Genomic DNA, 275,427 nt, shown 5'->3' with positions numbered 1-275,427 from the left:
GCGGATATGTGTGTCCCGGCCTTAAAGATAATGAAGTCGGCTTTTCAAAGTAACAAGACATTTTCTCAACTAAACATTCTCTACACTAAACATTACTCCGTGAGCTAGTGATAGTAATTAAAACCTAAAGGTTCCAAACCAAGGCGGAAAAACAAAAAAAAGGATGCAATCATTCTTGACATATACCTATGTACTTGATCATTGACTAATTCATAATAATCAAAGAAACATGAAACGTAAATTACGTTTCATGGAAATAAACCACTGCTAAACAAATATATGTCCGGCCATTTATGAAACTCTCCGAAAATAAAAATGTGTCATGAGCATGAATCACACTCGTTTCATTGGTAGGCGGACTTTGAGATTTGTTTAGCAGTGTTTTCTTTTCATGAAACATGTTTTTCGTTTCATGTTTCTTTGGTGTGCGGCTTGACTAAGAGATCCAAAAGCAAAATCAGGGAAATCTGGCTTTATTTTATTGCAAAGAAAAAATAAAGACAAAAGGAATGAAGTACCTATTAGAAGAGTATCAGACAATCTGTCTGTATCACATAAATACAACAAAAAATGAATGCAGCTTGAAAGTTAGAAAAGGTGCATTATGAAAGTTGACACAACAGGAAAAAAGGGACAGAAAGGTCAAGAGAAAAACGAGATCACGACACAATAGGGACGACTTATTAAAATCTTATGTTTACTCTAAACCCTTTCAGACTAAAACTCTAGTGTCCGGTAACTGTGTTCAATTGCAGCAAAGCATTGTTGAGCCACTAAAATCAGCCAGACACTCAAAGTGGCTCGTCTGTAGTCATTCATTTAAAACGATGCTTTGCTGCTGGTGGCGGACATCAGTGTCTTAGTCTAAAAGGGTAGGGTAGGTACTAATGATGTCAAATGGTTTATAATTAAGAAACACAATATGAAGGTTCATGACATGATGTTCTAGTAAAGTAACTTGACTTCCATTGATTATTACAATTCTTTCGTGAGAGCAGCTTTGATACTATACTGAATCCACTATCTTGGCCAAGCTTGGATATACAGTTACGGAGTTTATTAACAATCCTCCACGTAGATTTAACCCGGGAACAGTCGCGCTCTTTTCTGTGACGTAATCGGTCGCGCTTTAGATTTAATCTAACAATACGAATTTACCTAAAACCCATTTTTATTTTATAGTATTTTTATTTACTATTGTTATGTTAAAAATAGGTATCTATTTCTAACAATTATTAAAGCTAATTGGTTCTCACCAAAGCTACACAAATATTCCACAAAAAAAAACCTACCATTACTACACCCTTCCTCGAGGCACTTACGAGTGGAAAGTTATGTTGCAAAATTGTTCATTAAGTTATCACGGAAAAGGATAAAATGTTGACTTTTTCTAACGGCGCGACAGATCCCGGGTTAAAAGCAGTAAGAAATCTATGGAATGGAAAATAACAAACAATTTTTTGTTATGAAATCTATTTTAGTTCGGAATTAGTTGATTTTGTGACTTATTCCCAACTAAAATAGTAAATTGACATGACAAAGTATTAATTTGTAAAATTATAAGACAAGATTATCCTGTTGCATTAATTTGTAAAATTATAAGACAAGATTATCCTGTTGCTTAGCGGCACAGCTAAGTAGGTATATTATAGTTACGGTGACCATATGTACTTATTTAAGTAGGACAGTACTTATTTTTAAATATTGTCCTAATGTACTTTAAAACCTTTCTAAGGACACGCGAATGTACTTATTTTTTCTAAAAAATGAATATTTTTATCTTTTACTACTTTTAAACAAATTTCTTTGTATACTGTTCCAGGTATTGCAGCTTTTATGTCTTGATGGTTTCCAATATTTCCATTCTTTTGTTGACTCTTCTCATGACTTCGTTGTTTGTTACAGGCTCGGTCCATGCTATGTTCAGGTACCTTCACCCACAGTTCAAATGCTTTCAACTTTTTAGTAGTCCACGCGTTAATTGACCATGCTTCTATCCCGTAAAGCAGAGTCGAGAAAATATAACACCTTGCCAGCCTAACTCTCAAGTCTTAATTATTTCAGTTCTCTTGCATAAACTACCTTTCTCATTTTATTGAAGTTGGTTCTTGCCTTCTCTATTCGAACTTTGATTTCTTTGGAGTAATCGTTTGTGTGATTAATTATTGTGCCAAGCTAGTTGTAGTTTTCAACTTGTTCTAAAGTTTTACCTTTAATTGTCAGGCTTTTATCATTATTTTGGGTATTTGATATCCTCATAAATTTAGTTTTCTTGATGTTTACTGATAATCCATATTCTTCTCCATACTCAACTATCTTGTTAATTAGCTTTTGGAGGTCTTGGAGGTTGTCCGCTATTATGATAGTGTCGTCCGCATATCTAATGTTGTTAATTGGCGTTCCATTTAGGTACTTTATTCCTGCTGTTTCTCCCTCAAGAACTTTTTTCATAATTCCTTCAGAGTATGCATTTAATAGTAGTAGTGACAATACACACCCCTGTCGCACTCCTCTTTTAATTTCGAACTCTTCTGATGTGTGTTCGCTAATGCGTATGTGTGCCTGCTGTTTATAATATAGATTTGTTATAATTCAAAGGTCATTGTATTGTAATTGTTTTGCTTTGAGGACGTCCATTAGCTCTTTGTGGCGGACTTTATCGAAAGCCTTGTTGTAATCTACGAAACAGACGTACATATCCTGGTTCACATCCAAGCATCTCTGGATTAGTAGTGTAAATCCAAAGTGAGTTTCTTCAATATCCATATCAAGTGTTTGGTAAATGCGTTTATGAATGATCTTTAAAAACATTTTAAGTGTGTGAGACATCAGGCTTATGGTGCGGTGGTGGTACACAAAACTTCACTGCGCAAGTGAAACATTTTTACACAAAATGTGTAAATACCTAGAAAACTGGAGTACAAATTTTCATGAATTTAAACTATTCAAAAGCATAGATCCAAAGCGGGCTCCACACTCTCGGCGAAGTTACTTCGCCAAAGTTGACCGAAGTCCAAAGTACCCTCTCTACACACTCGTTCTACTTCGCGAGGAAGTGCGACACCGACAAAGAGCGGTGCGATACCGACAAAGATCCCTTTGACCAGACCGACAGAGAATGGAAGTAGAACTAAGTGAGGCAAAGTTACACAAGGTGGCCGTCTACACTCTTGTACTTGTTGAACCTCGATCGACTTCGGCTCGCATAAGAAGTGAAATAACATGGAACGATGTTCAAGTCAACCATGTTAAACGAAGATCAACCCTTTGACTAACTGGGAATTTTGAAACTACAAGTGAAAAAATTGCTGAGTGGAACAGAGAAGAAAAAAATAGTCAGAATCGATGGCTTAAAGTTTTAAGTGTGTAGATCAATGCAAACTGAAAAACTTACAAATATTATGCGAATTTATTTTTTGTCTTCCGGGCACTAGTGCGGCTATCGAGCGTTTATTTTCTGTAATAAATAATTATTATTGGACGTCGGAAAAGTCACAAATGTCCATATCCACTCTCAAGGCAGCGATGCTGGTGTACGCAAATTTTGATGAGACTTGTATGAAATGTTTCATTTACTTCAGTCGAAGCCGGACCTTCTTAAATTAATTTTAAGTTCAGAAAAATATGAATGATTAAAAAAACCGGAAGAAGATGAGGCTATTCCAGGTCCTTCATCTAAAAACTCTTAATTACAGGCTTGTAACTTTTTCAAAGTTAATGTAATGTGTTATGTTTAGTTTAATTGATATAATTTTTTATGTTTAGCTACATAGTTTATTTATTTTTAATGCCAAAAAGTTATATTTGTCCAATAACAAGATACATTTTGCGTTTTTAATACATTTTTGTTTTTTGTACTTTTTTTTCTTTAAAAAGATATGGTCACCGTAATTATAGTACCAGTAAGAAAAATCTTTACAAAGTAAATAAAACGCAAAGCAAAAGAATTACTAGGTATTTTAATTTTACAAATTAATAGGTACTTTGTCATATCAATTTACTGTTTTAATTGCACAGGTATATACTATAGTAGCACGAAAATATTATTACAACATAATATATTATGACAGCTAAATAAATCAGGTAATATAATAATATTCAACCCTCAGAAACAGTTTTAACACTCCACACAATATGTTTATATATAGTCCACATTGTTTGGACTTAAAAATCAACAAGATAAAGCGACTCAATGAGGCCCTATTCGTCTGTGTCGGCAAAAGTTTCACAAACGGATCCGGTTTTTTTTTGCTTCGCTCGCATTTGCGTAATCTTTTTTACTTAAAAGGAAAAGGCAGTCCGCAGTGTTTTAATCCACTAAAGAATTTTGAAACCATAACTTAAGCACGCGACTTAGCGCAGTTGCCACATTTACAAATAAAATTTTGATATGGGTAAAAACGCGTATAGATTTCAGTTCAGATTATTAAAAACTTTTTTTTAATTAAAAATGGCGATTAGGAAATGTTAGTCATATTAAAATCAAAGAGAATAATGAATATCAAACCATTAAGGAAAGTAGTGAAGAAAATATGACTATAGTGTGCACTTTGAATCTTTCACTTGTATATTTAACACCTGAGGAAATACAACGCATAATATGAAATATGACTTTTTTCATGTCATTATTAAATTTATTTAGTCTACTATCATTGTCTCTTGCATTTGCATATAAAGGCAATCTGTTCTGCCCAATTCCTGTTTAGCGAGGAGATTTTTTCAGTGGCGTATGTTGTTTTTATTCTACGACGTATTTTTTCGTTTGTGATTCGGTCTCTCAGAGAGATACCTAACACCTGGAGCTCCTTAGCCCTATGAGGGGTCTTGTTAGGGGTAACTCCTTCAAGTCCATATGAGTACGAACCTAGGACCTACCTCTGATAGGCCAATCTCGCACACTTTCAGGAGACATGTTGGGAGGTTTTCTCTTCAAGACGGATGGTGGATGAATGGACCAAGATATAGAGAAGGTGAAGTTGGGATGCAAGATGCAAGACTTTTGGATTGTCCCGCTGAAGTCCTGGAATATATCCTCCTTGAGACTACCTTTAGTCAAGAGTCATAATTCTCTGATCTAAGTTTCAGTTTCATGAACTTGATCCAGTGGCGGCTCGTGACCTCAGTATGCGGGTAGGCTACACATATACTTCGGGTAGGCGACAAGAAATATCCTACAGTTTGTAATACATTTTGAGCCGTCTTGCAATACTAAATGTAATCTATGAGCGCAACAATGTGTAAAAATTGCTTTTGGAGCATCTACTTTAATTTTTGATTGTAATCCGTTTAAAGAGCCAGCCATTACACTTGCACGATCGTAAAATTGAGCAATTAATTTATTTTTGTAATCATATGGCTCAAGCACGTTTGAAATTAAACTATATAGAGCGTCTACAGATCTATTATCGCTAACATCAAAAAACCCTAAAAATCTTTCTGTTACCTGACCAACTTTGTTAACAAAACGGATTGTTAAAGTACACTGTGATTTTTCGGTTATATCAGTAGTATCGTCAGCTAGTATAGAAAAAAATTGACTTTCATTAATTTCTGTTGAAAGTTCATTTTTTACGTAATCGGCAAGACAATCTATTAAATCATTTTGTATTGTTTTTGACAAACCCGTGAACACCCCTTCTATTTTTTAACATGATCCTGGATTTCCTGATCGCGTTTAACTACTAAATTAAAAATTTCTTTAAAATTACCCATGTTTGAAGAATTATGGCTCTCATCACGACCGCGAAATGTAAGTTCTTGTTTTGCTAAAAGAATTGTAACATCAATTTCTTCAACTTCTTCAATCTTTTTCAACTTCTTCATTATATATCTTATTAGATAGAGAAATATGTCCAGCGAAAGCACTGTCAGTAGTTTGTTTATTTTTTCTAACTGTTTTAAATCTAAGCAATTGTTTAAATGTTCTTTCGAAGATTCATGTTTTTTTACACTAGCTGATAAATTTTTCAAATCTGAATATCCCCTGACTCACCCAAACATTTTGCTTCAAATTTGAGAGCAACAGACAAGGCCAACAGAAAAGTGAATTTTTAAAATAACTTCCGCTTAGCCATTTATGATTTTCATACCATATTGTTTTAAACGATCTCGAAAATGGTTGATTGTCTTTTGTCTTATCTGTGGATAAAATTGTTAAATTTTGTACAGGCCGGCCCATTGAAATAATTACTAATCTTTCTTGATTTTGGCGCCTTGAAAAAGGCGTCTCGATCAAACTGCATATTACATCGTTTAAAATATTCATATTCGATGACTAAAGTTTTTCCACCAATAAAACTAACACACCTACGTTTCAACAACGTCAAATATTACTTATTTTATTTATGTATCAAATAATAATTTACTATTCGAATAAATTGATAAGTTAACAATTAACCTCGCTTTAAATTTTTAATTATCTATATAATCTAATAACACATTATTCAGTTTTCATAAACAAATTTAAGTTGTCCTACCTAGATTTATTCAATACTTAACCTACTAATAACAGCCAAAATCAAAAAACAATTATTTTAAAACAGTTTCACAAGACACAAGAGAAGCAACTGATAAAATTTTGTAGGTCCGGCTATAAGACTCTGTGCCTATCCGCCCGTTCAAAATCGTAGAATACGGGTCGCTACGAGCAGACCTGCAGCAGGCCTGCTCGCGTAAACAGAGAGAGATCGCACGTCAATTCGATGTTGGCGTCGTTCTATTTCAGGCTACGTTCCCGAGTGCCTGACCAAGGAGAATATAGAATCTGATAGAGAATCAGTACTACTGATACTACAAGGAGCGTACAATAATTATAACTACGGAGAAAATTTTTTGGATATTTTTAAAAATAATTTGGATAATTTTTGCTATTTTATTGTAGATATTGTGTCAAAATTTATAAATTACAATTTTGAAATAAGTGATTTATATTAATAATTTATATTATTGTACTACATTTGAAGAGGGTAGGCGGCGCCTACCTTGCCTACCCCGACGGGCCGCCCCTGACTTGATCATTTGCAAAATGAGGAGGAGAGTTTATATGGAATGATCGTCTAAGAAATCCCTTTTCTATTCCATTTTATTCGACACTGCAAGAGTGTTTTATCCAGATGTAGATAAAAGAAGTGAGTGATATTGTAAAATGCTGACGTAGTTCTTTTCTACGATTCTTAGAAAAATAAGTACCTAATATTAATTGATTAATGTTTAGGTATACTAAAAAAATAGTATTTTTATCTGTTTTATATCTAAATCTCTAAAAGGAAATGAACAATGAAAATAAAAGTTAACATAATATTTCAAATGTTAATTCATAGACAATAACGTAACGTATCATGAAATCAGTTTAATAATCTCGTATATTTATTTATTTAGGGCAATTTTGCAACGTTAATTACTTAACTATAAATTCTTTCAAAGCGGTGAACGTGGCAACAATGCAAAAATAATCAACATTTGAATCATACTGAGTCTAGAGAAAGGTAGTCATAAAATTAGATTACAGACTTACTGAAAGCAAGGTTGCCAATTTTAACTCACAATTTTATGATTGTATTATCTAATATTAATATTATTACAACGATATTACATATTATCATTTTTTTCCTTTCCATATTAGTAATCTTCTTCTTTTACGGCACTAAAGGTCGCGTCATATTATAATGCACGTCGCGTTTTCGGCACGTAGCGTTTCGTTTGCGAAAAATATAATTTAATGGTTTTTAAATTGAACAATTCATATTGTGCGTATAAGACACGTTACGTTTGCGTTCGGTTCATTCGAAAACAATATTTTTCGGATGTTGACAGCTACGGGTCGTTTTCCCCTCGTTGTTTATTTAGGTATTTCTTTGAATTTGATACAGTGTATTTAGACCGGTCAGTATCGTCGCCCTCGCTAGCAAAATTATTCCGATTCGATTTTTTGCACAAATTTACAAAGAGAGATTCTTATAACATATCCACAGGGTGCCAGGCGGTGCCGTGGTCGAAAAATTGTTTAAACAATCTTTTTTTAAACAAATTCACAAAAATATTTTTTCATTCGAGCAATATTTTTTTTAGATAATTTGGGTAATTCTGAACAAAAAAGGTTTCTTGTCATTTTTCTCTAAAATTGCGAAAATGGCTATTTTCAAGGCTTAATAACTCGATTAAAAATTATTATTATGAATTTCAATAAGTGACCAAATCAAGTTTCAAACAACTTCTTCAAGGTCCTGAAGAGATTTTTGTCATTATTTTATTACAAAGCTGTTATTTTTAACTATTAAGAATTACCGCTATAGTCCAACTGTATCGTCGCCCCCGTTAGCGAAATTAGATTTTTTTGCACAAACTTACTCAAAAAGAGGTCCTTATAACACATCAACAGGGTTCCGGGCGGTGATGTGGTCTAAAAATTGTTTAAACAATTTTTGTTAAACAAATTCACAAAAATAATTTTTTATTAATAATTTAATTAAACCCAAATTAATAATAATTTGAGTTATTCTGGACAAAAAAGGTCTCTTGTGATTTTTCTCTAAAATTGATTGTTGTCGAGTTATACGGCCATTTCCGCATTTTTGCAAGATACGTTTTTTGCTAAGAATAACCCAAATTATCTAAAAAAAAAAAAATCGTTCGTAATGAAAAAATTATTTTTGTGAATTTGTTTAATAAGAATTGTTAAAACAATTTTTTGACAACGGCACCGCCCGGCACCCTGTGGATGTGTTTGTTATAAGGACTCTTTTTGAGTAAGTTTGTGCAAAAAAATCTAATCGAAATAGTTTCGCTAACGGGGGCGACGGTACAGTTGGACTATAGCGCTAACTAAAAATAACAGCTTTGTAGTAAAATAATGACAAAAATCTCTTTGGGACCTTGAAGAAGGGGTTTGAAACTTGATTTGGTCACTTATTGAAATTCATAATAATACTTTTAATCGAGTTATTAAGCCTTGAAAATGGCCTTTCGCATTTTTCAAATTTTTAATCGCATGTAACTCGACAACAATCAATTTTAGAGAAAAATGACAAGAGACCTTTTTTGCCCAGAATGACCCAGTTTATCTAAAAAAATATTGCTCGAAATGAAAAAAATATTTTTGTGAATTTGTTAAAAAAAATGTTTAAACAATTTTTCGACCACGGTACCGCCCGGCACCCTGTGGATATGTTATAAGGACTTCTTTTTGAGTAAGTTTGTTTAAAAATATCGAATCGGAATAATTTCGCTAGCCGGGGCGACGATACTGCCCGGTCTAATTTAAAAAGTAGTTTTCGAGGCAATTTGTCGTGTAAGCATGTGTTGTGACAATAATCACATCTGCACCGCACCAAACTGAAACCAACGGAAACGTTCTATGTATGAAAATGTGAATGGGCAGTCCGACTGCCGGTCTGCAAACGCTACGTGCCGAAAACGCGACGTGCATTATAATATGACGCGATCTTAAAGCCCAAATTGAACCTTGGCCTGCTCTATTTTTTGCCTCCACCCTTGTTTGTCTGTGACTGCTCTTCTCGCGTACAAGGGTAGTACCTATTATATATCATATCATACTTCATCGAAAGTACTGTTTTAAAGTGACCGAAATGTACAAGAGATATATTATTCGACGCGCCTTAACAAGACGAAAACAAATATATACTTCCGGATTCATGCATGTCTGTCTGTAAGCGAATATAACTCCTTTATGAAAACAGATAGAATAATAAGTGAGGTGTCGAATGAAAGCTTATGACCCAAGGAAGGTAATAAAGGTGAGACATTTGACCTCAGACTTAGAGTTTTAGAGTTACAACCGGAAGTACTGATTTAAAGTCGCCGAAATAGTAAAAGCTACATATTATTCGACGTGCCTTAGAAAAACTAGAACAAATATATACGTCCGGTTTCACGCCTGTCTGTCCGTCCGTCTGTCTGTCTATCCATGAACACAACTCCTCCCTCCTCTGTTATTAGAACAGATAGAATGACAAATTAGATGTCGAATGACATCTAATTTTTCATTCTATCAATACAGGTAAGAAATTTGACGTAAGACTTCCGGTTCCAGGGTTGTAACCGAAAGTACTGTTTTAAAATCTTCGAAATAGTAAAATCTATATATTTATTATTCCACGCGCTTTAGCAATACAAGAACAAAATACTTCCGGTTTTTATAGAAATATTCTTTATTGTCACTCAAAATTATACAAATTTTATGGACAAAGCTTAACATAAAGTCAGAAAAAAAAATAATAAATAATAGCAATGGCAATAACAAATACAATTTTCTGAAATTTGATAAATCGTCAATATATAAAAAATACAAGTTAATAAAGTATAGAAAAAAAACCGATATATTGCAAAAATTAATAGAAATTGCAAAGTGAACATACAACAAAGTACAATGCAGACATAGGAACTAATAGGTTTAAGCTGCTGCATGTGACACCCAAATATAGATAAGTTTGGTTACTTGTACATTACTGTAATTTCTTAGTTAGTCATTAAGAAACTCTTCTACTGAATAATATGGTCTTTTAGATAGATGAGCTTTTGTCATTTTACGGAACTTGGGGAAAGATGTTGCAGATTTGAGTTGAAAAGGTAGATGGTTGTATAGTTTTTTTGCGGAATATAATATAGATTTCTTTACTAGCTCAGAGGCCGGGATCGGTAAATAGACATCAAAAGTTGAATTTCTGGTGGAGTAGTCATGATGAGGCCTTGCTGGAAAGACATGCATGTGTTTACGAATTAAGCAAACAGTTTCTAAAATATATAAAGATGAAAGGGTTAAAATTCCGTGATCTTTGACGTAACTTCTGCAATGTGTTGTTCTTATGAGGCCAAACAGATAACTTATTGCTCTTTTTTTTTATTTAAAAATAACATCTAATTGGGCATCTGTACTAGAACCCCAAAAAGGAAGACCATATCGAAGATGAGACTCGAACAAGGAAAAATATGTTAGTTTAGAAGATGCTAAATTGAGTTCTTTCGACACAGATCTTATAGCATAGCAGGCTGAGGCGAGTTTCTTACTTAACAAATCGATATGAAGGGACCATTTGAGGTTGCTGTCTAAAAAAATATCAAGAAATTTTACAGAATCAACGGTAGAGATCTGGCTGTTATTAACAAGCAGGGGTTGAAGAGCACTTTTATGGGATAATGCTACTGTCTTATCCACGTTAAAAGAGAGTAAATTAGAGTCAGACCAGGTTTTTATCGTAAGCAAATCAGAAGTTATAGTTGCATGAAGAGATGCAATAGTTGAGTTGCTCCAAGTGATATTGGTATCATCAGCAAAAAGAAAAACTTTTCCATCGATTTTTAAATTAGTGATGTCATTATAAAGATAAGGAACAGAAGAGGACCCAATACTGAGCCTTGTGGTACTCCACATAGAATGTTTTTGAGACTAGAGTCAGTATCATTTGCTCTAACTAGTTGTTTCCTATTATTCAAGTAAGATTGGAACCAATTCAAAGAAATACCTCGAATTCCATAGAAATTTAGTTTTTTAATCAAAATGTCGTGATTAACACAATCAAAAGCTTTGGCATAGTCACAGAAAACAGTGGCATATAGAGATTATTGTTTAGTGCTTGATAAATCGCATGAAGCACAGAAAACATGACATCAGTGGTACATTTATTAGTTAAAAAGCCGAACTGATTTTGGGATAAGATGTTATCAATGAGAAAAGACATAAGTCGGGTTTTTATGAGTCTCTCAATAATTTTGGAGAGTACCGGTAGTAAGGCAATAGGTCTATAGTTGCAAGCATTAGATTTTTCACCACCCTTATGAAGAAGAATAATAATGGCTATCTTTAGGCACTCTGGGAATTTACCTCTTTCAAAGGAATCATTAATTAGTGAGACGAGGAGTTCCAACATATTTTCTGTGAGATTTGAGAAGATTTTTATGGATAGTCCATCAGTACTACAGGATCATTTGCTTTTATTACTATTGATCGTTTGGATCAGTTCAGATTTATCGATTGGTCTTATAAAGAATGAATCCGAGAACACTCCTGAATTAGGGAGATTGGAAATGGGATCTTTTTGCGGCAAAATAGTAGAAGTTATATTTTTACTCAAATTAACGAAGTATTCGTTTAGATTTTCAGGGTTTGGAAGGGCAAATGTTTGAGCTGCGTGAGTTATATTTCGAAGATCGTTTATTATGGACCAAGTTTCTTTTGCAACACTTTTAGAGCTTCCCAGACGATTTTGATAGTAGGCTTTTTTAGCTGATTTGATGAGTTTTAGATAGGTTACCCTGTACTTGGTGATATATTGAGTGGCAGAGACGTTGGTAGTAAATTTCTTGATATACAATAGTGAGCGCATATTCTTGGCTGATATGCGGATACCTTTGGTAGCCCAGGGTTTGTGATGTTTTGGCTTAATTGAAATTAAAGGAAATGCCTTATTGAAGATAAGCTTTTCTACAAAATCGTTGAAATTTTATATCTGGACCGTTAAAGTATTACGTAACGCAGGTTGGGGGGGGGGGGGGTTAAAAAATCTACAAAAATTGCGTTACGTAATACGTGAACGCCCCATTAAGGTGCGTTACGTAGGGGGGAGGGGGGTCAAAAATCTTCAAAAACCGCGTTACGTAATACTTGAGCGCTCCCTCATTATATATCACTACCGGTTAAAATGTTGTAACCTGAAGTGCCGCATAATAGTCGCAGAAAAGTGCAAATTTATATAAATTTACGCATATTGAAAAGTCGAGCTCGAATATATTTATTTCCAGTTAAGATGTCACTTTCGGTTAAAAATTTATGACTGGAAATTGGGCAAAAAATGCTCAAAATTAGTCAAATCGTATATCAATCGACATAAAGTTACACGGAGAAGTCAAATATCGACTTCCGGTTCTACTTCCGGTCACGTTGGGTGAAAACTTAAGACTGTCCAATGAAGTCCAATTATTGCTTGTTTCATTTCTTCTCGACTACATATCTTGATATTATCAAATTTTACAGTCACATCGGCAACATGGCACGTTTACGACCTTCTCAATGGGACTTGGGACTAAAGTCAACTGTTTCCAATCACTTAAGTGCTTTGAAAACAGAATTTGCCAGATACGATTTGGCTTTAATTAAAACGAGTTTGAAAATCTCTTTAACAGTGATAAAATTATTGTAGTTTAGTGAATAATTAAGACAATGTTCGACGACGTAAAAAGAAAGGTATTGTTTAAGTCACTTTACTTAATTGATGTCTTAAAATTCGTTATTTGTTTATATTTGAAATTGGTTTGTTTTTTGAGAATATAAATGACAGAAATTGTATTTTTAGTGCTTGTTCATATCGGCAAACATTTCCGGTGATTTTCTCAGTTTATGTAATGTTGAAAATTTAAAATATCGATTAGTAAACCTTTGGTCGTCATAGATCAACGTGGGAGAGGTAAATAAAATTCAAATTTTGTTGGCTATATCCAACCAGGATGATTAACAATGGAACTATGCACATCATATACGGAAAATTTTGCGTTTTCTAATAGATTTATATGTGAATCAGTAATATTTTCTTGACAAATTAATATTCTAAAGAGCGCTATTATTCCATCATTTTCCTTTAGTTTTTCTTGTTTTGCTGTTCTGAAGTTTTGCGTATTCTTTGCTGAACTTTACTTAACATTTCATGTTTTAACCCTTAACCACTGGCATGCGGTATGCCATACCGCGTGACATGCGGCATGCCATACCGCGTGACATGCGGTGTGCTATACCGCGAAAATATATTTTGTAGAACCTGTTTTATAAAAGATTCCTAGAATACCATTTGCGTGTACCTTCAAATGGTGTGTAATGTTAATTGTACCTGCTCGATCTCAACTGCTCCAGTTTTAGTATATGGTCGTATGGTTATACAGTGAGCACGTAAAGGTTGGAATAAATTCATTTTCTCGAGAATGAACAATTTTGGAAAAAAATCCTGAAACAGGTCAATTTTTGTTTTTAAATTACGACTTTTTGGCATACATATCATACTAGTGACGTCATCCATCTGGGCGTGATGACGTCATCGATGATTTTTTTAAATGGGAAGAGGGGTTGTGTGATAGCTCATTTGAAAGGTAATTTAATTCTCTATTCAGTAATATAAACATTTACATAATTATTTATACAGGGTGTCCAAGAAAACATTTTTTTAATTTAATTTATTGACATAAAAAGAAGAATGCATGTAATTTATTTAATCCAAAATACATTTTACTGCTCTCAGAAAACAGAAAAAAATGTTTACTTGAAAAATATGCATTGCTTTTCGCTTAAACTAAATGTTTAAACTGTCCAGAGGAAGGTGGGTGGCGGCTTTGATATAGAATTTAAGCAAAAAACAATATTTATTTGTCAAATAAACATTATTTCCTGTTTTCTGATAGCAGTAAAATGTATTGTAAGTTAAATAAATTACACACATTCTTCTTTTTATGTCAATAAATTTAATTCAAAAAAAAATTTTTTTGGACACTCTGTATAAATAAATATGTTAATGTTTATATTACTGAATAGAGAATTAAATTACCTTTCAAATGAGCTATCACACGACCCCTATTCTCATTTAAAAAATTTTAAGACGACGTCATCACGCCCAGATGGGTGACGTCACTAGTATGATACATATGCCAAAAAGTCGCAATTTAAAAATAAAAATTGACCTGTTTTGGGATTTTTTTCCAAAATCATCCATTCTCGATAAAATGAATTTATTCCAACCTTTACGTGCTCACTGTATAGTCTATCCACGTTGATAAAGTTTTTCTTGCGGTATTACGTACCGCATGTCAGTGTTTACGTTTCTATAGTTAAAAGCAGTCCACTTTTTTCCCTATTAGTATGGCAGAAATTTCATCCAATTTTTATACTTTCAACTGGTCTCAACATTATTTTACTATTTTTTAGTTACCAATAATCAATTTTTTGTAATTCAGTTTATAAAGGATTTTGTAAGAACATCCAACATTTTTGAAGTTATACTTCTTTAGTCACGAGGGTGAATTTTTACATTCCCTGGCGCATGCGCACACCGACAGTATGGTATTAGTCGCTACATCTTTATGTAGCGCAAATAAGGTGTGCGTGAAAAGAATATATTACATATTAGTGTTTTTAGTAAATATATTTATTATAATTTTTGTGTGTTTGGATTTGTCTTCCTCGGGAATAAGATATTTTATAATAATAGTAAGTATATTTAAAGTATTTTTGTATACTTCACTTGGTCTATTAAATTTGTCGGTATGTATGAGAAATCTTGTAACCTGTTAAAGCAAAGGGAATATAGCTCAGTGGTAGAGCGTGTGACCGGAGATCGAGAGGTCCCCGGTTCGAATCCTTGTGTTTTTTATTTTTTTTTTATTTTTGGTATTGTTTTAATAAATATTTTTGGAAAGTAGTAAGTAAAAATTAGTTTAATCTTTAAATAAAATACAAATAACCTGTTGAAAGTATATTTATTTCGTTGAAATCATATAACAGAAGTATAACTTCTTACGTGCGTACAAAGTACCCACACATTATTTTTTTTTTAAATGCATGCGTTCATAGTTTCCTTGAAAAAATAAAGTGTTTATTTTATTTGGAGCAATATTTTATTCTACAGCAGTATGAAGAATCATTCTGTAGTTGATGTAAAAAAACATAAAGGTACAGTGATATAAGACAAATTCATATTGAAAACGTAGGAAAATAGGCAACGGTATGACGTACCGCATGTCGGAGTTTACGTCCTGAAAGCAGGGCCTATATTACCACTAGGCCCATGAGGCCCCTGCCTCGGGCCCGAATTTTAAGGGGGCCCGAAAAGATCACTGGAAGAAAATTTTTATTGAAAAAATAAAATAAATTTTCAAAATTATTTTAATTTTACGAACAGGAAATGATAAATGATAACAAATTGGGGTAGAGTAATATTCATAAACCAACATAAACCATTCTTATCCATAAAACTGTAATAAGAATAGGTAGATTGAGATTGCCTTGTCGGTATAACAATAAGCAAAATTTAGACACCACTCCGAAGGATCACCAAGAGGATCACGTATTGTCATAATATTTATTCAAAATGCACTTTTAAATTTAATATTTAGTTTGATGATTGATGCCGTTTTCTTGTTCTTGCAAAGATAAGGTATTGCTTGCTTGTACATATTAGTTTTCAGTCCTGTGCTTTTTAAGTTAATTCAAAGTTCAATTAATCTATTCATTAATCATTAGTCGCTTTATTAAATTCCTTTAAACACTCATTATTCTTAACTGAGCAATCGTTTCATTATTATCATGAGTTACAAACATTTAAGTGGCAGCGAAAAACGAAAAAACCAATAATTAAAAGAACAGGAACGGCAGGCACCAAAATATGACATATTATCATATTTTACATCTCAAAACAGTGCACAAACAGGAAGTTCGTCCTCACATCCTGTTCTGCTTCTTCTAATTTACTACAGCCCAAATTGAGCCTTGGCCTCCTTTATTTTTTGCCTTCACCCTTGTTTATCTGTGGCTGCTCTTCTCCATACACGGACTATTAGAAATGCTTGTGCATCGCTGCCTACTGTGTCTTCCCAGCACTTTCTTGGCTTTCCAACCGGTCTCTTTCCTTGCATCCTAGCGTTCATTACTCTTTTTGGTGGCCTATCCTTTCCCATTCATATCACATGGCCGGCCCATTGCAATCTTTGTATTCTAATGAAGTCTGACAGGGGTGTTTCCTTATAAAGTTGATAAAGCTCGTTGTTGCATCGAAGATTCTGAAGATTCCGTTTTCCCTCGCAGGTCCTAGTATTCTCCTAGCTACTTTCCTTTCGAATAATGTCGAGTTTGTTTTTGGATGTTTCTTTCAGGATACTTGCTTCACTGCCATAGCATGCTATTGATCGAATTAATGTTGTAAACCTACTGTTGGTCAGTAGGTTTGCTCGTCCAGTTTGCATTTGCCTAACCGCATACTCCAGTGCCAGGTTAAACAATGTTGTGGCCAGCCCATCTCCCTACTTCAGTCACTGCGAGATTTTGAAAAAGTCTGTCCGGTGGTTTTGTACCCGTAGACTTGACTGAGTTTCATCCATTGTGGCTTTAATGAGTCTAATTAGCTTGTATGGTATTACCAATTCAGCCAATATATACTATAGTCTCTTCCTTTTGACTCAATCATATGCCTGAGGTCTACAGACACGTTGTGAACATCAATGTCGTGTTCCCATGATTTGCTCAAGACCTGATTGACTGTAAATATTATATCGATCTTCCCAGTCTGAAGCCGGTCTGATACTCTCCAATAGTCTCCAATAATATTTTCTGCTAGTGGTTGGAGCCGCTGGTTTATAAAATACTTACGTGAGGACTTTATACATACATATTATATGCTGTACATAGTAGAGAAATTTCACGGTAGTTTTTGCACTTTAAACAATTAAGGGTTATTTATGATATAACTGTTAAAAATACAATTTTAAGGCACGCATGTGAAGGTTTGCAGAATGAGCGAAGCGAATTCTGCAATTCACATGAATGCCTTAAAAATGTAATTTTAACACATATATCATACAATATTTTTTCTACAAACGTCTTATATATCAACAATAATTATAATTTATTCATTCTCAATTACAGGACAATATCTACAAAAACTTTTACTTGAACTTGACTGACATTCCATTTTTATATTTTTCTTGACATTACATCAAAACGGCCTATACTGTCAATACGTAAATTATAACAACTATAGAATAACATCTACTTTTATTGTTGTATATTCTAACAAATTTTAATAGTTTTTTCCTACAAACGTGTTAAAAATGCAATAATACAGTTTAAATTAAATTTTAAAAAACCTTCTAAAAAACCTTTTTCAAATTGCGCAAGTTGAACTGTTAATATTAATGTTAATAAATCAAATGTAAAAAATATTTTGACATGTAAAAAATATGTTTGTTTTCAAAATTTGACATTTCAATTTTAACTGCAGTGCCATAAAATTTTTAAAGCACTAGTGCTTTAAAGTAACATTTTTAACGCTCCTATGGAGTGCTAAAATTTGCATTTTTAACACGTTTGTAGAAAAACATTGTTTAATTATTTAGATATAGGTAAATTTTATTTATTGTTAATAAAATTTTAATTTCCGGTGCAACTATATTTCTATTAAATAATTAATACATTTAAAAAAGTTATTATTATTATAATTTTTGTTAGGGGTCCGAAAATTATGTAGTGCCTCGGGCCTGATTTGAAGTAAAATAGGCTGTGCCTGAAAGATCCACGTCAGTAGTTAATAATCAATGAATTTACCAACGACATTATAAATCATTGGATTTAATGATAATAATATGTATGGGCCATTCCACGAACATACGCTTGTTTTGGATTACTTCGACAACGAATATTTTACTGTGCAACATAAGAAATACGAAAGTAAATAGCGCTAATAATTATTCCAATAAACAACAATGTAATTTGCAATTTACTTTCGTTCTTCCTATTTTGCACAGTAAAATATTCGGCCAAAACAGGCGTATGTTCGTGGAATAGGGTATATAATGAATATTGAATACTCTGTCAGCTAGTATATCCTTGCACTACCCGAATAGTTTTATTTTTATTTATATTTTTCTTTTCTTTCAATCGATTTCCATGACCTTTAGATATCTTGTTTGCCTTCTAGCGTAACTATCTTTTGTTGTGCAGAGTAAATATTACCGTTGATTGAAATATTAATATAAAATATTAATATTAATATTAATATTGAAATATTAATATACCACCAATACATCAATCAACGATATTACATATTGAAGAATTTATCCATGAATAATAATTGTCCTATGTCCAGGTTGATTACATATTGATATCAATATCTTGGTTTCATTATCTTTCTTTATTATAATGTAAAATTGTTTGTTAACACTCGTGTTGAAGGTCAACCCGATAGGTACTATTTAAATTATTTATCTCCAGTCGTCAGAGAAAAAAATGTCACTGAACCTCTAAAAATCATACGAACAAGCTGACTTTTTCCGAAGATGTCAATTGTGGGACCCCAAAGAGATACAAAAAAAGTTTGCTACCCCTACCCCTGGACTTCCCCCTAAAACTCCACTTGTAAGGGAGGGGAACACGAAAAAACGTTGATTTGCAAAGAATAGGTAACCCGTAGAAAAAATAATTTCCAAACAAGAAATGTAGTTGATATAATTCTGAACAAAACCGTTTATTAGCACTTTTGCGTAGAATTAACCGTTCTTGAAGCGACCGGCGATTTTGAATGTCAGTTACGCTCGCGTTATAAATTTTTTGGCAATAAATATAAGGCGTTTGAAGGGTGCATAAAAAAGACTGAATTTAAACTTTCACATTAAAAATAATCTCACGTCTCGGGAAATGCTTCCACGAAGAAGGCATTGAGTGGATGTTGCAGTGGAAGGTAGAAGTTGTATAATTTCGAAAAACGTACGTGCAGTCGAAAAGAAGCAGGTGTGGGGTCAGTAGGGTCAGAATGTTTTAGATAATTTGTAATGTGAGAATTTAAATTCAGCCTTTTAGGCATATTTTAAATGCCTCATATTTGTTGCCAAAACTCAAAATCGAAATTCCATGTTATTTGAAGATTAGGTTCCAACAATACAAATTCCATAATGACCGGTCAATAGAACTAGATAATAAATTTGATTGATATTATGAGAATTGTAAAAAATTGTAAAAATCCCGGAACGTTTATTTATTTAACAACTTTATAGAAACTGACTTCATTTGCGACAAAATGCAAAAATTGCATACGAAAGTTGCACTATTCAACTTCAAAACGCATTTTTGTTTTTGTCGAAAGAACACTCTGATCAAAAGATATTAAGTTTTTATCGTCGAGTTGATACAAATTTTATTTAGATTGATTTTGCGGACTGACATACTGGCATTCAAAAATCGCCCTGGTTCTTGGTAAATCGATGTTCTTCCCCCCTCCCCCTCCCCGGAACCATTATCGTTGGAACTTAACCGCGCTGAGCAGATGGACGTGAATTATAAATTGTAAAATTCCCTCATCTTCATCCCTCAGAGAAGGTTGCCATTGTTTTCAGTCTGGTAGGATGTAAATAACATTTTTGGATGTTGTTTTATGTGTTATTAGATTGAAAATTTAGTTTTTAGTTTTTTTATAAGTTTCAATTTAGAAAAAGTTTGTTCAGCAGTTACATCAGATATGGTCAGTACCAATAAACTTGCAGTAAACTCGTTTAAAAATATAAATTTTAAAATTTTACAAACATCATTATTTAATTCTTTTAACAAAGGCCCAAGCTGTATAATTTCTTCAAACAAATCGTCTCCCGCTATAATATCTACCTATGACGCGACGACGATCTATCTATACCATATAGACGATCATTAAATTTCATTTTTTTGCAAATTTCTGCAAAAAAGTATTAATTGTGAGTTTTCTTTAATGTTGTTCAAATTATATTAAACTTTGAAAGAATCAACATGATTTTCCAATATATAAAATCTTTCATTTACTGAAATTAATGCTTGGTCGAGAACACTATAAAAGAAATGAACTTTGTATGACATTTTAGGATCCAAAATCAGTTCGTTATAAATCATCCGCTAATAACCTTCCATGGTTGATGCGGCTTTATGTATATAAAAAAAAATTCAGTTCGTCTTGATATTCGTAATCGAACGTCGAACTGTAGCTGTGGCTGGTTGAAAACTGAGCTCCACATCCAGTTTCTCTGCAGTTTCATTTGCTGTGGTAATAACAAAATTAAATTTGCTATCTGTTCGAAACCCGAGCAAGAATTGTTTTAACTCTTGTAAAGCATTTAACGCAGGCTGCATATTCAATGTTTTGATTGCAAAATTTTGCTAACGAAGTTAACTTTCATCAGAACTTCATACCATATCATATGTGGACTGACCATATGAATGTAAATGTTGATATTTTATCTCCTAAACATCTAGCTTGATATTTTGAATCAAGATCAAAATCCGAACGTGTTACATCACATATATAAAAACATCATAAATTTCTGCCAAATTTTTGTACAATGGTTTTAAAGCATAAATTCTGCTAGACCGGTGGCTGGGTGGCTGCAGGTCTGTACATGATTTTTGAAGTTATACTTCTTTAGGCGCGATTGAGGGTGAAATTTTATTAATCTGCGCGCATGCGCACACAGACAGTATGGAGTTCGTTACTAATTTTTTTAATTTATGTATGTATCAGTCCAGAAAAGGTGTGGAAAGGATATATTAGTGTTTTTAAATATATTTTTCTATAAACGTGTTAAAAATGCAATTTATAGCACTCCATAGGAGCGTTAAAAATGCTACTTTAAAGCACCAGTGCTTTAAAAATTTTAAGGCACTGCAGTTAAAAGTGAATTGTCAAATTGTGAAACGTCAAAATATTTATATTTCATTTATTAACATTAATATTAATAATACAACTTGCGCAATTTGAAAAAGGTGGTTTAAAAGGTTTTTTTAAATTTAATTTAAACTGTATTATTGCATTTTTAACACGTTTGTAGAAAAAAACTATTAAAATTTGTTAGAATACACAAAAATAAAAGTAGATGTTATTCTATAGTTGTTATGATTTACGTATTGACAGTATAGGCAGTTTTCATGGAATGTCAAGAAAAATGGAATCTCAGTCAAGTTCAAGTAAAAGTTTTTGTAGGTATTGTCCTGTAATTGAAAATGAATAAATTATAATTGTTGATATATAAGACGTTTGTAGAAAAAATGTTGTATGATATAGGTGTTAAAAAGTACATTTTTAAGGTACTCATGTGAATTGCAGAATGAGCGAAGCGAATCTTTCACACGAATCTTTCACATACGTGCCTTAAAATTGTGCTTTTTTAACATTTATATCATAAATAACTATTATTATAATTTTTGTGTATTTGGACTTGTCTACCTCGGGAATAAGATAATAAGTAATATTTAAAATATTTTATAATTCACTTCGTATGTTTGTCACTATATCTGAGAAATCTTGTAGCCCGTATAAACAAAAGGGTGTAGCTCAGTGGTAGAGAGTTGGGCTGGAGATCAAGAGGTCCCCGGTTCAAATCCTGGTGTTTTCTAATCTTTTTTTAATTTTTGATATTGTTTTAATAAACATTTTTGGAAAGTAGTAAGTAAAAATTAATTTAATCTTTAAATAAAATACAAATAAACTGTCCGAAAGTATATTTATTTCATTGAAATCATATTTAGAAGTATAACTTCTTACGTGCGTACAAAGTACACACACATTCTTTTTTTTGTTTAGGCAGATTGTATAAATCAATACGTAATTTGCCTACCTTTGAAGTTGGGTTATACAGGGTGGAAAGGTCGGTAAATGGGTAAGTGTTGTTTTGACCGGCGTAAAATTTTTGTAACAAATCTAGTGGCGCCCCTTAATTTCTGGCGCCTGTGTGCGCCGTACACATTACACACGTGGACGGCGCGACCCTGTAGAATCATTTAGAGCGGCGGTCAATAGAATCCACATAACCGTGGTGATTTTCAACCTTCGATGGAAGATGGAACTTAAGAAGAAATTTCTACTCGCCTAAATATTTATAGAAAAGAGGATTTTTATTATAACGCTTTATTCTCAGCCACTGAATCATTTGAACTTTTGGCCAAAGTCCTGAAAAGAGAAAACAAACTCCTGAGAATGCTTTTAACTTCATTTTATCAGGACCTATAGTATTTTTATTTATTAATAGTGAAATTCCATTTTAAAATATATACCATAACAATATTAATCTGTTGGAGATATTTATAAAAGACTAATCTGAACAAATGATAATGTTGAACGAGTTGTGTGATTTAAATAACTTATCAGTATGTACGTACTTTGTCAGCCAACTTCTGATAAACTCAATTAACATTTAAGTATTACATAAAAATAAAGTTCTTTTATTTATAGCTGAGCTGATCTAGATCCTTTTCGCTTCGATCGCGGTATAATATGTCATACCCATTGTTTTGATCGGTTTAATAGTCCGTTCTTTAACGCAGTGGCGGCTCGTATAACTTTAGGAAGGTAGTGCAGAATCCGGGCAGCTGCCTAAATTTTTTGTGGCGGTTTTACGATATGGTCAAAAAGGATATAAAATATAAATAGAGTATCACGATAAGCTGAATTTAATTGGGTTTTTATATTTAACTTACCAAGCATTGAAAAGCTAAAAACGTTATTCATGTGCACTTTAGATTTTTCATGGGATTTCAATTTCTCCCATATATGTACAAGATCATCGGTGCCTTTGTTTGACCAAGTCTCGTCACCTCCAAACAAAACGCATACAAAACAGAAGAGTTTATTAGTTTGTTCGCAACCACACAACCAGCTATTTTTATCATAAATAATTTTATTAAACTTACGACAGCGAAGTTTTTGTCCATTTCCACTTTGTTTTTCAATTTTTAAATCGGGTAAAGGCCGACCGAGTTCTTTAATTTGTAGTTTTTTTTTTCTAACGAAAAACCACCAAAAGAGTTTTTTAATATACTAATTTGATTCATTGTCAATAAATAAATTAAACGTAGAAAATAATCAAAATATTATTTTTATACCTACGACACCCACGATCACAACGCACTAACTAATAATTACAAATTAAAAAATATAGTAGAGTATAAACACAAATATACAATACAGTAGTAGACAATAAACACAATAGCGTCAAGCGAACGCGTAAAGAAACTAGAAATATGTAGATCTAAAACATTGTATCTTAAGATCCACTAACTTCCTTTTCGAGATTTCGAGCCTGGCACGGAGACTCCAATTTAAACGTATGTTAAAAGTGCAATACCGCTCTCTCTCTGTCACTTACACAGGATGCTCATACAATCTTTCTCTTTTCTCACGAGCCACTATGCCGTTCGGCACTGGGATTTTTATGATTTTCATCCTTTATCCGGTCAGCTGTGGGTGGCCAGAGTCGGTAGATTTGCATTGCGCTACACAGTTGCCAGATTTGATATAATTTATAAAAATAAAGAGAAATATTCACAAAAAAAATAAACAGGCATTAAAATGTTTTTAAGATAAAAAATATGTTTCTGCATAGTTAGCAAGGTAGTGCCATGGCTCTATGGCACTACCTCACGGGCCGCCACTGCTTTAACGGTAAAATATTGCAAAACCTCTAAATTTTAAAGAACCGCTTGGATTGACATGAAATTTGGCATACACATAGCTAACAAATCAACGAAAAAAAGTGATATTGTGCCGATATGTGCTTTTGCCCCGGGGGTGGTTTTCACCCCCTCTTGGGGGTGAAAAAATATTCGTCCAAAGAAAGTCAGGAAATGGATAAACTGGCTAATTTTAAGTAACTTTTGTTCTATAGAGTTTTTTCACTAAGTCAATACTTTTCGAGTTATTTGGCAATGAATATGTTCATTTTTTCAACAAAATAACCACGCTTTTAGACGGTTTTTTGCAAATAACTCAAATATTAAGTATTTTGTCGAAAAACATTCTTAGGAAAAATATAGCCTATAAAATATTTAAAAAATGGTGTATATATCACGTCTCTACACTTAGTAGAAGCATAGTTATAGCTAATAAAATGTAGGTTCATATTCGTCAAATTCCAAATGGGATACTTTAACGTGAAATAACCAAAAATGAAGCACATTTTGGGAAAAACTCATTTCAACTTATTTAAAGTGTTTAAAAAAAGCTTCATTTTTGTTTTATAAAAAAAAATTCTAGCATCAAAATTAAACAAGCTACGCTCAAAATAAAGTTAGTCCCTTTTGGTTTTGGTAAAAAAATCGAGAAAATCACCCCCTAATTAGTATCTTAAATGAACTTAATCGTTACGACTTCACAAGTTTCTTGACTCGTGTATACAGGGTGAGGCAGATAACTGGCCTATTAGAAATATCTCGAGAACTAAAAGCAACAGAATTAGGGGAGTGCATTTAGATTTTCACTTCGGAAAAAATCAAACAAGATAAAATTTTTTGTAATTTCATTAAGAAATGTTTAATAAACAACATATCAAAAAGTTCTACTCGAGAAGTGGGTGCTTCATTTTTTATTAAACAAATGAACAGCGAAGTTAGACGTTTTTTTAAATAACTCCGAAAATATAATTTTTAGAAAAAAACTGACTTCACCATTGAAAAATTCAGAAAATTTTACAAAAAAAACCTCATATAAAGATTTTTCTAAAATTAAATCTCTAGCTTCTGTAATTTTTTATTGATAACGCTAAAGTCACCCTTCTCACACACATTGGCGCACTGTAAACTAGCGTTGGAAGAAGTGCACGGTTGAGTTTTTTAATGTAATTCTTTAACTAATGGATCAAAAGAAATTTTACAAATTGGACATGAAAGAAGATGAAATAAGCTATCTTATGGTTTTAATAGAAAGAAATAAAATGTATGGACATAAGTACGGTGTGGGCGGAAATTGAGCCTTACATGAATGTTGTTTAAAAATGATTTAAAAATGTGTAACTAATACAATTTTACTTATAAAACTCTCAAATTTGCACAACTTACCTCTCAATCATCTTACTAAACGATGTTTCATTAAAAAAAAATCTCAAAAATTTAATTCAAATAATACGATGTCTCAAAAAATGTAATTTTTAAAAACTTCGTAGTTTTACAGAATTCTTACCACTTTAAGACGGTATTACTCAAGTTTGAATATATCTAATACAATTGTTTTGATACTTTTTTAAAGCTTAGGATGTAATCTTTAAAAAACACTGAATTATTTTAATTTAAAAATGAAATAAACAATTTCTTTTTGAGAAAACTAAGAACGATAACAAAAATGTAATACAAAAACCGAAAATTACCAGCTGAAAAAATGTATATACAGAGTGATCCAAACTTTTTTCTGTAAAACTTACCTAAAATACATTTAATAATAAGCTTCAACAATAATAAATGTTCAACAAAAAATTTTTTTTAGCTCTTATACAGTATGTCTGCGTAACTTGGAACCTATTGATAACTTTTTTAATATGAGTTTTACGAAAAAAAGTTATTCTTTATAAAATACTTTGCATCGTATATAACATAAGACACAACCATCAAATATCAAATTTTGTTAATTTTGTACGAGGTATGTCAAAAAATATGAATTTCACTCAAGAGTAAAGTACCTTTATATTTCACAATATCGAAAATTTTTATAAAGAAAAGTTGTTTGGAATTAAAAACTATGTTCCAATATGTAATTATATCCTTCTAATCGAAAATTTGTTTTTTTTTATATTATATTAATATTAATAAATTAAATATTATATAACGTATTATTTATTATAACTGTTTTATTATTAATTTTATGAAGAAAGTTATTCGTCATAAATAGCTGTGCATGGTCTAACACTTAATATGCAAATATAAAATATTATATTTTATCAATATTATACGAGGTATGTAAAAAAATTATATTTCGCGCAATAAATATGTACCTTTATAGTTCACAATATTTCGATTAGAAGAGTGTAATTGCATATTGACACATCGTTTTTAATTCTGAACAAGTTTCCATAATAACAATTTTCAGTATTATGAAAACTATTATAGGTATTTTACTCCTAATTGAAATTTTTTTTTATTGACATATCTTGTACAAAATTGATAAAAATTGATATTTTATGATTGCATTTAAAGTTTTAGAAAATGCAGAGCTTTTGACTAAGAATATATTTTTTATTTATGATCCCGTTGCAACAATTTTTTGAATATTGAAGAGATAGATTTTGAATAATTTGTTCTTTCTTTCTAATACATTTTAATTTTTAATATTATTGTGAAAATTATTTGTTTATCCTTTTTTTAAGAATGAAATTCCATATTTATTTGATTGGATTCTATTTGTTTTTCATTTCAATATCCGCCATTTTGGATCCGCCATTTTGAAATTTAAATTTTGAATCTTTTATTCAGATTCAACAACCTGTTAAAAATAAAGACAATAAATGTTTTAGAAAAATATTCTTTTTTATGTTCGTTTTAGAAAATCCGCATTTTGGATCCGCCATTTTATAGTTTATAATGTTAACATTTAAGTTAGGTTTATCAAAGCTCTCAAAAATAAATATATGTAGAAATAAATACATTTTGTAAATAAATTATGATTTTACAACTATTTTTTAAGTTATACGCCATTTTGGATCTGCCATTTTATAATTTAAATTATCAAAATTTGATTCAGGTTCAGCAACATCTCAAAAATATCCACATATGTGTAAACAAACACGTTTTATAGAAAAATTCGGATTTTACAACTACTTTTTAAGGATTTTTAGGAAAAAATCCGCCATTTTGAATCCGCCATTTTGAATTTGCAAATTGTTATGTCAGATTCGGGTTCACCATAATCAAAACTAAAATAAAAACATTTTTTATCAAAATAAAATGTTGAATTCACCCATATTCTTAACATTATTTATACAAAACAATTGTTATTGTTTAAACAATTAATAAACAATTAGCGGCGAAATTTGTGAGTAGAACTTTTTACTTTAACATATTTATAAACTAACAAAAAAAGTTTTAGAAAAATATAACCTTGTTTGATTTTTTCCGAAACATTGTATCTTTTCGTTCTAATTGCACTCCCCTAAATTATGAAAATTGGAATACAGGGGTTTTGAAGGATGATCTATTAAATCAAAATATTTTCATCTCTTTGCAACTTCCGGTTATACCGGAAGTTGCTTATAACTTAGTTTTTTTTTAAATGGGACACCCTGTATATTTTTACATTTTTGGATTCTGTTCGATGTCTTCTTTCTTAAAATATGAGGATTTGTAATGTTATACAGGGTATTTTAAAAGATAATTACGTTTGTTTATTAATTTCGTAGCAATATTCACACCCTGTAGAATTGTAGTAGTTTGACAACTAGAACTTTACTTACGTTCAAATGATTTTTAATATAGTCTACTATTGTTAAGAATCATTAGTATAGCTAAATTTTTAATTTTAGTATACAGGGTTGGTCGAAACTCGGAATGAGTATTTTCTGAGTTTTCTTAAATGGAACACCCTGTATTTTAGTATTGTAATGAAATGATATTTTATGGTACTTTTTTATTTCTTGAGCATTCCCTATACCTAACTGCTTTAATTTGTGCTGAATTGTTAGTCGCAGCAACAATCTTAACTACGTAGCTATTTTGATAGCTAAACCATTATTGGTAATTTTAAGGATCGGTCTGGATTAATATGTATTTATTTCTGAAAAATTGTTTGTGATTGAATATTTTCATGGCCAACCTAATAAAATTTTACCTATTTTTTGTTGCAATTAATGTTTAGCTTGAATCACCAATAACTCACAAATTAAAGCAGTTAGGTATAGGGAATACTTATAAAATAAAAAGTACTATGAAATATCATTTCATTACAATACTAAAATACAGGGTGTTCTATGTAAAAAAACTCAGAAAATATTCATTCCGAGTTTCGACCAACCCTGTATACTAATATTTCAAAATTAGCTATACTAATGATTCTTAACAATAATAGACTATATTCAAAATCACTTGAACGTAAGCAGAGTTTTTAATGTCAAACTATTACAATTCTACAGGGTGTGAATTTTGCTACGAAATTAATAAAAAAACGTAAATATCTTTTAAAATACTCTGTATAATATTACAAAATCTCATATTTTAAGAAAGAAGATATTGAGTAGAATCCAAAAATGGAAAAATATACAGGGTGTCCCATTTAAAAAAACCAAGTTATAAGCAAATTCCGGTATAAACGGAAGTTGCAAAGAGATGAAAATATTTTCCTTTAATAGATCATCCCTAAAAACCCCTTTATTCCAATTTTCATGATTCTGTTGCCTTTAGTTCTCGAGATATTTCTAATAGGCCAGTTATCTGCCTCACCCTATATATTGTTTATATGATCTGTAAGTTTGATCGGTTCAAAGTCCTGATTATTGAAAGGGCTGTAGTTAAAAGGGGTTGAACGAGTCACTGATCACGAATGTATGCAAATTTAGAAACACCAAATCTCAATCAATTTTTGTCTAACAGAAAAACAATAAAAAATACATGATATTCAGAAAAGCAAATCTGACTTTTTTGTTTTTCGAGATTTTTGGTATCTCTAACAATTTTTAAGTTATTTTGAAAAAAAAAAACATATTTTTCAAAATTTAAATTTTTAAAAATTTTACTTTGAAACCAAATTTTTTCAAAAATAAGCACTTTAAATCGATAAAACTTACAGATCATATAAACACAACATAAATAAAATAATTTGTGGAGCGCTAACGATTAATTTCATTTAAGTTGTTAATTAGGGGGTGGTCTTCCCGATTTTTTTTTGCAAAAACAAAAGGGACCAACTTTATTTTGAGCGTAACTTGCTTAAATTTAATGCTATAAACTTTTTGTAAAAACAGAAATAAAGCTTTTTTAAACGATTTAAAAAAGTTATAATGGGTTTTTCCCAAAAAGTGCTAAATTTTTTGGATATTTCACGTCGAAATATTCTATTTTAAATTTGGTGAATATTAATCTATTTTTCATTGGCTATAACTCTGGTTCTGCGAGATCCACAGACCTAACGTGTACACCATTTTTTTTTACTTTTTTATAGACTATATTTTTGCTGAGAACGTTTTTTTCGACAAAATACTTACTTTTTGAGTTATTTGCGAAAAACCGTCTAAAAATGTGGTTATTTTGTTGAAAAATGAACATATTCACTCGCAAATAACTCGAAAAGTGTTGACTTGGCGAAAAAGCTCTATAGAACAAAAGTTACTTAAAATTAGTCAGTTTATCCATTTCCGGACTTATTTTGGACATTTATTTTTTCACCCCCAAAAGGGGGTGAAAGTCACCCCCAGGGCAAAAGCACACATTGGCACAATATCACTTTTTTTCTTTGACATGTAAGCTATACGTATGCCAAATTTCATGTCAATCCAAGCGGTTCTTTAAAATTTAGAGCAAAAACCGTGAAAGAATGGACTATAATATTATATCCGATGAATTAATCAGATTGTCTCAACTATTCTACGAATAGAAAAGAGAGCGAGTTATTCTATGAAAAGAATTAAAAAATAAGTTAAAAGACACCATTTTCCACAATGTAGATAAAACATTGCAATTTTTTGCTAAAAACATTTAGAATAACTTTTTCGCTACTGCCCGGGAAAGAACTTTTTTTCACATTTAGTCCAATAAATGACCGTTTTGGAGTCTAATTTTCAGGAGCAACTCCGAATTGCATGAAAATTTGGATTTAGGTTATATTTACCCTCCACTTGGCACTTGAATTTGTGCCTTTGTTTGCTTTTACTTGGGGGGTGACAGTCACCCCTTCTCGGGGGTGAAAAAACATACGTTCAAGATAAGCCCGGAAAGGGATAAATTGAGTGGTTAGCAACTTTTGTTCTGTAGAGTTTTTTACGTAAGTCAATACTTTTCGAGATATTTGCGATTGAAAATGTTTATTTTTCCACAAAAAACTACGTTTTCAGACGGTTTTCAGCAAATTACTCAAAAATTATATATTTTATCGAAAAAAATGTTCTTACAAAAAGTGTAGCTTATAAAAAAGCTAAAAAATGGTGTATCAATAAAGTCTACAAATCGAGTAAAAGCAAAGTTGCAGCTCATGAAAAATACGTTCTTATTCGTCTAATTCCAAATCGAATATTTCAACGTGAAATCACCGAAAAATTAAGCAATTTTTGGGAAAAACTGATTATTATTTTTTAAAGTGTTAAAGTGTTTTTTAAAGTGTCGCTAGAATGCGTCTCAAGAGGTGGAACCATTGTTTTCACGATGGTTTCCCTTAAAATAGTCAGATTGTTTGTATTCCTTCAGATTTGTGGCTGCATAGCTTCACTGATGAGGCATGAGGATGCTGAAATGGCTATATGGAGATTGTGGTCCAAATCTGAACCGAATATAAACAAAAATCTGCATTTATCTTGTCCATTTTTACTCAATTGTCAATTCTGAGTATTTAGAAACTGTGTTTCGGTCCTTTTCCTAGACGAAGAGAAGGTAAATGCGTGGCCTAATTGTTCTTTTTGCTTTCTCCTATTTTCGTCGTCTCTGTGATTATACACACACCGGCAAAATTACCCGAACACGTTAAAAATGGGACATGTTTGATGTCTCGTATTTCATAAACCAGTGGTCCGATTTGAGTGATTTTTTTAGTATGTTATAGCCTTATTATTTAAGAATATCGTTGTAATAATATTGTTGCTAGACAGGTAAATACCATTTTATACCGGGTGTACCAATCATACTGTGTTTTTTTCTTAAAGTTTGGAACACCCTGTGAAATATTCTAGCATATGAAAAGTATTAGAATTAATGCTCGATTGTAGACTTAGGCTTGCTTAACATTTTACTTTTCGATTCATTTACTTATGTGAGATAATAAAAAAGTTATGTGCGTTAACATCTATCCATGTTTTTCATCAATAAATCCTCATAGTAGGGGAGGAAAGTATACTAAATTTGCAGTTACTCGAGCGCTATGAAGAGTATGTGCTAATATCCGAAAGAGGTTAAGTTAAGTTTTCCATAAAGTGGGGGACTTTTCATTTTTTAATTTAATTTTCCATTTGAAACAATCATTTTTCTCCGATTATAGCGCTATCTATCCATAATTCGAATAAAAGTCGAATACAAGTTGCTTATTTTTACGTAAAGAATCCAAATCTGCAATCAAAATTGAGGGCTCCTATTTAAGATTTTAAATTAAATCCCCCACCCCACCTCCGTGGGGGCTCATGACACCACACGGAGAGGGGTGGGGGGTAAATTAAAAATTATAAATACGAACCCTGAAATAATTTGCGAAATGAACATCAGATCGTAAAACTGCAAAATACACCTATTCAATATTTTTCAAAAATCTACCGAATGGCACCAAACACGACCCCGCACGGAGGTGGAGTGGGGGGTTACATTAAAATATTAAATAGGAGCCCCCAATTTTTATTGCAGATTTGGATCCTTGACGTAAAAATAAGCAACTTTTATTCGCAATATTTTTTCCTATTATGGATAAATGGCGCTAAAATCGGAAAAAAACGATTGGTGGAAATGGAAAATTAAATTGAAAAATGGAGAGTCCCACACTTTATAAAAAACTTAACTTAACTTTTTTTGGTTGTAGCACCCACTCTTCACAATCCACTGCAGGTCTCAAGAACGCTCGGGTAATTGCAAATTTAGAATACTTTTCTCCCCTACTATGAGGATTTATTGATAAAAAACATGGTTAGTTCTTAAAGCACATAACTTTTTTATTTTCTAACATATGCAAATGAATCAAAAAAGAAAATGTTAAGAAAGCATAATTCTACAATCGAGTTTTAATTTTAATATTTTATATATGCTGGTATATTCCACAGGGTGTTCCGAACTTTAAGAAAAAAACACAGTATGCTTGTTACCCCCGGTATAAAATGACATTTACCTGTCTAGCAACAATATTATTACACCGGTATTCTTAAATAATAAGGCTATAACATACTAAAAGAATCACTCAAATCGGACCACTGGTTTATGAAATACGAGACATCAAACATGTCCCATTTTTAACGTGTTCGGCTAATTTTGCCGGTGTGTGTATATTGTAAAATCCGGAGATACGAGATGCAGCCAGAAAGCAGTTTATTAACGAAAAGTCTTGGATTTAAAATATTGTTTACTGTATTTTATTTCAATTATTCTAATTGTTTAAAAGGTAGTAAACTTTGTATCTAGGGCTTTTCGTTTTCCTCTTAATACGAGAGATGTCGCTAGAATGCGTCTCAAGAGGTGGAACCATTGTTTCCGCGATGGTTTCCCTTAAAATAGTCAGATTGTTTGTATTCCTTCAGATTTGTGACTGCATAGCTTCACTGATGAGGCATGAGGATGCTGAAATGGCTATATGGAGATGGTGGTCCAAATCTGAACCGAATATAAAAAAAATCTGCATTTAGCTTTATTTTTATTTTTTACACAAGTTTCTAGCATCAAAAATTAACGAGTTACGCTGAAAAAAAAGTTGTCCCCTTTTTTTTTTGTTAAAGAAAAATGTGGAAATGTGTCTCTATTTAGCCCCCTAAATTAATCGTTACCGCTTTACCATATTAAATGTATGTATACTGTTTATATGATCTATAAGTTTAACCGGTTTGACGTGCTTATTTTTGAAAAAAAAAATAGGTTGTGTATTAAAAAAAATTTTTCTACAATTTTTGGAAAAATATTCTTTTTTCGAAATAACTTAAAAAGTATTGGTAATACGAAAAATCGCAAAGAGTAAAAAAATGTAGGTTTTGCTGTTATAAATATGATAGTTTCATTTTGCTTTTCCGTAACACTAAAATTGGTTAGGCTATGGCTATTCGAAGTTTGCATACACTCGTGCATAGTGACTCGTCCAAGCCCTTTCAACTGTAACACTTTCAAAAATAAGCACTTTAAACCGGTGAAACTGACAGATCATATAAGAAATATAAAAGTAAAGTAAATTGTTTATAAAGCGTTAACGATTTATTTCATTTGGGGAGCTAAACACGGGGAGATTTTCATGATTTTTTTACCAAAAAAAGAGGGCCAACTTTATTTTGAGCGTAACTCGCTTATTTTTAATGCTAGAAATTTGTATAAACAATTAAAATAATGCTTTTTGTTAACGCTTTAAAAAAGTTTAAATGAATTTTTCCCGAAAGGTGCTTAATTTTTCGGTGAATTCACGTTGAAATATTCGATTTGGAACTAGACGACTAACAATGTATTTTTCATGACCTACAACTTTGCTTTTACTCGGTTTATAGATTTAACTGATACACCTTTTTTTGTTTTTTTATAAGCTACACTTTTGATAAAAAGATTTTTTTTTGATAAAATATTTTTTTTTTGGTTATTTGGGGAAAATCGTTCGAAAACGTAGTTTTTTTGTCGAAAAATAAACATTTTCAATCTCAAATATCTCGAAAAGTGTTGACTTACATAAAACAACTCTATAGAACAAAAGTTGCTTAAAATCAGTCAATTAATACATTTACGGGCTTATCATGAACGTTTGTTTTTTCACCCCCCCCCCCCCCAAGTAAAAGCAACCAACGGCACAAATTCAACTTTGAAGTGGAGGGTAAGTAGAACTGAAATCCAAATTTTCTCGGAGTTGCTCCTGAAAATTACACGGTATCGTTGTATTTCCTGTTCATTTACTGGGCTAATTCGAAAAGCTGGAATTTTTTCAAAATCCTAATTTGTTAATTATAAAAAAACGTCCATTAATAAGTACCGGAGATATTTCATTTTTTGATATCACCAATTTGAAAAAAGTGAGCAACTTCGTAAAGTCTGATCATAGGACAACTTTTTTTTAAACTTACCACCTTTTCGAATATAAAAAATAATTTTTCCCCAGAGAACAATAAAAGTTATTCAATTTATTTATAAGCAAAAAATTGCAATGTTTTTTCAATTAGGTTTTGAATGTTGGAAATGGTTTTTTTAACTTTTATTAATTGTTTTGATACAATAATCCTCCCTCTTGCTTATGCTACTGCATTATGCCCATGCATTAACAGACATGGTCTCATTTTGCTGCGACAGTGAATTTCTCATTTTCTTGAAATCTTATTTCTTTTATTTTTGGGCGAGATCAAGAAACCCTTTTCGCACTCATACTCCTGGCCTGAGATTAGTGCTCCATTTAGTGTTTTGTAATGTTACAATCAGAGTGCTTGTTGCATTTCAACATCCTATAGTCTATCGATGATTGCCTCTATACCAATTTGTTCCACAAAAGATTTAGGTGCTGAGGCTTTCATCGAATATCGACTTCAGATCTTTATGTTTTTGATATCAAACTTTCAAAAATATGTAGGACTATATTTGTATAATTGTCCAATATTAATTCAATATTCATTTTATCATTATTTTCAGTTTGAAACTGAAGGTTTCGCGGTCATTGAAAATTTATTCACACCAGAAGAAGTGGAAGAAATGAAAAATGAAGCACAAAACCTTATAAAATCTATGCCAGGCGAATCAAAGAGAACAGTATTCAGTACAACACATTCTGAGTCACAACAAGTAAGTAAAGTACAGTATTTTTTATTTGAAGGCGAAATATGAATGAACAAAAAACTGAACATTGAGTTTTATTTCTTGATGATTCGTTTTTAACCATCGTTGTTTTGTTTTCTTTCCTTCTCCCCTTCCTTTTACCCTATCAGGGTGTCGTATTTGGGCTAGGTATTTTAATTTTCATTCACCCATCTCTTCCATTCTTTTCTATTTCTTGCCATTATTTTCAATTCCTCGAGTGATTTTTGTTTAACTTTCCCGCCTCTAATACGTTTTTTTTAGTCTGCCTCTTTTTCTTCATGTGGATTTTTTTTGTAATTTGTTGGGTTACATCGTCATTAGATGCCCATACCAATTCGTGTGTCTCTTTGCTATTTTATTTATTATTGGTTCGTGGTTGGTCCTTATCGTAATAGTATCGTTGCTTAATATATCCCATTTTGTCTTTGCAACTATCCTTCTTAGGTATTTAATCTTCATTGTATTTATCCTGCTCTTATGTTTTTCCAGAATTTTCCAATTTTTACTTGTATAGAACACAGTCGGTATTACTATTTTGGTACCTATTTTTATCTTGTTTCTCATGCAATTCCTGTTTTTCCCAGTATTGGGGCTAGATTTCCTTGCTCTATTTGTTATTTCCCAGTCTATTTTTCCGTCTTTAGTAATTATTATACTTCCCAGATATTCGTAAGTTGTAACTATTTCTAATTTTGAGTTTTTAGATTTTATCTTTATTTCATTATCTTCTATGCCGCTGATTATCATTATCTTACTTTTTTGCTCGTTTATTTACATTTTTAGTTGTTTTGTTGTTTTCTTTGATCACTTACTTTTGTTTCTATTGGATACTGCACAGTTTTTCTTCATAAGTAAGATATTTTTCATGTTTTAGAACAAAGACAAGTATTTCTTAGACAGCGGTGATAAAATAGCTTATTTCTACGAGCAAGGAGCTCTAGGACCAAATGGAGAACTACTGGTAGAGCCGGAAAATTCACTGAACAAAATAGGCCACGCTCTTCACGAACTTAATCCTGTTTTCAAGAAGCACACGTTTTCCGAAAAAATAAAAGAGGCTGCTTTTCAATTAGGTTTCGAAGAACCAGTTATCCCACAGAGCATGTACATCTTCAAAAATCCAAAGATTGGAAGTGAAGGTAAATATTGTTCTTTAATTTATTTGATGTATTCATTAAGGGGGGTGGGGGTGTGAAAATTTTGAAATTTTCGTTTTTGTTTATTTGTATTTTAAATTCAAGAATAGGTACTCTCTGAAAATTTCAGATTTATCGGAGTAAAATAATCGGAAATACAGTACGTTGAATATCCCTACCTTCGAATCAGTGTGCAGCAGCTTCGCGCCAGTACCCTTGAGCGTAGTGAGAAACGTGCAACAGTTGTTCCCCTTCTCTTTTGTAAATTACTGCGCGATTCAAAAAAATGTTTCGGTGTGCATCACTTTACGATTAGACAAACAAAAGAGAAATTAAAAATATAAGTTGTCAAAACTTTAAACGAATTTTTCTCAAAACTTATTTTTTCAAAGCCAATGGGCATTGTAACTCAAAATCTTCTTGACCGGTCCACCTCAAATTTTGCATAGATTTTTTTTAGATATTTCGCGTGATGTTAAAAACTAGTTACGTAAATCTCTACGTACTTATTATCTTTAACTTTTTAGTAACTGCTCACCAAGATGCCTCATATCTACACACCGACCCTCTGAAAGTAGCTGGCTTCTGGATAGCTCTGGATGATGCCACTGTAGAAAACGGTTGCTTGTGGTTCTCTAGGAGGTCTCATAACGGTGGAATCCATAGGCGATTCATCAGAAATCCTGATCCAAATGCGGATGAGCTGCTGATATATAACTCAGCTGCTCCTTATTATCAAAAAAGTAGTTTTTCTCCAGTTCCAGTTACCAAAGGTGAGATTTGTATTAAAAATGACAAATTTAGTAGTTCGTAGCTTCTGTTTTTATTCTTAATTACCCTGAATATATATAGAAAATTACTAGACTATTCTTCTTCTTCTTTAAGTACCGTGTCCAAACTTTAGGCGTGGGTAGCTTCCATGACAATTTGTCTGTATCGTTTTCGATCTTATAATATAAGATTAAATTGTGATTGCCTAATAATTGATCTACTGATAATCCAGTCCATTGACGAAGGTTTCGGAGCCATGAATATTTCTTCCTACCAATTCCTCTTTTTCCGTCGATCTTTCCATTGAGTATTAACTGCAGCATCCTGTATCTTCTATCTCTCATTATGAGCCCCAGATATTTAAGTTTTCTCTTTTTTTATCAACTTCATTAAGTCACCTTCGCATTGACCTACTCCGTTTAAGACTTCTCTGTTTGAAATGCGTTGAACCCATGATATTCTGAGCATTCTACGATATGATCACATCTCGAAGGCTTCTAATTTGTTCATCATGTTAACCTTCACGATCCAGGTTTCACATCCGTATATAGTAATACAGGATACACATAACATTTTAGGAACTTGACTCTTAGTTGTAAGTTCAGCTGAGAATTGCTCAGACTAGATCTAAGCTAGACTATTAGAAAACAAGAATTTTCCGTTATGATTTAATATCAGTAAAATTTCCGGCTAAATACTTTGAGATATTGATTAGGTATATTAATTATTCTTTGTAGAAGAAAAATTTAATCTTACAATAAAACACTGAAAAACGTTTGTTTTTCTACATTTCTACATAGAAAAATTTAATGTAAATTAAAAGCCTATTGTAACGATTTTTCTAGAACTTGCTTCCAGAAAAATTCATTTGTATTGATAAATAAGTCGTTTTTATATAAATTAAACGTTATTAACATCTTTCTACTAGAAATTATCACTATTTACTATTATAATATTAGTTTTGTGCATATATTTGTTGTAAAATATAACCCTTTCATTAAAAACTAAAGTGGAAAGACAAAACAGAACGAACTGACCTGACGAATCTCTCTCTTGATTCTTGCCACTTCACAACTTCCTAGTCTAGCGCGAAGCCATCTGTACTCCAGAAGCCGTACTATTAGAAATTTCTAAGACACCAACTTTTTTTTCCTTTGGAGTTGTATGACTACGGGCCCTTAAGGCTCATTCGCCGATTCACCAGTTTTGCTCATTTATTTTACAATATATTTTCCTATACCTATCTACTTAACATTTTCTATCCTACTTATCCTACATAATTTCTAAAGATTGACCACTGGTCAGTGGAAATACCACATCAGGCAAAAACATAGGTTTACTTATATATTATATTATAATAGATTTTAATTTCTATCTTTACATTAGTTAGTTTATAATTATAAGACACCAACTTGTTATATACAGCATCAGCATACAAATATCTGGGATACGAAATTCGTTTAAATAGAGACAACCAGACCAATGAATTAATACGTAGAATAGGGTTGACTTGGGTGACTTATGGAAAGCTAAGAGACGTTTTTAAATCAGCTCATCCCATCTGATTAAAGAAAAAGGTCTTTGATCAATGTGTGCTGCCAGTTCTAACCTATGGTGCGATATGCTAACGCTCACTAAGACGTCCGCAAACAAAATTCGAACAATACAGAGGGCAATGGAACGGTCCATGTTGAGATTAACTCTGAGACCGAATACCTTCTTCTTTTAGTGGCTATTCGTTTCGAATATTGGCGATCAGTCTGGCTATAATTATTTTATTAACTGATGTTTTAAATATATTAGTTGTTGTTGTTTAGAACCATTTCCTCAGGTTCTTTAACCATGATATTCTTCTTCTCCCAATTCCTCGCTTTCCGAATACTTTACCTTGAAGGATTACCTTCAGTAATCTGTATTTAGTGCCGTTTCTCATTCTGTGTCCGAGATATTCTAACTTTCTCCTTTTAATGGTATAACATCACCTCTCTTTCTTTGCCCACTCTTCGTAATACGATCTCGTTGGTTCTCTTGCCACATCTCGAAGGCTTTAAGTTTTTTCTCCATTGCTTCAGTGAGTGTCCAGGATTCAACTCCGTAATACAATATTGAGAAGATATAACATCGTAGGAGCGTTATTTTTATCTCCAGATTAAGGTTGTGGCTTTTAAAGAGTTTGGCCATGTTATTTAATGCACTCCTAGCCTTCTTTATTCTACATTTTATTTCTTTTGAGTGATCCAATTGTTCGTTTACTATTGTTCCAAGATAGTTATACTGTTTTACTCGATCCACTAATGTATTATTGATAAGTAGTTGGGCGTCTCTAATTTTATTTTTGCTGATGATCATAAATTTAGTTTTTGATATATTTACTTGAAGTCCAAATCTTTCACAGTTGCTGTAAACTGTTCAAACTGTCTGCAAAAATAACGGTGTCATCTACATAGCGGATGTTGTTTAGGCGTTCTTCATTTAGAAGTATTCAATGTTCGCAATTTTTCAAGGCCTCACTAAATATTTCCTCTGAATATAGGTTAAATAATATAGGTGAAAGTGTACAACCTTGTCTAACGCCTCTTAGAATCTGGATCGCTTCCGTTGGTTCACTTCATGATTCGTTCTTATTGTGGCTGATTGGTTCCAGTATAAATTTTGTATTATACTCTGTCTTTATCATCCATTTGGGCTTTTGTTAGAACATCCATCATTTTTCGGTGTTGAACTGTATCAAATGCTTTTTGGTAGTCCACAAAACAGGTGTAAATATCGCACGTCATATCTCCGCATCTTTGAAATAAAACCTGTAGACTAAACAGTGCATCTCTTGTACCTACGCCTTTCATGAATCCAAACTGTGTGTCTTGTATTCTCTCTTCGCATAGCTTGTATATTCTACGATGTATAATTTTAAGAAAAAGTTTTAATGTATGGCTCATTAGACTTATTAGCCTATATTCTCCGCACTTTTTTGCTCCGCTGTTTCTTTGGTAAGGTAATAAATTCTGAGATCGGGAGTAACCAACGCAATCAAAAGAATATCGACCTTGAAATGGAACTGGGCAGGGCATAGGGAACTGGATAGTCCGAAATTGGATGCAAGCGGCTCAGAAAAGAAATTTGTGGGGTGAACTACGTGAGGCCTACGTTCAGCAGTGCACAAGTATAGGCTGAATGATGAATATATCGTTACCGTTGATCCATTTATACTTTTCCAATGAAATTTATGTCACTTTTACATTTATCATCTACTTTAAAGATGCACTCTAAATAAAATATCTTGATTCACTGTACTATTTACGTATTTTTTATTTGTAGGTAGTTGTATCTTAATACACGGCCAAGTAGTACACTACAGCGAAGCAAATAAGTCAGATAAGTCAAGACACGCCTATACCTTCCACATTGTAGAAAGCAAGAACACTACATACTCCAAAGACAATTGGTTGCAGCCCACAAACAGGCAGTTTTTAAATCTGTACAGAAACTAATTTGCCATTATCTACCGTTAATTATTTAGGTGTACAAATTGTTAAATAAAGGATATTTTTCAAAGAGTTTTTTAAGAAATATGGACCCTTTGATAATCCGTACTTCCTATTAACATAAATAACGAAGCTGAGGGTGGCAGTTGGTAGAGTGTTGCAGAGGTATGTACCAACCAATATAGACGTATAAACTGTGGTGTGTGCGCTAAGCACCGGCAAAGTAACGCAAAAGATGGAAAACAATACTGAAATAAATAGAGCTGAAACTTGTAAAGGTGGGAAATTATCAATAGAAACCTATAAATTTCTGACTGATATTATTGCATGTAACTTTTTTGTATTGTAAAATGATTCAAATCCTTCTAACCACTTAAAGTCCTATGTTTTGGCTATCTGTGGGCAAATTTTCAGCCAAATCGATTTTGATGTATTTTGGGAATGGAGGAAAATGTATTTTAACGTTTTATACAGTATAAAATTTTATCAAAAACTTGTTTTGAATCAAAATAACTTATTATAATGCCATATAATGACATTTTTGAGTCCCTTCTAGTAAAATATTATTTTTTCCATTGATACTTTACGATAGAAAATGCAAATTTGTTTAAATAAACACCAAATCACTGTAAAATCGCATAAAATGACATTTTGAGAAAAAAAAAAAGAAGACGAAGACTTTTTGACCTTAAATATCTTATTTTTACGTCCCGCAGAAGCTAAGTTCAGAAAAATCGGGATCAAAAGTTTTTGCCTGAGTACTTTGACATGAAATGTACAATACAGTGATTTCATTTTATACAGGGTGTTAGTAAATAAGTATGAAACTGAAAAAATTTAAGGGCTAATTCTACATGAAGAAATATTGCCGGTTTGCTCTATAAACATATGTCCGCAAATGCTTCGTTTCCGCGTTACGGGGTGTTGAAATTTTTATTTCAAACTGCCAATTTATTTATTGCTCTAAGACCAGTTGAGCTATGAAAATGAAATTTGGTGAGTTTTAGGAGGTAGTTATTGCGCATTTTTTGACATACAATTAAGAATTTTGTATTCATCATTGGCGCGCATACGGGTAATAGTCAGAATTTTTTAAAGAAAAAAATAGTATGCCACTGAGATATTTCTAATTAAAAATCATTTTTAAATTACAAGTTTAATTTTTGATAAAAAAACCTTGCTTGCCTTTTTTTAACTGTTGCATCCTTTTTATGTAGAAAAATAAAACATCCTGACGCGTATTTTTCATTTCTTAATATGTACATTATTAAAAAATATCCAATATAATAATACTAAACTGGAACAATAACAGAAAATATTATTAATAAGTTTTTAACTAGGTGCAAAGCTGCAAGAAATGTTTAAAATGATTTCCTTTACAGGTAACAGAAGAATTATATATTCATCATTGGCGCGCGTACCAGTAATGGTCTGAATTTTTTTAAGAAAAGAAAAATAGGACGCCACTGAGATATGTCAAACTAAAAATCATTTTTGAATTCCTTGTTCAATTTACGACAAGAAATCTTTCCTGCCTTTTTTTTCATACGAGGCGCCGTTTTTGTACAAAAAAATAAAACATCTTAACGCTTACAAAGTATTTGAGGTAGTTTCCATATGCATAGAAACTTAGTTCAAATACTTTGTAAACGTTAAGATGTTTTATTTTCTTGCATAAAATCGGCGCCGCATATGAAAAAAGGCAGCAAATATTTTTTTGTCGTAAATTGAACCAACCTTCAAAAATGATTTTTAATTTGACATATTTCAGTGGCATACTATTTTTTTTTAAATTCAGACCATAACCCGTACGCGCCCGAATGATGAATATAAAATTCTTCTGTAACCTCTAAAGGAGGTCATTTTTAACATGTGTTGTAGCTCTGCACCTAGTTAAAAACTTATTAGTAATATTTTCTGTTATTGTTCCAGTTTAGTATTACTTATATTGGATATTTCTTAATAATGTATTAAGAAATGAAAAATACGCGTCAAGATGTTTTATTTTTCTGCATAAAAACGGGGCACCATGTGAAAAAAAGGCAAGAAAGGTTTTTTATCAAAAATTAAACGTGGAATTTAAAAATAGTTAAAACACAAAATAGTTAAAACACAAAATTTATTTGATAAAAAAATGAAAGTTTCTTCTCAACAACAAATAATGCAAGTCATGGATGTGGTGATTTAATCAGAAAAACATGAGGCCTCAGGTTCAGAATCTATTTCTATCATTAGCTCACGAGTGGTCAGCTCAGTCATGGATTGGTCTACGTTTAAAGGGGGATTTTAGTCGGGCTAGTTTTTGAAGCAATATGCTGCCGAAAATATATATTTGGTATGTTGCTGGCAACATTACAGCCATCTAATGAAAATATCGCCGTTTGGCTGAACCATGTGACCGAAATCTTACTGGTACTATTGCAGTGCCTGATGCGTTGCCGATAAAGTCGAACTGCTGTGGAAAATTTTGCATGTTGCTCTGTATTTCCTGTTTATTTCCTGTACTCTGTTGAAATTTAATTTGGTTTTGTCGAAACATACACAGAAAAGATGAATATGTGATCAAATGAAACTACAATAAGGTTTATTAATGCAGTACATCTACGTCCAGAGTTGTGAAACTTGGCATACTTCTGGAACTATGAGACAAATGGAAGAGTAGTGCACCGTGAATAAATACATTAAACTAAAACTGTTAGTATATACTGGGTTGGGATAAAGTATGGAACCAAGCAAATATCTTTGAAACGAAAAGAACAATATTTATGAAACTTTGCATGCAAGTACAGTGACGCAAAAGGCATCTGTTGCCATATTTTTTTGTTACTATTCCACTTTCGGTTTCACCGGAAATACCACTAACTTATTTAACTTAAATGGGACGCCCTATATATTTTTGCGGATTTTAAAAGAACTTGTTATTTTTAACTCATGCATACCAAATTTGGTAGAGAAAATTTGTTTAAAAGTGTCTGTAGATAATTTTTTGTATTAAAACAACGTAATAGGAAATAAACGAGTACCATCTGTAGACTAAGATTGTTGTTTACATGCACTGCATGACTTATTTGAATTTAGTATAGTAGGTAAAACTGTTACTGAACTAATTGAGAGAAATAAGTTGTATTAAAAATGGTTCATTTAAGTGGAAAAGGTCGTATTGAAATATTAATGATAGTAGGTTATGGTGAATTTAGATTTTTAGATAGATTATATTTTTTTAGCGGTTAGATTTTTTTCTTTGGGTTATCTAAAATTACGTGTTTACGTTAGGCGACCAACATGCTTGCAGAATTTGAGACAAAGAATAATAATTGATGAATGTGAACTAATACGTGGAGAAATCTTGCAAAAAGTTTTTATTTAGCATTTATTTATAGGCTTGCACGTTGTCAGGTTGGCTACCATCACAGCTATCTTAAATTTGTTGGCTGCAGCTCTGAACAACTGTATTGAACTGCACCCATACCATTCCCTTAAATTTCGCAACCAGGAAATCCTCCTACGTCCCACATTTCTCTTTCCCGAGATTTTTCCTTGGATTATGAGTCTTAGTTAAGAGTACTTTTCTCCTCTCATTATGTGGCCTAGATATTAAAGTTTTTTCGTTTGTATGGTTGTTATGACTTCGCATTCCTTCCCCATCTTCAGCAAAACGTCTTGATTTGTTACCCTTTCTGTCCATGGTATTTTCCACATTCTCCTGTAGCACCACATCTCGAATGCCTCAATGTTTTTGATGTTTATCTTTTTCAGTGTCCAAGCTTCCATGCCGTACAGCAGAACGGAGAAAACATAGCACCTTAACATTCTCGTTCTTAAGTTTATATTTATGTCCCGGCTGCATAAGAACTTTTTCATTTTGACAAACGATTGTCTCGCTATCTCTATTCGCCTCTTCAGAGGCGGCTTTACCTATTGTGCAGGGTGTGCGGTGCACACGGGCGCCGGGATGAAGGGGGCGCCGAGCGCCAAAAAGCGGGTATTTTACTTTATTTCAACATAAAATATGCTTTAAAACAAATAATGAAAAATTACATTGGCACTTAAGCGCGATTTATAGATTGCCGCCCGCCTAAAACGCACAGCTAAATTAGTAGAAATTGTCAATTTCTTTTCAATTGTACAAGAAATGTATGTTTTTTTCTGCGTTAACAGCACGCTGTCAAATACTTGCTAAAGAAGTGCCAACTTCTCGCAAAAGCTCTCCGTTTTAATCTGGGAAAAGTGTATGATGCCTTGTTTATCATATATTCTGATAATACCAAAGATGCAGAGTCAAGAAATATGGCAAATTCAATATTGGAAAAGACTGTAAGACTTGTAAACACTTCTAAGTAGGTCATAACGGCAAACAGGTGTATGTTCTAAAAAAATTGATAGTGTGTAAAAAATGTTTTATTATCAGCTAAGTACTTTCAACTCAACACATAACGTGCCATCATCAGAGCTTCGTCCTCTTATAAAACCTTCATAGAAGAGCAATTGCTAAACGACACAATAAAAAACATAGCTTCTGGGCAAAAGCCACAGATAACGGGTATAACAACCCCTTAAAATGAATAAATTCACATCTAATTTCTTTTTTATTTTAATAACTAGTCCTCCTCAGCTGTTCACGTGGGCTCAAAATGGTTTGACTCAGCCATGTTGTCTTTTTAAAATAAAAAAGAAATTAGATGTGAATTTATTCATTCTGTGGCTTTTGCCCAGAATCTATGTTTTTTATTGTGTCGTTTAGCAATTGCTCTTCGATGAAGGTTTTATAAGAGGATGAGCTCTGATGATGGCACGTTATGTGTTGAAAGTACTTAGCTGATAATAAAACATTTTTTACACACTATCAATTTTTTTGAGAACATACACTTGTTTGCCGTTTTGACCCAAATTCAATATTGGCAAAAATTAAGTCATTTAAATTCATCTGCTCTTTGCTTATTTGGTTTAAAATTTTAAGCAAGATAAATATAGTTAGCAAGGCTCTTCAAAAGTCAGATGTTATATTGTCAGAAGCCATAAAAATGATTGATAATGCAAAAATAAGTTTGTCTGAATTACGCAATGAGTATGCTTTTGTGGAATTCATTAATACTGCGAAAACTGTAGCAGAAGAAGTCGAGGCAATAGCAGAATTTTTCACACCTGACCTCCTTCATGCTCTTTTGTCAAATTTTGTCTATTCGAAACCTGTCAAATTTCCTCAACCAATTTTCAACCTTACCTGCCTACCTCATGGATAAGAAAGTTCATTTTTAATTAAATATTTTGTAACAGATTTGGGTAGGTTGTTCTGACGCTGTGAATACCTATTGGCTCCTAAATAATCATTTAATATTACACTATTTGCATCTGGATTTTTGTTTACATTATAAGCGTACCTAATACCCTCTAATACCCTATGTACCGTACTAGGTAGGTACCTATTCGACTATTCCATTTTGACTGCACGTCTACCAATGAGCGCCATGGCATCGACTGCACACGGGCGCTACATGGGCTAGAGCCGCCTCTGCGCCTCTTGATTTCTCTTGTCTGGTCATTAGTATCAGTGAAATAAACCCCTAAATATTTGTAAGACGTAACTCTTTCAACTGGCTGATTATTTATGGTTAAATTCACATTGGTGTATAGCTTCTTTGTTACAATCATGAATTTAGTCTTTTTGATGTTCAGTTTTAGACCATACTTATTGGTATCAGTGTTTATGTTTTCCATCAAATACTATAAATTTGCTAGGTTATCTGTTACTATTAGCGTGTCGTCAGCGTATCGTATATTGTTAATTAACTCTCCGTTAATGTTCATACCAATGTTTTGCTCTAGGAGCGCTTCCTGACATATTATTTCGCTATATATATTGAATAGTAGTGGAGAAAACACACAACCCTGACGCACACCTCGACGAATCTCAATTTCTTCCGTTAACTCAAAGAAATTAGGGTAAGCCTATGTTCAACTTTGGATGCAGGAGGCTAGATTATGATGATGGATTGTGAACAAATTATGGGCTTCTTTCCATCGATTAGAAAATCTTCCAAATCTCATCAGTGTGTTTATTATGCTGGTCATATAAACGACTGCAGATAGGTACTTTCTTTGGTTAGGTTTTCAGGATCAGATTTCCCACTCATTTGGGGAGAGTGTGTTTCGGTGGCTAACTTGACTGGCACAATCCATGCAATGTTCGGACTTGCTCGCCAGTAACTGTTTATACAGGTCACTTTCCATGCATGTATGTATAAACTCGCCATTATTCTGAATAAGTTTAACATCTGCAGAAGGTCATTTGCAATCACAGAAGATTTTAGGTCTCGATAGAAAATATGGAAGATAAACAATCTAAATCATGAAGATCAAAATCATTTTACAAGTATATTGTAAAATGTTTATGAATGATCCATTCATTATGAATGAACCATCATAAAGATATTAAATATCTTGTTAAATATCAAATCTTGTCACTTTATCTATACAATATTTAACGAAGCAATTACTTTGTAGCGTATTATGGATTACAAAATAATAATATTAAATCTAAAATAATAAAAGATAACGCTTATGTGTTAATTTCTTTGAACCGATAACGTAATTAGGTAGGTTTATCAGAATATTTTGCATTGCACGTCTCGTCTATTTAAGAATACCACTGTTATCAGCTCTTAAAATTGTTGTAATAGTAAGTACTAGTAATTAAAGAGTAGTTCACGTAAAATGAGTATTGTAAATCACCTCTGAAATATGGTAAGTCTACTTAGTTAGTTTACCACCTAGTGACGTTATTTAGGTTTTTTCTTATAGGTAGTCTTTTGCCATTCCGACTAACAAATAGATATCGATAATTTTTCTCTGGTATGTAATATTTTATTATTATTTTGCGTTAATCAATACGTTTAACATTAAGTTTTGTGTGGCTACAATATTTTCTAAACATTGTGAATTAACTATACTGTTAAATATTTATTGCACTGTTCATTTATTGCAAAATATTATTGTAAAATTAATTGCGTTGCTGTTGAAAGGGGCTTTTTAGAAGATTAAATTGTCTGTCTAGCTAGACCATCAATGAAATAATATTTAAGTGGAATTCGATTGATTAGTGGTTTAATTGAGTGATTTAGCGATTTTTTTTTTCGAAAAGAAATATTTCATTTGTCTACAACTCAAGATTTTTTCACAACATACTTTTCACCGTTTTTGTTGGGCATATTTAAATATATTTTTCGTTTGTAGTGATAACATTTGTACCTTAATATCAATCAAAACTGCTTCCTTTACTTTTCATCGTAAAATTTGTAAAATTAATTGTGTTGCTGTTGAAAGGGGTTTTTTAGAAGATTAAATTGTCTGTCTAGCTAGACCATCAATGAAATAATCTTTAAGTGGAATTCGATTGATTAGTGGTTTAATTGAGTGATTTAGCGATTTTTTTTTTCGAAAAGAAATATTTTATTTGTCTAAAACTCGTGATTTTTTCACACCATACTTTTGACCGTTTTTGTTGGGCATATTTAAATATGCCCAATATGAAATTAAAATAGTTTTTGCGTTTGTAGTGATAACATTTGTACCTTAATATCAATCAAAAATGTTTTTACTTTTAAAATTTTACTTTTCATCTGAAAATTTGTAAAATTAATTGTGTTGCTGTTGAAAGGGGCTTTTTAGAAGATTAAATTGTCTGTCTAGCTAGACCACCAATGAAATAATCTTTAAGCGGAATTCGATTGATTATTGGTTTAATTGAGTGATTTAATGATTTTTTTTTTCGAAAAGAAATATTTTATTTGTCTAAAACTCGTGATTTTTTCACACCATACTTTTCACCGTTTTTGTTGGGCATATTTAAATATGCCCAATATGAAATTAAAATAGTTTTTGCGTTTGTAGTGATAACATTTGTACCTTAATATCAATCAAAAATGCTTCCTTTATTTCATCATAAAATTTATAAAATTAATTGTGCTGCGGTTGAAAGGGTTTTTTTAGAAGATTAAATTGTCTGTCTAGCTAGACCATCAATGAAATAATCTTTAAGTGGAATTCGATTGATTATTGGTTTAATTGAGTGATTTAATGATTTTTTTTCGAAAGGAAATATTTTATTTGTCTAAAACTCGTGATTTTTTCACACCATACTTTTGACCGTTTTTGTTGGGCATATTTAAATATGCCCAATATGAAATTAAAATAGTTTTTGCGTTTGTAGTGATAACATTTGTACCTTAATATCAATAAAAAAATGCTTCCTTTATTTTTCATCAGAAAATTTATAAAATTAATTGTGTTGCTGTTGAAGGGGGCTTTTTAGAAGATTAAATTATCTGTCTAGCTAGACCAGTGGTCGGCATACTTTTTAGCCAAAGAGCCAAATATGAACATTACAACAATTTAAAAAAAAATTGGGAGCCAAATCTGCTTGTTCAGCAAACTATTATTACACGAAATAAAACTATAGCCCTACTACCTAGTCCCATCCATAACCCCCAAAAAATTAAAACGGTTTTTTTCGTTTTTTGGCGATATTTTCGTTTCTAATCATCATAGAAACTTCTATTTTCTTTCGTTTTGTAAGGTTTTATTTCCTACAACACTGTCTTTTTTACAAAAATTTTGGCGCAAAATCCATTTTTTTTAATGTTGATATGCAGAACCAAAAAGAGAAAGAACAGCAAACGTGAGCTTTTTCAGCTGATCATAAGAATCAGGAATACTATTCCAAGCGTTGAAAATGAGCATGTCTTCCTTCTCCAGGTCATTCAAAGCAGACCACTTGTGTTGTAAACATTTTTTTCTTCTAAAATATTTCCAATTCAACACGAAGACGTTCGAATTTAGAGCGCCATACCTTTGTGTCCTTAAATGCATATTTCAAAGCTATTAATGCAAATGTTAAAAAAAGAAAATTTCAACTCTTATCGTAGTGTGACGCCTCACAACCCGGCCTAATTATTCTCGATGCTTCCCGGGGTTACGAGTAAAGGCCAGACCTTCCACGGCGATTCGAGGCGACCGCTTTCAGAGTATTTAAGAACAGGAATTCGAGCACAAGTGAGTCAGTCAACGAACGAGCCGCGACGCGTGATATAATTGTATTCGAATCGGATTTAATGAAATGTATATATTAGTTATCGAAGTTATTATGTTTAGTTAATTAAATCATAAATTTGAGTTGTAAATAAATTAGATGTGTTAGTTGGTGTTATTTGTAATTATTAAAATAAATAAGTGATGTAAATAAAATAATATAGATAAGTCTTCCTTTATTTAAATTAAACTTAGTGCCTAAAGATATAAATAAATAAAATAGTAGAGTCAATCGCGTAACAGTAGCATTAAGAGGAATTTTGACAAATGCTAAAGTTTGTAAGTTTGATAAAAGCTAGTTTATCAGAATAAGAACAAGGTAATGTTTTTCCTACCAAGTATTTTTTAAATGAAAATATTGCGCTTTCCGTGGATATTTGTGCCAGAGCCGCACCTAAGGAGCCATATTGCCACATGCGGCTTCGGAGCCGCACTTTGCCGATCACTGAGCTAGACCACCAATGAAATAATCTTTAAGTGGAATTCAATTGATTAATGGTTTAATTCAGTGATTTAGCAATTTTTTTTTCGAAAAGAAATTTTTATTTGTCTAAAACTCGTGATTTTTTCACATCATACTTTTGACCGTTTTTGTTGGGCATATTTAAATATGCCAAATATGAAATTAAAATAGTGTAACGTGACTAGTGTAATTACTTCTAATTACAATAAAACTAGCGGTTCGTAATTTATATACGACTTTATTTATATAAGTTACAGACGAATTTATCTTATACACTTTAGCTTAAGACTAACTCTATTTACAAATATGTCCTATTTATATATGCGATACAGATATTCCAGAAATATCTATATATCTCCAGCTATGTCCATGTGACTCGACCGCTTGCACGTCATCGGCGCTGCATCGGCGTATCTCGAAACATCGATAGTGTTCTGTCTGTGCGGAGACGGGAGCTGGTATACGAGGGTAGGTCAATAATTATTTTGTTACACTGCTCCCCTCTTAAGATCTGAGCGTCCCGATCAGCAACTCTAGATGGCCCAGGATGGCGGAATCTACAGGATTCTCCAGCTCTGCATACACCCCTAGAAAAGAAGTAACAGTCTACTGTCTTTGAAGGGTATGACATCTTCGGGTTCATGCAACACACAGTAATCCGTACGCCAGTTTCTCTGAAGATCACTTCCAGCATGCTTCTCACAATCTTCCAATCCAGATTTTCTACTGCATGGCCAATTTTTGGTAAAGCCAAATCTTTGATGTCATAATTACAGACCATTTTCTTCAAATTAGTTAGAGCACGCCATATGTTCTCGTAGCTTGGCGTGTCCGTATAAGACTTCCTGGTCACTATATACAGCAAAGATCGAGGACCATCTTCCAATCGCAATACTCTTCCAATTTTAGGTTGTTGATTCCTTAACTCGTCCAGGCGGCCGAACTTTCTATTGAATACGGACTAGATTCCTTTAGTCATCTCGAGGTCTTGGGCAACACAGTGGGCTAGAGAGACGTTTTCTGGAACACCAAACAGATCTTGCTGAACTTCTGTGGTCACGCCGAATCTAGCACTCTTTCTTTCTGCGTAATTTGACATAAATTCCTTAAAACTTGGCTGTGGTGCATCTTTCATCTCCTGTTGGAGGACTCGGGCTTCCTCTGTTTCATTTATCTGTATATTACGTCATTTATTTTCTTCTTAACTTCATACGGACCTTCCCATTGTCTTTGCAGTTTAGGACACAGGCCTCGACGACGTTGTGGATTATAAAGCCAGACAAGATCACCTACTTCGAAGCTTTCATTCTTGCAGCGAGAATCATATTGATCTTTCATTCTGTCACTGGCTATCTGGATGTGTTGTCGGGCAAGTTCATGAATGTTGTTCATTCGTAACTTCAGGCGGTCTACGTATTCTTCGCCTGCAACATATTCCTCGGAAGGTCTGCAGCCAAACTCTAGGTCGCAGGGCAAACGAACTTCACGACCCAACATCAGGCAGGTTGGTGTTTGACCTGTAGTTTCATTCACGGCCGAGCGGTAGGCCATCAGGAATAAATGAATGTGTTGGTCCCAATCTCGCTGATGTTCAGATACAACTTTGGACAAGTGTTTACCCATCGTTCGGTTCATCCTCTCGACCATTCCATCTGATTGAGGATGCAGGGGTGTTGTTCTGGTCTTATTGGCACCAATCAATTTACAAACGTTTTGGAAAAGAGCTGACTCAAAGTTTCGCCCTTGGTCGGAGTGGATCTCCAAGGGAACACCAAATCGGCTGAAGAATTCTTTAACAAGTACCTCTGCAACGGTAGCAGCTTCTTGATTCGGTAATGCATAGGCCTCGGTCCATTTCGTAAAATAGTCCATGGCTACCAGAATGTATTTATTTCCAGCATCGGTTTCTGGAAATGGACCTGCAATGTCGATTGCTACTCTTTCCATAGGACTTCCAACATTGTACTGTCTCATGGGTGCTCTCTTTTTACCAACTGGACCATTACCGGATGCACACAGTTCACATTTCCGGCACCATCTTCTTACATCATCTTTACAGTTCACCCAATAGAACCGTTCTCGAACCTTTTGCAGAGTCTTCGTAATACCAAAGTGTCCACCTGATGTACCGTCATGCAACTGACGCAATACTTCTGACACTTTACTTTTAGGTACAATCAACTCAAGCTTAGATTCTGTACCATCATCGTTCTCAAAGGTTCTGTACAGAAGATTATCTTTTAGTATCAGGCAATTCCATTGGCTCCAGTAGGCCTTGACTTCCGGACTACATGCACTAATGTTTTGCCAACTAGGTCTCTCACCTCGACGCATCCAATCCAATACTCTTTTTATACATGGATCGTCTTCTTGGGCTTCTTGTAACTGTTGTGGCTGCCATTGCTCATTAACGACGGTAGTTCGTCTCACAGGGCAAAGCTGTTCATCTAGTTTAAGCCGGTGATTACAACTTTCACTGCATGGCCGTATCGAGGAAGCATCTGTATTTGAACCAACTCTTCCAGCCCTCTTCATGCGTCTCTTCGGCATCGTGTCACGAATCACCCTCCGTACCATTTCCACCAAACGTTCATCTTTTCTCTTATCGCCTTTTTCCACGGTTATTACTCGATTGTTTCGTGAAGCTTGGCTAGCTGCTTCGTGTTCCAAGGCAATAGCAAGTGCTTCATCTAAAACTTTCGGTCTTGCTAGTCGTAAAGCTTTCTTTAGTTCATTATCTTTCAGCCCATTGACGAAGGTATCTACTGCAATTTCTTCTAAAACGCTGTCTGGCACCTCTGGATAAGCCAACCGCACCACACGAGCCACATCTGCTTCAAATTCTTGCAGATTCTCACTTGCTCGTTGACTTCTACTTCGCAGTTGTGCTTTGTATACTTGTTGTAGATGAGCATCTCCATAGCGTTTTTCTAGACGAGTGAACAAGGTCTGGTAACAATTTTCTTGACCCTTAGGAATTGATCTTAATATATCTGCAGCATCACCTCGCAAAGCAGCAGTCAAGGAAACCGCCTTTTCCTGTTCGGTCCAATGATTGGCGGTCGCAATAGCTTCAAATTGTCTAAGATATATGGACCAAGAGGACTTTCCATCGAATGGTGGTAATTTGAATCTCATATTATGCGACGTTTCGTCTCTCGGTAGTTCATCTTTCACTACCGGATCTAACGCTGCTGCATTAACTGATGGTTGTACTTTTGTATCGGTTATCATGCTCTCTAGTTGTTTGATCTTTTCTTCTACGGTCTCTACACTTTTCTGCATCTTATCGAATGTTCTAGAAACTTCTTCAAATTTCTCGTCATTCTGTCTACAAACGTCTTTAATTACTTGAGAAACACTTTCAAATTTCTCGTCGCTTTTTCTAGAAGTTTCATCGATCTTTTGAGAAACACTTTCAAATTTCTCGTTGTTCTGTCTACTAACTTCTTCAAGTTTCTCGTCGCTTCTTCTAGAAGTTTCATCGATCTTTTGAGAAACACTTTCAAATTTCTCGTTGTTCTGTCTACTAACTTCTTCAAGTTTCTCGTCGCTTCTTCTAGAAGTTTCATCGATCGTTTCAGAAACAGTTTTTAATTTCGATAAGATTACTTGTTCTGCTGACTGGAAGTGGAACGTCTTTGGGTCTTCTCCGTTCTTCGTGAGGACATCCTCGAGTCGTGCTTGTAGGACTATCTTGAGCCCACTGCTGTCCAGATCCCGTTCCTCTAGCTGTTCACGGAGCTGTTTTACTGTAAGTTCTTGTAGCAACATCTTTGGTCGGCACACACGTACTTTCCAAAATGTCTTTTAACAGTCTTTCCGAATACCGAACAATCAACGCACTTTAACTATTCCCGACGAATAAAGTCCAAAAGTCTTTTAAAGTCTTTCCGAATACCGAACAATTAACGCACTCCGGTTATTCCCGACGAATAAAGTTCAAAAGTCTTTTAAAGTCTCTCTGTAATTCACTTATTTATATCGCACTAAGTTAACCGAACACCAACACCAACTGTAGCGTGATTATTGTGTAATTACTTCTAATTACAATAAAACTAGCGGTTCGTAATTTATATACGACTTTATTTATATAAGTTACAGACGAATTTATCTTATACACTTTAGCTTAAGACTAACTCTATTTACAAATATGTCCTATTTATATATGCGATACAGATATTCCAGAAATATCTATATATCTCCAGCTATGTCCATGTGACTCGACCGCTTGCACGTCATCGGCGCTGCATCGGCGTATCTCGAAACATCGATAGTGTTCTGTCTGTGCGGAGACGGGAGCTGGTATACGAGGGTAGGTCAATAATTATTTTGTTACAATAGTTTTTGCGTTTCTAGTGATAACATTTGTACCTTAATATCAATCAAAAATGCTTCCTTTACTTTTCATTAGAAAATTTGTAAAATTAATTATGTTGCCGTTGAAAGGGGCTTTTTAGAAGATTAAATTGTCTGTCTAGCTAGACCATCAATGAAATAATCTTTAAGTGGAATTCGATTGATTATTGGTTTAATTGAGTGATTTAACGATTTTTTTTCGAAAAGAAATATTTTATTTGTCTAAAACTCGTGATTTTTTCACACCATACTTTTGACCGTTTTTGTTGGGCATATTTAAATATGCCCAATATGAAATTAAAATAGTTTTTACGTTTGTAGTGATAAAATTTGTACCTTAATATCAATCAAAAATGCTTCCTTTACTTTTCATCGGAAAATTTGTAAAATTAATTATGTTGCTGTTGAAAGGGGCTTTTTAGAAGATTAAATTGTCTGTCTAGATAGACCATCAATGTAATAATCTTTAAGTGGAATTCGATTGATTAGTGGTTTAATTGAAATATTTTCATATATTTAATAATACATTGAAATATATTGATGAAGAAATATTTTATTTGTCTAAAACTCGTGATTTTTTCACACCATACTTTTGACCGTTTTTGTTGGGCATATTTAAATATGCCCAATATGAAATTAAAATAGTTTTTGCGTTTGTAGTGATAAAATTTTTACCTTAATATCAATCAAAAATGATTCTTTTACTTTTCATCAGAATCCGTCTTTTTTGCCTTTATCCCTATGCGAGGTCGACTTCCCTAATTAATTTCTACATGTTTCTATCTTGGGTTATACCACGTATCATTAGTGTCAACCCCATTACCTACCGACATTAACTTCTCGACGTAACATGCCCAAAGCGTCTCAACATTATGCTCTCTTATTTTGACAATTTTTGTTACCCTAATGTACTCATTTTTAATTTTATTTTGTTACTCCACTCATCCATTTAAGCATTCTCATTCCCGCCACATGCTTTCGTTTGCACTTCATTCATCCAACCCTAATTCTACTGTATGCACCTCCAACGATTTCCTCATTATACCATCTTTAAACGAAGATTCTAAATAGCCTGTTTTTGTCCATGTTTTAAACATTTCTCCTCAAGAGCTTGTCCCAATGTTCCACTTTTTGTTCTAAAACGGCTAGTCAACATCATTCATCAAAATCATCTAGTTCAACAACTTTCCCTTTCTTTTTGAAGTGCTTAAACCTTAAACCACTTTCTCGTTTGTTAATTTGGTGTCAAAATTTTATAAACTGACAAAATACTTTTCCATCTCTTTTTGACATTTTTTTCTTTAATTAGCATCATTATTCCAGTTTAATCAGAGAGTAGAGAGTGCAGCAAGTACCTCTATCGGTTTCGAAACTTATTAGTCTCTCATCAGGAGGCGCATATGCTGCTCTCTCTGACTCAACCAGGACAAACCCCGGCGGGCAGTCACGGATTGCAACGAACGAAATTAGCGGCAACTGCTAGCAAAAAACTAAGTTTTCAATCTAATAGCACATAAAACAACATCCAAAAATGCTATTCTACATCCTACCAGACTGAAAACAATGGGAACCTTCTCTGGTAACACCTCCGTGGCTTCTACAATTTGCAAGCCATAATGGATGCTGAGACTAAGGAAGATGAGGGATTTTACAATTTATAATTCATCTGCTCAGCGCGGTAAAGTTTCAACGAGAATGGTTCCCTTCGTATTCCAATGGGACGTGAATTATAAATTGTAAAATTCCCTCATCTTCCTTAGTCTCAGCATCCGTTATGGCTTGCAAATTGTAGAAGCCTCGGAGGTGTTACCAGAGAAGGTTCTTATTGTTTTCAGTCTTCTAGGATGTAGAATAGCATTTTTGGATGTTGTTTTATGTGCTACTAGATTGAAAACTTAGTTTTTTTAATCGTTTGCTTTCTTTGCTCTATGTTTGACTATTTTATTTATATCTTTGTTTCTCCTTCCCTGTTGATCGAATAGATTTGAATACGCTTCTGCTTTAGCTTTTGATACTGCTACTTTTGCTTCCTTTTTGTCGACCTCATGGTTTTAAAGAGTCCCACCCATTTTATTCACGTTATTTATATAATTTTCTCTTCTCTTTCATTAACTTTGTTTGACCACCACCAGGTCTCTTTATTCTCAAACATGTGCTCAACTGGTTTGGGTTGCATAACTCATAGTTGGGTAAAACGGGAATTATAAAAATAATAAATCGATGAAAATTTTCGTGTCATATTTTAATAACCATATGAAACAAAAACAGTTATTTCATAAATATAAAATTCCCTAGTATCACAAATTACAAAAATGTTTCTAAACGAAATTACAATAAATTAACAACTTACAAAATAAACCCTGAAGTTAAAATTTCACAAAAAATTGTTTTTAGGGCAATTTAAATAGTAAAATTGCAATATACACCACAGTTATGTGTTAAACAAGATAGTTTGTCACAAAAAAAAATGATAAGGCGGCGGAAGGTGCAATTTGTGCGAAAAAATATTAAGAAATTTTAACAATTAGTCCCTGATAGGAGAGGGCCTAAATTTTCCCCAACAAGATGGTCGCACGTAATGGAATTATTTACGGGAGGACTACGTTCAGCATATCAAAAGGTTCTTACATTCCAAAAATTTTCCGGATAGTTTACCGGAATTCTATTTCAGGAATGGAATCCATAAGTTACAAGATTACCGGGACAATTTTAGTAAAGTTCAGCAAGACTACATTGAACAATGTATGTCAAACTATAAAAATGTTTTTCTTATCAAACGAAAACATTGGAAAACAAACAAATATGGCCAACAAAACTATAACTGATCAGGTTTTTGTCGAATACAGTGGTATATGGTGTATTTTTGCAATTCATCTTTATAAAATCATCATTTTCGTTATTAATATACTTAAAACTATTTGGAAAACAAATTTTTGTATTGTATATAAAAAAATCACTAAAATAAGTAAAATTTCGACCAATAAATAATAATTTAACACAAAAAAATCACCATAAAACAATCTAATAAATAGGAACACTACCGAGAAACTACCTTTTCGTTTTTCCTTTCATAGGAACACAGAGCTTTTTTCTTAGGTATTCTTGGAGAGGTTCTACAAAAATGATTTTTGAAAATTCAAAAAAATTGTAAAACCAGTAAATAAATGAATTCAAATGTTAAAATTAAGATGTTAAAATAATAAATTTAAAAACGTCTTTGCATCCACTGCCGATAAGTTTTAAACCAAAATTGTTTATAACTATAAATGTTTTAACACGTTAAGTGGTGTTGTTCCGGTAATTTTAATAACTCTTATTAGTATTATAGTTAGTTCATTTTATTTCCTGAGCATGTGTTTCTCCCATTTGATGGCATTTGTTAGCTTACTTGAAAGCAAAATATTATAGACGGAGAGGCAGCGCTGAAAAATCTCTTTGAATTTACTAAAGCTAGATTTTACACAGTTGATTACTGTGAGTGTGTAGAGAAACATACTGCGGTCGGTCAAGCGAAACGTAGAACAGGGGTTACTGAGAGGGTATCAAAGTTGCTTTCCTACGAAGGTAATTAAATCCATTTACTAAGGCGGAAAATCAGTACACACATTCTAAATTAAATATAAATAAAAGTTATTATAGTCGGTCAGCTGTATGACGGGACAGAGCCGGTCGGTCGGCCCCAATGAATGAACAGGTTTATTCACTATATTTTGACCCCCTTGTAAACTGCTTTATTTACAGAATTAGAAAAAAATGTATTTTTTGACATATATATCGTACTAGTGACGTCATACATCTGGACGTTATGGCTATCGAAAAATCGACTATTTTTTTAAATGAGAATTAATAGGGGTCGTGTGCTAGCTCCTTTGAAAGGTTATTCAATTCTCTATACAGTACTATAAACATTAAAATCATTATTTATACAGGGTGTCCAAAAAAATTTTGAATTATTAATTAAACAATCAATTTAAATAAAAAAAATTTTTTGGACAGCCTGCATAATTAATCATGTTAATGTTTATATTACTGAATAGGGAATTGAATAACCTTTCAAATGAGCTAGCACTCGACCCCTATTCCCATTTAAAAAAATAGTCTATTACGTCATCACGCCCAGATGGATGACGTCACTAGTAGGATATGTTAAAAAATCATAATTTTAAAAATCGAATAACTTTTGTATTTTACATTTTTTTCTAATTCTGTAAATAAAGCAGTTTACAAGGGCGTCAAAATATAGTGAATAACTGTACATTCACTGGGGCCGACCGACCGGCTCTGTCCCGTCATACAGCTGACCGACTATAATAACTTTTATTTATATTTAATTTAGAATGTGTGTACTGATTTTCAGCCTTAGTAAATGGATTTAATTACCTTCGTAGGAAATCAACTTTGATACCCTCTCAGTAACCCCTGTTCTACGTTTCGCTTGACCGACCGCAGCATGTTTCTCTACACAATCACAGTAATCAACTGTGAAAAATCTAGCTTTAGTAAATTCAAAGAGATTTTTCAGCGCTACCTCTTGGACTATAGACTTTCTGTCTATTTTGTTTCCACAAGTCAGAAGCTAAGGTTTTTCAGGCAGTAATTAACCTTTTTTGAGGTGTAAAGATTTTCTTTCTGCCTATATGTTTCAGAGAATTGTCGTCTATCTTTCCAATTTTATTGTAAACCTTTGAGGAGCAAAGTGTTCAACAGTGTTTTGGTAAATTGTATTGTTATTGTTTTGTTTTCATGACTTTTTATAAGCTTTGTAGATAAAATTGTACAATTTTCCATGACAATAAAGCATATTTCTATTCTATTCTAACCAGTGCATCCTTCATATAATGACATATGGATGTCAAACTTGAACCCTAACCAAGGCAAATATGAATAAACTAAACATAACAGAAATGGCAACAGTGTAACCTGCGAAGTAAGTTGCTCAGGATAGGGATTGATGGAAGGAGTTGGGAGAGGAATATGTCCAACAATGGACGACAGGAGGCTAAGAAGAAAACGTTCTTACCTCCGGTACCTTCTTCTAGAGAATTTCATAGGCTTGTCATACTGTATCATTTCATAATGGATGTATAGCCTTTTGCCGTGCTTTATTGATTCAGATTAAGTGAAGGAAAGTGAACATAACCTTACAAACTGTCTCACAACTTACCTACACCTAGCTCAACCATGTATGCTACGATTTCGGCGATCAAATAATCAGTAAAAGAAACTTACAAAAACGACAGCAGATGCAAAAGACAATGTTAAAATTGTCAGATTATCATTTTATTTACAGTTTTAAGCGAAAAATAAAAAAATTACAAAATACGGCTATTAATTATGATGTATGATATCCAATTGCAAATAAGTTCTATCAAGTGTAAAATCAGTCTGTATAAAAATATTCGAGCCATATGTTATGTTAGCATAAATAAAATATGCAACTAAGTACTCCAAAAAACACGAATTCATGTTTTATGGTAACGTCACTGTTTTTTTTTTAATTTCCCATAATAAAATCGTTTATTCAATCATACATCACTAAAATATTTCAATGTTTTATTAATACTGAGAGTAAGGAATGAAATATACCGTCTGAGACAAGTATACGTGGTCAAACATGTCTCTTAATATATTTGTCAACAGTAACAGTATTGTTACGATACCTTTTTATGCGACGCCACTGGTGCTTTAGTGCCACCTTCTTTTCCACAATTATTTTTACTAAACAATGGATTCCTTCTTCTTTACGTGCCGACTTCCAATCGGAGGTTAGATATTATCATCACTATCTTTACTCAATCTACCGCTGCTCTAAAGAGTTCTATTGAAATGTATTTAAACCAGTCCCTTCAATTTTTTACCCATGACACTCTCCTTCTTCCTATACTCCTTCCTCCTCTTATCTTTCCCTGTGTTATCAATCTTAGCATTCCATATCACTGTCCCCTCAACTTAAGATCTGTGGACATTTTTTTTCTTAGTTTTAACATCTTTAAACGCGAAATATGCAATAGCTTATCGAATTGATGTCATGTTATTTTTCTTTATTAAGGTCTTTGTTTTATTATTATTGTGTATGTGTATTAACAACAGAAACATTTTTGGTTATTCTTTATTTTATTTTATATTTTGCCATCAAGTGTTCAGTTAATGTAGTTTTCTTATGTACACCTTTATGGGTTTATACCTGGTGGATGTATATTTCAGTAAATAAATAAATAAATAAATTACGTGTCCCAGATATTGTAACTTTCTTATTTTTATTGTGCTTATTATTTCATATTCTTTGCCCATTTCACGCAATACTTCCATGTTCGTTTTCTTCTGTGTTCATGCTATTCTAAGCATCATTCTCAACACCACAATTCAAATGACTGTATAGACCAGGGCGCATCTGTAAAAACATTAGTACATTTGGACGTTGAGAGGTGACTCATATTTTTTTGCAGAAATTGCTTGGAAATAACTCATGTAATAATAATTGAGATATCCTCCCAGTCCAAAAGCTCCGGAACATTGTTTAAATAATCAAAATGTCAAAAAATAAAGGAAAAATTCGATTTTTTTCTTCGTTTATTGATTATAACTTTAAAAGTATTCATTTCCGAGAAAAATTGCACTGACGTAAAAGTTGAGTAATTAAATTTCCTAGAATATAGCATTGATTCAAAAATTTTAAAATTGTCACCCTTGTTGCAAAACAGAAATAATTACGAAAAAACCACAAAAAACAAGTATTCGCATTTTACGTTTTTCAACCAGTTATGCTACAGCAACTACTAGCAAAAATTACGTGTCCGAGTTATCCGCATTAGGGATAATCGCAGAGGTCAGCCTCTCCGTAGTGCAATGGAAAGGCCTCACTCTGGGGGAACCGCCTTATTGATCACGGTAACCCCTACACCAGGTAAGTATGCTACAGTTATGCTACAATTAGTACCTTCATATTTCACTAAGAAAAATTTTATGATATAATAAAACAACACTGTAAATTTAGTTAACATTGGTTTAACAGATTTTGCAAAATAAATTTAGAAATCCAGCTTTCGCAAAAAAATGCATTTTTTCAAAATGTTGCAGGACTGAAAATAAAGCAGACAGCAAGTTAATTTTTTTTTACATGTAGAAGAATACTGTACCTTTCATGTGCAATTTGCAAAATTAAAATCGGTTAACTACCACGGCGTCAGAAATTTTTTGAAGTTATACTTCTTTACCGGCGATAGAGGGTGATTTTTTTATATGTTAAAACCTATCAGCCCGGCGCATGCGCATTATAACTTTGTTCTGATTGGATGTTCAAATGACATGTCAAAAATTATCCGATATGGTAGCTGTGGTTTGGAGGTAAAGGTAAAGGTAAACAAATGTATAATATATTAGTTTTATTGTTGTGAGGACAGAAACAAAAAAGTTTATAATATTGTAGTGACTTTTAAATAGTTTTTAAAAGCAACAGGTACGTAATAATTGTTAATGTATCATGGATATAAACCTACCTATTTGATCTGCCAAAATACATAGTATGTAATACTTTTATTTATATAATTTGATTTATTGATTTTTACTTTTGATATTGATACTTTAATATATTGATTTTTAACTGTATGTTTTGTTGTATTTTTTCAATTCTAAATCATTTCAATTCAAAATTAAAATAATTTGATCAATTTTCAAAATATCAAAATATCACAAGTTTAATCCGTTTAGTTAGTCGATCTTCGTAAATAATGACACATAGTGTCCATGGCTAAGCGGAGAAGGCGAATGAATTCCAATACCAACCGCTCTTATCAGCGCTGGTTCGAGTCCCAATAGAAACTTTCTTTTTTGTTTTTTTTAATACATTTTATGATTGTAAGTATATTTATTATATAATTGTTTTTCAGAAAATACGTATTTAGTTAAAAAATTTTTCGACAATTTATGTTCAGACATCATTTGTGGCTTGTTTAATGTGTTTGTGTGTGTTTTATTCTTTTATTATTTTAATTTTTGGCACTGTTCTAATAAAAATGTTTGAGAAGTAGTAAGTATAAATTAGTTTAATATTTAAACAAAATATAAATAAAAAGTATATTAATTTCGTTTAAATCATATAATAGAAGTATAACTTCTTACGTGCGTACAAAGTACACACACATTCTTTTTTTAAATAAACATTAATTTTTGGTGCTACGCGCAGGACAGCGGATACGTTTGCTCTGATTGGGCATTCCAATGACCTTTGATAATGATTGATAAATTTTAATTTTTAGTACATTTTGATATAAATAAATAAATTTGTTTATTGCAAAATAAAAACACATACTCTGTCCTTTGAAATACTTTTTTTAGCAAAAACTTTCTTTGTGCATACATTTTAACTTAGAGAATAAAAGTTTATTATTTTAACATAAATTTAACATAAATTTAACTCAAATTAGTTTGATTTTTGTGGAATTAAAATATTAAAGTACAACAAAATATTATAGAGTAAGAAAATAATATATTAGATAAACGTTGGTAGCCGCAATATTCGATAATTTTTGACAGGTCATTGGAATGCCCAATCAGAGCAAACGTATCCGCTGTCCTGTGCGTAGCACCCAATATTAGTGTTTATTTAAAAAAAATTTCTGATGCCGTGGTAGTTAACCGATTTTAATTTTACAAATTGCAAATGAAAGGTACGATACTCTTCTATATTATGCAAAAAAAATTCAACTTGCTACTTGCTTTATTTTCAGTCCTGCAACATTTTGAAAGAAAGCATTTTTTTTGCGAAATCTGGATTGCAAAATTTATTTTGCAAAATCTATTGAACCGATGTTAACGAGATTTACAGTATTGTTTTAATATATCATAAAGTTTTTCTGGGTGAAATATGAAGGTCCTAAGGGTAGTAGAAATGGTTGAAAAACGTAAAATGCTAATACTTGTTTTTTTATGTTTTTTTCGCAATTATTGCTATTTTGAAACAAGGGTGACAATTTTTAAAATTTATAACCAATCCTATACTGTAACAAATTTAATTGAGCAACTTTTATGTCCGTGCAACTTTTCTCGGAAATGAATACTTTTAAAGTTATAATCAAATAACGAAGAAAAAAATCGAATTTCTCCTTCATTTTTTGACATTTTGATTATTTAAACAATGTTCCGGACCTTTTTGAGCAGGAGGATAACTCAATTATCATTATATGAGTTAATTCCAACATTCCAAGCAATTTCTGCAAAAAAATACGAGTCACCTCTCAAAGTCCATCTCAAAACAGATGCGTCCTGGACTAGTAGCTTATTTATAAGTCCATACTGTAGAATCGAAAGCATGTACCATATTAGAGCTCTTGCTAAGTTCTAATCTATCGTCTTTATTGCAGAGAATTGTCTTCATTTTTACAAATGCTTTTCTTGCTATTTCTATCCTGACCATTATTTCTGTTGTTAAATCATTGCAACAAGCTGTACATATTAAATAAATGACTCTCGAGCTGTCATAGATTAGGAGTAAATGTGTTTATTCTGAATTTCTTGATTTTTCTGTATCTGATGCAGTTTTTACTGCATCAATCCTGGAACGAGGGACAACCAGACTGTACAAAATAAGAGGCTGGATATTTTTTCATTTATATTTCGATCTAATGTATTAGTTGAGCAACGTGTTCAATCACAAATTAATCCCTTAATTTGTAATCTCACATTTATCTTAACTTCCTACTTTTTTATAGTTTCACTGTGTATAATTGTGAAACATATCGATTAATAGTTTAATTTCCAGTTTATCCAACTTCCGGCAAATCGAATGAATTGCCAAATAGTGTTGCAATAGTTCCTCGTTTAAATTATATTTGTCAGCTTTCAAAGTACAAAGTTTTTGTTACTATGCTAGATACATTAATCTTTGTGCTGAGGTGTACGTTATTGGTGAACTTATAAGTTGGGGGATTTGCACTCTTTTGCATGCAGTCTATATTGTAAATTTTATCTAACCAACAACTGTAGTGTAATAATTCAGTAGCTGTCAATAAAACCATTTTTTACTTCACGACTTCAACACTTATTTATATTTATCATCGTCGATCGAGAAGAAACGGGCACGGGGCATTAGAAACAGTTCGAAACCTACATTAGATTGGAATTGTTCACAACGTGTGCATAAGAACCATCGTAACAATTCCATATTCGTCTTTATAACCTGTAAAAATCGAGAGAGAACATGTATATTTAAAATATTGATCATATTTTCGAATATTACCCTTAACGTCTAGCGTTTTCAGACCTCTCCATAGCTCTGGTTCCTTCGAAGGCCAAAGAAATACATTTTAACTAGAATCACTAATATTTCTTTGGTTGTCATGAATATAAGTACGTCAATTCTTTTTCGTCGTCACGTTGGACCTTTTCTAAAGTTTCTTCTGGTGTCGAATACTGATTCTGAGATCCTAAAACAAAGGTATAAATATTTTTTTTATTAAACTTCAATCGATTTATATACGATAATTGTTTAATAAAGCTGTTAAGCCGTTTATAATTTTTGAAGTTATACTTCTTTAGGCACGAGGGTGAATTTTTATTTTACCGGGCGCATGCGCATACCCGTAGGTCATAAGGAAGTTTGCCCATGACACCGTAACTCTCACAATAATGACGTGAAAAATACGAAATTAAGCAGGTATACTCCCAGCTGAATTCTGGACAGAACTGTACTAGAACTTTTTCTCTAGCACAATCGGTTTCCGAAATAACGAACCGTAAGCCGTAGAAAAATTCGGAGCACACGAGAAGAACGAGCGGCAAATTTCATAGAAGAGAAGTGCACCAGTTTAATTCTGGGACTCAAATAATTGGGCAAAATATGAATTTTTTAATTTTTCGAAATTTCCAAAAAATTGGTATCTACAAACAGAATTTTTTCTCACGAATCATAAACCTTATAAAAATTATGAGCACACCTGTAGAACTAGCGGTAAATTTCATGGAAGAAAAGTGCAACATTTTAACTTTTATACTCAAATTGGACAAGATATGATTTTTTTTTCGAAATTTTCAAAAAATATCTCTAAATGGAACTTTTCCGACGAACCGCAAGCAGGAGAAAAATTCTGAGCACACGAGAAGAACAAGCAGCAAATTATAAAATTTTATTTAATTTTAATTAATTTTATTTAATTAAATTAAACAAAAAATATATATTTAATATTTTCAAATATATTAAAAACAAATTTAAGATTGTAACTGTTACACTACAAACTTTATTTTGTTACTTCTAACTAAACTTTATTACTTCAAACATCATGTGTGGTTAATTGAAAATAATAATAAAACCTCATTCATATCGAGCATTTTTTTACTAATTATGCATTCCTTTTGTTTATTTTAAGTTTATTGTATACAAAATTTAGCTTTTTTTATCTATTGAGGCAGTACGAGTACGAAGTCTGCCGGGTCAGCTAGTATGGTACATAAATATTAATTTCTTGTTGTAATGGTTAAATTCTTGTTTTTAGATTTGAAGAAAATACCATGGCACTAAAAATGGGACTGTAAGGGAAGATTAATTAAAGATGTTAATGAACTGAAAGAAGAATAACTCCATTTATATCGTTTGTAACGTTGTGATTAAATAATTTTGTATCTCTGTCTTTTACTCCAATTTCCCAATTCAGCACCTTTGACGAATCTCAAAAGGAATAGTCTAGTAAAATAAAATTCCACTACATGTAAATCAAAATGTAAATTCGTACAGGTTGAAACAAATTTTATATCAAAGTTTAGGTGGGTACAAAAGATATTTTCAAAAAAGTATCCAAATCATACAGGGGGATCATTGTTTAAATAATTAAAAAGGGGTAATTTTTGCAAAAAAAATACTTTTTTAACTGCTGAGGTCATTCAATTACTAACGAAGGGGTATAGGACTATTTTCTACAAATTTGAAGGGCAAATCTTTCATATAAGACTTACCAAATTAAATTTGACCCCGTATTTATTTAAATAATTATACATAAAACTTTAAAAACAAATTTGCAAAATATTATTTTTAGCGTTTTAAATAAGCACTATAAAATATCTTATTTTACAGACTAAGTTGCACTATGTTACCAGTATTAAGCAAAAAAAAATTGGTCAAAAAATATTTAATATTTTTTGAGATATTGAATTTGTTTATTAAATGTTACTATTTACTACTATTTACCTGTATTAAATCTTATTATTTTTATTTTAATGTATATTTTCGATAAATGTATTGATACATTCAAATTTCAATTAAACTTCCCCCTAAAATGGCATTTGAAAATTATTCAAATTTGTTTTTTTAATAACGTCGCGGGGATTAAATATTTTGAAATGCCGTTTCGATAATTGAGTTCCTGGGAATTTTTCACTAATTAACAAATTTTTTTGTCTTTTTTTCCTCTTCTTTTTTTTTCTTGGAGTTATATCACTACGGGCCCTTTTAGGGTTAAGTTTCATTAAGCATGTCGACTCTCTAAGTTGTAGATTCTAGACCTAAAAATATTAAGATTTAACTAAAATCTCTTTAATAAAATGTGGCTATTTATTGAGTTACAGGGTGTTTCATTTAAAAATTTAAAAATTATTGTTACTAAGTACTTTAAAACTATTTGACGTATCCTTATCATACTTGGCAGAAAGTGTGGGTATTATACAGTCTACTAAATTTTGATAAATAAAAGTTTCTAGCTACTACCAGAGGCGTACGACAGGGGATAGTGAATTATTGACCCTTCCCAAATTCTACGCCACTGAGGGAATTACTATTTTAGCAAAATTTTTTGATTCTCCAATACTTTCTTTTTTAACTATTTAGAATGGGAAATAAGCCACAATATTATTAAAAAATGATTTTTATTAACGTTTCGACGCCCAAATCGGGTGCCGTTGTCAAAATACAAAATACTATTGTATATAATAATAGTATTTTGTATTTTGACAACGGCACCCGATTTGGGCGTCGAAACGTTAATAAAAATCATTTTTTAATAATATTGTGGCTTATTTCCCATTCTAAATAGTTAAAATTGTAAAAATGCCACAAGAAAATAGCTTCAGAACAACATCCAATACTTTCTATGTAAATAATATACTCTTTACTGGTAACGATTAAGTCATTAGTTTTCGAGATATTGGACGTTAAAAATGAAATGGCATACTTATTTTGATTTATTCATTCATTCATTTTAAACTTACAATATCTCTCAAACTGATGACTTTATCGATACCAATAAAGTTATTTACATACAAAGTATTGGAGAATCGAAAAATTTCGCTAAAATAGTAATTCACTCAGTGGCGTAGAATTTGGGAAGGGTCAATCATTCACTATCCCCTGTTGTACGCCTCTGGCACTAGCTAGAAACGTTTATTAATCACAATTTAGTAGGGTTTATAATAGCCACACTTTCTGCCAAGTATGATAAGGATACGTCAAATAGTTTCAAAGTACTTGGTAACAATAATTTTTAAATTTTTAAATAAAACACACTGTAACTCAGTAAGTAGCCACATTTTATTTAAGAGATTTTAGTTAAATCTTAATATTTTTAGGTCCAGAATCTACAACTCAGAGATTCGACATTCTTAATAAAATTTAACCCTAAAAGGGCCCGTAGTAATATAACTCCAAGAAAAAAGAAGAAGAAAAAAACGACAAAAAAATTTTGTTAATTAGTAAAAAATTCCCAGGAAGGCAATTATCGAAACGGCATTTCAAAATACTTAATCCCCGCGATGTTATTAAAAAAACAATTTATAAACAAATTTGAATAATTTTCAAATGCCATTTTAGGTGGGAGTTTAATTTAAATTTGAATTTATCAATACAATTATCGAAAACATACATAAAAATAAAAATAATGAGATCTTAAGCGGGTGAATATTTCTTTGGCAACAACCGCATTTTTGCAATTGAAAATATAATAACATTTAATAAACAAATTCAATATTTTAAAAAATGTTAAATATTTTTTGACCAATTTTTTTTTTATTTAATACTGGTAACATAGCGCAACTTCGTCTGTAAAATAAGATATTTTATAGTACTTATTTAAAACGCTAAAAATAATTTTTTGCAAATTAATTTTTAAAGTTTTATATACAATTATTTAAATAAATAGGGGGTCAAATTTAATTCAGTAAATCTTATGTGAAAGATTAACCCTTTAATTTTTCAGGAAAAAATCCCATAGACCTTCATTAATAAGTGAATTACCTCAGCAGTTTAAAAAGTATTTTTTTTGTAAAAATGACCCCTTTTTATTTATTTAAACAATGATCCCCTTGTACGATTTGGATACTTTCTTGAAAATATTTTTTGTAGCCACCTAAACTTTGATATAAAATTTGTTTTAACCTGTACGAATTTACATTTTGACTTTTTTTTATTTTATTAGGCTAGAAACGATAGAGCATTTACTACAGAACCAATTTAAAGGCTCAACAATAATTATTATTAAAAAACTCTAACATGAAGTAAAAACCACTTCTATGTAATAGGTATATTTACTAAAAATTTTAAAAATCCCAATGGATTGAATAAAATATGTCCAATTCAGAACGTTTTCGGACCTATCAGTCCATCATCAGTGAATTCAAATACTTGCTAAATAGCCCCAGAACCAAACAATGGTTGTAATTATAATTCAATCTACATTATTTTGAAGTAAAATTAAAAAGGCTAAACGCCGATGTTGAAAGATAAAACCTCCGGGAACATGGTGAAACCCTATCACGAGACTTAATTAATAATCTTAGGCCAACGTTGACTACCAAGTCTTGGTAGTCAACTAGAACTACCAAGACTTGGTAGTCAACGTTGGCCTAAGATTATTAATTAAGTTTCGTGATAGGGTTTCACCATGTTCCCGGAGGTTTTATCTTTCAACATCGGCGTTTAGCCTTTTCAATTTAACTTAAAAATAATGCAGATTGAATTATAATTACAACCATTGCTTGGTTCTGGGGCTATTTAGCAAGTATGTATTTGAATTCACTGATGATGGACTGATAGGTCCGAAAACGTTCTGAATTGGACATATTTTATTCAATCCATTGGGATTTTTAAAATTTTTAGTAAATATACCTATTACATAGAAGTGGTTTTTACTTCATGTTAGAGTTTTTTAACTATATGGTATACAGCCAACCTAGGGAACTACCCCTTTTTAATTATTATTAAGCTTAAGCGGATAATCTAGAACGACCTAAACGTCCTAGAAAAGAAGACTGGGAATTCTCTACAATAAACATCAAACCGATGAATGTATGTAAAGTGGGGCATAACCAACTTTGCTTCATTTAAATCTTCAGAGGCGGATGAAATATTTCCTACACTACTACAAAAAGTAGTACTGATATCTTATTGCCATCTGGATACCCACTCTGTATAGAGAAACTGTCAAAGACCACCAAAGTGAAGCTGAATAAGCTTCAACTTAAGCATACTTAATCATAACAGGAGTGATGTCGACTGCCCCAACCGTCTCCATGGAGGTCATGTTTGACCTCCCTCCATTACATAAATATGTATATGGATGGAAAAGGAGACCAAGGTAGAAGGCGTATAATCAGGGGTCACCAATTGGCGGACCGCGGTCCTCATCCGGACCGTAGAATTGTTTTGTACGGACCGCGATTAAATTCAGAATTATAGTGTTTTGCAATTTTGAAAATGTTTGACCATGAAATTGTGTACTATGTTTGGCTCAACTTATGTGCGCGAAACAGCTTTTTCATTAATGAACTTTATTAAAAATCGGTACACATCTCAGCTAACAGATGAATATCTCCACTTCCTAATGAGAATCAGTTGCACTAAACTCATTCCAAACTTCAGACAGGTTGTATATTTTTTTACACAGGAAACAATTTTTTTAACAAATTTAAAATTACTTTTTTGCTCCGAAATATGTATTTTTAGGTTTTTTGGGTAGTTTTAAACTAAAAATGTTTCTTTTTATTTTTCTCAAATGTTTATAGTTTTCGAGTTTTAAGCGATTTAAAATTTGAAAATGCGAAAATACGCATACGCATTTTCGAGGCTTGAAAACTCATGTGTAAATTCTTAGTGTTCAGGTTGACAAGTGCCTAAATTGAAGCTTATACATTTAACTTCAAGATTCTAACGAGTAATCGGGGCTTATTTCAATATAGACCGTTGTTTTCAATTGTTAATCGTCGCACTGTATGCGTATACCTTCGTCTCTGTCGCACGTATAGGTACATATTATACATATTTATGCCAAATTATATTGTATACGTACTTCTGCGAAAATTTATTAAAAATTTATAATATACATATTATTAACATAGTTTTTTTTTAAATAATTTATTTAGTTAATTATTGCCGATGTGCTAATTAAATACGCCAATCATATAGTACGAGGTGCCGCAGCGGCGGCTTAGGGGTCGAGTGGACGCCCATAATTAACAATTAAAAATAACGGTCTAAATTGAAATAAGCCCCGATTACTCATCAGAATCTGAAAATTGAATGTTTAAACTTCAATTTAAGTACTTGACAACTTCAAAAATAATAATTTACACAGGGCGTAAAAGGTGATGTTTTGAATTTGTTAAAAAAAAATAGTTTAACAAGTTCGGTTCAAAAATTTCGTCCTGCACCCTTCTGATTTGTTTAAAGGGGATATTTTCTAACAAAGAATCAGAACAATGAGACACAGGTATATAGCATTCAATCCGGACCCCGCAAGTGTCATATGTTTGCGAAACGGACCCCCAGGAAACATAATTGGTGACCTCTGGCGTATAAGACGCTAGGAAGCAGGGCAAAATGATATCGGGACCAAATCTGAAAAGATAATTAAAAATCATCCAGAATTGGAAATGATACCAGATGCAATACAACCTAAATATATTTATTTAGCAAAGCTTTTTCCAGGAAGGGACGAATAAGTCGAATAAAATGGATCTCAAGGAATTAGAATTGGGGTATACGGAGAGAAATCAAAGCTAAGTCTTGGTGAAAACCTAGCTAATCCTTCTATATCTTCCAAGCGGAAATTTATGATATACAGGGTGTCCCCGAAAATGGTGAGTTCCTTAAAGGTATAGGTAGAAGGCACCATGTAGAGCAAAAAAGTCTTATAACATTTTTTTCTAAATTGATCCGTTTGACCAAAAAACGAAAATACATTTTGATATGCAAATTGAAGTCTGGCAACAACGCGCAACTCTAAAATCTAAAGATTAAAAAAGTAGGTTTGTAAGTCAGTTGTATTATATCATAAAGTAGGTAAAATAATGTAAATATCATTCAAACCCATATCCATTATTTTGCAGGTAGGTACCTACGATGTCAACAACCCCAAAAATCACACCTCAAAGTAAATAAACAAGGGGTTATTAGGTTAAATTTCCACAGTCACAGCAAGTTCTTCTAGGCTACGTTGCCATGCCATTCAAATTTATGAAAATAAAAATTCACTTATATGGAGAACAATGTAATTTTTTTCTTGGAAACGGTTAACTTAAGAAAAAAATGTTATAGGACTTTTTTGTTCTAAATTGTGTATTATATCCATACCTTAAAGGAACGCACTATTTTCGGGGACACCCTGTATAGAATAAAAAGTGACAACTTTAGCCTAGGGATGATGAGCCACAATAAACTTCTTAGGTTGAGTGGAAGGGCGGTTAAATTGCTGAAAACTGGATAGAAAGAACACTATGTTTAGTATAGGACAATTTATTCTTTTTATGCAGATAGAATATATAGGGCAAAGTTGATACACAAAAAAATACTATCAATATTGATAAAGGTACAGCTATGTACCAGTTTTATACAATTACGTAGTTATATCCTCAACTTACCACAACTTAATTCGTTTTTCGGAGGATTTCATTGAACTATTATCTTCTTTGGTGACCATGGTAAAAATAGATGTTGGATTATTAATAATAAAGCAGTTATTGTTATTTAAGCTTCAATAAAGAAAAACATTCTAGTACATGTTACTTATTTAGATTTTAACGTTAAAAAAGCAAACGATATTACAAAGTATTAAACGTGAAAAAGACTATTAGAGAGTTATTGAATGATGTTTTGATAGTTTTATCTTTGTTTTCAAGATCCAGACATCCATCCATGGATCACATATACGTGTATTGGTTTCATAGATGAAAGAAAAAAGGTTTTAGTATTTTTAATGGTGTTAATCTTTTCAAAATTTGATTTTTCTTTTATGGGAACGTTATTAAGACCATTTGACAATGACAAACGTAAAAATGTAATGATTTATTGATGGCAGATGAATAAAACTTTAATATTATTCAAACAGTTCGAAGAATTACTGTTTTTAAATCACACTACAAATATTGGTAGTTAAAACTAACTTCTAGTATATAAAATATACTAAATAAAAATTTCTAAAATTATATTTTACAATTTCATAACGAATTCCTTCATTAATTCAATCTACCGCAGTTTATTTTTACGTTATGTGGATAAAAAATTTCAACCAATGTTTCTAATAACTGGTTGGTTAATGGTTATTAAATATTAGTTTCACTTAATGTCCTGTTATTAAAGTATATCCGGCCCGAAGGACCACTGCTCCTGTGATCCTTCAAGCCGAAGGTTAAAATGACTCTTTCAAACTTCACATTCCATTTTAGTGCTACTTACAACCACCTCCCCAAACATCATACGTGTCCAGGCCCGCATGATCCCATGAACGAGTTTTCGTCTGCCGCGCACATGACGTCACTCACAGAGTAGTCGCTGGCGGGATATATAGAAATCAATATAAATAACGGCCAGCTTTTCTTATTTTATTCAAATTACAAAAGGAAAAAATCTGAACTGTACACAGAAGTTACTATAATATATGTAAATACAACTTTTTGTCCAAGAAATTTCAAAATAATTGCCCACAAATTAAAATTCAAAAACATAATATTAGAAGACCAACCAAATTTGTATAAATAACTTAAAAACTGAACAAGTAATCACAAAATATGCTCGAGGGCTCGAGCATTGTTTTATATTTAGTTAGGTTTGAATAGAGAGTAATCGTAGAAAAATAAATATGTGATGTTTTCGACTTAACGTTTGTATAAATAAAATTCTTATTCCTATTTTTTACTAAACTTAAGTAGCTAATAAAAACGTATGAAGTATGCGCATAATATGCAGTATTTTAAATAAATTATGCATGTTGTTTTCATCCAATCATGAAAAAATGTGAAAACGTTGAATTATTCACGCCCGTCTGTCCGTCCGTCCGTCCGTAGACGCAACTCCTCCGTCATTATACCAGATAGAATGACAAGTGAGATGTCGAATGAAAGCTTATATTCCAAGGATGGTACTAAAGGTGAGAAATTTGACATATGACTTCCGGTTTTAGAGTTTCAACCGTAAGTACTGTTTTAAAGTCACCGGAATACTACAAGCGATATATTATTCGATGCGCCTAAGCAAGAGGAGAACAAATATATACTTCCGGTTTCATGACTGTCTGTCCCTCTGTTCGTCCATCCGCCAATATAACTTCTACGTTACTAATACAAATGAGGTGTCGAATGAAAGCTTATAACCCAAGGATGGTATTAAAGATCAGAAATTTGACATCTGACATTTTGTTTTAGAGTTGCAACCGGAAGTACCGTTTTAAAGTCACCGAAATAGTATAAGCGATATATTATACGACGTGACTTAGCAAGACGAGAACAAATGTAGAGATACTTTTGGTTTTTATATAATTTCCGGTTAAAAAGTTCTAACCGAAAGTGCCGTATATTATAGTCGCAGAAATAGTACATGTAACACATCAATCGAAGCGTACCTACATGTGACATATCAATAAAATCGTATTGAAGAGTTGAGCTTGAATCTTTAGTTCCGCTTTTGAAGTTATTTCCGTTTAAACAATTATAACTGAAAGTTTAGTAAAAACGACTAAAAATTTCACGAAAATTTCAAATATCCACTTCCGGTTCTATTTTCGATCGATCACTTTGGGTGAAAATCTAAGACTTACGAAGTCTAAATAGTTGTTTATTTGTCTACATTTGTCTGCCATTTTGTCTACAAAAATATTTACAATACCTTCATACTTATTTTATCTCTTACAGTTAGAGCTCCATTTTCCCGGCCCCTTTTGATTTCCAGGGAATATGGAGATTAAAAAATAAAGGTAAGAAATTGTTTTTTTTATTCTTTATTATTTTTCAATGCAATTAGTATAAAAACGTATATATTTGATTAAATATTAAACATTTTCAGAAAAATTCAAAAATTTAAAAGAAAATTCAAAACTTTAAAAGAAAATTTGAAAAACAGGAAAATTATAAATTTGTGTTTAATCTAAATTTTCGTTGTTTTTATTATTGAAATAAGTTTTAAGAAAATAATAAATTGTTCAGTGTTTGATCTTTCCAGATGGCTCCTTTTTTACACAGAAATTTGCTGAAGTTATAAACACACATTCACTTACTGTTGATGAAGGTCAGAAGGTCTATGCTTTTTAGTGGAGTGAGTAATTTTTTAAATATCCGGTCAGCTGATTTGAATTGTCGTACAACGCGACCTCTTTTTTAATGACCGTTTATAATTCTTCATAAACATAAACTTAATTCAAAATAAATATTTACCTTATAATTCTGGACGCTTCAAAATGAATGAGATCGGTTGCATAAGCAATAGAATGTTTATGCTGACCGATATGGTACATTCTGATTTAACGCCAAAATTGGAAAGTTTAACATATAATTGAAAAAGAAATATTTTAAGTGGAATACTACAGACAGAGATAATTACTTTTAAACACTTCTTATTTCATAATGGGATTCAAAAAGAAGCCACAAAAGCTCAAATAAACACAAATTTAACGAATTTATAAGTGAAAACGTATGTTTACTGCACGCTAACTTTTAAAACAACTCTATGAGTGACACGGGCGCCCATATAAAAATTTTCAGGGGGTGGCAGACATGAAGATGTTGCACATTATATTTTGTATACTTTGGATAACCATATATAGTTTACAGCACCCGAAGACCTAGGTGCGGCCAGGCCCCCCCTGCCCATGGGTATGGGCGCCCATGGTGAGTGACGTAGTTCGCGCCAAGGAGGATCCGCCCACGACTGCGCACCATCCTATCTCTGGTTAAGTGTATCGTGATACGTGTCGATATAACATCTGTTTTCTTAGAAATGTACATTCTTCTTCTTCTTTTATACAAGCAATTTTGCTTGTTCATTGAAGGGTTGCTGCCTCCATGAAAGATTGTCACTCGTTGCTGAAATAGCAAGGGACAACTCACGTGGTGGTAATCCCTAAGTACTTTATTTCTATTACTTGGGGCTTAGTGAACCCCCTGTCTTATTCAATTACCTGTATCTATAGGTTCCGTAAGTTATGTAGTTCCGTAGTGCATCTATTCTGACTTTCACCTTTTGCTTTGATAGACTTTGTCATTTGTTTTTATAATATCTAGCGAGATCTCTTCATTATATGTAAAAGATGTATTACATTTTAAGTTTACTCTGTCAAATGTCTTCTAAGTCGATTAAATAGAGGAATGCGGGTTTATTCGATTCTAATGCTTTCTCTGTAATCTGTTCTATAACAAATATATGCATCTGTACACGACCTTCCCCTACTTAAACCTTGCTACTCATCTGCTAAGTTTATGAGCTGATTTATTTGTCCCTGCAAAATTTTGGTTGTAAGTTTCAGGGCAGTATTTAGTAAATTAATACCTCTGTAGTTTTCTGGTTGTTTCGTATTACTCACGTTGAATTAGCTCACTTGCCTCCATAAGTATGGAGAATGATCAGAGCGCAAAGAAAGGAGATGAACGAATTAATAAAAGCGAAACACATTCAGAAGGAAACATGCATGGGCAGACTACTTCCGATCTCTATGTGCTAAAGGCGACGATAATGAACCACCAAAACCTGAAGATACGACAAACGAAGAAATAAACATCGAGGAGGGAGAGGTAAAGGAAGCATTAAGAAAAATAATAAATAGAAAATCTCCAGGAGAGGACAGAATATCGAACGAACTCCTAAAGTACGGAGGACAAGATCTGACTAAACAACTATTAAAACTAATACAAAAAATAATAGAACAAAACAGAATACCACAAGAATGGAGATCAAGCATCCTAATACATCTCTTCAAAAAAGGAGAATTACAGAGGAATTAACTTAATAAAGACAACATTAAAATTAACCAAAGTGATAACAAACAAATTGAATGAAATTATATCAATAGCAGAAGAACAACAAGGTTTTAGGTATTGAAGGTCATGCACTGACGCTATATTTGTAATTAGGCAAGTTCAAGAGAAATCGTTGAAATACAACAAACCGGAATATTTATGTTTCGTGGACCTTAAGAAAGCATTTGACAGAGTCGCACTAAAGGACGTTATCCATTTGTTATACTCGAGAGAGGTACCTCTAGGAATAATTAAAACCATCGAAAACATCTACCAGAACAAACAACACAATAAAAGTAAAAGTGGAAGATGAACTAACTGACCCAATTGAAGCCGGCAATGGGATAAGACAGAGGGATTCCTCGAGTCCTTTATATCCTTTATTGTTCAACCTGATCATGGACGAAATAATAAAAAAAGTAAGAACCAAAAAAGGATACCAAAAACAACTTAAAATAATTTGATATGCAGACGATGCAATACTAAAAGTGAAGATTATTTACAACGTATGCTGCACAAATTTAACATAACCGCCAGAAAATTTAACATGTTAATTTCCCCAAAAAGACAAAATGCATGGTTATAACAGCAGATCCAATAAAATGCAAATTGGAGCTGGAAGTTCAGATGATAGAACAATGATGAAGTTTAAATACCTAGGCATCACACTACCTAGCAGTGGCGGTTATCCCTTTAGGTCAATTGGTCAATGACCTCCCTGTAATAATTGTACAATCAAACGATTATAATGTAATTATTTCCTTAAAAAAGAAAATTTTCTGTATTAAAAATGTTCGGAATACAATAGTATCGTTCAAAGTTAAATTTTGCTTTTATTGTATTGACTTTTCAGTCATTTTGTTGTTGTAAAATATAGCGACAAAGATGCCGCCAAAAGATTACCGATAAATAAACATGAAATACGAGCTGTTTGACGGTACCGAATAGTCTAATTTATCTTTGACTGAAACTACCGCAATATTACTCTTAAACAGCTAAATACGAACATTCACGATGGTCAAGAAATTTATTTGACCTCACTGTGAGAATACAGTACTTTGAATCCGAACGTTCACGAAAATACGCACTTATATGCAAGTTGGTACTAAATCGTGGTCATTGACCGTAGATCGTAGGTATCGTTTTCGTTGTTGAGCGGTAGGTATTCGAACGATCACAAATTTCAACGAGCAAGTGATCGATCATTTCGCAAAATCTAAGGCCAGAAGAATCGATTTACTTTTTAAATTCGCATAAAAATGTAAGTTTTTATTTATTTTAGGTTTTGAGTTTAAGTAGTTTGTTGATATTCTGGCTGTTATAATTACATATTATACGCTCTGAGCTTCGCTGGTGGCGCTCCTAGCGGATTACTAATTCAACTTCCACCGGTAATTTTTAAATTTATTATTTAATTGTTATCGCTTAATATTTACAACGCAAAAAAGTAATTAAATTGTAATCGATTTTTTTAAGATTTTGCTAATCATTTTGACGTTCTATTGATAAAATATGAATTTCTTACTTCGGATACTTTCACAATTATCGTGTAGATGGCGCCAAGATTAATAGATTAATTTATAATTACATATTACGGAACATTAAAAAAACTTAAATTCAGTATTTAAAACGTAAGTATATTTAAGGTAAAAATATATACCACAGCTTTGACCAACTAATATTTTTTATAATTATTAATGTTTTTAATTTTAATTTTAAATTAATCACTTTGATATTTATGTCAAATTTCCGGTAAAGGTTTACAGACTTGTCACTACTGGCGCTCGCGAATTTGTAAATATCCCCTCTACGTACGAGCTCACAGCGTATATCATACTATTTATCTGATTTATTTGACAATTAGTAATGAAGACTTGTTCCTTTTACTTATTTCATATTTACTTATCAAATAAAGATCCGCTTAAATTTAAACAACATATTGCAAAATACGTTATAAGAAACCAATACAGATGATGGAATAAGAAATTATTTAAAATGGGATTTGTCTTGTTTTTCCAAAAAAATCTTGAACCACCGGATATGACCTCCCCCTTCACTTACAGACCAGCCGCCACTGCTACCTAGCTAAGGAAGGCTCGAAACAGAAGTGGAAGATCAAGTGAATAGAGCAAACAGAGCCGCAGGTTGCCTGAATGACACAATATAGAGCAATAAAAATATCGGAAAAGAAATGAAAGACAGAATTTACAAAACAGTCATCAGACCAATGACATACGCGGCAGAAACACGATCCGAAACAGAGAGGACAAAAAGATTGCTCAAAACAGAGCAGATGAAAACCCTTCGAAAAATCGATGGTAAGACTATGGGACAGAGCTAGAAGTACAGATATACGACGGAGATGCAAGGTGGATAACATTAATAACTGGGTAAGAAATAGAAGAATAGAATGGAATGGCCACATAAGCCGAATTACAACAAATGGGGTAGTCAGGACAGCGACAGACGGTTCCCCAATAGGAAGATGATCAGTGGGATGACCACGAAAACGATGGAATGACAACTTACTAGAGGCACATTGAAAAAACAGACAGTCATGTCTATACAAAAAGAAGAAGAAGAAGCCTCCAAACTTCTGATATTTTATTGGGTCTTGTTAATTAATGTTGTCAGTTGATCTGTTATTGCCGCTGTCCCATACTGCAACAATTCCTTTGGTATCCGATCTTTACCTACAGCTTTTCTGTTTTACTATGTACTATGTTAATTATAACGTGTGATTAAAAATTATTGTCACCATAGGTGGCTCTTAACGACAGAGATGTCTATTCTTAATTCAGATATACTTTCCAGTTTACGTCAACTTTGCAGTGTACGTCAACTTAACAAGAAAAGTTAGGTTATGTAGAGATGTTGGTGGTAGACATATACAGCACCTTGTGATTTTATTTATTACTGTTACTTATAATTTTGTTAATTCTTTTTATTTTTGATTAAAGTTCTGTGTTAAAGGTTTTGACTGATTTTTTATGTTTTATAATGTTTATCAAAATTAATTGATAAACCAATGATATAAATTCAGATTAAAACAAGACATGCGTAATTTTTTGCACGGCTAGCTTTGATCCCAATAATTGTGGATCGCTCGTTATAAAATACATAAGGTGTTGTCAATTGACAACAGTACCGTATGTTTAATATTTCGTAGCGTTTTATCAGTTAACTAGCTGACCCGGCAGATTTCATACTGCCTCAATAGATAAAAACAAACTTTTGTATACAATAAACTTAAAATAAACGAAAGGAATTCGTAATTAATAAACCAAAAATGCTCGATGTGAATGAGATTTTATTATTATTTTTAATTAATGACACATGATTTTTGAAGTAAGAAAGTTTAGTTAGAAGTAACAAAATAAAGTTTGTAGTGCAACAGTTACAATCTTAAATTTGTTTATCTTATAATGAATATAACAGCTTTATTTTATCTACATTCAAAACAACCCTGTAGTATTTATGATTGGGTTCGGGGTGGTTCCAACTCTATAAGTGTTGATTAAATAAAATAAAATTAAATTAAATAAAAAAGTAAATGAAGTAAATTAAAATTAAATAAAATTGAATAAAAGTAAATAAAAATAAATAAAACTGAATAAAAGTAAATAAAAATAAATAAAACTGAATAAAATTAAATAAAATTAATGAAATTAGATAAAAATAAATAAAATTTAATAAAATGAAATAAAATATAAAAAAATAAATGGAATTAAAAAATTAAATAAAATAAAATAAACGAAAATAAAAAAAATTACATAAAGTTTTATAATTTTGCTGCTTGTTCTTTTCGTGTGCTCAGAATTTTTCTCCTGCTTACGGTTCGTCAGAAAAGTTCCGTTTAGAGATATTTTTTGAATATTTCGCAAAATTAAAAAATTCATATTTTGCCCAATTTGAGGCCCAAAGTTAAACTGTTCCACTTCACTTCTATGAAATTTGTCGCTCGTTCTTCTTCTGTCCTCAGAATATTTCTACGGCTTGAGATATTGTATTTCGGACACCGATTGCGCTAGAGAAAAAAATTTAGTACGGTTCTGCTCGGAATTCAGCAAGGAGTAGCTACTTAATTTCGTATTTTTCACGTCATTATTATGAGAGTTATGGTGTCATCGGCAACCCCCCTTATGACGTACGGGTATGAAAAATAGATTCTCAGTCCTGCCGAATATAGGCGTAAAATTTCATAAAAAACTGTCAAACCGTTTCGGAGGAGTATGGCAACAAATACATACTGTGAAAAGAGCATTTTATACATATAGATGTAAAAATTTTGATGGCTACTAAAATGACTATATAAAACCGTATAAACCCTCCCTGAACTTCTACAAATAATTCAACATCAAAATTAGCCAAATCGGTCCAGCCATTCTCGAGTTTTAGCGAGACACACGAACAGCAATTGATTTTTATATATAAGATAATAAAAGTCTCAAGTTTTATACCGCTGACGCAGCTTTTGGGATTATAGCAAGGTAATCTGCTATCTCTAGGGTCTACGGTATACAAGGAAGGTAACAAGGACAGTATTACGCTTCAACCGCGTTTTATTAATTTAAAGTTAAAATAAATTATCTTAAATAAGAGCAAAGAAAGAATTGAGAGGGTACAGTTTACCATCAACCGAAAAGTAGTAGAACGTGTGCCAAAATACACGTACCTTGGCACTACATTAAATGAGCAGAGGGACCACTCCCAAGAAATAAAAACTAAAATAGAAAAAGCAAGGGAAGCGTTCATCCAAATGCCCAAGCTATTCATTTGAATTTAGAACTGAAACTCAGACTCCTCCGATGTTCTATATTCTCCATCTTATTATATGGAGTAGAGTCGTGGACTCTAACGGAAGCAATAACGAGGAGACTGGAAGCGTTCGAAATGTGGACATATAGAAGAATTCTTAAGATATCATGGATGGACAAAATATCAAATGCCAAAAACTTAACAAAGAGAAGGAAATAATGTGCACGGTGAAAAGAAGATAATTAGAATATTTCGGCCACATCACAAGAAATGAAACAAAATATAACCAAAAAAAATCCACAAGGAAAAAGTTCTCCTGTAGTTGGCTGTATACCATGTAATACAAAAAAACAGTAAAATCCTGTATAAAAGGTATATTTAAAATCCCTCAAAAGGGCCGCATCAAAATCACATAACTAGTTTTCGACTGGTTTACCAGTCATCATCAGTGCTTACCTAAAATGAATATAACCTGATAAAATAATGCAAAGATATTGAAATTTTGACTACGGTTAAACAATTATCGGTTATACTCAGTGCAATGTACATTAAAAGTAGTCCGTCAAGGAAACATTGGTTTAAAATGCTACATTAAGCGTGGATGTTTAAAATATTTGCTAATCTGACCCAGGTAACATCTGAACTGTGGATTTGACTTGTTCACATGTTGAAAGTATGACGGCAAGTGACAATGAAATGGATAGAGACCTCCGAACGATGACAAGACAGAAATGACAGTTCCACAAGAAGTTGAAAATTAACCTGTCATATTTGAAGACTATGGTGTACAGCTTGTTAAAATTAGAAATAATGTAACAACACACTCCATTGTGAAAATTATCATTTAAAATTCATTAAACTAGTTGTTATAGTTAAAAATGTATTCACGTAAACTGTAAGTGGAGTTAGTTAGGCAAACCACATTACACAAAAGTTTTGTATTCGAGAACTAAATTCAGTAATCAAATCTTATTATAAAGAGATCTAAGATTTAAAAAAGCAATTTTGTGTTAATTTAAAGTTATCGAATTTATTTAACTTATTGGTAGCTGTTGGAATTTGTGTAGGTAAGTGTGTAAGAAATCACAATGGGGGTGACTGTCTTTTGGGGGTTCTTGGCTCAGTAACTTGAAGACCTGGTTTGCGACATCCACTACAGGGCTTTTCAAGGCAGCAGCTAATAAGATTACCATTGCCAGAATGATTGCCAACATTCGTAACGGATAGGCACCAGAAGAAGATCTTAAATGAATAGTAAAGCAAAAAATATAGTTTTACTTTAAATTGAATCAATAACTACTGAGGTAGATCGGGAAACTATTTGCTATTTACCACTCGGCAATCACCACTCTACATCATTGCAGAGTGCACTCTACATCTGCAAGTTTGCAAAATTCGCGTATTTTCCATGTACATATTTACCCGTGTATTTTTCATATTTTCCGTATATTTTTTATATTTTCCATTTCTATACTAATTCCTACAAGAGTTTACCATACACTATATTAATAGTTGTTAATAAATAAACACAAGCGTTCGTTATTTGTTAGTTTTATTAATAGGAGTACCTTTACCTCTTATTAAATACTGAATGGCAATGTGAATGAAGCAAACGATTATAGCTCCATAACCAAAATATCGGAATGTTAGAGGGCCACCGAAGTGTTTGTAACAGTATCCTCCTAAGTAACTTCCTGCAGAGACACCGACCCCTTCGAATACGGCTCCGACCAAACCCTAAAACATTTAAGTAAATTTATTTTTCTAGATCTATAATAAATAAATCTATGACACTAAAAGTAAACTATACATTATTATAAAATCAATAAACACAAAGAACCGTCAAAAAATCTAGAACTAATAAAAACTTTCATCCATTCAACATTATTCCCCTCAAAGTATTCCGTTTAAAAATCGATGGAAAAATCTTTCTTTTTGCTGATGATACCAGTATCACTTGGAGCATCTCAACTATTGCATCTCTTCATGCAACTATAACTTCTGATTTACTTACGATAAAAACCTGCTCTGACTCTAATTTACTCTCTTTTAACGTGGATAAGACAGTAGCATTATCCTATAAAAGTGCTCTTCAACCCCTACTTTTTAATAACAGCCAGATCTCTACCGTTGATTCTGTAAAATTTCTTGGTATTTTTTTAGACAGCAACCTCAAATGGTCCCTTCATATCGATTTGTTAAGTAAGAAACTCGCCTCATCCTGCTATGCTATAAGATCTGTTTCGAAAGAACTCAATTTAGCATCTTTTAAACTAACATATTTTTCCTTGTTCGAGTCTCATCTTCGATATGGTCTTTCTTTTTGTGGTTCTAGTACAGCTGCCCAATTAGATGTTATTTTTAAATTACAAAAAAGAGCAATAAGGTATCTGTTTGGCCTCAGAAGGAGAACACATTGCAGAAGTTACTTCAAAGATAACGGAATTTTATCCCTTCCATCTTTATATATTTTAGAAACTGTTTGCTTAATTCGTAAACACATGCATGTCTGTCCAGCAAGGCCTCATCATGACTACTCCACCAGGAATTCAACTTTTGATGTCTATTTACCGATCCCGTCTTCTGAGTTAGTAAAGAAATCTATATTATATTCCGCAAAAAAACTATACAACCATCTTCCTTTACAACTCAAATCTGCAACATCTTTCCCCAAGTTCCGTAAAATGACAAAAACTCATCTATTAAAAGACCATATTATTCAGTAGAAGAGTTTCTTAATGACTAACTAAGAAATTACAGTAATGCACAAGTAACCAAACTTATCTATATTTGGGTGTCACATGCAGCAGCTTAAACTTGTTAATTCCTATGTATATCTATAGTTTACTTTGTTGTATGTTCACTTTGCAATTTCTATTAATTGTTGCAATATATCGATTTTGTTTTTTTTTTCTTTTCTTTACTTTATTAACTTATATTTTGTATTTTTGTATTTTTTTATATTGACGATTTATCGAATTTCAGAAAATTGTATTTGTTATTGTTATTGTTATTATTTATTTATTTTTTTCTGACTTTATATTAAGCTTTGTCCATAAAATTTGTATAATTTTCAGTGACAATAAAGCATATTTCTATTCTATTCTAAGTAGTCCCCGTAGCAATATTGGAACTCGATTGAAAGAGTCCTGTAACTTAACGATCAACCCTCGAATATATTAAAATTAAACGAAAATATTAACTCATAATTTGTTTAGGTAGAGGAGGGAGCTCCTTGATCAATGCTCTTTTGACATGGTTGACGATTACAAAAAATTCTTGAATTCATTCTAAATCAAATATACCACATAATTATTGCGGAAGTGGATTATACAACAAAACAAATTCAAGTCCCCTTGACGTTGGCGATTAACATGGCGAAACTGTCTCTGTCTCGAGCTATTCTAAATAGGTGTTCTGCTTTCTTTATTCCTGTCCACTCCCGGACATTCTTCAACCAAGAGGCCTGCTTTCTACCAATTCCTCTGCGTCCTTCGATTTTACCCATCATAATAAGTTGAAGAATATTATACCGGTCTCCCCTTACTACGTGTCCTAAATAGGCCATCTTTCTATATTTGATGTTATCAAGCAGCTCGCGGGTAGCATTTGCTCTCTTAAGGACTGCCACATTTGTCAGCATAGCCGTCCATGGTATTTTCAGTATACGTCTGTGCAGCCACATTTCAAAGGCCTCCAAACGGTTAATGGTGGATATTTTAATGTCCATGCTTCGACACCATACAAGAGGACTGACCAAATGTAGCATTTAATCATGCGCTTTCGAAGTTGAAGTTGCAAGGTATCATTACAGAAGAATGACCTCATTTTTAAAAATGTCGTGCGGGCTATCTCGATTCTACATTTTATCTCTTTATCTGGATCTAGTTGTTCAGTAATATGGCAACCAAGATATTTAAAACTGGGTACTCTTTGAATTATATGACCATCAACATATAACCGTGAATCTTGATGGGCCAAACGGCTAAATACCATGTATTTTGTTTTTGAACAGTTTATATTTAGGCCAAACTCTCTTCCCACTGTGTCAATGGCATTTAAAAGGTGTTGTAATCCATTTATATCATCACTTAAAATAACTGTATCGTCTGCATATCTGATTGTATTTATCAGAATTCCATTAACTTTCACACCCCATTCCAAATTATGCACCGCTTCCTTAAGGTAAGGTTATTAATAGGTATTCAATAGGTAATAGGTATTCAATGTAAATAAATAAACACATTAGAAATAGAAAACAAGAATTTAGTTATAACTTATATTAAAATAAATAATAAAAACAATAAATATAATAAAGCAAATACTTATACAGGTATACAGGGTGTTTGGTAAAGAATGGGGCATAGCGTAACCTTAGATTCCTGAGGTTAAAATAGGTCGATTCAAGCTAACTTACCTTAGTACAAAAGTTGATAATAACCGAAGTACCTACAGGGTGTCAAAGTTAAACTTTTATTTTATTTATTTTTGAATATTTCCTGACAGGCATGAGACAACAACACAAAATTTGGCAAGTGGTGCTGGTATTGTACAATCTACTAAATTATGTTAAACAAACGTTTCTGGCTACTACCAGAGGCGTACGACAGGGGAAAGTGAATGGTTGACCCTTCCCAAATTCTACGCCACTGATGAAACTGCTATTTTAGCATAATTTTTAGATTCTCCAATACTTTCTATGCAAATAATATACTCTTCATTCGTAACGATAAAGCCATTAGTTTTCGAGACATTTGAAGCTAAAAACGAAGGAGCATAATACATTAATCAAAATAAATGTGCCTTTTCATTTTTAACTTCAAATATCTCGAAAACTAATGACTTTATCGTTACGAATGAAGTGTATATTATTTGCATAGAAAGTATTCGAAAATCTAAAAATTATGCTAAAATAGCAGTTTCATCAGTGGCGTAGAATTTGGGAAGGGTCAACCATTCACTTTTCCCTGTCGTACGCCTCTGGTATTAACCACAAACGATTATTTAACATAATGTAGTAGGCTGTGCAGTACCTACACTTTCTGCCCGTATACATGTATTTCTGAATACAATTATGCGGTAGGATTAGAAAGTGCATTTATTTCGCTTTGGAATGGACAATAGGACATTTATAAATGTTTCTTAGAAGGATAGACAGTAAACAAAATTATTGAGTTTTAGAATATAAGGCTTTTTGTTTAGCATGTAGAAAAACAAGAGTAATTATGGTGCCTCCTAGAATTTTGACAAAACGGAAAAGTTATATACAAAAATAATTGTTCTTAAGAAATAAAAGTATGGATGTAATGTGTAGAGAGGATGTTTTGTGATTGGCGAGAACGACGGATGGTGGGGATGAGAGTGTTGAGTCTGAGTTTGAGGAGAAAAAAAAGAGGCACTGTGTAAAGAAGATCTGAAGAGACCAGTCCAGTTTTTGAAAAGTAGTAAGTTTGTGTAAAGTGGTGAAGTTGGTGGCCGTGATAAGCAGAATCGTGTTGAAATAAATCGTTGATCGAGTTGAGAAGTTCAATCTCCTCGTATCCGAAGAGATTCCAGTTTTCTGTCTGGAACGAGTAGCTGGGTTATATCAGTTTGCACAAGATATCGAACAGAGAGAAAATTGAGGAGAGATTACGAGCGAGTGCTGTTGTTTATTTGTGAAACAGTTTGTACGAGAAGGACCGTCATAGCATCCAAGGAGCACGTGTGGGAGAATCCAGGACTACACAATCCATAAGAGGAAGGAAAGAAAAGAAAAAAAGGTTAGTCAGATTATTTCTAAAAAGGAGAGAGTGTTGTATACCACATACCATATTTTTTTTGTTATTGAACAGTTCTACAGCATAACATAACATAGTCTTTAATAAATTCAAAGAATAAATAAGTAATCTATTCAAAAGAAGAAAATTAAATTTTGTTTTTTTTTTTGTATAATACTAAGTACAGTCTACCGAATCATTTAAATAAAATTTTTGTAAAAAAAGGAGATAGCAGAATTAAAGATAAATGTATTAGATAAGAAATAGTAACAACAAAATCGATTTTAGCATTCATTTAAATCTTATATGTATGGTATTTTGGATAAATAAATAATATTTCTAGTTTTTATATGACATTGAGTTTATTTTCCCTGTTTTGTCCCGGAAGAAGTAAACAACCAGAGATGCTAGAAGCACAAACTAAAGGTAATAGATTAAAATAAATTAGCCCTGAGAATAAATCTTATCTGGAGAGTTTTATTTAACTTTGGTTTTGTTTCCATAAGTAGTGATTAATATAATTGGTTAATTAATTGAAATTAGAATATGCTGATCAATCTCATAACAGAGAGAAAAGGTACAGCATAACAGTATGTATACAGGGTGAGGCAGATAACTGGCCTATTAGAAATATCTCGAGAACCAAAGGCACCAGAATCATGAAAATTGGAATAAAGGGGTTTTGAAGAATGATCTATTAAATGAAAATATTTTCATCTCTTTGCAACTTCCGGTTATACCGGAAGTTGCTTATAACTTCGTTTTTTTTAATGGGACACCCTGTACATTTTTACATTTTTGGATTCTCTTAGATGTCTTCTTTCTTAAAATATGAGGTTTTGTAATATTATACAGGGTATTTTAAAAGATAATTACGTTTTTTTATTAATTTCGTAGCAAAGTTAACACCCTGTAGAATTGTAGTAGTTTGACATCTAAAACTCTACTTACGTTCAAATGATTTTTAATATACTCTACTATTGTTAAGAATCATTAGTATAGCTAAATTTTTAATTTTAGTATACAGGGTTGGTCGAAACTCGGAATGAATATTTTCTGAGTTTTCTTAAATGGAACACCCTGTATTTTAGTATTGTAATGAAATGATATTTTATGGTACTTTTTTATTTCTTAAGCATTCCCTACACCTAACTGCTTTAATTTGTGCTTAATTGTTAATCGCACCAACAATCTTAACTACGTAGGTATTTCGATAGCTAAACCATTATTGGTAATTTTAAGGACCAGTCTAGATTAATATGTATTTATTTCTGAAAAATTATTTGGCATTGAGTATTTTCACGGCCAACTTAATAAAATTTTACGTATTTTTTGTTGCAATTAATGTTTAGCTTGAATCACCAATAACTCACAAATTAAAGCAGTTAGGTATAGGGAATGCTTAAGAAATAAAAAAGTACTATAAAATATCATTTCACTACAATACAAAAATACAGGGTGTTCCATTTAAGAAAACTCAGAAAATACTCATTCCGAGTTTCGACCAACCCTGTATACTAAAATTAAAAATTTAGACATACTAATGATTCTTAACAATAGTAGAGTATATTAAAAATCATTTGAACTTAAGTAGAGTTTTAGATGTCAAACTACTACAATTCTACAGGGTGTGAATGTTGCTACGAACTTAATAAAAAAACGTAATTATCTTTTAAAATACCCTGTATAATATTACAAAACCTTATATTTTACGAAAGAAGACATCGAGGAGAATCCAAAAATGTAAAAATATACAGGGTGTCCTATTTAAAAAAACCAAGTTATAAGCAACTTCCGGTATAACCGGAAGTTGCAAAGAGATGAAAATATTTTCATTTAATAGATCATCCTTCAAAACCCCTTTATTCCAATTTTCATGATTCTGTTGCCTTTAGTTCTCGAGATATTTCTAATAGGCCAGTTATCTGCCTCACCCTATATACGTCTGTGTGTAAAGTACTAACCTGCATGGTGGCTTCCGTTCCTGAAGGCGCTACTATACTGGCATACGATGCCATACAAGCGAAGAACAGTCCAAACGTAAGCCCGTTTGATATTTCAATAGGCAAGAAATACCATGGATTGGGTATCACAGAATAAAGCAGAAATCTAATGCCCACAGCAAACAGCACCAACGACATCGTATTCACATGGCCCAGTTTCTTGATAATAACTCCTGAAAAGAAGAAAAACGGCGCTTCTCCCAGAACGGTTTGGACTCCTTGAAGCAGGCCTTCCAAGGTCTTCACGTAAACCATTCCTGTACAGCCTTGGTTCTTGGCCAAATCTTCGACGAGCCAGAATTGGAATTGCCACATCAAGCCTGTGCACATGCCAACGCCTATACACCAAAATAGAAAAACTATGATGCGGACATCGAACAAAAGTACCGCCACGTCTCGGCAAATATTAGTGGAGACTTTCTTTTGAGAATACTAAAAAATAAAAAATCCACGAGGAAAATAAACTTCCTGTAGCTGGCTGTATACCATAAATCACAAAAATGGCAAGTTTCTTGTAAAAGGTATATATTAAAATACCCTAAATAAGGGTCAAAATACAAAACGTTTTCGGATTAAGGAATCCATCATCAGTGTTTAAAAGCCCTAAAATTAAGTATAACCTAATTAAATGAGATAAAAGTTAAAATTGACAGAGGTTTTCAAGAACAAGAGGTCATACTTACAAAATTTGCATGCCTGAGCCACCAAAATGTATAGGGTAAAAACCCTTTAAATGTAAATAATAAAGATGTTTTACATATTTATATAAAATTCATCGGATGTAATAGATAAACCTGGATGTTACCCAGGGCAACACAGGACTCTCCCCACGTGGTTGGAACTTTTTTTGGTGAAAACCTCACATATTGGATTTCAATGGCCAACTGACAAATGAATTCATGAAATGAATGACAAATGAATTCATTTGTCAGTTGGCCATTGAAATCCAATATGTGAGGTTTTCACCAAAAAAAGTTCCAACCACGTGGGGAGAGTCCTGTGTTGCCCTGGGTAACATCCAGGTTTATCTATTACATCCGATGAATTTTATATAAATATGTAAAACATCTTTATTATTTACATTTAAAGGGTTTTTACCCTATACATTTTGGTGGCTCAGGCATGCAAATTTTGTAAGTATGACCTCTTGTTCTTGAAAACCTCTGTCAATTTTAACTTTTATCTCATTTAATTAGGTTATACTTAATTTTAGGGATTTTAAACACTGATGATGGATTCCTTAATCCGAAAACGTTTTGTATTTTGACCCTTATTTAGGGTATTTTAATATATACCTTTTACAAGAAACTTGGCATTTTTTAAAAAATAAAAAATATATCGTAAATATATAGAATTATCAAATAAGAGTGATAGAGAAAATGAGAACAAAGCAAGATGAAATATTCTTCTTCTAGTGCCGAGTCCACTAAGGAAGGTTGGCTATAACCATTGCAAATTCGTCGCTTTCATCTGCTTTTCTTAAAAGCCTCTGTTGAGCTCTTTTCCCTTCGATTTTACCTTTCATAATCAACTGCAACAACTCGTATGCTTCTTTTCATGAGCATTTTTCAGTGCGTCACAAATGATAGAAAAAAAGGTAAGTCCGTGATAATATACATTTTAGTGATATGACATTTTAGTTCAATCTGACAGTTGTCACATTTTATTTGCAATTTGGCATAAAAACAAATCAATTATGTTTATTGCATTTATAAAATGGTATTTTCTTTGATTTGTATAGTCTTATAAATTGTACAGATTATATTGTAAATAGCTGAAATGGGATAAATATAATGATAAACTGAATGTGGAATACATAGACGATACTTATAATTATGACGACTAAAACAACAAACCCGACAATAGAAAAGCGACAAACGAACCAAACGGGATAAACGAAAATAAACAACCAAGACACACATAAGAAAAAAGAAACGTAATGGGAAGAAAAGAATAAAGCATATTAAAATCGGATCCTGGTAAGCTAGCAATAGATAAGATGCAAGAAATAGCCCTGGAAATACGTTGTACTTCCTAAGTTTACTATGTACTTATTATTTGGGAGGAAACAGAAGAGTAAGATCGAAAATAAGATGGAAAGACCAACTACTAGAGGTGATATCATAGAAGGAAATTGCAAACTGGAGGGGAAAAATTCAGGACCGGAGAGAGTGGAAAAAGATAAAAGAGTCTCCATCCAGAAAATTATATTTCTATCCTATCACTGATCTATATGATTGAACAAAAAAAAAGAGCTGACTATTTTTACTTGTCGAAAATGTTATCCCTTTTAACTTACTTATACTGATTCTAACAGAGACGTTACTTACACTGATTCTAGTCGATGTAAGAAAGTCGAAAACAAGAAATAGGGCCGCCATGTAAAAAGCTGCGGTATAATCTTTTTGGCCTTTTCCTCGACTCGACAAGTCAATGACTATTCCAACGATTGCTGCAACAACTCCCCAACCAAGAGATCCCCATAGTCTTTGATAACCATAGTGACTTGGTTTGTCGCCTGAAAAATAAATACGTAAAATTAAAGTGTCTATGTAAATTTCTCGATATCTTTTATGCAAGCAAGCGATTTAATTGAATCCGGCCTGAGAGACTTGCACATCTCTTAGTATGACATTTGGGTGTTACAATTCATTGGAGCGAGATGTACTAGTTCGTGTAAACAGGAACCACTCAACCGGGCTCCAATGCTCCAGACCATCCCTTTCCCTCCTACAGCACTCTAATGTGTGATACGGGCATAGTCCAGAGTAATAAGGATTTTCTCGGGACACTCAAAGATCCAGGTAGCTGACCCCTTTTTTAGTTATTGTAGACCTATAGGAAGAAAACCTACCTGTTTCCTGCCTAGAGTTCGCGTCCGTTTTTTAATTATTAACAATTTAGTGTAAAAATCGCGATTTTTTCGATTTTTTGCACTCCATTCAAAAGCTAAATAGTTGACATAAAATTACAAAATTCAGTTTTTTAGAACATTGAAAAATTTTCAAAATGCCGATTTTTGAAAGTTAAAAAGTTAATTTTTGCTACGCAAACTGCAAAATAAGTGAAAATCGTTATTTGTTAATAACTTTTACTAAAACTACCTTAGAACTTTAGTGTTTCACCCAAAGTTGGGTATTGGCGTACTTAACAAACCATCAAAATTTGAGACCGATTCATTAAGAGGATCGGTACGTATTTTCGGCTGCAATGCTATTCAAATGGGGATTCATTTTTTTCGAATCCTGAGAAAACTAATAAGTATTTTTGAAAAATTTAAACGCAGAATGAAAGATTACGTTATTAGCGAGGGCCGAAAGTCCCTAAGAACTTCTATAATGTTTATTTTAATAAGTTACAGGGGTGAAAAACTAAGAGAAAATTTAGTGTGATTTTTAATTTCAAATATATCATTCAAAATAAACTTTTTATTTATTCTAAGGGACTTTCGGCCCTCGGTAATAATGTAGTCTTTCATTCTGCGTTTAAATTTTTCAAAAATATTTATTGGTTTTTTCAGGATTCGAAAAAAATGAACACAATGCCGTGGTAATATTTTCCAAATCTATCTTTGTCTTACAACGCACTCAGTCAAATATAATATTGTCAGCATATATTGTCAGTCAGACACTGACAATCAGTGACAATTTTAAATATTTGACATTGCATCGGGAATATGTTGAGTTATTGATTAAATATTATTGAAATATAGTGTGTTTGATAAATAATTGATTTAAGACGTGAACTTAATAAAAAGTTATTTATTGTGTATTATTTGTGGAAGATCCAAGCAGAGAATACATCAGGATAATATATTCTGTGATCCAAGTATTTTGTTGTTAAAGATGTTCAAAATTGTAAGCGTTCCATAACAATATATTATTAAAAAATCACTTTAACACTTTTCCTCTTTTCTCGATTGAGTATTAGTCTTTGTTGTACAAATAAATTATTACAATCACTGAATACATAGTTAGTGAAAAAATTATCACATTTATTAACTGAATTAATAATTTGCAATTATAAAAATAACAGTTATCCAAGAACATTCAAAACCCATCTCTTTAAATTAATGATGACATTTTCAAGTAGAATGACATTCTAGTAATTTTTCCATATCCATACCAGTGTGAATTTTACTACACGTAATTTGCCGTGTAAAGACAGAAAAAGTAGGGATACACGTAAAATATTTGCGAATTATGTATCCATAGCCTTAATTAGTTTAAGAGTTATTCTATTTGTTTATCCCAGAGACCTTTATTTTGCAATAAGACAAGACAGAAAATAATGAAGATAGAGCAATTCTGAGTATGCCAAATGAAAGTAGAAGAGTGATAGTATCAAAATATATTAAAAAAGATAAAAAAATAATTAATACAGTCAAAAATCTTAATGGCAAATTTTTGAAATTTTGTAGTTTATAAACATTTAGAATAACTTTAAAAATGTCCGTATAAACAATATTTCTATATACTTATTCGAAAAGATAGTATTTTAACACGAATTTTCAAATAAAAAAATTTAGCCTGGGTTCATTTGGGACAAAGTTAGTTATATGTATTTTTTTAATTTACAGCTAATTTGTTTATAATAATTAAGGAAACTCATTAATGCCATTTTAAAGAATGGGATTTGTATTTTTTCTTAAAAAATTTGCACAACCCTTCACAGCACCCTCTACGATTTTTCAAAAATGTAGTTCAAACGATTACTAGGGGGAACCTACAAATCCACCGAGTTAAAATACCGAAAAAGCAATTTCAAACGAATATAATTTTCTGTATCTCCGGATCAACTCAATGGATTTTGATCTTTCTTTTTTTAATTTGCATGTAATTTCTACGTACATTACAAATATGCAATTTTTTATAAATTTATTAATTAATAAACAGTCTAATTTGTTTAAACCATTCTTGAAAAAATATTTTTTTACAAAAATCTATTTTTTAATCATAGTATCATTAATGCTCATAGAAAAAGTTAAAGTACACTTTAATAAATAAATGATTTTTATTAGATAATTATTTATTAAAGATAATTTATTTATTAAAGTATACCTTAACTTTTTCTATGAAACGATAGTATGATTAAAATCATGGATTTTTGAGAAAAAGTTATTTTTTCAAAAATTGTTTAAACAAATTAGACTGTTTATTAATTAATAAATGTCTAGACAAATTGCATATCTGTAATGTACAGAAAAATTATATACAAATTAAAAAAATAACGATCAAAATATATTCAGTAGATCCCGAGATATAGTCACCAATTGAACTAGATTTTTAAAAATTCGTGTAAAATACCAGCTTTTCTAATTGTAAAATGATTTTTTTTACGGACAATATTTTTAAAGTTATTCTAAATGTTTATAAACTGCAAAATTTCACAAATTTGGCAGCAAAATTTCACAAATTTGGCATTAGGATTTTTGACTATATTAGATATTTGTTTATCTTTTTTTAGTACATTTTGATAGCATCGATTTTCTACTTTCATTTGGCATAAGCAGAATTGCCCTATCTTCATTATTTTCTGTCTTATGTTATTGCAAAATAAAGGTCTCTGGGATAAACAATTAGAATAACTCTTAAACTAATTAATAGATCGGTCTCAAATTTTGAGGGTTTGTTAAGTACCCCAATACCCAACTGTGGGTGAAACACTAAAGTTCTAAGGTAGTTTTGGTAAAAGTTATTAACAAATAACGATTTTCACTTATTTTGCAGTTTGCGTAGCAACAAATTCACTTTTTAACTTTAAAAATTCGGCATTTTGAAGGTTTTTTAATGTTCTAAAAAATTAAATTTTGTAATTTTATGTCAACTATTTAGTTTTTGAATGGGGTGCAAAAAATCGAAAAAATCGCGATTTTGGCACTAAATTGTTAATAATTAAAAAACGGACGCGAACTCTAGGCAGGAAACATGTAGGTTTTCTTCCTCTAGGTCTACAATAACTAAAAAAGTAGTCAGCCACCTGGATCTTTGAGTGTCCCGAACATGGTCTATTTCTAGCTTATTACCCTGGAGTAGCACTCTTATCAGCCAAATGCTGATCGTATGGGAGTCCTGAGTACAAGAACTCCAACAGAATATCCTAACAGATCAATGTAGGCTACCTTTTTTCCTTCTTTCTCTAGTGACATCATAGAATCTGAATTGCTTGCTCCATCCCAAGCAATCTTCAAGGACCACAGGCCTCTTAAATTAAATTGGTGATTACACCAAAAAAAATTTGCTGCTGAGAAAATCAGTAGCCCTTATTCCAAAATTTATAAAAATAGAAATCAATACAACTCTATCGATTCGTGAAATTGCGTAAGGGAGAAAATCATCGCAACACATGAGGTTTTCTTTAAAAAAAATTCAATTTTCACGAAGATTCCCCTCGGAAACCCCAGTTTTCACATATTTTCCTCTCCTTGATTTCATCTTTCAGTACTCTCAACTCGAAGGCATCAGGGATAAAATCGTGGTTGAATATCGATTGAAATCCGACGGTATGGGACCAATCAAGGTATGGGACAGCCTGTATAAAGTGACATTTACCGTAAATTGGACTTTGATTTTAATATTAATGTTTACTTAGTATATTATATTATATTATATTCTACCATATCAATAAATATAATGCAAAATTGTTTCTATTGAAATGGAATTTTTCTTACATCATCATATCCGTAAAAAATGCAAGTAGGTATCTTTAATTATGATAAAGATTCAAGGTTATTTGAGTTCACATTTTTATTAATTACATTTATTTGTATATCGATTCTAAAAAGCAGATTTTCTAAACATTATAATACCAACACTTCATTTTTCAACCTTTGATGTCCATGTTGACGTGTTTAAAACTCTTCATTCTACACTCAGGTGCAAAAAAATCGTTCCACTTAAAAATTTGGTGATTTTTGATGTCTCGAGTTTCCTAAACCTGTTGTCCGATTTAAGTGATTTTTTTTACTACGTTATAGCCTTATTCATTAACAATATCGCTGTAATAATATTCTTGCTAGACAGGTAAACTATCATTGTATACCGGGTGTACGAATCAAACTGTGTTTTTTTCTCAAAGTTCGCATCACCCTGTGGACTAATCTAGCATTTATAAAACACTGAAATTAAAACCCAACTATACCCTCAGGTTTTCTTAGCATTATGTTTTTAGATTCATTCGCTTATGTTGGGTAATAAAAAAGTTAGGTATTAAACAACTGGCCATGTTCGTCATCAGTACAGGGTGTTTTTAAATAAGTGCGACAAACTTTAAGGGGTAATTTTACATGAGAAAATAATGACAGTTTGCTTTATAATCATATGTCCGCAAACGCTTCGTTTCCAAGATACGGGATGTTCAATTTTTTTTACAAACAGACGATTTATTTATTGCTTTAAAACCAGTTGAAATATGCAAATCAAATTTGGTGGGTTTTAAAACGTAGTTATTGCACATTTTTTGACATACAATTAAGAATTTAATTTCACCATTGGCGCGCAAACGGGTATTGTAACCGATCATATTACCCGTATGCACGCCAATGGTGAATATAAAATTCTTAAATTCTTATGTCAAAAAATGTGCAATAACTACGTCTTAAAACCCACCAAATTTGATTTGCATATCTGAACGAAGCGTTTGCGGAGATATGATTATAAAGCAAACTGTCATTATTTTCTCATGTAAAATTACCCCTTAAAGTTGGTCGCACTTATTTAGAAACACCCTGTACTGATGACGAACATGGCCAGTTGTTAAAGTACCTAACTTTTTTATTATCCAACATAAGCGACTGAATCTAAAAACAGAATGCTAAGAAAACCTGAGGGTATAGTTGGGCTTTAATTTCAGTATTTTATAAATGCTAGAATAGTCCACAGGGTGATGCGAACTTTGAGAAAAAAACACAGTTTGATTCGTACCCCGTATACAATGACAGTTTATCTGTCTAGCAACAATATTATTACAGCGATATTGTTAATGAAATAATAAAATTTTAAATTGCTTATAACTCGAAAAAGATCAATTTTAGAGCAAAATTATAAAGGCTGTATGACACTATGCATTTTCTTGTATCATTTCTAATATCGTTTCTGATATTAGAAAGTTATATACATTTTCTTATATCATTTCTTGTACGTACATTTGTGCCCTGTATGATACTATGCAAGTTCTTGTATCGAAAATTGTTTGTAATTCGGCACGTGATTGGTCGAAATTTTGTTTGCCACTCTGTGTCATGTTACTTTACATTGATATGGTAGTACTGCGTCTACAGCTGATTTTAAGGATTTTATAAAATTTATAAACTTTTAAAAACTTATAAATTTAACATTTTAATGTTAACCAGAATTTTTTTTATTAAATTAACTTTGATTAAATTTGACAAATAGAAGAAAACATTTTTTTTGTACACCCTGTATAAATAATTATGTTAATGTTTATATTACTGAATAGAGAATTAAATAACCTTTCAAATGAGCTATCACACAACCCCTACTCTTATTTAAAAAAAGCATCGATTACGTCATCACGCCCAGATGGATGACGTCACTAGTATTATATATATACCAGAAAGTCCTAATTCAAAAATAAAAATCGACCTGTCTGAGGATTTCTCTTGAAATTTGCCCATTCTCGAGATAATGAATTTATGCAAACTCAAACGTCCTCACTTATACTACACTGTAGCGCCCGCTTGATTAGCAATTAAAAAAACAAAGGGGTTCTCGATATTTTATTGCAAAAAACTCTTCGAGATTTCATCAATCAATGTCTAAGGAATATCTACGTACCTTGCCAATATTGAAATTTTTAGATAAATGTCCGATTTAGGGTTAAAAATGGCCGATTTCGCAATTTTCAAAATTTTCAATCGCTTATATAACAAAAACTATTAACTTAAGAGAAAAATCACTAAGGACCTTTTCTGTTTGGAATGATTCAAAAAATCTAAAAAAAATTTGTTCGATGCAAAAAGAATAATTTTAAGGAAAAACCCCTAATCTTTCCCCTCGCCTGACAAGGTCTTATGCTCTTCAGAATCGCCTGTCATTGTATACACTTCTTCTAAATGACTTACTCAAACACATACTTAAATTTAAACCTTACAGGAGAAAGTTTATTTTACCCCCTAAATTTGCACTTTTCGATTCACCTGGTAGATACACCTGCACCGCTGAGGCCTGCCAGGTCATGGTTTTTGGCCTTGGTGTGCTATGAATTATCACTAGACAAATTTCTAGCCTTACAGGACGACCGTTAGTCGGAGGGTTCACTAGCTCTTAGACTAATAGGTTCATAATTTTCTAACCATCACCTTTTTATTTTTATTCTCTTTCTTCACACCAATTTTCGTATCTTTAAAATACTCATAACATATATTATTATAATAAAAACTATCGATATTACGAGGAAAAATTGCCAAAAATAGCAAAATTCCAATCAAAAATTAGGTTGGAGAATTCAAAATCGGTATACGTAAAAAAAATGCATTTTCTCGGCTTCCCATGGAGCAATTTTCTTCATTCTTTTTTTTGTTCCCAAGTAACCCGAGTAGAGCCATCTAATAACTAACGTATTATCAAATGTCAAACTTGCTTTTATTTTGTTATAATAGATTAATTTATTTATAAGAAAAGAAAACTACATATTTTTTCCAGTGGTAGACTTTTTTTTAGACAAATTTACTACAAGTATACTTTTTAACGTTAAAAACACAAATATTCTCATTTAAAAGTTGTATAATTATTTAAACAATCTTTATTTAAACAAATTAAAAATGTTTGTTATAATAAATAAATTAATTTATTATAACAAAACAAAAACAACTTTGACATTTAATAATGCGTTAGTTAGATGGCTCTACTCGAGTTACTTGGGAACAAAAAAAGAATGAAGAAAATTGCTCCATGGGAAGCCGAGAAAATGCATTTCTTTAACGTATACCGATTTTGAACTTTGAGATTACATTTTCTTCAACCTATTTTTTGATTGGAATTTTGCTATTTTTGGTAATTTTCACACGTAATATCGATAGTTTTTATTATAATAATATATGTTATGAGTATTTTAAAGATATGAGAATTGGTGTGGAGAAAGAGGACAAAACTAAAAAAGTAATGGTTCAAAAATTATGATTCTATTGTTTGTATCTTTGCCGTAAATTCCGGTCAATTTTGACCGGTTGTATCTCAAGAACCACTCATCACAATTAAACGTTTTTTCTTTTAAAAGAAGCGTCCTGTCGCTTTTTTTCCAATACCGTTTTCATGATTTAATTTAATTGAATATTTCCCGAAATATTCTAATTCTTTATAAGCCAAAAAATTGTTTATAATTTTAAAATATTCCTGAGGCCGCTTAAATAGTCCAATTTCAATTCTGTAAAGTACATTAGATAGGTACAGTGCCTTTTTATACAAAAATCATAGTTACTCTTACGTATCATAATTATTGTGGTTATTATAGTGACAGTAAATTTTTAATTAACAATTCAATTGTTGCTAAACTGTTCATTAAATTTCCATCGGCTTCTGGAATTATTATCTATACGAAAAGAGCTTTTACATTACCAAGTTATATAATTATTGATAAGCAATTACTTATCTAAAATTTTAGTTGAAAATTAAAGATTTTGTTGGAAAAACCCGCATTTTCCGGGGAAAATTTTCGTCGAAGTAAATCGGGAAAAACACATCTCTATGCAGAATTTAATTACGGTGAATTTTTATTTGGGTGTTTTTGGTCTAAAATTAAAATCTTTGGAGTTATATAGCACAAACTGAAAAAAGCACGCATTTTGTTTATAAAAAAGTAGCACACTATCTGCGGACTTTGCATACCCAAATTATTAATATATTGTGACACTATTTAGTCCGCTCAGAGATTGGCCTATTTCTTCCCGAAGCTTCTCGGTGTTGCGAGACAATACCATTCCTATCCACGGCGTTCGGAGCGAGCGCTGCCGAGGTATATATAAAGAACCGAAATTCGTTCGCAGGCCAGTCAGTTACTAATTTCGACGCGATATTATATTGTTACGTTATTTAAGGAAATGTATTTTTAAAGTAGATAAATAAATATTTGCAAATGAATTAAATAAGTTAGTATGTAAGTGTAAAATAAATTAGATATATTGTTGTAAAATTAAGTGTTAAATTGTAAGTGTTATAAATTAAACAATTTCAAGTCTTTTATTTATTTAATAACAATTAAAAGTCAATTCGCGTAATAGTTCACAAATAAATAAATCAGTACAGTAATAACCCAACAATATACAATCATAAGATTCGATTCCAGCAATAAAATTGATGGTAAATAACTTTCCCAAAAATGGCCTATTCTCCGATAATTTGTCCAGACTATACTTCAATGTTAGCAGATGACATTTTAGGGTTAGTAAAAATGGAGCTTTTCTCGGTGACCGGTCAATGGAAGTAATAAATTTTATATCTCATGAGAATCGTAAAAAATGGCAAAAATCGCGCAACTTTTTTTGTCGATAGAACATCCCGATCAAAAGATATCGACTTTTTTACCGCTGAGTTGATACATTGTTTTTTTAATTACTGAGCGCGCAAACTAACATTCAAAATTACCGGTCGTCTCAAGCATTGTTTATGAGAGAACCGTTCATTCATTAAACCGTTTCTATATATCTAATTTACCTAGGACCTAGGGTATCACGATAAATCGTTTTTTCCGACTATGGCGCCATCTATTAACAATTCGAAAAATGTCCCAAATAAAAGTTACAGTAGACTCCCGTAAGTTCGGCCTCGGTGAGTTCGGTCTCCGCTTGGTCCGGCCGGCTCTCTGCCTGTAGCGGCCACCAATTTCCTGCAAGATTTTTAAAAATCATCGGTGACCTAAACTTGAGCCCAGAGCAAATAGACAACGTCGACGAACCTGGGTTAAATTTTAAACTTCTGCCCAGAAAAACCTTTTCAACCCGAAAGAAACATCTGCTGCGAGGTTTAAAGTCAGCAAAGAGATGATAACGGTCGCCTTGTGTTCAAATGCTTCGAGCATCCACAATGACCCCCATTTGTCATTGGCACAGCAACAAGACCGAGAGCGTTTAACAACATAAACGTGGAAACTCTCCCAGTGTATTATCGGTCGCAGAAATCAGCGTGGATGGACACATATTTGTTCAGGGAATAGTTCGTTTACGAATTTGTTCCCAAAGTAAAAAAATATTTGATAAAATTAAAACTGCCCATCAAAGCACTTCTACTTCCTGACAACGCGCTTACTCACCAGGAAGATATTCAGCGTGACGATGAAAAAGAATTTAAACTGCTGTTCCCAGTCTTCAACAGCCGATAGATCAAGGAGTCTTTGAGTGCTTCCAGAGGAAGTATCGCCGAAAACTGCTTTCTGAAGTTCTTTCTAAACTGGAGGCTGATGACAACTTAGAACTTAAACCTATTAGAAGTGTTGAAGTCAGTTAATATGAAAGATGTTGTGTATATGTCGGCCAAGGCATACCACTGTCGACTTTTGTATAGTCTTGGAAAAAACGTTAGCCAAATATAGAAGATAAGATTGACCAAGCAAAGACAACAGCAGATGAGCCAAACAACATTCTTGTTAACGAATCTGATGACAATGCAGCTCTATTGCACGACCTTCAGCAACTACCGAACTGTGGTCCCATTGTTGAAGAAGATGTTTTGGAGTGGATCAACTTTGATGACACAACGAGGTTTTGAACGACAACGACATCGCCGAATGTGCCATTCGCCAGGAAAATGAGAAAGATAACGACGCAGATGCTGCTTAGATAGAAGAGGAAGATGAAGAAAAGAAATTAAGCCACGTTGAAGGTAAAGCAGCTTTGCAACCGGCAGCTACCTATATCGAACAGCAAAAAGAAGCAACTACCATTGATGTAATGTTTATTAAAAAGTGGCGTGCCTTTTCATATAAAAAATCATTAAAAAAGAAAAAAATAGCAGATTTTTTTAAGTGTTTACGAAGCCAAACCACCAATGTACAGTAATATTTTTAAATTTTATTAGGCCTACTTACAGTACTGTAAGCTGTAAGTATTATTTTCTAGTGTTTTATTTGCAACCTTCTGTCTTTTCATGTGTGTTAAATATATGTCAGAGTATCCCTCTGTGTTGTATTCTACAGAATGTGCAAGTGTTTTGTGTTTGCTAGATCCGTACAAACAATAAATAGGCATTTTTTAGGTAGACAACGGTTAGTTCGGCCATTTTTAAGTTCGGCCTAGGGTCCAGTCCCGAGGTGGCCGAACTTACGGGAGTCTACTGTACTTATTTTTGCATAAGAAATCCAAATCTGCAATAAAAATGGAGTTTCCTATTTAACATTTTAAAGCTACCCCCTACCTTCAGCGGCACACTTTGGGGGTGGAGTGGAGAGTCATGTTTGGTGTCATTGAATAGATTTTTGAAAAATATTGAACACGTGATTTCCCGTTTTTCGATCCGATGTTCATCCTACCTATATGTGTAATAGAATAATTAGAATATTCTTACCTAGTAATTCGAAACATATGGCATCTCCTACACTAACTACCACAGCCTGTCCAATCCATGCAATCACCATAAAAATTAGCACACACCAAAACTGGTAGAGTCCATATGCTGCATCATCGCTAACTGACGTTTCAGTGATCATCTCGTTCAAACTATAATCTTCACAATTAATTTGACAAGTCGAAAGAAACGGGGTATTCGTTTCGGTACAAGGCGGGGATAATGTACTGCCGTTGCTCAATGTTATGTTATCTATCTTAAATATTAACGAATAATTTGACAATGTTGTCTCGTGCTTAGGCACTAGAGCAGTGAACGATATTTGGTTACTGTACTCAGGAAGGCAGTATTCCTCAATGCTCCATATATCACATAGTGGTGCAGGATCAAGCACACCACAACTCATCTGCAAAAAGAGTAAGTAAATCAAAAGGTATAGAAACGCCTAATTATTTCTTAAATGGATGGTTCGAATTATACAAAAACAGGGATAAACTTATTTTGCAATATGAAGATTTGAAATTTGATGTTTCTAACGTTGCCAGATTTACCATTTTTCTGATATCATTAGTCACTTTGGTTTTTTAAATACAACACCCTGTATATTGTACCTATATTGAAATCTCCACTTCAATACCAGTTCAACTGTATAAAATACTTTCTACTTTATGTAGTCAGTAACAACTTAAAAAGCTAAAAAACAAGCCTAGAAACGGCTAATCGTCTCAGTAAATTTTTTGATTCAAACTATGTATGAATAAATTAGAACATAATAATTAAAAGCTTACTACACTGCCAAATACCTAATCAAGTATTCAGTCTCTTCCGTTGTTAATTTGACAATATCCTAAATGATTCCCAATTAATGTGGATTCATCGATAATTCTTTGTCTTAGCTGTGCAGCATTTGTTGGTTTATTTTTATAAATTCTACTTTTCAAGTCAGTATCCCCAATCATTAGAACTCAAATCGGGTGGACGAGGAGGCAATTCAATACTACCTAATCAACCAATCCATCGTCAGGGAAATGTCTCATCTAAATAACGCCGAATTTCCAAAAACAAACAAGATAGTTATGCTTGCATATGGATTTGCAAAAAGCTTTACCCTTCCCAATATTAATAGTTTCAGAGGTAGTAAATTTTGCATCTTTTTGAGGTCCTAAAATTGACATTATCAGCAAAATTCAACTTGTTCGTCGCGTTTTTAAAAGTCAAATCTATGATGACCGGACTATATAGGGTAACATAAAAATTAATAAAACAGTAAAGTAAAAATAAATAAAAAAATAAGAAAAAATATTTTTAAAAACGCTTTTCTTTAGTTACGAGTGACTAAATTTAAACATATAAAAAAATCAACCAAAAAGCAAAAAATAAAAAAAATTGAAAAAATCGAACACATTCGTCAAAGAAAAGCGTGGCGCGTCTTCATCGAATAAACGGTTTTCGCACCACGCTTTTCTTTAACGAATGTGTTAGATTTTTCAATTCTTTTTATTTTTTTCTTTTTGGTTGATTTTTTATGTTTAAATTTAGTCACTCGTAACTAAAAAAAAGCGTTTTTTTAAAATATTTTTTTCATATTTTTTTTATTTTTTACTTTTTAGTCTTATACTTTTCAAACATTAAAATATATCGTCATGTTTATTAAAATATGTATAAAACATATGATGTACAAACATGAAATGTAGTCGGAATCGGCAGAAAATTTGAAACTTTATTATTTATTTATATTATTATAAAGCATAACGTAAACAATTAACGTAAAAAGTGAAATTATGTATAGTTCATATAATTAGCTACAATCTGTAAAAGTTTCAAGTTTCTTTATTGTAAAAAACAAGAGAATTTAAGCATTTTCCGTTAACCCTTAAGCTCCTAGCGTTACATATATGTAACGCAGAAACCGCTAAAATCTACAGCCTTCAATTCGGGAAGTGATCCTAATTTTAACTAGATGATGGTGCAAAACTTTCAAGGGACACTTGTTTACTAATTTTCAGCAGTTGGTTCGAGGATTTGATCTAACCTGTTTATTTAGTTGCGTGTTTTATTGTGACGGTGTTTATTATTTATGGTAAAAATGGATCTCAAGCTTGAGTAACTTTATTTTTACTATTCTTTTGTTATTATATTTTGTTTAAAGTGTTTTCAATTGAGAATAAATTAATGTCTTTTCTTATGATAATATAAAAATTTTTAGAAATTTTATCCTGGTTTTGTAAAAAATTCCTTTAAGTTTTGGTGTTACATATATGTAACGCTAGGAACATATGGGAGCAAAAATCGGAACTTTTGGAATTGTAACGTATTGTTCGTTCCAGAAAAGGGTTTTCTATTCAAAAGGTGCTGAAGATAATTGATGCCGTTGAAACTTTAGACGTTGATGCTATATATAGGTATTGCAACCCCAGAATTGAATGTGCTTACAGACGAGGAGTTTGATGATGAGGAATATAATGATTTTAACAGGCTGTCCGAGAGAATTTTAAGAGCTGTTGAACTTGTTTTACAAAATAGTGAAAGAGATTTCGAAATTTATGATCATATTGATGACGCTCAGCCGTCCAGATCATCAGCAAAAGCTAAAATACTAGTGAAAGGAAAGTTGAAGTTGATCTTATGGACCAGAATGTAGCTAGATACCAAGTAGGAATTTACTCTAAAAAATGATGGTAGTGTCTATTTACATTGATGCTGGACATAATGGTCTATTTACATTTATGCTGGACATAACTGGACATAATAGATCCTATTATCCTATGCCACAACTAGAATTTCGAATATATCTAGTAACATCGTGTCTTACAAAATATGGTACCAAACCAAAAGATGCAGGCAGGCCATCTTCGTCCAAAGTAGCCGTAGATATAAGATATGATAAGATTGATCATCTCCTGACCTACATTCCTGATAAGAAAAGGAGACGTTTTGCAGATGAATGCTGTAGTTCTTATGTGCGTACCACGGGTTGCAAGTGCAATGTGGGAGTGTGCATCAAGTGCAACATAGATTTTAATCTACAATAACTTAATTATGATTTTTCATTTATCTAGTTTTGTATTTGTTTGTTATTTTGAAATTTATAATCGGAAATATTTTAATTATGTTTGCTCCTATATCGTCCTAGCGTTACATATATGTAACGGCAATTTTCTAAAAAATCAAAAATAATTAAGAAAAAAAAATGTATGTATTTTGTTTTAAAACCTTCTCCTGAATACATAAAAATCAAAAAAGAAATAAAATTTTCTAAATAAATTAATTCAGGATCTTAAGGGTTAAAATCGTTTTTTTTTTATTTAAACAATTAATAAACAAAAAAAAATTTATTGACTATTCGTGTATTGTTCCCGCGAATGCATAGGTATGTCTGCAAATTTTTACTCATTTGCATTGAAGAAAAGGCAGTCAAATTAACGTCCAAAGATTTGACCCAAACGATTGAACTAAAGAAAAGCGTTTAATTAATTAATACGATAAAACGAATTCTAATGTTAATTGTAGCACAAAACGTCTCTACCGGTGGTTTTTCTAAGACTACGATAAAAACACGATTTTTTTTAATTCGAGTTTTGGTTGAAGTTTTGTTTCGTATCCTAATGAAATCTGACACGAATAAACGCCGATTTATATATAAACAAATATATGAGCGTTCAAAATTTGAAACTGTATTGTTTATTTATGAAGGATAACGTAAACAATTAACGTAAAAAGTGAAATTATGTATAGTTCATATCATTAGCTACAATCCGTAAAAGTTTCAAGTTTCTACATTGTAAAAAACAAGAGAATTTAAGCATTTTCCATTAAAATCGTTTTTTTATTTATTAAACAATAATTAATAAACATAACATTTTTTTATTGACTATTCGTGTATTGTTCCGGCGAATGCATATGTCTGCAAATTTTCATTCATTTGCATTGAAGAAAAGTCAGTCAAATTAACGTCTAATGATTTGATGCAAACTACTGAAGTGAAGAAAAGCGTTTAAAAACACGACGTGGTTTTCGATCCCACATCCGTATGAATAATGGCGTGTGTTAAAAAAATACCAGCGCCTCTATCGAACTGATTATAAAGATTTTTTATTTACATTTAAAACGGACGAAACATAGACTTCATAAAGGTCTATATTAACTTGTTTTTTATGTCCTACATATCTCCCTTTTACCATTTACATATTTCTAATATGTAATTTTATAATTTTAAGTAGCTATATTATGTATATCTTCCTTGTAATTTTATTTCCATTAGAAGTGCTACTATATTAGGACTCCAAGACAGTCATTTTACAGTTTGCAATAATTATTATTGATATTGCGAAACAATAAAAGTTACTTATGCATTATCATAATAATAATAATGTTGACGCCTTACTACTACTATTAAACTGTCAGCTAAAAGATAAGTGAAAATATTTAAAGTATGTCAATTTGTGTTTTTAATATATCTACCTATAGCCAGGTATCTATGGATTAGAAAATAATACTCATTTTTTAGTACACTGAACTCTCGATAATGTTTATTAGATTTACCAACAGGTTTACTCCAAAATGAATGGTTTTAAAGAATAAGCAAGGAAAATAGAAAAACTTAGCAAATTTTAACTATCTTGATATTTTATTAATATTCCCCACCTATTTGAAAAGGAGGGAAAGTAAATTATTATTAATAAAGTTATCACACTCAATAAAACAAATAAAAGAAAAAGCTATAGAGTTCGGCATGCCAGCGTATATTTGCATCATTGATCTGACGAAGGCGTTTGACAGAGTTCGCCTGGGAGACATTCTAAATATATTAATAGAAAATAAAACACCGACCAGCATAACAAAGATAGTCCATAACCTAAATAACAACAACGTAACCAAAGTTAGAGCAGGAGACCAGTTAACTGAAAATATACCAACACCGGGAGGAATTAGACAAGGAGACAGTTTAAGCCCCTTCTTGTTTAACCTACTCATGGGCAAAATTATAAACACAGTAACATCTCTTAATCTCGGATATAGAATGGGCAACAAAAGAATTGATATGGTGTGTTACGCAGATGATGCGGCAATTATTGCTGAATCAGAAGATGATCTTTAGAGACAGCTCTTTCAGTTCTTTCAAGTAAGCCGCCAACTAAATATGAACATTTCTACCAACAAAACTAAATGTATGACAATAGCAAAAGATCTGCTCAGATGTAAGTTAGTGGTTGAGAACAACCCCACAGAACAGGTGATGCAATTCAGATATCTGGGCATAGATATATCAAGCAGCCACGACCCAGTAAAGGACCTGCCGACCTGAGGAGTCAGATCAACAAAGCATCTGCATTGTCAGGATGTCTGCGGGAGATAGTCTGGTCAAATCCGTATATGCGCACAGATAGTAAAATTAGAATCTACAAGACTTGCATACGACCGATCATGACATATGGCATAGAAGTGCGCGAAGACACCAACAAAACGAAACAGATGCTAAGAGTTGCCGAAATGAAAACCCTAAGAACAATAGTGGGGAAAACAAGAAGAGACAGAGTTAGAAATACAGACATTAGAGAGCAATGCAAAATTCAAGATATTGTAAGATGGGAAAGGCAGCGCAAGAGGATGTGGTACAACCATGTAAGACGAATGGATGAGAGTAGACTCCCAAAAATTGCCCTTGAATACAACACACCCGGTTCAAGACCCCCCGGAAAACCACTTAAAAGATGGAGGGATAGTTGGCAATCTACCTCCCAGGAAATTAACCCGAGGCAGCTTCAGAGCTGTAAGAAGTAAAAGAAGAAGAAGAAGCATTTGACGTTTATTTGACACTCGAACTTATTTGTATAATAAATTTTATCAAAAATATTACATATTAACGTCAAATATGTCATATGTGTATCATGTTTAACGTCAAATTGTGTTCGCCAAGAATGTGTTCGACTACGCTAGGTATCGCGTCAGTCATGCACGGAGCGAATAGACATCTCTAAAAGTAGAAAAAGTATAACATAGAAAACGTTCAGTTTGCTGCGTACCTCATAAAGTATGATCTTTTCTTACCTCACACTTATCCCACTTCCGATCTGCCTTAATGGGATCCAAAAAGCATTTATCTATAGGTTCAGTCGAGTGAAAAACAAAAGACGTCGTACTGTTATAGCATGACATATCTACGTTCCTCACAGTTTCTATTGGCGGTGAATAAAACACTGCTAAAAAAGCGGCTGCTGTCAAAAGTTGGGCGCCAAGAAATAAAATTTTTTGACAATGGAATCTGTCGGCTATGGATCCGAAGATCGGCTTGGCCAGCATCCCGCTAATCGGGAGGACTGTGTAAATGAAGCCCACCACTACACTGGACAGGCCTAGTTGTCTGGCATATGAACTAAGAAATGGTGTTACGGGACTGGTTCCTGAAACAAAAACGAAATAATTCAGAAATAGTAAAATAGTATAAATAAATACATTATGAGAAATAGATTTTCTTTTTCTTCATTGTAGTGTTTAGGCAATGAGAAGTCCTACACTTCTTATTCCTTTCGGTTTGTAATTTAGTTGGTAGGGGCTCCAGCAACTATTTTATTCATTTAACGTATGGCTTACATCACAGAATAGGTCATTAAATTTATATTTATACATTATACAGTACATTACAAACAGATGTCCAGTTTTTTTATATATTCTATTGAATCTTCGATTGGTATAGTCGGTTCGCTAAATTCAGACACAACTGGCTAGTAATTTTAGCCGGTATTTTTTTTGTTTTTTGCCAATTTTGCCAAAATTGTCAAAATTACTAACTATTTAGTAATTCTTAACTATTTAGTAATTATTTTTTGCCAATTTTACCAAAATTGGTAAAATTACTTACTAAAATCACTAGCCAGTTATGTCTGAGTTTAGCGAACCGACTATATTACGAATCTGTGTGTGCTCTGCATGGGCAGTCCTATACCATGTGTCTGATGATCTGTCTTGCAACCCCTCAATCACAAGAAGGAGAAAAAAGTTTACCCCATCTCTAGGGTAGGTCGGCGCAACTTTCGCAGTTTGTTCTGATTCGATCAAAGGCTGACCAAATCTTACAGAGACGTTTAAATCCGTCAGGTTTGTCTGTGATGTCCAGTAGACTATGGTAATGCGGATATATATTACTTTCTCTTTCTTCTCTACATCGGGCATTAAGTCAAAATTGGAATCATGTAGCGCTTGAGCGGATTCCAAGAGAGGTAACCTGGATTGGAGAGGGTTTCCATGAATATCGGGAATGTCGTGGATTAGAAGTTGAAGAATATCCATAATTTTGTTGTATTCTTTAACCAATGCATGTTCGTGGCATAGGTAGGTTAGAACTATGTTACTAAGGGTGGGTATTCACATTATGGGGGTGGGCATAATTGTGCCTGTTATCATACGCATATCACGGTTTAGCATAGCCTGCTATTCAACCACAATGGTACACAGTATTCTGCCACCAGACGGATATATCAGGCCAAGAACGGAGGATCTTAAGACTGATGATGTAGATCCCCATGTAGTGCCGCAGAGTTTCTGTATTATATTGTTACATGCTTTTAGTTGTGCTGCTGATTTCTTCAGGTGTTCTCTGAATGTGAGTGTTCTGTCTAAAGGAACCCCAAGGTATTTCGGGTATTTATTGTGTTTCAATCGTTTGTTATTAAAAAATATTCGTAATTATCTGTTTGCCAGCTTGTCGTTGAGATGAAAAGCTGATACTTCAGTTTTTGTAGTACTTGGTTGTAATCTCCATTTCTTAAAGTATTCGCTAAGGATAGCTCGGTAAAGATAAAGTATTCGCTGGGTCATTCGTGAGAGTGATTACGTCCATCAAATTAGCAGAACAAAGTCAACAGAACACAGTTATTCTTATACCATAATTAAGTGTAAATAAAATGCAAATTTAATGTTCCAAGAAAAAATTTATTGCTCTTTATTTTAAAAAGTTGTCGCAGGTTCTGCTAACTTAATAATCAAGCTAGCAGAACAATAGTTAAAAAATTTGATAAATCATCTATAATTGAATGTAATGTATTCTCTGAATTAAATGCTAATTTAATGTTCCAAGAAAAAATTTATTGCTCTTTTTGAAGTTATACTTCTTTACCGGCGATAGAGGGTGATTTTTTTATATGTTAAAACCTATCAGCCCGGCGCATGCGCATTATAACTTTGTTCTGATTGGATGTTCAAATGACATGTCAAAAATTATCCGATATGGCAGCTGTGGTTTGGAGGTAAAGGTAAAGGTAAACAAATGTATAATATATTAGTTTTATTGTTGTGAGGACAGAAACAAAAAAGTTTATAATATTGTAGTGACTTTTAAATAGTTTTTAAAAGCAACAGGTACGTAATAATTGTTAATGTATCATGGGTATAAACCTACCTATTTGATCTGCCAAAATACATAGTATGTAATACTTTTATTTATATAATTTGATTACCATCAAAATTTGTATCAATATTCACCTAATATATTGTTTTTTTACTCTATGTTTTGTTGTATTTTTTCAATTCTAAATCATTTCAATTCAAAATTAAAATAATTTGATCAATTTTCAAAATATCAAAATATCACAAGTTTAATCCGTTTAGTTAGTCGATCTTCGTAAATAATGACACATAGTGTCCGTGGCTAAGCGGAGAAGGCGAATGAATTCCAATACCAACCGCTCTTATCAGCGCTGGTTCGAGTCCCAATAGAAACTTTCTTTTTTGTTTTTTTTTAATACATTTTATGATTGTAAGTATATTTATTATATAATTGTATTTTCAGAAAATACGTATTTAGTTAAAAAAATTTTGGACAATTAATGTTCAGACATCATTTGTGGCTTGTTTAATGTGTTTGTGTGTGTTTTATTCTTTTATTATTTTAATTTTTGGCACTGTTCTAATAAAAATGTTTGAGAAGTAGTAAGTATAAATTAGTTTAATATTTAAACAAAATATAAATAAAAAGTATATTAATTTCGTTTAAATCATATAATAGAAGTATAACTTCTTACGTGCGTACAAAGTACACACACATTCTTTTTTTTTAAGTTATCGCATGTTCTGCTAACTTGATAATCAAGCTAGCAGAACAGTAGTTCAAAAATTTGATAAATCATTTATAATTGAATGCCAAAGTAATTATAAGTGATTATAAGTTAGCAGAACAGTAGTTCTAAATTTTGATAAAGCATTTATAATTGAATGCCAAAGTATTATCTGAATTAAATGCAAATTTAATGTTCCAAGAAAAAATTTATTGCCCTTTTTTTTAGTTATCGCATGTTCTGCTAACTCGATAATCAAGCTAGCGGAGCAGTAGTTCAAAAATTGATGAATCATTTATAATTGAATACCAAAGTATTACCTGAATTAAATGCAAATTTAATGTTCCAAGAAAAGATTTATTGCTTTTTTTTAAGTTATCGCATGTTCTACTACTAAAATCTACTAGATTTAAAATTTTCCCACTAAATTACAAGAAATTCTATCTAGTAGAAAGTCTACTAAAGTGGCAACCCTGAATGGTACAAAAACTTCTATTGTGCAGTGAAGGAAAATGGCTCTAGAGTTTCTAATCGCATCTGCTTTTGGTAGTAATTATTAGTAAAATTCCCAAGGTTTATTAACTTCTTAATTAAATTTATGGCTGGAACATTTCATTTGCATTTAATTCAGAGAATACTGTGGTATTCAATTATTTGATATTTTATAAATAATTATTGAACTACTGTTCAATGTTAAAGTTGAACTACTGCTAGCTTCAAATCAAGTTGACGGAACATGCGACAACTTAAAAAAAAAGCCATAAATTTTTTCTTGAAACATTAAATTTGCATTTAATTCAGAGAATACTGGTATTCAATTATAGATGATTTATCAATTTTTTGGTATCAAATTGATAAATTATCTATAATTGAATACCAGAGTATTCGCTGAATTAAATGCAAATTTAATGTTCCAAGAAAAAATTTATTGCTCTTTTTTTTAAGTTATCGCATGTTCCGCCAACTTGATTTCAAGCTGGCAGTAGTTTAATTTTAACATTGAACAGTAGTTCAATAATTATTGATAAAATATCAAATAATTGAATACCACCGTATTCTCTGAATTAAATGCAAATGAAATGTTCCAACAATAAATTTAAGTAAGAAGTTAATAAACCGTGGGAATTTTACCAATAATTACTACCAAAAGCAGATGGGATTAGAAACTCTAGAGCCATTCTCCTTCACTGCACAATAGAAGTTTTTGTACCATATTCAGAGTTGCCAATTTAGTAGATTTTCTACTACGTCTAGTAGAATTTCTTGTGATTTAGTGGGAAAATTTTAAATCTAGTAGATTTTAGAATCTGGTAGAAAATATAGTAGATTTTAGTAGTAGAACATGCGATAACTTAAAAAAAAAGAGCAATAATTTTTTTCTTGGAACATTAAATTTGCATTTAATTCAGAGAATACTTTGGCATTCAATTATAGATGATTTATCAAATTTTTGAACTACTGTTCTGCTAGCTTGATTATCAAGTTAGCAGAACATGCGATAACTTAAAAAAAAAGAGCAATAAATTTTTTCTTAGAACATTAAATTTGCATTTTATTTACACTTAATTATGGTATAAGAATAACTGTGTTCTGCTGACTTTGTTCTGCTAACTTGATGGAGGTAGTGATTTCTGTAGTTTCTAAGGATTGGTGCCACGTGGCAAGGGTTGATTTGTCAGCATATCCAAATTTGTAAGATTCGGTTGCAGACATGTGGAAAACCCCTGTGAAAGGCCATTATTAAGTTTCATCTATCTACTCATATTCTTTCCCACTACTACTTGGAAGGTTCTGTTTCTCAGCATGTTGTCAATGAGGTTAATTATCTTTCTGCAGGGGATAATACGAGTCAATTGATATAATAATTCCTATTTCCAAACAGTATCGAATGCTGATGTTGGATAGTAAAATTGCTGCGGCTATGAAATGGATAACAATGAATAATTTATATTATAATAATGTAATATATATATATATTGTTATATTTCTATTTGATATAAAAATTAAAATTTGATAACTATAAACAAAATTCACTTTAATATAAAATATTTTCAATTTTCTCAACCACGGGCATATAAATTTAGAACAACCTGTATACAACAAATTGTTATATGTAATTTTAAGAAGTGATTAGAATAAGCGTACGAAACTCGGAACAATGTGCTTAGAATAAACAAAGTGAATGACGCGTACCATTATCGTTTCTTCGCGGAAGGTCGATCATTAGCCTATGCTAAATAAAACTCAGTGAAATAGATGATAGTTCATTATCGTTTTTCGCGGAAGGTTTCGATCATTAGCCTATGCTGAATAAGACTCATTTGAAAGAGAGAATAGGTCATTAAAATTTGTAAATAATAGAAAGTAAGTTTAGAATGGGAATTAAATATTTTCTTTTGAAATCCATTAAGCATATTTAGAAAGATTAAAAATTGGTTTTGGGGAATACTGCGAATGAGAGTTGGTGGTGGAAGTTTGATTTGTGAATCTGGAAGGGATATTTAGAAAGTAGGTGAATGAATGACAAAGTGAGATCAGAATGTTTTGAGCTGTCGAGAAGTGAAGTCGAGTAGTAGACGGTAGTGTACGGAGAGTGAGAAAGCCGGTGTAGTTCCGTGAGTGTGGAGTATCTATCGTGGAACGAGAAGTAGGCCAGGTCGAGAGTAAAAGAACCTCCTTGAGCCAAGAGTGTCCCGGTAGCTGATAGCAGTTTCGAAAAAGGTAGAACACAGCATCACGACAGAAGCATGAACGAGATCTATTCGAGCTAGTTTTTCAAAGGAGAACATTACTGGAAGCCAGGACGAGGTTTGATCGCAGCCAAGGATAGCAGGAAACGGGTTTTGTGTGAGGACATTTTCAGTTCACCAGGAAAAGGTCAGTCTCATTTGTTTGGACATGAATGTATGGGTTTTTTCGTATTAAATTCCACATAAAAAATTGAATAACATAATCAATTATATCAGAAAAGCTTCATCAAACTTAAATAGAGTTGTTCCTAATAACTCCTAATAGTTAAATGTTAATAAAAACTTTCAATTGAAAACCAAAAGGAAATAAGATTCCCATTTGTAAATGTTATGTTTAAGAATAATAAGAAATAACAAATATTAAGCATTGATTGCCTTTTAAATAAAATAAAAAATATTTTGATTATAATTGTAACCCATATATGTATTTTTTTTACTCTTTTCTTTTCTATCCCGATTAGGAACCATTAAGAAATATTTAGAAGCCACGAAAGTAAGTAATTAATTTATAATTCGCCCTGAGATTGAAAACATATTGATATGTGATCTGGTTAATTAATTAGATTAGTATTAATACATTGATTAAATTAAGTGACATATAAGAATATTATCTCATATCAAAAATCAAGATCACATCAACTGTCGTCCAACGTGGAAAGCATTGTAAAGTATTTCTAGTGGCAAATTTGAAGGATAGAAAGAGTAAAGCCGGTATTTGAAAATTTATATGCCTGTGGTAAAAAGTGAGATACTTACATTTGATAACATAAAATTTTAGATCTTTTTAGGTACAAATTTTACATAACTGATTTAACATTTTGTTTTTACGATATTTACATTTGATATATTTATTGACAATTTATAATATTTGGGTGAGAAAAAGTCGTCTTGGTAACATACTAGTAAAATTTCATATTTGGCGGGGACAGTACTTCTTGAAAACAAATGTCTGTGACAAGAAGCCAAAGCAAGGACAACAAAAAACAAAAAGAACATTCAGACCAAGAAGATATTTTAGACAAGACAATCATGGCATCAGAACAGCAAGAATTATCAGGAATAGATAAACTATTACAACTGATGCAACTCCAGTCACAAAAAATGGATGAAGCAAAAAGGACAATGGATAAAAATCAAAATGAAACACAACAAAAAATGGATGAAACACAACAAAAATTGGATCAAAAAATGGATGAAACACAACAAAAAATGAAACAAGCAATAGAAGAGAACAACAAGAAAATGGAGGAACGCATAGGAAAGTATGAAAAGGAAGTAAAAGGATTTTTGACAATGATCAAGAACGATATGGGACAACAAGAGACAGAGATTAAAGAAATCAAAAGCAAAATAAAGGAGATAACGAATTGCCAGAAAAAAGAAATGGAAAGTTTGGAAAACAAGTTGCAAAACGCTATTCAAGCAGACATAGAAGAAGTGGAAAGAAAGATTGCGGAAATCAATACGCAACAGAATGTCGGAGAAAGAAGAGAAATGGTTATACATAGCACAGATGACGTGAAGATAAGGTTTGGCGGGGATGTAAGAAGATTACACCCAGTGCCGTTCATAAATAGCCTGAAAAAGAAAATACAGCACATCGGAAATTTCGAAACAGCAAAAGAAACTATCAGAAACCATCTCAAATATGAAGCAAGCCTATGGTTCGATAGCAAAGAAGAAGAATTCGGCAATTGGCAACAATTTGAACAAAAATTTTTGAATTATTTCTGGGGAAAAGTCCAACAATTGGAAATTAACAAGGAATTGCAAAATGGGAAATACAATGATAGGATGGGTGTATCAGAAAGGACATATGCTTTGCAAATTTACAATAATGCAAAACATTTACAATATAATTACTCATCGGAACAATTAGTCGAACTGATTGCAAGACATTTCGAGGAAACGCTGGAAGACCATATCACATTGCAAAATTACAAAGACATAGATAGTTTATGCCAATTCCTACAAATAAGAGAATCACGTCTAAGAGAAAGAAAATCAAGAAGGTCGCGAGAAGATTACAGGCCCCGAGAAACACAAGATTACAGAGATAGAAATCAAAATAGGAGAGACTATACAAGACGAGATTTTAATCCCAGAAGGGAAAACGAAAATAGAGACAACGGAAGAGGAAATTATGAACAAAGAAATAGGCAATGGAATGAGGACAGAAATCGAGAATACCAGAATAGAAACACCACACGCTCAAATCAAGAAAACAGAAATAATGGTAGACAAAATGAACAGGGATATCGAGAAAACCGAAACAGATCCGACAGACCAAGAGAAAATAGAAGAGAAGTAAATAATACCCAGACAGATGAATATGACGGAGAGAGACATTATGACGAAAATATAAACAACGATGAGCAACCGGCGTCTTTTCACGACGGCGCTCACTAAAAACCAAAAATCAAACAGGAATCTTTTGTCACCCCAAGGAGTTTATTAAATTGGCAGGAAACAACGAAAAGAAAAATGGAGTTAATTTAAAATTTGTGGATGGATTTATCAACGAGAAACCAATTAAAATTATGATAGACACTGGATCTGAAATAACATTGGTCAACAGAAAACTAATAGAAGAAGTTAACTTAACAAATTTAATTTACAAAATACCTAGGGTAAATTTAGTGGGCGCAAACAAACGGACATTGGCAACTATAAATGAAGGCATACGAGTAATGGTACGACTGGGTAAGAATATGTATGCACTACAATGTGTAATAATGCCAAACATGTCACATGACATGATAGTAGGAGTGGACGAATTGGCAGAAAAACATGTAGTGATAGATTTTAAAAATAATACGATGAAACTAACAGAAGAAAAAGAAAAAGAACAGGACAAGGAACATGAGAAACAAAATACGGACGAATCAGGTAAAGAACAAACAGTGGAAATGAATTTGGCAGCGAAGCAAGGACAAAGAAGAAAAAGGAGAAAAGGTCAGAAAAAGATAAAAGAAAATGAAACCTGTGGCTCCTCAAAAGAAGAGTTGAGCCCAGAAGAAGAAAATTTGAGAGTATCAGAAACAAAGGAAACCTGGGATTCCTCAAAAGAAGAGACGGGCTCAGGAGAAGAAGAAATAAAGCTAAAAAATGAAAGTGAAAAGAATATGATTGAAACAGTGGTATTTGAAGAGGAGGTATATGCAAACGAGGATGCAGAATGCACGGTAAACATGTGTGAAGAATCTGAGAAAAAAGACAGAGAATTGATATGTGGAGAAGGGAAAGAAAAAGAATTGCGGTTGATGTTAAGAAACTACGAAAATTTGATCAATGAGGAAAACAGAGTGGCTAAAAAGTACGAACATTCATTTGAGGTGAAAAACTTGGGAAATTTTCGATCAAAGACTTACCCGATTCCATACAAGTATCGACAAGAGGTGAAAGAAGAAATAAATAAAATGTTGGAAGATCAAATCATCGAAAGATGTGATTCACCGTATGTTAACCCGATTGTGATAGTAAAGAAAAGCAGTGGAGAATTGAGATTATGTTTAGATGCCAGGAATATCAACCAGCACACTGTATCACAATATGAATCACCTCTAAACATCGAGGCCATTTTTGGAAGAATCACCGGGTCACACATATTTTCGAAAATTGACTTAAAACACAGTTTTTGGTTGATACCGTTAGCTGAAAAGTGTAGAAACTACACCGCTTTTTCTATTGATGGTATTGTCTACCGGTTTAAGGTAGTGCCGTTTGGATTGCAGAGTGCTTGTGCTGCACTCGTCCGAGCTCTACATACCATTTTGAATCGCCACGAAGATTTCATAGTTCATTATATCGATGATTTATTAATTTTTTCACAAGATACTCAGAGTCATCTGAAACACATAGAAATAATTCTGGAAGAATTGGACACAGCGGGATTGAAATTAAACATTGAAAAATGTCAATTTTTTCAAAAAGAAGTCATTTATTTGGGTTTTCAATTGGACACCAAAACAGTAAGATTATCCGAAGACAGAGTCAAGCTCATAGATGAATACCCAAGACCAACGAATTTGAAAACATTGAGAGGTTTTCTTGGCACGATTAATTATTTTAAAAAACTGATTCCCGATTTGAGCCAAAAGGAAATCCCTCTGATAAAGTTGCTTAAAAAAGGAATAAAATGGAATTGGAAAGAAGAACAGGAGGAAGCTTTCGAAACATTAAAACGAGAATTCGCAAAAGGAACGAAAATATACCACCCCATTTACAATTTACCTTTTATACTCCGAACTGATGCGTCCATACAAAAATTTGCAGGAGTTCTGTCTCAAATACAAAACGACCAAGAAGTACCGATATGTTTTATATCGCGAGTGACTAAAACACATGAGAGAAAATATAGTGTTACAGAATTGGAGTTTGCCAGTGTACTATATTGCGTAAACAAATTGAGGTTTTACTTATTGGGAGCAAAATTCACAATCGAAACAGACCATGCAGCTTTAGTACATATCATGAAGAATAGATTAGTAAATAATAGAATACATAGAGGCATTCTATTATTACAGGAGTATGATTTTGAGTTCCGATATATAAAAGGAAAAGACAACATAATAGCCGACGCTCTAACACGGGATGAGGACACGGGAAAAAAGGAAACAATTACTCTACAGGTGGGACTAAATAGATTAATACAAGAAGAAGGGATATATTCGTTAAATGAGATAAGGACAAACCAAGAAGACCTAGAGGAAAGAGAGAAAAGAAGAGCGGAAGTAGAAAATGACATATATTTTAAGAGAATAGACGGAAAGGAACTATATTTAGTGACACAGACATTGGCCGAAAAGATAATAAAGAAATTACATGAGGACAATGGGCATATCGGTAGCAGAAAAGTTTGGCTCGTTTTTAGGGAAAATTACATCAGCCGACAGGATTACCGCATTGCAAAGGAAATTACCCAGAAGTGCGATGTATGTCAAAAATATAAGAGTCGGAATTTCAAAAACGAAAATGTTGCCAAAAATATTGAAGCCCGAAACAAACTAGACATTGTAGCAATAGATATGTTAAGCGATCTAATTATGACCACTAAAAGGAACAAACATATTCTGGTAATGGTGGATGTGTTTTCAAAATACGTAAAATTATATAGTTGCCGCACCACAAAGGGGGAGGAAATATTAAGAAAAATCGACAATTTTATAGCCATAGTAGGAACACCAAAAAAGATTCTACTGGACAATGCAACGTATTTCCGAAATGATCGTTTCAAGGGACAACTTCGAGAACGAGGAATAGAGACAAATTTTGTCAGCATCAGGCATCCACAGAGTAATCCTTCGGAACGATTCATACAGGAAGTGACGAAATTTCTTCGCATTGCAACAGATGGTCAACATCGCCACTGGGACAGGAAAATGGCGGAAATAGAAAGGTATCTAAATACAATTCCGAGCACAGTAACAAAAGAGACCCCAGAATACATCATGAAGGGTGTATGGCCGATAAGGCCATGGGAAGACCAAGAGCCAAAAGAATATCAACAGGTGATTGAAACCGTACAGAGAAGATTACGGCGAAGCAACGAAAAATATATCCAAAGACAGGAACAAAATAGAAAAAGAAGACCAGTGACTTTCCAAAAGGGTGAAAAAGTACTCGTGAGGGCATTACGAGTATCAAATCTTCCTGGGGGCATTTGCGCAAAGTTGATGCCTGTTTTCGAAGGCCCGTACATCGTGAATAATGAAAATGGGATAAATAGTTATGAGTTGAGGCACAGGAACTCTGAAAAGATCCGAGGAATTTATAATATTCACGATGTATACAAATATCACGAATAAAAGACAGAATTACATGAAGTAGATAGTAAGTTAGGGTATAAGACATAGATTAAAGTAAGGAAATATACAGGGAGTTGGTTTTGCCTCGAAAAAATTTATTTAAAAATGCAGATAAATTTTATCGAATACAAGGCGGGGATTTGTTATATTTCTATTTGATATAAAAATTAAAATTTGATAACTATAAACAAAATTCACTTTAATATAAAATATTTTCAATTTTCTCAACCACGGGCATATAAATTTAGAACAACCTGTATACAACAAATTGTTATATGTAATTTTAAGAAGTGATTAGAATAAGCGTACGAAACTCGGAACAATGTGCTTAGAATAAACAAAGTGAATGACGCGTACCATTATCGTTTCTTCGCGGAAGGTCGATCATTAGCCTATGCTAAATAAAACTCAGTGAAATAGATGATAGTTCATTATCGTTTTTCGCGGAAGGTTTCGATCATTAGCCTATGCTGAATAAGACTCATTTGAAAGAGAGAATAGGTCATTAAAATTTGTAAATAATAGAAAGTAAGTTTAGAATGGGAATTAAATATTTTCTTTTGAAATCCATTAAGCATATTTAGAAAGATTAAAAATTGGTTTTGGGGAATACTGCGAATGAGAGTTGGTGGTGGAAGTTTGATTTGTGAATCTGGAAGGGATATTTAGAAAGTAGGTGAATGAATGACAAAGTGAGATCAGAATGTTTTGAGCTGTCGAGAAGTGAAGTCGAGTAGTAGACGGTAGTGTACGGAGAGTGAGAAAGCCGGTGTAGTTCCGTGAGTGTGGAGTATCTATCGTGGAACGAGAAGTAGGCCAGGTCGAGAGTAAAAGAACCTCCTTGAGCCAAGAGTGTCCCGGTAGCTGATAGCAGTTTCGAAAAAGGTAGAACACAGCATCACGACAGAAGCATGAACGAGATCTATTCGAGCTAGTTTTTCAAAGGAGAACATTACTGGAAGCCAGGACGAGGTTTGATCGCAGCCAAGGATAGCAGGAAACGGGTTTTGTGTGAGGACATTTTCAGTTCACCAGGAAAAGGTCAGTCTCATTTGTTTGGACATGAATGTATGGGTTTTTTCGTATTAAATTCCACATAAAAAATTGAATAACATAATCAATTATATCAGAAAAGCTTCATCAAACTTAAATAGAGTTGTTCCTAATAACTCCTAATAGTTAAATGTTAATAAAAACTTTCAATTGAAAACCAAAAGGAAATAATATTCCCATTTGTAAATGTTATGTTTAAGAATAATAAGAAATAACAAATATTAAGCATTGATTGCCTTTTAAATAAAATAAAAAATATTTTGATTATAATTGTAACCCATATATGTATTTTTTTTACTCTTTTCTTTTCTATCCCGATTAGGAACCATTAAGAAATATTTAGAAGCCACGAAAGTAAGTAATTAATTTATAATTCGCCCTGAGATTGAAAACATATTGATATGTGATCTGGTTAATTAATTAGATTAGTATTAATACATTGATTAAATTAAGTGACATATAAGAATATTATCTCATATCAAAAATCAAGATCACATCAATATATATATATATATATATATATATATATATATATATATATATATATATATATATAATGTTCTTGAACTCCTAAGTGGAGCATAGAGCTTCAGTGAAAACGCGCCATCGGGTTCTATTTTGCGCTAGGGCCTTCACCTCATTCCAAGACTTTCCTTGACTTCTTATCTCGTCCATGATGGATCTTCTCCAAGTTTGTGCTGGGCGACCTCTTTTTCTCTTTCCTTGGGGATTCCACTCTAGGTCATTTTTTGCAATACTGGAACTATCTTTTCGGAGTGTGTGACCTATCCACCCCCACTTTCTGTATTTGATTTCATTTTCTACCCTCTTTTGTTGGGTCAGGTGTAGCAGATCTTCGTTTCTGATGGTGTTTGGCCAGAAAATACGAACAATTCTTCGTAGACATTTGTTAACAAAGACCTGCAATTTGTCTGTAAGGTATTTTGTCACTTTCCAGGTTTCACATAATAATGTATTCAAATTTTCCATAATAATGTATAAACATTTTCAATTTCTTTGCAACACGAAAATGCAGCAGCTGCATAATACTCTGGTTAAATCGGAGAGTGTAGGAAGAGTCTATACCGGTTTCGGAGGTCTTTTCCCCCTTATCAGTAGTTCCATATCATCTTCTCTCCGATTTCTCCACGTATCATACTCTGGGCCTTTCCGAATTGCAAAGAAAGGATAGAAGAGAGGATATGGGACTACTGATGAGGGGGAAAGACCTCCGAAACCGGTATAGACTCTTCCTGCACTCTCCGATTTAACCAGAGTATTATGCAGCTGCTGCATTTTCGTGTTGCAAAGAAATTAAAAATGTTTATACATTTTTAATTCACTTACTCTTTTGTAGGAGTATTAAGGAATCTTTCTTGTTGGAACTTTTACCACGCTGAGCAGATGAGTTGTGAATTATTTAAAATTCTCTCATCTTAATGTTCGTCTCGGCTCCTGTATGATTTATAATTTTTCAAAATCTCAGGAGGTGTAACCAAAGAAAGTATTCCACCTGTTGTCAATCTGGTGGTATGGGAACGATATTTATTGTTGTTTTCTGTGCTACTTCGATTGATAACTTACTTTATATTATAATAAATTGATTAAAACACTAAAATTGAAATCGAAAGGAACGAGAGGTGTAGTATGCCTGTTGTGATTGCCTGAAAATATATGGTCACAACAGATAGGTATAAAAACACTCTATGTATGCAGAATCCACTTATTCAATAGGATCTTGTAGTAAGATCATGTATGAGTTGGAATGTGTTTTTTTTGTAAAAGTTGTGTGAACTCAGTGACAGGGGCGTAATAGAGGCCCCCGCAGCGTGAAGCTTGCGGGGGGTCCCCGAACGAGCAGGGGCCCCATCTTGTCGTCTGATATTATGTAAAAATCTGTTATAGGTATATGATTTTACTTTGTGGGTTTAAATTTAAAAACGTAAATTTCTAAATAGGCATATTCGGCAAGTGAATCATCTCATATCTAGAAAAATATTTTCCGATCTCACTAACTTTTATGGGTGGCGACAATAAACTATAATACTTTGTACGTGACTATTCAAAGATTTGAGAATTGCAATTTGCCTAATTTTAGAACAATATTTCTAAATCTAGAAATGGGTTTTCTCTTTAATCTTTACCTACGTTTTAGTATTTCGATACGATTATCCAGAGGCCTAACAGAGGCGCCTTGCAGGATGAAGCTTACGGGGGGCCCCAATATGTCAAGTGCCCCATCTTGTTGTCTAATATATGTAAAAATGTGTTGTTATATTATTTGCATACATACATTTTTTTAAGAAGTGCAGTATTGAAAATGAAGTTGTCCATCCGAATTAATAAAATTGTGGATATATTCGCTGATAGTAGATAGTGCACGAAAAAAGTTGTTCATCTCATAGAATAATACTTATGTAACCATTTAGTAATCTTTGTTCTATTTTATTCTCTACCAATAAAGATGAAAAATGTAAGTCGTCATAAACAATGCATGATTACACCAATGCTCAGTAAATGAGAGTTTTGGAGTGAAATTATCAGCGTCGCGACGGACGTATTTGCTTGACAATTTGGATTTAGGTTCTAGTTACACTCCACTTCAAAGTTGGATTTATGCCGTTGGTTGCTTTTACTTCGGGGGTGACACCCCTCCTTGGGGTGAAAAACATACGTTTAAAATAATCCCGGAAATGTATAAGTTGATTAATTATAAGCAACTTTTGTTCTATAGAGTTTCTTTTTCTATGTTAATACTTTTCAAGTCATTTGCGAGTGAAAATATTTATTTTTCAACAAAAAAAAAACAATATTTTCAGACGGGTTTTTCGTAAATAACTCAAAAAAAGTATTTATCGAATTAAATATTAGATATCGAAGAAATATTTGTAGCAAAAATGTAGCTTATAAAATATAAAAAATGGTGTACTTATTCATGAAGTCTATCGACACAATAAAAGCACAGTTGAAACTCATGAAAAATTATTCTTATTCGTCCAATTCCAAATCGAATATTTCAACCTGAAATAACCAAAACATGAAGCAATTTTCGGGGAAAACTAATTAAAACTTTTTTTAAATGTTTCAAAAAAGCTTTATTTTTATTTTTTTATAAGTTTCTAGCATCAAAACTATACGAATTACGCTCAAAATAAAGTTGGCCCCTTTTTGTTAAAAAAAAAAATCGTCAAAATCTGCCCCTATTTCGCACCCCAAATAAAATTTATTATAACGCTTTACCATTAACAATATTTATTGTTTATATGATCTGTAAGTTTGACTGGTTCGAAGTTCTTATTTTTGAAAAAAAATTGATTTCATAGTAAAAACAGTTTTTTTTGTTTTGGAAAATGCCTTTTTTCGAAATAACTCAAAAAGTATTAGTGATACGAAAAATCTCAAAGAGTAAAGAAATGTAGGTCATGCTTTTATAAATATTTTGGATTTTTTTTGTTTTTCTGACAAAAATTGGTTAAGATATCGCTGTTTAAAATTTGCATATAGGTACTCGTGATTAGTGACTCTTTCAAGCCCTTTAACTAGAACCCTTTTAAAAATAAGCACTTTGAACCGGTGAAACTTACAGGTCACATAAAAAAATTAGGTAATTTGTAAGGCGATAATGATTAGTTTCATTTGGGATGCTAAATAGGGGGAGATTTTCACAATTTTTTTTTTACCAAAAAATGGGATTAACTGTATTTTTAGCGTAACTGGCTTAGTTTTGATGCTAGAAACTTTTGTAAAAAATAAAGCTTATTTTAAACACTTTAAAAAAGTTCTGAGTTTCCCTGAAAAGTATTTTATTTTTTGGTTATTTCACGTTGAAATATTCGATTTGGTATTTGACGAATAAGAAAAACTTTTTAAGAGCTACAGCTTTTCTTTTACTGAGTCGATAGACTTCATTTTTGTTAACAATATTCTTTTCGATCGAATACTTACTCTTTGAACTATTCGCGAAACATCGACTAAAAACGTGGTTTCTTTGTTGAACAATAAACATTTTTACTCATAAATAACTCGAAAAGTCTTGAGTTGACCACTTCGGTGGTGACACTGAAAATTACACGGTATCGTCATATTTTACGTTGATTTACTGGTCTGTAACACATAATTATAGGTATTTGTTACACATGTCGCATTTAGTAATTTTTTAAAGGGGGCCCCATTTCCAATTCTGCGGGAGGGCCCCGACGGAGTTTGTTACGCCACTGCTCAGTGATTTTATTCATAGATAATGATTTGCAACAATGTATGTATATTTACACAAATATAGCCCTAAATCCTATTATAGCATTAAATCTGAATTATACTTTTTTATTATAAAAAGAGGCAATTAGGATAACCAAATAGACTTAAGTAAGGAGCGTTATCTTATTTATGTTAAATATAATTGTATGCTGTTATAATCTTAGTGAAAACACGGATTTTTTATAATTTCAAACTCAATATAACCATATTTTTGTTATGTATAAGGAGATTCGCGAATAGCATGGAGATTTTCGTCTGCCCAAATGTGAGAGTTGCACGAATTATTTATTCCATCCCTCGTAAATTGGGTTTTATCAGTAAATAGGGTCCTATACAATAAGCTCATATTATTCGCAATTCACCTAGCAAATTGTAATCGTTAGATTTCATCTCTAAGGGTGCGTTCACTACGGAGACCAAAGTATGGTATCCTAGCCTAGAGCATGGTATCGTACTCTTCATATTCGTGAATTCTCCTCGCATTTAAAATAATGTATTTATTTTACCTGGCGATCGAAACTATATTATCGATCGCTATGTAAAATAAATGCATTATTTTGAATGCCAGAATTCACGAATATGAAGAGTACGATACCATGCTCTAGGCTAGTGTTGCCCAAATGCAAGACCAAGACGAGACTTAGACAATCTTGGTCTTGCGCCAGTACACCTGGTCTTGGTCTTGGTATTGCGCTCCCGGTCTTGGTCTTGGTCTTGCAGCAAGAGTCTTGCAAGTCTCGCAGTTGCCCATTAGCCTATTGCATATCTTAGAACAACGTAACAGAAAGGTACATTTTGAGCTTGAATATCATAGCCATAGTATAAAGACTAGCCAAATTAATAAATATCTAAACAACTGACACCGGGTAGGGTTTGAACCCACGATCCAAGTGATACCTGCCTATGTTTTAACTAACTAAAGTAAAACTACCTCTTAAAACCCACAAAATTTCATTTGCATATCTCAACCGGTTTTAGAGCAATAAATAAATCGTCAGTTTGTAAGAAAAATTTCAACACCCCCTATTTGGGAAACGAAGCATTTATAAAGTAAACGTTTATGAAGCAAACTGTCATTACTTTTTCGTGCAGAATTACCCATTAAAGTTTGCCATACTTATTTAAAAACATCCTGTATTGATGAAAAACATGGCTAGTTAAAAAAGTACGGAACTTTTTTATTATCCAATATAAGTGAATGAATAAAAAAAAGAATGTGTGTGTACTTTGTACGCACGTAAGAAGTTATACTTCTATTATACGCTGTGAGCTCGTACGTAGAAGGGATATTTACAAATTCGCGACCGCCAGTAGTGACAAGTCTGTAAACGATTACTGGAAATTTGACATAAATGTCAAAGTGATTAATTTAAAATTAAAATTAAAAACATTAATTATAAACAATATTAGTTTGTCAAAGCTGTGTTATATATTTTTACCTTAAATATACTTACGTTTTAAATACTGAATTTAAGTTTTTTTAATGTTCCGTAATATCTAATTATAAATTAATATATTAATCTTACCGCCATCTACACGATAATTGTGAAAGTATCCGAAGTAAGAAATTCATATTTTATCAATAGAACGTCAAAATGATTAGCAAAATCTTAAAAAAATCGATTATAATTTAATTACTTTTTTGCGTTGTAAATATTAAGCGATAACAATTAAATAATAAATTTAAAAATTACCAGTGAAAGTTGATTAGTAATCCACTAGGAGCGACACCAGCGAAGCTCACAGCGTATATGATTATATGATTATAAACGAAATTAATATACTTTTTATTTATATTTTATTTAAATATTAAATTAATTTATACTTACTACTTCTCAAACATTTTTATTAAAACAGTGCCAAAAATTAAAATAATAAAAAAATAAAACACACACAAGTACATTAAAAATGCCACAAATGATTTCTGAACATTAATTGTCGGAAATTTTTTTAACTAAATACGTATTTTCTGAAAATAAAATTATATAATAAATATACTTACAATCATAAAATGTATAAAAAAAAATAAAAAAATAAAAGTTTCTATTGGGATTCGAACCAACTTACCAAGCGGCTGGTATTTTGCGTTGTATTTTGAGTCACCCGCATTAAAACTTCGCCACAGAGACAGCTTGTCATTATGTGCGAAGATCGTCTAACTAAACAGATTAATCTTTTGACATTTTTAACTTATGTAAATCAAATTATTTTGATTTTGAATTGAAATGATTTAGAATTGAAAAAATACAACAAAACATAGAGTAAGAAAACAATATATTAGGTGAATATTATTTAAATAAAAGTATTACATACTACTTATGTATTTTGGTAGGTTCAAGGTAGGTATCGGAGCCCGTATAACGACTAATAAATTTCGCAATCACTTGCGTCGTGCAAAGTGGCTATGTTCAAATATCATAACAAAATTTGATCAACTATTTATAAAACACTTACCAGTGAAAGATTCTTTAGCTCTGAATAAGCGAGATCTGCGGCACTCATACTAGTCACAGTTTGATGAGCTTTCACAATCATCTCTTCTATGTAAATAAGTCCAAAAATATAATATGAAAACTATTTAAAAAGGCAGTATAACCATTAACTAACTTTTTGTTTGTTTGTTTCTCTTCCAACAAATTTTAAAACGCAACAAGCATACATTATAACCAAACCACAGTCCCACAGCTGTGCCACAGCTGCCATATTGGATAATTTTTGTCATGTCATTTGAACATCCAATCAGAACAAAGTTATAATGCGCATGCGCCCGGTCGCTAGGTTTTCCCATATAAAATTTCACCGTCATTACGCCCGTAAAGAAGTATAACTTCAAAAAACATAATGCTAAGAAAATATGAGGCTATAGTTGGGTTTTAATTTCAGTATGCTATTGCATGCTTGAATAATAAGTTAGCATAATGCTAGAATATTCCACAGAGTGAGAAAAAACATAGTTTGATTGGTACACCCGGTATACAATGACAATAATTGACCTGTCTAGCAACAATATTTTACAGCAATATTTATAAAGAATAAGACAACATATTAAAAAAAATCACTTAAATCGGACAACAGGTTTAGGAAATTTGAGACATTAAAAATGACCCGTTTTTAAGGTGGTGCGATAATTTCTTTGAAGAAGTGTATATCGTTAAAATAATAGGTATTTCGGTATTTTGTTTACACGATATCCGGCATTATCTGTAGTTAATTTTGTCTCGTACAGTTATCTTATGATACTTTTAAATAATAGCCGCGCTGTTTCGGCAAATTTTGTTTAGCCGAGTGACCTCATAGCACAGTCAGCATAAACAAGACATAATAGTCTTACTATAATATGTATACCGATAAGATTTCTGGTATTTGGATTCCTAGAAAACTAATAATGAAAAAATTTTATTACTTATATACTTATTAAGTATGTGTTCTATCAGCTAAGGTGATTTACATTATAATAATGACCTCTGAGTACATGTCAAATGTGTCAAGTGTTTTTTTAATGGATATTTCGATTCGCTACCTATGTTTATGGTATTGTTCGTAATGCGCATAAGTCCAATTTTCAAAATAATGATGGATTTAATACTTCGTGGAAATTAAATCACGAATCAGGTGAAATAAGTCCAAAATTTCAATTTTTTTAAGTACGCTATTTACATACAATGTATTGCACTCTATACTGGTAACACCGAGATATGTATATCGTATATCTCAGTTATCAGAGATACATATCTCAGTGTTACCAGTATAGAGTATGCAATACATTGTATGTAAATAGCGTACTGAAAGAAAAATTGAAATTGTGAACTTATCTCACTGTTGCTTTGAGGTATTTATTAAGTAAAGTAGCTTGTGAAGCGGTAACGATTAATTTTATTTAAGTTGCTAATTGGGGGGTGATCTTCCTGATTTTTTTTTGCCAAGACAAAAGGGACCAACTTTATTTTGAGCGTAACTTGCTTACATTTGATGCTAGAAATTTTTTTATAAAAACAGAAATAAAGCTTTTTTTAAACACTTTAAAAAAGTTGTAATGTGTTTTTCCCAAGAATGCTTCATTATTTGGATATTTCACATTGAATTATTCTATTTGGAATTTTTCGAATATGAACCTATTTTTCATTAGCTATAACTCTGCTTTTACTAGCTATAGAGACCTAATATATACAGGGTGATTGATTAGTAGGGTAAAGCTCAATAGCTCCGCTATAGTAATAGATAGCAATAAAAGTTAATAACAAAAATTTTAGCCACCTTTGAGCTTCACATTACAAAATTAGTTAGAATGTTACAGGGTGTTCGATAACACAGTGGCAGAACTAACTTATGTTTTTCTAAATGGAACACCCTATATTTTATTTTATATTCGAAATCCTGTTAACTTCTCCATCACAAAAATATAAAGGTTTGTAATGTTATACAGGGTATTTACAAAGTTATAACCAATTTTGTATGAAAATCGTAACAAGTTCAACTCCCTGTATAAATAAAAATAAGCACAACAGCAATGGTGTATTAATGCCATATTTTTTTATTTATTATCAAAATTTTTAAGAATTATTGATATTGCTAATTTTCTTTATGTCAAATACAGGGTGAGTCAAAACGCAAGTACATTATTTTCTCACTAATGTTAAATGGAACACCCTGTATTTTATATCATTATTGAAAAGTAACATTAACGTACTTTAATTTTTATATAACATTCCCTATGCCCAAATTTATTAGTTTTCGAGATATTTTCATTTTTCAGAGCAAATTATTTTAGGTGTTTAAATTTATCTAAATTTTAAGTAAGCCATGACTGAATTGACAATTGAAGATTACCGATTATCAATCCGGTAATCAATGTAACACTGTAGCAAATAAAGAAATAAAAATAATTTATTAGTAATACATTTTACAAACAAAAACAACCACTACATGCAACATTTTTGAAACAATTAAAAACTATCTTTTTATGTAAATGCAACAAATAAACAAAGAAAATTAGTAATAAATTTTACAATAAAAAACACACAAACACAAAATACAATATTTTGTGAAGACAATTAAACACTACTTTTGTATGTAAATGTAACAATGTAACAAATAAAGAACGAAACATAATTTATCAGTAATACATTTTGCTAAAAAACATGTTTGAAAAAATTAGAAGCTACTTTTAATAAAATATTTTTAATATTTAATTACATAAGGTGTTCAAAATTATCTCCTAACACATTTATGTACGCCTAAAAACGATCATTGAATGAGCTACTTACTCTACGGAGCATTTGTAAATTAACACATCGAAATACACTTTGTATTCTATTTTTCATCTCATCCCTTGTTGTTGGAGGTATTTTATAAACTTCATTATTAACGTAACCCCAAAAAAATCAGTCCAGTTTATTAAATTCTGGTGATTTGGGTGGCCACGCTACTGGTCCATTGAAAAATGAAAATATCTCGAAAACTAATAAATTTAGACATAGGGAATGTTATCTAAAAATTAAAGTACGGTAATGGTACTTTTCAATAGTCATATAAAATACAGGGGTGTTCCATTTAAAATTACTGAGAAAATAATGTACTTGCGATTTGACTCACCCTGTATTTGATATAAAGAAAATTGTTGTTTTGCTTATTTTTATGTTATACAGGGTATTTGTAAATACCCTGTATAACATAACAAACCTTTATATTTTTGTGATGGAGAAGTTAACAGGATTTCGAATTTAAAATAAAATATAGGGTGTTCCATTTAAAAAAACATAAGTTTGGTCTGCCACTGTGTTATCGAACACCCTGTAACATTCTAACTAATTTTGTAATGTGAAGCTCAAAGGTGGCTAAAATTTTTGTTATTAACTTTTATTGCTATCTATTACTATAGCGGAGCTATTGAGCTTTACCCTACTAATCAATTACCCTGTAGACCGTTTTTTTCACTTTTTTTATAGGCTATAGTTTTGCTAAGAATATTTTTTTCCACAAAATGCTTACGTTTTGAGTTATTTGCGAAAAACCGTCTTGAAAAATGAACATATTCACTTGCAAATAACTCGAAACATATTGATTTGGTGAAAAAACTCTATAGAAGAAAAGTTGCTTAAAATTAGTCAGTTTATCCATTTCGGGACTTATCTTGGACATATATTTTTTCATCCCCGAGATGGGGTGAAACTCACCTCCAGGGCAAAAGCACACATCGGCACCATATCACTTTTTTTCTTTGACATCTTAGCTACGCGTGTGCCAAATTTCATGTCAATCCAAGCGGTTCTTTAAAATTTTTCAGCAAAAACCGTGAAAGAATGTTAGTCCGTTCTTTAACGGTAAAATATTGCAAAATCTCTAAATTTTAAAGAACCGCTTGGATTGACATGAAATTTGGCATACACATAGCTAACAAGTCAAAGAAAAAAAGTGATATTGTGCCGATATGTGCTTTTGCCCTGGGGGTGGTTTTCACCCCTCTTGGGGGTGAAAAAATATTCGTCCAAAGAAAGTCAGGAAATAGATAAACTGGCTAATTTTAAGTAACTTTTGTTCTATAGAGTCTTTTCACTAAGTCAATACTTTTCGAGTTATTTGGCAGTGAATATGTTCATTTTTTCAACAAAATAACCACGCTTTTAGACGGTTTTTCGCAAATAACTCAAATAGTAAGTATTTTGTCGAAAAAACATTCGTAGCAAAAATATAGCCTATAAATTTTTTTTAAAAAATGGTGTATATCTCACGTCTCTACACCTAGTAGAAGCAGAGTTATAGCTAATGAAAAATAGGTTCATATTCGTCAAATTCCAAATGGAATACGTTAATGTGAAATAAATAAAAATGAAGCACATTTCGGGGAAAACTCATTACAACTTATTTAAAGTGTTTAAAAAAAGCTTCATTTTTGTTTTATAAAAAAATTTCTAGCATCAAAATTAAACAAGTTACGCTCAAAATAAAGTTAGCTCCTTTTGGTTTTGGTAAAAAAATCGAGAAAATCACCCCCTAATTGGTATCTTAATTGAACTTAATCGTTACGACTTCATAAGTTTCTTAACTCGTGTATATATTGTTCATATAATCTGTAAGTTTCATCGGTTCAAAGCCCTTATTATTGAAAGGGCTGTAGTTAAAAGGGGTTGAACGAGTCATTGATCACGAATGTATGCAAATTTAGAAACACCAAATCTTAATCAATTTTTGTCTAACAGAAAAACAAAAAAATACATGATATTTAGAAAAGCAAATCTGACTTTTTTTTGTTTTTCGAGATTTTTGGTATCTCTAACAATTTTTAAGTTATTTTGAAAGAAAAAACATATTTTTCAAAATTTTAATTTTTAAAAATCTTATTTTGAAACCAAATGTTTTCAAAAATAAGCACTTTGAATCGATAAAACTTACAGATCATATAAAGACGACATAAGTAAAATAATTTGTGGAGCAGTAACGATTAATTTCATTTAAGTTGCTAATTAGGGGGTGGTCTTCCCGATTTTTTTTTTGCAAAAACAAAAGGGGCCAACTTTATTTTGAGCGTAATTTAATGCTAGAAACTTTTTGTAAACACAGAAATAAAGCTTTTTTTAAACACTTTAAAAAAGTTATAATGGGTTTTCCCCAAAAAGTGCTTAAGTTTTTGGATATTTCACGTCGAAATATTCTATTTGAAATTTGATGAATATGAATCTACTTTACATTGGCTATAACTCTGGTTCTACGAGATCCAGAGACCTAACGCGTACACCATTTTTTTTACTTTTTTATAAGCTATATTTTAGCTAAGAACGTTTTTTTCGACAAAATACTTACTTTTTGAGTTATTTGCGAAAAACCGTCTAAAAGTGTGGTTATTTTGTTGAAAAATGAACATATTCACTCGCAAATAACTCGAAAAGTGTTGACTTGGCGAAAAAGCTCAATAGAACAAAAGTTACTTAAAATTAGTCAGTTTACCCATTTCCGGACTTATTTTGGACATATATTTTTTCACTCCCCAAGAGGGGGTGAAGTGAAAGTCACCCCAAGAGGGGGTGAAAGTCACCCCCAGGGCAAAAGCACACATCGGCACAATATCACTTTTTTTCTTTGACATGTAAGCTATACGTATGCCAAATTTCATGTCAATCCAAGCGGTTCTTTAAAATTTAGAGCAAAAACCGTGAAAGAATGGACTATGTACTATTAATGTATGTAGGAGGAGTAAACATACATAAAAAAACATATTCACACCCAAGAAAGTCACTAGAATAATAACCAAATACATCTTCTTTTTTTGTTGATCATGTCGACCCTCGACGGTAATCCATAAATATTATATTATATTAATATGTCGCTAAAGAGTTCTAAAAACGACTGCTTTTTATATAAAAGCAGACTAGCAATCTAAAAATTAAAGGAATAACACAGAAAACACAAAAAATCGCCGGTATAACTTAATTAACCTATGAAATGCCACTAATGTCAAAATTTGATAAATGTCAAAATTTTATAACAGTAGAGTAAACTTGCCTGCGGTTGGACCAATTACAAACAAGCTTGGTTTAAAAACAAACATACATTAAATAATTAAAATACCTAAATAAGAGCGCGGCAAAATTGTCTTCCGCCCCGGGCAGCCGACACTTACGCTACGCAACTGAGTATGTGGATGTTATCGCAAATATATACAAAAATGCAAGAAGTGTCGTTAAAGAAGGAAACTTTATATCTGAATCATTTCCAATAACAAAGGGGTTTCAACAAGGATGTTGTCTGTCCCCGACCAGTCTCTAGAGCAGTGGAGGAAACAAGTATCTGGAATGGAAATAGACATAGGCGGTGGTAAATGTCTAACAACTTTTGTTTTTTGCAGATGATCAGGTAGTCGTAGCGAATGATGAGGAAGACATGGATTACATGTTTAGAAAACTAAAGAAAGAATTAAAATTTAATAAAAAATTTTGTCCTGGTAAAATGTTTTATTAAATTTTACTTGTAATTTAATGGTATACAATAGGGTGGAACGAAAAATTCGAAGTCATTATTTTTTATGGGGCTAGTGCGAAAAAGTTGTGTTTTGATGTATAATAAAACTGTAAGAAATCTTTTTTGTATTGGACCCTATCTTCAGGTTCCATATTACATTTACATTTTTGGGAATAACAAAAAAAAATAAAATTTTAAAAACTTATTTTTTTATCAATTCTTTGAATCTAAATAATTGTTTTATGATACAATATACATTTTAAGATTGGTAGTCTGATTTTGTGTTAGAAAATGGCATAATATTTCTAGACTGCAACCTTGAACGAATAAAGCCATCCCTTGATTCTGGTCCACAAACAGCAGCTGATGCTTCAGTTACTAACTTAACAGTTCTTTGCACGGATTTTGTATGACAAGGGCAGTTGAAGGCCTCTGTGTTGTTGTAATTCCCAGAATCAATCATATCCCTTACATCTTCACTGGACGTATGTTTTAGCAAAGGAGGAGTCGTAACTTTGAATCCAGAAATAGAAATTAAGTCATTATAATCTGCAGCACTAAAATTTAATGTTGGTATTTTGAATCTCTGGATCTTTTTTTCTTTCTGACTTTCTCTAGCTTTCGGCACTCTGCGTGGTCCTAGCTCCCGTATATGGTTTCGTTTATCTTTCATCATACCGAGTAATACATTTTCGAGATGAGCAAAATAAGCATTCCTTTGGATAACGGCGTCGACAATTTTTCTTTGGTCAACTGGTAGAAATCGTGAATAATGGATCATTCGCCATAAATGTTTTGAACCATCAGAACAGCTAGGATACAGTTTTATATAAAAAAACAAACTGGTGCATACAGTTTTTGGATGTAACTTACTAACATGATTAATTGGGGGCTGGAACATTCAGTTCCACCATACAATCGAAGCTACCGATTATCAACTGTCAGCCACCTTGCGTGTGATATGTTCCCAGGTTTTTTAAGGCTCAAATCATTAGGACATTTTCCCGCAGCAACTGCTTGACTGATTTGATACAAGTACTTCTGATCGCTACTAAAGTCTGTTTTTTTCTAATAATATTGCTAGGTTGTTTTCTATTGAGACAAAATCGACAACACTCTTCTCTTCACAGCGTTCCAGAAGTTTCCCTATTGGCCCTGAAAAACTAAGTGGTCCACTGGTGCGTCCATCTAACTATTAAATTAAATGACGTAGAGGTAGCTCATTGCAATGAAATAAGCATACTAGCTATATATTGAAGTGAAGTGCCGCAGTATTTGTGACGCAGATGGTTGGACTGTAACTGTTGACAAAGGAGCAATGAATTCTTCTTCATGATCATCTGCATCAGAAGAATTTGAGTCAGACAAGCTGCTACTTATGAAAGGATTAAAGGAATCAATGGTGCACGCTTTAAGAACAATTTTGTCAGTATTATATTTTTGAGAACTTGCCTTTGCCTTCATGGTTCTTTTCATTTTCTTCTTTATTGCTGCAGATGCTGCAATAACCACTGGTCCAATTGCCATTTTTCGATAGGATCGTTGATCTTGAAGAAAAACTCGCTCTTTTTGTAGTACTTTCTTGATTTTATTACAAGTACACACATACAGTTCCAGTCATGTTGCACTTGCAAGCCGCGATATTCAATAACTTTTTACACTTCTTTCGAAACTGGCCAATCTTTTCTATTTATGAATCAGATGCTTGCTCACTTTTTGTGTACCTATCGGTTAAGATTTTGATACTCTGTAAAAATATTTTTAATCATATCTTGAATGAACTTATGCGATAATGTTGGAATAGATAATTTTTCATATTTGTTCTACTTTCGTTGCAACGGCATTCAAGACGTCGCGTCGGCGATAGATGGATCTTTACTTTTATTTGTCAACTTAAGTTCATTACGAATAAAGGGAAAGCACTTTAGAATGTCACACTTAGTTGGTAAAACACGATTATTGAAATTTGATCTTAGAGCCATATTGATTTATTCGACAAAAATTATTTTTTTTGCTTTTTCATTTTTCAAATCCAATATGGAACCTCAAGATATTTTTTTATTTCAAAATGGTCTCGCACCAATTGTTTTCATCACCTGACACAACTTTTAAACGATAGCCACAAGAAGTTTTCTTTTCTTTTATTTTTTTGACCTTTTTCGTTCCACCCTAGTATACAACCAGCTACAGGAATTTCTTCCTTGTGGATTTTTAAAGAAAGAATATGAAAAATGGGGCCTCAATATGAATATGTCAAAGACAGAATATCTTAAAATAGGGATGAAGAAGATCCAGAGTTAAAAATTAGAACCACAAAAACACGTAAAGAATATAAATATCTTGGATCTATAATATCTACACAAGGCACTACCAAAAGAGACATCGAAAACAGAACGCAGTAAGGCAAAAAAGCGGTAAACATTCTAAGCTCTCTCATCATAATTCTCTTTGCCTTATCCCTATGTAGGGTCGGTTTCCCTAATTGCATTTCTCCACACAATTCTATCTTGGGTCATATCAATGTTAATCCCCTTTAATAACATGTCCTGCCTTATCGTCTCCCCCCAGGTCTTCTTTGGTCTTCCTCTCCTACTCCTTCCAGAAATCTGCACTTCAGCTATTCTTCGTATTGGGTGAATAACGTCTCGACGTTGAACATGACCAAACCATCTTAACCTATGCTCTCTCATTTTGGCATCAATTGGTGCCACACCTAGACTTCCCCTAATATACTCATTTCTAATTTTATCCCTCTTTGTCACTCCACTCATCCATCTAAGCATTCTCATTTCCGCCACATGCATTCCTTGTTCCTCTTTCTTTTTCACCGCCCAACATTCAGTTCCGTACATCATAACCGGTTTTATGACTGTTTTATAGAATTTTCCCTTCAGCTTCATTGGAATTTTTCTGTCACACAACACACCACTCGCTTCTTTCCACTTCATCCATCCAGCCCTAATTCTACTGCATGCATCTCCATCTATTTCTCCATTACTCTGTAATACCGATCCTATGTACTTAAAACTATTGCTATTCACAATCATTTCACCATCCAAAGATACCATTTTATTTGTAGTAACTCCATCTTTAAATGAACATTCCAAATACATTGTTTTTGTCCTACTAAGTTTTAAACCTTTTTCTCCAGAGCTGGTCTCCACTGTTCCAGTTTTTGTTCTAAGTCTCTTTCACTATTTCCTATTAACACTACATCATGAGCATACATTAGTCACCATGGAATGCTACCCTGTAGTTTCGCTGTTATCTGGTCCAAAACTAATGAGAATAAATAAGGGCTAAGCACCGAGCCTTGGTGCAGTCCTACTTTCACCTGAAATTTATCAGTCTCTCCCACACCTGTCCTAACACTAGTCATTACTCCCTCATAAATATCTCTCACAATCTTTACATATTCGCCAGGGACTCCTTTCATATTGAGTGCCCACCACAGAATCTCTCGAGGAACTCTATCATATGCTTTCTCAAGATCAATGAGAAATATGAGCGTTGATGCCATATGAGCGTTGGTCTTTTTATTCCTGTATTTTTCCATCAGTTGCCTTACAATGAAAATTGCATCTGTTGTTGATATGCCCTGCATAAAGCCAAATTGATTATCGGATATTTCGGTTTCTTCACGTATCCGTCTATCAATTACTCTCTCCCATATTTTCATGGTGTGGCTAAGTAGTTTTATAGCCCTGTAGTTTGTACATTGTTGTATGTCTCCCTTGTTTTTGTAGACAGGTACTAATATACTGCTTCTCCATTCGTATGGCATTTGTCCAACTTCCATAATTCTATTAAATAGGCCTGCTAGCCAACTTATTCCTGTCTCTCCCAATGCTCTCCATACTTCCCCAGTAATATCATCTGGTCCGACTGTTTTTTCTTTCTTTATTTCTTGAAGCGCTTGAGCCACTTCCTCGTTTGTTATTCTGGTAACCATTGCTGTTGTTACTGTCTCCGTTAACTCCACAGGCTGTCAAATTCTTCATTTAATAAACTGTCAAAATACTTTCTCCATCTCTTGTTGACATCCATTTCGTGAATTAGTATTTTATTATTTTCATCTCTGATACATATAATCTGATTAAAATCTCTTGCTTTCTTTGCTCTCTGTTTGGCTATTTTATATATCTTGGCTTCGCCTTCCCTGGTATCAAGTTGATCGTATAGGTTTGAATACGCTTCTGCTTTAGCTTTTGCTACTGCTACCTTCGCTTCCTTTTTGGCGACCATATAGTTTTGAAGATCTATGTCCGATCTGGGTTCTTGCCACTTTCTATATAATTTTCCCTTCTCTTTTATTTTTCCTTGTACTTCATTTGACCACCACCAAGTCTCTTTATCTCAAATGCTTCCAATATTCTGCACATATCTTCGTTCAAGGTCGATTTAACAACATAAAGATGGACAGAGAAGACGTAGCATCGCAGGTGGTCATTTTTTGGGCATTTTAGGCTACAAGTCCTCATGACTCACCTTGTATACAGTGGTAAAAATCAATTCGCACTTGCTTAAAAAATCGCTAACAACCACATCAATTTCAGTCTTAATAACTTTTGATTAATTGAATTGGTGTTAACCACAATCCATAACTAAGGATCAGTTATTTCCAACATGACCGCGAATACGTATTTTTATTGGGACTAATCACCGTAATTGTATCAAAGAACACAATCTACAAACTAAAAAAGATAGGTCGGGACGACAGATTTATAGATTAGAACGTATTTTGAATAAATATTTATTTATGATGTGCGTTAGTGTTTTTATGTACCTAATATATAATTTGTAGATAAAAAATATATTTTCTAGGTAAATAACAATACCTGAATTCAAACAAGGTCATATTCGAAGAATATATCATAGCAAGTGTTATACAACTTTTGTTTTATTCAAAAATTAAGATTTTTCTACTTCAAATATTTAATATTATTTGGTGACAAAAATAATTTCCAAAAATCTGGAAAAATACCATTTACCCCAGGCTATGGGTGAAAAAACGTGATATAATTCAGGAATTTTTGAAACCTATCAGGTGTTGTGAAGGACGATGCCAGGAATAACTTCTACTAAAATGTAACCAAAAATATTGTGCGCTTTTTTTTTAATTGCGATTTTCATTTGTTAAATTTGCAATTTTTATTGATTTTTAATTTTGTAGCTTAGGATATTGATTTTAGAGAAAAACTTTTTAATAGAAAGTTGTAGTAAATTAAAAAACCTACAATTTGAGCTATGGTAAGTTTAATTTCGTTAATTGGTTATTGCAAAACAGCCTGCGAAAGGTCCAAAATGGCCGTTTTTTACAATTGCATTATTTATTGTACAAATATTTTTTTTTATTTTTTAAAGCTTTAAAATGAAGATCTTTCAATTCCAAACATAAAAAAAAATTGTAAAGCCAGATTAACGAATTTGTTGCTTAGATATTATAAATTGTTTATCCCAAGAGGTAAAATGTCGAAGGCTATAACTTTTTGAAAAAAAAAATCGTAGAAAGTTAGTGAAACATCCAATCTCCTTCGAAAGATTTATATTTTCATATTCTGATGTAAATAAATGCGTAAAACATTTTTAAACCTCTAATTTTTGGGTTTGAAAATAAGGGGGCAAATTTCGTTATAAACATTTAGAGCTGAAGCGGCCCTGTACATCCTATGAGTTTTTAACTTACAGATTATTGTTGCTGAAGATGAAACGAAGGTTTATAAAAAAATAAAAAATTTCTACGATCAACTGAAGCCGAGATAATTTTTGGGTTTGCAAATTTCGTTATAAACATTTAGAGCTGAAGCGGCCCTGTATATCCTATGAGTTTCTAACTTACAGATTATTGTTGCTAAAGACGAAACGAAGATTTATAAAAAAATTAAAATTTTCTACAACGAATTGAAGCCGAGATAATTGTTTTTTTTTCTTAAATCATAGTGCCTTTATTTATAACAATTAAGAAATTATTGACTAAAGAAAGACTTATATTATCTTAAAATAAAAATTATTATAAAATATAATTATATTTAATTATTAAAAATTATTTTTTAAATCGGTGCTTTTGCAAGCGGCCGAATTTTGCAAATCGTCCGGCTCGCTTCAAATTCGCGCGCTCGGAAAATTTTTACGTAACTTGTATTAAATGACAGAAAACAATTTAATAATATTACCATTATAATATACAGTCTATTTACCACTGTATTTGTTTTTCTTTATAAACTTTTATATGTGAAATCCAAAAAGAATAGTCACTACAAGAAGAAAAAGTTTGATGTATATTATAGTAAGAAGTAACATTATTATTATTATATTTATATAACAATGAAAAAATTAAAAATATAGTTATATATTTCATATATATGTATCATTTTTGTAATATTATTTCTTCAGAAATGAAATTTCACATATAAAAGTTTATCAAGAAAAACAAATACAGTGGTAAATAGATTGTATATTATAACGGTAATATTATTAAATTGTTTTCTGTTAAAATTTAATACAAGTTACATGAAAATTTTCCGACCGCGCGGATTTGAAGCGAGCCGGGCGATTTGCAAAATTCGGCCGCTCGCAAAAGCACCGAATTTAAAAATAATTTTTAATAATTAAATGTAATTATATTTTATAATAATTTTTATTTTAAGATAATATAAGTCTTTCTTTAGTCAATGACTGTAAAATAATTTCTTAATTGTTATAAATAAAGGCACTACGACTTAAGAAAAAAAAACAATTATCTCGGCTTCAGTTGGTTGTAGAAAATGTTTATTTTTTTATAAATCTTCGTTTTGTCTTCAGCAACCATAATCTGTAAGTTAGAAACTCCTAGGATGTACAGGGCCGCTACAGCTCTAAATGTTTATAACGAAATTGGCCCCCTTATTTGCAAACCAAAAAAATTATCTCGGCTTCAGTTGGTCGTAGAAATTTTTTATTTTTTTATAAATCTTTGTTTCATCTTTAGCAACAATAATCTGTAAGTTAAAAACTCATAGGATGTACAGGGCCGCTTCAGCTCTAAATGTTTATAACGAAATTTGCCCCCTTATTTTCAAACCCAAAAATTAGAGGTTTAAAAATGTTTAAGCATTTATTTACATCAGAATATGAAAATATAAATCTTTCGAAGGAGATTGGATGTTTCACTAACTTTCTACGATTTTTTTTTTCAAAAAGTTATAGCCTTCGACATTTGACCTCTTGTGATAAACAATTTATAATATCTAAGCAACAAATTCGTTAATCTGGCTTTACAATTTTTTTTATGTTTGGAATTGAAAGATCTTCATTTTAAAGCTTTAAAAAATGAAAAAAAATTATTTGTACAATAAATAATGCAATTGTAAAAAACAGCCATTTTGGACCTTTTGCAATAACCAATTAACGAAATTAAACTTACCATAGCTCAAATTGTAAGTTTTTAAATTTACTACAACTTTCTATTAAAAAGTTTTTCTCTAAAATCAATATCCTAAGCTACAAAATTAAAAATCAATAAAAATTGCAAATTTAACAAATGAAAATTGCAATTAAAAAAAAGCGCACAATATTTTTGGTTAATTTTAGTAGAAGTTATTCCTGGCTTCGTCCTTTACAACACCTGATAGGTTTCAGAAATTCCTGAATTATATCCTGAAATCGACCTATTTTTCACCCACAGCCTGGGGTAATTGTTTTCCCTTTTATTAAACGAATAAACAGATAAATTACAACACCCATCGAACAAGCTGGCTACAGATCAGGTAGATCTACAAACAATTTATCGATCTGGAAAATGCCATTCAAGAAGCTTTTAAAAATACCTAATCAAAAATGTATGGCAATTTACTTTGACACAACTAATAGGCGGAGCAATAAAGCACTAAAATCGGCCTTACCTACGAAAAAAAAACGACAAGACGGATCATAATTCTTTTTGCATTCGATTCGTGAATGCGCCAGGAAACTTTGTGACCCAGAGCCATGATTATAATATTGAAAAACTGCATACAAAAAATGCATTCTTAAAATGCATCTCAAACAGACAAAAAAAAATCAGAACTCAGTCAATTATCGGCGGAAATGAGTTCCATTTGGTTACTCTGGAGTTTTTGGAGTCGCTGAAAACGAATATGACGTCGTAATTGATCTCCGGAGTACCTGATGCCCAAGGTACCTACTGTTTACCTCATCATTAAAATTCATTAAAAAATTAGTCCAAAATCATTACTCGTGGGGTTTTTAGAATCACTAACGACGAATATGACATCGGAAGTGATCTACGGAATATCTAGTGCCCAGGGTACCTCGTCTTCTGGAGTGTTCGGCAAATTCATTAAAAAATTAGTCAAAAATCATTACTCAGGGGTTTTTGGGTTGCTGACGACGAATATGACATCGGAAGTGATCTACGGAATACCTGGTACCCAGGGTACCTACTGTTTACCTCGTTTTCTGGAGTTTTCGGCAAATTCATTAAAAAATTAGTCAAAAATCATTAGTCACGAGATAAACAGTAGGTACCCTGGGCACCAGGTACTTCGGAGATCACTTCCGGAAATTTTTTAATGAATTTACCGAAAACCCCCCATGGCAAGGTAAACAGTAGGTAATGTCGAAGCGAAGATCGGTGGGATATGCGCATTTTATCAATGAAATTCGATATTTTTAAGACATTCCAGAAGCCGCTACAGATAAAATGTTTTAACAACCCATTAATCATTCAGAATTAGTCAACGGATATTAGTACAGTTAAAATAATTATGAAGATAATGATTTAATTAAAGTTTTTTCTACTTTAATGACAAAAAACAAGCTCATTAACAGAACCCAATTAAAAATTATTTTGCACATCATATTTCTAACATTATTTGGTTGAAAAATCTCATTTTTGTTGGCAAAAAGATATATTAATTTGTCTGGACTAAATTCCAGTTCTGTTTATCTTAAAATGGATATGTTACTATCAACATTCACACAGTGTTGCCATACTAAATTTTGTTATTTTGAGTGTAAATTTTCCCAGCGATCTCCGAGGGTACAATACCCTGGGCACCAGGTATTCCTGAGATCACTTCCGATGTCATATTCGTCGTTAACGACCCCAAAAACCTCCCGAGTAATGATTTTTGACTAGTTTTTTATTAAATTTTTTGACGAAAACTCCACTAGACGAGGTAAACAGTAGGTGCCCTGGGCACCAGGTACTCCGTAGATCACTTCCGATGTCATATTCGTCGTTAGTGACCCTCCGAGTAATGATTTTGACTAATTTTTTAATGAATTTTAATGGCGAGGTAAACAGTAGGTACCCTTGGCACCAGGTACTCCGGAGATCATTTACGACGTCATATTCGTTTTCAGCGACCCAAAAACCTTAGATTAACAAAATTGAACTCATTTCCGCCTATAATTGACGAGTTCTGAATTTTTTTATTGTGTGTTTGAGATGCACTTTAAAAATGCATTTTTTATATACAGTTTTTCAATATTATACAGGGTGTAACAAAAATACAGGTCATAAATTAAATCACATATTCTGGGACCAAAAATAAATCGAACTAACCTACCTTACCTTAGTACTAATATGCACATAAAAAAAGTTACAGCCCTTTGAAGTTACAAAATGAAAATCGATTTTTTCGAATATATTGAAAACTATTAGAGATTTTTTATTGAAAATGTACATGTGGCATTCTTATGGCAGAAACATCTTAAAGAAAAATTATAGTGAAATTTGTGCACCCCATAAAAATTTTATGGGGGTTTAGTTTCCTTAAACCCCCCCAAACTTTTGTGTACGTTCCAATTAAATTATTATTGTGATACCATTAGTTAAATTCAGTATTTTTAAAACTTTTTTGGCTCTTATTATTTTTTCGATAAGGCAGTTTTTATCGAGTTGCGACTTCTTTTTTAATATGTTTACATAAAAATTTTATGGGACCTTTTTTCCTTTAAACCCCCCAAATGTTTGTGTACGTTCCAATTTAACTATTACTGCGATACCATTAGTTAAACACAGTGTTTTTAAAACTTTTTTGCCTCTGTATTTTTTCGATGAGGCACCTTTTATCGAGATGCGGCTTCTTTTTTCATATGGTTCAAAATATACCTAAAAATGTAAAATCATAAATTGTTCATATTATTACCAAGTCTCCATAACCGTACTTAACCATATACAAATATGTGGTGGATTTGAAAAATATTCAAAATATCTCGATAAAAACTCGACTTTTCGAAAAAGTACTATGAGGCAAAAAAGTTTTTAAAACACTGTGTTTAACTAAGGGTACTACAATAATAATTAAATTGGAACGTACACAAAAGTTTGGGGGGGTTTAAAGGAACAAAACCCCCATATAATTTTTATGGGGTGTCTAAATTTTACTATAATTGTTTCTTAAGATACTACTGCCAGAAGAATGCCACATGTCCATTTTCAATAAAATATCTCAAATAGTTTTCGATATATTGGAAAAAATCGATTTTCATTTTGTAACTTCAAAGGGCTGTAACTTTTTTATGTACACATTTGTACTAAGGTAAGTTAGGTTCAATCGAACTATTTTTGGTCCCAGAATATGTGATTAAATTTATGACCTGTATTTTTGTCACACCCTGTATTATGGCTCGGGGTCACAAAGTTTCCTGGCGCATTCACGAATCGAATGCAAAAAGAATTATTAAGATTCGTCTTGTCGTTTTTTTTTTCGGAGGTTCTGTTGCTTCGACTATAATGCATTTTATACAGTATGAAAACACCGTATATTGAACATTCTAAAAAATTTGGAATATCAACGAAATATATTGGCCTACATTAACATTTTTTAACTAAAAGAACATTTAAAGTCCGAGCGAAGAGTGTTATATCCTATTTTAGAGAACAACAAAATTGAATCCCACAAGGATCAATTATCAGTTCCATTATCACTCTAATTTTAATTGCAATAAATATAATTGCTAAACCTATTCAGGCAAGACTATATGCTGACGACCTGATTTTTTTCATTAAAGGTAAGAACGTTAAGCATCTTCTTCTCTTTGTAATGGCGCTACAACCCTTTGTGTGTCTTGGCCTGCTCAACAATGTTCTTCCATTCTGTCCTGTCGGATACTTTCCTTCGCCACTGCCCGATGTTCATGGTTTTACGATATTCCTCTACGTCTTCTATCCACCTTTTACGGGGCCACATCATGTTATATTTCCTTGGGGCTTACGTTAATAATATGGCGTCAATATTATACGAACGCTTGAATAAACTGTTTTGGGGACATACTGAGTCTGGTTTTGTCCTTGATGTGTTTATCATTCGTCATTGTTGCGTGTGATTGTGGTTGAATCACATTCTTTTTTTTTTCAGTTGTTCTAATAAGGTGTTTTCCATAACTGTCTATTGTTTAAATTAGCGTTTATTCCATTTTTTCTACAAATGAAATATACGTCTCTACATTGGGTGGAATGCATAAAACGTAGTAGATGCTATTGCTTCAGCAAATAGTATCTAATTTGTAGCATTTTCTTTTACATAAAAGTAGGTGCTTTGTTGAGAAGACCGTACTACACAACCGAAGTACCTGCTGCTGACCTGAAGGATCTACTACTAAACATACGTCAGCCGTAGTGCCCTATTGTTTGTTAATCTTCTTGAAAGTTATCAAATATTATTTGATAAAAAAATGATCGAAAAAATTAAAAATGAAAAAGAAGCTGCATTGAATAAATTAACTGCTGCCGTTAATGAAATAATCGAAAAAAGCTAGATTCAAAACAGATTTTGAAGAAATTCAACAACATGACAACAAAAGTGAAAAAATTGTTGACGTAAAAAAACTGGTAACAAAAAAATCAACTGACTAGCAAAGAAAATTCTATGAGTTATGGAACATTGGAGAAAGTCCAGTCTTGCACAGGGTACCAGGTGCTTGTCAAGCCCGTGTAAAAGAGGAGATTGGGGTTTCATCACAAAAAAAATAATGCTGAAAACGTTCTTTTAGCTCCAATTCTGGTTGCCAAAAACTAACAGGCAGAGCTCCCAAATATCCTAGTGCGAAGGAGGAGTTGCTGATTGAACTACAGAAGATCTGCTTACGAAAACAAATTGAAGCAGCCGAAGCTCAAATTTCTTGTGCTCGAGCTCAACAGTCTTCGGCAGAAGCTTCGGCATAATCAAAACGCTTGGACATGTCGATTTTTAAAATAATTATAGTATATTATAGCATCAATGTCTCGAACTTTACGCGACCCTCTTCAGGTGACAGTCATAACTTTGATTTTTTTTTAAATGGGAAAGTAGGTATATCATGTGACACCTCATTTAAAAGCTTTTGAAATACTGATTATAAAAATTTATAATACTTGTGCAAAATTTCGGTCCACTGATTTTTAAATGGTTTTATTTTTTTAATCCTGAGAAAACTAATAAGAATTTTTAAAATGTTACACGCAGAATGAAAGATTACATTATTACCGAGGGCCGAAAGTCCCTAAAAACTTCTATATTTTTTATTTAAATAAGTTACAGGGGTGAAAACGAAGAGAAAATTTAGTATGATTTTTAATTTCAAATATATCATTCAAAAGAAACTTTTTGTTTATTTTAAGTCTAAGGGACTTTTGGCCCTCGGTAATAATGTAATCTTTCATTCTGCGTTTAAATTTTTCAAAAATACTAAATTAGTTTTCTCAGGATTTGAAAAAAATGAATATATTTAAAAAGCATTTGACCGAAATTTTGCCCAAGTATTATACATTTTTGTAATCAGTATTTCAGAAGCTTTTAAATGGGGTGTCACATGATGTACTTTGCCATTTAAAAAATCATAGTTATGACTGTCACCTGAAGAGGGATTGCGTAAAGTTCGAAACATTGATGCTATAATATACTATGATATATTATTTTAAAAATTGACCTCTACGAGCGTTTTGCTTACATACTAAAAATAAATGAGTTAATATGGGAGGTAATAGTTAATATTCCAGCGCACTGTATGAATAAAACTGCATGATTCATGATAATTACCTAAATATTTTACGATAATTATCGTCATTGTATCTTCTTCCTGGTTTGTAGATTTTTCTACGACGAACATTCATAAATGCTGCAATTTTTTAACAAAAAACACATACGCCGAAGTCGTTCATCCACCAACTTCACCTAAACTGAAGCAAATTCTACTAAACTAGCAAATACTTCAAAAGCGTAGTACATCCTTCTATGTATCTGGTAAATAGTAGCAGATGCTACGGAGTAAAGCCAATGCTTTGTAAGTGTAGCAAATTCTTCAAAAATGTAGTACGTACTTGAAGCATTAGCAGCTACTACGTTTTATGCATTCCACCCAATAAATTCACTGTTTCTATTATCGATGCTCGAAAATGGTAGTAAAAACTGGAATTTTTATTTCGTTTAAGTTTTAAAATTTCTTTATAAATTCCCGAAGAACTAATGTGGCGAAACCGACACATTACATGCCTTACCATACATAAGGATAACAATTTTTGGGTTTGACTAAGATTTTAACTTCCCATTAATTTTGTATTCCATAAGTTTTAAAATCAGCTCAACCTTTGCTTAAATGTTATTTAAAATAATAATCTTGCATAATATACATTGTTTTCGTAATATTCACGTCACAACTAAATTTTTGACTAATTTTTGCACGCAACACCGCATTCGGAACAAACATGACTATTCCTATAGGGATGCTCGATATACATCGATGTATCGAAAAACATCGATATTTACCATTCGATGCATCGAATCAATCCGATACATCGGATACAGTGAATATTTGTGATATATCGATGTATTTTATTTGATGCATCGAATAAACTAGTCAAATTCAAGTCATCTTTTCCAACCAATCCTCTCTTTGTTTCATTCTGTTTTAGCTCAAACGCAGAGTTGTTTTAGTCTTCTTTTTTTTTCCTGCGTTATTTATTGCGGATAATGGCATTAACTCCCTCCTCTTCTCTCATTTTTCCAACTTCAAACCAGGGCCCGGATTACGAACACTCGATACGAATCGTATCCGCCATGTTTTCCCATAAACCGTGTTTCCCGCGCTACGGTAAAACATGGCGGATACGATGCGTATCGAGTGTACGTAATCCGGGCCCTGTTTTGATTCAACATGGCGGCTGGGAATGCGCGTGTTACATGATAATTGACACGCGCATGCACATTTGATGTTTTATCGATGCATCGAAAACATCGATGTATTAATTCGATATATCGAAAAACATCGATGCAAGCTTTCCGATTGATGCATCGCAAAAAACATCGATGTATATTTGAAATGAACACCCCCTAAAGCCTAATCTATCTCTCCTAAAGAAAGACTAAAGCCTATTCTATCCCTCCCATGAAACTTTCTTTTCTATTTACGCGCAAATGACCGCTTCTCGCACTGTACAAAATAATAAGAAAATAACAATATTTCAAAAGTACACTCAACCAAACTTATATTAGTGCAGTCATTGAAGCGTAAAATAGGTTTTTACCTCCGAAATTTTGCTACTATGAACCGATTTACATGAAATTTTGGAATTAGGCTTATCCTACCCTTAACTTCAAAAGTGATATTGACCCGAACTCCGTTTTCACCCTGGGGGTGGTTGTCACCCAGTGGCGTAGCGTAGTGGGGGCAGCCCGCCCCGGGCGGCAAAATTTAACAATAAATAATAAAAATATTTTGTATATATTTTTCATTACTTATTTTGTGACGAATTCGGGGAATTCCTTTTCTTTGAATGATATTTTGTAGCCACTGGCAACAACGTCTATACTGACTTGTGCGAATTCCTAATTTATGACTAACAATCAGCACGTTTTTCGGCATTTTAGAACGTTGCTATTCTTTTTTTTTTCTCATCGACACATCGTTGGGAAGTTCTGATAGCAGCTATAGGCCAAAGAAGGATTCAAGACACGCGGTGGAGTGCAAGAGGCAATGCCGTAAATGTGACATGACATCATTACAAAAACATTCTCGTCACTTTGGACAAACTGACAGAGGCAGGTGAAAGCTTAAACACTAGGACAGATGCAGGTGCTTTACTAGTTTCGATGCAGTCCTTTTCCTTTCTTTGTTTTTTAGGCCTGTGGCAACCGGTTCTACATGAAGTGAATGATGCACAAAAATATTTACAAACAAGGGGACTTGACATAAGATTGTGCGCTCAGAAAGTAAATGCTTTGCAGATGATATTGACAGAGAAAAGAGAGGAATTGGCAAATGGCGCTGTAGGTTATGCAAAAATATGTGTGAAGAACTTGGAATTTCCATAAAACCTCCTAGGCGCATAACAAGAAAGCTTATTTTCGATGACGGAAAAATGAGTTGGGACGAAAGGTGTTTTCTTCGTTAGAGTTATTGTAGCAATTCGTGAGCATTTTCAAAAGCAACAGAATTTAACGAATAAGTTTGTTTATCTAATTATTAGATCCAGACAACACTGAATAATGTAATCTAGACTACGCATCCGACGAAATTGATGAGCAGGGTTTCAAGCTGGAAAAACTTCGACTGCGGACTTTCGTTGCTGCTACAGGCAACGACATTGATTAATGCAGACTCACTTTAATTATTTAAATTTATTGTTAAATCCAAGCTGGAAGATACTCTATCCAATATTTTAATATTGTTCTGAATATTTTTCACAGTTGCTATAAGCAATGACAGCTGTGAGATGAGTTTTTCAAAATTGAAAATAATTAAAAATTATTTAAGATCGACAATGAGTACCTACTCTAAGACTAAATAATTTGGCTATTTTGTTTATTGAGCAAAAGGTGTGTGGTGCGATAGAAATTGATGGGGCAATAAAAGACTTTGCTCTTAAAAAAAGTAGACGTATAAATTTTTAATTGAAGACGGAAGTTTTGTTTGTAATTCTAACAAATACTCACATTACTTTTCAATAAAAATAAAAATCTAATATAGTACCGTTCTAGTTCTAATTAAAAATTGATTTTATTTAATTTTGTTGATCGTCAAGGTGTACCTAATCTTAAGTGATAGGTACCTAAGTTACATCAATGTATCTAATTGGTTAAAGGAAAAGAATTTTTGTATTAATAAACGTGATTGTAAAACTTAGATAAAGTTTTTTTATTTAAAATCCAATCTGTATAATACAAAATAATTATGACTGTTCTCGCCGAAAAGTTCTCTATAATAAATTAATGTATGTAATGTTATACAATAAATTAAAATACCTAAATAAGAGGGCGGCAAAATTGTCTTCCGCCCCGGGCGGCCGACACACACGCTACGCCACTGTTGCCACCCCTTTTCGGCAGTGGAATTTTTTTTTGTCAAAATAACCTCAGATATCGATAGAAGACCTAATTTTAAGCAAAAAATGTTGTATAAAGTTTTTTCAAAACCCAATACTTGAGAAAGGATTTAATAGTGCTTAAAATAAGCTGTAAAATGAGCACTGTTAAAAGTCTTTTGTACGTAAAATGAGTGATCTGTAATGAAAAAAAGAAGAACATCTAATGGTTTTTTTTAATCAAAGGATTTCATAAGTGCCATTTCCACCAAAATCAAAATTAATCGTATTCCATCTAGAATCAACATCATTCCTACAATTTTTTTCATTATAATATGTAGTGAAAAACCTTTTATTTTGAAACGGTGAATAGTCAAAAGGCTGGAGAGAGACTGTGGTTGCGCTACCGCGTGCTCTTTAATCAATCATATCTTCGTCAATTTTTATACAAACAAATCAAAATTTTTGTCAAAAAAAAACCTATTTTTTTTATTATTAAACTTTTTTACGTATCTTTCATTATTTTTGAGATATTATGAAAAGAAGGTGCTTTTTTTTTAATTCGAAAATTTTTTTTTCTTAAAATCGTGATTTTTTCAAGAAATATGTGTTTCAAAGTAGCGAAACTGCTAGAATCCATCAAACTCTTTATAGTAAAGTTGATCCTAGACGGAATACAATTACTTAATTTCAATTTTGTTGGAAATGGCACTTATGAAATTAATTGATAAAAAAAAAACATTAGATGTTCCTCTTTTTTTCATTACAACTCACTCATTTTACCTACAAAAGACTTTTAACAATGCTCATTTTAAAGCTTATTTTAAGCACTATAAAATCCTTTCTCATTAGCATGCATAAAATGTATTCGCTCTCCGCTAGATGGCATTGAATACATCGATTAAATTTCACACAAAACAAAAAACGACTGTGATCTTCAATATCTCGCTTAATATTGCACTTAGAACACTCTTTAAAAAACCAATTTAATCATTTTGTTACCTGCTACAATTGTGTTAAGTATAATATTATCGCTAAAAGGCATATTTTTGGAGATATTTGCAAAAAACTGTTGAAAATCGTGAGAAATTTCCGAATTTCCAATTGCCAAAACTTGAAAAGTATTGGGTTTTTGAAAAAACTTAATACAACAGTTTTTACTTAGAATTAGGTCTTCCATCAATATCTGAGGTTATTTTGAAAAAAAAAATTCCACCACCGAAAAGGGGTGGCAACCACCCCCAGGGTGAAACGGAGTTCGGGTCAATATCACTTTTGAAGTTAAGGGTAGGATAAGCCTAATTCCAAAATTTCATGTAAATCGGTTTACAGTAAAAAATTTCTGAGCTAAAAAGCTTCAACGACTGTACTATATGGAATCACTATGTATGTATTTTGAAACCTGCAGTTTTTGGAAGCAATAGGCGTAAATACTTTAGTTGAAACGATAAGAAGAAGAGTTGCCGTGCCCAAGGACTATATAGCAGGAAGAAGTTACGGGATGCCGAGTTAACCAGGCAGCAAAACTGATCAGTAAATTGGAGTCTTCAACACCAAAATTGGAACATTGGAAATTGGAAAAATGTGCTATTTTCAAACTAAAGTAGGATGTGTAAAATCAGATGATTAACGAATTCGTGTACTTAAAAGGGTGAGGAAGACAAGCAAGAACGGAAATTGCCCGATTTGTTCATAAATATAAAAGAGGAAGGGTCATGTGCTGGGGAGGAATTATGATCAGTAAAAAAATCCTTTAATTAAGTTCTATAACCTGTAGTTAGGTTCTTGAGAAATGTGATGGAAGGAAATTTAATTTACCATTAATTCGCTTAAAATAATATAAAATATCAGATGATTCCATATAAGTTTGGTTGAGTGTACTTAACAAACGTAGCTGTCAATTGCGACAAAATGGAAAAACCTTCGGATAGGGGAGCCCAAGCGGGGGTTTTTGCAGTTACTCGAGCGCGTCAGATTATTACATGGGGAGAAACCTTGTACCCTGAAAATGTACCTTTACCATATATTGGCCCTTAATGCAGGGGAGTTCGTTAAGGGTGGGTCGAAAAAAAATCTATCCTTAGAAAAATTCGAAATCGTCGGATTAAGATAAGGTAAGTTTTTTTTATTAATGGCTTTGAAATAGCCAATTAGCCAGACTATTTGTTTTTTTTTTTGTATGGTATTACAATAACAATTTTGAGTTAATATCTAAGCCTACTTATTATCTAAATTTACAGGGTGTTATAATATATTAATGGATACATTTTTCAATTTTGTGTGATATTTTTACAATTTTTAATTTTATTATCTAAGCCTATTTAAAATTTAAATTTACAGGACGTTACATATTCGTAAATATTTTGTCTGTACTGTCCACACTCCAATATGAGGTGCTGTAGATCTCCCATTCCACCACAGGCGCAATATGGGTTATCACTGATACCTATGCTGTGTTTGTATGCTGGGGTTAGTGCGTGATTTGACCTCATTCTGGTTATTGTTTTTATAAATAGCCTATTTGATTCTTATCTAACAATAAAACACTGAAAACGTTTGTTTTCTATACTTCCACAAAATTTATTATAACTAAGTGACTACAGCTGTTTCGGCGGAGTGCCTTTCTCAAGTGATATAGTTTACAATGTGTTTGCCTTTTTAAGTATTCAACTGAAGAGGTTGAGGAGTGGGGAGCTGTTTGTCTCGAGTTGGTCATTCAGAATTATATCTGTATTTTTCAGTTTATTAATTTCCATAGATTCTAAAAAAGATAGCTTAAGGCCTTTATTTTGAATATGTAGAATTTGAAACTATTCATTGAAAGAATGATTATGATCTAGAAGGTGAAGTGCGTATGTAGAAGTGTCTGTTTTTCTATTGTTGAATGCCCTTTTGTGTTCTGCTATCCGTTTGTCAAAAGTTCTGCCAGTTTGACCGATGTACGTTTTCTGACAGTCACCACACGTTAGTTTGTACACACCACTCTGTAGTTGCTTTCTCTTTCGGCTTTTATTGTTCTTAATATATTTGCTTAAGTTGTTGTTAGTTCTGAAAGCTGGTGTTATTCCTTTCTTTTTTATGTATCTGGCTACTTTTGTTGTTATCTTGGCAGTGTATGTGAGAGAGCAGAAGGTACTGGGTTCTTTCTGTGGTGGTGGATACACTAATTTCAGGGCTTTCTTATGGAGTTTTTGGTTTAAAATTTTGTTAACTGTTTGTTCGTTATAGCCGTTGTTTACTGCTATTTGTTTAATGATGTTTAGTTCTATCTCGAAGTTATTTTTTGTCATGGGAATTTCTGTCAGTCTATGTATCATGCTATGGTAGGCTGCTAATTTGTGTTGTGTAGGATGGGATGATGAATTGTGTATAGTTGTGTCAGTATGGGTAGGTTTATGATATACGGAGAACTCATGTTTGTTGTGTAGTCTGGAAATCGTTACATCTAGAAAGTTTATGGAGTTATAGAAAACAAACGTTTTCAGTGTTTTATTGTTAGATAAAATGAACTTCCATCAAGTAACGGTCGAATCCATCAATTATTTGATTCTTGTTTAAACCATCTCTCATTGGGAATTAGTGGTTGGCAATTTCTAAAATTTATTCCCGTTGTACTTTGGTCATATACACGTTGCCAATTTTGTTTGCGATGGTTTTTACTGATATTATCTATATCGGTTACTGGTAGAAGTATGTTGTTTATAAGGTAAGTTAAGTACGTTAAGTAAGTTTCTTTAGATAGGTTCCAATCTTACTTGGATGATAGGAAACAACTGGTTAGAGCAAATGATACAGACTCTAGTCTCAAAAACATTGTATGTGGGGTACCTCAAGGTTCAGTATTGGGTCCTCTACTTTTCCTTATCTTTATTAATGACATCACTAATTTAAAAATCGATGGAAAAATCATTATTTTTGCTGATGATACCAGTATCACTTGGAGCAACTCAACTACTGCAACTCTTCATGCTACTATAACTTCTGATCTACTTACAATAAAAACCTGGTCTGACTCAAATGTACTCTCGTTTAACGTAGATAAAACAGTAGCATTGTCTTATAAAGGAGCTCTTCAACCCTTACCTCTTAATAACAGCCAGATCAGTACCGTTGATTCTGTAAAATTTCTTGGTATTTTTTTAGACAGCAACCTTAAATGGTCCCTCCATATCGATTTGTTACGGAAGAAACTCTCTTCAGCTTGCTATGCTATAAGATCTGTTTCGAATGAACTCAATTTAGCATCTTCCAAAATAACATATTTTTCTTTGTTCGAGTCACATCTTCGTTATGGTCTTCCTTTTTGGGGTTCTGGTACAGCTGCCCAATTCGGTGTTATTTTCAAATTACAAAAAAAAACAATAAGATATCTGTTTGGCCTCAGAAGAACAACACATTGCAGAAGTTACTTCAAAGATCACGGAATTTTAACTCTTCCATCTTTGTATATTTTAGAAACTGTTTGCTTAATTCGTAAACATCTACATGTCTTTCCACCAAGACCTATGACCATGACTACTTCACGAGAAATTCTACGTTTGACGTCTATTTGCCGACCCCGTCCTCGGAGTTAGTAAAGAAATCGATATCATATTCCGCAAAAAAAATGTACAACCATCTCCCCCTACAACCAAAATCTGCACCATCTTTCCCCAAATTCCGTAAACTGACAAAAGCCTACCTGTCTGAAAGACCATATTATTCAGTAGAAGATTTTTTTAGTCAATAACTAAGAAATTACAGTACCCTTTGCACAAGTAGTATTTTTATTATTTTTTTATCTATTTTTGGGTGTCATATGCAGCAGCTTAACTTTTTAACTTTTAAACCTTTTTTTATTAATTATCAGGTAGACTATGCATTTGCAATTTATTTAAATTTTTGCAATTCATTATTTCTGTTTTAACTTCATTATTATTATTATTATTTAAATATATTGACGATTTATGTAATTTTAGTAAATTTTCATGGCAATAAAGCATATTTCTATTCTATTCTATTCTAAGTACATGCAAAATAATGTATATTTCAAAAATCTGACGATTTGAGCGGGGCGTAAGGAAATGGGTGAGTCCCAAAGTTTCACAAGAAAAAAGCGAATATTTCGCGAAATGAATGACACATTGAAAAACTAAAAAATACGCACTCAATATTTTTCAAACATCTATCGAATGATACCAAACACGACTTCCCACGGAGACGGGTTTAATATTTTAAATACGAATCCCGCGATATTTCGCGAAATGAACATCAGATCGAAAAACTGAAAAATACACTTTAATGGAGTGGGGGATTACTTTAAAATTTTAAATGGGAGCCATTTTTTATTGCAGATTTGGATTCCTTACGTAAAAATAAATAACTTTTATTCGAAACATTTTTTCGAAACATTTTTTCGAAACATTTTTTATGGATAGATAATAATAATAATAATATGTTTATTAGTTTTCATGTACATGTATCTGTATAAGAATTTTACAATAATTACGTTAATTACACATAAAACAATAAACATCTGGCACTATCCATTAAAACCAAAAATGGTCGAGCACGGGAATAGTGTGTATATCGTGTAATACATAAAAAAGATAGTAGAATACTCTTACATAAAATATAAATAATTAATTAAGTCTAATTATATCTACATTAAAATTATACTTCAATTTGTACAACGTATTTATATTATTCTCTTTTTTTTTATTTATTCTTTTATTCTGATGATGAAAACTATACCCACTTTGACGTTATGACATTCATGTAATGAACACATTCATCAAACCATCCAAAATTATAATAGTTGTTTAATCCATTAAATTTTGCACATAGCCGCGATCCAAATTAACAACATATTTTTTAAATACTGATAGATGGCGCTATAATCTAAAAAAACGATTGTTGGAAATGGAAAATTAAATTAAAAATGGACAAGTTCCCACTAAAATGGAAAACTTTACTTAACTTTTTTTGGTTTTAGGACCTACTCTTCACAACCCAATAGGTCCCCAAAGCGCTCAAGTGACTGCACATTTAGCATACTTTGCTCCCCTACCATTTGTTTATATAGTTTCACAGTATGTCAATGATATTTTGTTTTGTAACATACCCTTCCTGTAAAAAATTTAATTTGATTGCATTTGTTGTAGAATTTTTTCATTTATTAACCTTAGAAATTATAGCGAATTATAGTGTTATTATGTTTGAAAACACAAATTATGAACAAAAAAAGTCAGATTAAAAAAAGTCTACTCATTGTAGGCTTACAATGACAAAATTATTTGAAACTACTTTAGTACATTTACTACTGAAACTACATTTAATTTAGTTTTTTCTTTAACCAGATAAGACTATTTTTAATAGTAAGGACACTTATTTTAATAGCATGTGCGATCTAATAGATTTAAGAACAATATTCTTTTAACAATTTTTTTCCTTAGTTGGTATGAAATTTGTCTATTTATCTAACGGAATGGAAGTTATCAATTAACAATTAAAACAAAATTTTGTGATGTAACTTCAAGGATGCCTATTGGGACCGTGCAAGTTCGGCAAAGCGACCCCTATTTCTACGCTCTGTACTTTTATTCGCACTGTTAATTATATTGGCCAATTATATTAGTCCTGGTTATTGGATAATTGTCAAGGCCATAGTCCAAAAAAATAATAAGAAGAAAAAATAAGATGCAGGTTATGTTATGCAAACGAAAATAATTGTATGTAGTAAATAAAATTAGTTATTAAAATGCAGTACTGCAAGCAAATTACAATTAATTAAATTTACCTTTATATAATAATTGCATATCATATCAATATTGTGGAGCAATATATAATTTTTCTGCTTCAATGACAGAAGGTATGAAATATACGTCAATTTGACAATTTCAATTGACAATATGAATTATTTAAGATAGTTGCAATATTTCTCCGCGACTCGCGCACGGTCGTTTTTCGTTTCTCCTTCCAAGTACTTGCACACCGCGAATAGATTTTGTTTTGTATTTTTTACTTATAAGAATTAATAGATTTTTATGGAAATTATAATATATAAATAAAGAAAACATACTAAATATATACACAGAGTGGGCCAAATAAAAGTATCCACCCCAATATTTGGCAGTATTTATTAGATTTTAAGAACATAAAAAACAGGTCAATTTTTGATCTAAGAGGGACACATTTTTACGGTACAAACATGTCATTTGTCAACTCCCTCCCTTCCACTTCCTCCACCCCTGATTTTTAAATAGGGAATAGGGGTCGTGTGCTAGCTCATTTAAAAGGGTATTCAATTCTCTATTCAGTAATATCAACATCGACTTAAAAATGTATACAGGGTGTCCAAGAAAAATTATTTTGAATTAAATGAATTGACACAAAAAGAAGAATGTATGTAATTTATTTAACTCAAAACACATTCTACTACTGACAGAAAACAGAAAAAAATGTTTTTTGATAAACAGACACTGCTTTTCGCTTAATTTCAATGTTCAAGCTTCCACCCATCTGCCTCTTGGTAGATTGAATATTGAATTTAAGCAACAGACATTATTAATTTATCAAATAAACATTTTTTTCTGTTTTCTATCAGCAGTAGAATGTATTCTGAGTTAAATAAATTACATACATTCTTCTTTTTGTGTCAATTAATTTAATTTAAAATATTTTTTCTTGGACACCCTGTATACATTTTTATCTCAATGTTGATATTACTAAATAGAGAATTGAATACCCTTTCAAATGAGCTAGCACACGACCCCTTTTCCTTATTTAATAATAAGGGGGGGAGTGGAAGGGAGGGAGTTGGCAAATGACAGATGTTTGTACCGTAAAAATGTGTCCCCTTAGATCAAAAATTGACCTGTTTTTTTATTTTCTTAAAATCTAATAAATACTGACAAATATCGGGGTGGATACTTTTATTTGGGCCACTCTGTATATAAAACAACCATTTATAGCCGATATAAGCTGAATAAATCACCCGCTTGTTTGGAATAATATAAAATTTTCATTTGCATTTTTATGTACATTAGTCTTAATGCGCTTTTAGCAATGTCTCCATTGTAGAATTAATTGGCTATCTAAAATTGCTTCTCCGAGATGCAAGTTGAGTTTGAGGTTGGTTATCTCAAAAATGGTTTGAGATATCTAAATGCCGTTTTCGAATGTGGATGTCCTGTTTATCCACTGACTCTTTGTCAAAAGCGCCATTCAAACAATATTTAGCATCTTATATTGTTTGAAAGGGTTCAATATATGAAGTAAATGTCTTATTACTGCATATTCATATGTATGTACAATATATTGTTGTCTGATATAACGAGATAGGCTTATAATGAGGTACCTAATTAGTCTGCCATTTCAATTCTCGTTATAGAGAGAGTCTACTGTATTAGGGTGTTATTAGGGAGATGTGTTTCATAGATGGAAGAACAGAAGACCAAAACAACAAATTATGTTAGAAAATATCTAATAAAGTCTAGCTAGATAATACTGTAGCTCTATCAAAGATAGCGGGACTACAGTACCTCACATTGTCCACATAACCCTGGGAAAGATATCATGTGGGGTTCCTTGTTCCCAGATCTCTAACATGGCAAGCATTTTGAAAATACAAACATTCATGCAAGTTGATCAAATGGTTTACCTTGGGTATCAGTTACATTGTAAAGCAAAAAGTGTCACAGTGAAATTAGATCCAGAATCGAGCAGGTCAGAGCCGCTTGTAGAAGGATGTCGAAGGCCGAAGGTATTATGTAACAGAGACCTAAAATTGGTATTGTGGATCCACCTATTTCACTGCTAAGTGTTCTCATTTTTACTTTATGGTATTAAGTCTTGCATTGTGAATAAAAGTTATTTAAATTGCTTTGAGGCTTTCAAAATGTGGTGTTATACAAGAATTTTAAAGATTCTTAGGTGGAGAAGATTTATTGAGTATTTAAAGGGTCTCATAGATCATATGAGAGTGTTTTTACACCAAATACTAAACATGGATCTCAAGGTGACTTCAATTTTAGAGGTAAACAATAGTGAACTTTTCTACTAGTACAAAGAGTTGTTTTTGGAAAAATTAATATGATAAACCAAAACAAAAATATCAGATTAGAGAAAATTATATGTATTGGTATACAATGTCTGGTTACACATCTAATGAGTTGATATATGTTGCTTCCTTTATAAATTAATAAATAATAAAAAAGGCATTACTTCTGTGTATGATCTTTTAACGTCACATTCTGCATACAATTAATAATTGACAATCATACATTTTTATGCACTCTGTAATGACGTTTATATAATAAAGGCAGATTTTTATTATTTGCAAAATATTTACTTACCAGCATTCCATAAAAAATAATGAGCTTTCATAGGCAGAAGTTCTTTATTCATTTTTGGATACTTCATTATATACGCACTAAATATTTTTGATTGATTAATCCAAATTTTAAAATTTACTAAATATAACCTAATATTTACACGTTACATTTGTTACCAACTTTATACTGAACTCTGATGAAATGGATTGATTGTGATTGGCAAAACTTGCGCAATTTACCATTACCACAAAAGAGTGGGAGAAGCATCGAAAAGTGAAAATCGAAAGAGAAATCGAAAGAGCGAAGTTCAAATTCGATTTTTATTCAAAGCTTTTGAATGTTTGTTTTTATTTATGACAACAACTGTATGTTTTATAAATATTTGATCTTAGAAAATATAGATAAAAAACTAGTTTTTTCTGCCAAACAATTACAGTAAATGTGAGTGTTCATTTCTTTTCGATACTTGACCAGAAATTATTTGTTTTGAAACGTGATTTGAAACACATAAGTAATAAAAAACAGTATGTTTAAAAGTTGATAAGTGACAAATGGTTCAAATAAAAATAATTTAACAATTATCAATCTTTTGGTAAAGTTGATTTTTGTGGGAATTGAGGTAAGGTGCTTTTTGTAAGTTATAGAACAAATGAAATTCCATCAAATAACCGCCAATCCCGGTTTGAAAATACCGTCTGAGCGTCTGCAACCAATCAGGCAAATACTTTGCATTTCCTGTTTAACCCGTGACGCGATTGGTTATTTAGTTGCAACTAATCATCTATTAGATGTTAGCCAATCACTGTTCAGAATGTCGAAAAGAAAGCTTACTGCACAATGGACTTTAACAGGATGTGACCTCCATGTTTGACAGTTGATCTTTCGTCTTGCTTTGCCGCTTTTTCTGGTGTTCTGTTCTTTCACACCGACTGCCGGCCATTATTTGTAAGCGGCGAAAGATTCGGCGTTGCTTTGTAAAATTGTTGTGAATCTACCGGCATCAAAAGCCTAAAAAGCGTGTAGCTTTTACGTAGTTATTTAACTGTAGCTACTTTACAAATTTCATCAAAATGGGCGATGAAAAGAAGGTATGTTTCCTGTTTGATAGTTTACAATGTCGTCAGTGAGATGCATGTAACATTTTTCTTATCTTAACAATTTTTATTGTAGGCCAGCGATAGCGAACACATTAATCTCAAAGTACTTGGTCAGGATAATGCAGTGGTACAATTTAAAATCAAAAAACACACCCCATTAAAAAAATTGATGACCGCCTATTGTGAACGTGCTGTAAGTACCTCTTGTTTTTATCGTTAGTAGAAGTAAAAGTAATCGGTGAAGGTAATGCTTTGTCTGATGCATATTCGGAACTACGTGTTGCACCAATTTTTCTGTAATAATGGTTATTTTTCGTAATTGCATCTTGGTACTTAAAAATTTGCAATATGTGTACCTTTTAAAAATGTTGAGTCATCTACATTTATTTATTGGTGTTTAGAGGCAAACGATAATCAGATTGAAGTTAAAGCTAAACGAGGAAAATATTTGTGGTAAACTTTATTGAAGCTAGGATAGACAGGAACATCTGTCTAACCTAGTGGAAAATATGCTATCTAATAGAAATAAACAAACGAAGACACATTAAATGCTACTAGGAGCACTCCCGAATCATAATTTACAATGTATAAATTTTGGAAATCATAATTTGGGATTTACAATGTATACACATTGTAAATTATGATTCGGGAGTGCTTCTAGTAGCATTTAACGTGTCTTGGTTTGTTTATTTCTACTTCATCTTGATTATAAATTTAGTATAGATGATCATAAAAAAATATCAAGGGCTGTTCACACATTGAGAGTGGGAGGAGAGAAAATATTAACAATTAGCAAAACTAATAAGCTATACGTGAAGTCCAGGTAATCCTAAATAATTGGGACCAAACCCATTTTATTTTATTTTATTTTTCAACGGGCAAGCCCAATTACAATAATGTTAAACTCTAAAATCCAACACTCAGTATATCTAGGGTTACAATACAAAAAGTTAATCTGTATTGTTATACCAAGCAATACAAAAAGTTATCTATATCGAATGCAATACAAAAAGTTAATCTGTATTATTATACAATGCAATACAAAAAGTGATCTATATCCATTACTCAAGTCAAGAGTACACAAAACCTGATGCAAGAATGAGCCAAAGGTTGCAAAGAAATCTATGTTATCATATTGATTGGCTAGTCTGGCAGTTCTTGAAATGAAGTTGTTAAATCCATAGTTAGTGTGATGTATAGGGTAATGGAAACTAGCTATAGATCTGATAGGTCTAGATGGAACATGTATATTAATTTTGGACAACATCAAGTTTAGGGCAACCAAACATAACCAATTTGTAGTTGACATTTGAGTTAATCTAAAAACACTGACAGTGTTGCCATGTTGTAAAATATTTCTTACTGTAACATGTAAAATTCAAAATTGAATAGAACACAATATATAATTTAAATTGCATGGCCGTTGCCCTAAACTTTATGTTGTCCTTAATTTTATTGAGCAAAGAAGAAGAAGCAGCTCTACCATGAAGAATATTGTAAAAAGTAATAAGATCTCTCTTCTTATGACGCATAGATAGATAGATATCTTTATTTCAAAATAGGTAACCTAATATACAAATTTAACTTAAATACATTTTTTTACATATAAAACGAAGGAAAATACAATACAATGATTCACAATAAAAAAATTCAATAAAAAAAAATAATAAATGTAATAATAAATTAAAAAATAATCACAAATTATAATCAAAATTAATAACGAATTATAATCAAATTAACAAGTTCCCCAACCAATAAAAGTCAATAAAAATAAACAAAAATATTGTGCACGTTCACCGCCAATTCAAATACATACTACTTTAAATTTTTAAGGAAAACCTTTAATTTATCTTTAAAACTTTTAACTGTCCTACAGTCTTTTAATTCATTAGGCAATTCATTAAATTCTCTGAAACCTCTAAATATTAATGAATTCATTGAGCTGCTATAATTCATTTTAGAAAAGTATATGTTATTTTTATTTCGAGTATCGTGTATGTGTGTATTAGGAAAATTAATAAATTGCTGAAAATAATCGGGAGCTATAATGTTTTTAATTTTATAAACAAAAATCAATGCAAAATATTGAAACCTTTGATATACCGAAAACCAGTTCAATGTATTCAGCATTAAATTTATTGGTGTCCATCGACCCATTCTTAATATTATACGCATGCCACGATTTTGTAATTTTTGAAGTTGTCCCATTTTATTTAGGTTGAACAAATATAAGACTTTGCACAATAATCAAAATGTGGTTGGATTATTGAATTATATACAGTAAGTCTAGTTTCTAAAGATAAATTTTTTGCTATTCTTGTAAAAAAGAATAATTTCTTGCTGATTTTTTTGTGTATATAAACAAAATGATCTTCCAATGAAAGAGTGTTATCAAGTTGAAATCCTAAGTATTTAATAGTTGTTGTTATTTCAATCTTTTCACCATTTATGGATAAATTAATGCTATTTATATTGATTTTGTTATACTTATATCTACTGGTTACAATTAGAGCTTTTGTCTTTGATACATTTAATTTTAACTTGTTTAATGTTAAATAATTATAAACAGCCTCTAGAATTGAATTCATTTTTGCCACTGCATTTTCCAAGCATACATCACTACAAGCTATTAACGTATCGTCAGCAAAAAGATTGACAAACTCACAATCCACAAACAGATCTATATCATTCAAATAGAGAATAAAAAGTAATGGCCCCAGGACACTGCCCTGAGGTACACCTAGATCAATGTTAAGTTCATCTGACATACAATTATTGAATTTAAACTTCTGCTTGCGATTTGATAGATAATTATTCAGCCAGTCAAAAACTCCACCCCTAATGCCATACTGCCACAATTTTGCCAATAAAATATTACGGTCTATGGTCTCAAACGCCCTCTTAAGGTCTAAGAATACAGATACTACATATTTGTTTTGATCCAATTCAGTTTTAAATTTACTAATTGTCAATTGAAGTGCCGAATCACAAGAGTGTTGCTTTCTGAAACCAGATTGATTACTTATCAAAATAGCATTTGTTTTAACATGTTCAATAATTTGATCATACACAACAAGCTCAATCAATTTTTCAATTGGGTATTGATGGGTCTAAATTCTTCAGCTTTCACTGTATTATTGATTTTTTGAATTGGTACAATTGTACTAACTTTAAGTTGATTAGGAATTTTACCAGTAGACAGACAAGTATTGATTAAATTTAGTATAATATGCCCAATTGTTTCAAAAATGTCTTTGAGAATTTTAGCGTTTAATATATCATGAACTGAGCATTTACTGTCTAATTTATTAACATACATACATAATTCGTTTAAAGATACTAATTTAAATTTATTTATTGGTAGGTATAAGTTACTATTTTTATTACACCAGGTTTGCCTCAAATCCAAAGCTCCAACAATATTGTTGATACTTGAAACAAAGTAACTGTTGAACTGGTTAGCGATTTCTTTGCTATCTTGACATGTTGAATACATACCTGTTTCAAATTGAACATATTGAGGTGAACCCTTGGATTTAATGTTCACTAAATTTTTTAATGTTCTCCACATTTCTTTGGGGTTGTGTCTAAATCTATCTATTTTATTAAAATAATAAAGATTTTTTTTAGTTTTTAACAAATTAACAACTTCATTACGATATCTTTTAAAATTACTCCACAACTCCTGTTTAAACGGTTCAAGTGCTGTTTTAAAAGTTCTATAAGCATTATCACGTAATTTTATAAGAGAGTAAACTTTGTTATCAAACCAAGGTAGCTTTAAGTTAAACCGGCAGATTTGAATAGGTGCTGTTTTATTGATTTCAATCTCACAATTTAAAAATAACTCATTAAAAATCGAGTCAACATCAACAGAATTCAAATTCCAGTTATAATACATTAAATTAGTTTGAATTGTCAAAATATTACTCTGACTTAAATTTCTTAACATTATAATGCTCTGTACTTTTAGTATTTCTTAGATTAACAGAAATAATGGAGTGGTCAGTTAATTTTGGAGTTTCATGAACATTTACTATGATATTATTAGTATTTGACAGGACATAATCTACCAGTGTTTTAGATACATTTGTCACTCTAGTAGGTTCTGTAACTAATTGGCAAATACCGTAGCTCAACATTTGATCATTTATTTTTTTGACATAAAAAGTTCTTGACAATTGATCTAAATTGAAATCGCCCACTAAAATGAAAGAGTGGTTCGTTGAAACAATAAAATCAAAAATATTATCCAGTTCTTCCATAAACCTAGCATCTGATGATGAAGGCGAATGATATATGCAACCTATGTACCAAGTTGATGTTAAAAAATTAACTTTTAAAATTACACACCAATAATTTTTGTCAAGGACATACTTTCTTACAACAGAACATCTATAGTCACTTTTAACATATACTAACACTCAACCAGTATACCTACTTGATGAATCACAACGAACACACATATAGTTTTCAATTCTTATTTCATTATCTTCTATGTCCTTGGTGGTCCTGGTCTCGCTTAATAAAATAACCTTCGGATTAAAACATAACAGACTTTCCCTAATTAGATCTAAATTTTGCAAAACACTTATAGCATTTATATATATAACATCTGTATTAAGTTGTATATCAGGTGCAATTTTTAGTTTTTTTGATTATTTATATTATTTTTGTTGACAATCGTGGGTCTATTATTAATGTATTTAATAGTTTTACTATGGTCACCTGAATCGATCAGATTCTGTAGTTCATTTTGTACTTTTTTATAATACTCATGTTGCTGGTTGGTTTGATCTGCAAAGATCTTGATACCTGCTTCCTTAATCAGTTGTTTATTCTTCAGCACAGACATAACCTTTTCTTTAGATGGTAGTATAACTTTAATTGGTCTAGTTTTCATTGGTGTAAACTTACCAAGTCTAAAAACTTTAATGCTCTTTCTGTCTATATCAAAATTTTCCAATATCTTGTTTACCATAGTCAAGTCTTCATCATTTCTGTCCATTCCTGTCCGCATAGAGATGGGTGGCAGATTTAATGTAGCAAGTAAATCTGCATCTTTGTAGTTGTCAAGATGTTTAGATGTAGGTGTCTATTTTGGATTAAACAGATTTTCTTAAAACACTCTTAATAAAAAATAACGCACATAATATGCCTATCATTAAGTACAGTACTTTCGTTTTGAATGCAATAAGAGCCTATGATCATAAGAAGGAAGTAATGAACCATTTAATAGAAGAATACATTTATCTGAGACCTAAGATCAAACACCATTTTTTAAGACAAAAAATTGGAGTCAATAGTGTAAATTGAGGCGACTAATCAGCGATGAAGATAAATTACTGCCACTAATAGAAAAACTCAAGAAAATAAATATGAAAGACATCATTTACTGGGTAGCAGAGGCTTGGAAATCTGTGAATGAGAAAGTTATAGGCCTATTCGTGCTGTATGGCCTGAACGTACCCAGAGGGAGAATGCCTGCGCATTACAAAATTGGACGTTCAATAAAGTTGAATATTTCCCTCTGAAAACCCAATGCGCAGGCGATCTCCCTCTGGGTATGTTCAAGGCATGCTGTGGGAATAGGCCTTATAAGAAACTCATGGGAAAAATTTGGCAAAGCCTTATGAAGAAATGCTAGATCTAGAAGTGGAAAAAATCAATTTGTTAAAGGATCTTCTGCACAATATTCCTGGCTGTGAAGAGGCGAGTAACAGTGATTTAGAAAAATGGGTATGAGCTGATGATGAGGTACACGAGATATAAATATGATAAACAGCAAATAATTGAAATGGTTACAGAAGAACTTTTAGAACCTTCTGATGAAAGTGACCAGGAAGATGTCAATAGTGAATAGAGGGTAATCCACACAAATGATGCAGCTGTGTTTGATCTAGCAGTACACTACGTAGAGCAACACCCCGCCACCTTGTCCTATTTTTGAGACGTTGGCATAATTTTGCTTCTTGGGAGAGGGATTCTTCATTAAAGCAAATAAATTTCAAAAAAAAAAAGTAGAATTTGAAAGGCTTATTATAGTTGCGTACTTAAAATAAAATTTATTGTCATTTTTAGATATAGTCGACTCTCGTTAATACGAAACTCGAGGGACTCTTAAACTATTACAAATTATTGAGTGTTTGAAATATCAAATGGTTTGAAATTTGTGAGAGAAAATAAATAAAACTTCGAATTATTAAGTGTTGATCAATTATTATTTATTAACTGCTATTATATCGTCGCCTTAATACTATAACTTGATAACTCGAAATTAGTAGTTTTGAGATAAACGAGTTTAAAGATTTTAAAGATATTTGTGCTGCTACCATGATGTTGGTAAATACGGAATTCACTCTGCGGCTCTAAAATACTGTTCCTTAACTTTTTGGCAACTGATCTATTTAGGAATATGGTGTAAATTTGTTTTCCAATATGGAGAAAAACATGAAAAATTAAAGTTATCAACTTTTAGCACTACCATAATGTTAACATTTGGTAATGTCGCATGTTGTGCTAAGTCGCATATAAGTGAACTTTTTAACACAACTGATATTTTAAAGATTATTTTGTTGAAAATTAGCCCTCTGTCATGAGGGTTGCCAGATCTGCTAACAATTCTCGAATTCTTGCATTAAAATGAACCGAATAAACAGATAGCAATTATGTGGTAAGTTCAATGGTTTCAGAGAAATACGTGCTAAAACTAGATAACTTGAGTTATCTAGTTATAGCAGTCAGTGTATGTCATATTCACCATTATTTCTATTAAATAATAGCTTGATAACTTATCTTGTCAAGTTTTAGCACTGAATATTAGTTTGGGTTTTATCAACTTTCGTCAATCATAAATAGATACTTAACCCGTTTGAAGTGAGCTATCAAGTTTTTACACAATATGGAGGCAAATAAAATATGTCTTGTGTTATCTCAAGAACGTCAATTTTGGAGTTATCAAGTTATACTATAGGTTATACTATAGGTCAAGTTGTACTAGGGCGACGATATAACAATGACAAAAGTTTAGAAGTACATTCGTGTACATACATGTATGTATTCATAATGTGAATTAATCAATCTTTCGAAAGAACTGTATTATACTGGTTTGCTTCAAAGCACATTGCTGCTGTTCAGACTGCTCAATAATTTTTTTTTCCGAGAAAAAGTGCCTGAAACGCTTTTTGCGATTTTAAAATTTGGACTTATCTGCTTTCATATGCTCCTGACAAAAGAATTTTATTTAGACTATAATTCCAGCTGCATACACTAATAAAAATGTATGTAAAAAGATGGGGTTCTACTCTTTTTGAAGTAAATAATAGTTTGTTAAAAAAATTAAAAAAATCCATTTGTTTTAATAAAGCTACAGCTTAACAATAAATGTTAAAATATCAAACAGCTCTGAGTAATAAACTATAACAAATTTTAATACAGCTACCAAGGTTAGACTAGGGTTGACATGTAAAAGAGATCACTTATTATAAGATACATTTTAATTGTTTTTTAAATAAACTAATTTTAGAGTCAAAAATATATATTTGTCTTGGCAGGCTATTGGCACTCCGGACCAATCCATCGGACCATCGTGTAGTCGGTCCATTTACACCGTAATTAGTGTGGTGAAATAGCACTGAAAAGATTCCTGACTATCTGTTGCTTCTACAAGGAACTTTAAGATTAATAAGGGATAACAGTTGAGGACAATCACCAATAGCACTAATAACTTTGTGTAGGAAACATAAATCTAACCATGTCCTCCTTGACTCTAATGTTGGTAAATTTAGACTTTAGACTATCTCTTACCCACTGATAGTCATATTCCTCCCTCCGGTATCCACTCTTATAAGCTGCTATCCTCAAAAATTTATTTTGGACTCTTTCAATTTCTTCAATGTAACAGTTGTATGATAATGGGGACCATACAACTGATCCAAACTCTAAAATGGGCATAACGAGGCCACAATAAAGTATTCTAAAAGTGAATAAAGTACACAAAATAAAAGGACATAAAAGTCTACAAATATGCGTTGGATAAATCCCAGTAGTTTGATTGCCCTGTTTGTCACTTGATTGATATTGCTTGAGAAAGACAGTTTGGTCTTTCTAACCAGATTCCCAAATCTGATACTTCACTTTTAGAGGCTAAAATGGCAAGTTATTTATAGAATGGCAATCAAAATATAAAATCTCCATGTATGTGAAGATTTGCTCAGATTACAAACCATATAAGTACTATTTTACTTGCAGATTTTTATGAATATATCTGGACCTCAGAGGTACACTACACTCTGTTGACATAGTGTTGTTTTGCATAACCAAAAGTCATAAAAAAGATAAACCCGAATTAAGAAATAAAATACATAAATAATAACTTCTATGCATTAAGTTCCCATAGTTTTCCCATGGAGGATTTCCCCATTCTTCCCCCCTCCTCACCACTGTAGATCTGTCACTGGAAACATGAATCATTGATATGATTCATATCTGTAGGAATGTAATGAATCGAGCTGTCTGCACCTTCACACCATTTATTGATATTTTAAAATTAGAAATGAATAAGAATTTTGTATACTGACTTCACTTTTGCTTGACATTTACTCTGCAATAATTGAATCGGTCGTTTGAGAAACCTGGCATTTGTCGATTTTGGTTTTTTTTGCATATTTACTAACCTTAGATATATAGTGACAGGTTTCAAGAGAAACTAGATCCTATTTAACATTCTAAACGAACCTAGAGAGTTCAGAAATTTTTCTGAATCAAGATAAACCCGGCAACCCTAGATGTTTTATGTACTTTTCCACAACTTTGCTGTTGTGGACATGTCAGGTTTCTCAAATGACCTACCTATTCAATAGGGAACTTGCATAAAATTTTAAATTCGAAAAAAAATGTTATAAATCACAACAGAACATAATTTAAAACATGTATCAAAGATTAAAAAGTTTTGTTTGGCTTTCGTTTGGCCCCTAAAGATGATTAAAAATTCAAATTAAAACAGGTGGCCCAAAACGCGTCGTGACGTCATTACATTTTGTTTACATTCTTCCAAAAAAGTAAACAGAATTTAAAATTAGACATTATAAACGTCAGTAGAAAATACAGTTATGTAACCTCACAAGTGTTTTTGATCGTTTGAACTATTTTAAATTGACTAAAGGTTCTCTAAACCAAGGCCAGAAAACAAAAAAATATATAGATTTTAAATTTGTACTTCTGTTATATTATGAGGTTTTAAGGCGTGAAATTTTGGAAATCTTATTTTTAAAGGAAACTGAATATTATTATGCAATAAAAAAATGTGCAAGTTCCCTTTTGTCTTAAGGAGGGGGTATGGTTTGAAATATTTAAAAAAATTTATTATTTCAAATAAAAGTGCATACTTTCAAGAATACTCTCTGAAAATTTCAAAATAATCGGAGTAAAATTACCAGAGATACAGGCTGTTGAATATCCCTACCTTAGACTCGCTTTGCCGTGGCTTCGCGCCAGCACGCCGGAGCATAGTGAGAAACGTTAAACAACTGTTCGCCTTCTCTTTTGTAGATTACTCCCCAATTTAAAAAACATATTCCAATGTTCATCACTTTACTATTTGGCAGACAAATTAAACGCATTTTTCTCAAAACTGCCTTTTCAAATGCGGTGGACATTGTAACTGAAAAACTACTCAGCCGATCTACCTGATATTTTGCACCGATTTTCTTTAGACATTTCGTGAGATAACAACGTCGAGATATTTTTCGTTTTGTGCTTATTTTTTGTTCAACAATATTAAATCTGTTGGTTTTCACAAAATTTTTATTAAAAATTTCGTATTTTTGACTTTTGAGTGATACCAAAAATTCAAAAATCATTAAAAATAAAAAAACTCGACGTTGTTACCTCGTGAAACTCATAAGCTAATAAAATCTTTTTGAATTTTTTGTTTCGTATAATCCAGTGATGAGTTCTGATGTCCACCGCAAAATCCATTTTTTTTTAGCTGCCTGCCAAAATTTGTCGCCAATGGCTTATTTTTCAATATTTTGGATTGAATTTTTTCTTAAATATTCTTTGAATTGTACTTAATGTGTTTATTTAATTTAAAAATAAAATAATTCTACCATAGTTTCGAAAAAAATTCACAAAAATGTGTTTGATATGTTGATTTCAAACCATACCCCCTCCTTAAGTAATAAAAACACTCAAATATGTCAGAAATAGCAATTATTATCAAAATATTTATAAAACTTAGTGTCAGTGTCAAAACGAATGCCAAACCTAATAGGGAACTTGCACATTTTTTTATTGTATAATAATATTCAGTTTCCTTTAAAAATAAGATTTCCAAAATTTCACGCCTTAAAACCTCATAATAACAGAAGTACAAATTTAAAATCTATACATATATATATTTTTTTGTTTGCTGGCCTTGGTTTAGAGAACGTTTAGTCAATTTAAAATAGTTCAAACGATCAAAAACACTTGTGAGGTTACATACAGTCGGAAAAATGAAAGAATACCCATGAACGGACATATAAAACACGCTGTATTTTCCTGTCACCATGTCACAAAGAAAATTGTCCAGTGGAAATACATGTAACAATAATTGTTACATGTACTTGCGCTGGCCAATTTTTTGTGTGACACGGTGACAGGAAAATACAGCGTGTTTTATATGTTCGTTCATGGGTATTCTTTCATTTTTCCTACTGTAACTGTAACTGTATTTTCTACTGACGTTTATAATGTCTAATTTTAAATTCTGTTTACTTTTTTGGAAGAATGTAAACATAATGTTAACGGATGACGTCACGACGCGTTTTGGGCCACCTGTTTTAATTTGAATTTTTAATCATCTTTAGGGGCCAAACAAAACTTTTTAATCTTTGATATACATGTTTTAAATTATGTTCTGATGTGATTTATAACATTTTTTTCGAATTTAAAATTTTATGCAAGTTCCCTATTGTAGATTGTCAATAAAATCTTCATTATTATGCTCTTGGGCACATAAGAATACCTTTACTTATACAAAAAATTGTTGTTTCAGGGTATAAGCACACAAGTAGTCAGATTTAGATTTGATGGCAACCCCATAAACGACACAGATACTCCTAATTCTTTAGAGATGGATGAAGGAGACACAATTGAAGTATATCAACAACAGACAGGTGGTTTCTTCTATCGGTTTCTATTCATTTAAATAATCACACTGTATTGTTCTTGTATTTTCTTATTTGCTAAATTAAACTAGTTTTAAATAAGTAAGTTAATTTTAATATAGTTTTTATTTCATGTCAACTGAAGTTACAATAGTTCTGTAAGAATTCGACTATTTGTGTTTTTGGACTCTTATTTTGTAATTAAAACACTTAGAATACAAACATTTTTCTTATAGATCTTTTGTTTTATTGTTTCACCTGAAAGGGTATAAGGAATGGGAGAAAGAAAGTTTTATTGTTTTACTACAATGGTAGGTATTCTTTTATATTTCATAAATATATGCAAAACTTTAAATTAAGTAACTTAGTGGAATATAAAAAGATGTATGTATTAGTGAAAAAACAACAAAAGAAAAACTGGAGGAAGTACTGTGAAAGTCTAAATTGAAATACAGTAAAACCTCAATACAACGGTCTAATTGGGGGGACGGAATGTCCGTTATATAAAAATAGGTTTAAAATAATCAAATTTTTTTTGAAAATATCGTCTGCTGTATTTATATACCGGGTGTCGCACTTATATTTTCCCCCATTTTAACTGCCTATAACTTCTAAACGGCTTAAGATAGAAAAATGCGGTTTTCGCTGAAATGTTTTATTTTAGTAAAAGTTTTGTCTGAATCTATTGAATTTTTTATATCACTTTCAAATGCGAAAAAAATGGCGGATTTTTGGAAGAAAACGTTGTTGACTTTTTTTAATGGAAAACCCAGTATTTTTTTTTGCAAATTGAAAGAAAAGTCATTCACCTATCCAGCGATATAAAGTTTTTCAAAATCGGTTGTCAAATCACTGAGTAATTAATTTTTAAAATGAGTGGTGCAAAGTGGATATCATAACTAAGCAAAATGATATTATGTTATGTGATTTCCACATTGCATTTCTCATTTTAAAAATTATTTGCTCAGTTATTTGACAACCGATTTTAAAAAAATTTATATCGCTGGATAAGTAAATGACCGTTTTTTCAAGCTACAAAGATATACTGGGTGTTTCAATAAAAAAAGTCAACAGCGTTTTTATTTCAAAAATCCGCCATTTTTTATTTAAAAGCGATATAAAAAATGGTCATTTACAAAAAAACTTGGAAAAACGGTCATTTACCTATCCAACAATATAAATTTTTTTAAAATCGGTTGTCAAATAACTGAGCAATTAATTTTTAAAATGAGAGATGCAATGTGGAAATCACATCAATTCGCTTAGTTATGTTATTTAGGTATGTGATATCCACGTTGCACCTCTCATTTTAAAAATTAATTACTCGGTGATTTGACAACCGATTTTGAAAAACTTTATCGCTGGATAGGTGAATGACCGTTCTTTCAATTTACAAAAAAAATATACTGGGTGTTCCATTAAAAAAAAGTCAACAACGTTTTTTTCAAAAATCCGCCATTTTTCTTTTCGTATTTGAAAAAGATATAAAAAATTCAATCCATTCAGACAAAACTTTTACTAAAATAAAACATTTCAGCGAAAACCGCATATTTCTATGTTGAGCCGTTTAGAAGTTATAGGCAGTTAAAATGGGGGAAAATATAAGTGGACACCCGGTACAGTGTACAAATCTGTAATTGAACAAGGAATCGAGTTTTTTTTGCTACTTTTTTACTTGTCTACTTCATCTATAGACTTTCTGCAATGTACTCATTTGGTTGCCAAAATTATTCACTGATCCCTGGGTTGAATAAACGATGAATTTTTATGACAAAAACGTAGAAGTTGCCATCTTCTAAATGCCGAATATTTTCAGGAGCGCTGTCTAAAATCAATAAAAATTTCACCCCTTTCGGCGGTATTTCCCGTTTCTTCTCTTGAAATTTTCTCACTGCACATGCAGGTACAAATATCTGTGATGAACCATGCCTTATTAGAGCTATAATATGAGACGGGCAGATAATGCATTATATCTTTGACAGCTCTAGGTTTACGAGATTTGCCAACAATTATAGCAGTCAATCCAAGCGATCCATCGACGTTAGCACGAAGCAGTGCCGAGAACTTGTCCTTGCTGATTTTTCTTCCAGAATTCGGTTTTCAATTTTTTTACATTTTTTGTCTGTTATATCCGAAGTCCGTTCTATGGAGGTTTTACTGTACTCATATTAAGGAAGTAAGGGAAAAGAAACTGCTTCAAAAATTGAAAACAATCCAATAAAGTACCTAATGATCAGGACGAGCCATGAAGAACAAGGTTACAAAAGAATTTCACCAAATTGGGTTCTAAATTATAAAGTAATGTTTTATTAATATCACAAGCAAAAATTCCTGTAACTGGCTGTATACCATAAATCACAAAAAATAAAAACCTTATCTTGTAAAAGGTATGTTAAAATCCCTAAAAAGGGCTATATCACAACAAAACGTTTTCGGAATCAATATTCCATCATCAGTGTTATCACAGGTTTACATGCTTTTAAGCCACCAAAATATACGGGTCCGTATATTTTGGTGGTTTAAAGTAGGAATTGAATGGTTTACGTACTCTTCCTTCTTAAACCTTTCGAAAAATCGATGGTAAGACACTATGGGAGAGAGCTAGAAGTACAGATATACGACGGAGATGCAAGGTGGAGGACCTGGGTAAGAACCACAAGAGTAGAATGGAATGACCACATAAGCTGAATAACAACCAATAGAATAGTAAGAGTAAGGACAGCGAGAGACAGTCCCCAATAGGAAGACGATCAGTAAGAAGACCACGAAAATGATGGAACAACGAATTACTGAAGGTACATTGATAAAACAGAGGCATGTCTATACAAAAATAAAAAAGAAGATATACTCTTAAAGTACCTACTTACATAATTTTCTATTCAATTAATTTAAAATGTAAAGATAGAAAGATCTCCAGAAAAAAATACGATCTATTTAATATTCGACCTATACAAAAACTTTAAAGAAATGGCAGGATTGCAAAAAAGAAACCACAACACAACCCTTTTAGATAAAAACGGGAACGCCATGGTAATGACCTACGAAAAACTGATGCAAGACATAAAAATCATATATTTTAGAGCTGTTCAAAGATGAAAGTGGGAAAATGCAAGAAAAGGAAATATGACGTTTTATAAGAGGTCACAGAGCGCAGGTGAAGGAATTGGTAGGCCCGAAACACATTGAAAGAATGCTAGAAATAGCAAATGCAACTCGGAGAAAAATCGATGCTAAGACACTATGGGACATGGGACCTGCATACAAGGTGAAGAACTGGGTAAGAAACATTAGAGTAGAATGGAAACACCACATAAGGCGAACGACAACAAATATAGTAGTAGGTATAGACGGCGAGAGACGGTTTCCCAATTGGGACCGTGCAAGTTCAGAAAAGCGACACCTGGTTTCATAGCTCGGCAACTTTTTTCGCACTTTTAATTATATTGGCCAATCATATTGGTCCTGGTTGCTGGATAATTGTCAAGGCCGTAGCCCAAAAAAAAATTATAAGAAGAAAAGGTAAGATTTAGGTTATGTTATTAAAAGGTAAACAATTGTATGTATAGTATTTTTACTACAAAAACGTTATTACGTAGGTCAAAATTTTTGACGTAAGAGAACTGTCAAAACATTAGAATGTGACTTTTCATTATTGCTATGTTTATTATAAACACGGCAATATGAAAAGTCACATTCTAATGTTTTGACAGTTCTCTTACGTCAAAAATTTTGACCTACGTAATAACGTTTTTGTAGTAAAAATACTATAGTTAATAAAATGCAGTACTGCAAGCAAAATACAATTAAATATACTTTTATATAATAATTGCATATCATATCAATATTGTGAGCAACATATAATTTTTCTTCAATGACGTTAGTAGGTATAGGTATGAAATATACGTCAATTTGACAATATGAATTATTTAAGAAAGTTATAAGATTTCTCCGCTATTCGCGCACAATCGTTTCTCGTATCCACTCCAAGTACTTGCACACCGCGAATAGGAAGACGATCAGTGGGAAGACCACGAAAACGATGATGGAACGACAACTACTGGAGGCACATTGAAAAAACAGACATGAGTCATGAGATATAAAATATATGTATTATAATATCTTTTTTCACCCAATCTTTTTAATCTATATAATAATATAGTAGGATAATCCTACTCTACAGCACTCTCTAGGAAAGCTTTGGATGACAGACAAGAGGGAATAAGGCTAGGTAGAGAAATAATCAACAATATCAGCTACGTTGCCGATACAGCCGTTCCTGCAGAAAATTTACAAGATCTCCAGATATTAGTAAACCTAGTCATCGAAGCAAGTTATCGCATAGGCCTTAAAATTAAGATTTCAAACACAAAGTGGATGGAAAGTTGGAAAGATTAATATAGATAAAGGTCTGATTTTTCTTAATGGAGAGGATATAGAACGTGTAAAATATTTTAAATACCTTGGTAGCTGGTTAAATGTAAATTGTGACTGGTGAAGAGACAATTACTAGGATCAAAATATCACGTAAGGCTTTTATGACTTGGAAACCAGTTTTATGTAACAGAAACCTGTCGATACATATTCGCAAGAGAGTACTGAAGTTTTATGTGTGGTCTATCCTATTATATGGTTGTGAGACATGGATATTAAAAGCTACAATGCTTAACAAATTAGAAGCATTCGAATTGTGGTTATATCGAGGGATCTTAAAAATATCGTGGGTTTCGCACACTTCCAATGAAGATGTTCTTAAAATGATGAATTCAGAACGTCTACTTATAAACATCATAAAGAGGAGAACTACAGAATACTTCGTCCATATAATTAGAGAATCTAAATGTAAATAGCATCTACTTCGCCTTTTAATACAAGGAAAAGTGGAGGGAAGGAGATGGATTGGTCGAAAGAAACTTTATTCATGGCAGCGTAAAAGTAGACAATGGTGTGATCCACAGTAGAAGAATTATTTCGCGGAACAGCCGATAGAGAAAGGCTTTAGAAAATTGTAATCATAATTATGATGACGGAAACAGCATCTAAAGAAGCAGGTTTATCTTTATAACAGCTAGCTAAAGTTGTAGAATTAATTTGAGATAACAGCGATAAGAGACAATTCTGGTTAATCTTTTCAATGGGATTTCAAGAGTTTTTCCTAAAACTTTTAAACAGCTGTGTTTGTCAGAATCCCATTTACAGAATCAATACCATTAAAAAACTCTTGAAATCCCATTGAAAAGATTAACCAGAATTGTCTCTTATCGCTGTTATCTCAAATTAATTCTACAACTTTATCTACCTGTTCAAGTGTCAAGTGCTATTAAATTTATAGCACTTCAACAGCTAGATAAAGTTGTAGAATTAATTTGAGATAACAGCGATAAGAGACAATTCTGGTTAATCTTTTCAATGGGATTTCAAAAGTTTTTTAATTGTATTGATTCTGTAAATGGGATTCTGACAAACACAGCTGTTTAAAAGTTTTAGGAAAAACTCTTGAAATCCCATTGAAAAGATTAACCAGAATTGTCTCTTATCGCTGTTATCTCAAATTAATTCTACAACTTTATCTAGCTGTTGAAGTGCTATAAATTTTATAGCACTTGACACTTGCACAGGTAGATAAAGTTGTAGAATTAATTTGAGATAACAGCGAAAGGAGACAATTCTGGTTAATCTTTTCAATGGGATCTCAAGAGTGTTTTAATGGTATTGATTCTGTAAACTGGTTTCTCAAAACACACCTGTTTAAAAGTTTTAGGAAAAATTGAATTTAAGAAAAAAACAAATATAAAGAGAAATCTACTTCTTTAGATGCTGTTTCCGTCATCATGATTACAATTTTCTAAAACCTTTCTCTATCGGCTGTTCCGCGAAATAATTCTTTTAGTGTGGATCACACCATTGTCTACTATTACGCTGCGACGCTGCCATGAAAGTTTCTTTCGCCCAATCAATCTCTTTCCCTCCACTTTTCCTTGTATTAAAAGGTGAAGTAGATGGTATTTACATTTAGGTCTTCTATAATTATATGGACGAAGTATTCTGTAGTTCTCCTCTTTATGATGTTTATAAGTAGACGTTCTGATAATTCATCGTTTTAAGAACACCTTCATTGGAAGTGTGCGAAACCCACGATATTTTTAAGATCGTTGTTTGTTTATTTGGGTTTGGTACATTCTATGTCAAATCACTCAGGCAAAAAATTTTGGATCTCCGATTTGTCTGAAAATTGGTATATAGCTTCTGCGGGATGTAAAAATAAGATATTTAAGGTCAAAAAATCTTCTTCTTCTTTTTTTCTCACAATGTTATTTTATGCGATTTTACAGTGATTTGGTGTTTATTTAAACAAATTTGCATTTTCTGTCGTAAAGTATCAATGAAAAACATAATATTTTATTAGAAAGGACTCAAAAATGTCATTATATGGCATTATAACAAGTTATTTTGAATCAAAACAAGTTTTTGATCAAATTTTATGGTGTAAAAAACGTTAAAATGCCGTTCTTTACATTTTCCTCCATTCCCAAAATACATCATCATCGATTTGGCTGAAAATTTGCCCACAGCTGATAGCCAAAATTATAGGACTTTAAGTGGTTAGAAGGATTTGAATTATATTACAATACCAAAAAAGTTACATGCAGTAATATCAGACTCAAAAGTATATATTAGTCCATATACTGACTTGAATACCGAGCTGCCCAAAATTTTATTTTTCTGATCTTTAGGGGAGTCAATAGTAGCCTAAATTTAAAATCACGAATGAATTCCTCCGTTACGTTAGCCGTTTAATCTTGATTTTAAAGGAGAACCTGTTTTGCTCAATATATCTCCGTTAACTTTTCGACAAAAATGGTAGGAACTGAAATTGTTCCAAATAAATCGTATTTACAATTATTACAATTTCTTTTTAACAATTTTTGTCGTGAGGTCGATATTTTCTAGTTAATTGTACTTACAGTAGCCGCCTATATTTTTGACTATAATATTGCATGTAACTTTTTTGGTATTGTAATATAATTCAAATCCTTCTCACTACTTAAAGTCCTATGTTTTGTCTATCTGTGGGCAAATTTTCAGCCAAATCGATTATGATGTATTTTGGGAATGGAGAAAAATGTAAACGGTATTTTAACGTTTTCTACACTATAAAATTTGATCAAAAGCTTGTTTTGAATCAGTAACTTGTTATAATGACATTTGTGAGTCCCTTCTATTAAAATATTATGTTTTCCATTGATACTTTACGATAGAAAATGCAAATTTGTATAAACAAACACCAAATCACTGTAAAATCGCATAAAATAACATTTTGAGAAAAAGAAGAAGAAGAAGATTTTTTGACCTTAAATATCTTATTTTTACGTTTCGCAGAAGCTATATACCAATTTTCAGACAAATCGGAGGTCCAAAATTTTTTTTGCTCCAAAATTGAGTGATTTGAAATGGAATGACCCGTTTATATGACTGCGGACACTAAATCCATTCGCCATTTTTAAGATCCGTCGATATAACCACAATTCGAATGCTTCTAATTTGTTAAGCATTGTAGTTTTTAATATCCATGTCTCACAACCATATAATAGGATAGACCACACATAAAATTTCAGGACTCTCTTGCAAATATGTATTGACAGGTTTCTGTTACATAAAACTGGTTTCCAAGTCATAAAAGCCTTACGTGATATTTTGATCCTAGTAATTGTCTCTTTACCAATCACAATTTACGTTTAATCAGCTACCAAGGTATTTAAAATAGTTTACCCGTTCTATCTCCTCTCCATCAAGATAAAGCTTGCCTTGATCTACATTAATCTTTCCAACTTTCCATCCACTCTGTGTTTGAAATCTTAATTTTAAGGCCTCTTCGATAACTTGCTTCGCTGACTAGGTTTACTAATATCTGGAGATCCTGTAAATTTCCTGCAAGAACGGCGGTGTCGACAACCTATCTGATATTGTTGATTATTTCTCTACCTAGCCGTACTCCCTCTTGTCTCTCATCCAAGGCTTTCCTAAAGAGTGCTGTAGAGTAGGATTCACAACATTAATATCATTATTTACACAGGGTGGCCAAAAAAATAATTTTTTAATTAAATTAATTAACGAAAAAAGAAGAATGTATGCAATTTATTTAACTCAAAACAGTTTCTATTTCTGTCAGACAATAGAAAAAAATGTTTATTTGGCAAATAAACATTGCTTTTCGCTTACCTAAATTTAATGTTCAAACTGCCAAGAGGTAGAATCATTATATACATATTTTATAGTTGAAAATTTGTAAGTTATCAGGACCGACTTAAATCCTAATTAAATAATCCTGCTAAGTCTTAAGGTTCTAAACTCTAAGATTTTGAATTTGGTAAACTACCTAATGCAAAAGTTTGCAAAGAATAATGTCGCGCATATCAGATATAAGTAGAGAACATCAACTTGATCTCGATACATAGAAAACAAAGTATGTACATTACATAGTACATGGTAGTCAGTAAGCGCGAAATATTAAATACACGGCTTTAGTTAACCAACAACCAATTGACAGGGTGGAAAGCTACATATATATCTTGGTATCAACATAAAAAGCCAATGGAAAACAACAAACAACTCTACTGAAATAAAACAACGAATAGGAAAAGCGAGATCAGCGTTCGTAATGATGAAGTCTCTTGTGTTTAATGAATGAAGTGTTTAATGATCGACAAAAAAATTAACAAGTTGTTAAGCCGTGAATAGGTAGGTACCTATTGGCTCCCGACATCATTTAATATTGCACTACAGTAGAACCTCGATTATCCGTCAGGGCACCGGACCAAGGGTATGACAGATAATCGAAAAGACGCGGTTAACAGAACATTAAAAAAAAATTAAAAATTCATAGTACAACGCTCAAATTTCATTTGTATGGTTTGTTTAACAATATAAGAGGGATTTGTGTTCATACATTTGAATCAATTTAAAATATTCTGAAAGCTTTGTTTGTTTTACTGTTGCTTCACATTTTGCGACGGCTGAATTTCTTAATCGGCATAAGATCATGCTGTTTAAACTACTTTATTTAATGGGTTATAAGTCAAACAATCATAGTATTGAGTAAACTTATATATTTTTATAAAACTTACTAAACATCTTACATACAATAAATCATACAAGTGACAACCATGTTGACTGGCTTGAAGTTAGCCATGTCATGTCTAGCACGCAGCCCCTTGCTACGCTGTTACACAGCTATATATATTAAACACCTTCCCCCTAAGATCGATATCTATAAGGGGTCTTTATATTACGACCAACTCTCGTCTTATAACTGTTAGAAGTCTCAATATTTGGGTTGACTTTATGACTCAATGTAGGTACTGATTTTACATTTGGGCTTGGGCAACTAATGGTTTTATTAACACTATCATTTACGTTAATGTGAGTGGTATCTTTATGAACACTTTGTGACTGAATATCAGGGTACAACTCGGGTTCTAAAATGAGTTCTTTTTCAAGTGTTGTGGTGTATGAATGTTTCATTTGGTGTGAATTCCGTCTAATAATTTTATTGTTATCTTCTTTTTTCACCCAATATGATCTAGGTTCATTGGCCTTTTCTAACACAATTGCTTTACGCCAATAATTATCTTTTGAACTTCTTATTACTACCCTATCTCCCTTTCTAAACTCTACTGGTTTTCTTCGTGCTGTCTTATCATAACGTACTTGTAATTTCTCTTTTTCTTTGCATAAATTCTTATATACTTGTTTCTGGATTGTAGGTTCTAATTTATTAGCTGTAGTTGGTAATTGTCCTCTCAGGATCCTGCTCTGTAAAATTTGAGCTGGAGATGCATCAAGATTTATTATGCAGGTATTATTATATTCCATCACCAAATCTCTAAAATCAACATTTTCCTCATTACTCTTTCTTAAAATTTGTTTGCTTATATTGACTGCTTTTTCTGCAAGTCCATTACTCTGGTGGTAATGTGGAGTGCATGTCATAATTGTAATGTCTTTTTCTCTATAATAATTTTTACATTTTACCGAAGTAAATGGTAGATTATCTGCAATTAAAATTTCTGGATATCCAAATCTACTAAAAGTATCTTGAAATGAGTTGATTACTGAACTGGAGGTTTTATCTTTTAATATTGAAATGTCCAACCAATGCGAAAAATAGTCTACAATTACTAAATATGCTTTTGAACCATACTCTAAAATGTCTGTACCAACTTTATTGAATCTTAGTCTGGGAATGTCATGAGGCATCATTGGTTCTTTAAAATTATTTGGTCTGTATTTCTCACATATCCTGCATTTTTTTATATAGTTTGTCACATCATCATTAAGTCCTGGCCAATAATATATACTCCTGGCTTTGTTTATAGTTTTACTGACTCCTATATGGCCTTTATGAAGCAATTTTATCATGTCAAGCCTAAGTTTTTTCGGAATAATTATTTTGTCATCAATAAATGCGATGCCAGCTTCAAAATACAGTGAATCTCTTATACCATAGTACTTTTTACACACTTGAGGAACATTTTTTTCTTTTGGCCACCCATTATAATAAAAATCAAAAATTACTGCTAATGCCTCATCCTGGCTAGTAGCTAGTCTTAACTCAGATTGCTTTTCCTGGCTCATAGGTAAATGTTTACTCACTGAGTGGACCATTTCAAACATTTCTGGGTCATGTGTCTCTATATTTAAACTGGACCTAGATAGCATATCAGCAAAATGTATGTCTTTCCCAGGAACAAAATATACATTTAATCTGTACTTGAGAAGTTTAAGCCTTAAACGTTGGAGTCTAACTGATCCAATTTTGGAAATTGGCTTCTTCATAATGGAGATTATAGGTTTGTGATCTGATTGAACGTCAACATCAAAATTATAAATAAAATTGTGAAATTTTTGAGTAGCATAATAAATTGCCAATAGTTCCTTCTCAGTCTGACTATAATTTATTTCACTATCATTCATATTTCGTGATGCACAAGCTACTAATTTTAAAATAGAATCATATTTCTGGAACATACAAACACCTAAACCATTTTTAGATGCATCACATTGTAAAATAATTTTTTGATTAGGATCATAAGGGACTAACGCTGGTGATTTACAAATTATGTTCTTTAAATTATCAAAACATTTTTGATGTGACGGGAGCCACACCCATTCTACATTATTTTTAAGTAATTGACAAAGAGGTTGAATATGTTCAGCCATGTTCGGAATGTACCGTCTAACGTAATTAAATGCGCCCAAAATTCTTTGTAATTCTACTTTACTATTTGGTTTTTCAAGTTTACAAAGTGATTCCACTCTGTCAGGATCTATTTGCATCCCTTTATGTGAAAAAACTTGACCCATAAATCTGACCTCTTCTTGACAATATTGAAATTTGTCCCCATTAAACTTTGCTCCTACTTCTTTAGCCCTTTCTAACACTTTTTTAACAGTTGTATCATGTTCTTCTTTTGTTGTTCCCATAACAATCATATCATCATGACAAATCAATAAATTCTCTATACCTTTAAATTTATCTTCTACTACTTCTTGAAACAGATCTTGGGAATTTGATAATCCATATGGCAATACTTTATATCTGAAAATTCCATAAGAAGTTGCAAAACAGCATTTCCATGATGATGTCTCGTCAAGTTCTAAATGATGATACCCTTCAGAGAGATCAAATACAGAAAATATCTTTTTACCTATCATTTGTGCACAAACATCTTCCAATTTATGTACTACTCTTGGTTTGCGGACTATTTGTTTGTTTAGATCTAATGGGTCTAAGCATAAACGTAACTTACCATTTTGCTTTTCCACAATAACAATGCGGTTTATGCTTGCCCTGGGGTCAATTTCGTTAACTTTGACAATTGCCCCTCTTTTTGTCAACCTATCTAATTCATTTTTTAAATTATCTCTAATTGCGACAGGTACATTTACAGGTGGGTAACTTACTGGCTCAAAATTGTCTACTGTAGTGATCCTATGTTTACCACAAAATTTACCATGACCTCTAAAAACTTCAGGGTTAAGGTTTATAAATTTATCCCTTTCTGCTAATTCTAAAGTACCACAACTCTCAATATTGTTGATTCGTTTAACTAACCCCAAATCAATACATAATTTACCACTTAAAAGAACTCGAGTTGCCCCATTAATAATTGTAAAATCCTCGTAAACATACTTATTTTTATGTTTACAAAATAAATTTACGACACCCATTGTTTTAGCCTGAGTACCCTCAAACCCTTTCAGTACATAATGATTATCCCTAATTTTAAATTGTTTATCAATTTTCTTAAAAATTTTTAATGGAATTATACTTACATCTGCACCTGTGTCAAGTTTTACTTTAATTCTCTTGTTTTCAATTTCTATAATTTCATCCCAAATATTTTGACTACTTACATTTTGGTATACTTTATTGACATTTCCTACAAAACTATCAGCTGATCCATCACTGCTATCTTCATCTATGACATCAATATTCTTCACTCTACACGACTTTGCAAAATGGTTTAAAAGCCCACATTTCTTACATTTCTTTCCATACGCTGGACATTCTCTGGCCCCATGAGTTGATTGACATCTTTTACACTTGAATTTTTCATTGGTATTCGCTTTACTTCTAGAGTTATTATAATTTCTATGGCCCTGGTACCTATCTTTACGAACTTCTCCTATGTCTACATCTTTTCTTTCGGTATGAAATTTCAAATTTTGGTTCTTACTTTGTTCACTAGTTCTACAAAATTCGATGGCTTTTTGTAGGGTAAGTTTGTCCACTCTCAATAGAGCTTCTCTAGTAACTGGATCTCTGATGCCCATTAATATTTTGTCTCTCAGAGCTTTATCTTCGGCTGTTTGTTCTGGATCAATTTCATTATAATTACATGTTCGAATCAAATGTCTACAACTAGTAAGAAACTGCTCAAACGACTCTCCTTCTTTCTGGACCCTCATGATAAAATTGTATCTTTCAAATGATTCATTCATCCTTGGATTAACATACTTATCGATTAGTGATATCATCAAGTCATACTTGTTATTTTCGGCTTCTGGGATCTCGAATGTGGACATAATTTTGGCAGACTCAGCCCCAATTATATTTCTTAAAATTGACATTTTCATTTTATCTGCTGACTGGTCTTGTCCCGTTGCTAGTAAATAATCTTCGAAACTAGTCTTCCAGAACTTCCATTCGCTTGCAGCATTTTGATCCTGCAGGTCAAAATCTGGTGGTAATTTTACATTTATTCCCATCACTGCCATTGTAGGTTATGTATGGTACCTCGTGTACAAGTTGCTATAAATTTAGCTTTTCGACTGTAAACTGTAACCCAACTAGCTGTTTGACTGCGCCATGTTTAAACTACTTTATTTAATGGGTTATAAGTCAAACAATCATAGTATTGAGTAAACTTATATATTTTTATAAAACTTACTAAACATCTTACATACAATAAATCATACAAGTGACAACCATGTTGACTGGCTTGAAGTTAGCCATGTCATGTCTAGCACGCAGCCCCTTGCTACGCTGTTACACAGCTATATATATTAAACACATGCAATCTACTTTATTGGCTTCTTCTTGTTGAGAATTCCACTCGATGAATTATTGCATATGCGATGCAGCTTCTCTAGATTATTTAACGCAGATCTTTGTCAGTTACAATAGGTTCATCAACATAGCTACAGTCAAATTCTAAGTCTGTGTCAGCTTCTGAATCTGTTTGGTCCGCCTTTGTTGCCATTTCAACGATTTCTTTATCTGTCAGCAATGGATAGCCGTGTGTGTCCTCATCACAAATCAAATTAACTTTTTATTTATTTTTTTACATTAAAATTTTTGCTTATGTAGTTAATACAACTTCTGTATGTACCCTGACGGTTAACAGAGGTGACGGTTAATGGAGAGACGGACAATCGAGGTTCCACTGTATTTGCATCTGGAATTTTGTTGACATTATTTCTTCTTCAAGTGCCATCTTCGTTCCGAAGGTTGGCGATCATCAGGGCTATACGTATTTTCGAAACTGCTGACCGAAACAATTCGTTGTTGCTACAGCTATACCATTCCCGTAGATTCTTTAGCCAGGAGTTTCGTCTTCTTCCTATGGACCTTTTTCCTGCTATCTTCCCCTGCATAACTATTCGAAGCAGTTCATATCTTTCGCCTCTTGTAATGTGTCTCAAGATTTGCAGTTTTCGTTTTTTGATCGTAAATATGATTTCCTTTTCTTTATTCATTCTTCTCAAGTCCTCGATGTTTGTGACTCTCTCCGTCCATGATATTCTCAAGATTCTGCGATACATCCACAGTTCAAATGCCTCTAATTTTTTGGTATCAATATTTTTCAGCGTCCATGACTCCATTCCGTAGAACAGCACAGAAGGTACGTAACATCTCATCAGGCGAAGTTTCATTTCAAGGCTCAAATCTCTTCCACAGAACACTCTCTTCATTTTAGTGAATATGGATCTGGCTTTTTCTATTCTTATTTTGATTTCTGCTGAGCTATCGTTGTCTTCATTTATAAAAGTGCCTAAATATTTGTATTTGCTAACTCGGTCGATAATTTCATTGTGTAAATATAAATTTTGGACATTTCGTGTTGATTTCGATATTACCATAAATTTAGTTTTCTTTATGTTCAAAGACAGTTCATATATTCTTCGCTGCAGTCTGCTATCTTATTCACAAATGTCTGTAGCTCTTCAAGTGTTTCTGCGATCAGAACGGTGTCGTCGGCAAATCTCAGATTGTTTAATCTAACACCATTTATTTACATTATAAGCGTACCTAATACCCTCTAATACCACCCTATGTACTAGTATACTAGGTAGGTACCTATTCCACTATTCCATTTTGACTGCATGTTTACCAAAGGGCGCCAGGTCATCGACTGCACACGAGCGCTATATACATGGGTGGGCTATTGGCTAGAGCCCCCTCTGCACACTGGGAGACTGGGAGTGTGCTGTGGTGAGTGTGTGGCAAATATGTATAAATAATGCACACAATTATTTTCTTCGGGATTATTTTTGCCTCAGAGGCTCAGATATTTTTTAAAATTGTTTTTAACGATTCAAATTTATAAATATCTAAGAATTCATTTTTAAATAAAAAAAAGAATTAATATTCCAAGGGTTGTTAAACCCACCGATATAACGAATTAAGAAAAAATGGTTAAAAAAAACGGTCAAATTAACCCCACCTAAAAGAAAAATAATAACAGGCAAAATGCATATACGGTCAACTTCCCTCCAGATGGGATGAACTTGACCAAAGGCATTTTTTATTTTTATTTTTTTTTCTAAGTCATGATTATTTTCTTGTAATTATAATCTAAGCTACTAAAAGTAGACGCCTAAACCCATAACATATTTGCATATACAAAAATGTAGCAAAATTTAAAATATGATTTTTATAGGATTAAAGATGATTAAAGTACAAAATCGGACAAAGTCACCCCATTTTACTACGGTACCCATCTACAATTAAAATTTTTTTTAGGTAACTTAATTTGATGGGAACTCTACTTTCGCTAAAAATCATACAAAATCAGATCATAATTATTATTATTATCGTGAAATTTAGCTATATCGTGAAATTTAGCTAATTTCACTTAACTAGACGTCTTTCTCAATTAAATTTATACAAATCAGTGGTTAATTATGCCAACCGAAGTCTATATATACCACTTTTCGCTAACATCTTTCGACTGGGAGCGTGGCGTCTCCTGTAATCCAGCTACTTGGAGGTCGGGTTTAGTGGATGGTTTGAGGTCGGGAGCTCTGATGTAGGATTTCCTACGTTGACCGGGTGTCCACACTAAGCATGGCGTCGATATGGGTATCCTGGAGGAGTCCGGGATAGCCAGGTCAGCCAAGGAGAGGCGAACCGGGCCAGGGATGAAAATCAGCAGCCAAAAGTCTCCGCGTCGTGCAGTAGTGGGATCGCGCCTGGGAGTGGGAGTCCTGCGTCAGCCCGACCAATACAGCTAGACCTGGACCCTTTTTTAATTTTTTATTGTGTTAGGTTTTAATTTTAATTGATCTTTACGTACTTTTCATCAATCTCTGAACAAACTATAATAATTATTATTTACTATTAAGAAGGATTTATTTTTTATAACCTCGTCACTCGTCAGCTGCTTGCTGATCGTGTATACGCCATTATATAGATGGCGCTAATCGGGTTGCCGCCATTGTGTAGAAATATACAATAATATAATAAAAACAGTCCTTTTTCACGAAAAAAGTACGTTTTCATATTTTTGTTCCAAATTTAATATTACATTTTATGTTAAATGATACTTGATCAAACTAGTATAATTTTTTCTATAATAATTAATCTGTCAACTGGGTTAATTTGCTCCAGTTACACTAGATGGCGATCAAAATTTTGCCATTTTAAAATAGGGACAAAATAATTTTTATTAAATCTATTCTACTCTTTAAAAACAGTGGAAAGTTTGTACATAAATAACATAAAAATATTATAAAAAACAAAATGGTCTCAAAGACTATAATATACAAGGTGTTTCAAAAGTAGCGGAACGGTCGAATATTACAGGAACTAAAATTTAGTTATATTTAATATCGGATCCGATATTTAATATCGGATCGAAAAACTGAAATACACGTTTCAATCATTTTTAAAAATCTATCCTTCTTCTTCTTTAGGTGCCGTGTCTTTATTCAGACGTTGGCCGTCATCATGTTTACAATTTCTTGAAATCTCTCTCTATCGGCTGCTTCGCGAAATAATTATTCTACTGTGCAGGCAGTGGCGTAACAAACTCCGTCGGGCCCCCCCGCAGAATTGGAAAAGGGGCCCCTTTAAAAAATTACTAAATGCGACTTGTGTAACAAAAACTTATATATGTGTTGTAGCCCAGTAAATGAACGTGAAATACGTGAAATATTTTTTTATATGACCTTTAAGTTTCACCGGTGTAAAGTGCTTATTTTTGAAAGGGTTCTAGTCACTAATCACGAGTGTATGAAAATTTGGAACAGCCATCTTAACCAATTTTTGTCTTAAAGAAAAACAAAATAAAACCATAATATTTATAAAAGCAAAACCTACATTTCTTTAGGTACTCTTTGAGATTTTTTGTATCACTAATACTTTTTCACTAACATTTTGTATCATTAAGTTATTTGGAAAAAAGGGAGAAAAAAACTTTTTGTACTATAAAACCAAATTTTTTCAAAAATAAGAAATTTGAACCGGTCAAACTTACAGATCATATAAACAATACATACAGACTGTTTAGATGGTTTTAACTCTTACTGTCGGCACGAGTAGATAAATTTTAAACATCTTTAACAATTAAAATACAATTATAGTATGCAGCAATGTTGCCAATTTTAGTGCTTCCTTCAATGTCTTACATCTAATCAAAAACTAAACAGTCTGTATATAAAGTAAATCGTGAAGCGCTAAAGATTAATTTTATTTAGGGTGCTAAATAGGGGGAGATTTTCATTATTTGTTTTACAAAAAAAGGGGTCAACTTTATTTTGAGCGTAGCTTCCTTAGTTTTGATGCTGGAAATTTTTATAAAAAATAAAAATAAAAGTTTTAATGAGTTTGGCCCGAAAATTGCTTCATTTTTTGGTTATTTCACGTTGAAATATCCGATTTGGAATTTGACGAATAAGAACAATTTTTCATGAGATACAACTTTGCTTTTACTGTGTCGATAGACTTCATGAATAGAGCATTTGTTTTTGTATTTTATGAGCTAAAAATATTTTTTCGATAATATTTAATTCGATAAAATATTTCATTTGCGAAAAACCGCCTAAAAACGTGGTTTTTTGTTGAAAAATAAACAATTTCACTCGCAAATAACTCGACAAATTTTGAACAAAAACTGCTTATAATTAGTCAATTTATCCATTTCAGGACTTATTTTAAATGTATGTTCTTCACCCCCAAGAAGGGGCGATTTCATCCCCCAAGTGGAGAGTAAGTAGAACCCAAATTCAAATTGTCAGTAAAATCCGTCGTGATGCTGATAATTACATTTTATTAATAGATACATATATCTATCTGATGGACAACTGCATTTTCAATACTACACTGCTTAAAAAACGTTGCGTATGTATGCGTAAAATAATATAAAAGTGACAGATTTTTACATATATTTGACGACAAGATGGGGCCCTTGACATATTGGGGCCCCCCGCAAGCTTTATGCTGCGGGGGCCTTTGTTACGCCTCTGTGTGCAGCCACACCATTGTCTAATATTACGCAGCCATGAAAGTTTCTTTCGACCAATCCATCTCTTTCCCTCCACTTTTCAGGGCCCCCGCTATCCTATGTGCAAAGTGTGCAATGCACACGGGCGCCATCCTTTAGGGGCGCCAAAACCCAGGGTAAAAAAACTGCAAAAAATTTGAAAAAAAAACAAACAAAAAAAAACAAAAAATAATTTTAAAATAAAAGTTGTTAAATTAAATAGGATTACGTATAAATAGAAGAAAATAAATAGAAGAATACTTCGGCCATACAATAATTAGAGGACCTAAATTCCATCTACTTCGCCTTATAATACAAGAAAAAGTGGAGGGAAAGAGATGGCTTGGTCGAATTTTTCATGGTTGTGAAATATTAGATAAAGCAGACGAATGTACAATAAATACACACAAAATTTTATTAGCAGGTATATCATCCAGTTACTACGGATTCCTTACATGCAAGACCATGTCGGAAGTTAGGCATTTGAAGTTTGTTTCATTTTGATATTTTAGTCTACAAATAATAGTCCATTTACTCACGGTTTTTGCTGTGATTTTAAAGAACCGCTTGCATTGATATAAAATACACATTGGCATACACATAATACACATAGTTAACAAGTCAAAGAAAAAAGTGATATTGTGCCGATGTATGCTTTTGCAATTGGGGTGGCCTCCACCTCTTCTCGAGGGTGAAAAACATACGTTCAAAATAAGCCTGAAATTGGATAAACTGAGTAATTCTAAGGAACTTTGTTTCTATAGAATTTTTTCATTAAGTTAATACTTTTCGAGTTATTTGCGAGTGAATATGTTCATTTTTTAACAAAAACCCTGTTTTTGGACGTTTTTCCCAAATAACTCAAAAACTAAGTATTTTATCGAAAAAATGCCCTTATTAAAAAAATTGCTTACAAAAAGTTTAAAAAATGGCTGGCATATGAAGTCTGTAAACCCAGTAGGAGCACAGTTGTAGCTAATGAAAATTAGGTTCTTATTCTTCAAATTCCAAATTGAATATTTCAACGTGAAATAACCAAAATTGAAGCACTTTTTGAGGAAAACTCATTAAAACTTCTTTAAAGTGTTTAAAACAAGCTTTATATTTGTTCTTTAAAAAAAAGTTTCTAGCATCAAAAGTAAGTAAGTTATGCTCAAAATAAAATTGGTCCCTTTTTTTGGTAAAAGAAATTTTTTGGACAATTTTTTTTTGTCTTGAATAAAATTGCTTTTTTTTAAATAGCTCAAAAATTATTGGTGATACCAAAAATCTCAAGCAATAAAAAATGTAGGATTTTCTATTCTGAATATTTTGGATTTTTTGTTTTTCTGTAAAATAAAAATTTGTTAAGATATGGCTGTTCAAAATTTGCATACATCCGTGATTAATGACTCGTTCAGCGCTTTTAACTAGAAGAGCCTTTTCAAAAAAAGCACTTTGAACCGATGAAACTTCAGATCATATAAACAATAAATAAGTAACTTTTAGTGAAGCGGTAACGATTAATTTTATTTGGGATGCTAATTAGGGGGTAATTTTCATGATTTTTTTTTATCAAAAAAGGGATTATCATTATTTTTAGCGTAACTTACTTACTTTTGAAGTTAGAAACTTAAAAAACAAAAAAAATAATGGTTCACTTTCACTTTTTTATAAGCTTTATTTTTGGTAAGAACATTTTGTTCGATAAAATACTTACTGAACTTACTGAAAAAACTCTATAGAACAAAAGTTGCTTAAAATTAGTTTTATCCAATTAGCTTTAAAATTGGAATTTTATCCAATTCCTTTTTTGAACGTTTTTAAGTTTATTTACCCCCGAGAAGAGGTGAAAATCACATCCAGGGCAAAAGCACACATCCGCACAATATAACTTTTTTTTATTTGACATGTTAGGTATGTGTATGCCAAATTCCATGTCAATGCAAGTAATTCTTTAAAATTCGGAGGTTTTGCAATATTTTATTGTGAGTGACTGGACTATGAATATGACTTCTAAAGTTCAGTTTTTTGCTTTATTTCAAGCACCTACCTACCTACCTACCTACCTACCTACCTTCAAAAAATAAATAGAAAAACATGATCCAAAATGCCTTAAGAGGCGCCAAAATCCTTTTTTGCACATAGGCGCCAGTTATCCTTACGGGGGCCCTGCCACTTTTCCTTGTATTATAAGGCGAAGCAAATGGTATTTAGGTCCTCTAATTATATGGCCGAAGTATTCTGTTTTTCTCCTCTTTATAATCCTTATGAGCAGAGCAGACGTTCTGAATTCAGCATTTGAAGAACATCTTCATTGGAAGTGTGCGAAACCCACCATATCTTTAGGATTCGTCGATAGTACCACAATTCGAACGCTTCTATTTTGTTTAGCATAGTGGTTTTTAACGTCCATGTCTCACAACCATACAATAGGATAGACCACACATAACATTTCAGCACCTTCTTTTGAATATTCATCGACAGGTTTCTGTTACATAAAACTGGTTTTCATGTCATAAAAGCCTTCCGTGATATTTCGATCCTAGTTATTATCTCTTCATCAGAGTCATCACAATTTACATTTAACCAGCTGTCAAGGCACTGCCACCTAACCAGCTGCCAAGGCACTGGCACCTTGGCACCCTTGGTACCTTGGCAGCTGGTTAAAAATCTATCCAATGACATTAAATACGATCTCCCACTCCATCCCTTGGAGGTGAGGTGGGGGGCAACTTTAAAATCTTAAATAGAAAATAGAAACCCCCAGTTTTCATTGTAGATTTGGATTCATTATGGAAAAGTTGGTCACTTTTATTCGAGACATTTTTTCGAATTGTGGATAGATGGCGCTATAATCGGAAAAACCATGTACCGTGATACCATAGGTAAATTATAGAAACGGTCTAATATCTCGAGAAATACACTTTCAAATGAAAAACCAGAAAATATGTGTTTAATATTTTTCAAAAACCTATGGAACAACACTAACTATGACCCTCCATGCTCCATCCCACCCTCTAGAGGTGGGGTGTGGGGTAATCCCACCCCTAGAGGTGGGATGGGGGGTAACTTTAAAATCTTATATAGCAACCTCCATTTTTATTACAGATTTGGATTTGTGATGAAAACTTAAGCAACATTGATTCGAAACATTTTTTAGAATTGTTGATAGCTATAACTGGAAAAAGACGATTTATTAGCGCCATCTATCAACAATTCTAAAAAATATTTCGAATAAATGTTGCTTAATTTTTCATGACAAATACAATGCTGCAATAAAAAATGTAGGTTGCTGTTGAATATTTTAAAGTTACCCCCACCCCACCTCTAGGGGGTGAGGTGAGGTGGAGGGTCATGTTTAGCGTTATTCGATAGGTGTTTAAAAATTATTAAATACGTATTTTCTGGTTTTTCATTTGGAAGTGTATTTCTAGAGATATTAAACCGTTTCTATAATTTACCTATGATATCACGATAAATTGATTTTTCCGATTATAGCGCCATCTTTCCATAATTCGAAAAAATGTTTCGAATAAAAGCTGCTTACTTTTAAATAAGGAATTCAAATCTGAAATAAAAACTGGGGTTTCCATTTAAGATTTCAAAGTTACCCCCACCCCACCTCTAGGGGGTTGAGTGGGGGTCGGGTTTGATGTCATTCGATAGATTTTTGAAAAATATTAAACACATATTTTTCAGTTTTTCGATACGATGTTTATTTCGAGAAATATTCTACCCATCCGCTATTTTGGGACTATCCTTTGGGTCCCAAAAAGATTGGTCATAAATTATACCACACATTCTGGGGTCAAAAATAGTTCGATTGAACCTAACTTACCTGTACAAATGTGCTCATAAAAAAAGTTACAGCCCTTTGAAGTTACAAAATGAAAATCGATTGTTTTCAATATATCGAAAACTATTAGACATTTTTTATTGAAAATGGACATGTATCATTTTTATGGCAGGAACATCTTAAAACAAAATTATAGTGAAATTTGTCCACCCCATAAAACATTTATGGGGATTTTGTTCCCTTAAACCCCCCCCCCCCCCCCCCCAAACTTTTGTGTACGTTCCAATTAATTCATTATTGTGGTACCATTAGTTAAACAAAACGTTTTTAAAACTTTTTTGCCTCCTAGTATTTTTTCGGTAAGCCAGTTTTTATCGAGATGCGGCTTCTTTTTCCATATATTTACGTAAAAATTTTATGGGGGTTTTGTTCCTTTAAACCCCCCAAATGTTTGTGTACGTTCCAATTAAACTATTATTGTGGCACCATTAGTTAAACACAGTGTTTTTAAGACTTTTGCCTCTTAGTCTTTTTTTATAAGTCACCTTTTATCGAGATGTAGCTTCTTTTTCAAAATATACCTAAAAATGTAAATTAACCGTCCTTATACAAATATGTGGTGGATTCGACAAATATTCAAAATATCTCGATAAACACTGACTTATTGGAAAAGTACTAAGAGGTAAAAAAGTTTTAGAAACATTGTGTTTAACTAATGGTGCCACAATAATAACTCAATTAGAACGTACACAAAAGTTTGGGGGGTTTAAGGGAACAAAACTCCATAAAATTTTTATGGGGTGCACAAATTTCACTTTATTTTTTTTTTAAATGCTGCTGTCATAAAAATGCCACATGTCCATTTTCAATAAAAAATCTCTGAGAGTTTTCGATATATGAAAAAAAATCGATTTTCATTTTGTAACTTCAAAGGGCTGTAACTTTTTTTGTGTGCACTATTGTATATAGGTAAGTGAGGTTCAATCAATCTATTTTTGACCCCAGAATCTGTGGTATAATTTATGACCAATCTTTTCGGGACACCCTGTATAAGAAGAATATATTGGATGGCTGGGAATTATAAGCTAAGAACAAACTAAAAGAAGACAAAGTAATACACCTACCTATATATGTAAAGAGGAACAACATCAAGAATATGAGACAGATTTAAAACTAAAGCCAAGTTTTAAATCTCTTGTTCCTCAAAAGCCTTTCGCTCCACTGCTCCTGTTTTTTATTTTAAATCTCTTTCACACATATAAAGGACAAAAATTGGTTTTAAAACACCCAGAAATTTTTTTAGAAGCAAAAGCTGAACTACCAGTATCAATACCGGAGACCCTGACAAAATGTGGAAGTAAGTATATAAGGTACCTACACAAATAAGTGGATCGATCACTAAAGATATCAACAACATGGACCCAAAAGAAAAAATAAATAGGAAAAAACATTGGATGATTGAAGAGACTTTCAATCTTGTAGAAGAAAAGCGAAAACTTAGAAGCAGGAATCAAATTCAATACAAAAAAAAATAAAGATAGACCTGTTGACCATCAAGAATCTACCTATAGCATTTTTCTCTCTCATACTAGGTATACACAAACGTTTTCCGTGGACTTCCTTTTGACCCTGAATTTTACCATCTAGTAGGGCCCTTTTCGATAATCTTGCGGTCTCCATTCTCACTACATGACCAACCAATCGAAGTATCTGACGAAGAGAACTTTTCACGAAGGTCGAAAATATTTAGCGAGGGAGTTCAAACCACAGACACAGATCAATAAAAATAAATATAGTCCTGTCGCCAGGAGGGGTACAACGGCCTCCTTTATTCAGATGGACTTACCAAAGTTTTTTTTATGTATTTTGACCCGTAGAACAAGAATTTTTTGGGTAACAGTTGATCATGTTTAAAGTTGAATGTTTAACAGTAAACAAAGAACTTGAGGAATTACATAACAGCGATTTCTAGCAAAACAAAACATTTTTTTGTATTTTTTGGGTCATTATAAGCAAAAAATGTTCTTACAAGTTATTTCGTAGGATGCATAGTTTTCGAGATAAACGCGGTTGAACTTTCAAAAAATCGAAAAATGCAATTTTTGAACCCGAATAACTTTTGGTTAGAAAATAAAATAGCAATTCTGCTTACCGTATTTGAAAGTTCAAGTCAAATTATATCGGTTTTGATTATTTGCATTGTTAAAAATTTATTTTTTTATCTTTAAACAAAGCTGTAAATACATAGTGCTTGAGTGATGTTTTCAATGATCTCCCATTTAAAATCGAACGAGTATGTAGAGTAGGTACAAGTGCAAGCGAGGCTATTTCTACGTAGAATGCATTAAAACGCATGTATTAGGCACGGGAAACACTATGTGTTTATAGCTTTGTTTAACAATAAAAAAATAAATTTTTAGCAATGCAAATAATCAAAACCGATAAAATTTGACTTGAACTTTCAAATGCGGTAAGCAGAATTGCTATTTTATTTTTTAATCAAAAGTTATTCGGGTTCAAAAATTGCAATTTTTGGGAAGTTCAAGCACGTTTATTTCGAAAACTATGCATCCTACGAAAAAACTTGTAAGAAAATTTTTTGCTTGAAATGATCCAAAAAATACGAAAAATGTTTTGATTTGCGAGAAATCGCTGTTATGTAATTCCTCAAGTTCTTTGTTTATAATAAACTAATCGACATCCGGATCAACTGTTACCCAAAAAATTCGTGTTCTACGGGTCAAAATACATAAAAAAACTTGGGTAAGTCCATCTGAATAAAGGATGCCGTTGTACCCCCCCTGGCGACAGGACTAATAGTAACAACCATGATACTATAAATAACATGTTATTTATAGTATCATGGTAACAACATAACAAATTCAGAAAGTATAGCAGTGGTGTCGAAACAATATTACGAAATAGTATTTCTCCATAACAACGACCCAGAGACAATAATACAGAGAAACGATATTACAGTCGAACCCGCTTATTGGAATAGCCTTTGTACCAGGCAAAAATATTCTTATAACCGGAATATTCTAATAACCGATCATTGGTGGCTAGTCGAAATAAGTGTACCGAATATACGTAATAATATTATTTACATACTATGCCAATGTGTAATTTTACATACTATGCCAATATGTATATCATATATGTACACCTACATAATCAGTATATTATGTAAATGGTTTTAGGTCTTTTTACGTCAATAATACAGTAGTGTAACTACTACTTATCTATGTATGTGTTAAATACCAAATTACATTATATTATACAGTGCTAGTCAAAAGTCCGTACCCCCCCTCGTATCTTTTGAACGGTTATACCTATAATAGTGAAATTTGGAGGGAGGAAATTAACGGACGTAAGCTTCTCAACTAGTTATTACAGGTGACGTAATAGTGACAGATGACGTTACAGAGCCACTGTGACCGATAATTTTAAATGGGACCTTATGGCAAGTGATACCTCGTTTGAAAGGTATTTAAAATACCTATTCAGTCATACTAATTTTTTGAGTTTAATTTGATTTTGATTTTGGTGAATAAATTAAATAAATATAATATTGTAGTTTCGAATTTAATTAATAAAAATTCAAATGTCCGCCTATGGATTTTTTGTCAAAAAAGTTGACGTTTTTTAATTCTCTAGTAGTTTTTACGTCAACGTCAACCTGTTTGACAAGTAATCATAGGCGGAATTTTGAATTTTTATTAATTAAATGCGAAACTACAATTTTATATTTATTTTATTTATTCATCAAAATTAGCTTAAACTCAAATAAAGTTAGTATGACTGAATAGGTATTTTCAATAACTTTCAAACGAGGTATCACTTGCCATAAGGTCCCATTTAAAATTATCGGTCACAGTGGCTCTGTAACGTCATCTGTCACTATTACGTCACCTGTGATAAATAGTTGAGAAGCTTACGTCCGTTTATTTCCTCCCTCCAAATTTCACTATTATAAGTATAACCGTTCAAAAGATACGAGGGGGGGGGTACGGACTTTTGACTAGCACTGTATATGTGAATGAATACAGTAGCAGTAGGTAATTAATATAAAATGTATGCAATATGTAGATATGTAAATATTTTCTTATTAAAATGCATATAACAAAATTACTTATTTTTTCTTGAGAAATTATCGGTAATTATAGCTTTTTGTTGTTAATCCGTGCGGTCATCCTTAATCCATTGGTTGAATGGAACTTTTATTGGCGGCAAGAAATGGATGAATTGAATTTAACAAAGCCATAAGCCTCTCTGGGTGAATTCTAAATAAACTGCTTCTAACCTTGCATTGTCGGCTAAAAATCGAATTGGTACTCGTAACAAAGTAATAAATATTTATTACCCTAATAATATCTAATCCATAATCCTTGACGACTGACCATAATAACCAAACATAATTTAAATTTTTAGTAAAATTGTAAAAAAAATAGTCGTTGACCTGCAAAATATGCTAATAAGCGGTATTATCTAATTAGAACCTATTCCAATAAAAGGATAAATTTATTAAGGAGTAAATGGAAACGTTTCGGGAACTCGAATTTATATTCCATAAGCCGGGATATTCCTATAACAGGGATTCTAATAAGCGGGTTCGACTGTATATAAAAAAGAACCACAAATACTGAAATCGGACATTGAGACGGTGATAAGAAAAACTAAAATTGAGACAAGCAGAAGAGGAAGATGGAACAACAGCTGATATCGACTTTCAAAGAAATTTGAGAGGTAGAGATTGAGACGTGTGTAATGCATAGAATCTGCAATGACGTCTGGAATGGGGCTTTTCAACAACAATCATTTGTTTCGAACTTCTGTAATATTATAATATTATGTTAATACCAAATATATTAGACTATTATACAGTAGGTATGGCGCAAAGGAAAGGAATAAATTCGTTATTTCGTAAACCTGCGACTTTACGGAAAACTCCCGAAAGAGGTCGATTTTTATTTTTAAATTATGATATTTTTTCATATATATCACACGAGTGGCCTCATTCATATGGGCGTGATGACGTAATCAATGATTTTTTAAATGAGAATAGGGGTCGTGTGCTAGCTCGTTTGAAAGATTATTCAATTCTCTATTCAGTAATATAAACATTAACATCATTTTTTATACGGGGTGTCCAAAAACAATTTTTTTAAATTAAATTAATTAACAGAAAAAGAAGAAATGTGTGTAATTTTTTTAATTCAAAATACATTTATTACTGTCAAAAAACAGGAAAAAATTTTTTATTTGAAAAATAATCATTGCTTTTCGCTTAAATTAAATGTTAAAACTTCCAAAAAGCAAGTGCCTAGCGGGAGCTGGCTTAACCCGGCACCTGCCACGTGGCTTTGCAAGGCGCCAACTACCACGTGGGGTGCTCACAGCACCCCTTAAAAATTGTCTGTGATCTACTTGTTTATAAACAAAATAATGTGTTGAGTTACACAAAGTATATAAAAAACATGCTTTATCAACTTAGGAATTAGCTACCAATATATTATAAAAGTTAAAAAATAAAATTAAAAATGTGTTATAATAAAGCAAATTAGCAAGTACCAACCCATAATAAATGAAGTGAAGTAAAATATCTAAAAAAATTAAGATTTATTGAGTATAGAGACTATATTAATAATTTAAATCAGTTGTTACAATAAAAAATGTAAATCTGACCTGTTTATCAAAAACACAAAAAAATTTTAAAACTTAAACTGCCAGATGATGACACCCCGACTCGACTTTAGAGCTACGTTCAGAATGACACTAAATAACCAGTTCAAATGCAAACAGATCTATGTTATATAGTATTATATAAAGCTACTATGACGCACAGCACGGTTAACAAACTTGAAATACCAAATATTTGATGAAAATATGCTACGGGTGCTGGTAGCACCCCACGTGGCAGGTGCCGGGTTAAACATTGAATTTAAGCGAAAAACAACGTTTATTTTTCAAATAAACATTTTTTTCTATTTTATGATAAGAGTAAAAAGTATTTTGAATTCAATAAACTGCTTACATTCTTTTTTTTTGTCAATTAATTTAATTTAAAAAATTGTTTTTGGACACCCTGTATAAATAATTATGTTAATGTTTACATTACTGAATAGAGAATTGAATAGCCTTTCAAATGAGCTAGCACACGGCCCCTATTCTTTTAAAAAAATCATCGATTACGTCATCACGCCCAGCATAGATGACGTCACTTGTGTGATATATAATGCTAAAATATCAAAATTTAAAAATAAAAATCGACCTGTTTCAGGATTTTTCCTTAATGTCGCCGGTTTACGAAATATCGAATTTATTCCTTTCATTTGCACCATACTGTATATTTTACTCCGGTCAACTTACACATCCGAGGTTACAAAAATTACCATCAAGCTGAAAATTGGCAGGATTGTTCAAAATACATAAAAAATATAACGACTTTGACCCCGCATAAAAATTTACGCGAGGTCAAAGATTAAGAAATATAGTTTTTAGCGATTTTCAGCGAAACGGTTAGTGGTAAGTTTTGTCATAAAAGTAGTTCTAACAAAAAATGTAGATTAGATAATTATCTATAAAAAATGTCTTATTACTTTTTTTCCTAAGAGCCACGTTATTGAGATACAACGATTCAAGAGTTGTAATCGTCATAAATAGGAACTAGGAGATTATTACCTACATGAAAACATTACACAAAACTACAACAAAAAATTAAAAAACATTTTATTTGCGTTTCTTTTTCATTTCACTTTTATCTTTTACAACTTTTTTCGCGAATACTGTGTCACCATAAGATCTGAAATACAAATTTCCAAAAACTCCAACCGCCATCAAGCAAATTAGACCTATGATTGTGATGTATTCGGCCCTGTTCTCAAACGGTGTGCCACAAATAGTGTACCAGATGGAACCGTTGGATGGGAACTTATTCTTGTTCGGCAAGCAGTGAAAATCGAAATAGTCTTCATCGTAGTCCGTTGGACATAACCATTTCCGTTTCTGTAAAGTCTAGAAAAGAATGTTTTGTTATGTTGGCATAATTGATCCAAAACTAAAAATCAAATTAATCAGACAAACAGTTTGCTTTAAATAGTTGTAATGTTTTTTTCTACTCTCATACTTTAATATATCAATTATGAGGTTTGTTCCAACTTGATACAAAACCGTTCTTGAATCGTTACGCGCATGCGCAATAACGAATAATAATGCGCAGCAACACATTTTTGGTTACTGCGCATACTCGTAACCGTTCAAAAACGGTTCTTGTGACGGGTTGGAACAAACCTTGATTTCAATATCTCATAATGATACAGATTTTTAACCAATAGAATCGCGAGATGACGTATGACGTATCTCGAAGGTGACATATGCGCAATGAGCAATGTCAAGTCATACAAAGCATACGCTTTTTACGATGGGTATATTAATATCTTTATGGTATGCAAATGGTCATTTGTGCCATATCTTGGCATGTGGCCTGTTCTTTGGATTGGTAGAAATAAAGTTTAGCTGTCTTCCTTAAGATTTTCACAAAGAGTTTGTCAGAGACTGATGGGTCTATAATTTTTAAATTTGGTAATATCCCCTTTTGTTTAACAAGACTATTACTGCATTGTTCCATTTTTTTGATTTTTGAATCGTACAGCATTTATTAAACAGTTCGCTTACTGATTTGAGTAGGATTTCTCTTTCTGCTTTTACTGCCTCAATAACGAGTCCATAATCACCAAGCGATTGATGGTTCCTTATTTCTTTTAAGGCTGCTCTTACTTCTGAGTCCTTACTCATGTCGGGAAATTGTCGTATGGTTGTTGGCTGGTATAGAGATCATTACAAAACTCTAGTTATTTTCAGAATGTTCTGATCTGTTGTTGCCTTTCCATCTTTGTCTCTCAGCTTATATATTTCTTTTTTACTTTATGTGAGTTCTCTTTTCATTATCCTTAAACCTGCCTTGGTCCCCTTCTACTGTTTGAGTAACTATATTAGTATTATATCTTCCTAGATCTTTTTTACCTCAGGAACAAGCGGGGTTTATAAAGGGTAAAGGTACAAGGGAACAAATCCTGAACCTGAGACAACTCATTGAAAAGTCTAAAGAATTTCAAGTACCTATGCTTCGTTAAGCTGGATAAATCTGTGATCAATTTTAATAGAAATGGGCGCACCAATGCACCTGGTGACACTTATTAAAAATCTGTACCAGTCTAACATAGCGGCAGTACGACTAGATCAGAAGTTCTCAAATCAATTCAAGACCGAGAGAGGTGTTAGACAAGGATGCGTGTTGTCACCTGACTTATTTAACATTTATGGTGAACATGTCATGAGGATGATTCTAGAAGGATGGACCGGTGGAGTAACAGTAGCTGGTAGGAAAATCTCCAATTTAAGATTTGCTGATGACACTACACTTATAGCAGCAAATGAACAAGAAATGTTTGATCTTCTGCGAAGAGTTGAGTACGAAAGCAATAAAGTTGGTCTGAAAATCAATAAAGCTAAGACAAAAATAATGGTGGTCGACAGATTCGACACTATTCAACTGACTAACATGTTACAGGAATACCAGATAGTAATCACCTTTATCTATCTCGGGTCTAGTATAACTAACGATAGTAACTGTGAAGCAGAAGTTTTGAGACGTATTGGTATGGCAAAAAATGCGATGAGTCGCCTAACTAAAGTTTGGAAACACAGATCTATCTCTCAAAATATCAAGATGAGACTGGTGAATGCCCTTGTATTTTCAATATTTCTATACGGAGCAGAGACTTAGACTCTTCACGCATGCGAGCGCCAAAAAATTGATGCCTTTGAGATGTGGTGCTGGAGAAGAATGCTGCGCATACCTTGGATAGCTCATAGGACAAACGTTTCTATTCTAAACCAACTCAATATTAAAAAAAGGCTGTCCACAATATGTCTGCAACGAATTCTGCAATTCTTTGGTCACGTGGTTTGCACAGGTGACGACAGTTTGGAGAGATTGTTTCTGGAAACGTTCCGGGGAGAAGATCAAGAGGACGATCACCAACGAGATGGTCTGACCAAATAAAGCATTCAGCTGGAAACTCATTCTGCGAAGCTCTTAGAGCAGCTGAAGATAGAGACCAATGGAGAAACATTGTTAGGAATATTGGAAGAAATCACGATCCTCAGTAATGGGAAAACGGCAAGAGAGAGAGAGAGAGAGAGAGAGAGAGAGATCTTTTTTAATTTCTGCGGAAATTATTTTATTTAGTTTTCTATATTCTTCTTTGTTTCACTTTTCTTTCACGCTTAGGTTTAGTTGTATTTCCGTTAGAGCGTTTCTATCTTTGCTAATGTTTTCACTTGTGGTGACATTTTTGTTGTGCTTTTTTAACCGAGTCTGTTATTAATGTATTTTGATCGTCGATACTTAGAGGTTTGGGATCATTATCTATGTACTTTGTAAAGTTTCGGCTATATTTTTATATATGCTTCTGGCTGCCTTGGTAGATTCCAAACTATGCCTTTGCAACTGTAAATAGAGTTAGTAATTGTGTGTTATGAGTTTTGCATTAAGTTATTTAAACCACGTTCATCATCATCACATGCAACCTCTTCCGTCTACTACTGGACATAGGACTCTCCCATTTTTCGCTACTCTCTTGTTGCCATTTCTTGGATATCCATTTAATGTCGTCCATCCAGCGTGTTGGTGGTCGTCCTCTGCTGCGTTTGCTTTCTCTTGGGTGCCAGCCAATTAGTTTTCTGGTCCATCTTGAGTTTTTTAGTCTCAATACGTGACCTGCCCAATTCCATTTCAGCTTGGCTATACGTTCGACGACATCAGTGATATCTGTTCTTTTCCCTGAGGCCTTGGTAGTGCTGTTGTTTTTGTGAGCGTGAGAGTTTCTGCTCCGTATGTCATAATAGGAAGAACACATTGGTCAAATGTCTTCCGTTTCGTGGCTATCGGGAGGTTGCTCTTAAATATGTCTCTTAGTGAACCATACGCCGCCCAAGCAAGTGTTATTCGTCGTTGAAATTCGCAGGTCTGATTATCCTTGCTAATTCTGATTTCATGACCGAGGGACCGAGATATACTCCCATTAAAATGTTACCATTTTTTAAGCCGTACCTTGCATTTGTTAGAGGAGTCAATTTTATTTCTTTAATGTGTAGGGAGGATCAGTAGAAGCTTAAGTTCAAGTTTTTGGGGTCGCCACCCTTGTCCCCCGGCCGTCATCTTGGAAATGGTGTGAAAAGGGGTTTCGCGCTATATCTCGTAAACTACCAACCCTACGGAAAATCTAGTTAAACATAAAATGTAGCAAATTAAATTTTCTACAATTTTATTTCTATTACTTTTTATCGTCAAGTGATCAACAAAAAAGATATAAACAAAAATATGTAAAAAATTTTTAACAAGTTTCCTTTTGGAGGTTATAACTTTTTTTAAGTTCATTTTAAAGTAAAATTACATTATAGCAATTTTGTAGAGGGTTTTTCGGCGAACAAGTTCCACTATAAAATTGTTTAATTATATTTATTTATATAGGTTTTACAGCGCTCCAAACTTGACCAGATTCTCGAATGCTCATATAGGGATATAATAAAAACAAAAGTTAGGCTTAATTTTCTATCTATATATATTTTTTATTCATACAATTTATTATGATTTTAACATTCCTATGCTATTATTAATCTGTTTTTGACCTTTCTCCCCACTATAAAACTTATAACCCTAAGCATATGTAGAAACGGCCCAAGAAGTTGTTTGACGACAAATTCGCCGGTTCAGAAGAAGAATGACGCAACCGCATATTGCAAAATTCTTAAGAGCAAAAAACGAATTTTTGATATCAAAATCATAAAGTATGATTAAAATTAGCCATTCACCACACCGTGGTCAGGATCTCGAGATATAAGCGTTTTTTGGGGTGTGCCGCTTGTTTATGAAGTAACATAACTTTTTTCCTATTGTATATTTTGACTTAAAATTTTCCAAAAAACTTATTTATGAATTATATTTTATTGTTGTGTTCGTTAAAATTATAAACTAGAAAGTTTGTCACTCAACTTTTTTAAGTAAACATGAAACTAACGAAATATGTTGACAAAATGTTTAAAAACTAACAACTCCTTTTTTAATGTGTTTAAATATATAGGATAAATTCCATTGTTATCTATATGCTTCAAAGATTACACAGTAAAATTTTCAAAAGGAAATATTTACAGCGACCAAAGATACAGCGAGGCAAATTTGAAAAATCATCAAAATTGATTTTCAGCATTTTTGTATAAAATTTGATTTTTGAACATGTTCCACCAAATCTAGATAAAAATAAACTTCATATTCGGATTCAGCGACCTCGAAAACATAAAAATAGACCAAAATTGGTCATTCACCTTAAATTTGACTTTCGTGTTCGGCATAACGATTGCTGCCGCTCGACTAATATATAGATAGAAAAGTATTTTTTTTATTGTATTCCTATGAGAATTCGAGAATCTGGTCAAATTGGAGCGCTGTAAAACCTAGATAATAAATAAAATTAAACAACGTTATAGCGAAAATTGTTCATTGAAAAATCCTCTACAAAATCGCTATGATGTTATTTTATTGTGAAATGAACGGAAAAAAAGAATGTGTGTGTACTTTGTACGCACGTAAGAAGTTATACTTCTATTATAAACTAATTTATACTTACTACTTCTCAAACATTTTTATTAGAACAGTGCCAAAAATTAAAATAATAAAAGAATAAAACACACACAAACACATTAAACAAGCCACAAATGATGTCTGAACATTAATTGTCGAAAAAATTTTTAACTAAATACGTATTTTCTGAAAATACAATTATATAATAAATATACTTACAATCATAAAATGTATTAAAAAAAACAAAAAAGAAAGTTTCTATTGGGACTCGAACCAGCGCTGATAAGAGCGGTTGGTATTGGAATTCATTCGCCTTCTCCGCTTAGCCACGGACACTATGTGTCATTATTTACGAAGATCGACTAACTAAACGGATTAAACTTGTGATATTTTGATATTTTGAAAATTGATCAAATTATTTTAATTTTGAATTGAAATGATTTAGAATTGAAAAAATACAACAAAACATAGAGTAAAAAAACAATATATTAGGTGAATATTGATAGAAATTTTGATGGTAATCAAATTATATAAATAAAAGTATTACATACTATGTATTTTGGCAGATCAAATAGGTAGGTTGATACCCATGATACATTAACAATTATTACGTACCTGTTGCTTTTAAAAACTATTTAAAAGTCACTACAATATTATAAACTTTTTTGTTTCTGTCCTCACAACAATAAAACTAATATATTATACATTTGTTTACCTTTACCTTTACCTCCAAACCACAGCTGTCCTACAGCTGCCATATCGGATAATTTTTGACATGTCATTTGAACATCCAATCAGAACAAAGTTATAATGCGCATGCGCCGGGCTGATAGGTTTTAACATATAAAAAATCACCCTCTATCGCCGGTAAAGAAGTATAACTTCAAAAAGTTATAACCTCCAAAAGGAAACTTCTTACAAAATTTTCTCATATTTTTATTTGTAACTTTTTTGTTGGTAACTTGACGATAAAAAGTAATAGATATAAAATTGTAGAAAATTTAATTTGCTACATTTTATGTGTAATCAAATTTTCCGTGGGATTGCTAGTTTAGAAGATAAAGCGCGAAAGCCCTTTGCACCCCTTTTTCCAATAAGGCGGCCGGGGGACAAGAGTGGCGACCCCAAAAACTTGAACTTAAGCTTCTACTGAACCCCCCTACACATTAAAAAAATAAAATTGACTCCTCTAAGAAATGCAAACTAAATGTAACATTTTATGGACTAATATATGTTTTTTTCTGTCAATTCTGTCACTTATTTTGGATGGTTAGGTGTTCGCTGGGAACTAAATTTATAAATTTGGTCTTACTGAGGTTCATTTTTAGACCTATTGTTGAAGATACGTTTTTAATTCTTGTAGCATTTGTTTTGCTTCATCCAGATCTTCGGTTATAAGTACTATATCGTCGACAAAACGCAGATGATTGATCATTTCCCCATCTATTTCCTCTATTTTCTCATTTTAGCATTTTAACGGCGTATTCGAGGACCGTTATAAATAATTTAGGTGAGAGAGTGTCTCACACCTCGCTTGATACGAATATCTTTTTTAAACCACGTTATACCTACTTCACTTAATCCCTGATATGACACAACAACGTAACAATGTACCTATGCCTAATTATAAATGCACTAAAGTAATAATACCTACCATTCCAAAGACTGTCTGTAATGGAGAGTACTCGTCACAAGGTCCAATTGGCTCTTTCATACCCGTTGATACTTCATCCTCTGGATTGAAGAATATCAGCATTAACATAAACGTAGCGTAGTGAACAACTAGATGAAACAAAGTTAAATACGAACTCCAATGAAGTTTGCCAACCACGTTGTTAGCGCCTTCTCTTTGCGCTGTTACGCGCTCACCTGTCCACGAGAGTAACAGGCAAATAACGAACAGGATTATGTATGTTATTTCGCTGTGGATGTTGTACAGATCGTGAAGTGGATGGTATATCAGTATAAAACCGATGATTCCTGTTGGAAATCCCAAGACTGCAGGAAGAATGGTACATACTAATTCCTTGAATACGCTGAAAAACAAAGAGGTTGAAAGTATATTTTTAGTAAATTAGTATAAAGTATTTGCTATACTTGGACTTGGCAACAGTGTACGTGAGTAATATGTGGAAATTATTTGGCTCCAAAGAAAATTTGAAATACTTATTAATTAAAAGAATTGAACAGCTGTCAGAGGAAATTAAAATTAGACGTGGGGTGAAACAGGGATCCGTATTGTCGCCAATATTTTTTAATGCCTACTCCCTTCAGGGTGAAACAGTTTGAATAAAAATAAAAGGAGTTCCTATTAACAACATTAGATATGCGGATGACCCTGTTCTCTTCTTCTTCCTCTTTATAAGCAATTCTGCTTGTTCATTGGCAGATTGATACCTCTATGGAAGGTTGTCACTCCATCTTTTGCGCGGTCGGCCGATACTTCTTCTGCCGATTGGTGATTTATCTCTTGCTATTTTGACCACATGTGTCTCTCTCATCCTGGTTATGTGGTTGTTCCATTCTCCTTTTCTATTTAGTGTCCATTCGTTTATACTCTGTGCGTTACATTGTCTTCTGATATCTTCACTCCTCTTTCGATCTCTCAGTGTATTTCCTGTAATTCTTCTCAGTACTCTCATCTCTGCCGTTTTCAGTAGTCTTTGTGTTGTGGCTGTATCGGGTCTTGTTTCTGATGCATATGTCATTATTGGTCTTATACTGGCTTTATAAATTCTTGACTTCATCTCAGTGTTAATGTCGGTTTCGCCATATAGTGTTATTAAGGCATTCTGCCAGTCTATTTGCTCATTGTACTTGATTTCTCACTTCTTTGTCCAGGTCTCCGTAACTTGACAATGTAATTCCAAGGTATTTTATTTCCATTACTTGTTCAATACTGATACCACTAATTTATTTTACATCTGATTGGTTCTTTACTGATTACTATTGTTTTGGTTTTCTGAGATGAAATAGTCATATTGAATTCTTTTGCTCTTATATTAAATCTGTGGACTAATCTTTGCAGACTATCTTCATCTTGGGCTATCAATATTGCGTTATCTGCGTAGCAGAGTATTTTTACTTCTTTGTTTCCCATTCTATATCCTCGTCCTTTGTTGACGTTTTTGATGATTTCATCCATGATTAAATTGAAGAGCATAGGACTCAATGAGTTTCCCTGTCTTATTCCGCTGCCTATATCTATAGGTTCTCTAAGTTGTCCATCTATTCTGACTTCCATTTTGTTGTTTTGGTAGATGTTTTCAATAGTTTTTATGATATCTCGAGGGATTTCTCTATTATACAGAAGATGGATTACATCTTTGAGTCTTACACTGTCAAATACAAATAGTCTTAAATACAAATCAAAACCAGAAAATTGGAATATCTTGGACATATTACACGTGGAGAGAGATAAAACTTGCTCCAACTCATTATGCAGAGAAATATACAAGGCATGGGCTCCTATACAAACATTTTTAGGGGGGGCAGGCGTGAAGATGTTATGTTGCACATTATATTTTGTATACTTTGAATGACAATATATAGTTTAAGCTCCCGAAAAGGTAGGGGGGCCCACGGCCCCCCTGCCCATCAGTATGGACGTCTATAATCCAAGGAAAAGGAAGCATAGGAAGACGCAGAGAGGCATAAAGACTGAGATTGCTGGGACATATAGAGATAAGGAAAAACGACTTGATTAAAAAGGTCACCAGATGGAAAACAGAAACTAAAAGGCCAATGAGAAGACCTAGAGAGATGGGAGAACCAGGTTATGAGAGTTATCAAAATCCTGAAAGTGAGAATCTGAAGGTACCTATGTACAGATCAAAATAAGTGGAAGTCAAGTGTAACAACCCAAGTTACACAACAAGCTTTGATAATACCCATGCGTGATTCAGAGCAATGATCGAATATATGAGCTCAAAGTAAGTGCGTCAAACATTGCATCAGGAATGAAAGGCCTTCATGATGATAATGATGATGACGATACCATGCGCATAACTAAGCCTTCTTACCTTTTGTCTGCTACCCATCGATCCCCACTGTTGCAGATTTTTTCTCTGAGGAAATGGAACCAGAACGTAAATCCTGCTGCGAATGTTGTGTGGAAAAAGTAGGAGTTCCATGGTACCCAGTAGTGCCTGTCAAATAGATTCGGATCGGTATCGTGCCAGGTCCAGTGGACGTATTTTACTGAGACGATGTCATATGGTAAATCGATTAAGACTACTAGAAGGCCTACCAAAAAAGGCTCAGACCATTTGGGCAGTTTGAGTTTAGCTGCGGCGATTTGTGCGTTGTAGATGAAACAGGGATCTGAAAAAACGAATGTGTATGAAATCTTTATCAATAAATTATCAATTACAATAAAAAAAAACCCATTTATGCAAATACCTTACTAGTAAAGATCTAAGCTTACGACTTAAGAAACGCTTAGCGTCATGTATGTTTTGTTTTGATGTACAGTATTGAGGCATGTAGATTATCAGAGGTAAATATAAGCATTTATATTGAATTAGTTGAAGAATTTATGTTGAATCTGGGTATATAGAATAATTCTTAAACTCCCGAGGACTGATCAAAACGAGAAAGTATTCAGATGTTTTCCCGGTTCGGTACACTATTTTCTCATGGTCTGGTTCTGATTTATTAAAAGGTGTATCGTTTCCCTAATAATAAACAACTGCCACAAGACTGGAATACCGGAGTAATCATTCCACTACATAAAAAGGGAGATCAGCTTCAATGTAACAACTACCGGGCAATAACGCTACTGACTGTGGCATATAAAATACTGTCAAATATTGTGTCTGAGCGATTGAGACCATATGCGGAACAAATAGTTGGGGGATATCAATGTGGTTTCTGCAGGCAGAAGTCCACAATAGATCAGATCTTCGTTTTGAGACAAATCTTGGAAAAGACTAGTGAATTTAATATAGAAACACATCATCTCTTCATTGACTTTGAGAGTGCCTATGATAGTATCCATCGAGAATTTCTGATCAACGCCCTGAAAGAGTTTAATATTCCAACTCATCTCATTGAAATAGTAAAAGAAACACTTAAAGTACAAAGCAGGGTTCGAATTCAAAACGCACTAACAGATACAATCCATGTTAGAACGGGCCTACGACAGGGAGATGCCCTATCCTGTATTCTATTCAACATCACATTAGAGAAAATAATTAGAGAGTCAAAAGTCAACACCAGAGGAACAATAATAACAAAAAGTGTACAAATATTGGCATTTGCAGATGATGTTGATTTCATAGCTAGAAGCAAAAGATAAATGATAGAAGCATTTAATGCTATAGAAAGAGCGGCACAAAACAGTGGCCTAAATATTAATGAAATAAAAACCAAATACATGAAGGCCAGCAAATCGACAGGCCAAAGAAACCTACAGAATCTGACAATAGGAGACTATAACATCGAAAGCGTAAAAAATTTTACATATCTAGGTTCACTAGTTACCGCAGATAACAATGTCAGCGAAGAAGTTAAGAGAAGAATACATATTGCTAATAAAACATATAATGGACTCATTAAACATCTAAGATCTAACAACATCACGAGAAAAACCAAATGCAAAATATACAAAACCCTGATAAAACCGGTCCTTATATATGGATCAGAGACATGGACACTGACGAAAAGCGATGAGAACTTATTAGGTACGTTTGAACGAAAAATCCTTAGACACATATATAAGGGGGTGAAAGAAAATGACGTATGGCGCAGAAGATATAATTTTGAACTATACGCAGCATACAACGAACCCGACGTCATAACATCCATAAAGATCGGACGTCTGCGCTGGATGGGCCATGCTGAACGAATGTTGGAGACCGAAACACCAAAACACATAATGAAGCAAACACCAGTAGGGAGAAGGTCAAAGGGAAGACCCAAACTTAGATACATGGAACAAGTGGAACAAGATCTGAAAACACTTGAGATTACCCACTGGAAGAACAAAGCAAGGAACAGAACAGAATGGCGGAAAATCCTAGAACAAGCCAGGACCCAAAAAGGGTTGTCGAGATACTGATGATGATGATCGTTTCCCTCAGATTCGCTGACGACATTGTGATTATAGCGAGCTCATTCGAGGAACTGCAAATTATGATGGAGGAACTCGCAGGCAGCTCCCAATACGTCGGCCTGAAAATGAACATGAGAAAAACAAAAATAATGACAAACACGGATGACCCCAGACGTATAACTATAAATGGCAGTGAGATAGAAAAAGTCCAGGAATATATCTACCTAGGCCAAATCCTGAAACTTGACAAAGAGAACCAAAGTGCGGAAATTACTAGGAGAGCAAGACTAGCATTGGCAGGATTTGGAAAACTTAGTTGGATACTTAAGAACCGCAAAATACCCCAATACTTGAGGAGCAAAGTGTTCAACCAGTGCATCCTTCCTATCATGACATATGGATGTCAAACATGGACCCTAACCGAGGCAAATATGAATAAACTAGCCACAACAGAAAGAGCAATGTTAGGTATAAGACTGTCAGAAAAAAAGAGGAACGACTGGGTAAGATCAAAAACAAAAGTCGAGGACATAACAACAAAAGTTGCCAAACTTAAATGGAGCTTCGCAGGCCACATTGCTAGACAAAAAGACCAACGTTGGAATGCAACAGTACAACATTGGAGACCTTACCAAAGTAAACAACCGAGAGGAAGACCACACATGAGGTGGGTTGATGATATTAAAAAAGAAGAAGAAGAAGCAGAAGAAAAAGAAGAATAAGAAGAAGAGGAAGAAGAAGAAGAAGAGGTACATTATAGAGGTACATTATTTATATATTTTTTAATGCTTTTTTCTGCTTTTTAGTAATATTGTCTTCTTCTTCTTTCTAGCATCATAGATCATGCTAGTAGGCTACTGCCTATTTATTGCCATCAAGTCTTCCCCGGACGATGAGGTGCAGCATTCTCGCCATCGTTTTGGTGGTCTACCCTGTAGTATTTTACCTACTGGGTTATTCGTTTTTGCGCTTGTAACGAGTCTGCTGTTCTTCATTCTCTTTACATGTTTGTTCCAATATCTTCGTCTCTAAATGTTGTTCTGAAGCTATTATTATTATTATTTCTATTATTCCCATAGAAAATACTTAATCTTCGTCTCTGTTTGACCCACCTTCCTATGTCCTGTATTCCACAGTTTTGTCTGATGTCTTCACTTCTTACTTTGTCTCGTAGAGTTTTGCCTTGTATACTTCTTAGTGTTCTCATTTCAACTGTTCTCATAATTTGTAACGTTCTATTTGTATCTAGTAATCTAGTCCTGTTTCTGCCGCATATTTAATAGGTCTTGCTGTTTCAGATATTATGACTTGGCTTTCAGTATTTAGGTATTTGTTCTTCCATACGATTTCTTTCAGGCATCCCGAGATTCTAGCTGCTTTCATTGTTTGTTTTCTGACATCTTTTGAGAGATTTCCATAGCTTGTTATTTCCGCACCAAGATATTTGGTTTCCAATTTCTATTTCAAAATTTGGTTTTCAATTTCCATTTCCAATTACCAATTTGCATCTTATCGGTTCTTTGGAAATTACTAGGCACTTAGTCTTCTCGGTGTTGTAATTATATTTAAAAATTATACTGAAGATGTGTGAGGTGGTTTTAAGTACTTGAAGTTTAAAAGAAAAAAGACTAAGTTTTCACTCTAATGGCATATAAAACAACATAATTCTATTCTACATCCCACCAGAATGAAAACAATGGGAACCTTCTCTGGTTACACCTCCGAAGCTTCTACAATTTGCAAGCCATAAGGAATCTGAGACTAAGTAAGATAAGGGAATTCTACAATTTACAATTCACGTCCCATCTGCTCAGCGCGGTAAAGTTCCAACGAGAATGGTTCCCTTCGTACTCCAATCAGAGTAAATGTAAATCAAAAATGAATAACCATTTTCAATATCCAGCATATGTGCCTCCTGATGAGAGACTAATAAGTTTCGAAACCGGTAGAGGTGCTTGCTGCACTCTCTGATTGGACTAGAATATGGTTCGGCTTTATTTTCGTTTTGCAACGAAATTGAAAATGGTTATTCATTTTTTATTTACATTTACTCTAATTGGAGTACGAAGGGAACTATTCTCGTTGGAACTTTACCGCGCTGAGCAGATGGGACGTGAATTGTAAATTGTAGAATTCCCTCATCTTCCTTAGTCTCAGCATCCGTATGACTTGCAAATTGTAGAAGCCTCGGAGGTGTAACCAGAGAAGGTTCCCATTGTTTTCATTCTGGTGGGATGTAGAATAGCATTATGTTGTTTTATATGCCATTAGAGTGAAAACTTAGTCTTTTTGCTAGCAGTGGCCGCTAGGGCATCTATGCCATTTCGTTCGTTGCAATCCGGGACTGCACGCTGGGGTTTGTTTTGGTTGGATCAGAGAGAGCAGCATATGTGCCTCCTGATGAGAGACTAATAAGTTTCGAAACCGGTAGAGGTGCTTGTATTTGTGAGGAGACTGTATTTTCGTTTTGCAACGAAATTGAAAATGGTTATTCATTTTTTACTTGAAGTTTGTGTATTTTGTTACTTTGTTGTAGATAAAATTTTAACATTTTTTACATACAATATTAGGTTTTAACTAGACCTTGATCTACAATGAATCAACTAAAAGTAAAACACATTGTTTCAAAAAGTTCTGTTACTCAGGCTTTAATAAAAAAATATTATTGAAGTGGTTTGTATTAACTGAATTCAAAATCCCTATCGGCGTTTATTGGTTCCTTCGTACAAATCCTCTTCTTTTTCAAATGCAAATCCACTAATGGATGTTAACGATCACATTTTCCATTAACTCTCTGTTTCTTGCAATGTGTATCAGAGATTGTATGTCGTTAACCCCTGTCCATTGCCTTATGTTTCAGAGCCAGGTCATTTTCTTGTGTCCTATTCCTCTCTTGCCTTCAATTTTACCCTTGATTATAAGTTGCAGGAACTGGTATTTTTCATTTCGCATATGACCCAGATATGCTGTTTCCCCTTTCTTGGTGGTTTCGAAAAGTTGGCGTTCTTGGTTGATTCTCTTAAGTACATCTACATTTGTGACTTTCGCCGTCCATGGTATCATTTGGATACGGCGATAAAGCCCCATTTCGAAGACTTCTAATCTATTTATATCCCTCGTTTTGAGTGTCCAGCCCTCTACGCCATATAGCAGCACCGACCATACGTAGCACTTAGTAAACCTTAGTCTCAGTTGAAGATCGAACTCTAAACAGGTCAATACCTTCCTGAATTTTACGAAAGCTTGTCGAGCTTGCTCAATGCGACATTTTACTTCGCTGTCCAATGCTCAGTCTTCAAAAAGCCACGTTACCAGGTATTTAAATTTGCTCACTCTTTCAATGGGCTTGGTATTCAGTAATTCCATTCGCTTACTGTATTCTCCGATTATTATAGTACACATCCTACATCATTTTAATGTATTTTCTTATGGCTTGTTTGAATTTCTCACTCCAGGTTTGTCTTGGCTCTCCTCTTTTTCTTAGATATTATTTACGAATAGAAAAAAGAGACTAGCAGGAAAGCAGATAGACTAGCTGAACATTAGTACAGTTAAAAATATATTGGTACACTTAAAAAATATGCTCAAACAATTTTTCTTTTTTAATTATTGTTTTGTTGGTTTATAAAATGAGAAAATTTGTATATAAAACGAGAAAAATAATAAGATTTGAACCATTATTTGGCTGAAAAATCATTTTGTTGGCAGGCAAGACATCTCTGAAGCCCATTTTACTATAGTTCTATTACAAATAATTCAATACTTACATAAAAGCATAATATGTAGGGGCAATCTTCTCCCTACGAAGATAATTGGGGTTTGTGAATGCCAGAAGTTGTCGATATCAGGAAGAAAATATGTGATAACTTCAACGTATATACCATGGAGTAGTACTCCGATCCATAGATATGGTAGTCTACCTTTGTTAATAAGAGCTGAAAAATAAAGATGACATTAGTCGATTTTATAAGCTTTTCTTTGAGGAATGGAATAATTATTAATACAGTATAGAGCTATGAGGATAGTATACTCTTATCGTCTATGTATTCAACAGAACATGTTCTTATGCCATGACTGGCAGTATAAAAGATCGAACTGAAATACATTAGTGGTCATTATCAGTGTGTTGAACGGAGAATACAGTTGAGTCCGCGAGTCTTTACCCGTACGTCATTAATACCTGGCGAGATAAAACACATACTTTTTATCTAGCATCATTCTCTTCCATGCATGAAGCTCATGACAAACCAGCTGCCGTTTGTTATTAAGGAGGGGGTATGGTTTGAAATCAACATATCAAACACATTTTTGTGAATTTTTTTCGAAACTATGGTAGAATTAATTTATTTTTAAATTAAATATACACATTAAGTACAATTCAAAGAATATTTAAGAAAAAATTCAATCCAAAACATTGAAAAATAAGCCAGTGATAAATTTTGGCAGGCAGCTCAAAAAAATGGATTTTGCGGTGGACATCAGAACTCATCACTGGATTATACGAAACAAAAAATTCAAAAAGATTTTATTAGCTTATGAGTTTCACGAGGTAACAACGTCGAGTTTTTTTATTTTTAATGATTTTTGAATTTTTGGTATCACTCAAAAATCAAAAATACGAAATTTTTGATAAAAATTTTGTGAAAACCAACAGATTTAATATTGTTGAACAAAAAATAAGCACAAAACGAAAAATATCTCGACGTTGTTACCTCACGAAATGTCTAAAGAAAATCTGTGCAAAATATCAGGTAGATCGGCCGAGTAGTTTTTCAGTTACAATGTCCACCGCATTTGAAAAAGCAGTTTTGAGAAAAATGCGTTTAAAGTTTTGACAACTGCATCTTCATCTTCTTATTTGTCTGCCAAATCGTAAAGTGATGAACATTGGAATATGTTTTTTAAATTGGGGAGTAATCTACAAAAGAGAAGGCGAACAGTTGTTTAACGTTTCTCACTACGCTCCGGCGTGCTGGCGCGAAGCCGCGGCAAAGCGAGTCGAAGGTAGGGATATTCAACACCCTGTATCTCTGGTAATTTTGCTCCGATTATTTTGAAATTTTCAGAGAGTATTCTTGAAAGTATGCACTTTTATTTGAAATAATAAAAAAATTTTAATATTTCAAACCATACCCCCTCCTTAAGTAACAACACATGTTATTTTTATGAACCATCTAGACTCAGTGCATTGAAAAGAGATAGGTACAAAAAAAGACGATTCGGTATGTTTTCATATTTTAAGCACAATTTGTTTGACGTTTCTGATTTGTTTAATTTTGTGGCTGTCAGTCAGTTAAACTTTTTGCGGTTTTTGTCGAATTTTTGCGTTTTGAAGTTTCTTTATATTACACAAACAGTTGTTTTCACAACTAATTTTATATTGGGCTTTGAAATTTTAAGGTAAATAATTATATTTAAGGCGCGTTTACATGTATCCAGTAACTGGCGCCAGTCGCACTGGAACGACAGTGCTGGCATCATATAAACGCTTTTTTGTTCCAGTCCAGCGCTGTCTGCCAGCGCTGTCTCGAATAGAAGGCTGGTCTATTTTTCGTGCCAGTGGCACTCGTCCGCGTCCCCTCTAACCCCGTGCCAGCGGTTGTAGACACGTGTAAACACAGCGTTCCAGTCGCTGGCGCTGTCGTACCTGTGGTTTCAGTGGCCGTATTAGGATTTTTAATAAGAGTGCCAGTGAGATTGGCGCCAGTTACTGGATACGTGTAAACGAACCTATCCAGCGCTGTCTTAGTCAAGCACTCGCATTCCAGTGAGACTGGCGCCAGTTACTGGATACGTGTAAACGTTACTTTAGGAAATTAATATTTAAAACATACAAAGCTAACGTCATTCACACAGTAAAGAAATTACTGTGTTTAGATTTCCATCAAAGTGAATAAAATAACAAAAATAAAATATGTTATTGGATTTTTTTATAAATTGTTTATTTATTTATTAATCAATAATAATAAAAGAATTTATTAAGCTACTTCAAATGTAGCTGTAATTCTGCGCAAAAATTTTGAAGCAAAACTTACATTTGACATTCTATATATTTGATAACGTCAAATGTTATAATAAAACCCGTAATCGGAACAGTAGCCACTTTCTGTCAGTTGTTGTTGCGTGAAATAGATTTCCGACTTATTTTGTATGCTTTAAGTGATGACGCACGGGTAAAGACTCGCGGACTCAACTGTAACTACCTACCCATTGAAACAGGTGAGCTGAACGTGTTCAAAAGCCCCTCGATTTGGTGAGTTGAACGAAATCGATAAATTCCTATTCTACCTAATGACTACATGTGTTGAAAGTAGTTTTTAATTTTTTTGCCGTCTGATGTGCTGAATTGGACACGTTCTTCCGTATGCGTTTATTTCGCTTTGATAAACTAATGTGACTCCTGATTCAAAAACGAATTCTGTCTCAGACTGTTAGTTTTATTACCCGAGATTATCACAGAGGTAAAAGAATCAATAGGTTCCATTTTGGTCACGCGTATCCCAAATTCGTTTCCAAAAACCATTAACAAATCTTAATTTCAAACATCTATAACATGTACTTACCATGGATTAGTGTTAAAAGCGCTCCTAAACAATAAACAGCTTGAACGATCAGATATGTTGGTTGGAGCTTCCAGAGAGTTTGTACATCTGATACGTGGACGAACCAGTCCCAAAACTAAAAATAGAAAAAAATTTAAAAAAAAACTTTTTTTTTAAGTTTATACTTAGTTTAAAAACTTGGTTTGTTTTTCGGTAGATGGCCCTAGTTCATCCGTGACATTTCTTTCTTTGCAATTCGGGAAGGCCCAAGCAAATGGTTAAAGCGGAGAGAAGAGGATATGGGTTTACTGATGAGGGGAAAAAGATCTCCGAAACCGGTATAGACTCTTCCTGCACTCTCCGATTTAACCAGAGTATTATGCAGCTGCTGCATTTTCGTTTTGCAAAGAAATTGAGAATGTTTATACATTTTTAGAAAAAAATTAGTTAAAAATCAGTTATGAAAGGTATACTTAATTTTAAAAAAATCCCTTGAAGGGCTACATTACAGAACGTTTCGAACTATGTAAAGAGTTCATCATCAGTGTTGTTACTATCGAACATATATATACCTGTTTGTGGAAGAAATTTCTCGACCATTCTACATACAGTTGATTGATGACCACGCTTGGCCTCCCCGACGCTAGACCCTGAGACGTCATGCGTCATGTCGAAGCAGGACCGGCGCTACATGGTATACATGTTCAGTTTCCGTTACTAGTAAAATGATAAAATTTTCAACTTGATTCGTCAACTTTCTGCAGAAGTTGGTTCAATAATGTATTGAAGATCCACGATTTCTTATATACTTCTTGACACGCCTAGGTATATGTTTTGATGAGATGGTCGATATTCAATTGGGGTATCTCATTCCAGGCCACTGCAACTTACTGAGTAAGAGCTGCTAAAGTCTGTGTAGGCTGGTACAAATTCAACAGCCTGCAACCTATCATGTCCCAGACATCTTCAATTGAAGACAGATCGGGCGATCGTGGTGGCCACGATCGCCCGATGGCAAAGGTAAATGGTTGATGTGATTTTGATCCATGAATGCTAACAATTATTTGGCGACATGCGGTCTGGCATTCTCATCGCTGAGTTTTGAATTCAGGTCTTAAGTTCCTAAAAGGCATTCAACCCATCTAGATCTAGGTGTAATATTAAATCCAATGGATAAATATCTTTTTCGTAATTTTATTGGCATACAACAATCATCTTGCTTGCGTCCAAGTTGTATAGGAGAGATAAATGAAATCCGAGAAGAAGATGGAAAGACTGTGTGGCAAGGGATTGAGAGAGAAAGGTTTAAGTTTAAGTGATGAATACACGACGGTCAGGAATGAGTGGCGAAGAAGAGTAAAGAACAGAGACCCCTGAAAAAGGGACAGCTGAGGAAGAAGAAGAAGAGTGGGTTGTATAGTAATTTCCAGTGGGTAAAATTTTAACCAACGTAGCAAAACATATTTACTATTACTATTTAAACTTTTGGAACTGGAATCAGCGAACCGATAGTATAACAAAATACACTATGAGATGTATATGTTACAGTAAGTATGATTAATTGGAAATTATTAATAATATAATTACCGGTTACTATTAATACAAACCGAATAGCTAAATAGGTAAAAGTAATAAATATGCCAGAATTAATCACATCGACCGGTAATTATTAATAAATCCCGGATTAGAACGGTAAATGTGAAAAATTGCAATAGCGTTAAGTGCGTAGAAGCTTGCGGAGTGTAGGGAGGTTTATTGGTCGCTGAGACATACCAGAGCTAAATACGGAGCATGGGAGCATAGCGCATACCGCATACCACAGTGTTAGTCAATCTGTAGTCGGAAGCGGCCACTGTGTAATACACTATTTAATGTATTAAATACATAAGGCTAAAGTAGGATTAAAAACATCATTACCTCCTGGTACTTTATCCGAAATCAAAAGAAGATTTAGAAGCGATAATAACAGATCATTCTGATGACGTTGATGATGGAGTAAAGCACCCTGGTGATATGGAACTCAACAGTACAACCGAGGATTCACAGTTAGCGAATATTGAAGATACAAGTAACACTAACAGCCCAATTGAACATAATGCGTGTGTGATAATTGCTGTCAATGAGGAAGACAATGCCAGTATTGGCGTTAAAGAAAATGAGGGAGACGAAGAATATGGCACTGCAATTGACAAAACTTCAAAAGAAAATTCAGGAGACTCAGGATCTTGCTAAACAGTCACTTGTAAAAGAATCTGACATAATGTTAAAGTTAAAGCATTCTAATGATAGACTCCCTGTAGAAAAAGTAGGTCAAAGTGTTACGAGTGCGAATTCCAGAAGTTGACAGAGCTAAGGCCGATAGCCAAAACATTATTGTCATTATTATTTCTGTTATAGATGAAAAGATATACAAGCTAGGCAATAAGTATGGCATTTTAAACCAACTTCATGCAAGAAACGAATTTACCACCTGCAAGGAAACACTTATTTCAGTCAATGAAGAGCCTGATACTCAGATAAGTATCAGTGAACGCGTTCGTAAATATTCGAATTTAGGCAGTGAAGGATACTGCCACTGCAATTTTAGTGTAGGAATTTTAAGTGCCACAAGAGCCTTTCCTATCAAAACAAGTAATTATAGTTTTGTAACTTAAAGCCTAATGCGTGTGTATAAGTTTGTTTTTACTTATAAGGTGTCTAGTTGAGTTTTTTTATTGAAAAATTCTGTTAAGTGTTTAACTTTATTACTTATCAAATTTCATAAACAAACAATAGTGAAGCCCAAAATGCGTTTTTATTACTTTAACCAGGGTTGTTAGGAAAGTATTAATAATAACCGGTAAATCTAATTATAAAGGCATTATTAATCATATTGATCAGCTGCTACCGTTACTATTAATATTTACCGGTAATTATTAATATAGACCGGATTTATCACATCAACAGTAACATATAGACCTTGACCTTGTCTAATCAACATGAACTTAATTTATCCTAAACTCATTAGTATACATATTTATTCATTAACATGTAACTTATTAAATTCCCAATTTCCGAATTTGAAATTATGAATCACTAATAATATGCCTTTAAGGTTGATATGAACCCTTAATTAATTTGTTTCTGATCCTAGAGATGGCTGTACTGTAGCATGTTACTGTGGTAACATTTTCAACTTAATTGTAGATTTCTACATGATGACTCTGTAATAATGTAGAAACCTGAACACTATTCTGTCCTTACACCCATTGGCTCAATTGGCCCTGTTGCCAAATTGTTTAAGACATTAATTTTATCAATGCCTAATAACAAAATGTAATGTTGGCAAGAAACATTTAGTCCATGACGTGATGCCGCTCCCGTCTAAAAAAAATTATGGTTCGGTTTCTCTGCGGATTCCTATTCAGAAATGTTCTCTTTAAGGAAATATGAAGTGCGCAGGGCGAAATTTTTGGCCAGAAATTGTTTAAAAATTTTTTTTTAAGAAATTCAAAAGATCACCCTTTTTGCTCCGGAACATATTTTTTTAGGTTTTTTGGGCCATTCTAACAAGAAAGGTATGTTGCCATTTTTCTCAAAAGTTGATAGATTTCGAGTTAAGGGCGATTTAAAATCTGAAAAATGCGATAATACGCATTTTCGAAGTTTAAAAACTTAGATTTATGTATATTAATATATCTGAAATAGCCAAGTGCTTGTATTAAAGTTTAAACATTTTTTTTTCAAAATTATGAAGAGTAGTCGGTTCTGTCTTAAATTTAGACCGTTCTTTTTAAAATGTATCAAAGAATATATAGTGAGTAGAAGTTTACGGCCCTGTAACGTTTTAGCATAGGATTTTGCGTTCCAACTGAGTAGGTGCTATGGAGGTGCATAGATCTGACAACGTCCGTAGTCACCGTCATCTCACCACCGCCCGCTCTGCGGCCGTAACATCCCTCGTCAACAAGCCTCCTTATAAACGTGACCATCTGTTTCATATAAAAGCTTTCTCTATGAGCTATATTATATTCGTTCAATTCGTTGATGTTATTATGCGTCCATCCAATTTTAATGCCGATGCGGCAGGTTCTATTTCAACAATCTTCTATTTTGCACGGGAAAATATTTTTTCAGGTTTTTAGGGTAATACTAAATAAAAAAGTTTGTTTTCATTTTTCTGACAAGTTCACAGTTTTTGAGTTATAAGCGATTTAAAATCTGAAAAATGCGAACATACGCATATTCGAGTTAGAGGCTTGAAAACTGATAATTATTATTATTTTTGTAGTTGACAAGTGCCTAAAATCGAAGCTTAAACATTTAATTTTAAGATTTTGCTGGGTAACCGGGGCTTATTTCAAAAATAAATCGTTTTTTACTTGTTAATTATGCGCGTTAAAAATAAAATTTAATAGTTATTTATGATATAAGTGTTAAAAGTTTAAAAGTACACGTTTAAGGCAGGCATGTGAAAGTTTGCAGAATCAGCGAAGCGAATTCTGCAATTCACATTAAAGTGCCTTAAAAATGTACTTTTTAACACGTATATCATACAATATTTTTTCTACAAACGTCTTATATATCAACAATTATAATTTATTCATTCTCATTTACAGGACAATGACAATACCTACAAAAACTTTTACTTGAACTTGACTGACATTCCATTTTTATATTTTTCTTGACATTACATCAAAACCGTCTATATTGTCAATACGTAAATCATAACATAACAAAATATAGAATAACATCTACTTTTATTGTTGTAAGTATATTCTAACAAATTTTAATAGTTTTTTCTACAAACGTGTTAAAAATGCAATAATACAGTTTAATTTAAATTTTACAAAACGTTTTAAACTACCTTTTTCAAATTGAGCAAGTTGTACTATTAATATTAATGTTAATAAATTAAATATGAAATATAAATATTTTTACGTTTCACAATTTGACAATTCACTTTTAACTGCAGTGCCTTAAAAATTTTAAAGCACTAGTGCCTTAAAATAGCATTCTTAACGCTCGTATGGAGTGCTAAAAATTGCATTTTTAACACGGTTGTAGAAAAAAGTTATTTAAACAATTTCTGCCCAAAAATGCCGTCCCGCACCCTTCTCATAAAGTTTAAAGGAGACATTTTTGAGCAGGAATTCCAGAGAAACTGAATGGGAAGCATTTTTCATGCGGGAGCTACCACACAACCGGGACTACTTCTCTTTAAATTTTGTATAATATTATTACCATAGTTTTTTAAACAATTTATTTATTTATTTAATTATTTACAATGTACCAATTACATACGCCAATCATATCGCACGACAAAACTGTGGAAAACCAACAACCAACCTACAGTTTACAGGACTTAAGCAGTCACCATATGTAAATGAGGGAAACTCCTGGAGTTGGCCGAAGAAATCAATATTCACCTTATTCATAGTCTAAAAGATAAAACTACTTTCTTTTATAGGAGATGGCGCAAAGGCGCAACCTCGATCTATGCTGGGTTTCGAGTAACTCACAGTCATAGGCGTAACCAGGGGGGGGTTTTGGGGGTTGTAACCCCCCCCCCATTGGGATATACTTTGAGCTCTATACGCTTAACACCATAGCCCTCAGAAACCTTCCAGTAGTTGTAACCCCCCCCCCTTAGGATCATCCTGGTTACGCCTATGCTCACAGTTGCAACTACTCCCAAGCTTCCGAACCGTACTCCATAGTTTCCCCCCCTCAGCCAACATCGACCAGTCATAATCGAAATAGATTCAGAAATATTCAGATTGAGTTACACTAAATACCAATTACCAATCTTGTGAATTTGTTTAGAAACATTGTTTAGACAATTTCTGCCCAAAAATTTCGCCGGCACCCTTCTGATTTATTTAAAGGATACATTTTTGAATAGGAATCCGCAAAGAAACCAAATCAGAATTTTTTTCAGACGAGAGCGGCCTCACATCATAGACTAATTGCATATTATGTTTCTCGGTAACTAAATATTCCAGTTGTTAGTCATCTCTTATCTCACACTGAAAAATGGTAATAAAATTTTATGACCGCTTGCAATCTTGTAAAAATGTATTAGCACAAATTTTGTTTATACATAAACTTTTTAACACGTTGACGGACAGTGCGTCAAATGTATAAGCAAGTGTTGTGACACTATATGAATTTTGCAAAGTAGAATATACACTGGCGCGCAAAAAATTTAGGTCACTAGATGAATTATTTGATGCCTCGGATTTCCTAAACCTGTTGTCCGATTTGAATGATTTTTTTAGTATGTTATAGCTTTATTATTTAAGAATCTTAATGTGTTAATATTGTTTGCTAGACAGGTAAATGTCATTTCATACCGGGTGTAACAATCATACTGTGTTTTTCCTTAAAGTTCGGAACACGCTGTGGAATATTATAGCATAGATAAAATGAGGCGCTCAGAGCAACAGTGGCCTAACAAACATCCCACAATTTTACCAAAACGATATTATTACATTAAAGTTATTCTTTATTTAAGTGTTTTCAGATGCAGACTAGTTCAAGCAATGGTTGCTTCAGCCACCCTGCATCTGAAAACACTGAAGTAATGCATAACTTTAATGTATTAAAAGCATTTTGGTAAAATTGTGGGATGTGGGTTAGGCCACTGTTGCTCTGGACGCCTCAAATATTGAAATTAGAACTCAATTGTAGCCTTAGGCTTTCTTAACACTTTCTTTTTTTATTCATTTGCTTATGTTGGATAATAAAAAAGTTAGGTACTTTAACAACTAGCCATGTTCTTCATCAATACAGGGTGTTTCTAAATAAGGGCGACAAACTTTAAGTGGTAATTCTACATGAAAAAATAATGACCGTTTGCTTTATAAACATTGTCCACAAATGCTTAATTTCCGTGATACGGGATGTTGAATTTTTTCTTACCAACTGACGGTTTATTTGTTGCTCTAAAACCGATTGAGATATGCAACTGAAATTTGGTAGGTTTTAAGAGGTAGTTATTGCGCATTGTTTGGCATACAATTAAGAATTTTATATTCGCCATTGGCGTGCATACGGGATGTATCTAAAATATTTATACCCGTATGCACGCCAATGGTGAATATAAAATTCTTAATGGTATGTCAAAAAATGCGCAATAACTACCTCTTAAAACATACCAAATTTCAGTTGCATATCTCAATCGGTTTTAGAGCAAGAAATAAACCGTCAGTTGGTAAGAAAAAATTCAACATCCCGTATCACGGAAATTAAGCATTTGTGGACATATGTTTATAACGCAAATTGTCATTATTTTTCATGTAGAATTACCCCTTAAAGTTTGTCGCCCTTATTTAGAAACACCCTGTATTGATGAAGAACATGGCTAGTTATTAAAGTACCTAACTTTTTTTATTATCCAACATAAGCAAATGAATCAGAAAAGAAAATGTTAAGAAAGCCTAAGGCTACAATTGAGTTCTAATCTCAATATTTTATCTATACTATAATATTCCACAGAGTGTTCCGAACTTTAAGGAAAAACACAGTATGATTGTTACACCCGGTATAAAATGACATTTACCTATCTAGCAACAATATTAACACATTAAGATTCTTAAATAATAAAGCTATAACATACTAAAAAAATCATTCAACTCGGACAACAGGTTTAGGAAATCCAAGGCATCAAATAATTCATCTAGTGACCTAAATTTTTTGTCCGCCAGTGTAATAGCCAAATTGCTAAATTTGTTTTATGGAAACAATATGTTTTTGTAAACATGTGGACGACGACCATGGATGTCGTATTATATTTCATATGCATCTGTAGATGTAATGTGACAAAAAATCTACAAAAATCTACCGATTTTTTGTCATAACTCGTTATTTTAAAAATGTCGTCTATAGACGTTCTGTTCATCAACGTGTTAAGAACTAAAAATATCTGAGAGAATAAAGTCAATGTATGATAGAAAAAGAATAGAAGAAAAGAATAGGATTTTGATTTTAAATTCGGCAAAATATGTTTAAGCAAGGCGAAAACATCGTGTTTCTTGAGAAAAATATTCCCATGAGATCTTTTTGCGTAATCAGTTTCATGAGATACCGCAGAATAAGGTCCAAAAAGGTTATAATAAAGATATTAAAAATCATTGTTAACAGAAAAAAATACTCAAAACTATTTCACTAACACCAAAACTAGTTCTTCACTGTCTTGCTCGTCGATTTATTGCATTTCGATTTAATGTCCATGATTCAGCTCCTTAGTATTAAAGCACACTGTGTATGGTTTGTTCAACAGTAAATGGTTTGAGTTCAATTAGTGCGGTCGTAAATATTATTAAATTTATCTGACCTGGCCCATTGTTAAGACCCACCCGGAGCGATAAGCCACCGAGGTAGACAGAGTTGGTCTTTTGCAATTAACACTGACTAGACGGTACTCCCATAATAAAGCCTAAAATAAATTTTACCTGAAACCGGGCCTTTTATACTATTATCGGTTAATCCGGTCTGTTTATAGTGGTAACTAATTAAACTTAACCATTTACTGTTTAACATACCATATACATAACATATTATAATTAGCCTTATTCTGAGGGCCAATATCAGATCTTTGCTGCATAAAATCTTTTTCATTTTCACGAAGTTGGCACGTGCTTTTTCAATTCTCTCTCTTATTTCTGGAGTATAATCGTTATTTTCTGTGATTATCGTTCCCAGTAAATATATTTTTTACTCTCTCAGACTGCTGGCCGCCTACCGTTAATATTTCATTTGTATTGTTGTTTTTGCTGTACAATGGGGCATTCGATTCCATAGAACTCTGGACCGTATTAAACGGAATGAATAACGCAAGGAAGTCATCTAAGATTTGCCGATGACATAGTGCTCATAAGCAACAATACAGAAGAACAAATCTACATACTAAAGATGCTTAAACATGAATCTGAGGAAGGCGGTTTAAAAATGAATTTAAATAAAACAAAAGTGATGACAAATCAAAATATCAGAATCGACTTAGTTGGAAGTGAGATCGAAAGTGTCGAAGAGTCACATGATCAAACTAGACAATCAAAATCAAACGGACGAGATAGCTATAAGAATCTGAATTACTTGGCAGCAGTTGCAAGACTCAGTGATGTGTTGAAAAACAAAAAGATACCAATAAATCTAGAAAAAAGGGTACTCAACAGTTGTATTCTACCAGATAAGACTTATGGAGTGGAGACGTGACACTTACAGGGTTATCAGCCAATATATTAAGAACAACACAGAGGGCCATCGAACGAGCTATCTTAAGAGTATCTCTGAGAGAACATATTCGAAATGTGACGTACGAAACAGGACGAAGGTGGAATATGTTATTGGAAGAATTGCGCAAATGAAATGGAGCTGGATAGGACAGTACACGTGCCACGGCAAAACAACGAAAGGTGGACGAGAAACATTTTACATTGGAGAACACGCGAGCATAGTCGTAGCAGAGGAAGACCACAAAGACGATGGCTAGATGACTTAAAAGCAAAAGTGGGGAGAAACTGGTACCAAATAGCACAAAACAGAGAAGAATGGAGAACTCATGGGAGGCCTTTGTATAGGAGTGGATGCAACCAGGCTAAAGAAGAAGTTATTGTTTTCTTTAGGGACATTCACTTAACAAGCTACATGTTTTTATGGATTCGGCTGCCTCTAGAGATGTATATTCTCGGGATGAATACAGTCATTTAACTTCCACAATATTATTGTCACTTACTGACCCGTCCGGACAAGGTCGTAAAAACCCATAACCTTTTTCAAACACAGAAACAATCCACACTGCTTTACTATATTTTTTATTTTGATAGCAATTTCTGGCTGTTCTTCGTTTCTTATCAGATAAAACAATTGTTCCAGATATCGTTATCGCGTTTCCTCTTTTTACTTCTTTATCGATGATTATTCTGCCGCGCCGTTTTCATTTTCTAATATTCCATAATCTTTCTATTCCTGCTTTTAAAGAAACTGTTTATTAGATTTTTTTCTTTCTCATTTAATTTATACCGATCCAGATTAGCTCCATATAACAGTTTTAAGTTCTACTTCCATCAGACTAATCAATACGTTTATTTAACATACATATTATTTAGTGACAACACATTTTTCTTTTGTCTTATTTATTTCTGTTGTTTTCGTACAGAGAAGAAATCAATATAGATGTAAGATTTTTAAAATTGATTGTTACCTATTATTCCTTGTATATTGATCCTTTTTTATTTTTAATATGAATGTGAAAATATTTTTAACCTCTCCTCAATTAATTTTAGAAGTGGTTATTTACTGCTCTTACTCCATATCTATTTACATATCGTCCAATTGTTTTCCCTTAAATTTAGCTCACCACAAATGCAAAAAGTAATGGACAATGAAAATTTTAAAGATAAAGTAATAATTTCAATTAAAATCTTTAATAAACATAAAAGTGCGACAAAAGAGAAATACCATGGATGGTATTATTAGAAACACTATGTGACAAATGAAGACTATGCTCCAATTCCAATTCAAAATATAGTCAAATACAAAGCTTCAGAGATACATGAAAAAATGCAAATAAAAAAAGACAACTTTATGGTACTTAAAAACATTAAAATGCCAATTGCCAACTAGGGTTTATATATCAAAATCTAATACGGCCAAGGGGACTGAAAATATTTCAACAAAAGTAGTTAAATTAATTTCAGAAGGTCACGTTGATGCGTTATAAATAGACGTTATAGTAGTAGGCTTATATTACCTACTAACATTAAAACATTTTGTTGTACAAAGTAATTGATATGGCAACGCTGTTAGGATAAAGTTCTGTGTGACGCGATTGAAGCAGAAGGCACTGCTATCTATCGAACATAAATATTACCGATGGTGTAGATGGCGCAATGTCATGGCGGCACAAATTCTTAGCGGCAATTCAAGATATAATTCTTGTTTAACGAGATTTTTCATATGTTTAGGAAAAAATATTCAACATTTTATTGGAAATATTTTCCATTGTTACAGTTTTATATATGTTGTTATTGAAATTTTATCCAATTTCTTACCGGTAGCTTTATTATAAGCCGAAACATATTATTTTTTCCTACTGTGGCAAAATTGTACATTCAAAAATTTTAAAAAAATTCATAAGTATTTCCTAGGATTATATCTTTATGCTGTAAGAAAATTAACAAAATTGTATGTTTAGTTTTCCCGCTTTATACTTGAAAAAAATGAGTTTTTTTGAGTTTTTTCGAAAACGAAAACATGAAGTTTGCTCAAAATTTGTCAAAATACTTCTAGTGATCACATATACCTTCTCAATTTTTTTCAAATTTTTTGAATGTGTAGTTTATTTTTGGGGGGGTTCAGATCAACCTTAAAACACAATTTTACATAGGTATTTAATTTCGAATAAACATACCTAAGTACCAAAAGCTAAAAATAAATATTTTCACGCTGCTAATATTTTAAAACACATATCGTAGCACTATTATTAAATTATCCAATTATTTATAACCTTAAACATGTTTCAAAAAATAACATTTTGTTCTCTTCAAGGAACTTTCCTACCTCGATTGTTCCAAACCTACCTCAATCCTCAATGTAATGTTTACCTGTAATATACCGGCTACCAAATAATAATAACACCTAACTTCAAAAATACTTGTAGTAATACTCACGCCATTGTATTTTACTTCCGAAAGTTCTATCCCCGTCCGAAAAACCATCTTGTCGTCCATTTCGAAATTAAAATAAATTTAGTGTCGTGGAATATAACCAAAAGTTTATGATAAAAATATCTAATCTGTCTTCAAATTAAGCATATTACTCAAACGTGCTTTCTATATTCTATATGTGCAGATGACACAGGACCGGATTTTAAATTTTGGTAATATTGAATTTTGAAGTTATACTTCTTTAGACACGAGGGTGAATTTTTATATTCCCGGGCGCATGCGCACACAGACAGTATGGTATTAGTCGCTCAAACGTTATGGTACGGTCTGATTAAGTGTTCAATATGGAGATTATGGATAAACAAATGTTGTGTATATTAGTTTTTATTGTTGTGATGGCAGAGAAAAAGGCAAGTTTATAATTGTAGTGACTTTTTAAATAGTTTTTAAAAGCGACAGGTAGGTACGTAATAATTGTAAATGTTTCAGTATCCTAATAAAAAATTACATAGGTACCTACCTATTTGGAAAATTTAAAATGAACCTACCTCCAAAATAGTATGTATTGCTTTGATTTACATAATTTGATTACCATCAAAATTTCTACCAATATTCACCTAATATATTGTTATTCCACAAAATATTCCTTTAGTTCCACAAAAATCAAACTAATTTAATTAAATTCATATAAGTAAACTGTCAAAAGTTTATGGTGTAAACGTTCGGCTGGTGTATATTCCCACATGACAGATACGCGAAGGTGGCGCAATGGGAAAGCACTTTAATTTTCGATCGGCGGGATCGACGGGAAGCGGTTCGATCCCCATGCAAGTTACTATTTTTTTATTTTTTTTTATACATTTTATGATTGTAAGTATATTATTATATAATTTTTTTCAGAAAATACGTATTTAGTTAAAATTTTTGGCAACAATGTGTTTGTGTGTGTTTTATTACAGTCATACCTGCCATAGTGTCATATCCGGACCTCACCATATTCGGACGGTTCTGCGCCGTCTGGATCTACCGAAATCTACCCGAGAAAGACAGTCCTGTTGGACAACGCACTAAAAGAAGAACTAAAAGATGACGAAATAATGTATTATAGAATCTATAAAACGTGTCTATCGACGAAAGTTATTGACGGCGTTGATTACTGGAATGTATGAAGGAGAAAACGTTTCAGAGACTGTAAAAGAAGTAGTGGTCTTGATATCCGGATCGGTCTGTCGCCACATTGATCCGGATATGGCAGGTTTGACTTTATTTTATTTTTTTAATTTTTGGTATTGTTTTAATAAAATGTTTTGGAAAGTAGTAAGTATTAAAATTAGTTTACTATTGAAATTTTTAAAATTGAGATTTCGTTGAAATCATATAATAGAAGTATAACTTCTTACGTGCGTACAAAGTACACACATTCTTTTTTTTATTTTTAAAATAATTCGTAATTTTAATATCTGAAGATTATTTTTGTTTCGTTCTCTATTTTATATAAATTTAAATTCAGCGAATTTGTCAATACCTTCCAACTACCTATAGGGTTCCAAGTAGTAAGTTTTGATGTGGTGTCATTTCTCTTAAACTTACCTTTATATGTGGTTCTTGCTTCCCTAATCATTGGAATCAGATCTACACCCATTGTCCTTTTAGACGGGAAACCTTAGTTGAACTTGTTAAGTTGATATTTGATGCCAACTATTTTGTCTTCAATGATAATTTTTATCTCTAGGCTTTTGGGTTTTTGCTACCCCAATGGGATCTTCTATTTCTCCCGTATTGGCTTGGTTGGTTTTCTCTCGGACGACTTGATTTAAGAGAAAGACAGACCCGCAGTCATCTAAATTATAATATTTCTTTTGTGAAGAGATATGTGGACGACTTGATCCAAGCTGTACCCACTAATCAAATTAACAATATTCTTTCCGGTTTTAATGAATACAATCCCCTATTACAATTTACATACGAGATGGAGGTAAATTATACAATTCCCTTCCTTGACATGTCAATTGTACGAGGTTTTGACGGTATCCTGGAAGAATTGGTTGACTGGAAGAACCAGAAAGAGAGCTTCCTCAAATTATTATTCCTTTCATCCTAAAATATTAAAGCATAACCTTGTATAGGGCTTAACCTTAAGGACGTATCGCATCCTCTCTACTGAAGTGAATGCAGTTAATTACTTAAGACCACTTTAAGTGAAAAGTCGTATCCAACTTCTGGCAGATCTATAATAAATTATAGACAAAAGAGAAGTCGGAAAATTAGTCTTAAAAAGATTATTTGAAATAATAACAAAAGCAAGTCTAAGATACATCAACGCTATAGCGAACATGTACATAAATACAAAAAGAAAATAAAATGGAGAATAAAATTTTCAGACGCACTTCCTGCCACAAAAGTTTTGAAACAAGGCTATTTTTTATATCCAACTCTATTCAAAATCTATATTTAGAAAGCATTAAACAACTGGTGGAGAAAATGCACAGGGATGGGAACATAGGCGTCCATACTCATGGGCAGGGGAGGGCGTGGCCCTCTAACTTTTCAGGTGCTTTAAACTATATATTGTCATCCAAAGTATACAAAATGGAATGTGCAACATATTCACGTTTGCCCGCCCCCCTAAAAATTTTTATATGGGCGACCATGGATGGGAGTAGAAATTGGGAACAAGTATATAACGAATATCTTCAATTCAGGGCCGAAATGTGGTATAAGCACTAAACTCATTACTTTAGTTTCCTAAAATTAGTTCACGCACAAAAATGACAATCTTTAAGTACCTACGTATGTTGACGTACGGATCTTAGTGTTAGCAAATGACGATGAAAGAAAAGAAAAAACTGGAAGTGTTGGAAATAGACTACCTAACAAGAGCGGGCAGACACGAATTGAGGACCAAAATGAAATTTTAAGTAAGGGTTTACTTTTATACCTGAAAAAATCGCACGAATTGAGGACCAAGACTTCTGATAATGAAATCATTATACTCAGGTACCTATAAAATATTATTAAAAGTACGAATACCAATAATCGTAGATATTTATTGCCTATTTAAGAAACAATATTTTAAACATAAAAGCGTAAAAATTTTTACACATATTTACATTTAATATTTATACTTTATGAAAACATGATGCCAATTTTACAAAATCTATTCGTCTCAACAAACCGTTATTATATTCCGACATTTTAGAAGTTAACATGTTTAATCTTCGCCTAACAATTTTGTTCTTACATTTTGAATACGAATGTAAGTATCTGTTTGAAAATTGTTCAAAACGTTTCCATCAAGATACACTTTGTCACAATTACACATAAATTTTAAATTAGTGTCACACGAAAATACCACAATATTGTTAATATGATCAGTAGCCAAGAGAAACGGTTCCTACCTACCTACCTATCTCTCGTACGGTCCGTAATTCGGTGCACTTATTTTGGCTGTTCAGGTAGCGGTCCTCAATTCGAGAACACCGACAAGAGCATGTCAGATATCCAAATTTGATCACATCCCAAATGAAGAAATAAGAAGAATTTACAATACCGTAGATACAATAGAATCCAAACAGCTTTTATGGTACGGGCCTGTAATACTAATGAAAGACGAACGATTGCTAAAACAGGTCTTAAACTATAATAGAAGAAAGAGACGAAGACCAGCATTAGAATGGAAAGAGGGAATCAAAGAAATAATGAGAGATAGAGCCATCAGTGAAGGGAATGGTCCGATCGAAAAAGGTGGAGATCTAAATGCGGGATGTGACAGAGGCTATAGCATCCCGCAAATATACAGGGTGTTAGTAAATAAGTACGAAAAACTTTAAGGGATACTACATGAAAAAATAATGGCAGTTTGCTCTATAAACGTATGTCCGCAAATGCTTTGTTTCCGAGATACAGGGTGTTGATTTTTTTTTTCAAACTGCCAATGTTTTTATTGCTCTAAGACCGGTTGAGATATGAAAATTACATTTGGTTGGTTTTAAGAGGCAGTTATTGCGCATTTTTTGACAAACAAATAGCAATTTTGTATTCATCATTGGTGCGCCTACGGGTAATGGTCTGAATTTTTTTAAAGAAAAAAAATGGTACGCCCCTGATATATTTCAAATTAAAAATTATTTTCGTATTACACGTTTAATTTATGAAAAAGAACCTTTCTTGTATTTTTTTCCTGTGGTGCACCGTTTTTATGCGAAAAAAATAAAACATCTTCGAGCGTATTTTTCATTTCCCAATTTTTCATTTTTCCCAATTTTTTCCCGTATTTTTCATTTCCCAATTTTTCCCAATATAATACCAAAGTAGAACCATAACAGAAAATTTTACTAAAAAGATTTTAACTAGGTGCAAAGCTACAACAAATGTTCAAAATTACCTCCTTTAAAGGTGACAGAATAATTTTATATTCACCATTGGCGCCCGTACAGTTAATGGTCTGAATTTTTTAAAGAAAAAAAAGTACCCCACTGAGAAACGTCAAAATTAAAAATCATTTTTGAATTCCTCGTTTAATGTACGACAAACAATCATTCTTGTCTTTTTTTCATATGCGGCGCCGTTCTTATACAAAAAAATAAAACATCTTAACGCTTACAAATTATTCGAGGTAGATTCCATATGCATAGAAACTTATTTCAAATACTTTGTAAACGATAAGATATTTTATTTTTTTGCATAAAAACGGTGCCTCATATGAAAAAAGATAAAAACGATTTTTTGTCGTAAATTGAACGAGCAATCCAAAAATGATTTTTAATGTGACATATCTCAGTGGCGTACTATTTTTTCTTTAAAAAATTCGGGTCATTACCCGTACGCGCGCCAATGGTGAATATAAAATTACTCTGTCACCTTTAAAGGAGGTAATTTTGAACATTTGTTGTAGCCTTGCACATAGTTAAAATCTTTTTAGAAATATTTTCTGTTATTGTTCTAGTTTGGCATTATTATATTGGAGAGTTCTTGATGATGTATTACGAAATGAAAAATACGCGCGAAGATGTTTTATTTTTTGCATAAAAACGGTGCACCATATGAAAAAAGACAAGAAAGGTTCTTTATCATAAATTAAACGTGGAATACAAAAATAATTTTTAATTTTAAATATCTCAGTGGCGTATTATTTTTTTCTTTAAAAAAATTCAGACCATTACCCGTAGGCACCCCAATGATGAATATAAAATTGTTATTTGTTTGCCAAAAAATGCGCAATAACTACCTCTTGAAACCCACCAAATTTAATTTTCATAACTTAAAAGGTCTTAGAGCAATAAAAAAATTGGCAGTTTGAAATAAAAATTTCAACACTCCGTATCTTGGAAACGAAGCATTTGCGGACATACGTTTATAGAGCAAACTGTCATTATTTTTTCATGTAGAATTATCCCCTAAAGTTTTTCATACTTATTTACTAACACCCTGTATATAATAAAAAATATTTCAAAAAACTGAAATCGGTAGGGCATCTAATAATTTTATAATAAAACATTGTAATATTTATTTTTACTTCAATTTATTACTAGTAGATGGTGCTGCTCGTACTGGGAACCACAATCTCACGCAGAGTTGCCACTCTTACTACTTCAAAAGGGGTTTTGCTTATTTTAACACGAGTATTGAGATACGGAAAACACCAAGTGGTACAAATATGGAAATATGTACCCATAACGAATAAAGGGTTAAACAATGATCCAGTAGAATTTTTTAATCTAACACTTTTATGAAAAATCATATGTATTCACCTACAATTTGATTTGGAAAAGATTCAAATTTGAAACCTAATACAAATTGCTTAACCCGTTCAACTCCGTTTAATATTTCCAACCTCAGCTCCTGTGCCGGCAAAAATAATGTCATATATAGTGTTATATAATTTTTATGGGAAAAATTTAGAAAATTAATTTATGTCAAAGACCACGAGATCATAGATTTTCATCGCCCTGTATATGGCCAAAAATTGTAAATAGTATTAGTTAGTCATAAGCAGTGTTTCGTGGAAAGTGAAAATCGTTCAGCATTAGTGTTTCTATGAACGGACAATCGGATTAGAAAGTACATGTATTCGCTTTGAAGTGAACAATAGGACGTTTATAAATGCTTCTTAGAAGGAAAGACGGTAAACACAATTGTTGAGTTTTACAATATCGGGTTTTTATAGCATGTAGAAACACAAAAGCAATTTTGGTATCACCTGGAATTTGACAAAACGAAAAAGCTTTATACAAAAATAATTTGTTCTTAAGAAATCAAAGTAGGGCTGTAATGTGTAGAGAGGATTTTTTGTGATTGGCGAGAGAGACGGATGGATAGAGAATAGAGTGTTTGAGTCTGAGTTTGAGGAAAAAAAAAGTTTCACTTTGTAATGAAGATCTGGAGAGAGCAGTCCAATTTTTGAAAAGTAAGAAATCTGTGTAAAGTGGTGAAGTTGGCGGCCGTGTAAGCAGAATCGTGTTTAAACAAAATCGTTGATCGAGTTGAGAAGTTAAATCTCCTTGTGTCCGAAGAGATTCCTGTTTCTGTTTGAAACGAGTAGCCGGTTGGTATCAATTTGCATAAGATATCGAGCAGAGATTTCGAGCGAGTGCTTTTGTTTGTGAAGCAGTTTGGACGAGAAGGATCGTCGCAGCATCCGAGGAGCACGTGTGGGAGAAACGAGGACTACCTAATCCAAGAGAAGAAGTAAAGAAGAGAAAAAAAAAAGGTTAGTCAGATTATTTGTGAAAAGGAGAGAGTTGTTTATATCACATACCATATTTGTTTAATTTTTAAGGTGAAAAAGGTGAAAAGTAAATTTTGTTTTTTTTTATATAATAGTAAGAATTATTATTAACGGATTATTTAAACGAAAATTTTGTTAAAAAAGGAGATAGCAGAATTAAAAATTAATTAATTAATCGAAATAAGAATATGCTGATCAATCTCATAACAGAGAGAAAATACAGAGCATAACAATAGTCATATTTGGACGCGTGTACGCGTCACTGGACTGAAAGTGTATTAAAATTTTATTTGACCTTTGATTTACGAGCTCGGCTAATTTTAGATAGTCATTGTATGCTGTCATTAATTTGTCTTTTTGGTGCCAAAATAGTACCATTCTAAGCACCAGTCAATCCTTCAAGAAAACATCAGATATAAAAACATTGTATTTATTGACTTGAAAGTGACAAATATTGACCTACTTAACATTACAAAAGTGCAAAATACACCACACCTGAAATAACTAGGAACAAAACAGCTAATATTACATATAAATATTTCTTAATAAAACTATCTTCCACTTCGTCATCATATCGTCGTCTTTCTTTACTCTTCTTTTTGCCTTCGAACATCTTTTGGTACTTTTCTAACTCTTTCTTATTTTTCGCCTCCTCTTCGATTCTTTTTTGTTCTTCGGCCGCTTGTCTTAGTTTTCTGTTTTCCTCTTTTTTCGCCTCGCACACTTCATCGCATGGTACGACCGCCTCGTTTTTGCGAACAGTCTCACAAGAGAACTCTTTCTTTATTCTTTTGCATTTGCAGGACACTTTTACTTTCTTTTTACATTGGTCGGCGTTCGGACATGGGCCTGGGTGGCAGTTGGATTTGCATCTGTGGCCGCATTCGTACTAAAAAAATTAAAATATTATTATGACAAGTTATACAATGTATTCTAACGAAAGAGAATTCTTGGCCGACCCCCGTATAAAGGTACACAAGAGAATGACGTAATCGAATCTTCGCGGCGTCGGCGAGAGTTCTGGAACGTACCTCACGTAGGCGTGCCGACATACAATGGATCGAGTGGTATAGAGATGGGAGATATATCGAGATGGGCGCGGATATTTCTGGAATGTTCCATAATAACTGTATCGCATATATAAATACGGACAGATTTGTAAATAGAGTTAGTTTAAGCTAGATATTTGTAAAGAAAACTTGTATAAATAAATAATAAAGTCGTAAATAAATACGAAATCGCTCGTTTTATTACAGTATTATTGTTACAAAGAAGATATTGAAATTGATAGACGCCCTGAGTGTCTCATCACCATCACAAATGCGATTTTCCGAAACATAACTGAAAATCTCGGGCTGTATCTAGCATCTCTTGGTGTGAGCATGTAGTGAGTCAGCTTCAAAAGAATCAACAGGTAAAATATAACAACGCAAGCACCTATTGAAGCTTATTTCAGTTCTTATCAGTGTATTGAATAAACAACACACTGACATTCTAAGGAGTCGACTTTTTTGAGCCTAGTAAGCATTAAAATAGGCAACCAATAAAACACTTCTTATTAAGACATTTAGATAAAAGATACAAGCAGGGATGGTGGATGAAATAATAAGAAACCTGGAAACAATGGACAAAAACAAGACAAATTGGAAAACACCAAAGTAAAGCTAAAGAAAAGTCCAGAAATGATAAATATGTTGATACATGAACAATGGGAAATCAAATTTGGATGCACACGAACTAAAAACCCATAGGTATAATAAAAGTCGAATTGATGAACAAAAACATCATCCATGGAATAAATCGTTATTGTGGCAGTGATCATAACTTATTAAGGTATTAGTACACTTTAGAAGATCAAAAATAAGCATTTTTCAAGATTTTTGAAGTTATACTTCTTTACGATCGAGAGTGAAATTTTATAATGCCGGGCGCATGCGCACACAGTATGTATTTCGTTGCTAATCTTTCAAGATATGCTATTTCAAGCGCTGTCAGCGCAAATAAGTCATTAAAAGGATATATTAGTGTTCTTAGTAAATGTATTATTTATTATAATTTTTGTGTCTTTGGATTTGTCTTCCTCGGGAATAAGATATTTTCTAATAATAGTAAGTATATTTAAAGTATTTTTGTATACTTCACTTGGTCTATTAAATTTGTCAGTATGTATTAGAAATCTTGTAACCTGTCAAAGCAAAAGGAATTCAGTGGTAGAGCGTGTGACCGGAGATCAAGAGATCCCGGGTTCAAATCCCGGACGATTCATTTTTTTTTTATTTTTGGTATCGTTTTAATAATTTTTTTTAAATATGGTAGGTAAAGAAAGTCAGTTTAATATTTAAATAAAATACAAATAACCTGTTAAGTATATTAATTTCGTTGAAATCATAATAATAAAAGTATAACTTCTTACGTGCGTACAAAGTACACACACATTCTTTTTTTTTTTCTCAGAACCTTTATTCAAAATGAACATAAAACTTTTTACATATTAATATCTAACTCTAAGAGAATACAAAAAATGTATTTCTTTTCATCTATGCACGTACACTAATATTGTAGAGGGCGCTAAAGTCGAGGCCTCGAAAAAAGTAAAAGGAAGGTTTCTTACGTGACAATTTACCACCACTAGTGAAAAATTCCGCAAAAAAAAAGATTTTACGGAAATCTGAAAAAATTTTGTGAAAAAATTGCCTGTTTTTCTTCAGTTTTTCATGGTTCAAAAATATTTATTTTTTATTTTTTGGTCAAATTATGGTAAATTGTCACGTAAGAAACCTTCCTTTTTCAAATGCTGTACGATTTTATTGTTTCAGATATCCCAATCCTGAGATTAACTGTCCGCCATCATTTTTCGAGGCTTCGACTGTTTCGCCCTCTACAATGTTAGTGTACACGCAAAAATGAAAAAAGATATATTTTTTGTACTGTCTAAGAGTTAGATATTAATATGTAAGAAGTTTTATGTTCATTTTTAATAAAGGTTCTGAGAAAAAATTCTTGAAAGAAATGATTATTTTTGGTCTTCTAAAGTGTAGTAAGTAGTACCTTAAAGACCAAGACAACATTTGGAGTAGTGAAATCACAAAAATTAACAGAAAAATATGAAATGGAGAAATTGCTAAGAAAGGAGTGATACAAGAGAAAGCTTGGAGCAACGAAAATAGTTTTCTGGAGATATTAGACAGGGAAATCGAGAGGTACTAACAGTAGAATAAGAGAAATCATGAAAGTTAATCATAAAATAATATTTATTTATTTAATATGCTCCACAGGCCTTGTAGGCCTAAGGCTTTACAACTTAACAATTACAATTTTACATGATACAAATGACAATATATACTAATGTCTTATATAATATTATATAATTTGATTTAATTTAAATCATTAACATAAATCAATGACATTAAATCAAATCATAAAATAATAAAAGATATTAATATATAACCATAACTAGAAGTGGTGGAGTTTAAAAATTTAAGCATTACACTATCTAGTTGCGGAAAGGTCGAAAAAGAAGTGAAAGATAAAGTGAATAGAGCTAACAGAGCCGCAGGATGCCTGAATGACACAATACGGAGAAATAAAGATATCTGAAAAGAAATGAAAGACAAAATTTACAAAACAGTCATCAGGCCAATAATGACACATGCGACAGAAACTCGACCTGACACAGAAAAGACAAAAAGATTGCAACGTGGAATGAAGTAAACACTTCTGTTGTATGTAGGCATATGAATTTATTAAAAAAATCCTTAAAATTTATCAACAAGGGAGTGAAAGTACAAAACGTTTTCGGTCAATCTGCCCATCATCAGTGTAAACGTCCAGTGTACAAGTAATTGAAACTAGCCACTTCAATAGGTACCTTTAAAAACCTCTAAATTACATCATTGTTACATTCTATATTAAAAAGTGGTCGACATGAAGTCGATGTCTTAAGATTTTACAGATCACATGTGAATGTATTTCATCCTTGCTCGAAAATTGCACAAAGTAAGTACTTGTGTTCAAGTGAGAGGTTACCAACCAACTCTCACTTGAACACAAGTACTTACCTTGTGCAATTTTCGAGCAAGGATGAAGTACATCCACGTGATCTTTAAAATCTTAAGACATCGACTTAATGTCCAAAACTTTTTAATATATAATGTAACAATAATGTAATTTAGAGGTTTTTACACCTATTCAAGTGGCTAGTTACAATTACTTGTACTCTGGACGTTTACACTGATGATGGTCAGTTTGACCGAAAACGTTTGGTACTTCCACTCCCTTGTGGATAAATTTTAAGGATTTTTTTAATAAATCCATATGCCTACATACAACAGAAGTGTTTACTTCATTCCACGTTGTTATATTGAAGGTATACAGCCAACTACAGGATTTACCCCCTTTTTAAAGTTTTACAAAAAGATTGCTCGAAACAGCCGATATGAAAACCCTTCGAAAAATCGATGGGTAACATTAATAACTGGCCACATAATGGGAATGACCACATAAGCCGAATAACAACAAATAGAGTAGTAAGGACGGCGAGAGACGGTTCACCAATAGGAAGACGATCAGTGGGAAGACAACTTACTGGAGGCACATTGAAAAAACAGATAGCCGGGGCATGTCTATACAAAAAGAAGAAGAAGAGCAACTAGAACTAAGATGGTATGGACATGTCCAAGGAATGCCCGAAGATCGACTTCTACAACAAGTCCTAACATGGCAACCTCATGGTAGAAGGAAAAGAGGAAGATCTCGACTTTGCTAGAAAGAAGGCATACATTGGGAAATGGGAGACAGGGAAATATGGGAAAACCTATGGACGGACCGACAAAAATGGCGATTGGATAGAGCCTTAGATGTACGTCATATATTGATTTATTTTATAGAAAATATTTTAATCTTTACTTACATTTTTAGGACATTGGTTACCGCACGTCTGTAACTCCTCTTTTTTCTCTTCGTTCAACCAATCAGCGCAAGTGACGTAGGGCTGATTAAGGCCACAGTAGCATTTGATTCTAATCATTGTTTTGCAAGGTGGACAGTCTCCTGGATGACACGGTTTCGGGCATGCATGTGTACAACCCTCAGGGCGTTGTTTGCTGCAACTATTTTCGCATTTCTCGCAATTTGCTCCTGCCTAAAACGTAAAATAAATATTGTATTTAAACAGATCTCTATTGACTGGTATTAAATATAAAAAAAATTAAAACCGAAGTAAAAAAAAATCTGGTGTAATTGGTATAAGTACTTAAATTTAAAAAATCCAAATGGATTACACGAACGAGTTCAAAACGAACGTTTTCGGACTTATCAGTTCATCTTCAGTGACCTTTGAAGTTGCGATAATAATTTGTGACGATAATATAATTTTATCGTCTAGAGTACGCCAATGAATTAAGTAAAACGTGTTTTTGTACCGTCTCGGACGATATAAAAGTCGGAACGAAAAGCCTAGTTGATTATTATTCTTGGGGCGTTGATCGAAGAATAATAAACAACAACGAGGTATAAGAGGTGAGTTATCCCGACGATTTTCCGCCGTCGTTTTGGTGTGTTGAACGAATCCGACGGATTTCCTTTTACCTATCCTTATGCCGAGCGGTGATCGTATTTACCAACATGTCTTTTCCGCTGGCCAGCTGAGCGAGCTTTCCTCTCCTTTATGTCCGTTTCATATTAATAAATGTAATTATTCATAATCCACGCGATCGTCGGTTGTATTCATTCATGTACCAGATATCGTCACATCAACCCGAACCTACGTAGGTTTAAAATATATTTTATTAACGAAATTAACGAGTAGTAATTAAGACTAATTATCTTATCATTTGTAATGTTTTGATTCTAAATAAATGTCTTAAAATGGAGCAACAAATGCAACGACCACGTTACACATCACAAAACCAAACAGTGGTTGTGTTTAAATTGAAGACTGCAAACTTAAAAGTATTAAATTGAACGACATTTACGACATACCGACGATATTAAATTTGGTTTACTTCATTTGTCACAAAGTTGTGCGAAATAATTGTATCATTATCGATATTCTAAGCCTTTGGTATTTCCAATATGCTCCATTGACTATTGTCCGCTTCACGCTTTCAGATATCTCTGCGCCTCTATCGTTTGAGCTGTCAGTGTTACTCCTAGATACTAATTCCCTGTACTTTTTGGAATGTACATTGGTTAATCTTATATTATCTCTATGACAATAATTTTTCCTTGATATTAACATATACTTTGTATTTTAATCATTTCTTTTTAGTTCTCTAATTTTCGCTTCTATTATCAGAGTCATCAACATATAGTCGAAGCAATAAAGCACTGAACCTCCGAAAAAAAAAACGACTGCTTAAGTTACGAATATGGGGAAAGTGACATAATCCTTTAAAGGTGGGGAAGCGCGGAAAGACGCATGAAGATCCAGTGGCGTACACTCACTTTTATTTCAACGTTAATTATATTATATTTTTAAATATTACTTGTTAAAATTGGTCACAATATATTTTTATTTACAGGATTTTACTGGCGTTTCGATCTCCATATCCAAAAACCGTTTTCAAAGATATAAATAATAGTTATATTTATATTATTTGTTTATTATATATTTATATAATCTTACGTTATTTATTTTCTATTTTTTTTTTCTAACTTTGAAAGCAATCTCTGGACTAGAGATCGAAACGTCAGTAAATTAAACATGTAAATAAATTAATATATTGTGGCTTATTTCCAACAGTCTTCATAAAAATGAAGAATACCACAAGCTAAAAGTTATAGAAAAGTAAATATACTGCATATCGAAACATATGTCAGTAAATTAAATATATGAATATATATTTTGTGGTTTATTTTCTACATTCCCCTAAAAATACAGAAAGCAAAAAGCTATAAAAAACAAGTAAATTTGCAGAAAGCTTGTTGATGCTACCCGGCTAGTCGCGGGTCGCAGAAGTTACGCTAAAACGTATATTGACGTGACCTGTACTTAAATAGTTGAACAATTAATCAAAAAAATATTTAAGACAATTTCCACACCACCCAAGAGGTATGTCTTATGGCGCGTTACTTTTTTTAAATGGGTGTTTGCCAAGAGCCATATTTTCCCATTAAATAAAATGAACAAAAAACTTAATTTAAAAACTTCAAAACAATATAAAACAAATCAAAATAAAATTATATAAAAACAAAATAAATATAATTTCTTATATAACAAAACATTATGCTATTCTAATTATTTTAACACAAACCCTAAACACTATAAACTTACTAAACTATTAGAAAATATTAATTGCTATCTAAATCTGAAGATGCAGTGCTGCTATCGCTGTCATCTTCACCTGGTGTCATTATAATTGGTTCTATTAAAACTTCCATATGAATGTCAAGTTCCCACATACGATGTTCTTCTTTAACTATGTGACCTATACATTTAGCCCATTTTTCAGGAGTTACATGGAGGATGGCTTGTGTCAGAAGTTCCTTAACTTCGTTTAATTTGTACGTTTTGTTATTGCGTGCTACTTCTCCTTTCACTTGCGCCCAGATAAGTTCAATGGGATTAAGTTCGCAATGATAAGGTGGTAGACGTAGAAATTTGACACCATAATCTTTTGCAGTTTCATCCACAGCGTATTTCAGATATTCCATTTTCCTTAATGGTGCAATGTCAAGTAGCTGAATTTTGAGCATTGATTCTTCGTATGCAATTCCTTTTTCTGTAAGCCATTCTTGGATTCTCCCTTTCCGCCATGCCGTCGTCGGTAATTGTTCTAGTCTGCGGCTATGATATGGCGCATTGTCCATAACAACCACAGACCCAGGTTCTAATTTTGGTAAGATTCTCTTAAACCATTGCTCAAATACTTCGGAAGTCATTTCTTCATGATAATCTCCTCCTGTTTTTCTGGACTCAAATAGAAGCAAACCATCATCTAGAAATCCTGTATCACTTCCTATATGGGTAATAATTAAACGCCGTCCCTTTCCTGATGGAGCTTTCAATCCTGTAGACCAGCCTTCTATAAATGCTTCGCGTTTACTTTTGATATTTAAATCTTGCCAAACTTTTTTAACTGTATGACCTTCGTTAATCCAGGTTTCATCCATATAGTACACTTTCCGTCCGGTGTTGCGTATTTTGCGTATTTTGTCTAAATATTTTCTTCTCCACACAATAATTTCATTTTTTTCCAATAGCATGCTTTTTCTGTTGCGTTTCACATATCGAAAGTTCATTTTGCGCATAGTCCTGATTAATATTCTACGAGATATCTTTGGCAAACGGTCATCATTTTCGAGCTCTTGAGAAATTTTTTTCAATGTTGGAATTTCACTCCGAAAATAAATTGAATGAATTTTTTGACGTATAATATTTTTTGTCGCATCATCTAAAACTATGTTTTTTCGACCTCTAGTTTTAACTTTTTCTTGCTTATTTTCCGATGTATTTTTAAGCACACGATAAACAGAGCTAACGGATACTTTTGTTAAACTGCTACAAATGTCGACCGCTTGGCTAACATCTAATGCCATTTTTCTGCCGACAATTCCTTCATAAACGTTTCGTATCAATACCTTCTCTTCTAACGTTAACATTTTCCGTCTCTTTTGCGGCTTTTCATTTTTGGAATCAAAATCAGAATTTGGCTGTCTTCTCTTAGAACAACTTGGTTGTTCGTCCATTGTATTTTAATAATCACAGAATATAACTAAAAATTCACTATAAAACGATAAACTCCAATAACACTCAGTTTAATCACCACAAACTTCGACTGCACAAAATGTAATCACAAAATGCAACACAACTAATACAAGCATTACCGCCAGAAGCAGAATATGACTAAAAATTCACTATAAAACGATAAACTCCAATAACACTCAGTTTAATCACCACAAAATTCAACTTCGCAAAATATAATCACAAAATGTAACACATGAACTACCACCAGAAGCAGAATATGACTAAAAATTCACTTTAAAATAAGTACATAAACTTATACCACACAAATTAAATCTAATCACAAAATACAACGATCCAATTCCCGCTAGAAACGCCAGTGTAAATGAACGCATATAATATGAAACGTATTGCAAGTTTGTTGCCGAGAACAAACTGGTTTTTTGTGGATTTCTTGTTTTATATCTTGTGGCCGGCTGTGAGGGAACCCTGCAATATTTTGTAAGTTGCCAAATCATGTTTTTTGGTATTTTTATGACAGTAATAATCGTTGCGTGAGCTGCGTCTAGAATTCAGGTTCTGTATGGTATGACCATAAATGCTTCTTGTGAACAACAATCGGCTACACTGTATGACAGCCGGTGGGTAAGTTTTCTATAGAGAAGCACAAATAAATGTAGTAATTATAGATTCTCTGATTTCTTATGAGGAAACGCAAATTGAACAGGTAGTTTTCGTGGGCCGCTGTGTAAATTTAAATTTGAGGATATTCCGCATTTAAACGATGAATCACTCTCCCGATATTCGTAACTTAAGATTAGACGGATCTTAATAATTCTTTTTGCACTCGATTCGTGAATGCGCTAGGAAACTTTGTGACCCCGAGCTATGATATAATATTAAAAAACTGCATACAAAAAATGCATTCTTAAAGTGCATCTCAAACAGACAATAAAAAAATTCAAAACTCGTCAATTATCGGCGAAAATGAGTTAGAAATGAGAATATGATGTCTAAAGTGATCTCCGGAGTACCCGGTGCCCAGGGTACCTACCGTTTACCTCGTCTTGTGAAGTTTTCGGCAAATTCATTAAAAAATTAGTCAAAAATCATTACTTCGGGGTTTTTGGGGGTCGTTAACGACGAATATGACATCAGAAGTGATCTACGGAGTACCTGGTACTCAGGGTACCCACTTCTGGAGTTTTCAGCAAATTCATTAAAAAATTAGACAAAAATCATTATTCGGGGGTTTTTCGATCGCTGACGACGAATATGACGTTGGAAGTGATCTACGGAGTACCTGATACCCAGGGTACCTACTGTTTACCTCGTTTTCTGGAGTTTTCGCCAAATTCATTAAAAAATTAGTCAAAATTCATTACTCGGGGGGTTTTTGGGGTCTCTGACGACGAATATGTCATCTCCGGAGTACCTGGTGACCAGGGTACCTACTGTTTATCTCGTGACTATTGATTTTTGACTCATTTTTAAATGAATTTGCCGAAAACTCCAGAAGACGAGGTAAACAGTAGGTACCCTGGGCACCAGGTACTCCGTAGATTACTTCTGATGTCATATTCGTCGTTAGCGACCCCAAAAACCCCCAAGTAATTATTTTTGACTAATTTTTTAATAAATTTTTTGCCGAAAACTCCACAAGACGAGGTAAACATTAGGTACCCTGGGCACCAGGTACTCCGGAGACCACTTACGACGTCATATTCGTTTTCAGCGACCCCAAGAACCCCCGAGTAACAAAATTGAAGTCGTTTCCGCCGATAATTGACGAGTTCTGAATTTTGTTTATTGTCTGTTTGAGATGCACTTTAAGAATGCATTTTTTGTATGCAGTTTCTCAATATTATATTATGGCCCGGGGTCTCAAAGTTTCCTGGCGCATTCACGGATCGAGCGCAAAAAGAATTATGTATTAAGATCCGTTTTTTTTTTCGGAGGTAAGGCCGATTTTAGTGCTTTATTGCTTCGCCTAACATTCTAAGCTTTTTTATCTTTTGAGGTTATTACCATTGAGGTCAACATATCCTATAATTTGTGTAGAGCTTTGTTTGATCATCTTGTTCATTCCAGTTTTTAATCGCTTCATCCAGTACAATATTAACAAGTTTAGTAGACAGGCTATCACTTCGTCGGACTCCTACGTCTATATTAAAAGTGGCTGTATTTCTCTCGTCTGTTATATCTTCTGCTACAGAGTTGTCCATTGCCATTTTAACTAATATAATCAGTTTTGCTGGTATATTCATGTTTTGCACTTCGAGTGCGAGTTGGTGTCTATTTTCAGAGTCAAAGGCTTGCTGGAAGTCTATCAATAAATAGATGTAAATGTATGTCATGTTCGTAACACTTCAATCGGTTGTGTAAGTAAGTAACATTAAAGTTAGAATAAATGAAGAAACTTTACTTAATAATACAAGTTGACCTTACCTTAATATTATCTGGAGCATCTTTTACTGTATGACACAACCAAGTGCATCGATGATTACCACAATCTAACAATCTACCGCATTGTCGGTGACAACTGGAAGGCTTTGACATATAACACGGCCAATCTGAAGTCTCGTGCTCACCTGTAATGTAACACTTAATTAGTTGATATATTTATCGCTAAATATTACAATAAAACAAGATAATGAAGAGCCAGCTGAGTCAGTAATGTTAGAAAACTATAGCTAGACAATAATGGATCAATTATTAATGTAAATAGTCTACCGAAGTTCAAGCGTTGTTGCCAGATAGTCCATCAACTAATACACGTCCCTCACTCTGCCGTGTGTCGGCTCGGGCTCGGTGCGGATATGTGTGTCCCGGCCTTAAGACTGTTCAACAATGGAATTTTGACCTGCAATGTTCAGACCATGGTTCAGCGTGGTAAGATGCACAATATTATTCAGGAAATGAAGAGGTTGAATATTCATATACTGCGTACCAGTGAAGCTCAGGTGGCACGACTCAGGTTGTTTCTCAACAGATGAAGCCACAATATATTATTTCGGTGGCGAAAACAACCAACATAGGCACGACGTGGCAGTTAATAAAATATCTAATAGAGCAGTGGAAGGCTTTTCTCCTCCTCAGAAAGGGTAATAGTATTAAAGTTAGTGACATCTCACGCCAAACTGAACTTGATAGAAATGTATGGTCCTACCAAAGATCCTCCAATTTTGTCAAGAGCAGAATTTGATTATTTCAAACACATTTTTAAGCTACCAAACAGATGACAATTTACATGGCGACAGCCCATATATCGGAGAAAGTAGTTAGGAACCAGACTACATTATGATAAATGAGAGATACCGTAGTGATGTTACAGCCGTGAAAGCATATCCCGAAGCAGAGCAACAGACGCAAAATCAGATCACTACCCACCTATCGCAAGGATTACACCCACACTTCAAAAAACATTAAAAGACATCAAATAATTCCTAGAACAGACAGAAGCAAGCTTAAAGAACCCGACGTAAAAGAATGCCTCCAACATGAACTGTTGTAAACTTACCATAGACACCAATGATATTGACAAGCACTGGGAGCAACTAAAACGTTGTAAACTGGAACCATGTAAACAAATATTAAAGATCAAAAATGAATAACCATTTTCAATTTCGTTGCAACACGAAACTACAGCCGCATTATATTCTAGTTCAATCAGGGAGTGCAATAAGCACCTCTACCGGTTTCGAAACTTTAGTCTCTCATCAGGAGGCACATATGCAGCTCTCTCTGACCCAACCAGGACAAACCCCGGCGTGCAGTTACGGATTGCAACAAACGAAATGACAGGGATGCCCTAGCGGCAACTGCTAGCAAAAGACTAAGTTTTCAATCTAATAGCATATAAAATAATATCAAAAATATTACCCTACATCTCACCACATTGAAAACAATGGGAACATTCTCTGGTTACACCTCCGAGGCTTCTAAAATTTGCAAGCCATAACGGATGCTGAGACTAAAGAAGATGAGGGAATTTTAAATATTAAAGACTCCAGCAAGGAAAAAAGAGGAATGAATGAATGATGAGATACTCAATATGACAACGGAGACAATGTAAGACAAAGAGGAGATTAACCATGAGATCAAGAAGAAGATAAAGCAGGCAAAACAAAAATACTTTGAAGAAGAATGCATACTTTGAAGAAAGTTTTAAAAAATGGCAGTTCTAAGAAATCAAATCTCACTAGTGTACTTCTGTATTGACAGAGGATTACTATATAACACAGATACATGAGAAAGTACAACGCTCGAACAATTTGTCGATGTACGGACTTCGACAAGGACGAGCAAGAGCGACGCAGCAGAGAAAATTTTTTAGCGCAAGGCTTCGACTCAAAAGATACTCGATGGTAGGCATTAAAGCATATTTGAGAGATACAAAGATAGATGTCAGTATACACAAAACATTTTCAGGTCTCAATATGAAAAAATCTATGAGCCCAAACGACTCTCATTTTTCTACGATACATATACTAAAATACACCGTATCTGTCAACTTGTAGTATATTTTAAATCTTTAGGACATACCTAAACAAGTCACAGGCATTTTAACAACACAGTCCGGACACGGCAATTCTCTTCTTACAACTTGAGGCTTGACTTGTTCCCAAGGCATCGACGCTTTTTGCCCTTCGATTTTGACAAGAACGGCGGAGTGACAGGTGACAGGACACGAATGTGAACATTTATTATGAATTTTGTTGCAGATTTGTCGGCACGGAGGACAATCGCCGAAGTGGCATCTGTGGGAATCTCTTTTTTCGTGATGGCAGTCAGGTGGAGTCCTAAAAAAACACGATTAATAAATGCTTTGTTGCTCTTAAACAACAAAAATTTTCACAGACTAATGCCATCTGGATTATATAGAGCAACCTAATATACCTCGTTTTTAAACTAGGAGGAGTAATTCAAATTTACCGCGCCGTAATGCTTGTTTGCAATTGGTTCAATCGCAGGCAAGTTTACTCCATTAAATTATGAAATTTTGACACTATTGGCATTTAAAATTCATAGGTTCATTAAGTTATATCGGCGATTTTTTGTGTTTTCTGCGTTATTCCTACAATTTTTAGATTGTTAGTCTGATTTTATATAAAATAGAGTTGTTTTTACAACTCTTTAGAGGCGTATTAGTATAATATAATATTTATGGATTACCGTCGAAGTCTGACATGATTAACCAAAAGACAAGATGAACCTGGTGATTTTTCTAGTGACATTATTTGGTGTGAATCTGTCTTTTGTGTTTACTCCTCCTATACGCTGTTTTTAAACTAGGTGGCTCAGCTTGCAATTAACCTGTACTTAAACTGATGATGATTTTGTTAAAAATCGAAAACATTCTGTGATGTAGCCCTTAAAGGGATTTTAATAAAAAAAATTATACCTTTTACAAAAGATTTTTTATCATTTTTTTATCAATTTTAAATGCCATTAGCGTCAAAATTAATAACTTGTCTGCGGTTGGACCAATGGCACCTATGTACGTCGTTTCTCCCGCTTGGCGGCGCTCGTGTAGTTGGAGGTCAACGTTTTGACTATTCGTGAAGATTGTATATGGTGTTTTTGATTACGATTTAATAAATAATAAATTATGGCCGAAATGTATGGATCTTGGAGACTGTTTGTGCGTTGAAAAACGAATTGAGAAGGAATGCGAGAGTTACTGGAAAAAGGAAGCCCTTATCGAATGATAAACTATATTAATCATCGTCTCAATGTTTTATTTCTATAGCTCAGAAGAGGGTATTTATTTAGTATTGACTCGCTCCCCACACGAGTCTGACAACTGTGAATAATATGATATGTGCGATCTGCCTTACTTTTTTATCAAGTTAAAATTCACAATTAAGTGCGCTCAGCATTAATTTTTGTGTTTATCTCATTTAAAAATGTGATATTTTCAAAATATGGCCGCCATGACAGTTGCGCATTTGGTGTAAATTTGGTTTAAGTATGGGTTGAGCGCAGTCGATTGTGCAATGTTGTCTTATTTAAAAAAATTATAATTCCTTATGGAAATATAGAATGTGTTAATTTAATGAAGTACAATTATTTGGGTGTTTGTCTACGTGAAAAGCGACCTTAAATTTAAGATGAAATTAGAAAAATTTAGGGTTAGGTTTGATCAGGGCCCGGATTACGTACACTCGATACGCATCGTATCCGCCATGTTTTCCCATAGCGCCTTACGGGAAAACATGGCGGATACGATGCGTATCGAGTGTACGTAATCCCTATGCAGGTTATGTTTTAGTCACTACAGAATATTTGAATGGTACCTACTAGGTCACTTTAATTTTCAGTTATTAACTTGTTTATATTATTTTCGATTAGGTTAGGTTTGATCAGGATATGTTTTAGTCATTTTAAAGCATATTTTAAAGATAATATGTCACTAAAATTCAGTTATTGTCCTTTTCATGATCATTTTTCAGTGCGTAACAAATGATAGGAAAAAGGGTAAGTCCGTGATAATACACATTTATGACATTTATTCTAACATGACATTTTAGTTAAATCTGACAGTTGCCACATCTTATTTTCAATTTGGAATAAAAACAAATCAAATGTGTTTCTTGCATTTATAAAATGGTATTTTCTTTGATTTGTATAGTCTTATAAATTATACAGATTATATTTGTAATATTATTATCTAATTAAAAAAAATTATTTTTTTATTATGGCGCCATCTATCGACAACTAGAATAAATGTTATAAAAATGTCACCGACGAAATGTAATCACCGACGTGCCTTTTTTTCTGTCACATACAATTTAATGCGTTAGAAAGAAATCGAAAAACTGTGACGCACTGAAAGATGATCATGAGAAATACTGTATTAACTTTTTTATATTATTTTCGATGACGCTAGGTTAGGTTTCGTCAGGTTATGTTTTAGTCCCTAAAAAATATTGAGAACTTAGAATTATTTAAAATTAGTATTTCACATTTTTCTATATTATTATTATTGCTTCAAATATAAATTTTTTTATATGTTCACTCCATAAAAAGCGATTCTAGATGTGGCAACAGTGTGAATGTCTATATAAAATTGCATATCTTAATCCGTGCGTTTATAATAAATTTTGATCTGAATTTTATAGTGAAGTATTCTATTTTTTACAGCCGAATCTAGGGGCAATACGTAATCTGTTTCAACAAAATGTTTATTGCAGATACGTGCGTTTATAGTCGGCACATATTTATCCATTCTTATTGCTACAATCCATTTTTTTCTCTTCAGAATATCTTTGAGACACCTGTGTCCTGATGTTCTCGATAAGCACAAATGCATAGCACAACATTGAGGGATTTTATTTTCTCGAGTTTAATTCACACAGCGAAACAAATATGTAATATTTACTTGGAAATATATTGATTTGAAGTGTTGACGTAAGTTGACGTGACCTCCAACTACACGAGCGCCACCTACGTTGAGCTTTCCAGATTAGCTGCCATTACAAACATTACGGCGCGGTAAATGTGAATTACTCCTCCTAGTTTAAAAACGAGGTATAGTTTAAAAACATGGTATAGCTTAACACTGGGTCGCGGACGTTTCCCCAACTGTCATCAATACGACTAACTTCACGCGTAACTTTGATACGAGAATAATAAAAAAAATATGCATTGAAATCCAGATCCCGTAATTCGTTAAGCGTAATAAAGTGAGTACAAAAACATAGATATTTGTTTCTTTGTAATTACAGCTTCAATTTACCGTACACTTCTCGTAGACTCTGCCGATAAGGTAGAGTCGTGTTGGGGAAAAGTCGCGCGCCCCTTAACACTAATCTGTCCCTTTCTTTTAAGGGCACTAGATGGCGCCTGATATTTATATATCAGGCGACATTGATTCAAGCAAAGTCTCATCTCATATTGATAGTCAAGTAAGATCTATCTGAAGAGCTAAAAATAGCGAAACACTTGTCACAGAATGGTGAGTTAGATGAGGTGTGAATATTACTTTTCGTATATTATTTACACATCATTTTCATACTTTGTTTAAAGTGGAAAGTCGCAACTATTTCTACTTGACTGACATAAAATGTACTTGACTGTACCTTTCATCAAGGATCTTGGTGTTACTTTTGATGCAACTCTACAACTTTCTGATCACTTAAATAATGTAGTCAACAAGGCATTTCAGATGCTTGGCTTTATGAGAAGAAGCACACAGGATTTTACTGGGATTACTGCCTTAAAAACGCTTATTGTTCTCTTGTCCGTCCCCATCTTGAGTATGCGTCCTGTGTATGGTCACCTTTTTATGGTGTGCATATTGAGACCTTGTGTCGTGTTGAGCATAAATTCCTTAAACAGATTGCTTTCAAATTAAACATCTTGGAAAACTACAATGATGCAGATTTACTTGCTACATTAAATATGCCACCCATTTCTATGCGTCATAAGAAGAGAGATCTTATTACTTTTTGCAATATTCTGCATGGTAGAGCTGCTGCTTCTTCTTTGCTCAATAAAATTAATATACATGTTCCATCTAGACCTACCAGATCTATAGCTAGTTTCCATTACCCTATACATCGCACTCTATGGATTTAACAACTTCATTACATTACAAGAATTGCTAGACTAGCCAATCAATATGACAACATAGATTTCTTTGCAACCTTTGGCTCATTCTTGCGTCAGGTTTTGTGTACTCTTGGCTCGAGTAATAGATATAGATAACTTTTGTATTGCATTGTACTTATAATAATACAGATTAACTTTTTGTATTGTAACCGTAGATATAGTCCGTATTATGAATTTATAGTTTAACATTAATTGTAATTGGGCTTGCCCGTTGATAAATAAAATAAAATAAAATGTTCTTCGATATTTTATAATGAGGTCTATAGAATCAAAACCTGCTAGAACTGCATTTTAAGCTGCATTTTAAGAAATTTTTCAGGAGACTAAAAAAACATTAAAAATGTAAATTTCCCAAAGAGTATTCGGCATTTCTTATTCAAAGTGGCATCAATAAATGTCAGAAAATGGCGGATTTGAGCCGAAAACTTATGCATGTAGATTAATAGATACTTGAACTGTAAAACTGTGTAAAAAATGGAAAACGAAAAACGTAGGATTTAGCAGGATTTTGATTCTGATGGGCTCAAATAGCATGCGTCATCTAGTGCCCTTAAATAAAAGGGGACAGATTAATGTCAAGCTAGTAGGTTGCTTCTATACAGGGTGTTTTATTGGGAAAGGAAATACTTTAATCGTGAATAGAGATCACCGAGGCGGTTCTAGATGTACTACATTTTTTGCCCTGCCGACTTGTATAACCGAGTTACGGGGTGTTTTATCGATTTTGCTCATTTCTTGTCTAAGCCATAACTTTAGAACCACCCTGTATATTTTTTTGATATTTCGTACACATTTGTCCCATTCTAAACCCAAACGATCGACATACTAATCACTGGAAAAATCCAGGTCCGGATTAACGAAAAATTATAAAGTAATTGTGACCTTAAAACAACACCCTGTATATTGAAATTTTAAAAATCTGTCTGCATATTTGAAAAGAGCACAAAAAACTAAGTTTATTGGTTCGCTTCAATTTTTCGGCCAGACAATTTTTTGACTTTAATTTTGAAAATATATTGATTATTTAAAGCAGGTATTATTAACTTTTAATTATGAATTATTAAAGTTAATGAATAAATACTCATTTTAAAAATAATCAATCATTATTTACTACATTGGAACGACCTAATTACTAATGACAAGAAGAACCCAGGTCCGGATTAACAAAAAAATATAAAGTAATTTTGACCTTGAACCAACACCCTGTATATTGAAATTTTGAAAATTTATCTGCGCATTTTAAAAGAGAAAAAAACTGTGATTAAAGGTTCATTTTAATTTTTTGCGCAGATGATTTAATTACATCAATTTTGAAATTATATTGAAATTTTAAAGAATTCTGAGCTTAAAAATCAGGTATTAACTTTTAATAATTTAATGTTAATGGATCAATACTCATTTTAAAAATACTTAATACTTATTTACTATGCTGGCTTCATGGATTCTCTGGATTTGAAGCTGTATGCACATCATTAAAAATTAGAATTGCGAGAATTGGGATATTTTAATGATTTAGTAAAGAATTAAAAAAAACAGCTATATCTAATAAAAAAAAATTCGTTTAAACAATTCAACAAGTTAACAGAAATTAAAAATATTTGAACTATAGCAGTTGCTCAAAATGTCCGCCTTTTTGTTCGATGCATTTACTTGCCCGTTTTAAAAGATTTCGAAACGATTTTCTAATTACCGTAATTTTTTTAGCCGCTTCTTGTCACCGTGACAGAATTAATCAATATGATTTCAAAATTGCCGTAATTAAATTATTTGCGCAAAAATTTGACATACACCTTTTAACGCAATTGTTTATTCTCTCTTAAAATATGTAAACAAATTTTCAAAATTTCAATATCCAGGGTGTTGTTCAAGGTCACAATTACTTTATATTTTTTTTTGTTAATCCGGACCTAGATTTTTCTTGTGATTAGTAATTGAATGAAACACCCTGTATTCTGTATAATCTAGATGGCACTAGTCTGTGAATAAATGCGTGGTTGTGTATACAGTCAATGTATAACTGCATGGTCGTATCACTGTCATACGAAAAAGATATTTTCTGCCTCGTCTTTCAAGCAAGGACTGTCTAAAGATGTAAAAATAGTAACATGTGCCATAGAATGGAGAATTAAACGAGGTGGGAATATTCCTTTTCGTATGTTATTTACACATTCTTTAAACAAAAATTTAAATGGTATTGAAGAAAATAGGAAATATACTTACAGACATAACTTTGGGCATTTCGGGGGCTTGGTTTTATGCTTACGACCACATGGAACAGATATCTTGGTAGCTCCGCATTTACAAGTCACGATATCAGTTTCACTGCAAGGATAGCAGGGTCCTCGGTGGCAGACTGAACTACATTTGTGGTTGCCACAGTTTAAAGTTTTACCGCAAGGTTTTTCGCAAGGTGGACAGTTTCCGTCGCAGCACTGGAAGTAATATTATGTGAAATAAGTCTGTATGGCGAAAGTTCGTATATTTCAATATTAGAAAATAATGTTCCTTTGCTCGATATGTCACAGCTTTATTGTAAATTAGTAAATGTTATCTGTAGGTAAGTTAATGAGAGATTTTATCTACAGCATAGGGCTTCTTACTGAATTTTAATGAAAGAGCAGAGTTAAACAAAAGTCTGTATATTACCGATAAACCCTGTATGTTCTGTAAACAGTTCTAAAAAGATAATGAAACAATTCTTAATTACACTTACTTTTCTATTACATGGATGTTTGTTACAATCCTTCATCTGTTTGCATTTGACTTCACATAAATATGGTTTGTAGCACTGGACTTCTTTGGTGTGTTGGCCGCACCTGCAGGATTTTTCTACCGTTTCAAGACACTGCAAATCAATAACGTTAATATCGTATCTATCAAAAAAATATATTTATAAAATAAGTTTGCAACGACTAAAACCAACAAAAATATACATCCATAAAAAATAATGGACGTAAGATACCTCAACTCAGCGATGTAAGTTGCGACTATAGCCCAGTATTATGTAAAATAAGAATTATCATAGAATACATCACACCCAAGAGGGCGACATCAATACAAATAAAAATCAGAGTCGGAAGACTAAATACGGAATCCACTGAATAGTTATCCAGAAAAAGAGTATCAGAGAAGATTGCTGGGAATGATATATTAGAAAAGACAACATCCACAAAAACTGGGAAAAACTCAAAAATAACATAATTAACGCAGCAACAGAAGCACCTGTGTAACGGGTAGTTCTTTCAGGACGACAGACTCAGTAAAACACAGGTTGAAAACAAAGCAAATTTATTAACTCTAAATTATAACAATATAACGCAAAATAATAATTTGATATTTTATCCCGTTCCAGCGAAGTCTTCCTCCGGATGGGCGTCTGTAACAGAAGAACCAAAATTAACAGAGGTATTTAAATATATTATATCTATCGGGGCTCGCTCAATACGCTTGCCTCCGTTGAATTACGAGTCGCACATTACCTCACTTCGGTACACCGTGCGTCTCGTCTCGAGTTGGCCTGCCTGAGTTTACGAATCACCTCACGAACGGTGCACGTCGCGATTCAGGTTGGCCGGCCTCGCTCACTTCGCTTGGCTGGTTATGGAGCCCAGAACGGTCGTTCAGGACTGCCGGATCGTCGCTTACGATGCTCTTAAATATCCCTCTGGCGGCGTTGGTTCGGAGAGGTGGAACTTAGTGGGGGCACCTGCGCGATTTGAGAGAATCGCACGGTTCCGAGTGTCGATGTTTGGACGGAGCGTCAGCCTATCATTACACCCCCTCTTCTTCGAAAAAAAAAAAAAAAAGTAACATACCTTTTTTTTTTGGCGTCTATAGTCGTTTGATTCCATCTATCCCTCGTGGTATCTTTATTACAATTTTTCTCCCGTTATTGCATGAAATTCTGTATCTTTTGGTCCCTCCTTCAATTAGTCGCTTTGGGACGACTTCCAATAGGTCAGAGTATTCTGCGGTTTGAGGTTCTCCTGGAGTGGATGCGGCTTGGGCTTCGAGCCCCTTTGGTGTATCTGGGGCCGCCGGGGATTCGAGGACACTCTGCTTCCTTGGCGGGGATGGCGGCGTTCCAAATAGTTCGTGGAATCTCTTTAACATCCGTTCCGCGTCTTTCCCTGGTGTCACGGGCAGACCGGGTCTCTCTGGCGTTCCTAGGGGGGTCCTCTGTTCAGGAATTTCTAGAATATCTTCCATGGTGGATGTGGACGAACTAAATTCTGAATGCTAATATTGCTGCTTATATAGTGATTTCCTTTGGTGGGGATGGGATTTCTGTCGAGACGTCTTCCCCCACCCATGGCTTTAAATCTTTCACATGCGCCGTTATCTGCTTACGGCTGTTGCTGTCGGCAAATTTCAGTTTTACGATTACTGGCGATATCACGGATGTTACTGTGTATGGTCCTGAGTACTTTGGCGCTAACTTGCTGGTGAACGCTGCGCTAGCCGATGATAGATAGTGTTCCTTTTTCATGACACGGTCTCCTGGATGTGGCCGCCAGTTTCTTCGCCTTAAATCGTAATGTTTCTTTTGGTCCTCGAAAGCGTGTTCCATGTGTACTTTTGCCAATTCCCTCAACGCTTCTAACTTGCTTAAGTTTTCTGCGTACCCCTGTATACCCTGGTCATTTGTCACATCTGTTGTATCTAATTCTCTTCCAAAATTGAGAAGCGCTGGTGAAAATCCTGTCGAATCATGTTTTGACGAATTTATGGCATAGCAGAATTCTGGTATGAATTTGTCCCAGTCTTTATGGTTATCCTCCACGTAAGTAGCTATCATTGTTTTCAGTACCTTGTTTGTTCGTTCTACTGGATTGCATTGAGGCGAGTATGGTGGTGTCAGAATGTGATCTATATTGTATGACTTCATGAATGCCCTAAAGCTGCTACTTGTGAACTGCGCGCCGTTGTCCGAGATGATTTTCTTTGGGATTCCGAATTGCATAATTACTTTTGATCGTAGAAAGTCGATGAGGGAGTTCGTAGAAGCTGCTTTTATTGGTTGGGCGACGACCCATTTAGTGAACCGGTCTTGCACGACTATCAGGAAAGCGTTTCCCTTTGTAGATCTTGGGAATGGTCCCACTAAATCGATTGAGACAGTATGCCAAGGCTTTTCTACAGCTGACGGTTGCATTTTCCCGGCTGGTTGCATTTGAGACGGTTTATATTGAAGGCACTTCGTACAGGTTCTAACGTAGTCTGCAATTTGTTTGAACATCTTAGGCCAGTAGTACTTCTGCGCTATCCGGCAAATTGTTTTTGCAATTCCTAAATGGCCTGCTGTGGTTGAGTCGTGATTTTCTTTCAAAATCTCTTTCCTTTTATAACTTGGTACGCATAATTTCCATGGGATGTTAAATTCTGGGTCGGCTAAATTGCGGCTGCTCCAAATGTGTTTATATAGTTTCTCGTTTGATATCTGTAAATCCGGGAAATTACCTGGGTTTTGGAGCACATTCCTATATAAATTATCGTACCAATCGCATGATTCTAGTTCCGATGCTAACAACTCCAGCTCTGGTTCCTCATTAAGGGTTTCTTGTGGTTGCCGTGATAAAGCATCTGCTACCTTGTTCAGAACTCCCTTTCTATATATGACTTCGAAATCGTACTGCTGCAGTTCTAAACTCCATCTGGCTAATCGACCTGACGGGTTTTTGAGATTCTTCAGCCATTTGAGAGATTGGTGATCCGATATAACCTTGAAGTTGTACCCTTCTATGTATGGCTTCATTTGCTTTATCCCGTACACTATGGATAGACATTCTTTTTCCGTTGTGGAATATTTTGTCTCGGCTGGTGTGAGGGTTCGACTAGCGTATGCGATTACCTTATCTTGGCCGTCGTATTTTTGTGTTAGCGCAACTCCAAGTCCGCAGTTTGATGCATCTGTTTGTAGGTAGAATGTTTTTGAGAAATCGGGACACGCTAATACTGGAGCCGTCGTAAGTTTCGCTTTGAGTTCCTTAAACGCGTTTTCCTGCTTATCCGTCCATTTCCATCTTATCTTCTTCTTTAGAAGCATGTTTAGTGGTCCTGCTATTGTCGAATAATTCTCTATGAATCGCCGATACCATGAGGTTATTCCTAAAAAGCGACGGAGCTGACGTGCATTTCTCGGTGGTGCAAGTTCGGTTATAGCGCTGGTCTTCTCCGGGTCAGTTTTTATTCCTTCTGCTCCCACAACGTGTCCTAAATATTTGAGTTCTGGCTGGCAGAATGTACATTTTTCGAAGTTAAGTTGTAACCTGGCTTCTTTTAGTCTTCGGAAGACCTCTTGTAGGTGATATAAATGCTCTTGGAATGTCTTCGATATTACCACGATATCATCCAAGTATGCGAACGCGAATTCTACATCGGGCGGTATTACTTTGTCTAGCAGTCGTTGGAAAGTTGCTCCGGCGGAGTGCAGTCCGAACGGGGTAGTTCTGAATTGGAAATGACCTTTTCCGGGTACGCTAAATGCTGTCACTGGGCGGCTTGTTTCTTCCAGGGGTATTTGAAAATATCCCTGCTTCAAATCGAGAGTTGAGATGAAATTTGCTTCCTTAAGTCTATCCAAAATTTCTGATATCCGCGGTAACGGATACGCGTCCTTTTCTGATAGTTCGTTGACTTTTCTAAAGTCAATGCAAAATCTGTACGAGTTATCTTTTTTTTTAACTAGTACAATCGGTGAACTCCAACCACTTGCAGAGGGTTCGATAGTTCCTTCTTTCAACATTTTATCCACCTCTTGGTTGATGATCTGCAACATTGCGGGATTTTGCCGCCTATACGGCTGTTTGACGGGATCGCACCTTTTCTTCAATTTTATTTCGTGCTTTATTAAGTTGGTGGGACCTGTTAACTTCTCGAATTCCCTAAGCTCTCTTCTTAGGAACCTTTCTATCTCTGTATTTTGGGTGGAGTCTTTTAAAATGTTACATGTTTCCTCTTGATGTTGTTCGTACTGTTTGGATGTATCCCTATCGAACTTAAGTTCGATCGAATGTTCCCTGAGGAATTCCACTCCTAGTATTGCATCTTCCGTTAACCCTGGCATTATTATAAATGTTTGTCTTGTTTGTAAATTATCGATCTCGCAGTCAATTGTTAATTTCTGGTTGAGCTCCATTGAAGATCCGTTTGCTAGTCTAGTTCTTCCGTTATAGCTATGTAGGGAGTGTTTGAATATCTGCGCTATTCTATCTCCGGCGTAATTTTGGGTGGTCCCTGTGTCAATTAATGCTTTGTAGGAACTTTGTCCGATTTTCAGTGATGCGAATAGTCGCATGTCGTTTCCTGCTTGTTGTGTAACGGCTAGAACGAGCGGAGTCGAATCTTGCTCCTCAGACTGGGACGACTCCTTGTTTCTCCAGTCTGTTATTCGTTTCCCTGACGTCTGGAACAGCAGTCACTGCTGTAGACCCCTTCTTTGCCGCATCGCGAACAAAACTTTTTCCATGGGTTTTTACAATTCCTACGGAAGTGACCTGTCATCTTGCACCGGAAGCATGTCCTTTTGGCATCGTATTCTGTAGGGTCTGTACGTCTCCAATTTCCGTGAAAATTTTTATTTTCTCGGGTCCTTTCGTCTTCCAAAGTTTCGTACTCTTGGGCCAATTCTTGCAATCCCGATAAGTCTTCGAAATCCCGGCGGCGAGCGTAGAGCTTATATTCTGGCAGCATATTTTTATATATCCTGTCGAGTTCTTGGTTTCTTGACAAAGATCCCTCTCGTCTGATCAATGTTTGAATATCCGTGATGTATCTATCCACTGGTTCGTTTTTCCTTTGCTTCCTGTTTCTGATTTGCTCCTCTAGCTGTAGCAAATATTCTCTGGGATAAAAAGCTTTCTTAAAATCTTTGACGAAGTCCGTCCATGAATCCCAATTTCTGTTGTTGTTTCGGTACCATGACAATGCGTGGTCTCCTAACAATTCTGGTAATGCTTTTAGCAGATCTTGCTTATCGACCTCGTAGGCTAGGCTTAATTCATCTATCCTTTCTATGAAGTCTACTGCATCCGAATGTTTCTTGTCGAAGTGTGTGTTCCACCTCCGCACTTGATTTAGCAAATCTGATTGCCTCATTTGTTTTGTCATTGTTAAGTCTTGTAATTGGTTTCTGATTAATGAAATTTCTTGGGTCAGTGTTTCTGGTTCGGCTTCCTTGGAAGTATTGCTTTTTGGGATTGTTCCTGTCGCTTCCCCGCGATCCTTATAAAAGGTTCTGAGTCTTAATCTTAACTCGTCGACGGTTCCTTTGGAATCCAACCCGCATCTTTCGGCGTCGCGCTGTAATTCCTCTTTGGAAAGACGATTTATCCATGACGTACCCGTCGTGGCACCTGATACTGAGTCTGTGTCTTTATCTGTCGGCATTTTTGTTATTATCTGGGCGTCGAATAACGACGTTTACTTGCGTATATTTCGACTTTTGCTCGGGCGCCAAATTTGTAACGGGTAGTTCTTTCAGGACGACAGACTCAGTAAAACACAGGTTGAAAACAAAGCAAATTTATTAACTCTAAATTATAACAATATAACGCAAAATAATAATTTGATATTTTATCCCGTTCCAGCGAAGTCTTCCTCCGGATGGGCGTCTGTAACAGAAGAACCAAAATTAACAGAGGTATTTAAATATATTATATCTATCGGGGCTCGCTCAATACGCTTGCCTCCGTTGAATTACGAGTCGCACATTACCTCACTTCGGTACACCGTGCGTCTCGTCTCGAGTTGGCCTGCCTGAGTTTACGAATCACCTCACGAACGGTGCACGTCGCGATTCAGGTTGGCCGGCCTCGCTCACTTCGCTTGGCTGGTTATGGAGCCCAGAACGGTCGTTCAGGACTGCCGGATCGTCGCTTACGATGCTCTTAAATATCCCTCTGGCGGCGTTGGTTCGGAGAGGTGGAACTTAGTGGGGGCACCTGCGCGATTTGAGAGAATCGCACGGTTCCGAGTGTCGATGTTTGGACGGAGCGTCAGCCTATCATTACACCTGGAGACAGGAAAGTAACGAATACACTAACATACAAAAAAGAAAACCCTATGGTTTTAGAGAGGAAATGACGATACAATATGAAGAAAATAGCCTTTTTACAGTACAGCAAACAACACAACAAACACAACAGTGGTACAACCACTATAAACGACGAATCAAAAATGAAACGAGTATTTTAGCCAGACAAATAAAAAGGGAACACTGGGAGAGTTCCTCAAAACAGATGGAACACGACTTCTAAAGAAAGATTACAGGTCAAAGAAAAGAGATGAACGAACTAATAAAAACGAGACACATTCATTAGGAAACATGGGCACTTTTGATTCCTGTTTGCTAAAGGCAACGATAACGAACCATCAACACCAATAGTGATTACAAACGAAGAAATAAACATTGAGGAGGGAGAGGTAAAGAAACTGTAACGTTAAAAACGTCACATATTTGTTATTTTATTTTTAAATAATTATTTTACTTTATTTTCTTTAATATTTCATTAGTAATAATTTTCTTCTATTTGTTTTACCTGTTTTCTTCGTTAAAAACTCGTTGGCGTCTTCTTTTATTATCCTCTATTTATTATATCTCTTTTCATCTAAAATCTAAATCATCAACTGAACATACTGAACGTACCCCGTATATTCTTACTCTGTAAATATCTGTCTTAATACGGAACATGCCTACTACCTTTCTACAGTTCACGCTGTCATTTCAATTCTCAAAATGGTGGTGGTAAACTTATAAAAGGCAATTACAGAGCTGTAGTGAGAGCACGCAAGATAGAATTCTATTTTGCTGACGTCACAAAATCGAATTTCACAACGCGATAATTGACGGTTGCTAGGCAACGTGACGTCACTAAAATAGAATTCTATTTTGCGTGCTCCCACTACTGATAATAGCTATCTATTTCCAGACTTATTATTCTCTTGGGGTGAGTTTTATTGTAAGCTTTTTATAGTCTACTTTTAATTTTTTATAATCATTTGTTTCTATACCTGATCTCGACTCTACACGTGTCTTGATATCTTAATTTTGAATATTTCATTGCATCTATTGATATGCTTTTAGTAATCAGATAATTTAACTATTCTCCTCATCTTAATTCCATTTAATTTATTCTTGTCATCTGCTACTCTTTCTGACGATTATTTCTTAAAAGAATGGCAGACTGGCACACTTCGGTTTTTCTTCTTGATGATTGATATGTGTCTTTATCTTATAGTTTTTGGGAATAAAGATCACAGTCCTCCCTTCGGAAGCTTCAAGCCTATCACCGGTGATGCAACTTTAAGGCGAAGAATGAGACCATGGCATCCAGACTACAGCACCCAACATCTTCAACTGCAGGGACCTAGGGCCACAACATCTGCCCAGGTCTACAAGAAGTCTACAGCAGTACCATTCGACATCAAGAAGTTACCATCGAACCAACACCACAAGCCATGCATAAGTATAATCCAGAATTGTTATTTAATATTTGGCAAGAATTTGAATATATTTGTTAATGCATTTGATAAGTCATATTTTTATTATATCTTTATTGAAGAATAAACATGATTAGTTAAAAATACTGTTTTATTTGCTTCCATTCTGAATGTTCATAGTTCATTTCTAAGATTAGGCGGATCTAGGACAAGACGAACACACACCTTGAGAGACTGAGCTAGGCTTAGGGTGAACGATAGGTATCTTAGTTGGTTGAAATATTGTTTTCGAATAGTATTTCAATTAGCTGGGGTAGTCTATCACCTATTTCGTTTCACTTGCGCCCAACGTGGGAAGTTGGGAAAGGAAAGTTGGCCCAAGGAAATTAAAAAATAAAACATCACTCAGATTAAGAATTTAAAAAGTACTTACCACACCGCACTTTTCTCTATGACATTTCAAATTACAACCGTGAATACCACAATCCAGTACTTTATCGCAAGTATCCGGACAGGTGGGCGTTTCTTGAGTGCAAGGCAATTGGTACGTAGTTTTTCCACAAGGACAGGTTCTAAGTTTTGCCAATGGACACATGTCACAGACGCCTTCATGGCAAATCTCTTCGCATTTATGGTGGCCGCATTCCAGTGGTTTATTACATACCTAAAATGGTTAACTAGGTACTAAAAAAGCTTGTACAAGATATAGTAATGATATTAAAAAATGGTACAACAGGTAACACATGTTGTTTTCTTTGTCAACTTACCTTATCACACTGCCATACAGGACTAGCACACTCACGAAGTTTTTGTTGAGCTTTACATATACATTTCTGTATACTTTTCTTTGGACATGGTTGACACTCTCCAGGGTGACAAGGATTAGGACAGTTGTGTTTGTTGCATTCGAGAGGTTTGTCACAAACGTTATTACAAGACCATTCCTTTTTGCTGCATCTTTGTGTTCTGGGCTGTTGTCGACCGCAATAACAGGAAACATTCACAGTTACTGGGCAGGGTGGACAAGGACCTAGAGTAGAGTAAAGTATTTATTAGCAACAGTATACAAAATATGTACCTTTAAGAAATTAGAAATCAGTCAAAACACAACATGACACAGTACAAACAAAGTACAAGATGCATTAAAATGTCCATAACAAAGCTATCAATTAGCGCAACAGTATTCAAAAAACTCCTCGATACTATATAATATAGTAACACTTAGATAATACACATTTCTTGATTGTTCTTCGGAATACAAAAATATTGCTTGAGAATCTTATATCGAGTGGTAGGTGATTAAACACTTTCTTTCCAGTGTAAATAAATGATTTTTTAATTAATGTAGAAGAAGGAATTGGAAGTAGATTAACATAAGTTAGACAAGTGTTATAAAAGTAATCTGTTCGAATATCCTCTTTATGTTTTTTAAAAATTAAGCACGCTATTTCAAGAATATATATGCAAGGAAGTGTCAAGATATCATGTTTCCGGAACAAAGGTCTGCATGATGCACCAAACTTGACCTTGCATAAATATCTGAGTGCTCTCTTTTGTAGCATAAAGAGTCTGCTGAAATGATGAAGAGAACAGCTACCCCAAAAGGCAATACAGCATCTCAAATTAGATCCAATCAAGGCTACACAAACACTTTTTTCAATATTGAAATCTAAATGGTGTGTAACTGATTTGACAGCAAAGCAACCTGATCATATATGTTTGCTTAAATACACAGTGTGTTTCTCAAATTTAACTTTATTATCAATATTAGACCTAAAAATTTGTTAACAGTGTCAGAACAAATGCCTTCATTGGCCAGAGTAATGTTGTTTAGATCATTCTTAAAAGAAATTAATTTGGTCTTTGATGAATTAAATGTCAAAAATGATTAGCTTTGGACCACTCTAAGATTTTGGACATATAAATACTAATAATCTTGTTCAGTACCTTAAAGTCCTTGTTTTGCCATAAAATTCTAGTGTCATCTGTAAATATAGTAAACCGGCCATTAATGTTGAGGAAAATTATGTCATTAAAATATATATCATTAAAAAGATAGGATCAAAGACAGAGCCTTGAGATACTTCACAACTAATAAAGGTATTACTAGAATAGTGCTCATTGATTGATACAGACTGGCATCTGTCTTCCAAGTATGAACTGAACCACTTTAGAGCACTGTCTCTAAAACCGTCTTTCCCGCTTGTTAAGAAGTATTTTGTGATTGGCACAGTTAAAGGCTTTAGACAGATCACAGAAAAGTACAGCAGCAACATAATCTTTATTTAATAAATTCAAGTATAGTTTTTCCTTGAATCTGAAGATGGCATCATAATATGTACTTTTTAATGACTGGAAACCGAATTGGAAGGCAGAAAGTAAATTGTGTTTTTGAAAGAAAGTCGTCATTTTTTGGATTCTTACCAACATTTCTACAACCTTTGAAAGCGACGGTAACACAGAGATAGGATAATAATTAGCAGGTAAATCATGGCCGCCACCTTATACAGAGATAACCTTAGCAAATTTTAAAGTTAAGTTTTTGAGTATGATTACCTAATAAGTTGAAATACTGAATTTAATTTGATTCAAATTTTTGTTTGCTCTTTAGTGCAACTTATGCTTTGAACAGGTTGAAGTTATACTTTTGTAAAAATAGTATATCCGTAAAAAAATAAATAAATTAACTTACCAGGGTGACAAAGCAATAAGCAATGATGCCCACAATCTGGTTTCAAAGGCTTTCTGCAAATTTGCCCACAAGAATGAGGCGCAATGTAAGGATCATACTTTGGATTCTCAGTTTTGGTACAAAAGCACAAATATTTCATAGGAATATCTCGAGGATCATATTCATGTCTACACTTAGGACAACACCAGCAAAGTTTTTGTTGTTTCACTATAATTTGTTCTTGGGCAGCGTGCTTCAGTTGTGTGACGGTGTCTTTTGACCATCGTTGAACACACATTAGGTGGAAATACCCGTAGCAGTTTACACATGTCCAGATCTATAATAAAATAAATTCTCATAATTTTTTTATTTAAGCCTTTAAGAACTAATAAAAACCAAAATTCAAATTTAACACGTGTCGTCATAACAGTTTCATCGAGGGTACCAATGATGTACGAGTGTCAGCGGTAATCCTGCGTTACTAAATGAACCATTTAAGTATTTGGAACAGTTTGTCAAACCTAGGAACAAGTTTGACAAACTGTACCAGCCAAGTGGCGTTTGTTCAAGATGGGCAACAAACGTGTTAAGCAAAATTTTGTGATAATAAAAAATTACCTGATCTTCCTTTCTGACCCTAGAAATACATATCAAACATGTAGCTGCTCCAGAGAGGAATGTCTCTTGAAGAAAGGTTTGTGTCTTCTCAATGCTCTCTTCTTCTCCATTTCCAGTTCTGTAGTTCTTCAAAATTGAGTCTAAATCAAAATAAAATAAACTTCACTTAATTTTCAAATTAATTTTGCAATAGAGACAAAAATTTATTGTACTTATTATAGACTTGTATACAGATGGAAAACGAGTTGGAGGATAAACAAGTAAAAGATCAGAGAATACCAGGCCTGATTCAGTCCATGTCGTCTACTATTGACAAGCTATTCAATGTAAAACAAACATTAGCTAAAACCTGGGAGCACTATATAAATATCTACCAGATCTTTGTAGATTTTCAACAAGCCTATGATAACATAAACAGAGATGAAATATACTCAACACATTCGCTGCTACTATAGAGGGTGTCCCGAAAAGATTGGTCATAAATTATACCACAGATTCTGTGGTCAAAAATAGGTTAATTGAACCTCACTTACCTATATACAATAATGCACACAAAGAAAGTTACAGCCCTTTGAAGTTACAAAATGAAAATCAATTTTTTTTCATATATCGATAACTTTTAGAGATTTTTTATTGAAAATGGATGTGGCATTCTCATGGCCACAGTATCTTAAAAAAAAATTGTGCACGCCATAAAAATTTTATGAGGGTTTTGTTCACATAAACCCCCCGAACTTTTGTGTATCTTCCAGTTAAATTATTATTGTGACACCATTAGTTAAATACAATGTTTTTAAAACTTGTTTGCCTCTTAGTACTTTTTCGATAAGCCAGTGTTTATCGAGATATTTTGAATAATTGTCGAATCCACCACATATTTGTATATGGTTAAGTACGATTATAGAGACCTGTTAATAATCTGAAAATTTATTTGTAATTTACATTTTCCGGTATATTTTAAAAAAGAAGCCACATCTCCATAAAAGGTGACTTATCAAAAAAAGACTAAGAAGCAAAAAGTTTCAAAAACACTGTGTTTAACTAATGGTACCACAATAGTAGTTTAATTGGAACGTACACAAACATTTAGGGGTTTTAAAGGAACAAAACCCCCATAAAATTGTTATGTAAATCTATTAAAAAGAAGCCGCATATCGATAAAAACTGGCTTATCGAAAAAATACTGAGAGGAAAAAATGTTTTAAAAACGTGTTTAACTGACGGTACTACAATAATGAATTACTTGGAACATACACAAGTTTGGTGGGGGGGGGGGGTTTAAGGGAACAAAACCCCCATAAAATTTTTGTTTTAAGATGTTCCTGCCATAAGAATGATACGTGTCCATTTTCAATAAAAATCTCTAATAAGTTTCGATATATTGAAAAAAATCGATTTTCATTTTGTAAATTCAAAGAGCTGTAACTTTTTTTATGAACACATTTGTACTAAGGTAAGTTAGGTTCAATCGAACTATTTTTGACCCCAGAATGTGTGGTATAAGTTATGACGAATCTTTTCGGGACACCCTGTATATGCATTCACTTTTGTATGGTGAAACTACGAAAAGAACCATATTTAATTCCACAGGTTATGAATGCCAAAGGGCATTGGTGGCACCTGACTCACTTTTGGCATCAGCTGGAAGCGAATGTGTTAATTATGTGAGAATTTGGTATACGAAGGAAATTGGTTAAATTAGTTCAAGCCACCATAACTCACATAGAAGTACTAGTACGAGTTCAAAATCAATTGACATACCTCTTCCAGATAACTAAGGGGCTAAAACAAGGAGATGGGTTGGCTCCGACTCTGTTTAACTTATGTATGGAATAAGTTATAAGAAAAATGTCTGTAAATCCAAAAAATTATTGTTTAGTAAGTCTCAGCAGATTGTGATATACGCAGATGATATTATACTTAATAGGATGAACCACAAGAGACATCACAGAATTTTATGTGGAGCTTGAAGAAAATGCGAAAGAAACAGGGCTAGCCATAAACGTAGATAAAACTTAAGTCCTAATACAAGCAAGGAAACAAAGAAAATTGCAAAATTTGACAATAGATTGATGCAAATATTGAATTAGTAAAACTGCTCACATACCTGGGAATACAGATAACTGAGGACAGAGGTGAGCAGTAGGAAATACAGAAAAGGATATTGCTTACTACTGATAAAGCATACATTATTGAATCAATACACATTTTATTGAATTTGGTTCTATTGTCTGGTCACCTAGTTATGCATATCAAATCCTAAATATTGAAAAGGTTCAAAACAAATTTTTACATTTTGCAGCTTTTAAGATGGGTTTAACAGTTGGAAATTATACTTATGACAATATATTAATGAGATTAAATTTACAAACTCTTGAACGCAGAAGAGTCATGTTGGATATTTGGCGGGTGTATGTGAAAAGGGATATAAGTCGAAAAATGCGAAAAATGAGCTAAGTACATCATACGTTCCAAAAATGGATATTACACTTAGAGGAAAAGAGATATAAGTCATTCTACACATATTTACGCACGATTTGGTATGTGTAAAATAAAATAACTGACTAAAAATGAGATTTTTAAAGTAATACAGGCTTATGTAGACTATATGTGAAATATATGAAAATAAATGAAATATTTTGTGAATAGAGGTATATGTTCACATATGATCAAAAGAGTTTGAATATTTTTCTGATTTACGTCTGATTTACGGTTAAGTCAGACAGTGTAAGGGATATTTTGCCAGATACATCTCACCACGAGGATAACTAACAGAGGGTAATTAACAATAATAAATTACTAGTAATAATTAGATGTGTTTTGTTTGTACCTAGGTTTTAATAAAAAATGTTTGTGAAAAGAGGTACATGTTCTATTTTTTTTAAATATTCAATATATTCCATATTTACTACAAAAAATGTGTTCTTGCGACATAATGAAGTCATACACCGAAGAAAATACACATTTTATTGAAAAATAATAATGTATTGCATTTACGTCACAAAAATCACAAAATCCCGTTTTCCCAAAATTATACTTTTTTGACTTATATCCCTTTTCACATACGCCCGCCATTTGTTATCTTCGCAAAATTATCTCTGGTGTTATTAACGCCGAAGAATTGTTAAGTCCTGTGTGCTTTAATATACCTGCTAGATTGACACGAAATCCACAAATATTCAAGTAACAACGGCATGCTACAAATTATGGTCAATATGCACCAATTAGTAGATTGGCCCTGTATGGAAACAAGTTTAGTCATCAACATATAGATCTGTTTGGTTCTTCAGTTTCCTCTATTAAACAAGAACTCAGGCGTCTTGAATTTTGAATAAAAAAAAATAAATAGATTTAAGAGGGAACAGTAGCGATCAACAGTTAGCAAAAACGCGTTCCAAGATTGCGGCCGTAATTTTGAATATTTTTTCGAGATATTTGGCACACGTATTCGTAATATAATAGTGAATGGCGGTACAGAGCTAAATTTGAAAAATATATTATTATGTGGAAATTACTCTGTAATTAAATACAATATTAAAAAAACGAGCCTGTACCGCCATTAAGAAGAACAAAATAATAAACTTTTTTCAAATAAACTTTTTTATCCGATGCCTAGATTTTATGTCATTTTGGAACTACTAAAATTTTAGTAGTTCCAAAATGACACAAAATGTAGTAATCGGATAAAAAAGTTTATTTGAAGAAATTGTATTTTTTTGTTCTTCTTAATGGCGCTACAGGCTCGTTTTTTTAATATTTTATTTAATTACAGAGTAATTTCCACATACTTATATATTTTTTAAATTCGGCTCTGTACCGCCATTATTTATTATATTACGAATACATGTGCCAAATATCTCGAAAAAATATTCAAAATTACAGCCGCAATCTTGGAACGCGTTTTTGCTACCTCTTGATCGCTACTGTTTGCTCTTAAATGTTATAATTGATTCAGTTGTTTCATCATTTGAAAATAATTTATATTCTTTTTATTTTTATGTTTGTGTTTTATAGTTGTAGTTTTACCTGTATCTAAATTTTATATTTTCATTATTATGACGAAAGCTCTGCTTTATTGTATTTTGTATGTATTGGGTTTATCCTGTTAATAAATAAATAAATAAAAAATAAAACATTTAGTAGAACACTTGGTGGAACTACCCTGGTACATTCGACCAGTACGAAGACCAAGGAAGAGGTGGATAGACGAAGTGGGAACCCATGCTAAAGAGGTATTGAGACTGAAGGAGTAGAAGGAGAACAGCCAAGAAGGAATGCTTGCAGACAGATGCTGGGGGAGGCCAGGGCCAGCTTGGGCTGTAGCACCATAGGAGAAAGAGAGAGAGAAGTACAATTATTGACGAAAGCAAAAACATCATACAATGATTATTTAGTGTTGTATTAAAGAATTTCTTGTTTGCAGTCAATACACTGTGAACAATCTGCAATAACTTGGGTGTATATTTTCTTACCTATTAAAGTAGCAGATTCCAGCTCTTCCTCATCTGACGATGATTCGTATTCCTTAACATGTTTCTTTACGGAGGCTTGTAGTTTAGCCTGAGCTTCTTTAAATTTTACTTCACCGGGTGTAGGCAAATTCTTATTTTTGTTCTTTTTTGGTTGGTTTTGAACATTCTGGTTCCACGGATTTTTTGGCTTTGGTTGGCTGTGCATTTTTGGTTATTTTAATTACGAAAGACATAAAGTTTAATTAGTTTTTAACATATCCACTACATTAATATTAATTTAACAATTCAAAAAATTGTCATGACACTTGAGTGAACATTCCTGTGTCACCTCCACGTCCACGTCAAACAAAACGTCAAAATAAAATTCATATCGGTGAGGAGTTGGCAAGGTTGGCAACCGAATTTTTATAGTATATTAATATAAATTAAATAACTGATAGTTTAGGGTGGTTTAGGTACCCTAAATAACTTATGTAAAGAGATAAAAAAAACATATTTTCCAATCAATAATAAACCAGAAATTTTATTGGTGTATAACGTGTTGCCTACATTTAAATAACTGGCAACATTGTTTTTTCGAACAGGTCTGGATTTGAATCGTTTTTTGTTGAAGTAAGGACGCTTACGTATGGTTATTTTTTATATTCACATTTTCTGTTAGAATAAACTATTTTTTATTAAGAACTATTCTCTTTTGTGTATGGTGTGAGTGAGTTTTTGTACGAAATTCAATCTGTTATTCGAAATGCTGTTACGCTAACGGTTGGTTGTTGGTAAGCTCTTACATTATGATTTTCAAATCGTTTTATGTGGATTTTCAATTAAAATAAAAGATTTTTAGATACAATTTCTTTCTGTTTCAGGTATGGCATGAGTGAATTTTTGAGCGAAATGATGTGTTTTTTCAAATGCTGCTAGATAATATGTTGGTAAGCCATTTCCTTATTGTTTTTTCAAATTGTTCTACAATGGATTGATTATGTTAATACATAGTTTAGAAATTCACATACTGCATATAATATCATACAGTTAGTTCCTTTACTACTTATTCAAATTATATTGTTTCGTATTAAATGTGCTATATAGTTAGATCAGGGCATTTAGCAAAAGATAAATCGATTTTTAAATAGGTACACAACGCTAGCGACTTGGAACTTTCAGGAACAGCATCCTATTCAGGATGATGTCAGGGAAAAAATCTACCATAGACATAGCCTATTTTATTTCAAATCAGGTCCGAAGCACTACACAATTTTCGGGCCCCTAAATATAATTTAATAATAATAATTTTAAATGCATTAATTATTTCATAGAAATATATTTTCACCAGAAATTTGAATTTCTTAAAATAAATAAAAGTTTAATTGTTTAAATATTATCTAATGTTTAAACATGAGTAAAAATTGAATAGGTATATAGTACACATTATTGGTACCTACATCATACATAACAATAAAAAATTTAATGAACTTACATAACTAAAATGTATACAGAAATTACCTACTTACAACTAAAATACCTATAATTATATCTAATAAAACAAATAGGTACTGTCTCTACAGAAAAGAACAAAAAATTGGGTAATGTAAATAGTAAAAAAACAAAAGAGATTATAACTATTAAGAGGAGACAGTAGCGATCAACAGGTAGCAAAAACGCGTTCCAAGATTGCGGCTGTAATTTTGAATATTTTTTCGAGATATTTGGTACACGTATTCGTAATATAATAAAGAATGGCGGTACAGAGTCCAATTTGAAAAATATATTAGTATGTGGAAATTACTCTGTAATTAAATACAATATTAAAAAAACGAGCCTGTACCGCCATTAAGAAGAACAAAAAAAATGTGTGTGTACTTTGTACGCACGTAAGAAGTTATTCTTCTATTATATAATTTTAACGAAGTAAATATACTTAACTGGTTATTTGTAATATTAATTAAACTAACTTTCTTATTGTTATGTTATCTGTTTTGAGATGGACGTTGAGAGGTGACTCAAAGTTTTTTGCAGAAATTGCTTGAAAATGACTCAAATAATAATATTTGAGTTATCCTCCCACTCAAAATGGTCCGGAATATTGCTTAAATAATCAAAATGTCAAAATATGAAGAAAAAATTCGATTTTTTATTGGTTTTTTGATTATAACTTTAAAAGTACTTATTCATTTCTGAGAAAAGTTGTACTAACATAAAAGTTGCGTAATTAAATTTCCTGCAATATAAAATTAGTTAAACATTTAAAAAATAGTCACCCTTGTTGCAAAATAGCAATAATTTCGAAAAAAAAACCATACAAAAGCAAGTATTCGCATTTTACGTTTTTCAACCATTTATGCTACACTTAGGACCTTTATATTTTACCCAGAAAAACTTTATGATATAGTAAAATAACTCTGTAAATTTCAATAAGATCGGTTTAATAGATTTTGCAAAATAAATTTTGCAATCCAGCTTTCACAAAAAAATTCATTTTTTTAAAATGTTGCAGGACTGAAAATAAAGCAGATAGCAAGTTGAATTTTTTTTGCTTATAGAAGTGTACTGTACCTTTGCTATAGAAGTGCAATAAAAATTAAAATGTATCAATCATTATCAAAGGTCATTGGAATGTCCAATCAGAGCAAATTATCCGCTGTCCTGCGCGTAGCACCAATAATTAATGTTTATTTAAAAAAATTCCTGACGCCGTGGTAGTTAATCGATTTTAATTTTGCAAATTGCAAATGAAAGGTACAGTACCTACATAAAATAATAACTACATAACACTTCTATACACAAAAAAAAATTCAGCGATCAACAGGTAGCGAAAACGCGTTCCAAGATTGCGGCTGTAATTTTGAATATTTTTTCGAGATATTTGGCACACGTATCCGTAATACATATAATAAAGAATGGCGGTACAGAGACCAATTCGAAAAATATATTAATATGTGG

The 275,427-nt window shown here is 32.9% G+C and overlaps 5 protein-coding genes, 1 long non-coding RNA gene and 1 other non-coding gene across 7 annotated transcripts; 3 read left to right on the top strand and 4 right to left on the bottom strand.

Moving 5' to 3' along the window:
• The first annotated feature begins 13,011 nt into the window (after positions 1-13,011).
• On the top strand, positions 13,012-40,575 carry LOC114329619 (phytanoyl-CoA dioxygenase domain-containing protein 1 homolog). The gene is made up of 5 exons (XM_028278791.2): positions 13,012-13,195; positions 34,952-35,101; positions 35,991-36,255; positions 36,780-37,025; positions 40,339-40,575. The coding sequence occupies exons 1-5, from the start codon at positions 13,172-13,174 to the stop codon at positions 40,509-40,511; spliced, it is 858 nt and encodes a 285-aa protein (XP_028134592.1). The 5' UTR covers positions 13,012-13,171; the 3' UTR covers positions 40,512-40,575.
• Positions 40,576-47,069: 6,494 nt separating this feature from the next.
• On the top strand, positions 47,070-49,739 carry LOC114329614 (uncharacterized). Its single transcript, XR_007699227.1, has 3 exons — positions 47,070-47,246; positions 47,304-47,354; positions 49,427-49,739. It is a non-coding gene; the product is annotated as an uncharacterized LOC114329614 (long non-coding RNA).
• Positions 49,740-56,638: 6,899 nt separating this feature from the next.
• LOC114329595 (major facilitator superfamily domain-containing protein 6) lies at positions 56,639-160,287 on the bottom strand. Its single transcript, XM_028278762.2, has 7 exons — positions 160,105-160,287; positions 108,688-109,040; positions 102,640-103,045; positions 91,456-91,643; positions 89,087-89,557; positions 82,938-83,100; positions 56,639-64,832 (listed from the first exon to the last, which is right to left on the bottom strand). The coding sequence occupies exons 1-7, from the start codon at positions 160,169-160,171 to the stop codon at positions 64,744-64,746; spliced, it is 1,737 nt and encodes a 578-aa protein (XP_028134563.1). The 5' UTR covers positions 160,172-160,287; the 3' UTR covers positions 56,639-64,743.
• LOC126889172 (U1 spliceosomal RNA) lies at positions 61,167-61,323 on the bottom strand. Its single transcript, XR_007699941.1, has one exon. It is a non-coding gene; the product is annotated as a U1 spliceosomal RNA (small nuclear RNA).
• A 374-nt stretch (positions 160,288-160,661) lies between the features above and the next one.
• LOC114329603 (small ubiquitin-related modifier 2) lies at positions 160,662-172,565 on the top strand. Its single transcript, XM_028278775.2, has 3 exons — positions 160,662-161,171; positions 161,254-161,373; positions 172,219-172,565. Exons 1-3 carry the CDS (start codon positions 161,154-161,156, stop codon positions 172,369-172,371), a joined length of 291 nt encoding a protein of 96 aa, XP_028134576.1. The 5' UTR covers positions 160,662-161,153; the 3' UTR covers positions 172,372-172,565.
• Positions 172,566-201,085: 28,520 nt separating this feature from the next.
• LOC114329584 (uncharacterized) lies at positions 201,086-230,426 on the bottom strand. The gene is made up of 6 exons (XM_028278753.2): positions 230,267-230,426; positions 218,634-218,748; positions 215,838-216,005; positions 210,038-210,338; positions 207,670-208,051; positions 201,086-201,388 (listed from the first exon to the last, which is right to left on the bottom strand). Exons 1-6 carry the CDS (start codon positions 230,324-230,326, stop codon positions 201,104-201,106), a joined length of 1,311 nt encoding a protein of 436 aa, XP_028134554.2. The 5' UTR covers positions 230,327-230,426; the 3' UTR covers positions 201,086-201,103.
• A 6,978-nt stretch (positions 230,427-237,404) lies between these two features.
• LOC114329575 (NF-X1-type zinc finger protein NFXL1) lies at positions 237,405-272,832 on the bottom strand. Its single transcript, XM_050655687.1, has 11 exons — positions 272,491-272,832; positions 268,019-268,158; positions 267,422-267,737; positions 265,497-265,759; positions 265,163-265,393; positions 257,003-257,134; positions 256,510-256,721; positions 250,219-250,475; positions 248,122-248,264; positions 241,900-242,130; positions 237,405-237,879 (listed from the first exon to the last, which is right to left on the bottom strand). The coding sequence occupies exons 1-11, from the start codon at positions 272,693-272,695 to the stop codon at positions 237,460-237,462; spliced, it is 2,550 nt and encodes an 849-aa protein (XP_050511644.1). The 5' UTR covers positions 272,696-272,832; the 3' UTR covers positions 237,405-237,459.
• Between the last annotated feature and the right edge of the window lie 2,595 nt (positions 272,833-275,427).

Source organism: Diabrotica virgifera, chromosome 7 (assembly GCF_917563875.1).
Source record: "Diabrotica virgifera virgifera chromosome 7, PGI_DIABVI_V3a".
Taxonomy (NCBI): Eukaryota; Metazoa; Arthropoda; class Insecta; order Coleoptera; family Chrysomelidae; genus Diabrotica; species Diabrotica virgifera.
This window is presented reverse-complemented; position numbering and strand designations above follow the sequence as displayed.

What these genes read in the sequence shown, in the direction of transcription:
- LOC114329619 (XM_028278791.2), top strand. Translation starts at nt 13,172, where the DNA reads ATGTTCGACGACGTAAAAAGAAAG. An exon ending in TCGACGACGTAAAAAGAAAG is followed by an intron (nt 13,196 to 34,951) that starts GTATTGTTTAAG and finishes CATTATTTTCAG; the next exon opens with TTTGAAACTGAAGGTTTCGC. An exon ending in TCCAGTTCCAGTTACCAAAG is followed by an intron (nt 37,026 to 40,338) that starts GTGAGATTTGTA and finishes TTTTATTTGTAG; the next exon opens with GTAGTTGTATCTTAATACAC.
- LOC114329595 (XM_028278762.2), bottom strand. Translation starts at nt 160,171, where the DNA reads ATGAAGTATCCAAAAATGAATAAAGAACTTCTGCCTATGAAAGCTCAT. An exon ending in CATATGTTTCGAATTACTAG is followed by an intron (nt 91,644 to 102,639) that starts GTAAGAATATTC and finishes TTTATTTTTCAG; the next exon opens with GCGACAAACCAAGTCACTAT. An exon ending in GAACGGAAGCCACCATGCAG is followed by an intron (nt 83,101 to 89,086) that starts GTTAGTACTTTA and finishes TAAATGTTTTAG; the next exon opens with GGTTTGGTCGGAGCCGTATT.
- LOC114329603 (XM_028278775.2), top strand. An exon ending in CCGCCTATTGTGAACGTGCT is followed by an intron (nt 161,374 to 172,218) that starts GTAAGTACCTCT and finishes TTGTTGTTTCAG; the next exon opens with GGTATAAGCACACAAGTAGT.
- LOC114329584 (XM_028278753.2), bottom strand. Translation starts at nt 230,326, where the DNA reads ATGGACGACAAGATGGTTTTTCGGACGGGGATAGAACTTTCGGAAGTA. An exon ending in GCTTTTAACACTAATCCATG is followed by an intron (nt 216,006 to 218,633) that starts GTAAGTACATGT and finishes TTTATTTTTCAG; the next exon opens with CTCTTATTAACAAAGGTAGA. An exon ending in CGATGGGTAGCAGACAAAAG is followed by an intron (nt 208,052 to 210,037) that starts GTAAGAAGGCTT and finishes TTTGTTTTTCAG; the next exon opens with CGTATTCAAGGAATTAGTAT.
- LOC114329575 (XM_050655687.1), bottom strand. Translation starts at nt 272,695, where the DNA reads ATGCACAGCCAACCAAAGCCAAAAAATCCGTGGAACCAGAATGTTCAA. An exon ending in AACATCCATGTAATAGAAAA is followed by an intron (nt 256,722 to 257,002) that starts GTAAGTGTAATT and finishes TATTACTTCCAG; the next exon opens with TGCTGCGACGGAAACTGTCC. An exon ending in GTAACCAATGTCCTAAAAAT is followed by an intron (nt 237,880 to 241,899) that starts GTAAGTAAAGAT and finishes TAATTTTTTTAG; the next exon opens with TACGAATGCGGCCACAGATG.